Genomic DNA, 288,358 nt, shown 5'->3' with positions numbered 1-288,358 from the left:
CTTTCGCAGACACTGTCTGGGCTTTCTCATTCGGCTCTGCAACAAGGAGTCTCAGTTAAGAGTTTGTCAGGCGTTCTTAAATTGTAAAGTTGTTTGGCTGTGGCTAAGCTAGACAGATTAAGATGACAAGCCTCAAGAGGAGCTACGCGCATTTGTCTTCGAGTAGCTTTAAGTTAGGCTTAAGTGAGCCCCATTCTGTTCGTCACACAGCAACGGTCTCTGTAATTGCTGACTCATTTTGGGCTTTGACAAGCGGAATGTTGTCTGACTTCAACTGAAGAGGAACTTAGCGTTTCGGTTCGTATGCCAAATGGGGTTTACGGCAAAGGTCAGCAGTTGAGCCAATGTAACTTCTGCATCCTCTACTGCATCCACCTTCGTTTCCAATTCCGCCGTCGTTAGGGCTAGGTCGCGCTGCCTTATCATCTGCTGGGTGCCCAGCCATACAGAAATAGCAGGCAATGAGCTTGCAGACAAAGCTGCCACAGCTGCACTTTCGGCAGACGCGACACAGTTTGACCTGCCTTTTCAGGACTTGAAACCACTTCTTAAGAAAGCAATAAACAAAATGTGGCAGGATCGAGCATTGGGACACACGATAAACTTCACCTGGTTTAAAATAGCATAGGACACCCCGTACAAAGTTTAGACACGAGATCACACGAAGTTACACGTGCACTGCTAAGACTTGGATATACTTACCTGACCCATGGTTTTCTTCTTTGCAGAGAGGAGCCACCCGAGTGCACGCACTGTGGGGAACTCCTTTCTGTACTACACATTATTTCCTGCCCGTTGTATGAACCGCTTCGTCATCGTCACTTCCTAGAGTTTTATAGAAATCATCTACAGCTCCACACCAGCCTTACTGCTGGGCGATGAAGCTCTTTTACCCTTTGGTAGAGTCTACAATTTTGTTAGACACACCGGTTTTTTTTAACGCCGTATAATTTGGAGCAAACCATTTTTTTTTTTAAATCGGAATACTTGGATTAATTTGTATCACGTACTGGTTTTAACCTTATCGCTCCATTTATAACACATGACACCTTTTAACAACGTTTTGGCGCATTATATAGCCTTCGTCGCTGCTGCACCATAAAAATACTAATCATCAACGGTCGCGCTGCTACGCGTATGATTCGCCGGGAAATTTATTTAACGCCTGTTCGGCTTTCAGTTTGTAACTCGGTCACTTTTGTTAATAAAATGGTGTTCATTGCCTGTTTCTTCACTCATTTCCCTCCTTTGACGCAAACGTGCACTATGTTCTTGGGCTGCCCCCTTTATCTCGTTGTCCTTTTCCGTTTATTAGATTTTGTATCTTGTTCTTGACCGCCATTGCAATAAAACCTAGCTTCCTTATCTTGACTTTGTCTTTCATCAGTCCCTGGTACACAAACATGCACTAGCTTATGGGTTGAGGTAGGTACGTTTTGACTGCCCCCTTTTCCCTTGCAGAGACTCCAGTCGTCTGTTGTCGCAGCCTCGTTTCCGTGGTTCATGGAAGGAGATCGTCCGGCAATGACATGCCCCATCAGAACCTCGTGAAATCTTTCACTTTGGTTTGTTAATGATATACTGGCTAATTCTTTGATTCTTTCTGCCGAACTGCTCCCTTTGTGGTGAAGACACAGGCGCAAATCAAGAATCTTGGGACCTTTTGTGTACCGTTTCCTCTGCTATCCATTGCTGAGAAATAAACATGTTCCTATGAGAACTGTTCTCATTTTTGTTGAGACGCTAACGCACATTAAGGAGGCCATGGCTTAGACCTGTCGAAGTCTTGACGAAGAGCCCTTCTAACCATCGTGGGTGGAAAAACTGTAACAGCTGACTTGTTGTAAGAAATCTCGATCTCCCTGCGTGCACCAACGGTAACGGCAAAGATTGCCTAGTATGTACCTACGAAGTAGGGGAAGGATTAGCTCTTGAAGATTTCTATTCGACTGCTCGATCTATCGTACAAAATCAGCGTGTTCCCGTCGAAGCCATGACTAAAAGAGATTAATGATCCACAATGATTCCTTCGCCTGAAGACCCATGGTGCGGCAGATATAATAGCAGCGGTATGTGAAATCCCTATCTTGTATCACACTGTATAGCATCACCCATTATGCAAGAATACGAATGAGGGGGCATTGTTTCTGTAGCACTCATGAATCTAGTTTCAGCTAAGTTTCGGAATCGCTCGATCTGTACGAGACTGTCCCTTTAGAGGCCAAGGTATATTTCATACGATTGGGTTATTGTAACGCGCTGTAGTATATCGGAAGAAGGATACGATAAAGGAAGTTTTCAAATCCAACCCAAGCAACACAATGTACGGAAAGTCGAGTGCAATAGGGGTGGACGGGTAGGTGGAAGACCTTGAACAGACTCTTGAACCTAAGGAACATTGAGAAGACACATACCGTCCACCCCTATTGCACTCGGCTTTCAGTACATTGTGCTGCTTGGGAAGCTTAGCAAAGTGATATTAACTGTGACAGTAAACAAAAACCGATGTGCTGACACTCGCTATTAGTCCGATTGAAAGGGCGCGAAGGCCTATTCGCAAGAAAACCTTTCAATGGAATTGAACATAGTCTGTCGACTTCGCACCTCCTTGCTTGACAATTTGCAGTGTACAGTGCAATCCTATTATTTCGAACTGACGCTCGGGTCCCGGCGATTTCAATGGGCGCAAACGCCCGGTAACTCGAACATAATGAACGTCGCAACGGTTTATTCAAACGAGATTGCCCGGCTGCGCAGACTCTCGACAATACGCATCGACTCGAAAGCGCCGGCCGCTCACCGGCTGGCGCGCTGCTGACGTGTCAAAGACACCTTTACCTGTTACTTATGAGTCTGTTTCTCATAAATGAATCAATGGAATGAGGAATGAATCACCGCAATGGTAGTAATGGTGCAGGCGAACCTGACCGGCACCATGTGGGCCTCCACCGTAGACCACCACAGTGGGCGTCGTCACTGCTATAGACAAAAAGAAAAAAATACACAGGTGGTGGTGGTGGTGGTGATAGGGCTTGCCGTTGTCGACCTCACGTATGTGGGCAACGTCATGACTCACGCCATGGGGGAATGTGCGTCCTGGGTCGACTTCTAAGGGAACTGTGCCGACATATGTCTGAAAGCGTCTGAGGAAAACCCAGGAAAGACACAGAGCTTCACCGCATAGCACGCTCCTAGCCAACCATCATCCCAAATGATATCGCTGTCTTCTTTTTTTTTTTGCAGAAAGTGACTGGTCGTACGCCATTTTTGTGGCAATTATGAACTGTATAGTGCCCCAAAAATGGCGTACGCCCCCCCCCCCCGCTTTCAGCAGATCAGGGGAAAGAACGATGGTTGGCTAGGAGCTTGCCATGCGGTGAAGCTCTGTGTCTTTCCTGGGTTTTTCCTGGGTTTTCCTCATACGCTTTCAGACATATGTCGGCACAGTTCCCTTAGAAGTCGGCCCAGGACGCACATTCCCCCAGGGCGTGAGTCGTGACGTTGCCCACATACGTGAGGCCGACAACGGCAAGCCCTATCACCATCACCACCACCGTTTTTAGAGTGCGGGCGTAACATTAGGCTGCGTGCGATGGAAGGACACATGCTGACAATTTTAACGCGCCGTTATATAATGGGTAATACGGCGGAACCCCCTTGTTTACCTCGTCTTATATAATGCACTATCGGTTAGGTTGTTGCTTTTCATCGGGTACGTCGACGCTAAGCTTCAGTTTCCTTTCTACGTTTCGAGGCACGTGCTGCATATGCGAGCTTCAGCTATGCTTGTTGTCAGTGCGAGATTTAAAGGGGGAGAAGGGAGCAGACGGGGCGTATGTCCCACTATGGTGAATGCCCCGCTATGGGGCCCTCTACGGTGAATGGTTCTGTGGGCGTGATCCATTCCCAGGTTTCGCCACCAAAGTGAAGCGGAATGACACACCGAAGTCTAAAGGTCTCCCAACTGTACAAGCGTCATTAATCCGAGAAACGAAGAAGAGCAGAACGAGGGCCTCGGGTATATGGCGCGCTTCGAAACCAAAAGGGTACATCGTCGCCATTTACACCACCAGCAAGGACACCCTCTACGTTCGCAAAATTGACTTTTTAAAGCTGATATTCTTTTAAAAATCTCCGTTCTATCCAGTCAGTTCTATCCAGTCTCAGTTCTATCCAGCCAGAATGAAGTTGATAAACGAACCAAGTACTCCATATTACAATTTTTTGTACGCAATGCATCAACATATATGTTCTGTCGTACAGTAATACAGGTAGCTCAGACTGAAGTTAAAATTCTTGCAAAATCCTGACTTCTCTACATCCATATGAACCATCACTACTGGCCATGCAAATGTGCGGAACCCACAAAGCGGTGCCGCGGGGTCTTACCATTGTTAATCCGGCACTGCTGGCTGTCACTTATACGTTGCGTTGACGGGAGAGCTGCCGCATCCCTATCGCCATTCAATTCAGTTAAATTTTTATTTCCCTTTCGGATGGGAGAGAGTAAAAAGCCATAATGCTTGACGAAGACTTTGCTCCCAAGAATACATCGTATAGCAGCATTTCAGAGAATTATATACAAGAAGCACGTAAACAATAGAAATTCACTTAGTCCTTCCAAGGCACTCTTCCTCCTTTTCTTCTCTCCCGTTGGGGATGAAGGAAATACGCGTCTTCTAGAAGCGCAATGAACAAAATAAAGAAAAAAATGGCGTTCCTTCACGAATTTTTTGCGGGCGATCTATCGAACGGATTTTTGTTCTGAAAACGGCTACGATATCAGGTGACCGAAAGGAACAGATGTTCTCGTTGGGACAACTTTGTAGCTTTTATAATTAACAAGTTAATTAATGAAAGTTAATTAAGACATTGCCTTTGGATTTTGCTAATGCCCTGCTAGGGAGTGCCCTTCAGCATATGCTGTATTGCAATTGATTTCATCTCGGAAAAAGTGATTGATATATTTTTTAAAAATCTGTTCACACTTAGCGTGGACACCCTGTATATAAAAAGAAGTATATTATGTCTCCCCAGTTTCGTGAGTGTGTTGTGCTGCTAGACAGCCCTTGCAGTACCGTGTGCACCTAGGAGCGGTTGTGACACAGTGTCGAGGCTTTCCTAGCGAGGGAGATGTCCTACTATGCCGCGGAACGCGCCCACGGCTCCGATCGGAGGCGAATGTTACGCCGTGTAATACGCTATGCAGGTATGCCAGCTTTCTGCGCAGCTCCTTGGTCTTCCTCTCTCCCTTATTATCCATTGAACGACCTCACTGGTCCCGCTCCCAAAGAATGGGATAACATTTCAAAGTTGAGGCGCACATGGATTCTCCTGTGGACCCATGCCGTTTTGGGAACACCTCCTCACAGATCTGCCTTGTGATTGGACAGACACCTAGTCACGTGGTTTCTCCACACTTTACCCTCCTCTCCCCTGCGCAGAGAAAAAACTGTCGAATCGTATTCCCCCGGAATTGGTTGAGAACCTCTAAACTAGGAGATATCCCTCTTTATCTCGCTAGACTTTTCAGTTTTATACCAATTGTAAAATTATTTTCGCTCACGCTGCCTTGCTCACGGCTACACGTACGTGTGAATGCGTGCAGCTGCGGATGTCGTCGCCGTAATTGGCTTTGGACGCTCGAAGTCCACCGTAATCGTTTCACTGGAAACGTTCGCTGCAGTGCTTTAGAATTGCAAGTACAGGGGGTGTCATTATTACAGTTACGTTGTAAGAACTTTATGTAGGTCTTTAGCTTTACGTCTAAGGCTCCTCCGGATACAGTGATAAAAGAGAAGTTCGACACACAACATCTCTCGGAGCCAACCGTTTTTCTCCTGATTTGTTGAAAATCGAATGGGCACTTTGGACACATTATGGAAAATGCGAAGTGTCCAGATTATGCTGTTTCGTCCCACTTTCAACAAATCAGGAGAAGGAAAGATATCATTCCGAAAGACTGTTGGCTCCGATCAGTTATTATGTGGTAGCGTTATGTTTTAACAGTGATTGTGTTTGCACAGGGAAGAAATGAAGGCGGGGGCCCTATTACCGTGAAAGTAATCTACCTCGATTACTACAGGATCAAGTGCTCGACTATTGGTTGAGGGCGCGTGACATCCATCGTTGTTCTTCACGCCTTCTTCGCGTAACAACCAATGACAGGCGAGACACAAAGTAATCGAGGTCGATTACTTTGACGAGAATAGGATGTGTCGTCTGGGGGGTGTTTTGGAGGCAGGAGGGTCGTGATAGAGTATTGATTCGCTCTGGCGTTGTCAATAGATGTTGTCATAGCTAGAGGGAGTGACACGCTGAAAACGGTGGTGGTGGTGATTGTTGGCCTCACAGAGGTGGGCAACGTCACGACTGATGCCCTAGGGGAATGTGCGTCCTGGGCCGACTTCTAAGGGAACTGCGCTTGTTTGTGGCGACTTGGATGTGTGATAATTGACACAAAAAGGCATACGCCTCCCCCTTTCTTGGAATGAGAAGCGATAACCTTGTCCGTGGCAGTGGTTGGCGCAGAGCGTGCTGTGAGTCGAAGTTCTAAGTTTGAGCTTGAATGCAAAAAAAAAAGAAAAAAAAAAGAAGAAATTGAATCCGTCGTCTGACGAATTCTACTACTCCCACACTCTTAGAAAAAAGGGTAGAGTAGTTACACCTTTTAGGAGGTAATAGTTGTCTCATATTTTGTGCCTAAAATGTTGCGTGTTAAAACATAACTAAAAAGGTCTACCTGCTATGCCTACGAGTGATAGGGTTACCGCTTCTGATTCGGTGAGCAAGGGGGCATACGCCCTTTCGCAGCGACTTGGATAGATGATAATTGCTTTTATCACCCTTTTACACGCTTTATCAGACGCTATGTTGACCTATAGGTGGCAACCATAGAAGTTACCACATTTTGACACCCTTTTTTCTTGGAGTGCATAAAGGACCCCTAAATGAGTGAACCGCACAGAAAGGAAAAACAAAAATGAAAAGAGAACAACATTACCCCTCCCGATCACCGAACTGAATGCGCGCATGCGCATAGCTACAGCATTTAGAGTGGATGTAGGAATCCTTGCAGTGACCGTCTCGGCAAAATTTCACGTGCGGTCGCAAAATGTAAGAAAAAGAAGAAATGCTCGTGCAACTTCGGGAAAGTGAGTCGACCCAGCAGCACTTCGAAATATTACAAACTGGGCCATGGGAAACGGTCTCACTTTTCCGTCTCTTGCCTTCCACGTCGAGGTCCACTGGACGTAATCACATTCGGAGATAGCTACTAGAAGACGTGACGCTGAATGTTGCGCTCAGAAAGACCGGCTGCCAGGTTGAAGCGGATGCAGCAGTTGTTGCTTTTCGAAACGTGAAGCCAAGGCAAGCACCGCTGAGCGAAGGTTTTCTTCTACTTTTCGACATGGTTTATGTATTTGGCTGCGCGGTTCGAAAACCGCTCTCGTTCCTGAATTGAAAAGGTGGGCGACCTCACTTGCCTGAATTTCGATGGAATTGTAAATGAGCGTTTACCTTTCGTGAAGGCTGTATATGGTCCTACGAAGTGTGCGTTTTTTTTTTGGGAACCATTTCGGATTTAAGTTTATGCTTATTGCGGACTCTAAAAACAGAACTTCACCGCTTAGCATGATCTGCGCCAGCCCTGGTGGTGGTGGTGGTGGTGGTGGTGATGTTGATGGTGAAAGGGATCGCCGTTGTCGGCCTCGCAGAGGTGGGCAACGTCACGACTTACGCCCTGGGGGAATGTGCGTCCTTGGCCGACTTCTAAGGGAACTGTGCCGACATATGTCTGAAAGACGTCTGAGCTGTTAAAACAGAGGTTCTGTTAAAACAGACACATAGCACGCTCCTAGCCAACTATCATTCCGAATGATATCATTCTGCGTCTTTTTCTTTTCTTTTTTTGTTGAAAATGGGAGGCGGCGCCTACCTGGGACACATTATGCATGTCCCAGATAGGCTCCGCCTACGGTTTTGAACGAATCATGACACAGAATGATATCATTCGGAATGGCGGTTGACTAGGAGCATGCTATGTGGTGAAGTTCTATTTTAACGGTGCATTGCTACGAATGATAGGGTTATCGCTTCTGGGAGCTTAATCGCTTCATCGTCGTTACGGTCGTTACAAGCTAACGAGTAGCGGGAAATTCAAAAAGGTGGGCACGTGACACATTGCGCGTGACGTATACCACGGCCTTCACGTATCGCGCGAAGAGCGCTGTGCACGTGTTTTATCACGTGCCCACCTTTTTAAATTTCCTTTTTGTGTCAATGATCGTATATCCAAAGCGATACCAAAAGTCGGTAACCCAACAAATCGAAGCAGTGGTTGTCGCAGAACATGCTATGCGGTGAAGTTCTGTTTTTAGAGTGCATAAGGTACCGGGTGTGGTTGTTGGGTAATAATACCGAAGGTGATCCGATGCTTGTGTTATAAACGAACTGGGAGCCGGTGCTGAAGAACTTCCGCACGACTGCACAACAAATCGCAAACTGTCGTGCCTTATATGCTGAAAATATGCTTAAAATTTGCATACTGTAATCTCCAGGGACGACAAGTACCTCCCCAAGCGCTCATATATATTCGTTCACACTCTAAAAATAGAACTTCACCGTACAGTCCACTCTGCGCCAACCATTGCCACGAAATCGCTTCTGATTCAAAGAGAGAGGAAGGCGTACGCTTTTTTTTATGTCAGTACGGATATATGCTAACTGACACAAAAAGGCGTAAGCTCCCCTCTGTCTTCGAATCAGAAGCGATAACCTTATCACTCGTGGCAACGGTTGGCACAGAGCGTGCTATGCGGTGAAGTTCTGTTTTTAGGATGCACACACTTTTCACTATTGACACACAATGGGAACTGGGCAATGAGTGAACTCGATTAATTTTTTCGGCATTCTAGTATATACAGGGTGTTTGCTCTAACGTGTCCAGAAATTGTATTTAAAGCGTGTGATAAAAGAAAAGCAAGTGGCACTTTTCTGCTGCTTGAGTAAGAAACAGGTACCGCTTCACTAGCAGCACCTGTTTCTTATTCAGGTAGCTGAAAAGTAGCGATCGTTTCTGTTTTATCGCTCGCTTTAAATAAAATTTCTGGACACGTTAGAGCAAACACCCTGTATAGTAGTACGAACTATAGGAATCTAAATCTTGATGCCGATCGTAGTAAAGAAACTTATGCTGCTCTTGCTTGCTCCAGCAAGCTCTTGCGTGCGAACTGAAATTGCTTCTTGTGTGTCCACCTATGAACATCCTCAAAGGAAATACAGGCAAAAAAAAAAAAAAAAAAGCAGACGCCAGCGTAGCGTAGTGGTTAGCGCACCCGAAGGCCAGTCGAGAGGGGCGCAGGTCGACTCTATCTGGCTTTTTCGACGACTACCATATTCCAATCTTTTTCTTTCATTATTTCAAAGAAAATCTGCCGGCTCCCGTGGCATAGTGGTTAGGATGATCGCTTTCCACGCCGAGACGGGGAGGTAACACGGGTTCGAACCCTGCAATTCCTAGAAACAGGGCAACTTTATGTAATCAGTGTTAGAGAATCGACTACTGTACATGTTTGCGTTTCACTACGACTGATTCGTTAATCGTAATCGCCTTATAGCGCTCTCGTCACCAACCACTGATTTCGACCTGTATTCACTACATCTTGCACAGCAGGTCACTGTAAACTGTGGCGATCTGCTTGTTTGTCTAGTACTTCATTTGCTACGTACCACCTTTACAGGAGAGTAATAATAACGCAAACACACAAAAAGCACGTTGTGCTTTAATTCACTGTATGAAACATTGCCGAATCCATTATGTGAATTCAATGGTAGTCTTCCGGTGAGAAAGGCTTCACTTCTAGGAAGATAATTGTGGGATGAGACTGATCAGACTCGGTGGATGATTCGTCATTAGCTGGTGATGCGTCGTACACGTCCTATGGAAAACGTTAATTGCCACTCATGAGCGACTATTGTTGAAAGAGAAACGAAATGTGACAGGGAATACGTTACCTGATATAGTACAATGATGATGACTGTCTGCTTAAGGCGTCCTACCGTAGCAAAAGCATCCCTGCCACCACCAACGCCGTAACGTGCAGAACCAGCGTCGAAGGATTGTGGGCACCTGCAGTAAGACGCGAAGGAGATTATATGACGTCGAAAAAGCGTGATGTGTGCAGAGCTTGACCAACAGTGCACTGTCAAAAGTACTGCTCAGAACGTTCCATGACTGGTGCTATTAAAATTTTATTTATTAAAATTTGCTTTCTGTAAAAGTTTTCAACACACATCCGTTCTTCTTCTACGCACAACAACGACAACACCTACAGGTATGACGATAGGATGAGGTGTCTCAGGTCTGACACCCTTCGTATACAATCACTGGAAAGTTCGGGAAAAAATGTATCGTTTCTGAATGGTCCTATACCACCGGCTGTGCTGTCTGAGGCTTTCCCTGGGTTTTGCGAAGACTTTCCGGACGCATATCTGCACAGTTCCCCATGAAGTCGGCCCAGGACGCATACTAGCCACCCTGTCCCCCCGTTCCTTCATGCTGTCCTCTCCCCATCTGTCCACGTCTGAACGCCGCTCATAGCCCCAATTCCTTTCGCGGCGCTAACACGAAAAAAAAAAAAAAAATCTGTTAGGAAAATTTAATACGGCGTGAAGTCAGGACATGGTCGGCGCCTCGAGAACAATATTTACAATCTATGTGCTGCAAAAAAAAAAAAAAAAAAATCTGAATGGCCTGCAGCACCGTTTTCACCGTCAGTCCTAGTCGCCTCCACATTCTGAAAACTTCCCTCGATGGCCATTTTCAGCTTGGGGGGGGGGGGGGGGGGGGGATTACGAAAATGATTATGAGTTTCGGCTATTTTTCCGATACTATATAGTTCCTCAATATCCGTGTCAATGATCATTAATTTTAGTAAATTCGGCACGCTTTTTACGTTGGTGGGGTAAAAAATAAGCGACATTTACTTAGCAAATTTCCGAGTTGAGTTCGCAAAAATTTTGCGTAATTAAACTTACGTTACATGACATGCACATCAGGAGGTGGAAAAAGCCTAGTAGGAACAAATGCCGTTGACTGCAAGATTCTAGATGGCGTAATTCTTTTTATTATTTTTTTTTAAGACACGTTTTCTGGGACAACCTGTACAGGGCGTTTTAGGCACTTACGTGCCTGTTGTCTGCTGGTGGTGTATAGGAGAGGAGGAAGCAACAACTTTATTTTGAGGTGATGAACGCACGGGGAGTTTCATCGTCAGGGGGCACACTTTGCCACATTGCTGGTGGTGATGTGGAGAAGAGGAGGCGTTAGCACAGTTGTGCTTAGGTTGAACATGACTATATATGTATATATATAGTATATATAGTGGCACTCGGCCCGAACAACGAAATTACCGTTGTCGTCCCCCATGAATCTGCCGTGCCTTAATAACGCTTCGTTGTTGAACAGGCTAATTCCAAGTTAAGCAGCGTGTACACGTTAATTAGCTCCTTTCGAACTTTTCTAGATTTACGTGCAATTAAACTTCGAGTCTGAAACTAACGACATGTAAATGAAAAATGCAGACTGTAACAACCTCTGATAAGTCTTCGCCTATTAAAAGAAGCTAAAAAAAAATAAAAGTAAATGAAAGAAAGAGAGAGAGAGAGAGACAGGAAAGGAACACGTGTGTTTCAGTTCCGAGAACGGAAGAGGCTCGAGGGCGATGTTCGGCAGGAAAATAAATTACCCTAATAGAAAGGAAAAGGAGAGTCATTAAAATTTTAGAAAACATTCACGGAGATGAGAATGTTGCTCGCGTATGTCTGCAATGATATGGACATAATATTGTTGGTACGTGAATAACTTCGCGACGTATAGTATTAACTAATGAGATTCGTGCCTGAAGTTTCCCTGAAAAGGAAGCCTCTCTGCTGCGGGCACGAACGTCGTTCAATTTCTGGCATGAAACTTTCGCTCGTTAAGCGCTCATTATTCCGGTCCTCCGTATATCGCAATTTTCTTTCTCGAGTAATGCACGATGTTCCCTTACGACACGCAGTGCTGGTATACATCAAAGAACCGGCACTCAATAAAATCCGTCTTGTGATAGTATCAACAACAACAATATCATAGCGACAAAATTGCTTATGATGAAATGACATCAGAAAGAATTACTTTCAAAGGGGCACTAACGTGCAAAAATTTCCTCTCGCGAAATGAAACATGGCGTTACCTTGACACCAATGTAAAAGGAACAGGATATATCGGTTGGCGTCGTTCGTGACTTATGAGTAGAGCAGGAATTCTAAGGCAGAAAAAACAAAAAAGAAACGTTGTTTTACGCGCCTATAAAAGGCGCTAAAAATGTCGATATGGACACTACAATGCCATTATGACTCGTTGATTTTTTTATCTGTAGCTCTGAGTGTGCCAAAACAAAGTGAATAAGTAAGTTCCGTCCGCGAGAACAATACCGTAAGTGGAAGTTTTGACTGTTTTCCTTATCTTTTTTCTGCACGAAATGCAAAACTTATCCATCCTACTACGGTCACGAGGTCTTCTAGCCGTTGCTACCGGTTCTACGACACTTCTCAGCAGGACTTGTCGCGTGGAGCATACTGACGATCTGCGAGATTCGTTTCGAGCATCGAAGGCTTTAGTCTAACGCGCATATGTCTTAGTCCTCGGACTTTTTAAGCCTAGCCATCTAGATTTCGTTTACACCACCACACCACAAGCAGGGGCGGGGGGTTCCTCAGCCGGAGGTCCATGCAGCCATAGACATCATGGTAGACAGGCGATCTAGGGCTAATTAGACACTATGTGGAGGAGGGTGTCAGGACACAGAACACAGAAATTGAGGAGGGTGTCAGGACATCCGGACCCACCCGCCTCTCTAGATTCACCCCTGACCACAAGGATCCCATGCAATAGCAGGCTAATATGGGGGATCAATTCTGCTCACACTGGACGCGGCGTCACTTTCTCTGTGTACCTATAGGCCTGGCTGCCCGCGAGGAGGTCAGCTTCCTCAGATTGCCAAACTGTAGGGCACATGTACCTACAGTCGGACGTCACGCCCCTTCGTTAGCATTTTGCCGTGTATCAAATTCGTTGTAAAAAAAAAAGAAAGGAAAGAAAAGGAAAATGAAGAAAATTGAGAAATTGAAAATGAAGAAATTGAAGAAATAGCTTCGGGGACTAGATGTAAACAAGCCATAGCTCTGCGCGTTCTAGATTGCCACAAAACCGTTACGAAACGTGCCTATGTTTTATAATAACGACCCTAACAACACAACGCTGGAGGGGAAAGAAAGAGCGAGTAAGCAACGTTATACCGAGTAACCGATTTTCAATTCTCAGCTTTCATTCCAGCACCTTTTAGATACTCTCTTCTTTCAAGCGATCGATGCTTTCAAAAGGACGTGCGACGTGACCGACGTCACTTTCGACTGGGCAACGGAGTTTCGTCGCCGCTTTAGGGCCATTATATTCATATTTTTTATGTTTAATCCGTGTTTTAGGCATCTACGCTAAAATAGGCACTAACCCCGGAAAGGTGCTATCAAATCGATACAGGAGGTTTCCCCGCACCTAGTTCGTGCTCCTGTATTGCAAAGGCAGTGTTAGAACAAGAGACACACACAAAAAGAAATAAAAAAAATAGGCATTTCCCTAGGAATCCAGGGTCTATTTATGGAGCGAAAGAAACCGTTGTTTACGCTTTCCCTCTGCATTCCAAGAAGCGCGGCAAGCCGGAGGCTTCTCGGATTGGTCTCATCAAACAATCTCCGGCGATGATTGGACAAATTGTTTGACGAGACCAATGAGAGGCGGCTCAGTATTGTCGGCATTCTTGAGAAGGAAAGGAAGAGGAAAGCTTAAATTGCAGTTTCCTTCGCTTATGTCATAAACCAGGGGCGACGCAATGGATGGATCCTTTGCAGTTTCCTTTGTGTTGGTGTCAAGGTTCCGCAGAGTGACATGCATTGTTTATTTATTAATGCGATAGCATTATTGGGCTACCTCCTTCGAAATTCCTGTGGTCTGCGCCGAAAACTCAGCCCTGACGATAGATGGCGCCACAGGAACAGTGGGCGCAGAAACGTTTATGACAGGGTGTTCAACGCGACTCCTTCCCTTCTCCCGTATACAGCTCGCGTGCGGAGGGTCGCTTGAGAACCAGCTCGCGGCTAGGAGTGCCTATAGTTAAAGGCTTTCCCAATGCCGGGCTCCCGCTCCCGTTGCGTGAAACGGCGACCCGCGAACGGGAAGTGTGTCCACACCCGAGGCACCCGATGTCACAGTAATCGCCAGGTATCTGGACGAGAGCAAGAATTGCGCCACTTCCGTACCAGCTCCATTTCGCGATTTGCCATGACGCGCGGCGTTCAAACAACAGAAAACGCGTCGTGTACACCACGTGGGGAACGTGGAGGTAAGCAAACGCCGCGTCTTCGTCTCCTTCTAACATATGCTGGTGTTGTCGTCTTCTTCTAGTCCGTGACTTTGTGCGCTTTCTACCATGTCGTTTCCTTACCAACTAGCCCAACGTTGTTTGTTATCCTCTCTATAGCATTGCATCATAACTAATTGCAGTTCTGCTCCTACGCTTGATCCATAGCTTTCATTCCGCAAACAGAAATTTTTGCACTTCATTTTAATTCGTATGCCACCATGAGCGTGTATTGTATTTTTTCGTTTCGTTTCGTATTTTCTTTTTCATATTTCTCTTTTTCCAACCAAATAACCTTCTCAAACGCTTCCTCGTTGCACTCAAACTGAAGAATTTTGACTCGACAAGAGGTACGGTGATACATATACGGTCGAATATCGCGGTATGCCACTGCGTAGCTATGCATCATAAAAATTAACGCTTGCCACGAAATAATTATAATTGACTTTTAGAATATAGAGGGGGTGATGTAGCTCTCTGGAAGAACAGCGCATGCCACATTGTCGGTCGCGCGATAGATAACCCAACCGGGTCATTATGCACGATGATACATGAATAGTAATATACCCGAGGGCATAAAACTCACAGTTTTAGAACCCAGATTCGTACGTTCTCTAACAGTGGGTAATTTAGAAGTGGCAGTACGTGATCCGCCATACGGTCGTAGAACTACAGCCTGCCCCTAACCAGATGACGCATAAATTTTCCCACCTCCGGACTTATGACTTTCATAGCCTTTTCGTTTCCGCAAATACTACGCTCCATCTGCAGTGTTGTTGAGCGCAGCGGTTTCTCAGAGCGACGGAGTTTTCAATGGTAGAGATTATACGTTTACGAGTATGTGGAGGAGGGGACTGTTTCAACGCAAGCCAGGCATCGGGTTACGGTGTTTCTCGCCAGTAAGTGCGGTTCATTGGATCATGCGCGTCTTATACTGCGCGCCATAGTCCCGAAGCAAAAAAAAAAAAAAAAGTAATTGTTGCTCTACGCGGCGCACTTGGCGAGATAATAAACCCTAGAACACACGCACGCATCAACCACTGACATCGGACGAGCGAGAACTACGGCCATTCCCATTGGTACTCATAAGCACGTGACTTCGCTCGCGATGTCTAATTGGAGAAAAAACGCCTGCAGTAATGTCGGAGCCCGATGAGTTTCGATATTCACGGTGCCGTAGTAAACCTAGTAAAACCCCTGTTACACGGACACTTTCGATCCCCATTGAGTCAATGCTCATCGAGCTCAGTGCGGATGCGGCGCTGCTATATATGGACACGTTCGAGCAGGATCGAACTCCGATCCCGCTTAACCCAATCGAGTTCGTTAAACGGGATTGAGATTCTCAAGACGGCTTGAAGACAGCCATTTCATCCTCGAACTCAGCGAATTTGTAGTGATGTGATGTTAATAAAGCATGATGTGAATGTGTAGTAGTAAACAGTATTACATTAATTTACAAATGTTCCTATACAAGCCCATGGAATTTCACGGTTACGGTTTTAGTCTACGTATGGGGGGCGACTGCGTTTGCTAACTTGTTTAATCTTGACCACTCTCGACGCCACGCTCCCCGTAAAGGCTTATTAAACAGCACGATGCGGAAGTGGATGCGGTTATCTTCAACTTTTTAGGAATATATTTGTCAACCCCAGCGTACTGCCTCGGGGCTGTTAACGCCGCCCGTCGACAGGCCAGCCTTTAAATACGCATTGAGTGGGACCGTGTAGCAGCATCGCGCACCGAACGCTGTTGAGAAAACTCGATGCGGGTCGGATTCAATCCGCATTGAAAGTGCGGTGTGACAGAGGCAAAACTAAAAATTAATACTAATTAATGATGAAACTAATAAAACTAATAGATTAATAAAACCCAGGATAATGAGATGAAGTTGCACTAAGTAGTCATAAAACGAGTACAAATCACACCAAACACACCAAAAAGCTAGGGCGGGCGTTTCAGTTAACATGGGTGTAAACTCGTGGAGTATCTATGAGTAGCCTAGTCCGGCATGTCATGCTCGTACTATAAGCGTTCGGAAGAGCGTTATGACGTCACTTCTAAATACTTTTGCGCTATACTGTTAAAACAGAGGGAGGGGGTAATGTCGAGATAGGCTTGCGGTTGTTGGCCACACGCGAGAACGCAAACAGAAGTTCACCACGTGACACGCTCGTAGACAACCATACTTCCGAATAACAACGTTCTCTCTCCTTATTTGTTGCAAAATGGATCGGTCCGCCCATTTCGGACACACTGTGCAAAATTTCAAAGTGTCCAAAACAGGCGGTGCCACCCATGTTCAAGAAATCAGGGGACAGAACTATTCCGAATGAAAGCGTCACTAAGGCGCGCAGATTTGTACGCTTTCCCTTTCCCTCTTCTTCTCAAGAAGCGTGACAATGCGGAGAGGTGTTGGATTGATCTCCTTAGACGATCTTCCGCGCTATGATTGGACAAGTCGTTTGCGGAAACCAATGAGAGAGCGCTTCGCATTGTTGGCCTTCTCCAGAGGCAGAGGTACAAGGAAACCGTAAATTGCGGGTTCCTGCGCTCACAAATCACGAACAACGCAACGGATGAGTCCCGTTCCTTTTGTCTTGTTGTCAAGGCAACGGCATTTTTCATTCTCCGAGGAGAAACTTTTGCGCTTTAGTGCCCATTGAAGGTTGTTTCCGAGCGGTGTTACGCGGTGAAGCTCTGTTTTAACAGGCTGAAAACATCTCCCTAAAGAAATAAGTCGCAGCAACTTCGTAATACATACAGCGCTAGCTTAATAACGCAACACCTGCTTGGGCGTTGCGTAGCACTATACGCTTACTAAAGCCAAGGAAATAATGGGTTTTAGTATATCGTACGCTGTCGCCTTTGCGTACGTGAGGGATTGCGTGGTTGCTTTGCGCAATGCGCAAAGCTCTGTTTATGTATTGCACGTGTAGAACCACCAACGCTATTCCTTACGTACGCAATCGCCTTTGTGTACGTAACGGAACGTTAGTGGCTCTGCGCACGCGCAATATATAAACAGGGCTTAGCGCATTGCGCAGAACCACCATGCTATATCCCTCACGTACGCAAAGGCGACAGCGTACTAAACTAAACAGCGTCCTAAACCTCACTACTATTAAGGAGAATACTAACGTACGCGAGAACAGAGAACAGAGATTTCGAAACGTGAAGGGAATCCGATGGCAAATGAAAGAAATACAAATAGATTAAAGAAAGAGCCAACGCTGACATAAGCAATCCCGAGAAGGAAGAGAGCAAACGGGAGAGAGAGAGAGAGAGAGAAAAAAAGAAAAGACACATGCCCGATCCGGCGTTGCAGTCACACACAGGACAGCCCTGTTTGTTTTGCTTTCTTCTTCCGCAGCTGCACTTTATCTGAGGACATTTTCCGGAAGGCTTCGCTGCGAAGCTGATTCCTGATCCTGCGTTCAAGGACATGACACTTATATAACAGCGGCCAACTTTTCTTCGGGCGGGCATTGCACATGATTGCTCAATTGGTTCCACTCATTAGAGTTGCACAATACCATCCTTACAGTACTAAGATAAAGAAAGCCGCCTCGATAAAGAAAGTCTGCTTAAAGGGGCACGAAAGTGCAAACATTTCTACTTGCGGAATGAAAGACGCCGTTACCTTGACACAAAAACAAAAGTAACGGGATTCATCCGTTGCGTCGTTCGTGATTTATAAGCGAAAGTAACTCCATTGTACGCTTTCCCTTTCCCCTTCCCTCTTCGAGACCGCCGACAATGCGGATCCGGGTCTCATTAGTATCCTCAAACGATTTGCCAATCAGGACGGGAGATCATTTGAGAAGTCCAATCCGAGGCCTCTCCGCATTGTCGCCCTTCTTGAGAAGAAGAGTGAAAGCGTAAATTGCGGTTTCTACTCCCTCATTAATCACCTAACCACGCAACCGATAAATCGCATTCCTTTTGGGTTGGCGTCAAAGTATCGGCATCTTTCATTCCGCGAGGAGTAATTTCTCCATTTAGTGCTCCCTTCAATGCCCCATCTTCCTACTTCGCTAAGTGGACATAACGACCCGGGATGTCATCTGCTAATGTTCAGCTCCAGCAAATCTTCGCAGACGATTTCACACACAGGCTTTATATCTGACAACAAGTGGCTGGCCATGCGGTCAACGACGGCTCGTCTCCATGGCTACGGCCGCCGAAGCACTCTCACGATTGGCGGTGTCTGATGTTTACCGTGTATTCACACGAGCGACATCCTCACGGAATATTCTAGTGGAAGAAAAGCGAAAACACTGCCCCACAGAGCCAAAGTTCCGTCCCGTGTTATGTTGAGCATTGAGCACGGTGCAGAATACCGGGAGTGGCGTACTGCGCATGTAGCAGATGGCACTTAGCAGACGACACCGTCAGCGTGTTTTCGCGTCGTCTGCTACAAAATATCCTGTGGTTGCGTCGTAGGATCTTCTCTACGGCTATCAGTGTATTGAAGGTGAAGACACAACGTTGAGAGCTCGCGCTCACGTGACAGCAGAGAGCTATGACGCTTTTCGCATCTTACGCTTGTGGGGGAATGTCGCTCGTGGGAATACAAACTTTCTTTACCCCTGGCGGTGTCGAGAGAACTCACCGTAGCAGGTTTTGTTGCACGCATATAGTTGCATGAAGTTGTTGTCATTCCCACCGCAACCCGCGAATACGAAAGCGTTGCATTCTTGTCTCTCGGCATCGTAGAAGTATCTTGTTTCAGGTCTCGTATCATTGTCGCACTTTCCTTCGTCCAGCGGAAGGTGACATAGAGCTGCGTATTGGAAAGGTGACAGTCAAATATAATTCCTTGAAATAACGGTTGCTGGAACAACGTGTCTTTTGCATTGGCTTCAGTAATTGAAGTGCAGTAAGATCTATGAACGGTTCGGTGTCTGCCTTATTTCAATAATTATTATTTTTGAATGCATTACTGAGCTAATTAATATCCAACTTCTGCTGGAGTTTACTGCTGCGTAAAAGAAGGAACACTTCCATGAGAGAACGCATGCATGTAAAGCGTTCCACCCAAACATGATACATGATAATACGTGAAGATGGCATGTAAATATCACATTATGTCATGTCATAGTCACCATTTACTTGTTGTTGTTGTTCATATTACGTTCAGTGTTAGCGTGAGAAAGAGTTATTTTACGTTCCACAACAGGTTGAATTTCCACTGTTGATTTCAGTGTTTTATACGTTGTGTCAAACGAATCCTTCGTTTCCGATATTTTTTTTTTTTTTTTGCTGCTGCTGCCAAACCAACAATGGTTATACGAGCTTTCGTAACTGGCTGCTAAGGAAATATGCCCATGGTTGACACACTGTTTACGCTACAGAAATTGACACTGCCCTCGGCGATATGCTTGTGGAAGACTAGCATGCAGACACGGCTTTGTGAAACCACGAAAACACACTATTGAGGAACAGAGGGCCATGTTTTTCATACGGCTTCTCACTGAATAAGCCTGCCACACGTGCGAGCTGGGTAAGTGGAAAATTCACAAGTCGAAACGCCATCCTTAATATAGCTTCCAATCGCTGTGCCGTCTTCCTCCAGTTAGTGAGCCAGTTAGTAAATTAGTAAAATAAGATAAACCTTGGAGCTCGTCGTCCTCCAAGTGCATTGCGTGTCATGGGTTCGTTTGCCGAGGAACGGGTCAGTGCTTATACGGACCTCTAAAAACAGGTGATGATGGATCTGCTTGGACCTCTCATCGTCGTATCTTTATGTGTGTGTGTGTGTTGCCGCCTGATGGCCTGCTTTTTGTGACTACTAGTATAAATGCAAAGTGTCGCCAAGGGATGTATACGACATCTTTTCAACAACTCATCAGAGCAAAGAAGAAGAACAGTCTCTGTTCGAAATATCGGCGGCTTCTGTCATGAGGCAACTCCCTTCCTACATCTCTACCGGTTCGCTGGATTTCTACCCATCTACTATCATCAGAGCAAAAGATATTCTGAAGGATGTTGAGCTAAAAACAAGACTTCACCACATACCACACTGTTAAAACAGAGTTTCACCACATAGCACGGTCCGAGCCAACCATAATTCGGAATGATATCATTCTTAGTCCCTATTTGTTGAAAATGGGAGGAGGCGCCTATCTGGGGCACATTATGCATGCTCCAGATAGACGTCTCCCCTCGATTGAAAAAAATCAGTACACAGTCAGGATGTCGAACCGCAAAAAATACGGGTTCGGGTTCGCGTTGCCTGGATTTCGATCCGGTTCAGTTTCGGTTCGGCCAAGCCGAAAATCGAAGCGGTTCGCAAATCCGTTCGCAGCCCGGAACCGGTTCAATGCCTCCGTTTTATATCTCCCATAAAACGGCTTTTATCAGGAAATGCGTGGCTAATAGGTTACTGCTGTTGTCTGCATTGAGGTTTTTAGCGTCCCGGTACTCCCTGCAGCGAGAGAAAGGAGAACTGGATGAACACTTGCAAACAGCGTCCACGCTTGTGAAGCGGTGTAGTCCTGCTACCGTCTGTTCCCAGAATCGCTTTTTTCACACGCACAGTGCCAGCAAGATACGCTTAAAGGAAGCGAAATAAGATAGACAACATTTTACATAGACGACGGTTCTGAGCCGGCACACTGCATTCGCAGTGTAAATCGTTCTGAAACGGTACTGAATCATGTCGAAAATAAGTCTGCCAGCCTTGCTCTGTCCGAACTCACAGCAGTGTACCAGTTAATCCACAGCACAGAGGCAATGTGTCACAACACAATTGCACTACCAGAAAGCAGGACTATACATTTAGGACTTCACTTATTTTTCGAAATACGACCAATCATATAGGCACCGTTCTAATAATAATAATTCGGGGCTTTACGTCGCGAGACAACTGCGGTCACGAGCGACACCACAGTGGTCGGGTCTGCGGATTAATTTTGCCCACCTGGGGGTTCTTTAACGTGCGCCGAAATCTCGACACACGGTACACCACATTTAAAGGGACTATGAAATTTCCCGAACCCCCATACCTTTTTTCGATGGAAACTGTTCTTCCCGCAGAGAAACTAATATGCCACAAATTTTTCCGGACGAAATCGCTCCACTCTGCGAGGAGCGCGCGCTGGAAATGTCTCTTCCGCGTTCCTCCTCTCCCGCGCATATTTCCCTGCCGATGGTGTAACTGTACGGACCGCTCTTCGGTTCCCCGTTACGTCACCGGTGTTGCACAATGGCAAGTAATGCCGCGAGCTCGCGCTGTGGCTGCCGCCACTGCCGAAATCTGCCGATCGCGCGAAAGCTGCTGTCATGGAGATTTCCACTCCCGATGAACGCATACGCGGGATCCTACGGCGCATGCTCCTGGCGGAATTCCTCGGCTCGGCAACACGCCACGATGACGTGTTGCTGAGCCGGCCGCGGTCGCGTCAAGTTACCCGTTGTGTCTCCGCTCGGCAGCTCGGCACGGCGCGGCGCCAGCTGTCCTCCCTTCGCCGCTCCGTTTAAATTCGCTCCCGAGAAATCCGCTCGCGCGACGAAAGTAAAATTTCGGTTCTAGACTCAGAAAAATGTCTTCTTTCGAACGAAACGAAGAAAAAAATCGTTTCATAGTCCCTTTGACGTTCCTCGCGGAAGACGGCGTGTTTGAGCAACTTGAACCCTTCCACGAAGTTGCTACCGTCCTCGGCCGGGTTCGAACCTGCGATCTTGGGGTCAGTTGGTGGACACGTGGCACAGTTCTGCGTATGCTCCTTCTCAACTCCTTATCTTTCTGACGTGTTTGACTCATGTTTCATTTGCTTGGAAACCCAACGTTTGACAAGCGTCAGCAAGGTGCCTCCTCTCTGAAGAGCAGACACCGCAGCGCGTGCGTGGCGCGCTAGCCGCGGCGCTCGCAAGGACAACTGCGCCTCAACGTGTTAAAAAAGACGCTGAAAGCATACTTACTGTACGTCCTCCTTTGATTGCTAGGTGAAAATTTGCGAAGTCCACGATATGGAGACCAGTGTGTCCTCGTTCGGGGATTGAGAGGCGATTGAACCCTTATGCTGACTTCTTTTATGTCCGTACCGTTTCGTTGTGAACTGGTTACGGCTATTATATTTTCCGGTTCTGCTCCAGGCCGGGTTGAACAGTGTAATGAAAATTTCAATTCGGGTTCGGTTCGACGTCCTGCACGCAATGATATAATATGGAATGGTGGTGGGCCAGGAGCGTTCTATGTGGTGAAGTCCTCTTTGAACTGTGCATTCCCAGCCAATCGTCGTTCTCTCACCTGAATTGTTGAGAATGAGAGAGTACGCCTTTTTGTGACATCTGGAGATGATAAACGGCGCAACAACGAACAGAACGTTCACTTTCCTAAACAAATACCGCTATATGGTTCTACGCACTGGTTGTTCTTCGCATGTTGAAGTTCCGTTTTAGCGCGTAATAAATGGAACATACCCCCGCTCTAATTATACCGTGTTTTCGTAAGCGATTTTGGAAGGCCTGATGCAGCATGTTTTCCTAGCTCATTAGTAACCAAGCTAATTACGTCAGCGTATACAGCGGCTTAGTCATATAATGCTGTTACCCAGAAGCAACAGTCGAAAGAGAAGGGCCACGGTGAATCTGCCTTACCTCTGTCACCGCTGTCGTCACCGGTTCTGTCCGTTTGACCTGAAACGAATATTCTTGTTGGAATTGAACATTGAATTAACATCATCTTAATCAGATCATTACGAGACTATCTGAATTCAGACAGTGTCCCCAATAACATTAGTGCGTTTGTTTCAGGAGTGTTATTTACAGTTTTCCCATTCTCCCTATTAAGTATTTAGCACAGAAAAGTATCTAGAACGAAGAACGTCGATTTATGCTGTGGACGGGAACAATCGAGACGGCCAACATGATGCTCCCACACGGGTACATCTTTGGTACATCTACGGGTACATCTACGGGTACATCCACGGGTGCGTCTATATGCGCGTACCCGTAAACACAGGAACAGCTTTTAGAATGTATAATCCCAGCGGATATTTAATACACGCTCGAGCAGTATTGACTTGAATGCATGCACTGCTGTGTTTTCAGGCACTTTCGGGAGCAAAGTAATTAATTAATCAATTAAGTGTCTAGATTGGATCTGCAAACCCATTCACATTGAGCACACGTATGTCGCCACGGATCGAGTGAGTGAGTGAGTGAATGAAAAAGAAAAAAAAAAAGAGAAAATTGGCACCACCAACGTGGAAGCCGGCTACTCCATACCACGTATACAAACCAGAAAACATACAAATAGTCACACAAAGTCGGGACAGAAAAAAAAAGAAAGTTATGGAAACAAAGGCACAGTAAAAAAAGAAAAAGAAGAGAAAAGGAAAAAGAACAGTGCTCGTCTTCGATGGAAGACGAGCACTTATAGTATGCTATTATCAGCTATCTGTACTAAATAGATCGTTCCAAGTAGTTCGTCTCGAGTTCCTCTGTTACACATATGTATCTCTACGTGTTTACCACTGTTTACCCAGCATTTACCTTTACAGCGTTTATTGCACTGGTCCTCGGTGTAAAAATTATTCCCGTTGCCGATGCAGCCTCCGTAAATGAAAGGGCGGCAGTTTTTTTCCTTCTTGTCGTAGTAGAACCTCTTTAGATGTGCGTCGCAGGTTCCTCCATCTTCTTCTTGCTCGCATGCATCTAGATGGGAGATCAAAAAAAGGAAAAGACAGGATCGACTCATGAAACATTTTATTTTATTTGTTTGTAGGCTGCCGTTGCAGTTTCTGGTAGACGCACTTACCTTGACGCCAACACAAAAGGAACGGAATTCACCGGTTGCGTCTTTCGTGATTTATGAGCGAAAGAAGCCGCAGTTTGAGTTTTCTCTCTCCTTCACTTTATCTATTATTATCACATCCCACACGCACTGTGGCGTGGTACCGCGATTGTTGCAGTGATGCACCACAGCATTATCATCATCGTCATCCATCTAGTTGTTGTCATTGAACCCACAGCCACGCGAACCCGCCAGAAAATTCGAAGACTGGGACTCCCGCCGCGCCCTGCTGCGCCGCGCATAGTCTGCTCCAGTGCATTACCCGTGGCACGATCTATGCAGCGCAGCGCTACTAGTGATGCATAGAAGCGCTAAAACAGATGTAGACGAAGAGAGGGACAAAATTGCACGTCAATTTAAATTTATTCTAGCGCCTCTATACGGTATTATGGAATACAAACAATCCCAACAACAACAACAAAGTAATGATGATGATGATGTAGTGGGATGTTTCGCTGCGAGCCACAAGCCCAAAGGTCTACACTACTACCGAGTTTACGCTCACGTCGCGCATAATGGGCTAGGGTACCGCAATAATGGTATCGGATTAAAATAAAAAAGTGATAGCGAATATAAAACCGGGCATCTATTATAATTGTTAGAGTACTTACCTTCGCAGCGCTTTTTGCAGTCGTGCATGGTATCGAAATTATTTTCATTTCCGCCACAACCGCCGTACATCATAGCTTCGCAATGTCCACTCTGCGAGTTGTAAAAGTAGCGTTCCTGTTTCTTATCAGTGCAGGGCCCGGTGTCCTTTGGAAAGTGACAGATATCTGGAAATGGTACCACACTCCCAATCAAGCACCTATATACATCACTGATACATGGAACGTTGGGGCCACCAGGGACGCTGCCACCCATCCAGCGCTCTTCTACGCACAGGTCGGTAAACGTTATTTCAGTTATTGGAAATCTCAGTCGAATGAGCGGTGAAACAGTAGAGACACGTCTACACTCTTAGAACAGATGATGGTAGTGATGGTGAGGAGACCGGCTCAAAACGGCCGACCATTGCGCAGAATGATCACGTTATCACTCCTGATTTGTGGCATTTGTGCAGTTTTTTTAAATTTGCCACAAAAGGCGTACGTCCAACCGCGCGATCCACAAATCGGGAATGATAAAAGTATGATGTGGTGAAGTTCCCCTTTATAACACAGAGGACGAAATTACTATTGTAATAGTTGATACCTAGTAGTGTTGGCTAACACGTTGCAAACTACTAGGTATCAACTCTACTTCGGGTTTCGATTTGTTTTTCGTTTTACTTAATCTTTATCTGTGTGTGAATAAAGGCAGAGGGAGCGAGCTAAAACGGCACGCTTATTGTGGAATGGATCACGGACTGGGTGGTTGCTCGTGCGAAATGTACGAAGCATATGACCGAGTTAATTCAACAGTAATAACCGGTTAACTCTGGGAAGACGCGTTTGATAAACTGCCTTTCAAAAAGAAAAAGGACAGCGGATATGGTTAATATCCTGACTGTCCACTCTCTGTTGTGGTGGCGGGCTGTTCTGCGATATGTCCAATGACATGAAACTATCACTACACTTTTTTTTAAACGTTCTCAACGTTCAACGTTCACTCGGACTTGGTATCACACTCAACATTGCAATTTACTAAGTCAATGTACAAGGCATGTATCTTGTGCGTTGAAGTGTACGCGTAGTGCATACGTATAGTCTAGAATGACGTCTACCAATGTGTATCGAGTCATCGAAAAAAGATCTCCGTATTTATTTGCGCATTTCTATTTTGTCTTCAGTTACTCAGATACGCGTATAATGCACGCGAGACATTGCTGCGGACCTCGTTACAACATTCAGTGACTGCTGGGATAAACGTGGCGCTGAATAATTTGTGCAGCGCATGTCTCTACCCTAACGGACGCAGAGGTCAAATAAAACCCATCCGTCTTGCTGCCCCTACTGTCTGAGAAATTCATGTTCGCATTGCCCCGATTGACCACGTAGAAAAGAGAGAGAGAGACGAAATAGCTGCCCCGCACCAATCACCTCCAGAGCCTCTATTGTGATCCAATGTGTGATTGAAAAGTCACGTCGGCTGTAAATCAATAAAAGCAAGCACGATCGTGTTCCTGTGCAGCAGTATTTCAGTATAGTCAGAGGCAGGCCAAGTAATAACATCGGCGTTTTTGTGTCCTTTCATTTTGACCCCTGCGATGTCACTGTTAAGGCGTCACAGGAAAGTTCGATAGAACTATTTGCTGGTAAATATATATTTTGCTGTACACACAGACAAAACAAAAAGAACATTCGAGAAAGATCTTTTTAAAGTGTTCCGGCATGTCCGCATTTTTTATCTTCAAATTGTTCTAAAGTAGGGCGCCAGGGGAACCTTAGCCATTCTTTCGTACTCGAAGATAGGAAACGTTCAGAGAAAGGTTCCGTATAAAGACTTACTATGAAGACCTCTCGTAAAACGGTTATTTTTCTGTGTGTATGACGCGGATAATAACAGTCTGTCTGGTTGCATCCCTGAATGGACTGCCTTTTCTGCTTCCTGAACAGTCTGGCTTTTTCAATCACATTAGGGCAAACATGGGCCATATGACCACATTGGATGCTGATTCAGGGGAGTTGGGTGGGAGACGTCTGGAATTCAAAACATTTACGAGTCAGTGTGCCCTGGAGCCACTTCAGATTCACGTATGTTTGTTGCCGCGTCGCCTGTATGTCTAGGAGCCCTTCAATGCCCTGGCCTTCGGGAATGTCTATGGGACAAAAATGGTCGGAAAAGTTACGAAAAATCAGTCTGTTTATTTGTATAGGCACCGTGCGCCCCCTCAAGGGCAAACGCGGCGTAAACGCCTGGTACCCTCCAGCAGCGTGAAGCAACGTTGCGCCAATTTCGCCATTCGAAAACAGAGATTTATTTCAAACTATCTGCATGCAGAGTAAAATGAGTAGAAAGCTAATTCTTCCGATTATGTGAGAAGACGGATAGGAGCAACTTTTATTTTAAAACAAGACTTTCATGCACAGCCTGCAGTTCATCAGGTGCAGGCTCTGCACGAAAGTCTTGTTTCAAAACAAATGTTGCTCCTAACCGTATTCTCATTATTGTTGTACTACACTGAAACGTGGAATTTCGATATCGCCTTCATCTAGTATGTTGCGATTCTTGGATATGTTGTATGACGTCATGGACAATGTATAGCGCCTTCCGACTCCTGTGGAGCACGTTGTTTGTAAAACTTAGCACCAGACTTGTGCCCGTTACTACAAAAGAGCAATTGATTACCGTTAGAAATTACTCGACTCAAAATGTAACTGAGTAACGAGTATAAAAGTAACGCGTCACTCGGGCCGTTATTTTCAATTCATCCAAACATTCCCTATGTGCTTCAAAAAAAGAAGTAAAAAAAAAAACAAAAAAAAAAACACAAGTGATTGGGACAGCTGAAATAGCGCGCAAGACTGCTGCGTGAGAAGTAGCAATAAGATTTTTTCCACTTTATACATTAGAATAGAGCTGAATATAGTAGAATATAGTAGAAAATAGTAGAACAGTAGAATTTTTTCTTTCCCATTTTCTCCTTTTTTCTTCTCCCTCTTTCTTCTCCCTCTTTTCTTCTTTTTCTTTCCCTTTTATTTCCTTCCCAATTTTCCTTTCTTTGGAATAGCAAGCCGGCCTCCGTCTGGCTGACCTTTCCTCTCTTTTTTCCTTAATAAACATATTCCCCCCCAAACAAAAAGACAATAAATTTGTCACAGAACATTTCTATTTTGAGTCAGACTTTACTTGAAAAGTAATTGATTACTCGGTAATTGATTACTAAAAGTTGTAATCGAATTACTTGAAAAATTACCCAAAAAGTAATTGATTACAAGTAACGCAATTACTTGTAACGCGTTACGTACAGGTCTGCTTAACACTCACTTTGTGCAGTCATTGTCAGTGACAGGTTGATGACGGTGATGAGGAAAGAGACACGAGTCCAGTTGCCAGTTGGGCATCTGAATGCGGACTCACAGCACAGCAGCTTATATGAAACAATTATGGAGTGCACCGTCATTTCATCAGGATCAACGCATAAATTTAAGGTTATGCATAGAATGCATCAAGCTGGAGAAATAGTGTTGATATCATCACGTTGCGCCATGGAGTTAACAGAATAGAAGGAAATGAAAAAAAAAAAAATTAATTCCTCAGTGCGATCGTTAGCTACTGGAAGTCTCCGGTCAAATGAGGACTTCACTTCAAACAAATACAAGATGGTTGTCTGCGGAAGCTGCGCAGTTATCTTTCCAAACCTGCGAAAACATCTTCCCAGAGACATTTTACGTGTTTTGCACTGCGCGGGAACTGCCTTTTCTTCACACCGGTCCCACAGAAGTGTTCTCAGCGGTTAATGGGACCAAAACCGACATGGAAAATTTGAAACGCGCAACCGTACGCACCAAAACCCGAAACGCGAAGGCGTGGATACGGCGCGTCAGTACCAGGCCGTTACGCATGAAATCACCACGGGCGTCGCTGTCGATCAACAACAACAACAATAAATGAAGAAGTGGCGGTGACATGACGATGTTTCCCCGTGGTAGCCACAGGACCCTACCCCACTTCACAGTGGTCAATATGAGAGGATGAATTATGGTGAGATTGAAGCGACGACAGGTCGGAGTTCTGTTTAGAGCTCTTCGAGGAGTCCAGTGGCTTGCATGAAAGCAAAAAGGGAGCGAAGAGCCCGGCACTGATGCGCAGGGGAGCTCCATGGGCCAAGTACTTTGAACAGGCTGAATGGTCTATGGTCGAGGAGTTCAAGTTGGCGTCGAAGTACCCGGCTGTCGGTCAAATGACCACAGCTCCGCCTGAATAGCGCACGGTGCCTATAGTACTTTCCCACAACGTTGCGAAAGATTCGAACGCGTGGTAACTCAAACAATGTGTATACCGTCTCTGGACTCCATGTACTCTACAACTAAATGCCAAATGCATGTGAGGCTGTATGTTACGTGCATTGCGAACTTCCATTATTACTTGTATGAATACACAAAAACTTCGCTAGGATATTTATACAGACGCCCAGTATGTTACGCTCAATGACATTTTTGTGTTCGTTTGTGTGCATTGACGAAAATGTTGCCTTTCCCACTTTTTGCACATTCCAGCGAATCTGGGAATGCCTTAACTATTGCAAGTTATGTTATAGTTACGGCGAATTCTAAAAGCCTGAAAAACATACGTCGACAAAAGTTATTTGGCTAGGAGCCCCGCAGCAAAGAAGGATGGCTCTCTGGACACAAAGCCACTGTTCAACAGTAATGAAGGTTAATTCCACCCTTGCCCTGAGGCACCTTGACATTGGATCCGCTGTGTTCCTCTCCAGCACTGGACTAATGGACGAACTGTAATAGTACACCTTTCCGTCATCCTCACTTTCTCATCCCTTTCACAAGCGCAATGGGGCAGTGTACCGCCATCACGGCGGAGAATGACCCACCACATATCATCCCATTTACGTGTGTGTGTGTGTGTGTGTGTGTGAACCCACTGAACAGGACACCCTATATGAATAGTGGCTCTACTCGACATGAGGGCATCTTGAAGCAATTTCAGCCATTTTCCAGTACTGGAACAGTGTTGAAGTTCTGCCGTTCTACAGTAAGCGTTTTATCAGGGCAGTTTGTCCTTGTTTTTGCGACTACGCCATATCACGAGAAATGAGAAGACAAAAACTTTCTCGTACTAGCATAATAGATGCACCGTAAATTATAGGAATATGATCTCGGCTGTCTGTTGATGACGACGTTTTGCCGCTCTTAGCCTGTCTCTGTTTCACTCTGAAAATACGGATGTCCAAGGTATACTACAGCACCGTCTCGATGACCTACAGCGGTCCTATTTTTGCCTTGTCATTATCATCACCATCGTCGTCGTCGTCGTCATCATCGACGGGGACGACAGCGTACGAAAAGAAGTAATCAGGCCGGGAATACGATGGCGCGTCTCGAGCTCTAGTTTCAGTTGTCGTATTTTTTATTTTTTCGACCCTCCTCGGTAGCTCAGTCGATAACGTGTTGGCTTGCTGAGCTCGAGTTCGCGGGTGCGGTCCCGGCAGAGGACGGCAGCAATGTGGGGGAGGTGTGAACACAGTGCCCAAAAGGAGTCTGGCCATTAATGGGACCTGCCTATACCTGAGGCTCCACCCACTTTCTCGCCAATCACAGGTCGAAATACAGTTGTGTATTATTACATCCATCCAGTACTTATACCTCACCCCTATTTACTGGGTGCCACCATTTTGGAGAAACTCGATTGATTCGGATTGAAACGGATATCACTGGTGACAGACCAAAGTGACGGATTTTGCGCCCACTTTTATCAACGCCATCTGCGTGGAGAGATGCATGTTAGGAAGGCTCAGAATTGCAGAAATGGTTGCTGGTCAGGAGAGCGGTACGGGTTGGGACAAAAGTTTACGGAACACGCGAGCGGCGTACTTTTTCTTTGGTGTGACACCCTAGCGGCCGCCGGAAGTGGATGAGTTCACTGTTTCGGAGGGGTGGAAGGGTGCGCTGTGAGCGACACACAGCGGTAGCTTCCACTTCCCAGACACACCCAAGCCCCCAAGCGACACCGGAGTTACCACTGTGTGTCGGTAACAGCGCGCGCTTCCACCCCTCCGAAGCAGTGAACTCGCCCGCTTCCGCCGGCCGCTAGGGTGTCGCACCGAAGAAAAAGTACGCCGCTCGCGTGTTCCGTAAACATTTGTCCCAACCTGTACAACCGCTTCTTCGTGGCAGACGACTGCCGGTATGAAGTTCTAAATCAAGTAACGTAAGTAGATCGAATAAAAAATTAGCAAAGATGTATGTGTAAATAAAATGCAATTACAGAATGCAAAATCCTACGTATAAGGGTCGTCCTTCTTGCTATTTTCTTTGTATCACGGTCTTAACTACATTAACTATTAACTACATTAACGGTCTTAACTAGCGTTAGCGACGAAACATCCCATTTTCGCGTAAATAATGATAGCGGAGCGAAAGTTGAAGTTTACTTCGCAGATGCGTACACGAGGATAGAAACTCACAGTATGCTATTAAAGTAGTGCGTGAAAATTGTTTTTATCGCGAAATCTCCGCTTCGCCGTTCCAAGCACCATCCTCCATATTGGAGAAAATTTGGTGTCATTGCAGCTCCCATGAAAAACTGTAACCAATGAAATGCGCCTAAGTTTGATTAACAGGTCGAGCCTCTTTTTTAGGCTCCTTTTGGGCCAGAGTCCCTTAGACCAGAGTCCCTTTGGCATACACGGCGCTGGGTAAACATTGCTTCCAACGCCGCCTGTCGGACATTTCAGGCGCACATCAAGAGAACCCCAGTAGTCGAAATTATGCGCTGCCCTGCGAAATTATCCTACCCTGCGGTACGTGCAGTATGTCGCCGCACTAGGCAGACAAACCCTACGTGTATAACATCGTGGCACCATTATTTATTTTGATTTTTTTTTTGCGCGCATTTAAACGACGTCATGAAAACATAAGTAAGTGATATCCAATTACTACCAGTGAAGAGCTCGCTGGTAGGACAAACTCGGCGCTGAATAATTTGCGCAGCGCGTGTCTCTATATACCCTAACGGACGCCGAGGTCAAATAAAAGCCATCCGTCTGAGAAATTCATGTTCGTATTGCTCTGATTGACCACGTAGAAAAGAGAGAGAGACGAAATAGGTGCGCCGCACCAATCATCTGCAGACTCTCTTCGCCTCTTGTTGTGATCCAGTGTGTGATATATGTAGTGTTCAAACGCTGAGTTTATTTGAAGCAGTTTGGCATTATTTTTATCCGAATTGTGACGATCGATTCCTAACAAACAGACGGAGGGAAAACCAGCTTCCGTGGCATAGTGGTTAGGATGATCGCTTGCCGCGCACGTCGAGACTAGGAGGCGACACGGGTTCGAATCCTGTCACCGGCTATGCCGCCTGAGGTTTTCCCTTGGTTTTCCGAAGACTTTCCAGACGAATGTCAGCACACAGCTCCCCCTGAAGTCGGCCCAGGACGCATACTAACCCCCATGTCCCCCACTCCTTCCTGCTGTCCTCTCTCCATCTGTCAACGTCTGTACGCCGCTCACAGCCACAGTTGCTTCGCGGTGCTAATACGGAATTTTAAAAAAAAAGACGGATGAAAACTCGTTACTCATGCTCGAAATATCAGCAGCTCCGTGACCTCAGACTTCCCATATACGATTAGACTGCGTCTTCGTCCTGTGAAATCCTTCATTGTCTAAGCTTGAGAAGAGCACGTTTCCCTCCGTTGCAAACGTGGAATTTCTCGGATAAAAGGAACCTCAACAAAGCCGAACTTCCTTCCATTACACTCCCTTTCCACGTCCTGTCCGATGCGACGTCACAAGCAACGACGCTCGGTTTATTGATTCTGTCCCCTTCTCTTGTCAAATTCCCAGCTACAACAAATTTCGGCTATAAGCTAATGACACGGAGAGATGCGAGTAAGCAATCAACCAGAAGGCAATGTGCTCGACCGTTCACGTTTCATAACAATCCCTTCATTTTGGCTATCTCCTCTTTGGGCACCTGATATCGTCTTCCATCGTGAGATGAAGATTAATCGGAACCGCGGCGTCGTCTATGGAGTGGATATACACCACATTGCCCCCTATCGAAACACTCCTGAGCAGCAGCCATCCATTCCATCAATGACATGGGAGACAACGTGTTGTCCTCGCAAATGTTTACTTGAGTGACCTTTCATTACATTCAGGTGCGCTTGCCATGTCCTCAGCCCGTGTCCCTGTGCTACTCAGTGACGAGGCCGTATGATAAGGTTTCATATTGAATTGCATCTTTACGTGTTTCTCACAAGAATTATTTTGGCGTTCTTCTTGAATTTCGGCCGGCTGCAGTGATCCCATCACCTGGGTTATACGAGGTTTCTTCGTGGTCTCGTTTTAATGGGAAATTTGGTAACCACTCATCGATGCACGCCTATACATAGATGTTTATCCTGTATCGCTTGCACTTGACAACGCTCAGTTGCGTTTCAATAAATATACGGTACGGTTAAAGTTATCTGGCACCAGTGTTAAAACTTTATAAAAAGATGTGCCGAAACTGGATTTCTGCTATTCTGGACGCTTAAACTCCAGTTTATAGATAAGTTATATGGGATACTCAAACTGTTTCATTAGGATTGGCACATTTTCTGTGATTTGGTAACACTGGTGTCAGACGACTTTTACCCGCATACATGTCATATGTGTAACTTGTTCCACTTGTTGGTTACAAAAAACTGTGAATCTACGTCTTAAAAAATAAATAAATAAAAAGAAACTGTCTGTATACTGTTTTGCGGCTTCAGTCCCTTATGTCCTCCGAGCGGTGCGGACGAAGACACATTGGAATGAGGAGCAGGGTCCATGGTGGCGCCACTCACCAAACATCAGCAAAGACAAAAGCGTTTTGTTGAGGAGAAACGGGACTAACATTACCTGAACACTTTGGAGCAGGGTCCATGGTGGCGCCACTCACCAAACATCCGGAAAGACAAAAGCGTTTTGTTGAGGAGAAACGGGACTAACATTACCTGAACACTTTGGAGCAGGGTCCATGGTGGCGCCACTCACCAAACATCAGGAAAGACAAAAGCGTTTTGTTGAGGAGAAACGGGACTAACATTACCTGAACACTTTGGAGCAGGGTCCATGGTGGCGCCACTCACCAAACATCAGGAAAGACAAAAGCGTTTTGTTGAGGAGAAACGGGACTAACATTACCTGAACACTTTGGAGCAGGGTCCATGGTGGCGCCACTCACCAAACATCAGGAAAGACAAAAGCGTTTTGTTGAGGAGAAACGGGACTAACATTACCTGAACACTTTGCGAGACATTCTTCGTGGGTACCAAAGTTGTTATCGTTGCCATTGCATCCCTTCAGAACCTCACAGCGAGCAGCAGTGAGATTATAGAAGTAACGCCGCTGGTTGGAGTCGCAGTCGCCTTCTGATAAAGGTAGATTGCATACACCTGAAACGAACAAGCAAACATATATATGGGGTAAGGTGCTTATCACATGCAGCTCGCTGGGCTTCCGCAATATTATGATGCTCAAAGTGCCCTTAGGGACTATATTTTCCCTTTATTTTGTATTACAAACTCAACCATACTGAAAGACACAGTACGCAAAATCTAGATGCCAACAGTGAACATTGGGCGTTTTCACGAATTTTCCGAAGGCTCCGCAGAACTGCATAGTTTCGGATTCTCCCGGAATCGGTGACGTCACTGGGAGCTCTGGCATCCGTCTGCTAGAAACAGCGCACGTACCATCCCGGTCTTCGCCCTCCGCCCCACGTTGGCAGACTGACAGCAGCTGTGGTGAGGAGGCAAGAAATCGACCTTCCAGGGGCAACGTTGCCGGACGCATGGCAGATTCAGCCAGTGGTTTATCGATACTTATACGGACAAAGTTTAAAGGGTGCATCCAGCTAAAGCAGTTGGTCGTGGAGCCAACATCTGCGATTGGTTAACAGGGCCACAGCCTGCATGCATGGGTTTGCGTGTTTCTTTTCATCAGGAGATTGTTATTTTTAGATGAGTTATTTGATTATCGAATTTATTTATTATTCGAAATTTATTTACATATCGAATTTATTAATCGCTCTATTTATTAAGCATTTATTTACAGTCGTAGGGCGCGAAGGGGGGCACGAGCCTCATTCTGTTCCCAAGAGGGGAAAGGGCTGTAGCGTATTCTTACAACGGTATCTGCCCCCTTTTATTATCTAGTTTTATCATTTTCATCGTAACAAGATTTACGTACAGACCTCTGAACTGTTCGTGGAAGTGAAGCTCGGGAGCCGCCGGTACTTCGAACACATTCTCTCCTTCCACTGTTCAGCGCTTCAGTTTCTTTCGTTTTTCTTTTTTTTTTTGTTTTTTTTCTAGCAGTCAACACACGTGGTTAGAAATTTGCGTTGTTTTGCAAGGCATGGACTTCCTTCCGAACAAATCGGCTCATTAAGGCAGGCATTTGGGAAATACAAAACATGCGCTTCCTTTGCTGACAAATTAGGAAATTAACATTTATCGTGTTTTGCGCGATGTTGAGTCTGTAAACGCGATTATCATGGGACGAAAGCAAGGGCAGCTCCCCCCCCCCCCTCGGAATCTAGAACATGAATTCCCTCTGACGACGTTGCAGTATTTGCGATGCAGTAAACATGCTTCTGTAAGGCTCTAACGAGACGCGTTCATCTAGTCAATACTGCGGACATCTGCGCATTGGATAATACATACCTAGATTTCGCAGTCACACGAAAGGTGCAAGGAATCACTATACTTAGAATGGCCGGCATGACGGTGTTATCACAAGCATGCACTTTCCATAGGTCCAAATTCTTCATCTAAACCCACACAGCAGTCTCTAAGGCGCAAACACATCAAAAATGCCGTTTCAAGCAACGGTAGTTTCAGTAACGCAATTTATTTTCTTACCTGATAGCGCATTAGGAGCTCCCAGTGTTGGTCGCTGTCGTCTTTATCACTGTCGTTCCTAATGAGATATTCCTCTGGTATCGACGACGCGGCAGTGGCCAAAACCCATTTGGGTCACGTGATCTATTCGGAAGCAAACTACAACCCTGCCCAACCGCGCCTTTCCTTCATTTCTTTCTCTTCCTGTCCGTCTTCCAGTCCCGCAAATTGCCACTTCGATCGTGGGTGTAATGTGTCGTAATTCGGGTCCGGGGCTAGTCGCACCAATCTAACGCCCTAACCAGCACCATTACTGTTCTACTCTCACCCAATTATTAGGATCAACTGCGCCTAAACGAGTTAACACGATGAGGATCGTATAATAACGCGTTTGCGATGCCTCCCCTCACCGGTTACAGCGATGTTATTTATTATCGCTCTAATAAACCCCTCTGCACGTGGCCGGAAAGATCCGGAACAAGAACGATTTCGAGTTTGTTTGTATCTTTAACCCTGAAAGCAGCGTGGTGTAATGGTCAAGTCCCTTACCATGCGAGACGCAGCGACATGCGGGTCCACGCGGAGAAATCTTCAGTTGACACATGGGAGGACAGTTGTACTTGACATCTATATTCTTGTATTCTTGGTTGGATTGCATGCATGAGGAATGCATAGGTTAATAATCCATTCATTATATGCGGACTGCACACCGGCTGCAAACTTGCAATCAGTCTTGTTGATACAGACTGAGAGCAAGCTTATGACATTATCGTACAACCTGTTCCAAAAGCACAGCCACAAGCGACAAGCGAACATAAATATGTATAGTTGCGTGTGTGCGTGACGTCACATGGCATGAGCGACATAACGTCCACGGTCCACCGCTCTTGTTCACTTCCATATTTTCTTACTGCTTGCATGCAAAGAGCTGGGCAAACGATAACAATGTTTCTGACCACAGTTCAAGCTAACCGCACAATTTTTCCCCTTCGCCCCACTCAGTTCCACAGAGTTTCACATTCAGGGTGTATAATTATTGTTCTACACTGAACTTGGGACAAGGACATAGAACCAAGTCCAGTATCGTCTGTTATGTCCTTATCCCGTAAAACAACAACAACAACTTTATTTTAATGTTGATAATTTGGGAGCTTCATCGGTTACTATTCCCGTCGCTTATTACCCCGTATATGTCTGAAGAACAAGCCGAATGAGTTCGCGTTAGCGAGCCCCTTATATATAGGGACTCACTACGGACTCACGTCCAGTGGACATCTGAGGGACATACATGGGACGTACAAATTCGTCAGGACATCATCCGTACATCCAGAGGATATTCGGTACTGTTGGGGTACGTTGACGAGTGTCGTGATAACTTTGATCTATGTCTCATGTCCGCTACACACGCAGCATGTTGCTGTCGCTAGGTTCCAAGTGGATAGCGGGAGCGAGGATGTATTAAGGGGACACTAAAGGGCAAAACTTTCTCCTCGCGGAATGAAGGAGGCCGTTACCTTGACAGTACCACAAAAGGAACGGGCTTCATCCGTTGCGTGGTTCGTGATTTCTGAGCGAAAGAAACAGAAATCTACGCTCTCCATCTCCGTCTACCTATCAAGAAGGCCAACAAAGGGAAGCGGACTCTCATTGGTCTCCTCAAACGATTTGTCCAATCGTGGCGATCGTTCGAATGTGATCGTTTGAGGAAACCAATCAGAGGCCTCCCCGCATTGTCGCGCTTCTTGAGAAGAAAAGGAAGAGCTTACCTTTCGTGTTTTTGTCATTCTCTCGTAAGCTACGAACGACGCAACCGATGAATTCCGTTCCTTTTGTATTGATGCTAAGGTAACGCCATCTCTTATTCCGCGAGGACAAGTTTCTGCACTTTAGTGCCCATTTAGGGTGCTATTCAATTCATTTAGCTCGGAATTACTTTGTCACCATCACCAAGTAGAGGAAACTATTTATTCGTTTGCTACTCTACGGGCATTTTGATCTTCAATGAGGGCTGCTAAAACACAAGGATGATGCAGCAGCTGCTCACAATGGAGATTTACCATTTACCTTGGATTTACCGTTAAAACGTACAACACTTATAGGTATACGGACCCGAACAGTTTTAAGATGAAGTCGCATGGTTTACAGGAATGTGAAAAAGTCAAAAAGAAAAAAAAGGTCACATGAAGAAATCACACGCAAGTCACATGAATGACATAAAGAAGTCACAATTCACATCAAAAAGTCACATGAAGTAAAAAATCCACATGAAGAAGTCACATGCAAGTAAAAAAGTCACACGAAGAAGTCACATGCAAGTAAAAAGCCACATGAAGAAGTCACTCGCAAGTCACATGAATAACATGAAGAAGTCACAAGTCACATCAAGAGGTCACATGCAAGTAAAAAAAGGGGGAAAAGGAGGAATGGTATTATCACAAAGGGGACATCGTGTTTCACCCTCCCACACTGTCATTATATACTTCCTTTGTCTTTATTCATATTTCAAGCACTTGATTTCGTTTAAAAAGCAGACGGACAGAAGACAATGTCCGTCACTATGATGATGTACAACAACTCTGCGGAAATTTCCCTAGCACTCTTGTTGTTGATGTGTAGTCTGGAGCAATGTTTGCACAAAGGCTTTGGCGGATCTTGCCCAAGATGAACGTTACCGACTACATAATTTACGCCCAATGGTACTCCCTTCCCTGCAACTATACGTCTCATTATCATGCACTGCTCGCATATGTGACTTTGGCATGCTCTGCTGCCAATAGCCCATTCTAGATTTCATACCTACAGCTGGCAGTAAGGATCCATCCGCCATTTGACACTGGCAGTCGAAGCATCCGGTTGAATTCTCTCGGGCTTGACACTCGGGCGGACAGTGGCTTGGAGACGCCACGCAAGACGGCGGTCCCTGCCATGCTTCTAAAATTTGAGAACGGAAAGATAGGAATTGCGACACCCCACGAAACATCGCGAAAGTGAAAATTAACAAAAAGCTAAAATTTTATGCACGAACGAAATTGTATCATGTTTGAGATTGGACGAATCCAGAACTTTGCGAATCCGAATCCAGGGAAGGTTCAGCGCATCCACGAATCTTACGAATCTCGAATCTTTAGATCATTTCTTTAACAAGAGTTTAAAAAGCCAAGAAAAAAAAACTTCAAGTAAAAAGTGTTTTTAAACAGAATATGATACATTTGTTTAATAAAAAATAAGTAAATAACAGTTGAGTTTCGGGAGGAAATATACCCATGTAGTTCTTCATTTATTTAACATATTTATGACTTGAAAACCCGAGACGAGGTAGGGACAATAACAGACAAACACAAACACGGTCTCGATTTGACCTTATTTGTGTTTGTCTGTTATTGTCCCTACCTTGTCTCGGGTTTTCAAGTCATGGATCGTCACCACCAGCTCGCTTGCTGCCTAAATTTCCTTTCGTTTAACATATTGTTCATCGACAACATAAAATACATAAATTCTCGAGTCTGAATTATTTCGATAAAGCTAAAGCAACAATCAAAAGCAAAATCATATTACTTTTAAACTTGTAATGTAACAGTTCTTGCCTGAACTCTTTCAGTACATAGCAATGTAAGCAAAGAAACGAGAAAACACCCGTCGGTCAATGAGGCTTTCGGCGGACTCCGGAGGCGCCAATTTGAAAAAAAAAAAAGAAACAAGAAAAGAAAAACAAACGTGTTTGGTGTATTCGAAAGATTCGATTCGCCATTTTGGGCACTGGGATTCGGGTTCCCGAATCTCGAATCCCTACCTACGAATCGTGGATTCGGCTGGCACATCCCTATGTTATATAAATTTTAAGTCGCTATGACTTCCAGAACGTTCGATACAGAACACCACTTTGAGATGGAGGTGCTGTTCATTTAGGTTAGCGATATCGGCGTTGTATCTTATCCCCTTTTTGAAGGCAAGTAATAAAAGCTGCTGTCGCAACAGAGTCCAGACTAACATAGGAGGCATTCGTTGCTCAGAATGCAATCTCTTTTAGTTTGCAACTTACCCTCGAAGTCGTCCATCGAGTAGCACACAGACCAGGAAAACGTTCGCGTAAATCTGTCTCTATATGCTATATGGCGAAGCGTCGTGGCGTCTGTGTGCTGCACTGATATAAGTATAAGTTTTCACAGTTAGCCTAGACAAGAATAGATCAATAGAAATTGGTTTAACGATAGAAAATGGGTTTATTGCGGGGTCGCGCTAACCGAATCCGCGAATCCTCGACTCCTACAGGCAGGGATTCGGGAATCCTAATCCCTGTGCCCAAAACGGTGAATCGAATCTTTCAAATCCACCAACCACGTTTGCTTGTTTCTTTTTCAAATCGGTGCCTCCCGAGACCGCCGAAAGCCTCTTTGACCGACGTTTTTTTTTGTTGTTGTTGTTGATTTGTTTACATTGCTCTACACTGAAAGAGTTCAGGCGGCAGGAACTGTTACGTTTCATAGTTGCTTAGTTTTATGGAAATTATTCAGACTCGAGAATTTATGTATTTCTTGTAGTTTATGAACAACATGTTAAATAAATTATGTTTAAGAAGAACTATACGGGTATATTTTCTCCTGAAACTGAACTATTATTTAAGCTGTTTTTCATTAACGAATGTATCATATTCTGCTTCAAAACATTTTTCAGTAGAAGTTTTCTTTTTCCTGGCTTTTTAGACTCTCGTTAAAGAAAGGATTCGAAAGATTCGAGATTCGTGGATCCGCAGAACCTTCCTCGGATCCGGAAAATTCTGGATTCGTCCCATCGCTAGTTTATTGGACTTTTAGAGGATGATTATGGATTTAACTCTTCTACTTCACGTCGATAATCGCGCGATTAATCATTGAAAATGTCCTTCCGACGTTACGCATGGAGTTCTAAATGTATCGCGACAAGAAACGACGTTTTACTACAACGAATATACGACAAGTATCCGCGAGATTGACTTACGCAACTCGCTTTCTTTGCAGTGGCAGGTGATACATCCGTCGTCTTGCATCGTGCAGCAGAACGGACATGCCAATCCACAGGACGCGTTACATGTCGGCGGGATCTGTGTGCTCGCCTTGGTTCCTGCATTAATGGCGCCTGTTGAAAATATTGTCGGCACAATATTTGAAATAAGGCAGTCGCTGAGAAAGCCACAGCGGCAGGGATCGAACCGCGAACCTCTCGAGTGCTCGTCGAGGGCACTAACCACTACGCTACGCTGGCATCTGCTTTCCGACAACTTGCCGTTCGATTGTTCATGTTCTTATAGGCACATTGAGGCTTGTGCTATGTTCGTCTGTTTGTGTGTTTCAGCTGTAAGTTACTCAAAAGAGTAAGTTCGTTACAGTTATCCTCCAAATGTAGTAACCGAGTTACAGTTGTTTTCTTGGAAATTTAACTAGTTACTGCTACAGTTTCCACGTTAAAGTAACTTTGTTACTTTATACAGTTTGAGAAAAAAAGCCGCATAAATGTAACTAAAACAACGTTTTAGGAGTTGTACTGTCCTATAGCATAGTTACATGCCGTGTTATAAACAGAGGAGTTTACATGGGCCCTAACGGTACGGTGGGAGTGAGTCGAAGGTAACCTCGGCTGTGTATGAGATGACAAAGTTCGTGAAATTCCTGGTTGAGAAAAATGGCGGGGTGCTTGAATGCTGGATAAAACGACGTCAGGGGAAGTGACGCGTGGAAAATATTGCAGTACCTGGGTACCTTAGAGTTATATTTTACAGTTACTTTAACCAAAAGCGGTGACTAATTTACAGTTATAAGGTACTTTTAAAGAAAAGTAACTAGTTACAGTTGCAAGTTATTTGTAACTTAGTTACTACCCAAGGCTGGAACTAGTTACTTTCCTTCGGCACGACATTGCAACAGCCTCATAGAATTTATTTTAGTGTCTGTAAGTAGTCACTGTAAGCTCGACAATCTGTTCCTCCGTCGCTTGCGGATAGAAATGTAACTTCTGAAATCCGCGCAGATAACATGCGCGCCTGTGCGGTGCCCGCGAATCCAAGATGGCGTCAAAGTGTGCCATCACTTGCATTGCTTTGTCTCACCGTGCTCTGTCTTTACTGATTGGACAGCTATTGGACAGCGGTGGATGACATAACTTCGCTAAGAAAGTCTATACGCTAAAAAAGAAAAAAAAAGAGAGAAAAATTGTTGTCATAGGGATTTTTCCTCCAAATGCAATAACCGCTGACGTGCGGATATAATTGAAGGAACAATGAGGTGACATTTAACGCGGCTCGAGACCCTGTCTCATTTGTCAAGCTGTCCACCAGGAGCCACCCTGGAAAATAGTTTCGCTCTGCTGTGTCTTATAACTGCGCAATCAAAATTACAAAAACAGTCGGAGAAAGCCGATGGCTGACACGATCGTCGTGTGATGTAGGGAAGTCCCCGTGCCTTTTTTCTTTTGTTTCTTTCTTCTCAGCTCACGCGCCGCTTACACCTGCTTGGGCTGTGCCGCTCTACGTCACGAGTCACGTGCCCGGGGACCACGTTACGTCATGACGTTCCCTCGTTCTCCGATACGCTCTTTTCACGAGTGGAGGATTGAAGGGACAGAGGGCATCGCGCGCGCGCTCTGTAGGACACCTGCACTCGTCCTTCTTTCGCGGGAGCTCTTTGTATTCGTCGTAGAACACACCACAGCGAAATAAATAAATAAATAAATAACAATTTGGGGGTCACCTCAGTGCTTCGTTAATATCTGCGCAGATGCGGATACACGTAGTGCAACTAGCGCGGTTGCGGACGCGGATCTCGCATGCGCGAATGCCGTACGGGTGCGGACAGTGTCAGCCTATTCCCCGTTCACTTCTATAGCTAGAAAAGTTCAGAGAAAATATGTGATGGTGGTGGGGCAGGTGAAAGAACACGCCGTTGTCGGCGTTACAGAGATGGTTAATAATTAATAATTGGGGGTTTACGTCGCCAGACAACTGAGATCATGAGCGACGCCACAGCGGTCGGTCTGTGGATTGCTTTTGCCCACCTGAGGGTTCTTTAACGTGCGATCGAAGCTCATCACACTGCACCCCGTATTTAACGTCCCTCGCGGAAGACGGCGTGTCTAAGCAACTTGTACCCTGCCACCAAGTTGCTGGCGTCCTCGGCCGGGTTCGAAACCCGCGATGTCGGGATCAGAAGGCGAACACGCTCCCGACTGAGCCACCGAGGCCGGTGTTACAGAGATGGGAAACGTCACGACAAACCTTGTGTTTGTGTGTGTGGGGGGGTATGTGCGTCGTGGGCCGACTTCTAAGGGAACTGTGCCGACATATGACAGCGTCTGAGGAAAAACTATTGACAACGTTGAAGAATACTTAACACCAATCGAAATATCGTCCAATGTCTTCGCCCGCTTCCTCAACAAAGCAGTCTGCTGTTTTCAGCTGCGAAGGGAGGGCCATACTGCGATGCTCAATTGGGGACGCGAGTGCGGCATCGATTTTTTCTATTATGTAACCGCGACACATATAGGACGTGTTGAGGCACGCGCAGCTTCTAACCACTGCAAATCTCTTCTAACAAGGATAAAATTGGTATGTATTAAATAACCTAGACATGGCAACTCGGTACAAACTGTAAGAGAGTGAGTGTGTGTATGCGGATAGGAAGCGAGAGGATGTTCGTTCTTTGAAAGTTGCTATCGCTTCATGGTTATGTAAGCGCGGTGCGATGTGTGTCGTGCGCAGTGTGTTGCCTAATTCGGTTTTGTTGGTCCCACTTCCTTTATCACACTTCAGTGTTGTGTCACAAGTAGGCCTAATGCCGAGAGAAGGGGCTCCTTGGTCAACTCACGTTCAGCGTCCTCCAGTGGCCGCTGGCAGTGATGGATGCATTCTGACACGTTGAGAAAATGATTTTCATTTGCGCCACATCCGGTAAACGTGAACTGTTCGCACTTGCGCGTCTCGCTGTTGTAATAGAATGCCTTTATGTTGGATCGGCAGAAACCCGGTTCCTTGGGCTTGAAGCACCTCTCAGTACCTGCAAAAAAGCGGTAACCCTATCATTCGTAGGCACAACATGTACGACAACTATTACTAAACTTTTACTATTACTTTCCTAAACGGTGTAACTCCTCCACCCTTTTTTCTAAGTGTGTACGAGAAGATGGCAAGGTGGAAAGCTGATTCACATGTTTTGCTGACGCGAACATTTTGCCTGTTTGCTTTTCTTTTCTTTTTTTTGGAAGCATGCAAATGTGCCCTAAGGGCGTAGCCTCGAACGAATGTGTTCGCAACGTGATCGGCGTACAAGCAACAGTTTGAAGCGTGCGGGCGTACTACTGTGTGGCTCGGAGGCGTCGTGCGCCCGTCTAAGCCAATCACAGACGACTTTACATTTGTGGGAAGAGTCGAACTGTATAGGAGGTGACTTGCCGTGGAAGTACACTTGAGTTTAACACCTAAAGGTTGTGCCCTCGGCTCGTCTCATGCCTCATATCGACGAATACACGAAGTAGCACATAGCTTTCAGAGTGATACGCTGCAATCTTAAAAATGAACTTCACCCTATAGCACGCCCCTAGCCAACCATTATCTGGACTGATATCGTTATCTTGCCTGATCTGTTTTAAACAGGAGGTGTAAAACATATTATTTGTTACACTTATGCTGTCCATAATTGTGGCAAAAAAGACGTACGCTTCCCGTTTCCAACAAGATAAGAACAAGGGAAGATAACGACATCATTCGTGATAATGGTTGGCGAGGAGCGTGCTATGCGATGAAGTTCATTTCTAAGGGTTTGCAAAGCACTCATTGTGCGTAAAACAAGCAAACAATTACCCGAGCGCAATGGCAACAAGCAAACAAAAACACCAGACTCTGTCCTAGCAGCAATACATCGCCGATCGAGAATCAAAATTACCAGAATTCCATTTCTGGACTTCAGCACATAATGTGACTGTCCCTACACAAAATTGTGTGCTGCCAATGGCATTACCGTACAATTTAATACATCATGATCATGATCATCACCACCACTAATGTCTTTGGCCAATGGACAACTGCTGACGACGGCGATTTCCCTCGGGAATTTCGTGCGGAGTAAGCAATGGACGCCGTTTGGCAAGGAGGCTCTCGCAACCTGCTCCAGCAAGATAAGCTGGGCGAGTGTTTCATGCGGTTAGACAAATGACGGCATAAGCAATACTTGACGTAAGCGGAGCAACGCAACCTCATGGATGGGATCGTAGAACGAGGCTTGGCTTTAAATATGGTTAGTTTCTTCATCCCTGTACGCTAAAAACAGGACTTCAAAGCGTAGCACGCTGTGCGCCCACCATTGCCAATAAAAAGAAGAACGACCATTCGAGACATATGAAATGGCCTGAAATAAAAATTTGCCTGGTTTTTGGAGGCTTAGCAGAGAGGAATAACGATCAGGTGTCTAAGAGGAAACGATGACTGTTGTTTACTGCAGTCTGGTATTACCCAGTCTGGTATTCAATTTCTCACTGCCACTTTACATTGCGTGGGAAGGTTGAAGTGAATACATGAATTGTTGGATGTCTTGACACAATATATCCACGCCATGCTATCTACAAATATTGACCAAATGACTTTGTCATTGAATCGTTCTTCCAAGCTGGTCACACCCGAACGATGGATTATGCGTTTAATTGGAAAGGCGCCATGCATTAGGTACCTGAAAGAAGTATACAGGGTGTCTTTTTCAGGTGCTACAGATTTTTTATTCAAAATCTATGAGGGTCCCAGATACGCCGTTTGGAAGTCTAACATACCTGGGTGGGCGGACATCTTTCCAGGCCGGTAGCATCAATGTTCGATGACTAATTAACTAAAATTCGATAATTAACTTACCAAATTTTTGGGAAAAAACTGAGATGGCAGAAGTAAAGACTGCCGTAGCCCAAAGCCATTCCAGCTGTCAGCGATTTCGAGATGTTTCTATACTTCAAGATACGAGCAGTTTTTGTTTGCTGCGCAAATGGGTCGAAACTGAAAAAAGTGCGCCTCAAGAGCGCATCGTCTACTCTTAAAAGTGATGGTGGTGGTGCTGGTGCTGGTGAAAGTGCTCGCCGTTGTCGGCCTCACAAAGCTGGGTAACGTCACGACTAACGCCCAAGGGAAATGTGCGTCCTGGGCCGACTTTTAAGGGAACTGTTCCGACATGTGGCTTAAAGCGTCTGAAGAAAACCCAGGAAAAGCTCCAGACAGCACAGCCGGCACCGGGTTTCGAGCCCGGGTACCTCCCAGTCCCTTAAAAATGTTGGTGGAGGTGATGGCGAACGGTCTCGCCGTTATCGGCCTCACAGAGGTGGGCAACGTCACGACTGACGCCCTGTGGGAATATGCCTCCTGGACCGACTTCTTAAAAATGAACTTCACCGCATAGCACGCTCGTGGCCAACCGTCATCTCATGTGCCTTCGTTCTTTCCCCTGATTTGTTGAAAACGGGAGGCGTACGCCTTTTTTGTAACACTTATGCAGTTCATAATTGTCACAAAAATGGCGTACACCTCCTGTTTCCAGCGAATCAGAGGAGAAAACGATGCCATTCGAGATTATGGTTGGCTAGGAGCGTGCTATGCGGTGAAGTTTTGCTTGAAGAGTGTACGTACGCCGACGGAGGCTTATGTGGGCCGGACAGCGGATTATCTGGCCAGCAGATCGGCACCTGCTCCAATCATGTCCATGGCTCAAAATCACGTGGCCCTCTGACGTGCATGAGCGCTGTTCTCCCTGCGTTCCCGGTCGCCGCGGTTTCGGTGTCGGGTACTGATCAGGCCGGTAAATTCAAGCCCGTGCAGTGCACTAGCGTGCGAACGCTACGCTCTAAAAACAAAACCTCATCGCATAGCACGCTCTGCACCAACCATTGCCACGAATGATAGGGTTATCGTTTCTGATTCGAAGAGACAGGGAGGTGTACGCCTTTTTGTGTCAAATATCATATAATCAAATTGACACAGAAAGGCGCACGCCCCACTCTCTCTTTCGAATGAGAGGCGATAACCCTATCATTCTTGGTAATGGTTGGTGCAGAGCGTGCTATGCGGTGACGTTCTGCCCTTTCACCATCACCGCCACCACCACCCCACCACCCTGTTTTTAGAGTGTATAGAAGCTTTTGCGAGAGCATCTCATAGGATTCCGGCAAGCATCGGCTACTCCCTAGACTTCAACGTTTCGTTCATTCAGATAGGAAATGCAAAGTAGAAGAAAATAACACGAATAATATACAAAAATAAATACACAAATCACATCTCGTCTGTCTGATTGCCAGTCATTAGATTTCCGCCGTTTAAGTCGTGTGATTGAGTCGCAGACGAAAGCTTGATATTATGGTAGTTACCCACCATATTGATATATTAGACCGCCCGAAGCAACGCTGGCATATGGTATTTTCGAATCCCAACACCGTGCTGTGCCGTCAGAGATTCTCACTGGTTTTTCCGGGTTTTCCAGACGAATGTCCCCGGCAGTGTTGTTTCTAAACTCTCTCAAAATATACTCCCCCCCCCCCTCCCGCCTTTCAATCTTTCCTCTGTCCTTTCGCCACTGCCCGCGTCTGTACGCCGTTCATATAGCAATATACCTTCGCTGTATAAAAAGAAAAGAAGAGGGGACGAGCTACATAAAGCTCACGTACTTTGTAGTCTTAATCGATTAGATTCGACCTGTGGAGACATCCTAAGCCAAGATCTATAACACAGATGAGGCGAATTGAAGCTTTTACCTGGTACTTCAGCGCCACCTTCGGATATTATTGGAGGAGGGTCCAAGGAACAGGTATCTGAAAAAAAAAAAAAAAAAGGGAGGGAGAAAAGTTGTCAACAGGGAGAACACAAACCTTAAAAAGGACGCTGGAAAACCTTAGCTAAACATACAAAAAGGGGGAAACTACAAGCCAAGCGTAACAAGACACAGCAATTCAATTTACGTCACAGAAGAAGAAGTACATGAACACCACCACCAACAACAAATGCTCTTGATAGCCGACCCTTTGACGTCGTGAAAGTGCTGGGGGAATGGCCTGCGATTCATCGTCATAGCTCGCAGCGCTCACTCATCACCTTCGTTAAGGGCATAGCAGAGCTCTCGTCTTTCTAGACGTTTTTTTTTCTTTTTCTTTTACTTTGTTCCTCTACTAGACCTGGAGTAGCTTGTCCCGCGGTGAGCGGGCTCACATCTTCATTTCTTTATCCTATCATCATCATCAACAACAACAACAACAAATACATTTAGTGACGATGAGTGAAGAAATTTGAGAACACACTGGTCAGTATAAGTATAAGGTATGATGGGGTGATAGACCTATCCCGATGACATGGAGCTGTCATGGCTAGATAATGTCAGTGCACAAGGACGTAAACGGAGAAGAGTGAACAAAAGCGGAAGAGTGTAAAGGAGTAAACAGTCCCGGAGAAATTCCGGGGAGAAAAATAGTGCATAACCGTGCTTCAGTACAAGCTGTAAATCAGGTCAGACAATGCACTGCATATCTATACATTGTGGTGCATTCGTAACGGTTGTCGAATTTAAAATGTCTTGTGATTCTGTCAGCACTTCGAAATCGTTAGCCATGCAAACGTGCTTTTTTCTCCTTTTTTACAAAGGGTTCATGATTCATGAACGCAAGCGGCTTCACGTGTATGCACGCAGGAACTTCAGGTATGGAGGGGGCATATTTCGAACAGGACCTCGTTCTTTTGCCAGATTCTTCATAGTTTCGTCTTTTAAATATCTGCTCGTGACATGAAGACTTCTCCAATGCATTTACCTTCACGGGATCGTGGGATTTTCTATACGCTCGACATTCTTCGGGTAGGACATTTAAAGAGGTTCACGCCATCCCTGGCCGTTAGGGGTCTGTTTGGAGTGTCTTTCGAAAGAGTCTTGCAGCCTCATTTTTCAAGTAAAATACATTTCTTCTTACGTCTTCCTTTTTCGTTGACGCTTAGCCGCCTGCGGAAAGAACCGTACAACACCATGTGGTTCTTTTGCAGAATACGATGCATATCAGAAAAAAAAAAAAAAAAAAAGAGTAGGCCAAAGCTGATATATGCCGATCCGTCGAGCTTCTTGGGAATTCGAACCGAAAAAAGAAAAGAAAAAAAAAAAGACGAAGGAAGATTCCGTTTCACGAAGATGCGGAATGCAAATTATGTGCAGCTCACCAGGCAAAAACAACAGATGACGTAGGATCTCTAAGCTGGCGTGCATCTTATATTTCGCGGTACTTCTTTGAGATTCCACAAATACGCTTCCTTCATGCACACTGGAACGACGACGGTGATACGGCAGTAGAAAACCATTTCGGCGGTAGCTCCATCGCGTGACCTTTTAGAACGTTCAACACATCCTCGTCGAATGCCATCCGCACAATTTCGCGATAGCAGTATTTCGGTCCCGACTGGCTCGCAGCAGTGGCAAGCCGCTCAGCCTTGCCGCAATTCTAGGACCTTGCTGTAACTCCGCGCTGCACCGTCAACGTCTGCAATCGCCTCGCAAGTTCTCGATGTCCACCGCTCTGTTTGAAGATCCATTAGTCTCGATGACAACTTTTGCAAGAGTGTGTCTCTTGTGTCACGGCAATGTGATTTGCGGGGATTCATTGCACTACTACGTCAAATGTGATCGGAGGGTCAGCTGCTGATTCCAACTGATTATAACGCCTCTCCGCGCGTGCCATTTCACTCGCAATGCGTGACTTGTATGCGTACGTCTGTGTATATGTTTCCTCGCCTTTCTCCTCATTCCGCTCACATAGTAACCCACTTGCCACGACGTTGGAGTAGGGTATCGTGCTTCCTGCAGCGAAATATTTCACTCCATCATCACGCAAGTGGTTGTTACTGTTGCTTTTAGAACTGGGGGCGAAAACGCTTACTGCGGATTGCTTAAATCCAAAGGCTGAGACTTCGCAGCTTCTTTACAAACAAATCCACAGCTTCCTTTTGTCAGCGCATAGTAGCAATACCGGTTATGTGCATTTACTCCACCGCTACAAATTATATGCCTGGCGCGACCACGTGGAATGTTTCTTTGCGTTTATTTCATTTTATTTTATTTTTTTTTCATACACGAGATGGACGGAGACGAGGCAAAAAAGCTGTGAATACAAATACTAATAATTCAATTAAATTAGATTTATAGCAGATTCAGGTTAACAGAACCAAAACTGGCCCGCCTAAGCCTAGAAGGCTTGAGTACGATACGATGGTGATAACAATCCAATTCAATTTCATTTATTGCAAACTAAAGATAACAAACCACAGCTGGCCGACTGGGCTGCCAAGACGGACTGACAAAATGGCGAACAATAACACTGAAAACACTCAAACAGTACGCATAAAGTACTGAGAAATGAATTACACAGCAGTGATATTAGTAAGAAAAGGGAAGAAATATCTATTAGACGAAAGGAAAAAAAGGGGGGAGAGGTCAGCCCAACTGGACGTCGGCTTGCTATTCCGCAACAAAAAGAAAATTAATGAAGAAAAGAAGAATAAAATAAATAAATAAAAGAAAAGAATGAAGAAGGACGAAAACAAGAAGAATGGAGATGGAGAAAGAAGAATAAAATAAATAAAAAAGAAAAGAACTGGCAAGTAAAGGATAGACCAACAAGCAGTGAAAGAAGGGAAGGGAAAAAGGGAAGAGAAGCAAACCATAGGTTATGTAAGAACTGATACACCGCTAATCATATCGTAGCCCTCGAATGTAAGCCGATATAACCGGGCTTTGACACTGCGCATGGATGTAAGATTTTAGGTATCAGGCTGGAGTTTGTTGAAAATACTTTTGGGATGAAATACTTTTGCTGCTGTCGTACTCTCGACATTAGAATAGTTATTTTAAATCGCCTGAACCACTACTTTTGCTTCGTCATTGAGGTCGCATACATGGCCATTGAAGCGTATTCGAGCCAATCCAACTCACTGACCGTTTCTGTTCTGCGCCACGAGCATGCTCCTCTTGACACAGATTCTTCGCAGCTCTGTCAGTATGCGGAGCGACATAGCTTCGTCCATACCATGACGTGCCAGAACCGTGACGTGAGCGGCGTCCGGAGCACATATTGCCAGGTGCGGAACGCTCCTGGCACAGTAGTAGAGGATGGCGTAAGACGTGTAGTCCGTTGCCACCACTTTCACTTTTTCTGTCGCGGAACAAAATGTGAATTAGGGTCATCTATACAGGGTATACCGACTTACAAGTTTCGATGTTTAAAGGGGCACTAAACGCAAAGATTTCTCCTCGCGGAATGAAAGGTGGCGTTACTTTTACACCAACACAAAAGGAACAGGATTAATCCGTTGCGTCGTCCGTAATTTATGGGCGAAAGAAAGTGCAATTTACGCTTTCCCTCTTCGTTTCCTTCACAAGAAGGCCGACAAAGGGAAGCGGGCTCTCATTGGTCTCCTCAAACGATCTTGATCCAATCATCGCGGGAGATCGTTTGAAGATACCATTTCGGGACGTCGTTTTATTGTCACGCTACTTGACAAGGAGAGGGAAAGCGTAAATAGCGGTTTCTTTCGCTCATAGCGGTTTCTTTCCCTCTTTCGGTTTCATTTCGACAGTGAATCCGGTTCCTTTTGTGTTGGTGTCAAGGTAACGGTATCTGTCATTCTCCGAGGAGAAAGTTTTGCACTATAATGCCCCCTTAAAAAGAGAGAGAGGGAGAAGAATGTTCTACGTGAATGAAATTCCACTTAATATTGTTAGCAGTGATGTTCCCCCACACTCTAAAAAAAAAAAAAACAGAACTTCACCACATACCACGGTGAAGGCCAACCACTGCACAGAATGATACCTGTATCACTACCGATTTGTGGAAAGCGCCGGGCGTACGCCTTTTTTGAACTGCATAAGTGTTCCAAAAATGGCGTACGCCTCCCGTTTTTAACAAATCAAGAGGAAGAATGATGTTATTCGGGGCGGTAATTGGCTAAGGGCGTGCTATGTGGCGAAGTTCTTCTGCCGTCCCTCTAGCATCTCCACCCTTCATCCTCCATCCGTCTTTTCTTTTTTTGCAGGAGTCGTGACGATGCCCATTTGCGTGCGGCCAATAACGACAAGCTACAATATTTTGGCACGCCCCTGGGCTCGATTTTGAGAGTAAAAGCCGCCGGAATTTTAGTTGCATCTAATCACCTACATAAGATTAATTAGATCACGTTTAAACTATTGCTTTAACTACACTCCTAAAAATGAACTTCATCGCATAGCACGCTCGTCTGGGCCAACCATTGTCACGAATGATATCGTTATCTGCCCTGATTTGTTGAAAACGGGAGGCGTACGCCTTTTTTGTGGCAATTATGAACAGCATAAATGTCACAAAAAAAAAAAGCGTACGCCTCCCGTTTTCACAAAATCATGGCAGATAACGATATCATTCGAGATGATGGTTGGCTAGGAGCGTGCTATGCGGTGAAGTTCATTTTTAAGAGTGTACACTCTAAAAAACGAACTTCACCGCATAGCACGCTCCTAACCAACCATCATCTCGAATGATATCGTTATCTGCCCTGACTTGTTGAAAACGGGAGGCGTACGCCCTTTTTGTGACACTTATGCTGTTCATAATTGTCACAAAAAAGGCGTACGCCTCCCGTTTTCAAAAAATCATGGCGGATAACGATATCATTCGAGATGATGGTTGGCTAGGAGCGTGCTATGCGGTGAAGTTCATTTTTAAGAGTGTACAGAGGTCTGCGAGAGACCCCACCGAAGTGTTTCCCAGAAGGGGTACGGTTGTAAAAGAAAGTCCGCGGAAAACAAAAATACGCCTCGTTGCAACGCGCCCCGCAGTCACGGGGTTCCTCTTTTGCAGAGCGTTATATTGCGCTATTGAGACAAAAGTATAAGCGTCGTTATTGATTTTGGCGGCCCGTCCATAAAATCATCATCGCTGTATAATGACCTCGATCGTAATCTCCAGGACGAAGGGGCGTCATCTCTGTACTTGTGGCGTTTCGTTAAAGTTCCTTATGACAGATAATTAATTGCGGACGAACACTGCGGCGTTCCCTTAAGTGCTGCTTATTAAGCTCAGCGAGGGCGTTACCCATCAGTGCGGCTCCAACGTTTCTTTGCGTTTCTCGCATGGCACAAACAATGAACGGGTGCCTGCGATACAAAAATGTCGAAGCCTATAGTCACTCTCTCAGACCACATAAACGATATTGCGATCATTCTGTCTATGAAGGGCGCGGCCCTGTGCTCCTCAGCAGACATGTAAGGTAATGAATTACGAATAATCCAATTACATTAATTAATATCCTCAGTATGCCTTCCAGTATTACTTGCGACATTTATGCAATCGTAATTTGGTTAATTTTGCAAGAAATATGTACTGCATTTGGAGTACTTTGCATGCGATTTGGGTTCACGTTCCTTTTAAATCTTGAGTCATTTGCACCATGTCCGCGAGTTCTATTTATTTCTTCACTAGAAAAAGACGGGGTGTGCCATTATTAAGGCACTCACAAACTTTCTGTAATGATTTTGCAGCCTCATTCTTCTATTTCTGCTAAGCTAAGACTTCTTGTCGTCATGGTCAGTCATTTCGTTTGTCCTTTCAATAAACTTCCGATATTTGAATCGCGTTCCTTACGGCAGAATGATAAGTTTAGATAAAAATTATATATCGAAATGAATGTAGGACGATATAACTAAATTAGTTCTCAGAAGAAGAGTAATTTTTAACTAGGATTTTGTATTTGAAAGTGTAATTTAATTACTTTGACGAGTACATCCTCGTAATTGTAATTCTATTACTTCTGAGACGTAATCTTCACAAGTTCGTATTTCAGCAGTTTGTGTCACGCGAGGAAAAGGGAAATGATATTGTAACAAAATTAGTACATGTGGCGGTAACAGAATCGAAAATAATTAACCGAACTGTAATACCATAATTTGCGCAGAGCTGTATTACGACAGTAACGGTTAAATATATCTCTAGCTTTCCTCTTGACCACATTACAAGTTTCGGAATACGCCAATACTTCCATGTGGCGGCCTGGCGTAGCCAATTATATCGAATTTTCCGGTTTCCCAATAGACGCTGCGCCGTCGAATGCAACAGTCAAGATGGAAAGGGCATAACACAGGTACGAAGACTTTCTGGCGTGCTGTATATTAACGTTAGTGCACGCGAGCTTTACTGAAAGCGAGTCTTTACCTCATCATACATAACAACTTTATCTACCTCATCATTGTTTGTTTACCCTATCATCATTATTATCATCACCCCCATAATTTTACTGTCATACAGATCTGCCCTCGTTATACAAATGCGTGAAAGAAACCACTTTGAGAAACGTACCTTTAATTTGGTGGCCAAAATACTCGTACTCCAACATTATGCTGTCTGTAGTATATTCTTCGCTGATGCGTCCGATTATAGGAGGCGCGCAGGTAGGGCTACTGTGCCGTCGAAGAGAAAAGAAAACGACGAGAGCAACAATGACATTTTCGAGACACATCAAGGACACTTGCGGAATATGATGACATTCACTTACTCATCGATAAATGCGGCGTACGAGAATGTGTTCCTCGAGAAGTCAATCCTCCAAGCTCCAGATGAAAGGAAAGCCACGTTGGGTGGGCCTAGAGTCTTCAGAATCTCTTTCCAATCACCGGAGAACTGCAAGGAGCAAGTGCTACTTGAAGTCTTCCGATCCATGTGTAATAATCCTGCCACACGGGCAGTCTTCAATGATGATTGGAACCAATAGACATTGAACACATGCACGTAGCGTCGCTAAGCGTGTAACGTGTCCTGAGAGAGAATTTGAACCAATGCTTCCTGATAGGCTGACAAGTTACACACTAGGTGGCGTCACGAGCATGTTCAATGTAGGGTGCCTCATTACTAGCTCCTTCTGCATAGAGGGAGCTAGTATTCAGGCGTCTCAGTTCAATGGTTAATTTTTTTTTTTTGGCTTGGTGACGAGTGCTATACCGCAGGTTGCAAAGGGAAAAGCCGCAATATCCAATCCAAATACAATCCAATGGCTATTGGTTTCAGTCCTCGATGCTCCTTCAATAGACGATTTCAAAAAATTCAAGTGTTCCTTGCGTACGCGTTGCATCCTGGGAGATTACTGGAATGAACTGTCATTCACGTTTCGTTTTCGCCGACCTTACTCCTCGTAGACAGTCGGGCGAGAGAGGAGGAACCGAAACAGTTTGGAGACCTTCTCCTCCTTTGTTATCAGCAAGTTCCCATAGTTCCAAGCGGCGCTAAGCTCTCTGGAATTTTCTGAGGTCGTCTATTGAAAGGCGGTGGCCACATGGATCATGGTGCCTCCCGGACTTCGACATTAGGAGAAGCCAGAGCCATCGCCTTCTTTGCTCTCGCTGATTTCTCTTTCCCAGCTAGCCCCTCTTCTCATGATTTCTTATTTCTGTGGTTAGAGTGGTGTCTGTCGTTCCCTTCCCCTACGCATTCGGGGCGCCTGGTCACGGCCACGCTGGCGTCAGTGAGTCCTGCGAACGACGAAATACTCCTGTAGCACGAGTGGGATAGTCCAAACGCTCTCTCCCTTTATTTATCCGACGTGCCGCTAGGGTGCCTAACCTCCCGCTCCGTCAGCTGAAGCTGCGTTTAAGTTAACTCTGCATCAACCATATGGCTCCAACTCAGCTGTTGTGGACTGAGAAGGGTTATTGAAAACCGATTGGTGCACAAATCCTCTTGATAAACATATTTTTTCGGCATCCTGTACGGCGTCCTCTGCTGTGGTCTTAATGAGCTGAATGAGATTATAATTGGGGAGTATTGATGCCTAGAGCACACAGTGTACTACAGTGATCATCCAGGTGTCAGAAGTACTCCGCGGAATACTCCTGCAGCAACATAAGTTCCATTCTCCGTAGTCTCGTCAATCTCTCACGCGTTGAATGTGCGGGAGTCCTGAGGAATTCGCCTGTTTGAAGGAAGAAAAAAAAAGAAAGAAAGAAAGAATAAAAGAGAAAGTGATCGACCAGCTATGCACCCGTAGACTAATGGTGTTTTAATGATACCCGATCAATAAATAATGCTGTCGCGCGAGCAAGCATGAACCGTTTCGAATCCGACCAGATAACGACCTCGTCTGTTCGGTGTTATTCTAGCTCTTGACAAAGAAAAAGGAGCAAAAAGTATACATTTCTCGACACTATGACTAGGACCTGTATCACAGGACGAAATACACAGTAGAAGATATATTCTAAAAAAATACTGAGTCTTGGCACAGGGAAAAAAATAGCCGTTGGACACAAACGACTCACTCGAGAGGTTTGCGCCCTGTCGTCGTTTTTAACCGATAACCTACTTCCTTCTAAGCAAGCTTCCTTCTTGGCATGCCTGGCTTCCAAAGTTTCAGGCGAGCATGACTCATACACATGTAGTCTTCGCAGAGCAATGTCTAAAAGACATGGAGGGGTTCCGTAACTCTTCTGTTTGCAGGAGAGCTTCTGTACTTATCGCGTTTCGTCCTGCGAGAATAGTGCAAGTCTCCATGACGCATAGGAAATGCGACCGCGTCAGATGTCCTTGAATGTCATTACGAACTAAATCTCGTGTCCTCGAAATGTTACCGAACTTATGTCATTGCAATACATGTGTCTCACAGTGTTTTATCCCAAAATATTTTGTGTCTATTGTCATAAAATAAATTTATAGTTTTGAGAAGTATGACGGTCATAGGGGTCCGCAAATTTGCGAGGCCTCTGGCAACATTGCCTCCCGAAGGTCGATTTCCGCCTCTTCCTCACAATTTGCTGTCGGACTTGCAACGTCCGGTGAAGAGCGGAGAGGATCACGCTGGCGCTAGGACATGGAAGCCAACTGTCGGTGACGTCATCTTACTGTCGGAGGAACCGCGACTACGAGGTTTAGCGGGTTCCTTTTTAAACTGAGTGGAAGCGCCCAGTGTTGCACGACATTTCTGTTTTGGGTAGTGAGCCTTTGGGCGTGGCTAATTTATAAGTAAAATTCATATTTATTTATTTGTTTAATAATACTGCTAGCCAAGGAGGGCGGAAGCCGGTGAAGGACAACAACAATAATAAGCTTACCGTATACAGGACGAAGCACCAATCTACACACACTTAAAATAGAACTTCACTTCGGTGCGCTTTCCTAGCCAACTATAATCCTGAATGACCGTTGAATGGCCATTCAAGATGATGGTTGGCTAGGACCGGGCTATATGGTGAACTTGTCCCATCCTATAGTTGGCGATACAAGGTCAAACTATTTTTTAAAATTACGCGTTAGCGCCACGAAGCAACTGTGGCGATGAGCGGAGAGAGGACAGCTGGAAGGAATGGGGGAGAGGGGTGTTAGTATGGGGTGTTATTACCAGCTCAGCCAGTGCGGGGATACGAACACGCGTCAACCTCGCCGTCTCACCGTGGAAAGCGATCATCCTAACCACTGTGCCAGGGGAGCAGGTCTGGGTCGAACAGCACAAACCGAAACACACAATATATATACTGCATACGCAGAAGAAAGTGTAGGTCGAGGTCACGCAATGAATCTCGGAGACCCATTATGAACACGTTCTAATTTTTCAAAGTTTTCTCTCGCGATGCGATGCATACTCAAGAATTGAACGAACTGATGTCTGATATGATAATATTTTAACATTTTTTTTTTTAAATTTTACTACCTAGGGGTCTTTCTTACGGAATATAAAATGTAACGTAAAGGGGTACCATACCAATTCACGGTCTGTACCGTTACAGGGTACGACGAAAGCACGGACGCTGCCCACAACACAGTGCGCGTAATGAGTGGAATGTTAGACTCCCGCAAGCATATTTACGTAGTAGCTATCGTATGTCGCATTTTTATATTGCGTGCGGAAATTCCGAATGCGAGTCTAGCCGCGGTCTCCCAGAGATAATCGATCAAGCTAAGCATAGTAGTTCTTGCAATGGTGCAACCAGATACACCCGTGCAAATGGGCCTATATGGCATTATGTCATTGGACAGGGAATACGCAAGTGGCTTTCCGAGAGTGTAATGCACCTAGTGACGAAACCGCTGACTCACATCCCCTGTGCAGGTTGTTTAGCAATTTGCACAAGCTCCTACCTGGTCGTAGTCCAGCGATCGTAATCCTTGCACGGGGCGGGGCGCACATAACAGTCGATCTGCAGTGGAAATTGGATTATGTCACAGGAGTCGGGAGCGGTCGAACAAATGCCACTATGTGTCCTTCTTTTGCTAAATGAGATTTTGTCTACCTATACGATACCAAAACCAGATATACCCATTTTACTTATTCAATTTCAGCGATGCTATAGACGTGGTTATGACGTGCGGACAGATGTTCGCATAGTATGTTAAGCGTGCTGAAAGGTTCACAAGAAATGTAGAAAGTTAAAGCGATCCTTATGCACTTTATTATCATACATCTGAGCAGAAAATTAGAATGCAAGCAAGCTGGTGCATCGATGTGAAAGTGCGAACCTCGCAGTGGAGAATGTTCCGCAAAATTAAAGTATAACATTAATCTAAATTGACCTGTTTATTGACAATTAAATAAAGCTACTTCAGCTTTTCCAAAGCTCGTCGTTTACTAAGCGGCATTAAAGCTGAAGAATGAAGAATGGAAGTTAGGGAATATTGTCTGTGGTAGGGCTTCATAGTAAACCTGACCGCATTGTTGCGAACTGATTCGAGTGCTTTAACGTCCCCATCAAAGCGAGGGTCTTAGACAGCTGAGACATTATACCCCAAGATTGGCCGTACAAGTGTTTTATATGCCAGGAGCATAACATCGACGGAAGGCAATCTGAACGTATCGTATTGTATGAACAATCGAATCCACTCAGAAGACATATGCTAGTGATACGACTGACGACGGTACGTAGAAAATAAACAGAATATTATGACCTACTCGCAGACTCTTGAGTATACACCTACACATCTGTTCGAGCGACTGTTCAAACACTATTGAACGCTCGCAATCTCTCGTATATACCAAACGCAAAAGACGCGATCGATAAGGTCGGCATCACCTTCATTTCCCATGTTGCTGCTCCCGCGTAAATAAGTGACACTGATATTAACGCAGGACGAAAAGCATGTCATCCACCGCAATCCTCGGGCGGTTGATAGATATATCCTTCTTGCTCACCTGTTGAATCTGTCTCTGTATCATGGGCCAGGACTCGAAACGCACAAGTGACGGTAGCCAAAACTGTGAAAGTGACGATCATACTTAGTGCTCTGCCGGCGTGTTTCATGCCTCGATTCGACTGAATACCTGTGTTGTGGAAAGCGCGCTCACTGTGGACTCTGACCTGCCCGTAACTGATATCGCGGCGTATAGCCTCCTGATACCTGACCGCACCCTTCCCCCTGCGAGGTTTGAAAGCACTGCGGACAGAAGAATGACATTACCTTCGCTTCACGCTGAGGTTGTGGGGCATGTTGAAGAGACGAATATGATTCGTAAGGAGTTCCGTTGACTGTGTCTCACCGTTATAACGCCGTCACCAACTCAAAACGTGCTTGTCTTTTCACGGAACGGGCGTGTTATTTCGCTTTGAGAATTTCATCATGAAGAACGCGAGCAGAAGAAACACAGCTCCTTGCGATTCGACTTAAGATTGGCACACACAATATATATATATATTTTTTTGTGTGTGGCACTAGTCTCGTTGGATTGGATTGGATCGGATAAAGTGTGGTTAATAGCAACGACCACGATGGGTTGCTTAGGTAAATGACGATTTGATGACAGCACGATTCGTAACTGTCTGAACTTGACAAGGCTTCATCGAATTCATTCTTAGGGCGTGGTTTCGATACTGTCTCTCTCGACAAAATGCGTACGGGCTGTTCATGTGTGAGACATTGCTGGTAAAACAATCGACAACAGAGATAGGGCGCAGACAAGCTGGTTCATGATGACAAAGATGCAACCCGAGGCAGGGAAATAAACAACAGACAACAATTTCCTCAGACACAGCAACCTGCTGTGGTTGCTGTGTCTGAGGAAATTGTTGTCTATTGTTTATTTCCCTGCCTCGGGTTGCATCTTTGTCATTGCTGGTAATAACGTTCCAGTCATGATACGTATTGCAATAAAAAAAGCTTCACGGGGAAAGGAAAATTGTGATGCAGTGCAGTACGTTGTACTCGCTCAAAGCAAATTTTTTAGTTTCATCAGGTGGGACCCTGCTTCTTCTTCTTTTTTTTTTTGTCGTTTTTTTATCTTTATTTTTTAATGCTTCTTGGTCATCTTGAGGTCGGGTTTTCTATTTTCTTTTCTATTCACGAGTACTGGAGTAGCCTGACCCGACTTTGTCGGTTCTCATATATCCATATTTTGATATATCAATGAATGATTGAATGAGTGAATAAATGCTTTTAGTCAACCCCTTAGAGTGAAATAACGTAACCCCTTCGAGGAAATGGCGCTCAGCAAGCACTCGGTTACGAATATCTGATGTTTCTGTTTTTGCTTTTGCTTTTTCTGGAGAGCGAGCTTCCCAGTTAAGGCTGAACGGCATGGCACAAAAAAAAAACTGTCCGAAAACTGGCCGAACCGAAGAAAAAAAAAAGAAGGAAGTACAACACCCAAAAAGAAACCCACTCGTGTGACGCCCATTGTATTTCGTTTCTGCAGAACTGGGGCAGGGCAAAGGGCGAAAGGAACCAGGCACTGCGTGCTATCGCTCCGTAAAGGAAAAGGGTGATTGTTTTGTCTCACGTCTGGCGCTGTGCAAGGAATAATGAGGAAACGCATTCCCTGATTTAATTGCAGTCAGGAAAGGTGCTCTTCGCAGAAATGAACCGTTGCTTGCTTTTCATTTTCGCAATCAGCGTCAGTTTATGAGAAATTCTTCATGCTTGAGCGGGAGAGTGTTTCTGGGGCTTCGAGATGAAAATTTTGACCCTTTTAATGAGTTCGCGTGCGATACAGTTGGAGAAAGGCTTCGCGAAACTTACGTGGAATTTAATCAATTCTTTTTATATTTTCAGTCAATTATCAATTTTCGCGTGTTAGCGTATCATTTATTTTACTACGTGTCGTAGGTGGTGAGACAAAGACCGACGAACACACCTCCGCATCTGTTTCTGACGTCATGCGAGCGACAGCCTCGGCCATTCGTATTGGTTCTCGTAAACACGTGAGCTCTCTCCCGGCTGCCTCATTGACGGGGTTGCTTGACGTGCTGTCACAGCCGGGTGTGTTTCCGGATTGGCGGTGTCGATTTTGAATCCATAGCTATACTATCTCTTTTGCTGTGGCACGTCGAATGCGAGTTCGTATAAATGTGCAAGAAGTTTATGTTTATTTTACACAAGTCGAGGGGAAATGTCGCGTGGCGGAGCACCCATCGATTCTACAGTTCCTACTATTTTTCTTTTTCCCTCGGAACAAATATAACGTTTCCATGTAAATGTTGCCGGCGCAGCATGATACCTGAGCCTGAGCTGCAATAATCGAGTTCCAACGCTCCTTTTGTAGCTTCTTTGTAACTCTTTTGTTGCGCCGCGCAGGCCACTTCAGGTTACAGACAGAGGAATCGATTTACGTATAAAAGAAGCATTAAGAAAAAGGAAAACTAAACACGGAAGAAGGACATTGCTTTTTCTCCGCGTGTGCCAGTCTTTGATAAAACAGCAAGACGTAGTGAGCAATGCTCTTTATCAAGGCAATCGATCTAGGTGCAAAAGAAACCTTCTCAAACTTTAGATGGCTTTCTCGAAGGCGACAGCTTGTTTGCAATAATAATGATAATAAACATAATAATAAAAAAAAAAAAAGAGAACACCTCAATCCTTCGTGTCTCCCAGCAATTCCCTGCAACCGTATGTGTGAAAAGTCATTTCCCCAACAAAGGAACTGACAAATGGCACCGTAGGGACACGGTGTTGTTCTGTGCGTTCTGTTCCTGTAGCAGATATCGTGCTTTGTATCCTGTGGACTCCATCAGCTTTGAGAGTTGCCGTAATAGTTTTTCTGTGGTCCATTAGAAGTCCATTACAACAGCTCGCTTGCTTCTTCCTCCTTTGTTCATCATTTCTTCAGCAGCACTCGAAAACGTAGAACGTGAAGGAAGGCACGTACATGGGACATGGCCAGACATGGGACGTAGGCATCCTTAATTATTCAATACAATTAAGGTTATCTTGCCCGTCTTGCGTGTTTTCGCCTTGAAGACAGCATGGCCCCTACTGACACATTATGTTGTGGTACACCATATATAGTTCTTTATAGCTAAACTCCTAGACAGCACAAGAGTTATAGTCACAGAGGTACGAGGGTTGTTCATTAAATATTTCCCCAGACCAACTGTAGTAATCGTAGGAGGGTTAAATCTGGTAGACGGTAGATATAATCGTGCGTATTTCTATGCTAAGCCGTTTAAGGTACAGGCGCGGAGTAGTGCGAGTTTGTGTTTCCTTCCAGTGAATGCGCAGTGAAGTGCGGACATGGAGCCTGTGGAGTGTCGATCGGTCATCAGGTTCCTCTTTCTGAAGGGGAAATCGCCGAAGGAAATTTTAGATGAGATGACCTCTGTGTATGGGCAAGGTGCCCCATCGTATGACGTTATTAAATACTGGCACAGACACTTTAAATGTGGACGCCCATCAGTGAAAACGACCCCAATTCCTGGTCGCCCCAGCCGTCGATAAGGACACCGACGAAAGTTGAGGCATTGACCAGTGAGGATCGCCGTGTAACAGTTCGGGAATTGACTGAAAGGATGGATAGAATGAGTGTGAACCGACTGAAAGGATGGAGGCTATAGTGCGGGGTCTGTGAAAAAAAAAATATTCACGACCAAACGAATATGACCAAGGTTGCAGCTCGGTGGGTTCCTTGTTTGCTGACGGCTTTCCAGAAAGAAGCCAGAGTCCATTGCTCTAGTGAACTTTTGTCCCTGTGTCTCGCAAAACCAGGAATACTTTTTTGACAGACTAGTTACGCAGTATAAGACATTGGTTCACCACTTTGATCCAGAGACCAACATGCAATCGAATCAATGGAAGCATCCCTTGCTCCCCGCCATCCAAGAAGGCACGGGGTCAACCCTCAGCTGACAAGGTGATGGTCAGAGTCTTTTGGGGTCAACATGCTGTAGTGATGTTAGGTTTTTTGGAGAAAAGGTATCAAAAGAAACGGTGTCCATTATGCTTCATTGCTAGGCTAGGAAATTACGCGAAGCCATCAAAGAGAAAATGCATGTCAAGCTCACCAAAGGTGTCCTCCTGCCGCAAGACAGTGCACCAGCGCACAACTCTCACGTTGCCCAAAGCAAAGCACACTCTTATGGCGATGAAATTCTTCCCCATCCTCTTAATTCTCCGGACCTGGCACCATCCGACTTCCACCTCTTTCCCGACATGAAGTTCCCTATATTGCTAGGCTGCTTCACAAGATAGGGAAGACGGACTCGCGGACTGTGGTGTCCGAGCATATGCTTATGTCGTGCAGGCGATACTCTGATGCCCGATCTAAACTGCAGCGCTTGTTCGCGGTCCTAGACAGTCGCCCTCTTGGTTTATCTACGGTCCCGAACCCTGCATCAAAGTCAGTATGCCTGCGTGCCTTGGTGTCTTTCCTGTGTGAAATTGGTGCTGACTATAAGTTTTGACTTTTTTTTTTTTTTTTACTGCTGTGACTTTGTGCGACTCTTCGTATCTGAGTGATTGCACTGCGAGTGCCTATGTACGTTCATGTGTTCATAGTTGTCTACGTGGTATGGGTAGCCGGCTTCCAATTTTCTCTTTTTTTTTCTTTTTCACTCACTCACTCTGAAAGAAAAGCAGCACTTACCCGACAACGATGAAGTGATATCTGAGGTGTCATCACGGCTAGACGCCTTACCTGCACCCTTCTACAAGAAGGGTCTCGAGAGCCGCACTAAACTATGGCAGAAGTGTGTGGACTCAGGTGGAAGCTCTATGGAGAAGGACTAATAAACGTGCACACTTTCATACCTCCCCGTCCATTAGAGGTTGGTCAGGGGAAATCTTTAACGAACAATCCGCATACCTCCGAGAATGTAGTCCGGACGGACAAAGAGTGGGACATACAAGATAATGGCTGACTCCAGACTAAGATGGGGAAGCTACAGATGAAGAGCACTACCGCTGGAGAGATTGCTTAGTCGACCGCAAAACTGGAACAATCATCAAGTCTTGCGCGTTGGTATTTCAGAGGGGCTATAGCAACCAGAAGGTGATGCTGTAGCGCCCTCTGTGGACGCAATCATGATGATGACGACGCAATAAACGCGTCAGATCCTCCGTCAAGGAAGACCTTAGCTGCAGTTCAGCAGAGTTGGTGTACGGCTCCCCGATCCGGCTCCCAGGTGATTTTCTCACCCCCAGCCCCGCCGAGCCCCATCCATCCCAGACCGTGTACATCGACAAGCTCCATGACTTGTTCCGCTCCATCACCCCGGTTGCGCCGCGCATGCCGACGCGGAGAACCGTCTTCGTCAGCCAGGACCTCAAGAACGCTTCGCACGTGTTCATCAGAACCGACCGCGCCAAGCCACCCCTTACGCCACACTACTCCGGACCGTACCCTGTGCTCTCCCGCACCTCAAAGACCGTCGTCGTCGACCTCGGTGGCAAACACGACACGGTAGCCCTGGATCGCGTGAAGCCAGCGTACGTCTCCTCCGTCATCCCCTTTAACACCTACTTGGACCTTCCCGCCTATTCAGCCACACTGAAGCCCGTAGCCCACACAGGCCGAAGGACTGTGACATGGTCTCTCTCTTCCGACCGTCTCCAGCCGGACGACGCTCTAGAGGGGGGAGCCCAGTAGCGCCCTCTGTGGACGCAATCATGATGACGACGACGCAATAAACGCGCCGGCCAGTTGTTACCTGGCAGGTGCACAGCACGGACCTATGTTCCTTATTATCTGCTAGGTATCCACAATGCCGCCAGCGATTGCATTCCTGCTCCAAGCAGACATGGTGATCGTTTGGCGAGGGGCAGTGAAATGTGTCGCCCTTCAAGGGAGATTTAGGACCTGTTCGGGACTTTGAAAAGGAACGTCTGAGGGACAAAGTAGCATAAACAACAGATATCTTTTTTTGTGCCAGTCACAAGACAATGTCTTGTAGCGTAGTGTCGATCAGATCCCAGGTCTCCTGGTGGCACTGGCCCCCTACCCACTATTCCGCTCGAACTTCCCTATTCATCTTCACGTTTGTGTTACCTGACGCTGAAGTTCAGGGTATCTGTCCCCTGGTTTAGGAATGCTGCCGTTTTCTTTTTTCTTTTTTTTTTCATTCACTTAAGCTCCAAGCGTCTCCTTCTCTACGATCGCTCAAAGAGTGTACTCTTGAAATGGCTGAGACGGGGCGGTGTACATATGCGACATGTTTAGGTTTCTACCACCCAAAATCCTTAACGAGGACGTTTACGCTCTTTTGCAACTGCAACAACTTCTATTACTCCTTTTGCTACCACTCCTGCAAGCAGATAGTATGCTCAAAGAGAGCAGTGACCACCAGATGCCGTCTGCACCCATGTGCCACTGTGTGCCTCTGTGCAGGGGTAAGATTTAGTGAATCTTCGCAGTTCAATTTGATGTCATTCGTGTACGGTGCCCACGACATTCGACTCTCTATAGTTGTCCATAAGAATTTGATTGTTGTAACCCTCCTTAAAGAGTGGATTGTTTAAGGTGAGAGGAGGAAGCCGTCCCCAGCCTTTTCTCCGGGCCACTCAACATGTAGACTGTTTTCTCGTTTGACAGCTGAAAAGCCCTATCGGTCACGTAATCACTGACAGAGTCGACTCCTCTTGGCATCACTCGTCGTAGGGTGCGGGGACTTTTGCTTGCTGTCCATATGCAGGTGTCGTCTGCATACAGAGGTATTTCAATACAGGGTGCCGTCTCAAGTAGCTCTGCTGCGAGTGCTGTTATGACGAGGTTGAAAAGTAGCGGGCTAAAAAAAGGGCACGCTGCCTTGTGGAAGTCCTACACTCTGTTCTCTTGTACTGCTGTGACGCACTATGTGACGCAATTGGTAAGGACGCTCCTCATTGGGCCTGGGATCACATGATCGAGGTGAGCAACATCGCGCAGGCCGGAGCGTCTGCTACCGCTTCGGAGACGCCATGCGTTCTCCGGCTGCGTGATGTCCGAAACGGAGGGTTTGAAGGCTGTCCACGACACAACCACGATTTTTTGGGACCACAGACACCACGCGAAGAACGAGTGGTGCAGCTCGAAATTAAATGCGCTTGTACAGCGAAAACCCGTGCTTCGCGACAGTGTGCAGCCTGTCCGACCGTTTTCACCGCGCAGTTGGTTCAGTGGCTAACAGGTGGCGCCACAATACCGCCGCCATCGCTTGCTTTCTGCTATTGTGAATTCTGAGATTGCACAGAAGCCACGGATATATTACTCTTGTGATCGGAATCGTATTTTCTCAGGCTGCATATATGCTTTGTTTTTTTTTTTTTAGAAAACGGGATATAAATCATATAAAGAATAGAAGTCAACAAGAAACAGCTCGCAATGTTCGTAGCAGACGGTTTTTCCTACGGACGAATGAGGGGCTCCCTACCACCAACGTCACAGTAGAGTGGGTGTGGTCTGCAGTTGGAGCGCTCCGGCCTGTCACTGCGGCAGCGATTTTCCAAATTAATTGCACCGTGGTGAAACAACTTTGGACAGAAATATTTTGTGGGAATGCTTTTCACATACTGCTTTACAAGATGACAGCAGTTTTTGGCCATGTTAGATACCACTTTAATGCTCCTTTAAAATGTCGATCTGTAAGCATAGCATGGATGAAACACGCTGTACGTCCGTCAATGCCTGCTACTGTAAATGCGTCGAGGAACCTTTGTACTGTAACCGTACCAAATTTGTGTTCTATGTTGAAAAATATCATGGTAGTGCAAGTGCCGTGTTTTGCTGCCCCATCTGTATCCGATATACCAGGTCCATCAGCGTGTCCGAGGCCTGTGTTTTCAGGTGTTTTCGGAAGCCTGTCATGATATCGATGTGTAAGGCGTTCGGAGAGTATGAGCATGCATAATGCCTGCGATATCGGCCGATAAGGAGATATCTCGGATTTTGGTTCCCCCTCATTGGATGATGATGAGGTGGGCGATTCACCGCCGCTGTTGCGGTACACTGCCTGTTGCTGATTGCGAACGGAAGAGGGGATGATGATGGGAGGTGTAACTTTTAGAGATCCGTCGCCAGAGCGATGGAGCGCATGAACTCCTCAAGAAGCAAGACCTTGCTTCTTGCCGCCCACCAGAAGCAAGACCTTGCTTCTGGTGGGCAGCGTTCGACCACTGTCCAAGAATCTCAGCGAGGTTGAACAGCCGTTGGTCAATACGTTGCATAGCAATTTCCATGAGTGGACATTCTATATCGTGACGTTGCACACCAGCTAGGATGACGTGGCAGAGGTCGCCGTGCATTCCACAGATGGGTGCAGAAGGAAGACGAGGCGGACCCGAGACGGTGCGCAAAGGCAGGTGTAAAGGTAACGTTCAGCCACAGGCTGGTTCTTTCCCGGGCATGGGAACGCACGTACCATTATCTTATTCCCTTTATTATTATAATAATTATTAATATTATTATAATTCTAATATGTATAATAATTAGCAGTTATTATACCATCTTAGTACCACTGTTATTGGGAACAGGTACCATGATTACCGGCGGGCCCAGCACATTTGTGGAAGGAAACCCAATGGGTGAAGGTCAAAGGTCGTCACTAACAATTAGCTAGGAATTTCTCGGTTACATAGTCTGTGGATGTTTAAGGATTCGTTTATATGCCACAGTTCAGATTTTCGTTTCTTTTTTCGTTTCATGCAATGTCTGTCCAACCGTGAAGCATGTATTTGGACGAATGCATCATGCTCATGCGCGTGCAAGTTTCATCTGGAGTTATGATTAAATGGGAGTAGATCTACATGTAGAGTGCGTCACCCTATAATTCACACAAGGTGCCCCGCGACAAACATGCACCGAGACTAAACAAAAGACGGAACGCTTAATTACAGTGGGAACACCCTGTTCCTATGTCGATATGCCACACGTGCCGCGTGGTATATAGGGCTGCGGGAAATTTCGACCACCTGCAGTTTTAACGTCACGTATACGCCCGTGCACACCGTGCTCGAATCTCTATCCGGGGACCCCGCTGTGTCACGAGCCTCTTGCATAGTGACGGCGTCTCCACCTGTGGCGAGAACTCGTTAATTTTCCCTTTTTGTCCGCCGTAGGTGCTGGTGCCGATGGACGCATCGTTGTAAGCCGTTTCTTAGCCGTTAACACTGTAGATATACCGGGTAGTTGGTAATGAGGAACGCAATACAGAAGGTCTTGTCTTCTTTTTTGTTGTGTCCCTGGTTACTGCTACTGTTATGTCTATATCATCTTAGTCGTTACATAGCTGCACTCACACGAAAGACTATGATGTGGACCGCCACTTGCCCTTCGACTGATATACTTAATAGACAGTGTTATCGGGTGGCGGGGGGGTAATGTCTTAATCGGCTCGCTGTTGTAGGTCACACAGAAGTGGGCATCGTTGTAGTGGGTGCGTGAGTTCATCGGGGAGTGCAGAGGACAAAGAGGGCTCGTTGGGCAAGACCCGCCTCCAGCAGAAAGAGAACGAGATGTCTTGCTTTAGTTGAACTTTCGGCATAAGAACCACCGGGGCAGCGGATGTCCGCTAGCGTGCCAGAGCTGGAGTGAGGCAGGTGAGGTACGTGAGTTTTACGTATTTGTAGCGTCAACGCTTAGGGAACCAATGGGCAGCATCTTGCGACTTAGAATCTTATTTGCTGATCGGCTGCGGTAGATGCGGTACTCCACTTACTGCGTTATCAAAGGTTTGCTGAAACTCTCTAACACAAATTACGGTAAACCCTCGATGTGTGAACAATTGCGCCGGGCGACGCTGTGCACCACGACCTACGTTTTCTGCCGTGGGAGTATAAACAGCCCTTTACAATCCTAGAAAAAGCGTTCATAAATCTATACGTTTGGAACGAGGAAAAGGAAGTGACTTGTTCCAGAGGGTACTGCGATCATGAAACGAAGGAATTCGTAAATCGACTGTTCACAAATCTAGGGTTGACAGTGCACGTTTCGCCTCTCAGCGACCTTCCATATGCAGACACTTGTTCCGTGATAATGTGCGGTTTGCAGCAACGTTTTGACTTGTGGAAACCGAATTACTGTAATTCCAGCGGGTATCAGCCCAGCATCAGCACAGAGTCGGGCTGTGCACGATTTTACAGGCGTCACAGACGCTTGGACGGAGTTCAGTACGAATTCAAGTGGAAAATTATTTGTGCCGAGGTAACTTTCGCTGACATATTCAGGCAAGATTCGGGGTCCCTGGAAGCAAGAGATCTGACAGAATAAGCTTCGTGAGAGTATCCCGAGGATACTAAGCAGAGGAAAGGCACGTTTGCAATCTCATGCATGGCTATGCAGAGCGAGCAGTAGTTTAGAGATGTAAATGGAGGGGGAAAAAACGGAAATATTAATGGAATTTTTTTTTTCAACAGCTCGAAGGTTAAAAAAAAACGTACAAAATTCGAGATGGCGTTTTTAGTACGCCAGCGGATTGTGAGGCGCCCGAGTTTTGGTTTCACATTCAGCATACAAAGTACGTAAGTAAGCAGTGGCGAAAGATCGTCATCGTCATTCACCGCTTTCGCTTTAACTGTTCATGGCACCTCTGTAAAATAGTTCGTCCACCGCAGAACGTTGGACGCATTTCTCCTTCTGCGAATCGCCAACCCCAGGAAAAACGGTAAATAACAACACGGAGACGTCTCTGCCAAAGCGACACGTTGCCGTCTGGGGAGAAATTTCCCAACTGCACTTCGCACTACAGCCATCTTGATTGTTTTCAACGCTTGATTCGTACGTTTTGCATCATAACTTTTATACTGCGACGCTCAATCCCCTTGAAATCTACAGGGATTGATTGACCTTCAGACTGTATATGGTAGACGACACAATTCGCTGCTTGCATGAGCAATTGGAGGAGCACGGCACGCTGGCTGGGGTGGACTTTTATTGGGTAACACTCTGTATGTAAATGCCAATAAACAAGTTACAGGCTGTGGTAACAGTGCGCTCATTATTTTCATTTCTGTTCCAAATTTTTTGGGAAAAAAAAGCACGAAAAGAATCTGTTTTTTTTTTTTTTCGAGGTCCAAATTTTGGGGAACTCTTACATCCCTAGCAGTAGTGCGACCATGTAGATGATACCTCTCCTTGCTCTGCAATAGGTACGCAATGTGGCGGTGGTGGTGGTAGTGCAGAAGGAGCTCGCCGTTGTCGGCCTCACAGAGGTGGGCAACGTCACGACTAACGCTCTGGGGGAATGTGCTTCCTGGGCAGACTTCCAAGGGAACTGTGCCGACATTCGTATATGCAGCGCGGTGGTGGTGGTGGTGTTGAAAGGCGGTGTATATGTAACGCATCGATGTAGGGTGCACGTTCTCGACCAAATTAGGAAAAATTTCTCGCCGCGGAATGAAAGATTCCCTTCCTCTTCTGCTCCTTTTCACGGAGCGCGTCAATGCGGAGAGGCCTGTGACTGGTGTCCTCAAACAATCTCCTGCGATGGTTGGACAAATCGTTTGAGGAGACCAATGAGGGCCCGCCCCGCATTGTCGGCCTTCTTGAGATGGGGATGCAGAGGGAAAGCGTAAATTGCGGTTTCTTTCGCTCATGAATCACGAACGACACGACTGATGAGTCTCGTTCCTATTGTGTTAATCTCGAGGTAACGGAACCTTTCATTCCGCGAGAAAAAAAAATTTACACTTCAGTATGCCTTAAGACTGACGTTCGATTCCTTTTCGAGAACGCATCTTCCAGCCTTACAACGCAATCCTCACTGCCACTAGCTCGCAACACAACCGGAACCCCGCTTTCGTGAAACGAGCCCTGCGACTTCATTCATCCACCTTCCAAACTTTCCCCTCCTCACCCTTTTTTCCCGCCTTCCCACCTCTACGCGAATCACGTGACGTCATACCCGCGAGCATCCCTTACGGCTCCCTTCCGCGCTCTCCCACTTCTCCTCTCAATTCCCGAGCAAGGGATCGACAAATCAGTTCGCGGACGACCGGTGTGCAGAGCGCTGGTTCACTTCTCCATGTGCGGAGGACCTCGCAGGAGTAACGCTCGATAGCAGACGGCACGTTCCAACTCGTCGCGACTGCCGAATCGAACAGCATGCAAAGCCAGATCGACGTGTTCGCGTTCGTGGGAAGCTAACCGCGACCGCCAGCGGCGACCTGTAATGCTCGTACCAGACCTTCTGGACCACCTAATCAACATGACAAGCGCCATGCCTGCATTCGCTAACCTTTCGTCGCTTTACGACGACGTGTACCAGGCCAACGTGTCGTCGGCCGTCATTGAAGTGAAGGGTGAACGCCAGTTCGTGTTGTCCCCCATTGTGCAGATACTCTACGTCGCGCTGTTCGGGGGTATGGTTGTGGCCGCGATTGTGGGGAATGCTATCGTTGTGTGGATTGTCTTGGCTCACAGGAGGATGCGGAGTGTCACAAACTACTTTCTTTTGAATTTGTCTCTGGCGGATATGATGACGGCCACGTTCAACACGTCGTTCAATTTTCTGTACATGCTGGAGAGCCACTGGGCCTTCGGGAAGACGTACTGCGTCTTCAATAACTTTGTGGCCAGCCTTACAGTGGCTTCTTCGTCCTTCACGATAGCAGCCATGAGCATAGACAGGTATGTGCCTTTTTTCTTGCATGGCTCTTGAGGGTTACTCTTTTGGATCTGCTCTGTGTGGTTGTGGCTTGGCAAGCTGTTCCCACCCTCTCCATTATGGAAACCTGGTGTCTCTGGAGATTGGTGTGCATTTCTTTCAAGTGATCAGCACACTCGGATGCTGAGTGTGCGCGATTTTCTACAGCTTCACCCATAGCCATACAAAAAATGTCGTTACAAAGTGTGATACCCCGTCTAGGGGAAAAATACTACTGTATAAAGTTTAGGTCGAGTCAATGTATGCACTGGACGGTCTGAAATGAAAGGGAGTGAAAAATAAGCCCGCAATTTTATGTGGTCATTTGGATCTGTTGCTGCATCTAGTGCAGCGTACACGACCAACGTAAGGCAACAAGAGTAGGAATTGGGCTAGTCGAAACTGATTTATATTGGAACAAAACTTTCCAGGGACTAAAAACACCTTTGGACTGCCTGGTTAACATCTCTTCTTGGTCCTTTATGCTTTTGTTCAAATATGCTGGCAACAACAACTCTCTTGATGTCACCAGCTGACTCTGAAGCGATATATGCTGGCTACTACAGAATTGCATGTAATCCATAGCACAGCATTCACGAATGTGACACATAACACGGGACGATTACATGTCCGTGTGACAGCTTATGCGCTAGAAGTCCGCTACTGCCATGGTGACAATGCGCCCTAGCGCCACATTGTCCCCAGGTCACGTTGTTTTTGTTTTCTATTTTGCTTTTTTGTATTTCGCGGGTATTCTTCTATTTCGCGTATTTCGTATTTACGTGTCCACTGTTACAACAGTACTTCACGACATCATAACACGCTGAACGCCAACCATTGCATAGAATGATGCCATTATCGCTTCTGATTCCTGGAAATTATGCGTGGGGCGTGCGCCCTTTTGTAACAGTAACTGCGCATAAGTGTCACAAAATGGCGTACACGTACCATTTTCAGCGAATCCGGGGAGAGAACGATATGTCATTCGAGGTGATGGTCTGCTCGAGAGAGCGTTTTGCGGTGAAGTTTTAAGAGCGCAAGAGTTGCCTCGTGTGGACATCTGAAACGGAATAGGCATAAACAACGACAAAAAAAAAAAAAAAAGATTGAAAATATTCATATTTTTTAAAACATATATTCTAAGAAAAAAGGTTGTGAAAACGGGGTTAGTTACCACCTAAGTCAACATAGCATCTGATAGAGGGTGTAAAAGAGTGGTAACCTTGCCTGTTACCGCCTCTTTGCAGTTCCAGTACAAAATGTGTCTGAGCTGTTATTCCAGCCACAGAAGCAATGCACTTTCCGGGAGTATTGCTTTCCCAGCATTGAGAGTGTAATGGACATTGAGCATATTGTGTACAATGAAGACTAATGCAACTAAAATTTGTTTTGGAATTTGCGCTAATCTGTTGCGCCGACTGCAACCAGGTACCAGGTGGAACTTTGCAACCTTTTAGGCGCACAACATACGCGACAGCTATCACCTTCTAAAAGGTGTAATCCACCTTTTTTCTTTTCTAAGAGTATAGGTGACGGTGACCGAAACATATTGATATTTTGCTTCTGCTTCTCAAGGCACACTACAACAACTTCCCAACGGCCCTTAAGCCGGCCCTTAAGCCTGCCCTCGGCCCATGTTTCAGTGGGCTCCTGGACATTGTGGCATTGCAGGCATCGAGGCAGTATAGATTTTGGAGCTCTTGCTGCTCATAAGAACGACGTATCTCACGCCATACCGTTTACGGGCACAGATGCCAACGTTTGTTGCGGATAAGTGGTCTAGATATTGCCAGTCAGTGGCAGCGCTACGTGACTACTTGAGAACAATTGGCGCTATTATAGATATCTCCATCCGTCGTGGCGAAAGCAGATTGCATGCGTCTTTGATGCATCGACTACGCCTGAATGTTGCCCAGACGCCTCACAGGATGTACAGATTGAGCAGATGTTGCTCCCCGGATTGTTCCACCTGTGGCACACCAGTGTACACTGAGCACATCCTCCTACGTTGCGCTGCATACAGGGTGGTCCACCAACCATGATAGAAATTCATAGTAAAAAACGTAGGCCCCGGAGAGATATGCACTCAAGGGATTTTTTCTGCTAATAACTTTTGCCACATATTGGTAACATTTTTATTTCATTTCAATTGACGGAAAGTTAATTTCTTGAATTGAACTCAGAGGGTTACAAGCCTTACAAGGGTTACAAATGGGGGAAAGGATTACAAGCTTTATCCACGGAACAAACACGCGAGGTGAGTGCGGGAATTGGAGCTATCGTATCAAAAATGAGGTCATCCGACGGCTTGTAACCCTTTTCCCTCTCCTGTGGCGTGTCAATGTAACCTCCTTTCTTCGCAGCTTTGCGCTCAAACTACTAGCCGTCAAGTAAGAGGCGGAGGAAAGGGCTCATTTCCACGGATTTTCGTCGAATTTATTTCGGCAGTTGGCATTGCATTACGAGTGGGAGTATGTTCTATACTGAGTAAAATGACCATGGGGAACCTATTTCCGCGAAGAAAACGTTAGGTTGCCTTGGGAAATTTCGCAGTTCAATTCAAGAAGTTAACTTTCCGTCAATTGAAATGAAACGAAAATGTTACCAATATGTGGCAAAAGTTATTGGCAGAGAAAAATCCCTTGACGGCATGTCTCTCCGGGGCCTACGTTTTTCCCTGTATATGAACGGCCGAGACCCTGTTTGCACTTGGCTTTGCGCAAGATCACTTCCGGCCCATTAAATCAGAAAGTTATTCTACAGGGTCCTTAAACAATACAGCATCCCAACGTTTTGCCATGTCGATGCGATTTCTGACGGACAGTGGCTGGACGGCTTTCACTGGATTGGCTGTGACGTCACCTGTGTCCGAGTGACGCACGTGTTTCAGCGGCGACTGCCTGCAGTCACGGCAGATGAATGCGGATAGTAGGTTCTCCTAACTGTGACCAACCTTTGACGCATATTTTAACAATGCATATTCTTCCCCACCTTAAACGAATCAGAAAATTAGTTTTGTGTAATTAATTAATTTGACCGAATGCAGTAAAAAAAAAAAGACAGACGGTTACGACACACGACAGCTACCAATATTCAGTGCATTTCATAAACGCGTCTATAAGCCTGATGCATGGTCGTTAGGAAACCCCTATACATGCCGTGGATTTAGCCCTAGGAAATCGAGCCCTAACTTCCTCCGTGGGGCGCCAGCGGTGCCCGCGTCTCAAGCGCTATAAGCACTATAGCGTAACTAGTCGCGCATCCAGTAATTTGTGGTCGTTTCACGTTTTATCCTCTCGCGAGGCCGGGGAATTAGCGCTCTTTGTTCGCGGCTTCCATTGTTCTGCTTGCTGAACGAAGTGCTCATTGGGATGATTACGACGACGTCTCCAGATCGAACACTTTTGGAGCGTGCCAGCTTGAAAAATAACGTTAACGAAAAATAACCACGCTAGACGCGCGAGTCCAACATTGATAGCGGTGTCATTCTGTGCAGGGCCATTGTCTTCGCCGTGCTATGTGGTGATTGTCAGTGCGGTTAGGAAATTTCACGCACCGCTTGAACGATCGAAAGTTTAAGCGCATATCAACCACTTAGTCAACCGAATGTGAAATGAAGGAAAAGCGCTGGAATTTTTCCAGGCGGCTGGGCTCTCCCGGAGGGCCGAATTAGCTTGATGAATGGAGTGGTGCCGATACTCGGGAATCGAAGAGAAATGTCCAAAGCGAGGTTGGAGGGTCAAATAACAGATGGAAAGGAGGGAGGCACGGAAGAAATGGGAACACCGGCATTGTTTTATTGAACATCAAGGTGTTGGTGCCACATATCTTTCTCCGGAGATAGTAAGGATAGGAGGGTGTAATACGCGGAAAGCAGAGTTCTTTTATGGGAGCCTTTATGGACAGGAGGACTCACTCGTTCCGTCGCTGTTCTTCTCTTCATTCCTTCCAGGGGAAATTGCGTTTTCGTGTAACGCAGAGCGTACGAAGTTTAGAAGCCTTATAGTAGTACTACATGGCATTAGGAAGATAGAGGAGGAGAAAGGTAGAGGAGAAAACGTTTGCAAATAAAAAAATAGCATCGGGAACTCGGTCCCAGCCGTTTAGTTTTGAGACAAGCAAACATCCGAAATGCGTCATATGTGATGGTCTTATTTTAGTCATTGTGTGAAGCTCACGAGGCTGTGGAAGTGAACACTAGGAAGGACGCTCTTGGAAAACACTTCCGTGGATGATATGCCTGACAATGGAAGCACACAATGCACAACCGGTAATTGAAGACATACATTTCTTAATTTTTTACTTTATTTATATGAGACGTTTCTGTCTTGGAAACATTGCAAAAGGCACTGGTGCTTGACGTGGTCATGCCCACCACGAATTAGCCAGATGACACGCTGAGTCGATCGGCGTAGAATGATACCGTTATCAGTCTGGTTTGCCGAGAGAAAACCCCACCTCTGTAGCAGTTCGCATGCATAGTCGCATGCATAGTTTGCATGGTTTTTCTTGTATTGTTGACTCCATGAGGTAGTTATTCTTGCTCCGACCATCAACGTCCACCAATGTACCAATGTACGTTCACAACAGAACGTACGTCTAACCTTGCCAATAACTCATGTAACAGAACGGTAGTTTACTGAATAACGGTTATTTCCGTGAGTGTTGTGTGCTGAAGCTATCTTTCTCGAATGTACAACTCTGTAAGAAGGGGCAACCCTGTACTGAACACGAAGTACTTCTTAAAACGTCTGGGAAGGGACAAACGACCATTCAGACCATTCTAGTCCTAATTGGAAATAGGAGGTCTCATCCTAATACGACGTTGATATTTCATAAAAGCAGCAGCGAACCACAGCGTTCGTAGCTGTCCCTATCCTATCCGACGGCATGGCACAGCTTTACGGGGCAATTATTGCTGTAGAACGTCCCCTGCGTGATGGCATCCGTGGCACTGTGATCGAGTAGCCCCCTGCGGGTGGCCGCGCGAAGTTGTCTTCACTGGCGGCGAAGGGGTCCCGTAGTTCGTAATACGGTACAATAGTTTGTGTTTGCGCATGGGAGAGGGTCAAGTGCGGAGAAACCACGTGACGAAGCTTCTTTCCACTCACAAGGCAGCAATAAGGGTGTATTCGTACCCCTTTATTGGGTGCGAACCGTACGGGTATTCGTGCCCCGTCACCGAGTACACAGAAGAAAGCGCGTGCGCTTTAACCGTGAAAGGTTACTCCCTTATTTGCGAGGGGGGCCAATGAGGACGACCCCACGGGCAATATGGGAGAGAGTGACACTGAGGAGCTGCGCAGACAGCCGGCCTACTTCCAGAGCATATTGAGGCACGTTTCCAACAAAATTGACTCCCAAGAAACAAAACAGAAAAAATGAGCCTCAGAAGCTTGGGATATTTGCAGAGGCATCCGCAAAAAACCGCTCGGAAAGGAGACGGAATTTTTTCCAGTGTTGTTATTAAGGTTGACGGGAGCTGTACAATGAGTTTGGTGGACATAATTCCGTGACCAGTGGCTCGTGGCATGGTGTCAACTGGCAGCGTGTGTGGTCTACGCCGCGCCGCGTCTATAGCAGATGAACTTTCAGTGGCAAATGAGAGCTCATCTTCCCTCGACGTCACGGTAGCGGGTTTGGACCGCGCTTACACACTAAGGGAAAACAGAGTATACCCAACTCTTACGCAGCGTAAACTCTTTGTCACTGAGATCACTCTTTTTTAGCGTAATATTCACTCATTTTTTCGAAAGCGTGTTACACTGTCGCCCGGGAGTGTAACTTAACCCCGCAAGGGGAACCCCCCAAGTGTAACTTAACCCCGCAAGGGGACAAAAATTACTCTGCGTGGATGGACTGTCCTTCACTCACGTTACTTTGTTACTGCTTTTCGTTTACTGATGAAGAGTGCCCCCTTAACGTTCCGTCCCCGTGCCTGACGTCTCCTCGGATGTATGCACACTGAGGGGGTCTATATGGACGGGTGTACAGTCGTTGAAACTTGAAAGTATGGCTCACTAACACGCACATACTTTGGCGATCACTCACAAGCCGCGATTTAAGAGTAGTAGTCAACAGACGAGAACCTGCGTGTTCAGCGTGGTGATAGTCGTCAAGCAGGGTGAAGAGAATATCGCAAGCGTAAGGCGGGGCGAACAGAGTAAAGATGGACAGAAAAGGGTATAGAAAGAGTGTAAATGTCATAGTTACACTCCATTTACTCTTTTTTCTTTTTTGTCTTTTTTTCTGTAGAGTGTAGAAGGTTTCGCCGCTTAAGCCGTTGCTGATCTTTCAGAGCACTTTTTAGTAAATTGAATTGCCCATTGACATTCTGATAGAACGCATAATAAATTGATCTGGTTTAGATCAACCCCAAAATGCCATTTTCTTGCTTCTTAAAGGACCACTAAAACGCCCAGATTTCTCCGCGCATGATGGAATGCCGTTACCTTGACATCAAGGCAAAAGGTACGGGAATCATCCATTGCGTTGTTTTCGTGATTTATGAGAGAAAGAACTTGCAATTTACGCTTTCCCTCTCCCTCTTCATCTAATGAGGGGTGACAATGCGGAATGAGCACTCATTGGTGTATGTAATGGTTTTGACCAATCCATTCAGAGCGGGACATCGCTCCAGGGGACCGATCCGAGGCCTCTCCGTTTTGTCGGCCGTCTTGAGAAGGAGAAGGAAAGCGTACATTGCGGTTTCTTTCGCTCAGAAATCACGAATGACGCAATGCACGAATCCCGTGCATTTAGGGAAAGGTTAGCCATGATGTAGGCTTGCTATTTCCAAAAGCAAAACAAAAATGAAGATGAAGCGGCAGAGACACAGAAAATTAAGAAGAAATACAGGAAAAGACAGCTCCTTCACTAATCGTTGTGCAGCCAGTCATATAGGAGGTGTCAGAGAGTGCCCAAGAGTTTAGATTCCCGAAGGAATCGTGTCAGCGCAGACGCGACGTCAGCGTGCTCAGTAGGGTCAAGTTGCACCGCCAGGGAAAGCTCTAGGTAGCCTAGATGAACGAGACGGTTCCGGAGACTGGACTTTCGTACCACTGGCAGGCAAGGAGTATGTGTTGCACGTCAGCTTCTACATGACACGTGGGAAAAAAGAAGTGATTGAAGTTGGCTCATTTTAAACAGGAGGAGTGGAGATCATGCCACATTCAACGGCAGCCGATGAAGCAACGACTCCTCGATGCGCGGGATGCGGCCAGGTACAGCATGTGTCATCAGCGGGTCAATGGATTTAAAGAAGGCATTGGTTCGTATAGCTTCTTGCTGAAAGAGCTGCGTGCAGTTGGCAATAAAGCGACGGATTTTCAGCTGGCAATAATAGGGAGCGTAAGGGGAAGAACAGTTGGCTGCTCAGTGTCCTGGGCATGCCGAGCGAGAGCGTCAGCACGATCATCCTCAGAAAGTCCGCCATGGCTCGGAATCCACTGGAATACTACGCCGTGTCCCAGGGACCCAAGTTCGGAGTGCAGGGCGATGATCGTTGTGTAGGTGTCAGTGATGACTGCAGCAGAGTAAGAGGCCAGCGCCTCCAGAGCCACTTTACTGTCGGTCAGGATCGTCCATGCCCCGGGCGCCAACGATGAGACGTGCCTCAAAGCGGCCAGTATTGCGAATGCCTCGGCCTCGGCAGACGAAATAAGAGGGAGTATGAATCCGGTGTTCAATTCCACCCTCTGAGATGCAGAAGGCAGCAGGCGACCCAACTAGAGATACTGAAGCATCAGTGTATACGTGGGTTCGATGCTGATGGTGGCTGTGGATGTGGCGCAGGGTCAGTTGGCAAGCCACAACTGTTGACACACGTCATCCTTTTTTCTAAGACCCGTAATGGACGTTTGCACAGCAGGGTAGTGAAGTGACGGCAGCTTAAAGGACGTCCTTGAACTCCCTTCGCGGGTAGATTTCCCTCCCGCAGAGGCAGCCGCGCGCTGCACAGCGGGTGGCCAATGAGAACACAGAGGGGTGTGACGTCATGTGTACTTCCGGCAGCAAGACAAGCATGTGGGGAGTGTGTGTTTCTTGACCGTGTTGGGGAGTGTCCCTTTCTTTATGATAAGTCATCGCGAGTTCAAGGATACTATCTTAAAAGAAAACAGGTGTCCATGATGCGCGCTGAAACCCCGGCTGTGTTCCAATACTCGGCGCAGGAGAAACTGTCTGAGTGGACAGCTAGGTAGACGCCTTATCGGCGGAAATGTGTCTGTTTCCTCAGTGGTCCTTGCATTGCACTGTTCTTCACATTTTGCAAAACTTCACTCCGCCATGTATTAACCCTGGGTCCTTACGGTAGCACAGTAAATAAATTCAATAAAATATCACTTTTTTTTACTTATTGGTGAACGCCGTATACGCACCAGACCTAAGAGCATCGATGTCGTCGACAAGCGTATTAATTTTCACGGCTGCTGTCAACGACTACAACTCAGACGCATAGCTAGCCTGCATCGATGCAGACTAGGCGCAAGACGCCTGGATGACTGTCTAGGCGGGAATTGGAACAAAACTGAACATGGCTGCACTTCCGGTTAGACCGCCAACCGGAGTATTGGAACACAGCCCCCGTCTCCTGACGAGAACGCGGGCAGAGGCGAGAGCCGCGCCATCTAGTGCCACGCGCATGAGGGCAGTCGTCGGCGCGATTGTATCTCATTACGGCCGATGTCTCAATACGGCCGAAGATGTCTCATAACGGCCAAATGTCAAAATGTGTATTGTAACCTGTATTGATATGCAATGTCGCAGCCAGGTATGGATATACATTCAGCAGGGTATAAGCCATTCAGTGTGCCCTTAGGGCCCTTATCATATTTATATACGAGACAAACGGTATGCTATCATACCGCAGCACAATGCAACATATTGTGTAATGTGTACTCCCACAAGGTAGTGTTGATTTGGCTGTGAAGCAGGCTACTATGTGGAGGTAGCTACTTGTGGAGAGCTAGATGAATATTGGCTTTGTTGTGACGTTTTTGGAGTCATCCTACAGTCACTGGCCAAGAAGGAACACCTATCTCAGTCGATGTCAGTTTATTTCCATTCGCCTTACAATGGTACAATTCTTGCTTCTGGAATGAGTAAACCTGCAAGAAGCGAAGAGCAACCATGAATAGGCTAGAATATTTAAAAAAAAAGAAACAAACATTTGACTCTACATGGCTGGTTTTAATGTGCACAAGCTGCATACGTGTTGATATGTGTCTGTTATTTCATACAAGGCTAACATAAATCTTCATCTAGACAAAAAGAATGGCAAGCCTTAAAAATGTGACTTCCAGGTAAACACAGAGGACGACCATGAGATGAATTTAGGTTCCTCAGTTCATTCCCTTAACGGAAACATGTGAATATCAAATAGTGATACATTACAATTCATGAAATAATGCATGCATAACTTTTCGTTTCTGGTTTCTTTTTTTATAAAAGTAGTGCACGAATGTTAATTCGTGCACTACTGATGATCCCCCTCCTTCTATAGCATGCAAAACGTGATTAGCGCTGAGATGAACATATATGTTCATGACGCGAGTAATTTACTGATCCAAAGGAGGTCGCGTGGGATTGCGTGACGCTTGCGAAATGTACAGCAATGAGAGTGGCGAAACGAAACTTGTGAATCGTGCATTGCTCTTCATGGTAGCTGCCAGAAAATCCAAGCAAACTTATGGGACACTGGATTACAGGTATGTTGGCATCTTTTTCATTCCTGCACCTGATTTACGTGGATACATGGGTACGGTGTCTCGCGATGCTGGGGAAATATTTGCATGTGGAAGTGTGCATGGTGTGCATGGTTCTAGACCTTTTATTTTTGATCGCGTAATCGAAATATCGGCACCTCCCGTGTTGTAGCTTGCACGTGACCAACCAAGAGCTGTTCCTCTACTAGCGCTTCCTACAAACGACAAAACCAAAGATGTGGGAAGGTATATTTTTGATTGCTCATATATAACGAGAAAATGTATCGTTTTCAGGTTGCTACCACTGGTTCATGTGCCCGCAATTTTACCGCGTGTATGATTAAACTAACGACGTCGCCCACCACGGCGGAAGTGTTTTGCGCTCAAGCGTTTCAGCATGAGGCCTGTAGGTAACATTTGCTGCTTGCTGCTTTGTAGCGTTCCACTCCTAGAGTGGAAAACCTCCCCACTTCATCATCACAATATATATGTTGTTGTTACCCTTCTGATATATTGATTCTGAATTTACATATTCTAGCTTAGAGTAATTCCGAAAGCCCAGGGTGACACACGCTTACAACATTGTGACATCAGTGCAGTGGCATAAGCACTAATGTAGTGCCCCTCAAAGATGAACGAGGCGGACTCTTCCACCCCATGTAAAGCCTTATAAAACACCTTCTGAAATATGTTTCTGACTATGCAACTGGATCATGATGACATAATTGTCATTGTTTACCGTAGTTTCTTGAATATGTTTTGAATATATAAAAAAATAGTCTGGTTGACAACGTATATCTTATGATCATCATCAAACAAGAGCATATGTCGTTTTGTTCAGCACCTTATGTACTTTTTTTTTAAATTTCAGGTGGACGTACATTGTAGAAGGCAGCTAGTGGGGGAAAAGATCATGGTCATAGGTCATGTGGCTCCTGGTACATGCCCCTGTGGAGTAACTTTTTCAGAACACACACAGACAGTTTGCTCGCAGAACCAATGAGTAGAATGTTGCTCGAATACCGAAAGAAAATGGCGTAACAGATACAAATATCGTATGACTCGGTATGGCAATAAAAATATTTTTCACGAGGGATGCATGAAACACTGTCGTAATATTGTGTGCATGAACCATTGTGTGTGCCACAAGCCGTGAGGGCACACCCGCCTCGGAGACGCTTTGGGAAGCATACAACACAGTGATTGCTAATATGATGGACTTCTTTTTTTCTTTTTGGCCGTGATGAAACATCTTCGGCCGAAATGGACTCCCTTCGGCCGTATTGAGACTTCGGCCGTATTGAGACACTTAGGGATTAAAGGATTTTCGGCCGTAATGAGACTTCGGCCGTATTGAGAGGTTACCGTCGGCGCGACCCGCAAGTTGGAACTAGGGCCCAGGAAAGCCGGAAGCAAGGGACGAGAGGGAAGTGGAGAGGGACGGACTAGAACGTATCGCGTGATACGGCCATAATCACACTCACTCACCACTTGCTCCGGAAGGAGAACTGTGAACGAAAACGAGCACATGACGTGCTCTCGCTACGTCAGAATCTAACTTCGGCTGCAAGCAGCCCAACCGTTATTTGCGATCCGCGCTGACGTTGTTTTTATTTCTTTTAATTTGTTTCTTCTTCTTTTTTTTTTTACGCGGACGAAGAAGATGTAGAAGGGGGAGAAAAGTTTCGTTTAGGTGAAACGAAAAAAAAAAAAAAAAAAGCGGCTTGAGTCCGCTTTTCAATTAACAATTTTCTTTCGCCTCTAGAAATTTACAGAGGGGTGTTACCTTAATGAAAACGAGAGCAAGTCGTAATTATACCGTGGAAGCGTAAAGTCACGCATGAGAGCCCTTCAGAAAGTTGTTGCAAGCCTTGAAGATAGCTTTTCTTGCTCACAAAAAGAGAAGCACAAGAACTCGCCAACAAAACGAAGAAGAAAGAAAGCGGATGCCTTGCAGTGTTCACTTGAGCACTCCTATACTTCCCTTTGTATCCCTACGCGTTATCGCCCCCTCTCCCTTTCATATCTTCTTTCTTTCATCTTGCCTTGCGTCACGATTTAGCTTCTATCGGGGGTGCTCCAAAATGCACGAACGCATAACGTGAAAGTGTGCTCAACACAGCTTCTATAACGCTTTTTCTTCGTATATGGTCTGAAAGGGTCGATCCCCATGCAGTGTCTCAGAAAACAAAAACATCGACGCAAAAAAGAGAAAAAATGTAAATAAAAATGAAACGCAAAACCACTGTACAATGTAGTAATAGTATCTTGCGTAGGTTGCATACTCTAAAGAGTGTTATTCAGTGGAGTTACGTTTCTATAGAAACATAACTCCGCCGAATAACACGCTGAGAAATCATCAGTAACGACACCGTTCTCGACCCTGATTCGTTTGAAAACTGGAGTTCGTACGCCTTTAGTAGCAGTAGTAATTAACTGCTGAAAAAGAAAAAAAGTGGGGGAGGACTTGGAGGCACGATGGCTACCCTAAGGGCGCCTGCATCTCCATCCTATTTAGGTGGTTTTGAGGTTTATGATATGTGGCTGCTAGTAGCGGTTTTATAGAACGCTTTCCTTTACGTAGACACACAGTGCCTTGAGTGCCTTCATGTCTTGTTCCTTTGTGGGCCATCTTCCCATTACTTTGCAGTAAGAGAGTCTTTTGTCCAGTGCTTGACGTGCCTGGGACAGTCTTTCTCTTGAGTCTTCTTGTTCTGGGCGCCGTATAAGGACGTGTACCGTGTCCTGGGGCACTTTGTAGATCTCGCACAGTCTTGAGGCTACAATACCGCGTTGGAATAGACGAATTCAGAAAATCCCAGTGCTCTTTGCGCACGCATTGCATCCTGGGCGCTAGGCTGAGCGGGGGAACAAAGTGTAATCCTTCATATTTTGCTTTCGCTGACCTTGACCCGTCGGGGACAATGGACCGGTAGGGGAGAAATCGGAGCGGTTTGAAGGCCACCCGTTTTTTTTTTTCCGTATTAGTAAACTCCCATAGTTCAAAGCGCCACTAAGCAGTCTGGGATTTTCTGAACTCGTCTTTTGGCTGGTGGCAGTATATCAGGTCCCCCAAACTCACCTCGGAAAACCATGCAACGAAAAAGGCCGCCACTAGATACCCCACTGTTGCCGTTCCGGATCACTTCAGCGCGCTAAGTTTAGCGGCGAAATGTTTTTGTTGTTTCTGCGAATGAATCTAGTCTTTATATGTCCAAATAAAACGCGTATAACAACTTTCTGTGTCGTGCTTCACTTTATGGTCCCGTTTTTAAACGTGTTGAGCGATCGGAAGGATCTAGTGCACGGCTGCGTGCATCACATAGCGTACCTGTCGTACCAGGCGCCGCAGGCGCAGTCGTCCATTTCTCCTTCGGTGACTTGACCTGGCTTGGATTGTGCTTCAACTGGATCTTTAGCGCGCTACAATCAAACGCAAGCCAACGTCTGGTAACAATGGGGTATCTAAGGGCGACCTCCGGCATTACATGCATCGGGATAGGAACAAATACATGGGAAAATGGCGACCTTGGGGGACTTGCAGTATATAGTGCGCCGAGACAAATCCGGTGTGGGGGCTTCGGCCGATCTCATGTGGAATGATTGCCGTGAGATCGGGGTCAACGTGAGACAGGAAATCTGTGTGCCGGAGGGCTTGCTTCCAGCTTTCCTTGGACGGTCTGATTGTCGATTTGGGGAAGAATGTCTTGGCGTTCGATCACGTGAAGGGCATTGCCGATAACTTGGTTTCACCCAGAACATCCTCCTTTCGTTACACTTGTGCAGTTATCTTACGGCGAATTCCGTGGTCGTTGTAGTCCCGAAAAAGTTGCACTCGCTCGAGTGCGCATGTCACACCGGACCGCTTCAATTCAACATGCACTGGCTCTTCCGTTCCCTCTTCGTTCGTTTCTTGGCTGAACCCCACGCTGGTACAACAACAACAACAATAATAAATGAAGGAGACGTGATGATGACATGGGATGTTTCCCCGTGGTAGCCACAGGACCCTACCCCACTTCACAACGGTTAATATGAGAGACTGAATTATGATGAATGCGAAGCGACGACAGGTCGGAGCTCTGTTTAGAGCTCTTCGAGGAGTCCAGTGGTTTGCATGAAAGCAAAAAGGGAGCGAAGACTGATACGCAGGAGAGCTCCAGGGCCAAGTACTTTGGACAAGCTGAAATGGTCTATGGTACACTATACACTGCGCTCCACGAGAACGACCAACTGAATTCGCTATTAGTTGTCACAAAAAGGCGTACGCCCCGCGCTATCCACAAATTAGGGGTGATAACAACGATTGGCCTTCAGCGTGTGTTGTGCGGTGAAGTTCTGTTTCTGATTTGTTCGGAGCACGCCAAGTCGGAGTTTGTTGGGCTTCTGAAATTCCAAGTGTTTGGTTAGGTAGCTCTTGTTGAAGCTATAATTTTCATAGCACATTTTCAATTAACTTCAGCGCCATGAATTTGAAATCTTGGCTCATAGCGGACCTCTTGTTATTGAATGAGGAATTGAGGGTAGATGCTGACAGGTCCATGAGGAAGGCTGAGCTTATCACTGCTATTGAAACTGCAGGAAAACAGGAAGATGAGCTTTCAGAATGTTGGAAGTAGGTTCAGGAAGGAAAAAGGCAGAAGGAACTTGAACTCCTGCAGGAGCAAAAACAAGTGAAGTCTGCCCAGGACGCACGATCCCAGGTCCCCCGTACGGTACTCCCGATGGTGCCCACCGGAGCGATGCCGGCTACGGCGAGCATGCCGTTCCTTCACCAGCCACCACCACCCCGTTTCAAGAGTACTGCGAAGTACCAATCGGGAATGGCAGTGACACGTGACAGCCGCCAAGAACTGCCTAAACTTTTAAAACTGAACTTCACTGCATAAGACGTTTCTATCGAACAACCACCACGAATGGCATCACACTGTTGAAACGGACGGTGGTGGTGGTGATGACGGAACTGCTTACCATAGTCGACCACAGTTTGGCGGGCAACGTCACAACTATCGCAGGGGGAACCATGCGTCCTGGGCCAACTACACAGGGAACTATGAGGGAAATTCAGGAAAAACACAGACAGAACAGCCGGTACCCGGGCGTATGCCGTTGAAACAGATGGTGGTGGCGGTGGTGTCGACGAGATCGGCTTGGAACAGAACTTCACCACGCGACCAGCTCCTAGCGGACCGCCATTCCGAATGATATGCCGTCTCCTGATGTGTTGATGTGTCAAAAATGGGAGGCGGCGACTGTCTTTGACCGAATATGCATGTCCAAAGACAGGCGGTTTCTCCTGTTTTCAACAATTATCAGGAGATGGAACGTTGTCATTTGGGGACAGGTCGTTGGCATTCTCTTCCGTGACTTGTTGAGGACGGAAGACGTCCACTTACGCAGTTGCTGAAAATGACTGAATGCATGGGAGAACTGATGTTCTGAGGCTGGAACAACATGGAAGGGACAAATACATACAAAGCCTCAAGTTGCCTAAGAAATTAACGATGAAAGATGAAAGTTGGAAGTAGGTTCAGGAACCTTTCATCTTTCATCGACTGAATGCAGTTATTCTGTCACAGAGAGCCGCACACTCTGTGACAGCGACCGTGCCATTCAGTGCAATAGTTGGCGTAGAGCGCATTATATGCGACGAAGCTATGTTGTCTGTGTGCTGACCAGTGTGTCTTCACCCTTGATACAGAACTTCAACACATCAACCATTGCACAGTACGGAACAGTTATCACTCGTGATTTGCGGAGAGAGCGAGGCATACGCCTTTTTGTGAAATTGACACAACTACATAAGTGTCACGACGAGAGAACGATGTTATTCCAAATGAGCCACGAGCATGTTATACGGTGACGTTATTTTAAGAGTGTTGGGTTCTGAGTCACAAATGACAAATCAAATTTCCTCAGTCGGCACTAAATATTCCGAAGAGAAAAGTAAAAAAAAAAGTACAGGGAACACCATCGTTCATATCAATTGATAGCATATCAATCATATCAGCAACGTGATGTCAGCCACTCCTAAAGTATCAGGCGATTGGCTTATCAGGTTTTGGGAACGTTATCATGAAACTTCTACGTTCTCTTAAAACTCGCTATTGATCCGCAATTCACAAAGGTATCGCGCAAAACAGGCACAACACAAAGGCGAGACACAGAGGACACCTTTGCGTCCGGTAAGGGCTTTGCCTTTTTGTCTGTTTTCTCCTGTGTCATCGTGAACCCCTCTGTCTGTGTCAGTTCGGATCGATGTGACTCGTGTGGCCGAAAGTACCGTGGACTCCAGCGCCCAGAATAGGTGAAAAGAAGCCGGGTAAGGTTTCTCCCCATTGAAGTCGATTTTAGAAAACGCCTCTTTCAGTACATAGAACGCCATTCATTTATATTTGGGCAAGCCTTTACAAAGAACACGTGCGAGAGGAGCAGGAATCTGTAGGTCATGCGATGTCGTCTGCTCAGAGGGGCTATGAACTCTACCAAACTAGCCCGCCGACTGTGTCGGCACCAAACGTCGATTTCTACTGGTTGGCTGCGACACCCTTTGTATATAGCGATGCCAACCAATGCGATAACGGTTACCTCGGCTCCGTTCCGCGGTCGGGTAGTCCGCCACCGTTTTTCAACGTGGGCACGCATTTCTACTTATCTTCATATTTTAGGCTTTACCGCAGAAAGCATGTGCAGAGAGAAAGAACGTGCTTTGTGGACGAAATGCCTTTAATGCCTATACGCTGTGTGCTGTCGTCGTCGTCGTGGTCGCCAGAGGCGGAAAGGAAGTGAATTGCACGACATCGTTGAAAACAAGGCGACACATAGAAACTCTCCTGCATCGTCTACGCCTGAATGTGCCCTATGGTCGCCAGTTTCTTCATAAAGTGGGCAAGGTGGACTCGCCCAACTGTCTACTGTGCGGGACAGTGGAAAACACTGAACATATCATCATGCATTGTCCAAAACATGCTGCACAAAGAGGCATCTTGAGGCTGACCCTTGGCCATCTCGACAGCAGGGACTTCAGCATAGAGAAAGTCTTAGGCGTATGGGACGCTAACCACAGGGACGCGGCCTTCAATGCTCTTGTCAATTTCATTGTGAAATGTGGACTAGAAACTCTATACTAGACGGAGCGTGGACATTACGGCGGATGTGAACGGCGCGCTCTGTCCTGCGTTGTCGCGGTCGAGACGCTCACCCCGGTGAGCTTTTGCGGTGCGCTCGCACATTCTGTGGTGCAATCGTACCGTTTCCTTTCTTTTTTCTTTTCTGCTTTGGGGTGTACCGTCTTTCTTTTTTTGGGGGTAGCAGAATTCGCTTGCGCGAATTCAACCTCCCCTTGTTATTTTACCAACCACCACCACCACCAAGGCGCGTCAAATGTATGACGCGCAGTTGTATATTGCACAGTCCCACATTTTCTGTCCAGCATTTTAGGTCATGTTACCAACTCGCGTAAGTTTGTCATTTTTTCTTACGATAGCATCTTGCTGCTTGTAGACTGCTCTCCGACCTAGAGCAGCCAGCGTTATGTGTGCCTCCGCGTTGGAGTCTGATTGGGTGCTACAATTCCTGAAATGACGTAACAGTGGATAGAGCTACCTGGTTCGCGGTACGTCTAGTCGCCGAGGCATAGAAGAACAATATTATACCTATCTTACATCCGTAGGTAAATAGATGCAGATAGGCTAAAGTAGCTAGAAGCTTTAGTTAGAAGCGCGGTGTAAGATAAAGAGGGGTGTTGACACCCACGCCAGCGGAGCGTCCAGATAATATTCGCTTTCAAGGCTCCTCGCCTGATCGCCATCTCACGGTGTGCAAGGTAGCTGCCGAGGCCATGAGTCGAAGATCCTCGCTTGCAACGCCGGGAAAGGCGAAGATCACCTTTGGTTGTCCTGACAGTCCTACTGGGCGCCGAGAGATGGCGGTCAGACTAGGGGGCTGGGGGCTCGGGAGACGAACGCTATCTAGACGCGGCCTTTGCATGGCGAGACGAGAGAGTGTCGTCACCTCTTATCTTTATCTTACACAGTGGTTAGAAGCTAGAACACGTGATGGCCGATCATCACATCATCATGATCGGCCGCTTATCGGGTATCTACTAATAAATTACAGTTAAACGCAAATAAGACGGTGTCCATGATTTGTCATTGTCATAAGCATAATGTTGTCATGCCCACTTCACTACCCCCATTGGAAAGTTCATGAAACCAAATTTTTAGGAGTCGTGCTTGACCGACATCTTCGTTTTATGTTGCACATTAATCATATTATCTGCAGGATTTCATATGGTGTAAGTGTTCTTGTGAGAGCCCGAAAGTTTTTTTTCCCATCGTCTATCTTACTCAGTTTATATTATGCCCTTATACACTCTCGTTTATCTTGCTGGGCTCCTGTGTAGGGCTTAACTTACAAAACCCATCTTCGTGCTCTTCAGGTATACAAAGCCGGGCTGCTAGGATCACGTTTGGTTTGCCATTTTTCTCTCATGTCTCATATCGTGCCATTCATATCCTTAGAGTTCACGATATAATTTCTTACAGTGTACTCAACTTGACACACTGCATCTTAAACCTTAATCTTATCTTGAAAAAAAAAAAAAATTTAGTCACCTCTGTTCGAACTAACGCACGAGGGCTAGAGCGGGTGGCAGGTTGAACTTACCTCTGGTGAAAACGAACTGTGTCTTTCATGTTCATCAGTTGCCGCCTGCGTCGATGCCGTCGTATGAATGTGTGTGTGAGTGCGCAAAAAATGTAAGAGTCAAAGGAGGATGAGTGAGAGAGAGTGGCTGGTTTGTCCCTTCAGATGACGTACCCTGGAAGTCTCTGAGAAGGCGTGTTAGCTTAGCTCAATTGGTAGAGCCCTGGACCGGCAATCCAGAAGATGTGGGTTCGAGTCCTACAGCTGGCTAACCTTTTCAGTGACTTTCATCTTTCATTGTGGGAGGCTGTCATTTCTGTTTCGAGGAGTCTGTGAGTGGATAATATAATCATGATATAATAAGCAACCGTCATTCTTTTCTTTTCTTAGAAATCGAGTGAGGCATGTATTAACTCGTCGTGCAGTTTAATTTGTCTGCTTTGATCAGTTGGTAATTCTTGAATTCTATTTATCTGTCCTTTTTTTTTTTGTTCTTCTTATTGTATTGTACCTTGTAGCCTTACCTAACTCCTGACTAGTGACCCATTGACATTTAGATACCTTTTACGAAGGAACCTTTAACCGGGATTTTCCATCTGGTTTGATTTCATTTGTAAAAGAAAAAAAATGGAGATGCTAGTCCCGAGCCACTCGGGACTGGCTACTCCAGAACGCTTTATTCAGAAACCAAGAAAGGGAAACTACACAAATCTATACACTTTAAAACGGAATAGATCCACCAGTCGCACCAGTGCGACCTACGTTTCCATTTGTTTCTTTCTTTTTCTATTCTATTCTATTCTATTCTATTCTAGACGAAAACATCACAACAAAACTTGGCACCAAAGGGAATAGTGCGGGAGAGTTCACATGTGAAAATCTCAATGCACAAAAGAACAGAGGGCGTCACAGAGTATCAAAGAGGTCCGTCGAGACGAGGAATTGCACAAGGGCCAAGGGACATAATTGCCAAATGGCAGGTATGAGCTGATTTCCGGGCCAGCACCCAAGAACCTTTTCGCTGGCATATGGGCGATTATACTGGCGGGCCAGCGATGACAAAAGGGTACAACGGTGTGAACTGTACCTCGGGCAGTCTTGGGGTATATGATCCACGTCTTCAACTACGTCACACAACACACAGACCGCAGTTGGGGGACGAAACCTTGCCGAGCTTAAACAATAGTCGCCACTGTATGGCACGTTGAGGCGGAGCCTGTAGATGAGCGACGTGATGGGTCGAGGAAGCGCTGCCGGCATATAAAAACGGAGATCTGGGTCCACCTTGCGCAGGAACGACATAGAAGGGACACTTCTTCGCCAGTGTGCACTGCACAGACGTCTCACAAGGGCACCGATTGCTTGCTTCGCGTCCGCTTGGGTAAAATACGTAGAGTGCGTCGGTACACCGCGTGCCACATGAGCCCGTCTCGCAAGTAGGTCGGCAGCTTCATTCCCAGGGACGCCACAGTGACCTGGGATCCACGGCAAGGTGATGTTATGTCCCTGTGTGACAGCAGACGAATGAGGACATCACACACCAGTGGAGCGAGGGAGCGCGAGCCCAGGGTGCAGTGCAGGGCTTGAAGGGCGGTTTTGAAGTCACTGTACATGGTCCAGTTAATCGGGGGTTGACGTGTCACAATGAAGGAAAGCGCGTTAAGAATGGAATGTAGCTCGGCAACAGCAGCCGATGTGGGGTGCGACAGCCTTGCACTTCTTTCAATCGACAGCTCAGGAATTACGAATGCACAGGCACAGCAAGTCTGTGTCGATGAGCCGTCAGTAAAGACTTTAATTCTGCCTTCATCGCGGTGAAGCATGCTCATGCAGACTGAGTTGGCGAAGAACAATTATTGTTGTAGCTGATTTTTTGGAAGCCAAGCCAGGGGCATTGACATGCACAGGTGGTGCCTGAGGGGCCATGGTGGGACTGCGGGTAGAGTCAGTTTCCTCTGGTTCCTTCAGTTCTATGTTAATGCTTTATGTGAATGAATGAATAAAATGATTGATTGATTGATTATCACATGATCATCACATGGCGCAGACGATCACACGCTTTTTACGGAAACCATTGTCAGCCCACGCTGGCTAGTGCCCGCATCTGCGGTCGCCGAAAGGATGGTCTTCATAGGCGGGTTCGTAAACCCTACCAGCTCCCGTGGCCCTACGCTGATACCATTCTACGCCGAGACTGTGAGGTGAGCAGGCTTCGAATCCGTGCGCCGGCTGTCCTGTCAGGGTGTGTTTTCCCTCGGTTTTCCTCAGACGCTTCAATACAAATTTCGGCACAATTCGCTGCGAAGTCGGCCCAGGGCGCACGATCCCCCATCTCCCCCTGCGATACTCGTGACGTTGCCCGCCTGAGCGTCACCGATTACGGGAAGCTGTTTCACCACCACCTCCAAATACACTCCTGCGGGTCAACTCCGCCAACATATCTCTTTGTGATTGGCTTACGTTGGGTTACATACCTTTGTGATTCGCTCAGGTAACGGCAAGTCGGCTTTTGCCACCACCAGCACCACCACCAGCACCACCACCGATTCGCTTAGGCTGGCGCATGACACAGTATATAGTGTCCCGAGTAACGTAGTGCGCCCGCATGTTTCAAACCACTCACATGTTGTCTCGGAGTACGAGACATGCTGTTGATATAGGTGGCGTTGGTAAGTCTCGGTCGAATGTGCGCCTTCAGCATGCGGCCGATTTCGGAACGACGCTTCGTCTGAAGGCCTGTCTCTATAGGGGACTCCAGTGGCTGCATCATGTAATAGAGCTGTAAATCCCAACTGGGTGTCTATGCAGAACTATAGAGGACTGGTGAAGCATGAGTTCACGCTGAGAGCAGGGCTTGCCATTTCGACTAGGTAGCCTTGTCAAGACATGTCCCAGGAGTCCCTTATCGCGTTACAGTTACCGGTACCCGTTGCCGCAACCCGGTACCGAAATATGGTATCGCAATACCGATACTCGTTACTTGAGTACAAAGTATCGAAATACCGATATCGAACTTCTTTTTTTAAAGTAACGGACATCACCACCAGCGGTGCGGTAGAGTATCGCCTCTGTCAATGAAACTCCCCATTCATTATCTTAAAATAAAGTTGTTGTTGTTTTGCTAAAGTTACTGAGCACCGCTACCGCTGCTAAAAAAAGTAACGCGATACTTTGCCCGATACTTTTGTTGGAAATACGAAGTTGATGCAACATAGAAATCTCGCTTACATGAACACCACATTTGTATAACAGCAAATTGGGAGAAGACAGTTTTGCAGTAAAAAGACAGCACATTTATATATTTATATTTATTGTATTTTTTATGGGGCGGGGGTCTGTTTAGGGTAGCAGCCGAATTTGTCGTGTGCCGAATTCAACCACTCCCTAGTATTGTCAACATCAGCACCAACACCAACTCCAACAGCACATTTATTATGTAGCTCGGACACATTGTTTGACTTTTATCAGTAGCTGGTTCTCAAAGTCGTCTTCTGCCATCCTAGCAGGCCGTAGTTTCTCTGGCAGCTGACAGGGGCCAATATGACAATTACGTTAAGCTGGATTCACACATGCGTTTTTTGAACGCGTTTCGCGTTCGCGGCGCCGCGAAACGCGAGCCGCGGAGCGTTTCCAGCCGCTTTTCGAGAACCGCTCCGTGCTGCCAGCTTCAAGGTTGGTCCTCACTGATGCGTTTTGATGCACAGGCATCCGTTCCGTTGGCCTGTATCCGCCAGTTACCATGACAACGAGCTCACGGAGAGTTCCCACGCACGGACGCAGAAGAGTTCGCAACGGCTCAACTTTTCCGCACAGGTGGTGGTGGTGGTGGTGGTAATAGGGCTTGCCGTTGTCGGCCTCACGTATGTGGGCAACGCAGCAGTGCGTTCGACGCAGCAGGGAGACCAATCAGAGCGGCGAACCTGACGCATGCGTAGTTTGTACTTGGTAGGTAAACAGCAATGGCGGCCAACGGAGTATCGTTGTGTGGTTTTGTGTATGTGGTGCTGCCGTACTGGCATTGCAGTGCAATAAATGCAGCGAAATGAAGGTAACAAGGCGAGGCTAGATTATGAAAACGCAGTGCAGCGTGAGAACGTGTGTTCTTGTCTCATTCAATTTATGCTGAAAGAGTAGCGCCGGCGAGGAATACTGGGCCACAAGAAATCCAGCGAAAGCATCGATGTCACCGTTTCCGTATCTTCCATATCGAGGCGCCACTGCACGCAAACAAAGCGCTTTTAAAATACGATGTTCAATCGCAGTGCCTTCGTCTGTGCTGTATGGGCATGCACTGAACCCACGTCGGTGCGCTTCGTCGACCATCTGTCAGCCACCGTCAACCGACGGACGTAGGTCCGTGGCTGTGAGAACATGTCAACGCATTACGCTGCGTTGAGCACTGAGGATGCGTGCCAACGGAGCGGATGCCTGTGCGTGAAAACGCACCAGTGAGGACCAACCAACAGAGGGCAGAAATGCGAACACTTTTCATCCAGCCAATCGGAGCGCTCGGAGGGGTGGAGATGGCGTCCTTTTGGCGTTTTGGCGCCGGCGGGCGATGGCGGGCCTCCCGATACCGCGCTGGGATCTTTTGTCATTTGTGCGTGTGTATGTGTTTGGTGCTTCCGCGTGAGTAAACTCCTTGTCACCAATAGTTGTTTGGTGTCTGAGCTGTCAACGATGAGCTGGGAATTTGCGCAAACCACGGAATCGAAGGAAATAAATACGACTTGTGTGTAACCGTGTGTTGGTCGTCGGTAGGTAAACATGTAGTCTCGCTTCTTCTGCTGTTCTTTCTCTGCTATTGTGTCGTGTTTGTCGTTCCAACGATTGATGATTCCAGCAGAAATGCTTCACGATAATTTTAATTTTACATGCTTCACAATGTAAATTTTGAGGAAGAGAGCTGGAAGTGTCGGTACGATCTTGACGTACCATCAACAACGAAGCGCGTTTTCAGGATGGCGGCTCGGCTATGTGTGACAGGCCCCTCTCGGCGGCGCCGCAAACGCTGAGGCGGCGCCGCTTTTTGAAACGCATGTGTGAATGAGCCTATATGTGAGCGTGACTCAGTGCGACACGGCAGCTTAGCAGTGGAATCCAGAGCGCAGTGTCAAGGGCTTGACCTCTGTTCGCTAATGCCAACTGTTTTGTTGAGCGCAGCGTGGCTATATTTCCTCCAGGTTCGAAGAAAAAAAGTGAACAAGTGTTTGGTATAACTCCCGTTACAGAGCTGGTAGGCGTGTCCACAGGCTTGTCGAGCGCATGCCGGACCAGTGCCAATTTATAAGAGTGAGAAATATGGTCGGTCAAGAAAGTGTGTGGGGCACTAAAAAAGTATCGGTATCGGTAACGATACGGAGATCGCGTTACCGTAAATTTGTAACGGAAATACTTCTCCGATACCGATTTAAAAAAGTATCTCGATCCGCACTCCGATACCGAAACAGGTATCGATCGTAACGGCGTTACGTACAGCACTGTGACGCGTTGTGATATTGCGCAGACGTTTCTTTGTGGATATACGGCTTGTGCGTCTCTAGGGAATGGTTGTATAAATGTTAACTATTGTATGCGCCAGTCCGGAGGTGGAAGATGTCTTACATTGAAGGTGTTTTATTACAACTATGTCTGCGACTGTCTCATAACCTAGTTATCAGGACTACGTTCTCTGTACGGCCTACAATGGACGCAGCTGGGAACCTTATGCCCGTCCGGAGACTGCTTGTGAATTAGGACTAATGAAACTTAGTGGCCCAGGTCCACATCTGAGACCAAAGGCGGCACAAATGCAAAGTTATTTCGTGCAAGGGCTTCCCGTTGGCTTTGTAGAAGCCGAGTGAACCGGCTCTATAGTGTTAATGGCGACACGCGCCTTATATAGCAGTAAACCTCTGTATCCCACTGTTGTGTGCACGCTGGTACAAGAACACAGAAATGGTTGACCAATTACTTCGGAAGAAGATACCCTGCAGCCGCTGAGTCCTGCAGGAAAGAGCGTCAGCAAAAAATACCAGTAATATGGCAACAACAAGAGCAGTAGATGATGACGATGAGGCAAGACTATAGAAAGGGACCAGTGTTTCCTTTGCCCAAAATGGCTTCCGGAATGTTATCCCGGAATCGATTACCCTCACACTCGACCTCTAATTCTCGATCCCGAGTACAGCGTGAGTTAATGGACATTTTTTGTCTGGTACGCCGAAGCTGTGCACAACGGTCTCTTTCCGGACGTCGAGCAGGAACTTTGCTAAAATGTGAACAAGGCTCAATGTCGCAGCGCTGCGCTAGTAACTAGCAATTACCTACACTCTGAGCTTGCATAAATGAAATAAAAATACAAGTAAATTTAACTTGAAATTGCCTGGTTACCCTTACACTCATAGAAATGAGGGGGTGTCGAGGTAGCTTGCCGTTGTTGGCCGCACTCAAGTGGGCATCGTCACGACTATAGCAAAAAAAAAAAAAAAAAAAAGAAAAAAAAGAAAGGAAAGTGGGAGAGGGGAGTTGAGGACTTCAAAGGGATGCATAGGCAGGATAACCGATACTGATGGGACGGAGGCACACTGTAGGTGAGACGTGCACTAGAGTGGTCTTTCCGCTAGGCCCGTTTCGTGAAGAAAGCGCACGAGGCCGCAAGTTTTTGAAAGTCGTTCCGCACAAGAACCTTCGGGAAAGAGGACGTCCGTCAGTACACCAGGCATTGCGTGGGGAAGATGAGTTTCCCGCATAGTATGGTATGCACGTGATCCCGTATACGGGATCACGTGCAAATTCAAGCCCCGCTTCGAAAATGCCTAACGTAAGATGTTTAGTAACGGCTTCAGCTTCCACTTATTTTTCTTTTTTCTTGGGGATAATGACTTTTCGTTTTGAACTTGTGGTCTCATGTCAAGAAGGCTCATTCATTTCATGAAATCATATAAGCTTGTAGGCACCCACGTTTCTTTGAAATACAGGCAGCGGCGTAGCGTGGGTTCCCAGTGCCCGGGGGGGGGGGGGCACAGCGAGTATCACGCCCCCAAACAAGACACATATAAATTCCCCCCCCCCCCCAATTCGGTAGAAAGCGCTTCATGAACTTCGCGCTTCGGTTGCTTCACTTTGAGAATATGCGCTGCTGTCTCAACGCACACAGAGTCTGCTGCCGAAGCACACAGGGTGCAATTTTACGCCGGCGTGGTATATCGAACCTCGCTTCAATTGCCTCCGTCTTTGAGGAATGTTAAAAAATTGACTTTTTTTTTTCAAGTGATAAACAGCTTCACTGTTTTTATTTCGAACTTTTTTCCCCCTCTCTGTCGATAATTTGCGCGCAAAAAAATATTCCGCCAGGTTCGAGCGCACCGACAGCACTTCTCGCTCTACACCTCTGAATACAGGCAATCTGAGTTTGCGACACGTCCAACATGACATCTGTACCGTGACCTGCGAAAATAAAATACACTGACTTCTACTATGCCTTCTACTTACTTTCTTGCGTCCTTTTCAGTATGCTCGCTGTTGGTATCACATATTGAAGGTTTTACAACAACAACGACAAAAAAAGAAAAAAAAATAGAGAGGAAATATAAAACGACCGTCCCGCAAGCATAAAAGGCTGGACGAATTTTATCGCTTCTTCTTTACTGCTCGCATGGGAACATTTGCCGTTAGACCGTGCGGCACGTTTAGTCTCGAATGCAACCAACATAGTATACCGGTGTTTTACGTCGATCCCTTATCGAAGTTATAGAGTCTGGTTCTGCTACGAAAGAACGAATTGGAACGGTGGGTGGCTTCAGGGTAAAATAATGCGCTCCTTCTCGAAGTTTTCTGCTCTTCTATACGGCGAACTCGCAGGAGTACACGTAAATGTTCCGTATTATTTTGTTCGTGAGCGAAAACAGGGGGTGCATTAAAAGGGCAACTTCGTGATATTGGAGGGTGGGTTTCGCCGCACTGAGTGCCATATTGCGGCAGAGTATTCTCTACAGGATCGTTACAATATTAGTGGGGAGTGCCGTTGCTGGCGATAGTGAGCCATCTGGCAACCGTGTCGTATTTAGAAACTGGCCTTATTGTGCGAAGTGAGTACCATGGGAACATGCACTTTATCTATTGAGGACCTTCTAGATTGTTCCATGCTGTACGATTTCGCAATTGCGCTCGTGTTACTCTTGTTCACGTATTGTGGAATACTTGTGTTTTTGAGTGGAACTATTTTTCGCGCTTGTTCGCTTGCCCCGCAAAAAATAACGACCTTAGGTTCCCGCGATCATGTCCGTTCATAGGTCGCATGTCGCGTACGACATCAAGTACTGATGATAAGCACTGTTTTGGACCTACATTATGCTATATAGTAGCTTCAGTCCGTTACCAGAAGTCCTTTCCACAAAACAGAAGTAAGAACATTCAAGTGCGTAAGTTATGCAGGCTTTACTCAAAGATGTATTCACACACAAGCACTTCGGACTTCACAAGATTTTATTCAGGGCTCCACACGGCTACGAATCACCCTATCAGCGATACGAGCTCAAAACGGTACCGTGCCTCCAGACTGTTTCACGAATTAATCCAATTAAATTAATTAATTTAAAAAAAAAAACGCAGGCGAATTCTGCGTTACCCAACGTGTTCCATGGTAAACAGACACAAGTTTCCGTTCCATGTGGCACTTGGGATGGTCTCGTTTGGCACATGTCAGCCACGAGTCAACGGGAATGCAAAACCTAAAGAATGTGGGTTGCGGGAGTTCGGGGCATTACCTGGCGAGTCAACGACGAAGGGTCCCACAGGCGAACGGTACAGATAAATACATTCGGTACCGTAAATATTCCAAGTACTTCGCACATTCACTAGTAAGAAGAAATAATAATAACCAAAAATAATTTTTAAAAACGTTCTAGGGTTATGCGGTGATGTTCTGTTTTTAGAGTGCAAGGGTAGGACACCCTACACACCTAAACATTTCCTTTACTTTCATTTTATTACCATAGAGGCGTCTGAGGGGACATCCGAGGGAACATATCACATGAGGAGTGCATCGTTGGAATGTACAGGTTTGTTTAAATTGTTAACGAAGAGAATGTGAACGAATGTGTGATGCATGTGAAATACATAGAGCAGCATCTGTCTCAGCGTCAGTATTCTCAGAAGATTTGCCTGTTAGATAGCCTGACACCTCAGCATTTTTACGTGACAAGCTCGTTATGAAATTAAAATTGAAAAATGAGGCAACACTGTGTCGAAGTAGTCCACAAGTGCGCATTGGTCCGCAAGTATATAGCGGCGGGAAACTACATTGTATGCGAACAACACTGGGTCTCAAACTTGGCTACGTGTCTGCTAAGTAGCCATCAAGAGCCACAAGTCAGTCAGGAACATACAGGGCGGGAAAAGGTTTCCGAACATATTTCGAAACGTTATTAAATATTGTACATAAGAAAAACCACAATGCAATCAAACTGGTAAAGTGCTGTAGTCCTGTCACAAGTTTCATTTGACCCTCAACCTCTATGTTCTACGGTCAATATGATATAAGTCATGTCCTAAACCGAAAGTGATGTGTCCCGTGGTCCAGTGCGTGCGGGGCAGTCTGTTCGCCACAGTGTCTTACGGAAACACCACGATTGCGTTGAGGTTGAGCCCACTTGAACGTGATCTCCGTTCAGCCGAATGCACAATTGGAGCTTCGTTGCGTACTCCACAAGTGTTATGACGGACACTGAAGAAATAATTATATGAAAAATGAAAGCAGCAGACGCAATGGGCCGAAATCGCAAAGCGCAGGGCATATGTACGAGGAAGACGACGTTGTCGTCTGCTAAGAGGACCGAGCGACACTGCAAATTAAATTTTCTATACGTATCGCTTCATTGTCTTCAGGCTGTGACGATGTATCATGTTTTTACTGGGCATAAAAACTCCAAGAAAACGTATCTACTATAATTTTATTATATCTTCGACATCAATTTCGGTTTTGGACATGGGGCTGCAACACCGGATGCAGCATGAAATGGGTACTACGGGAGGGCCTACGCCTACTACGGGCCTACTATGGGAGGGCCTACGCCTAACGACGGCGGTATAGGTGGCGTGCATATGACGTCACACCATAGCTTTACCCGCGCTTTTCCCCTCTTTCTGGTGAACCGGCGCACCCTGCCTATACGCGTACTTCTTTTCACTCTTTCTGGTGATCCAGCTTACACAAATGCACCCCACCAGGCCATTGAAAATTCATCGTCTCTGGTTTTCTGCAGCATGTAACTGTTATCATATTGACGGTGGACCGTTGAGGGTGAGCTCAAACAAAACTTTTGACAGAACTACAGCAATGTGCTAATTTGCATTGTGAATGTTATCATGTGCAATTTTTAATTACACTTCGAAATCTTCCGCCCTGTAGATCATAGATCGAACTGTTGCTCGACGCGTGGAGATTATGCTTTCACCGGCAGGCACACTGCTCGGAAATATCACGCTACCACAACCACCACCATCACCACCACCCTAGCCGGTTTTCCTCAATTTTGTTTGCAAATTAAAAATATTAGGCCTAACCGTTTCCTGCCACACGTGTAACTTGTTGCGCTGGGATTAGAAGTAACAAGCAGTTCAACTTACGCCGTCAAGATAAACTGGCTGTCTGCTGCTTGGCGGTACCTTTAAGAAAATGCAGTTACGTGTCCGTTGGATGCTTGTGAACGCGCCCAATCTCACTGTTCATTTTAGTTCATGAGCTTCTTCCGTACGGCGATCGGCCACAGACATCGCTGTACAGTCTCACTGCATGACAACTATATACAGGGTGTTTCACCTAAAGTGATAAAAAAAAAAAAAATTCGAACTGGCGACGTACCCGCAGGAGGATTGTGGGACTTTCGGCAGTTGCCTCCTGGAAACTTTTGTCACCATTGAAGAAGGCTTTGGACGATTTTTAATTGCGGGAAATTTATTTTTGTCAACTGAACTTCGAAAATCGCAAAGCGAACATAACATCTTTTTTTTTTTTACAGAAATATGAAGTCCTCCACGGATAACCGCAGACCCAACAAAAACTATGCACAGTATCGCAACAGAAATAGTCGAAAAAAATTAGTAAAAATTATGCTTTAGCCCCGCCTGCTCGATTTTCGCAAAGAAGGCGCACTTTCAACGGCGCACCAAATCAAACGCAAAGATTCGCGGAGAGGAGGACATGCTCTTCCCCCATTAAAACTGTCCTGCCCTCCGCGCATCTTTGCGACTGATTTGGTGCGCTGTTGAATACCCGAAACTCTGAAGCCTCAACTTCGGGACTTTTTTTGGGCAGTTCCCTTTGCAATATCGAGCGGATTTCTTGGTGGTTCTGACTAAGTTCGCTACGGGCTCTCTAATTCTGTAAAAAAAAACGTGAGGTTGACTTGGGAAATTTCGAAGTTGAATTGAAGAAATTCAATTTATTTTAATTAAAATCAAATGAAAACATTTTTGCAAGATTGCAAATTCAGTTGCCACACAAGTGCCGTTTACCTCGTATTTTTCCGTCGCCTCGTTTTTTTATAAAGTCCGAATGACATGTTTTTTAAAACACCCTTGTATATTATATATGTATATGTTATATGCACCACAACAACCACATTCTGATGCACATCATGCAATGTGCTACAAAATGAACGATCGTTCCTTGTGCAGAGCAGCAAGAAATTATTGAGATGTGAAACTATTGCCAATAAGCAAATAGGAAAAAGGCCTGCCAGGCTCTCTTATGACAGTCTTACCGTCCGCGATTCCGTTTCAAAGGAAACAAAAAGAATGGGACCCTTTAATCTTCAAGCACAAAGATGACACTCCGCGTATTTCCAAACGCATCTCACGTTACTTCCATCTCTAGGGGAAACCAGTTCAGCCGAAGAAGCAGCATTGCCAGACATTGGAATCGTATCATCTTTCACGATCGCAACTTTGAATGCTTCTTTCGGGCCGAATTTCTAAATGCTCCTTTTCTTTCCAATGCCTTCTTCACTTCGAAAGAGAATTTTCCTGCTCAATTCAAACAATCCCTTCGTTTCCAACCATACCTTACGTAAGCACGAAAAGATGGGTCCCTGCCGGTGGGCTAAGTAACTTTTCGTTGCAACTTTAGCTTTCGTAGACATCCTACTGTCTTATTAAGGGAAGAAAAGTAGCCGAGGCTCTTTGGCTGCACGCAGAACATGTGTTTATAAGACCCAAACGTAGCACCATGTGTGGTGTGGCGACGTTTGGGACTTATAAACAACTATTGGTCTTATTGTTGGATTGGATTGGATTGGACATGAAGGAAGATTGTTCACTAACGTGCCCTTTTATCTTTACATCGACTCGGCCAGAATCTCTATCTCGTCTGCCGTCGCATATGGTCTTTGTCTTACCATATTTGGAAGAACACCCCGCGGGCATAATGTTAATACTCCAATCCAATCTAATGAAATGTTAACACGCGACCGTCAGCACATGCGCTTTCTCCTGCATCGGATTTGTCAAACACTATGTAATTCGTCCATTACTATACCAACACTCTAAGTAAAAGAGGGAGTCCTTTTGGAGTCATATTCTTAAACGATCCTTAGCCCATTCCTCCACTGGAGCTTTTCGTCGACAGCGGTTTTGTGCTTCATAGATCGACCTTGACATGAAACGTCCCACCGAGTGGAGGAAATCCTTCGCTCTTTCCACGTGTATTGCACGGAAGCGCTGGTGGAAGAGAGCTGTTTTCCTCCAGACACTGTTGTACAGAAGAGGAGTTAAGTCTTGGATCGTTTAAAGGTGGTGTCCGCGAGGAATCCAGAGTTCTAAAATTGAGCCTCTGCATGCAATAATGGGATAAGTCGACTTGTCCCCTTTTTACTATTTTTGCTGCAATGACATCTACATAGCAGTATGTACCTGCCTAAGGAAATTTAGGACCGAATTGCAATTCATTGGCCCGCCACAGGAGGGTAAAAAACGGGAAATGCATGTGTGTCAGTGGGACGGACAATCACATCAGGCCCCTTTTCTCAGTTTGGGATTTTTCGACTTATCCCCTTATTGCATACAGAGGTTCAATTAGTATGATATCCACTTCCTTCTAAGAAGAAAACACCCAAAAAGTTTCGCAAAATTCGTTTCTGTTTTTTCATAAAACGTAAAAAAATCAAATTCCAAACAAACTGCCTGCTTCCTGTTGAAACCGCCCTTCCCTGCTTGGCCTCTTCCTGTGACGTCATTGGCATTGCCGGGCTGGTTGCAATTTGATACCACACAAAGCATGAACGCAGATGCTCCTAGCGACTGTTCGGCAGCACATTGCGAGTTGGAAGACCGCATTTTGTGACGAACAGCCTGTCTTCATAACCGACTCCAGTGGCGTCGGTCCGCACACTGTTGCCTGAATTCAGCCTGGAGCGCGCAGCCGGCTACGAAATCCGATTAAATTCATTTTCCAACGTTTCCGACTGTTTCAGCACGAAATATTCCAGGTACCCACAATTCCGGTCGCACCTTCAGTTCCACTGCGTTTTCTTGTCTTTTTTCTTTCTGTCCGGACACTGCCGGAACCATAAAACCGGCAGACAGGCAATTTATGTGGACGGTGTTGTTTAACAGCCTGTTGCTCGTAAACTCAACGCGACAAGCTATATGTGTGACAGAGAACGCTCAGTAATTTTGATTGGCTACTGAAATCAAAGTAAAACGGCTCTTGCCGACGCTTCTTGAGAGCTTGAGCTCCCGTGGCTCAGTGGTTAGCGTGCTGGCCATGTCACGTCGAGACTGGGAGGTACCCGGGTTCGAGTCCCGGTGCCGGCTGTGCTGTCTGGGGTTTTTCCTGGGTTTTCCTCAGACACTTTCAGACATATGTCGGCACAGTTCTCTTAGAAGTCGGCCCAGGACGCACATTCCCCCAGGGTGTGAGTCGTGACGTTGCACACATACGTGAGTCCGACAACGGCAAGCCCTATCACCACCACCTTGAGAAATAATTGCCAATTCGTCAAGCAACAGTGAGCTGTGTCTCTGACTGACTTGCTGCTCTATATGGCTACGTAGCCTACAGGTAGACAACTTCTCTGGCTTTAGACCCAGCGTTGTGCGCACGCAATGCAGTTTTGCAGCCGTTCTTGACCGGCAATGCGCATTTAGTGTCCACTTGGACACTTTGTTGCCAATAATGCTCAATTTTAGCTTTCTAAAAAAAGCTAGAGTGCAGCTGTTATGAAAACTGTGCCGTAAGATTATTGAGGGCTCGGATTGGAAGAGATTGCACCGTTTGGAGATGGTCCTATTTAAGAATGCTACACTAGTTTTTTTTTGGGGGGGGAGGGGGGTTGCATCCATTGCTTCCACCACTAGTCCATTTCGGGGCTAGACTGGTAAACGAAAATTTATGCGAAGTTTAGTGACTATTTGGAGCGAGTACGTTTCAGGGTTCCAGAAGGTAATGCACACAGATAAGCTAATGCAGATTAATTGTCTCTAAGAATTTGCGGCTGCTCTAATTTATATTAAACTGCGCTTTCCTATGGAGTGATTTGTTAAATTTCGTTGTTTATGTCGTCGTTCAAGTCAAGGACGAAGACGTCGAAGTGCTTGAGCGACAAATGAATGCGAAGGGGCGCAGTGAGCGGCGTCTTTATTTTGTCTCTACAAGGCTTGTGAGACGTGTTCGTTTTGGTGGAACGTACCGGGCGAACGCAAGGGATAGACGGACGGAGCACGGACACAGCGCTCACTTAAAATGCTCTTTATTACAATGACGACCGTCCCTGTGTCTCTTGCGTTCACCCAATATATTGTCCGCCAGCAATAAGCGTGTTGCTCTCATGGTTCAGGACTTCAGGTAATCCCGAGGAGCACATACACCGCAAATTGTTTAGATTTCTCCTGTCTCGGGCAATGCAAAAGATATGCGTAAATAGATGACTTCAGAAAATCCCAGAGGGCTTAGCGCACATTTAAACTATGGGAACTTGCTGGAAACAAAGGAGAAGAAGGTTTCCAAGCTGTTTCGGTTAGTCGATCCTCTCTCGGTCGATTGTCTACGAGGGGCCAAGGTCAGAGCAAACGACACGTGAAGGACAGTTCATTCCAATAATCACCCAGGATGCAACGCGTACGCAAGGAGCACTGGGATTTTCTGAAATAATCTATTAAATAGAAAAACAATACTGCACCTTTCTGTTGCGAGTGGTCTACAGGAACTTACCGGCTCTAAGTCAACAGAAGGTAAACATGTGATGTCAGCACAAAGTTAACAAACAGCCTAAAGTAAATCTGTTGTCTCTGTTGGCTCATGTCTGTTGACTGTAAAAAAAAAAGAAAAGCAAGAGCCAACCCTAGCTTTGCTGGATAATCCTACAGGAAGTCAAGAGAATTTCAAGAAGACCTGGTGTATAATCCATCCACAAAAGGTACATATAATTGTAGTCCACAAGTTTTGTAGACGTGTCAACAGAAGTTCCGTCAGGGAAAGTACATATAATATAGCCCGCAGGTAGTGCACACCTAGTCAGCAGAAATTCCAGTTGACTTGATCAACAAGAATACAAAATCAACAGGCTGTCAATGTAGGAAATAAAGAGTACATAAGAAGTCTGCAGGAAGTTAAAATCCATCCTCATATGGGACGTCCACGGGGCATGAAAGTCAGCGAAAAGGGAATCGAGTTTTTGCTGAAACTAATGTGAGACACCGTGCGCTCCAAATACGGTTACTTTTTAGCGGAAGTGAAACCTGCTTCTTGGAATGCCCGATACATAACGTTTTCCACCATCACCACTCAACCAACACTGAAGCTCGAAGCACTCCGCTTCACGGATGAGGTGGGTCTCAGCTCAAGGCACTTCTCGCCTGACGCGTTCTTCAACGAATGAGAGAGACATATCGATACCAAGCAATAGCAGATGGCTCTAGAGCTTGTTCCGGCGTGCAAACGCATCTTGACTCAGACGACACAACCCTTGAGGCGTGAAGCTGGAATTACGTTGCCTCCGTCGTTGTTGCGCTGGCTGTCGTTCCGCAGGATATTGCGTGTCCCATGTTGACCCTTTCCCTCGTGGCGTGGTGGACACACGGACGTCGTATATTCAATGTCCTCCATAAGGGTTCGAAGAAGACTGAGTGAAATTCATTCGGCTGACGCTGTATTTTCTGTGAAATATGGTGTGGATAAAACGTGAAATGAATGGAAGACAACGAAGCACCAACAAAAACGATTCGTAAAGCATTTAACAAACATGTCATGACGAGCTGTCATGCAAAGTCTGCACATCATCAGGTGAAAGCCATCTGACTCTGCATGAAAGCTTGTCATTAGAGATTCTCTTAGTGCTGCCTTCCCCTTTATTTATTTCAATTTCTAACCCTTCGGTCTTGGCTGATCTGGAAGCAATTAGCTGACTCACTCCGGTAACCTTGAATTATATGGATTGTGCACTTATGGAAAGCTCATTCTTAAAAGAAAACACATACACACTCTCTCTCTTATTCTATTATCAGAATTCAGGTGAGCTGCGCCGATGTCAATATCCTATCATTTTTCTGGATGATTGTTTTCTATGCGTGTGCGCTGATTTTGCGGGTTCTTGAAGTTGAGTGTTGCCACCAAAACATTGAAAGTTTCGAGTGACCCAACCTGTTCCACGACAAGAAGCAAAGGGCACGAGTTCGTTATGCTTGATAATCTGAAACCTGTTACAGCATATTCCTGCTTTGGAAACAAAACATGTCTAGGGTAGGTTAAGTATATGCGCGTTACCATGAATTTACTGCTGATGAGGTTTGAAAACTAACGACGTCTGAGAACAGCTGTCGTGGCCACAAGTACGCATTAGTAACGGCATCGCATTCGACTGGTTATGGAGATCACATTTCATATGTACCGCGTAATTAGATGCTATGGAACATTGGAAATACCTGTTAGCACAACAGGTGTAGAGGAAATTCAAGTATCCTAAATTTGCGAGGCTCTATGCTCCCAAGACGGGACTACAGTATACCAGTGTTAAGTTGTCGCACAGCGTTAGAAGGGACCCGATTAAACTGCCGCAGGAGATTACGGATTTTCACTGGAAAACCTGCTGGGGTATACCTCCAAGAAAAGATCGGCTGGTAAAATGAAGAACTACAAGAAATTCTACTTGCCCTAGCTGTGGTGCAAATGAAACAAATTCACATGTTCTACATGAGTGTGTTGTAGTGTCGACATTGTGGACTTTAGTGCTCCGGAGCTTCGCTGTAAGGCGTAACGTTGCAGTGAGCGCTCGCAGTAATTTTGACCACCTAATCATAATAATTGTGTCATACGTACCCTGGAAGTTCCGATGTCGGGCTGTAGCTCAGAATCGCCGTATTCGAGCAATGCATCCGAGACTTACCCTTATTACGTGTTTGCTCCGCGATTACCTTGAGCACCGCCTCTTTTCGCTATAGGGGAGCAGCAATTCCTGCGTCAGTCAATCGGTATATACGCGTGATGTATGGGCGCGTTGCTCCGAGGAACCTCGTTTTCCAACAAGGGATTCAGATTATGTAAATAGTGTAAATAATCACAACAAATTTTTCTGTCGAATTTTGATTGCTTGATATGTAAAAGAAAAAAATGGAGATGTTAGTCTCGAGCCACTCGGGATCGGCTACTCCAGGACGCGTTATTCAGAAAAGAAAGGGAAACTACACAAATCAGTCGACTTTTGCCTCATATGTGTTGGTAGATTAATTGTACACACTTTTAGCAGTGTTTTATTCTCGTAACGATAGTTTGCACGCAAAACATCTACGTTGGTATTGTGTTAGTTACAAGCAAAGTGTAATCTGAGCAGTTACGTAAAATATTTCGAACAGCACAACAGTGTTCCGCACCACATTTTTGGCTTGATCAATGGAAAGTTTTTGAGACCGGGAGTAGCACACCGCAGGTCTTGATCTGGTCTTGGCTAGGTCTGGAAGGGGGGGGGGGGTAACAGCGTGTGCGTCTGGTGTAGATAGAACTACTGCAGCTCCGTGCACTTCTGTGCACAGTCCCTCTCACACCTAGGATGCTGGGTTCGAATTCGAGCGTGTATTTGGCACCCTCCATACTCTTTAAATGTATCACAGATCGGCAGACAGGCACGCAGCAAGTTAAACATATGACAGAGGACGCTTAATATTTTTAATTTGCTAGCGAAATTGCGGTGAAAGGACCGGGGAAGAAGACGTCTTGTAGGAAACAATCCCCAATTCATCAAGCAACACTGTTGTTCGATGTCTCCGAGAATGACTTGCGGTCTCTGATGGATACGTATCCAACACGAAGCCGACAGTGTTGCCCGTAGCTTTAAATTTTAGGTTCCTAAAAAAGAAAAAAAAATATGATTGCAATTGGTACGAAGATTATGCCGTAGGAGCAGTGTTGTACCCGTTACCGAAACATGGTATCCAGATACCGATACTTGTGACGTGAGTAAAAAGTATCGAAATACTGATATCGATATTTTTTAAAGTAACGGGGTAGTGCTCCCTTACCCTTTCGGAAAATACGAAGACGATGCAACATTGAAATATCACTTACATGAACGCCGAATTTGTGTACTAGCAAATTGGGAGAAGACAGTTTTGCAGTAAAAAGAAAGCATATTTATTATGTAGCTCGGACACTTTGCTTGACTTATATCAGTAGCTGGTTCTCAAAGACCCCATATCAGACCCCTAGCTATGGGGTAGCGTTCCACTCCTAGAGTGGAAAACCTCCCCACTTCATCATCACAATATATATGTTGTTGTTGTTGGTTCTCAAAGTGGTCTCTCCGGCAGCTGACAGAGGCCAATACGACAATTACGTTAATGCTACGCAAACACATACCGTGGGGCCCAATGACCAAGGAAACCTATGCGAAGTTAACAATACCACAGTATAATGTGAGCGTGACTCAGAGCGACACGGCAGCTTAGCGTTGGAATCCAGAGCGCACTGGTCAAGGACTTGACCTCTGTTCGTTGACCGCACCTGTTTTGTTCAGCACATTTCCTCCAGGTTCCAAGAAAGTGAACATGTGTTTCGTAAGTAAGTAAGTCCCGTTACAGAGCACGTGGGCGTGTCCATAGGCTTCTTGTCGAGCGCTAGGCTGACTGACCAGTGACAGTGAATAGTAGTAAGAAATATGGTCGAAAGAAAGAAAGGGTGGGACACTAAAAAAGCATCGGTATTGGTAACGATACGGAGATCGCGTTACCATAAATTTGTAACCGGAGTACTTTTCCAATACCGATTCTTAAGAAAAAGTTTCGCGATCCGCACTTCGATACCGAAAACAGTACCGATTACTGCAACGGCGTTACGCACAGCACTGCGTATAGGAGTACCGAAGGCTCAGGCTGTCGTATCTATAGATTTTATCTTTATTTTATCTATAGATATAGTATCTATAGATAGATAGATAGATAGCTTTTGCGGTACCTTTAATTTACGAAACACCAACTCCGAGGGGAGGCCGCGCTCAATGGACACCTGTCGGGAGAGATAATCGTCGGATACCCGTGCGTCGTCAGCTATCGAGAGAGAGACAGCGGCCTCCCCTAGGCCCCTAGGGGACTGTATTGGTATCATAGAGGAAAGAAAAAAAGGAGGAGCCCCAGCGGCTCTTCGTCAGAAGAGAGAAGCCTGGGGCAAGTGACGTGGGGATAGGAGGTGAACTGTAGCGTCTTTAGATCCACGCGAGGGTCACGTTACGCGAATAGCCCAATGAGGTCGCTGGATGTGCACACGCCGCTTTGGGGGCCACTTCGGCGCGTTACCACCACACCTCTCCAAGTATTCCGAAACTCTGCGTTGGGGGCTCCCATATAGAGATGGATGTAATCGAAGCCGGAAGGCGAGCGGTGATGTCACTGGAGTGGCCCCCAATCTCGGCTTCACTTCTCAGAGCAATAGGGATCCTCCCCTCTTTCCTTCCTCCATGATTGGTACATATATGTACAGTTCCTTCGTGTGTGACACCGCCGACAGGAGACCGCTCCGCCACAGGCTGGGGATTTCAGACAGCCGTGTCGCGAGCAGTACCTCGAGCTCTATAGGTGGTGTGCACGTGACGTCACGCCATAGCTTTGCCCGTGCCTTTCCCCTCTTTCCGGTGAACTGGCGCACCCCGCCTATGCGCGTGCTTCTTTTCCCTCTTTCTGGGGGACCGGCGCACCCTATCGCACCCCACTTATAGTGCCGAAAGGCTTCCTTATGATCCCGCCTATACCATTGCGGTGCTGCTGGTGGGTGCGGTGATGATGGAACTGCTGGCCGTAGTCCGCCACGGTTAGGCTTAGGCGGGCAGGGCAACGTCATGACTATCGCGGGGGGTGGGTTGGGGGTGGACGTACGTCCTGGGCCGACTTCACAGGGAACTGTGCCGACATTGCGGTTCTACATGGCTGGAAACTCGGACTCCCGCCTACCGGTCAGCTTCGAATAGGAGAGCGCATGTCACTGCACTGTTGCCCTTATTCCCGTATGTCCTCCGGTGCGTGACCCAGTACGCTATCTCGTTCCTCAGACTCATTGAGGTCAATAATTACGCGTATTACGCTCATGTTAAGCACAGAAGGAGGACATCGTTGCTGCCTTAACTGGATGCAAAAGAAGTTAGAAAACATCTCTTTTTAAATTCTTTAACTGCGTGCAGCCATAGCTGGGTCATTCCACGCCGAATGATCGAATGGTCCTGCTCGATCACCGCCAGTTCAATTCTCAAAAAATATCATGGGTACTCTGTGCTATTGGTTGGCATTTCCTGGAGTCCTACTGAAAAATATTGAACCGCTCTCGGTCCATACGCGGGCTCAAAGATTACGAGGAGCACGAAAACAATAGCATTAAGGATGGAGCCCGGAGGGTGGACTTTTCGAGCTGAGCTGTGGTTTATTGCCCGGGATGTGGTAATAAGGTCCGAACTACGCGCCAAAAGTTATTTCCTTCTCCGGTTTTTATTTGTCATCTGTCGGAATGGCTCATGTTGCGCCGCTATTTCTTCATGTTTGCGATTTAAAAAAAAATACTCTGCGGACAAGGAGAAAAGCAAGAAAAATGTGTGGGTAGTGACGACAACATAGCAGAGAATATGTAATAGCAAATAGCAAAGAAGCAATGAATATAGCAAAGAAGCATGTTTTGAAGGGCGTCCGCCCAGTAGAGTTTTCCACATTAAACGCAAAGCGTGATGCTTTTGTGAAAGTTGGACGTTTTCTCGGCTAGATTTGGAAATGATGCGATCGACAGAGAACAGTAAAGTTTGCTACGTTGTATTGAAATTGTATCGAACTTGTACTCCACATGTTTACTTGGTCATATTATATATACATAAGAGTAAAGTTTGAGTTTGAAATAAAAAAAATTAAAAAGGAACCACTTACGGCCACTTACGTTTCCGCAAAGTCTGTGCAAGATGGGTTCCCCGCCACCTAACTTGTGACCAAAAGGGAGCGCGCATGGCAGTCCCTGAGCAGCTTCTGAACCGGTTTCAATCTGAGGGGGACAAATTTTTGCAATCAATCACCACATGTGATTGCATCTGGATGCGTCATTTCACCTTAGGGACGAGAACCAGCAGCATGGAAGACCTCAAAAGAAAAGCAACATGCACCGTCTACTGGGAAGTCCACGGGAACTGTCTTCTGGGACATGCGGGGTGCCATGCATGCGGACTTCTTGGAGAAAGGGGCCACCATTAATGCTCAGTACTACTCCACGTTGATAATGGGTGCCGTGCGAAACGGAATTCGCAAGAAAAGGTCTGGGGTGTTGTTCGGAAGGGTCATTCTCCTTCGTGACACACACGATGAATTATAGGGTAGCAACCCTGGTCGAAATGCTGTGGCAGGTTTTGCTCCATGTCTATTTGTTTGGGCACCTTAAAGAGCACCTTGGAGGAAAGACATTGCACACAACTGAAGCCCCTAGAAAGATGTCCTTTAGTGGCTACGACAGCAGCCCAGTTCTTTCTACGCCAGTCAACAAGGGGTTGCCACAGCGATAGCCTAGATTTGCACGGTGAATACTTTGAAACAATGACGTAGTTTGGTGCTTCCCGAATTTTCCGTTGCACTTAAAGACATAAAAGTCTCCGTCAGCCTTGAACGAGCGTTGTATTTGAAGAATACTGCAGGCCCACAGCTGAGGGCCAAGCCAGGTAGCAACATATGAAGTGGTGTCATGCTACAAACCTATGTGAAACCTGTCTTTCCCCAGTAACAACCTTTCATGCGTTTTCAACGAGGCTCGTCTCCAGTTCGGCTATCTTGCTTTTGCCCGAGATCCCCTAATTAATGTGTTAATTAATGAATTATTCGTCATCTTGTAGGTACATGCTCTCTTCGGGTGGATGTCCGTCTGGACGCTAGTAGCGCTCTATGCTGCCCTCGTAGTTTTTTTTTTTTTTATGTAAAAGAATATGTAAAGGATTTTAAAAAAATTAGCGGTCCTCCTGGGCTGATGCAACGATGAGTCATGCGACAGCAATTGTTGAACTGCTAGGGAAATCCCGGGATAATTTTAAATTCCGAGTAATGGTTTGTAGATATAGGTTAAATGTAGGTGCACAACTGCAATATGTAATGCTATAGGAGAGGATAATGCGCTGTGGAGTTTGGTACGAAGAAAAACTTTTTTTTGGCCGCAATCATCTCGCAGTGTAGTTGCACGATGTGAGAGTGAAGGAACCGCGAACCCACTGTTTGTCCCTCTATGAGTCTGAAGGTCGCACCACACGGCAACCGTCCACCTTCCGTCTGCATGTTTATTCATTACGTTTTATTTGTGTTTATTTATTTATTGTTTATATGTTTATTTATTACGTTTATTTATTGCGTGAAAGGCCACACAGGGGCGTTACATGACGGAGTGGTGGGTTTCTAGTCAGAGATAACAACAATATTACAAGTTGTGAAAACAGTTAGCGAAACACTACACATTAGAAAAGAAGATATAAGAATAATAAGTTCCTTGGCACTGACAAGTTGCCTGACAGGGATGACAGATCTGCATATTATCAAGATAGTTATGAGAACACTAGACAAGAACATATAATAACAACACTAAGCACAATCAATAAACGACCCTCTGTTCACAAACATGTGACGTCACGAAGACTAGATATTGCTCAGGGGTATTCATATTTTAAATAGTATTTTAAATACAATGTATTTAAATACTGCCCATCCCTGGTATATTCTTCCAGTGTCTCATTCTATTCGACACTAGTCTCTTATACTGATACATATATACTCGACTGATATATCTCTGCAACTAGATAAAGTCAATCAGCAACAATAACAACAACAACAAATACACTGAAGATGATGAACGAACCAGTAAGCAATCATACTAAGTGTAAAATTCTCGGTGTCAACATGCGTGCGTGTGTCGGTATCCAAGCCTTGCCCTCCAACGAGCGTAAGAAACAACGAACCAAAGTTAGGAAGATGAACGATAATGGGGTGTAATGGGTGCCTTTCTTTGGCGTTGCCCAGTGCCATTATATGCAACCTACCGACGCGATAGAGAGGGATCCGGTTCCAGTCTTTTTTCTGGGGCAGACACTTGTCCTGTATTACCAGGCAGTTAACTCTGAGGCAGTCTTGTGGACAGTCTCGACACAGGAAATGAGACGGAAGAACCTTAGTCCGCGACTTCTTACTTGGTCAGGATGTCGTTGGCTGCCATCCACGTGGCTGTAATGACGGTACTTGCCTACATCATATAGACAAAGTGCAGCAAGTTCGGGGGACATGGCATGCTGAGGAATGAGAGCGCCGTGCTGTGTCTCTTTTCGTCCGATGTTTACTGCACGCTGTCACTCCTCAACACGTCACATAATTGAAATCATAAGGGGAGAGGCTAGAAAAAAAATAACTGGGAGAGAGGGAAATGGGAGAAAGCAAATGATTTGTAAAGAGGCGATGCCCTCCCCAGCGTCCAAGTTTGAGAGCCACCTTGATTGATACGGCCAACGTCACTCCGCCTCGGAATTCCTGGTATATCCAATCCAATCCAATCCAATCCAATCTAAGTCGTGTGTTTCCTCTGGGCTCCGTGTGTGTGAGCGTGTCTTGTGTCTATGAGCGGCGTACAGACGTGCATAGTTGGACAGCAGGAAGGAGTGTGAGGCAAGGAATTAGTATGCGTCCTGGACCCACTTCAGGGGGAACCGTGCCGATATCCGTCTGGAAAGTCTGCCGGAAAACCTAGTGAAAACCTCAGACAGCAAAGTGCAGTGGTGTAGGATTCAAATCCTCCACCTCCCAGTCTACAGCACGACCTTGACGTCACCACTGGGTGCAGCACCTCTGCAGACGTCACGAGGGCGTACGACCAAGACGAAGGTGGTTGATGACTGCTTTGAGATACGATGAAACGTGGTAGGCAAGTTTTTCTTACAAACACAGGCAAGTTTTGTCTGGAATCGTTGGCTTCCGTTTGCTTAGGTAGATTATTTCACGAAATCGTTGCGCGTTGGTCGCCACTCAGTTGGCTATGTATCACAATCCAAGACAAGTAAGAAGCTCATGTGCGATGTGCCAATCGCGCAAGCGTGAGAGTCGACAACGAGGGTAGTTATCTGAAAAACAGTGTTAAGTCTCCTTCCTTCATATCAAAAGTTATGAAATTTGTGATAAAATATTGGAGTACAACATTTCGTTCGTATTTGATTTCCCCTAACGGTGTATGGTTGCTGTTTTTGGTACCTCTCTGCTGACGAGGGTGCGCAGTCGGTGCGAGAGGGCAAAACGAATGAATTACTCCAACTCATTCGGGTACTCATTCGTACGTACCGCCATTTGGTTTCACCGGGTTACACGGAACGAGTGTCATTCAGTGCGAGTGTCAGCCGCTGGGAATTAAATTCAGTTTGCCGTGTGACAATGGTATTCAGGTGACTACAGTGATGGAAGTGCCTCGGAAGCGTTCTTTGCCGAAGCGCCACTGGCGCGAGAAAAATGGAGTTGTGGCGCAGTCTGGCGCAGCTGCGCGATCTGTAGTTGATGGGCCTCGCGCGTGTATGGTTGCTCATTTATGATGCGGAATGAATGTTTTCCACGTCCAATTTCAGTTTCATCGCGTCTGGGGCAATTTCCCGCTCAATTTAGAGGCGCGAGATCGGAGAGGCTAACCTCACCGCATCCGAGGCGTCAGTGCAGAGCGCTCGTGAACTGTCCACATACGCAATGTGTTTCGTTGTCAAAGAGCCTTAGCGATCCTCGAAGGTACCAAGTTACAGTGACCGTCAACAATAGGCCTTGACCATATTTTTAATGTGAAGCTACTCTTAGGAATCGAAGAGCGGTCTGACTGAGAGTCTTTGTCACTCATTGGTTTTATTGTAGATAGCCATTTGTGTTTTCCTAAGTGATCTGGGGTAGCCGGCTCTCGTAATGAGTGCCTATTTCTGATTTTTTTTTCTTTTCTTATCAACTCAACTCAACTCAGCGGTCTGAAAGTTTGGACATCACTCATGCCTCTCAGCTTGGACAGCGATAAACGCAGAAGTAAAATGCACGCGAGCTGGTGTACACTTCACGTATACAACATGTCCCTGAGTTTGAGGAAAACACAGAAGATAGCACAGGAGGCACTGCACAATCATTGCAGGTCATTACTACTTTTCCGTTTGCAGTAGTTGACATACAGTGCAGGAATCGTGGTGTTAATGAAGGGCTTAACGGTGGGCTTTGTGTGGCTCCTTCGGGTATTCGGAGCTCCTTATACAATAGGGCGTGGATTCGACGAGGACGACGTCTGAGTTACGGTTGATATACTGATGACCCAGATACCTGGAGAGGAATGGGAAATAATTCGTATAATGAGCTAAGAGGCGAGATACGCCAGAGTTAGCCTCGATGACGATGCTGTACATTTCGTTACCATTTCCGAGTGATGTAGAATTGCGCTTGCAGGTAGGGGTAAGTATCGTAAACCTGTAGGGGTGAGTATCAAGGTTGCGGAATGGGATCACCCATTCCATTCCAATTCCATTCCGAGGAATGGAGATTTGTGGTAATTCCATTCCTTTCAATTCCTCAGAACGAAAAGGTATGGCCAATTCACACTCCTGGGATGGTTTGGCAACCCCATTCCATTCCTTTAATTCCATCAATAAAAGAAAAAGGACCGGCAACCGTGCTGGGTAGCCCAGCAGTGCTATAGAGGTGATTGGCATTACCCATCGCGGAAAAAGCAAAAAGACAAGGTTATTTAGCCCTTGACCGTGTGGCATCCAGACCTGTCCATTCCAATTCCATTCTGCCTGCGAAAAAAAAAAGCCTAATTACATTCCATTTCAAGGACAATTTCCGGCATTCCATTCCATTCCAATTCCATTCCGGGCTCTGATAAATCTGGAATGATTCCGGAATCATTCCAACCCCGGAGTGGCAACTCCGCAACCCTAGTGAGTATACAAAAAGGTTAATGCTGCGGTATCAATAATAGCGGCAGTGTTGCTGGCATGTTTCTTCTCGACGTATTGATTTTTGCAGGAATTGCAGGAGAATTCTGTGGGAAAAGATGGACTTGAAATGTTCCTAACATCTGAGTCTTGCAGTAATATCGGCGATGGGATTAGAGGAAATCATTTGTTAGTGAGGGGCATGGCAGGATGGACCAGCAATTTAAGAAGCAATCATAAAAGCGTTCGAGTGCCACACTTCGCACGAGATTATGGATCCTTTTCCTTCCTTCTTCAGATACCTGACATTTCGCAGTCCATAACGATGCTTTCTTACCTGTTAGGGGCCTCTCCGATGCCGGCGGGTTCCTTATTAGGCGGTGCGGGGTTGTACGTGGAGGCAACGTAACGATCTTTAAAAGCCAGAGTTGCTTTCACATAGGCCCTTGACATAGAATTCGTTTTTGTGGGACAGTCTCGGAAAACACCGATACTGCCGACACTGCCCTGCCCACATTTCTTAGTTCACTTCTTTTTATTATTGCAATATTGTCGGTTGTCGTTTGGGCCATTACGCATAGGAGAATTTATTTAATCCTGAATATGAGAGAACTGAAGTTCTGAGGCTGTCCTTCCTGTTTAATCCTGTCTGATCCCCACGCTGTCCGATATTCCCCTTGCGTGTGTCCACGGAAGATTAAGTACTGTGAACTCCGTCCGATAATAGAGACTTTTGACAGGTCCAGAAGCAGCTCAACGAAAACGATACAATAAAAGAAGCTGTCAAATCAAAGATCAGCAACGGGAAAATTGGACGCTTCAATGGAACATGACGATTGGCCTATCATGGCTTCAGGAAACAGCTACCCTGGATAGCGTCCTATCTAATAAAAGCAGATGGCGTCCTATCTGATAGCGTCCTCGATAAACTGCACCGGTGCACCCCGGTGCGACCTGGTGCGGCTTGCCATCCTCGATAAACTGCACTGGTGCGCACTGAACGTCCTCGATTAAAGGAATGCACCCGTTCAGTGCAGCACTGAGTTGCCCAGAACTCACACCGAGAAAATCGGCCGAGCGCCAGAGTGCAATCCCAAGAAGCATCGCGATTGCCGGAAGCACGGAGGAAGGCGGAAGCGGCAAGTAGCCAGGTGTAGCCGGGCAAGTAGCAGCAGACAGCCATGTCAGCATGGCATTCGATCGGTGCCGCTCGCCAGGTGCCGCTCGCTACTGGTCACGCAGCCTACGAGCCACAGCGAGCACAGATCTCTAGGTGGCGCACGCTAGTATCCACCAGATCCACCAGTGCGGTGCAGTTTCATGTTCGATAAAGCCTCCACCCAGGGCACCGTCAGTGTAGAGCGCCACGCACCACGGTGGTTTCGGGGCAATTCCGGAGCAAGTTTATCGAGGACGCTATAATAAGAGCATCCCGTAGACGGAAAAGCGCTCTGCGAAAACGATACGATAACGAATCCAGGCTCAGCGATGTGACGACAGCCAGTTGAGAGGAAAAGTGCGGTCGGCTTATCGTGTTTCCGGAGCACCTTCCAATGGGAGCGTTTACCTCGGCGCAGCAAGCAAGTAAGAAACAGAGAGAGAGAGAGAGAGAGAGAGAGAGAGAGAGAAAAAGCATGGCCCCGGAGCAATTGAATGATTCAGAGATGCAACCGAGTGGGAGAAGAATCTGAGCGAGTTTCCCCAAGGAGATTATGCTGTCGCTTCCGACATCAAGAGTACCATGAAAGTTCAGGAGAGAACTTTCATCGCGCAGACCTGACCCTGCATACTGCCGCTTGATCTTTCAAAAATAGAAGCCACGTATGGCGTTCATACGCCTTTTGGCTTACTTGAAGAAACGCGCCGCTTACAATGAGAGCGTGTTAGGCGTGCACTGCAAAGCGCCCGTCATAGGTTCACGGTGAAATGTCCGTCAGAGAAGAGTATAAGAATTCGGAGTCATATGTGCGGCATATCTGGTACCGGACTCGCTAGCAATCGCATCAACCATGACTTGAGAAGACACAACCACGACGTTCAAGCAATGCGGAGTGCACTTCTTGTGGACACGTGGCATAAGAGGTATAATTATGTAGTATATACTCACCAACGGTGGGATGACAAGATCTTCGGGATGTGTGGGAGAGGCTGTATTTCACCCGTGCGTACCGAGAGGTGGGCAAAGGGGGGTTGTGGCCACCCCCCTCTGGAACTCCAAGGTCGCTTGTGAAAATACTGCACTCTTTATTCATAGGTCGTAAAGGAACCTCAGAACACCCACACAGTGCGCAACGTCCGCCTCCAGAAAAAGATGTGATAGGGGGGGGGGGGGTCTGCACACTTGCTACGCCCCCCCCCCCCCCGCCCCTGGAAAGCCCAAGTCTGAGAAGACGCAGACAAGCGTGGAGCCCGCGCATCCTCCTTCACTGTGCTCCCCACGAACGACAGCAGTCCCGTCAGCGTTTGTCAAGAGGCAAAATTGCAGCAGGTAATCTGAGTTTGAGAATGCTACTTGATCCTCGAGTCAACAAACCGTTGCAGCGTCTGACCACCCAAGCTTTTGAACATTCCGTTGCGGACACGGAGTTGCCTCTCATTTTGTTCCTTCTCGCTAGCAGCTAACAACCCGTGAAACGCAGAGTAGAATCTATTTTGTGAGACCAAGCCCTCGTGATAATCCTATTCTTTTTCCGTGCTCCTCCGATCCCTTCTTCTTTACATTTCTTCGATCTCTCGGTTTCTGATCGATCTCACTGACCTTGGTTATTTAAGGCGGGGGCATTCGCGTTGTCCACCAGCGGCATGGCCCAGCGGGTTAAGGCGTCCCGGAGACTGGGAGGTGGTGGGTTCGAATCCTACCACTTGCTGTGCTGTCTGAGTTTTTCCGTGGGTTTTCCGAAGATTCTTTACAGCCGAATGTAGGCATAGTACCCCCTGAAGTCGGTCCAGGACGCATACTAATCCCCCTGTCCCCAACTCCTTTCTGCTGTTCTCTCTATATCTGTCTACATCTGTACGCGGCTCATAACCACAGTTACGTCACGGCGCTCACACGGAATTAAGAAGAAGAAAGAAAAAAACATTCGTTTTTCGCTTCGTGGAAGCTTCAGAAATGATACGTAACTTGCTGCAGAGCACACTGAGGAAATGTCCGAGCGTTCTCCCTTTTTCCCTCCCCCTTGAGCAACGTCAACTGTTAGTGCTCACGTGCATTTTTAAACTACCAGTGTGTCACGCATGCGATAGAATTGCACGGAGATCTCCACGGTATTGGTATTCAAAAGAATTTCGTAAATATTGCTTGCCGATAAAAACAAACTCGGTTAGCCCAAACTTTTTTTTTTGTTTGCAGGGTGCTTGAGAATTGAAAATGCACGCCCCCCGTGTCTATAGGGGATATGGAAAGCGAGTTATTGCTCCATAAAATGCAGGGGGCGCTCATTACCCTAAGTGGTTCACGTCTTTCGTATAAAAACTCCGGCAGATATCAATGTACCTGAACAGCAATTTCGTTCGCCGTACGAAGACTGCCGAACATTGGCAAAATCGATCTAAAGAATAAGATCAAAGGAGCCGGAAAAGCACCGTCTTATGAGGGCGCGATACTCACCTCCTTTATAATACTGGTATGGTGCGCATTTTGGCACTGGTTTTCCTTTTTGGCCTTTCAATGCATTTACGGAAGTGCTGTGGAGATGTCGGGAGACAGTGCGTATGAGCAGTCCGTTCTTTGTCTATAATGTCAAAGGCACAATGCACTAGACAGGTCCACTCCTCCCTGTTGTCCTCTGTGCAAGACAGGCAGTTCATGTTGACAGCGTAGTTGAACAGATTGTTGCTTGTAAACCTAACGCAGCAAGTCAGAAACATCAGAGAGAACGCTTAACACTTTTTAATTCGCTAGGGCGACGCCTGGTGGGAAATAATCCCCAATGGACCTTATCCACATACGTGTCGTATCCTAGTGGCTCCCCAGCAAACTACGCTCGGCGCACGCCAAAACAGATCCACGTGGGTAACACAATAAAGACCAAAACCGGTCCGGACAGCGACCGACGATCTCGCGCCGTTCGTGCGGTCGCCCCACTGGTTCCCACTTCTGTCGTCCTCATATACTGGGCCATCTACTGAAGAGAGAGATAACCGTCTCCGGCGCCTCACGCGCGTCATGCGCATGTACATAGGCCGTTTGGAAAAAGGTCCATTCGTCAAGCAACAGTGGTCTATTTTCCCGACGGACTTGCTGGTCCAGATGGCTACGTAGCCGACACGTAGCCAACTTCTTTCGTTTTAGGCCCAGTGTCGTCCGCATGCAATGTAGTTTTGCGCCGTACTTGACGAGTAATGATCACTTGTTGAGTACTTCGACACAGTTGTGATCTATGTTATCCTTGCGCCAGATAAATATAAAATCAATGAATCAATCGACACAGAGTTGCCCGTAATTTGGTTTGTAATTTTGATTTTCTAAAATCGTATGAGCGCAGTTGGGACGAAAACTGTGACGCAGGAGCACGGAGGGCTCAGCCTACCCAACAGATAAATTTTCCGAGATTGCACCTCCTCTTCTTTACGGTACCTTTAAAGGGGCACGAAAGTGCAAGAATTTCTCGTCGCGCAACGAAAGATACCGTTTCCTTTGAGAGCAATACAAAAGCAGAGCCGTTTATAGAGAGAGTTTGGCCATTAGGAGGAGTCTAACCTCAACCGCGTTATGCGACGTCACGGCTAAACGACATCCCTCGCCGCGCTCTATTGTTGTCCAGTCGTCAAGCGGTCGCTGACCCCATGTTGATGCAAAGCGTCGTTCACGATGCAAGGAGGAAGACACGTGCGTATCGGGTCCTTCGAGAACCCTTCGTCCTTGAATCCTTTCAGTTTGGTAACAAAGCCCCCATATCACAGGCGCTTGTGGGTCATGATCCGCGACAAAAGCACCTGTCGACCAGCCGGTGGACTGCATCAAAATGGCGCCTACCCGCTGTCTGATAAGCGAATTTCGCTTTGATTCAGGCTTTTTGGGCGGTGCTACTTCGGGGGGTCCGCCCGTGAAGCGGCAAAAGATCAAAAGATGGCTAAACTCTCTCTATATACGGCTCTGTACAAAAGGAACGGGTTGCGCCATCTGTTGCGCCGTTCGTAATTTATGAGAGAGAGAGAGAGAGAGAAAACGCGATGCATTCTTCCTTCTCCTTCTCGTTGTCAAGAAGCTCGACAATACAGAGAGACCTCCCATTGGTCTCCTCAAGCGATCTCCCGCGATGATTGGAACAGATAGTTTGTGGGGACCAATGAGAGCGCGCTCCGCATCGTCGACCTTTTTGTGAAGGAGAGGGAGAAGGAAATTCGTAAATTGTAGGTTCGTTTGCTGACATCTGTTCCTTTTGTGTTGATGTCAAGGTAACAGCATCTTTCATTCCGCGAGGAGAAATTTTTGCACTTTCGTGCCCCTTCAAATTATAGTGCAAGTACAGCTTGGTGCAACGTTAAATTTAACACAGCGACGACTGGCGGAACGGGTGGAGAGCTTCCTTATCGGCGCTAAGCGTCGTGGGCTATCCCACTCATGCTTGGGGGTGTTTGTCGAGAAGCATCCTCCTCCAACTCACGATAACCATCCTCCGCGCATTCGGAGCGGAGCGTCTGTTTCTGTGTCTACTCAGCGCCGATAAGGTTGCTCTCGAACTGCTCCGCCAGCCGTTGCCGCGTTAAAGAAAGGGTTACAAGCTGTACAGATGAACCGTAAGTGTAAATACAACACACAAACATCTATGCCTACTACCCCGAAAAACGCGAAACGGACGCCGGTAGAATTTATAGAACAAGGCAGGCGTCTGGATTCCGTTTGACAAAGTTGGTCTCCTTTTTCTATCTGCGCCAATCCTTTATCCGGACATTGCTTATGCGCCCGAAGGGGCTTCTCCAAGACAGCCCGGTGTCGAAGATTGCCAACGCTCGCGAGAGAGAGACGTGTGACTCTCTTGAGCATAATCCGTTCCGCAATAGGAAACGGTACGATCCTGCCACCAGTGAGCTTCGTTCATTCCTGGGAGCACCGCGACGTACGCACACTTTTTAGTTACTGTGGCCGGTTTTTTGACAGCTGCTTGAGAAAGGATCACCGCGCATGGAATTCTCCTTTCCATCTACACCTCCCGGTCATCCTGGACAACATAGGGAGTGTCTTCCCGAAATAGCAGTCAGTTGGGCAACTCGTTGGAGGGAAAAGTCATCTCGTTTCATAGACGTCAGTGTAAACAAAGAAATTGAGAAAAAAAAAAGGAGTTGTTCGTTTTCCTCGAACCACTTCTTTTCGCCAAGTTTGAGATGATGGAGTGTTTTAACAGATCGGGAACGCTCTACGAAAAACAGTAACGAGAGGGAAGAAGCCAAGCAGCACGGGCACCTCGCAGAGAGAGAGAGAGAAGAGAGAGAGAGAGAGAGGAAGGGAGAGGGACTAAATGGTTTATCGAGTTTTTGCGAAACGTTTTAGTGAACTTCTTCCAATTTGGCTGCAACACTCTACTAATGGTACCTCCGGCTGCCGCCTCGGAGTAGTGGCTTCAGCTTCTCCGCCCAACCGTAACAAAGCAAAATATGAACACAACGTAAATTTTACCACGCCAGCGCGATAGAACGGTTCAGCATAAACGTCCACAGCCCTGTGATCGTAACCCTTGCATGCCAGATCTCAGAATTTTTCTAGTATTCGCAGGTCAGGTGCAGCAACGCTTGAAAGGACCAACAGAATGTTAGCCGGACCACTCCGTTCCCTCAACAGCCGTTCCGTTCCGTTGAGGATATCATAAGGTCATTGTTAAACAAACAAACTGAGAAGAATTACGAGGTTTCATGGAAACGAGCTTCGAATATGCCAAGAAATACTTTTTCCAAAATTCCGTGTGTGCGCCGCGATGCAACTGTGGCTATGAGCGGCGCGTACAGATGTGGACAGATGTGGTGCAGCAGGGAAGAGTGGGGGTTATGGACAGGGGGTTAGTAGCAGTGTCCTGGGACGACTTCAGGGGGAACTGTGCCGACATTCGTGTGAAAAGTCTTCGGAAAAACCAGGGAAAATCACTATCATTATCACTACCCATCCTTATGTGCCACGATGCTAGGACACACAGAGCATCGAATATAGCGCGTTGAATCACCGGCTCCTTTAGCCGAGCACTAAGCAGTGAACGGCAAGGTTATGATGATACACTGATGCTAACGGAAGACGTGACAAGGCGTTCGCGTTTGCATACGGACTTTCTTTCCTTTGAATTTTCCTTTTGAAGTTTCCTTTGTCTTTCCGGTGAATGGCATTAAAGGAGCAATGAAGTAACATTTAACATGGTTCGAAACCCTGTCACATCTGTCAAGCTGTCCTTGAGAAGCCACCATGCAAAATATTTTCGTTCTGCGGTGTATCGACACTGAGCAGTCAAATTTACAAAGAAACAGTTGGGAAAAGCTGCCGCGGATGACCGACACGATCCTTGGTGGCGTCGAAAAGTCTCGGTGCCTTTCTTTCGTCTGACGAATTGGCGTGGTCGTTTCTTGGCAGCTTTCGTTGCTAGATGCTGAGCAATGGCGTTCTCTTGGTCAAAACGTGGCAATCGCGCGTGTTCTCGTGACGCTTTCCTAGCGCCAGGAATTCGCCACCCAGCACTTTTTTCGCACGGCCTCGGGTTGCCCAACTATATCGGGTATCATCTCATCCGCACCGCGAGGGCCAGCATGTAGAAGTTAACGTGGGTTACTAGACGACGGAACTGGAACACGAGCGACCGCGACGCACCAGTAGCGTGATCTCAGCGGTTAAAACCTCTGGCTTCTGGGCACCCATGTTCGGATGACAACTATCACGTGACCTGAGACTGGCAACCAGGCTTGCAACTTCCGGGCGCAAGGCCGTGTCGCCGCCATTTTGACCACACGGATTCGCCATCTTGTTTCTTTCTTTTCGACAGTCGCGCTGGTAATACCCGCTTGAGCCTCGCCGCTATACGTCACTAGTCGCATGCCACGGGAATACTCTACGTCATGACGTTCCCTCGCTCTCCAATACGCTCTTTCCAAGAGTGGAGCATTCTTGAAAGGTGCGGGGAGCAGAGTCCTCGCGCACGCGCTGCAGCTTACTTGCGCCCGTCGTTCATTCGTAGGAACCCTTTTTATTCGTCGCAGAACAGCAAGAAGAAATTTTGGGGACCACCTTATTTCTTTGCACCCTAACACCAAGCGATCGAATTTCTTGAGAGCCCGGATGACCGCAGACGCCTATCGCCGTCCAGCGCGCCCAGTGTTGTCCGAAAACCTTCTTCCGCCACACAGACAAAAATCAGCAGGCCATTGATCAATGGGTGGATGGATGAGAGTATGAAGGGTGAGGAATGAGATTAAAGATTAAAAACGATAAGTTGACGAGACGAATGATACAACTGCATGGAAGACGGCTGATGGAGTGGTGGCGTCTGCGGTGTGGCCCAAAGGGGAAACGGTAGATAGCGACAAGGGAACGGAAAAGGTTTCGAAGGGGTTCATTAAGAATTGACGGCGGATGGATGCATAAAAGGGGGCAACGAAGAGAGAAGCGCTCCATTTTGTCATCACGCCACAAATGTGGGCAACTAGAAGAAGTGTTTCAATGCACGGAGGAGGACAAAGTGGGGAATGCCAATTGGATCGTGTGTGTGAAAGATCTGGACGGGATAAGGACTGGTGAGCTGCAGATTGGCGACTAATGATGCCGAATCGTTTGAAGATTTGACGCAGGACACGGGGAAAAGTGGAGTAACCGCAAGGTCTGTAAGAGTAGGGCCGCCTTCGCCGGGGTAAATGCCGTTCCAGTCGCAGTAGTTCCTGGGAGGGGGTTCTCATCGAGAGCCCTATGTCAGTGAGCCACGTGCACAAGGCATCTAAATGAGACTGTAAAGCAGATTGCAGCTCTGGTAGCGATGCAGCTGCTGCTACCAAAAGGCAATCTCACCTGGATATACTATATGGTCACAACACCAGGATATTTTGGGACGGACCTTGAAAGATGCTGAAGGGCAAAGGTGAAAGAATGTACACCTGAGGGTGTCTGATTATGTGTGATCTGATTATGATAGCGTGAGGAGCAAGTGCCATCGGTGCAATAGGATTGCATGTCAAGAGAGAACATTGTAATCGTCATCTCCACATTTTTTTTTATATTTCAATCAAGCAATTGTAGTCCTGCAAGAATATATGGCGGCAAACGCACGGCTTCCTCAACTGAGTCAAACGCCTTATAAACATCGAGAGGCAACACGCCCCGACTGCGTTTTGTTTTTGCTCATGTGAACATCAAAAGTATAGCTCACCATAATCAAAAGTAACATTAGCTATTCAGATCGTGCCGAAGTCTACTTGTGTTCGATGTGAATAGGTATACTTGGAGTCTACTTGTGCTCTCTCTCCCTATTATTTTCTTCGTCAACATCAACATCTACTTGTGCTGGGGATAAGATAGCCACAGCCACAAGCCGTGATATCCGAGGACAAATAATGCGAAATTTTAAGAATCAGGACAATCTTCGTAACTTTCCAGGCATCTAGAATCTAGCAGTCCCGGATGGAAATATTTGAAAGACCAACCAAAAGAGATAAGCGGGAAGACGATATATGGTCTTCCCACTCATCTCTCTTGATTTGAAGTCGCCATCAGGAGCCGAGCTGTGATTCCTCCGGGACCCGGCGCAGAAGGGCGAATAGCACGGATATGAGGATCTTTCTCATCAAAGGACAGAGGAACAAAGTCTTCGTGTGTGAATGGGGAGGCACCGATAGAACGCCACGGAAGCGCGTTTATAAAGCGAAGTTCGAGGTCAAGAGCCGACTCATTCAAAAGGCGACAGATTTCCGATGGGACAGTGATATGATGAAAGGTGGTTTCGCAATGCCGAGCAGGAACGAGAAGGCGATAAAGACAGGCTCGCCGCTTTTGGCGAGAAACGTGAGCATGCAGAGATGATTCATGCATGGTTGTTTTTACTCAGGCAGCAGTGCGTTTCATGGAAGCGTTGAGGCGTTTGTACTGAAGCCAGTTTTGCACAGTTTCCTCGAAGCCCGCGAATGAAGTCGGTAAGCTCCTTACCGTCGTCGTTGATCTGAGCTGGACACACCAGCTCACCTAGTGGGTTACGGTGACGGCATTCCCGCCGAGACTGGGAGGTGACCCGGGTTCGAATTCTGCGCCGGCTGTGATGTCTGGGTGTTTTCCCTGGGTTTTCCTCAGACGGGCTTTAAGACAAATGTCGGCACAGTACTCTGTGAAGTCGGCCCAGGACGCACGGTCCCCCTCCCCACTGCGATAGCCATGATGTTGCCCTAAGCGTGAACGACTACGGCAAGCGGTTACATACCACTACTACCTGAGCTATAGGTATAGTTCCTATAGCTATAGTTCCATACCACTACCTCCACGCTCAGGGTAGGTGCGCTGAAGCGTCCGTGACGATCCACCACGGCTTCTCGGGTTGTCCGTAGGGTCACGACCTCTGACAGCCTCATCATTCCAAAGAAACCCTTCTACCCCTCTCCGGTTAGCCCCGCTGACATTGACGAGGTCTCCACGTAGTCTTTCGCGTACTCACGCTATACCCATGGAGCCCCTAAACACACTATCGAGATTCTTCTTCGTGGCAACACCTCTTTTCGAGAAGAAATTGTTCGGATTTTTTCACGATCCGGCGCGTGGCCCAAATGTCGGATCGGGCCGCGGAGTATATGGCATTTTGATAGCTTCGCTATTATCCTCACATTTTAAGCGTGGTTAGCGCCGCTCCCAGGTGCCTCAAGTGTTCGTCCCAGTCTGATGAATATACCACCATGTCATATCGAGGTAGGCGCACGCATACTCCTAGTGTTCTGAGTGGGCGGAATTTACAGTTCGCTAAAATGTGATTGTAGCGCGTTTGTGATTGACGCGCCCCGCGAACTGTCCGTGACAAATACGAGTCACAAATGTCGTATTTTCCTGGCTCTCAGTCTCTAGTGGAATTTGGCAGTACCAACGGTGGTCCTGCGCGGAACAGTGGGGCGCTGTTGGAATGCCATGTGAGTAGGCTTCGTCCACGGTGTCGGCATTTATAGTGCACCGTAATTCACGCAGATTCGTGCTACGCTTTCCTTCTTGATCACGCAGACAATGGGGTAAACTATATAGCTCTTGATCTAAGAGTTCACTAACTTCCTTCTCTACTTCTTTCCGCAGAAGCTGGGGTGTACGGCTGACCTGGTTTCGTGACGCGCTCTTCGCGTAACCTTATCACGTGGGAGCCTACTTCCGCCACTGTGGAGCCCCGAACAGTGTGTTGAACTCTCGAATCTCGTCTGCCTGTACCTCTCCCTAATGAGACGTTGTCCCGACTCTCGAGAGACAAAATGGATTGATCAGTATATCTTCCCGTTGGCGCTGTTTCCACATCTCCGAACTCTCCCTCCCCTTGGAAGATTACCCCAACGTGATTGACTCTGGCCTTGTATGTCCGAAGATTATTCGCATCGATCATGTGCCGTAGTCATCTTTTGTGCCGTCATCTGTCGGCACTTCGTACGAATGTTAACGACGCTTTCCTATCACCACGAGACCGCAGGTGGAGCAGAGGCTTGTGACACGGCATCGTACACTCTTCAAAATGAAATTCACCACATAGCCACATAGCACACACTCTTGAAAATGGTGGTGGTGGTGGTGAAAGAGCTCGCCGCTGTTCTTGAAAATGAACTTCCCCACATAGCACGCTCCTAGCCAACCGCCATCCCGAATGACATCGTCCTCTTCCTTGATTTGTTGAAAACGGGAGGTGTACGCCTTTATGTGGCACTTATGCAGTTATGTTAATTGTCACAAAAAGGCGTACGCCCCGCGCTTTCCACAAATCAAGGGTGAGAGAGGTATCATTCTGTACAATGGTTGGGGCCTTCAGCGTGCTATGTAGTGAAGCTTTGTTTGAAGGGTGCTCTCCTGGCCCACTGTAGTCTGCTAGCAGGCTATACTATAGTCGTGACGATGTCCACCCAATGTGCGGCCAACAACGACGAGCTATTTCGCTACCACCACACCTCCCAGAGAGGCAGAGATCTCAGTTGTCTCGCGACGTAAAACACCCAATTATTATATATAGAGGCAGCATAATTTGCTGCTTGGCTCGTAATGCACTCTTAAAAATGAATTTCACCGCATAGCATGCTCCTAGCCAACCATCATCTCGAATGATATCGTCATCTTCCCTGATTTGTTGAAAACGGGGGCGTACGCCTTTTTGGTGACAATTATGAACAGCATAAGTGTCACGAAAAAGGTGTACGCCTCCCGTTTTCAACAAATCGGGGAAGATAACGATATCATTCGAGATGATGTTTGGCTAGGAGCGTGCTATGCGGTGAAGTTCATTTTTAAGTGTGTGTGACCACCTCCGCACGACAACCCGTCGACGGGAGCGGAGATATCCAAGCAGTTTTGCCGCGACGCGGCGCTTCCGAGCCTCTATAGTTCACCCGTCACAGCGTTCGCTACCGCCACGCTAGGGCAATCCTGCTGAGACGTGTCAGCCGTGCCAATTGCCGTGCTGTTTCTACGTAATTTGGCTTCCGTCCCGGCGTTTACTCGTTTATTCCGCCCTAACGGACTTGGCGAGTCGTTTCCGTGATTATAGCTTGAACAAGCGTTACATCTGCGCCGCTGTCATCCAATCAAATGAATTTCTGCGTTCCGCACTGTAGTTGAACCGTTCAATCTCTCGACCGGGGAGCGTCAGATTTCGCCTCACTTTGCTGCAGTGCTGTCTCGCGCGGTGTGAGCCATGCAGCTCGCTATACCGGCCAAAATGCTCTCGACACAGACGCTCGGATCTATCCTTACTTTGTTTACATGCCGCTGACTTACATCCTTTCTTCTTTTACTGTCTAGACGTCGTGTAACCTGCCTCCGGTGGCTTCTTTTTAACGCAATTAGTGGCATAGTGATTGCCACCACAAACAAAGCACGAGAACCCGTTCTTCCTTCTTGGAGTTCTTTTCCTGTTTCCTTTTGGGGGCTTTCTTTTTCCTCGAACCTGTACCTTCTTTTTCTTCCCTTCCTTACGTTGGTTGGAAGTTGCTCTGTCCATCTGCCCTGGAATGGCACTTCCTAAGCCCTTTACAACTTTAAACTCTTCTACAGCGTTTACCATGTCACATTCTGAGGGCTTAACTTCGTTGTGTTCTAGGCTGAGTCTAGAGCTACGAACTGGTCAGCCATGAGCAACGATAACAAATACCTTGTCCCGCGGTAAGTGGGCTCACATCTCCATATTTCTTCTTCTACTGTCACCATCACCAGCAAACTTTGTTAGATCTCGTAGCTTCTCACCTCGTGTGCCTTCGCATATGCTACTACACAGCTCCGGAGTCTAGCCCAGAAGTTCGACTGCGTCTCGTCCTTGGCTTTGATTGCTTCCACGAAACACTACATGGCATCTTCGACTGGCAGCCACGGATCGTGCTGGAGCGCTCTGGAGCACTTCGACTGCTCAAAAGGGATCGCTCTGACAACAGCTTCGGCAGTTGTTTCTTTCTTCCGTCTTCCATCTTCTTTCTTCCTCCAGCTCGGAGCGCTCTGGCTTAGAGCATTGGTGCCTAGAGTTGGTACCTCTATTGATACCGCCAGTCGAATATGCTGTTGTACTCGCCCGGGGACAATCGGAGCGGTGCGAGCACTGCTTCTTTCACTGTCTTGTAGTCATTGAGGTCACCGGTACTCAGCTTCGAATAAAGTTGGTACCTCCTTTGATATGATAGGTAATAGAAGGTGACTCTGCATCCCCTCTGGCACCTCTACATACACTTCTATCCCTTCGAACCACATGGGTTCCTCGCAGTCGGCTGGCAGCTGCAGCAACACAGCTTTATTCTTCGGCCAAAATAGTTCCAATTCTCTTCACGCATTCTCATGGACGGCGTTTCGCTGTAGATAGAGCGGTCATCTTGTGCTCGTTCTAGCTCCAGCCTACGAGGGCGTTCCCTTTCCAGCTTAATCTGGAGTCACTGAATTTCTATACCCTCTCGCTCTCACTATACTTCTGAACGTGATTGCAATTGATATCCTGAGGCGGAACACACATAGAAAGGACAAATACATACAAAGCCTCAAATACCTCAGAACATCAATTGCAATCACGTTCAACAATTGCCGCTTGCGTCGATCCCGTCGTATGAATGTGTGTGTGAGTGTGAAAACATGTAGGAGTGAAAAGGGGATGGGTGAAAGAGTGGTTAGTTTGTCCCTTCAGATGACGCACCCTTGGAAGGCGCTGGGGAGGTGTGTTAGCTTAGCTCAATTGGTAAGAGCCCTGGACCGGTAATACAGAAAAAATGGGTTCGAGTCCTAAAGCTGGCTAACCTTTTCAGTGACTTCCTTTGTCACCCTTAATTTCTGAAGGTGTCTGAAACGCTACCGTTTCCGCTCTCCAGTTGTGCCATTTTTGTATTCTGTTGCCTTGCTTTACTGCGCGTAAGCATCAAGTAATGCGCGACACCCCGGGTGTCATTACTCGATTAACCGGCTGCTCTTACGTCAGCACTACGACGACCTATGCAGCAACTAACACTCGCCTACCTCGTACGATACGCCAGTCAGTCGTGGACGTTGCTTCCGTGACCATTCCCGTAACTTCTCTGCGTTAGTCGCTAACTCTTGCCATATTCGTCAACATACACACACACATACATTGGATGGTAATGGGCTGGGCGATTCACCGCCGCTGAGGCGGTACACTGCCCTATTTCGCGTTGGGGGAGGATGAAGGGATGATGATGAGGCTCTCAAAGAGCCGTCGCCAGACCGGTGGAGCACAAGTACTCCGCCAGAAGACGAAGGCCCTGCGACTGGTGGGCAGCGTTCGACCACGGACCGAGGATCTTCGCTAGGTTGAACGGCCGCTTGTCGATGCGTTGCATAGAGAGTTCCATTAGGGCACGCTCGTGGTGGTATTGCCCGCAAGCCAGGATGACGTGGCTGAGGTCGCCGTGCACTCCACAAGTGGGGCAGAGGGAAGACGAGGTGGAGCCGAGACGATGTTGAAAGGCAGGTGTAAAGGCAACGTTGAGCCTCATGCGGTGGAAGAGAGCAGTTAATGGGCGCGGTAGTCGCGGAGGAAGGACGAGAGAAAGCGTGGGGTCTACATCAGAGAGAAGGGAGTGAGCTATGTCGTGTTCCCACTGAGCCTGCATCTTGGGACCGGTGAGAGTCAAGAGGAGGTGTTTTCGGTCGCCCGACGACATCATGATCGGGGAAAAAGCTGCGTGCTGATGGGCGTTCAATGCGGCTCTGTCTGCTTCTTCGTTGCCGCTGATACCGACATGTCCGGGGATCCACTGCAATATTACAGTGTGCCCTACAATGGTCGCCTTCTTATAAGCTTGCAGGATGTCAAAGACAACAGGACCGAGGAGTCCACGTATCCCCAAGTTGGCCACACACTGGAGCGCGGGTCTTGAGTCTGTAAAGACGACCTAGGACTGAGCTGGACTGGCGGATATTTTTTGCATAGCAAATAGGATGGCGTAAAGCTCGGCACACGTAGACGATGTTCTGTGAGAAAGACGGTGACCACAGGAGACTGACTGGGATGGAATGACAAATGCCGAGGATGATCCACCCCGAGTAGATGACCCGTCAGTGAAAACTGACGTTGACGCCGCGTAGTTGTCGTTCATCATGCCCAGGGTAAGCTGCTTGGCGACACACGGGGCTGTATCCCTTTTCCTTCCATGCAGGCCAGGAACAGTTAGGCAGGTGACTGGGCTTGACAGAGACCATGGAGGGGCACTGGAAGCCACTGTCTTCACTACGAAACGCGGGACGCTAGGCTTCAACTGAGTCATCACCGAGCGGACCTTGCAGTGCTTGCGCCTCAAGATCTTCGAAACGAGCGGGTGCCGCCGATGATGGGATAAAAGGCGGAGAAAAAGTCGGCAGGTCTCACCGTAGCGAAGAACCTCCAGCGGGGAGTCCCTCGCTTCGGCAATAACTGCTCGGGTCTCTGCTGCTCGGGGGACGCCGAGGCACACACGGAGGCTTCGCGCCAGAAGGCACTGCAGCTTATGATCAGAAGATGTCGGCAGGCCATTCAGCACCGGCAAACTATACGCGAGGGACCCTCGAACCAAAGCCCTGTGGACGGCCAACAGAGAGCTCGTGTCACTGCCCCATCTCATGCCTGCCAAGCGACGGATCACTGCAATCCAACGGTGGATCTTGATCTCCAAGCTTGCAATATGCCTCCGCCAGGAGAGCCTAGCATCAACGGTGAGACCGAGGAACCTATGGTGAGACACGTGCATATTCGTCAAAGCTGCACTTGCTCTTCTGATATTCGCGCTTCACTGACAATGACTTTCTTTTTCCTTTTTTTTTTTACAGCGTCAGCTATATAGTGCAGACTTTCCAGAGATCGCGTAGGCGTCGTCGGCATTCCCATGGCCGCACGAAAAAATCTTACCACACACCTCTGTCAAACATGTTCACATTAAAGTCCTAAGGCTGGTTTAGAGTCCGATATATATATATATATATATATATATATATAACAGAGGGGAAAAGAGCCATTAAAAAATAAGTAAATGACGCTAGACGTGTTTGAAATTCAAACTTTTCCCCTCTTTTTAATTCACTGGCTTGCACTGTGGCATTGAGGAGTGCTCAGTCACCCTCCCAGGTGTATATCGCTCGCTGAGTGACCCCTGGTTTGCCAATCCCGAACGATGCGCAGCTACCCAGGGCTGACGAGCCGCAAACACGGCGAAACACGTGTCCTCTGGTGCTGTCGCATCGTTCCATGAGTATCTATCTATCTATATATATATAAACAAATAGGTTAATATATCAGACGGCTACGAAGTTGAATAAAAGTGAAATAATAAGACTTGGACTACAGATTACAGGAACGTTAACAAAAACTAATTTATTTAATGGGCAATTTAACACATAGATTAAAAAAAGAATAGTCGACGTTTCGACAGTGCCACTGTCGAAACGACGACAGTGCCACGCTACGTCACCATCACCTGGCACGCTACCGTCCTTGGAGCGATATATGGCAGGTCACCCCTGTGACTCAGTGTCTGTACAGCAGCTTGGGGGGGGGGGGGCATATGTTTATTAAGAAAAAAAAAAGAAAGGAATGGTTATGGTAGCTGGAAATGCAGCTGGTATCGCTTGATGACGTCCACGTTATCCGGCAACACGAACGTGGCAGAGACAGCGTACGAGGTGGTGTGCTGTAGAGTGCTCACGCAAGTATACAGTTCGCAGATGTCCCGCCATCGCTGCGGGAGATGCACATGGGATGGCCGAAAACGAGGGACATAGGCGGTGTGTGGCCGGTAATGCCAGGAATCCGCCTCGGCATTCGTCATACCATTGGCAGGCGTAGTGCGAGGACGACGCCTTTCGCATCCAACCTCATCAATTGTATGACACCCTTTTCTTTCTGCAGCACATCACTGATTTTACCCCGCGGGAATGGGCAGTGTTCACTGGCTCAAAATCTGCACTGCAAGCTATTGAAAATTCTGGCATACGATGCTCATCCGCACCCCTAGTGACGGATCCAACCTTGTGTACAAAGCAGGACACACGCTGGTTCTGCAGCGGGTTCCAGTCCATTCTGGTGTCGTGAGGAATGAACAGGCCGACAGTGCAGCAGAAGCACTCTGTCGTCTCGAAGACGGACAGGTATTGCGCTGGTGAGAGGAGACCGTTCGTTCCATTCTTTGAGGCCTCGTGACACCCCTGACTTCCCGCTAATGGACAAATGAAATTCTCCCCCCATCTATGCTGAGCAGAGTTGACCCAACGCTCACGGGTCCCGGCCAGTTCTCCAATCCCGTTGCGGCGTAGAATCACGTGCGTCGTCGAATAGGTTTCAGGAAGGGTAGCTAGTGTCCTACAGTCACCTACCGACAAATACGGCACAATTTGCACTAGTGCTTGGCTAGGCTCTGCACGAACACTGTCCCCAGCTCCGTCGCTGCTGTCCTCTTTCAGTTTCACTGTCACAATATTGAATATGAACAGACAATATTCATCTCTTATCTCTCCACACTTCTGACCTGTCGCCCAGCATTTATGCAGGAACATGCAACATAAGTCCGATTATGTGCTAACTTGCACTATGGGCATTTTCATGCATTGCAAAATTCGTACCAGTGCATTTGCATGACCCCAAAACATGCTGGACATGCACAGGACAAACACATGCAAAACGTGTAGATGTGCGCGGTCTCGTCATTACAAGCCCGGTACTTTATCGTGGCGAACCCTCTACGATCCTTTGCGTGGCTCGCTATGCATGGGCGTTGCTACGGTGACGTACGTGAATAGAATAAACAGAAGAAGAAGAAAAGTAACGCAGCGTGCTCCACAAACGTGCTGTATATATCAGACCGGTTGCGCTACGCCAGCGCGCCGTTCGACACTGCACCTTCGGATGTTGCAGTACAAACTGGCCTTTAATTGATTACCATCACCGTAACCACATGCCGCTCTGCAGTAGGACGGCACTAACCCGTTAACCACATGTCAGCGTGTTTCGCCCGTATGACGCGCTGAATGTCTTGTGGCTGTCCGATGATTGATTGTGGTTAATGCAGCGCGACGGTGCAAGTGGTTACCGCGTTATCACAAATGGCCAGCGCGTGTAATTTTAGTCGGGAATTCCCTTCTCATTGATATACAGGTGAGTAAGGGAGATGACAGAGTGGTGTTGAGCGGCATAATAGCATCCATCATCGAAAGCAATTCCTAGGATTGGTTTATTGCTTGTGTCTTGTAGACAGTAACTTCGGTGCTTCGTATGATCGCAACTTTTACCGCTTAGTGATATTCCTCGTTTTCTTTTTACCCGGAGAGTGGGCCACATAATTACAGCAGAATTATCTGCAACACATAATAAGAAGGACATGAAGAAGACAAGTTCAACCTCTCCGTATTGTTGTTAGTCCGTCCAACTCCAACTCCAATAACATGACGCGAGCCAAATACACGTGAGGCTGCAAGAACAGTACCCTGAGTCATATTGCGCACGTTTATGGCCAATTCGAGTGGTATTTCCTGGTTCTTTTTTTTTTCTTTTTTTTTTTTGCCATATTCCGAGCAGTCATGTTCAATTGGTCAAAGGGAAGCAATCTCGCATGTTCGCGTGGCGCTTTTCGAGCGCCAGAGATTCGCCAGCTGGCAACTTTTCTCGCCCGGTCTCGAGACGATCGAGCAGCGGGTTGGCCGACTATAACCGGTGTCGTCACATTCGCACTGCAACGGTGGCGAGTGCTCTCATTGGCCCGCACGTCGACGTTCACGTGGTTTAGCAGACGACGGAACCCGAAGACGGGCGACCGCAGTGCCCCCACAGCGTGATCAAACTCACTAACCCCCGAATTCGTAGATGTGACTTGATCTCAACTTGACTTGCAGATGCATTGGAGAGCGCCAAAGCACTTCAGAAACCCTGCCCAAACAGAACAAAACCTCCCGGGGTGTTCCTGTGGATATCCTTTCACGGAAATTCGGATCTCCCTGGGAGGCAGACATTTTTCCGACGGACGTCCCCTACATCACCGAGTGGCCACGGTTCAGACTTCCCACATATATCCGTCGTTTGTCCTCATAGGATGTTACATGGAAATATCTGGACATTGCACGGACTTACTTATTTACATGCACACGTCGTATGGATATCCAAACATCCGTAGAGGAGAAAGACAGTGATCCTCAGTTTTCGTAGAAATCAGCATTTTGCTGCCTGCCATTTTGTTTTAATCCCCCCCTCCGCACCTTTTAATTTCTGTTGCTCCTCTTTGTTTCCCGTACACGCCATGACGGAGAACGAACGCAGCGTTTTATTAAGAAAAAATATATAAAAGCTCCGAGAAGACCACCCATTCCCAGAAGCTCACTTCGAAAGGCAGTGCCATTCCCTTCCAAAGAGAAAACAGATCCCATATACTGCTTGTCTCGCGAGCATCCCCATATTCCAGATACCTTCTCGCCTGTGAACCAAAATGATGGGTGAGTTGTCTAAGCTTAATTCGATTACACACGCATACAACAACGCATTGAGAAATTGATCGGTGTATTAACTCGCTCAAGACAACGTCTGTGTTTCTTACTGGTTTTGGTTAGAGACATTCAGCTGGTACATCGAAAGTCAAACTTCGCAGTGCTACACCGCCCCTAGTTTATCTCTCTCCCGCAATAAATGATCCGTGTAACATCTCGACAGGGATCTAACTTGGACAATTCTTGAAACGACCGCGACCGGACATCCTGTGGATACAGATCCTGGGACGTCCATGTATGAGGCTCCCAGTGATATCCGTCGGATATAGATTTCCGAATATGGACCTTGGGATCTGTTTCGGACGTCCACAGGAGAAAGTGTTCTGTCTGGGTGCTCGGCTTCGCGAGTTCTTACCCAAGCAGCACAATGTACTGAAAGTCGAGTGCAAGAGGGGTGGACGGTATGTATCTTATCAATGTTCATTAGTTTCAGGAGTCTGTGGCCTTCCACCTACCCGCCCACCCCTATTGCACTCGACTTTCAGTACATTGTGCTGCTTGGGTACGCAGCGAGTTCGACTTGACACGTGTGGTGAATATGTCAAGTCAGCGTTGGGGCTACCTTGAACCCGACCTGGGTAACGCTCCAGTACGGCAGCTTCGGGAAGCCACATGACACTCAGAATCTTGCCTTGGCTTGAGTTTACATGAGCTGATGCGTCATCAATTTGTTTACAGGGACTTTGCACAAGTGTTGGTGCCAGATAACAGGTGTGACACGTATTATATGCCCTGACGCTAATAAGTAATGTCGCCTTTTCATACCGCAAAGCAAGTTTTAAGTGCAAACTTGAGCGAACATCTCGTTCCCAGACGCAGTTAACGATAGCAGGCTACCAGCTTGACGAAGTAAGCGAGCGGAAGGGTCTATGAAAGACGCAAACCGTCTTGAGGGCCGACAGGTCTTGGTTCAGACTTGCGCAAGTCAAGACACGGCTTCAAGTCAAGTCACATCTATGAATTCGGGGCTAAAACCGCTAGAAGGGGGAGGGGACCGTCACGTGATCCAGCTCGGGCGCCGACCTAGCAGTTTCCGAGCGCTAGGCTGTGTTGCCCTGAAATGAACACCCGAATTCGACATTACTACCGCTGGCCGCGCCATTAAGCCATCCGAAGCATAATGATTGTTCGCGGCTTGACGTCGCGAGTCGCGAGAGAACGTAGGTTGTTCTGTACGAACGTGAGCTCTGAAATCGAGGAACGCTCGTAGGTGCGCTCGCCTCGTGCCACGTTGTACACTTTCGAATTTCGCGCGCGATCTTTCTTCCCAGGAAAGAAAAAAAAAAAAAGAAAAGAAAAGAAAAGAAACTCAACGCACTACGTACGCTATGGGGAACAATTGCGATGGGTGTTTCTCGCCAAGCTTCACAGTTTTCCAATTTACAACTCTACCCTAAGCAGAAAAATTAACAAAATAGCTAATTGATTGCTCCTAATTAATTAATCAGCCGCCCTGAAAAATGACAGGCGATTAAAACACGCGGCTCCTCATTCACTCGCTTATGACGCACCGTGTTTTTTTAGACCCCGGTGCGTGTTAGCTTGGATATCCTGTAATATTCAAACAACTCAGGGAAAAGAGGTGCTGACACCAGGAATCGAACCTGGTTAACCAACCATTCGTCGAACCATTCGTTCACTTCTGGGTGTTTGAGGCTCGCGTGTATGTGTCGTCCCTATGATTGATTGATTGATTATTTAAAAGAAAACCAGGGAGAAATTGAACTTGTCTCCTGACTAGTTCTGCTACTCCCAAAAGAAAACAACAAACAAACAAACAACCCAAAACAAACAAAAGTACATTCCCCATCCCCAACAATAGTGTGTTAGTACACTAGGTGCAAGTGAATAAATCTCACTAGAACATGCAGAGAAAGAGATCCACACTAATGCAAAGATCCCTAATTGTGGTCTGCCTCGGCCATTTCTCGTCGTTTACATCCTACCGGTGCGTTCCTAAACCTACTCCAGAGTTCGTCAGATCTCGTGACACGGTTGTACCACGTGACCCTAGAGTAGCCAACCGGTCGAGTTGGTTTGGGAACGCATGTTACGCTCTCATCCAGTAAGCACCGCTTTTTTCGAAGATGATGGGTGGGAAGACGTTATGGACCTCCTACGGGATGGCTATATCCTTTCTAAAAATCATACAACACTAAAGCTAACAACTATCCAATCGTAGCAAGATTGAGGAAAAAGATGCACTCGCAATTCTTTTCCAGCAACTTAGGCAGCCTGAAAAAAAAACAAAAAAAACAAAAAAAAAAAACAATGCAACATGACGCGAATACTGCTTCGATGGCTATATAACTGATACGCATGGAATATAAAACACATATGCAGAGCACAAAATGCACGCCTGAGCCAGGAACCAAACGGTAAAACTTACTTTCGAAACTGCGGAAAGTGAATCACGCTTTGTTTCGCTTTCGAAAACCAAGTCAGAAAACGCGCATTCAAACAACTGTGCCACCTTGCTTCATTTCGGACGGTGTTATGATGGGCCATCCCAGCTTGTCTTGTCTTGAAGGGATTACCTATTGGAAAGCTATTCTCGGTGGTACGCTGGCTCAGTTTCGTTTCCAAATTTCCCGAGAAAGAGAAGCCGCAGCTGGAGTGACGTCACTGCTCGGTCTTACCCATCCCTGCCGACCTCAGGAAGGTGAGTTGACTCGACCTAGTTTTGAAACGCATCGAGTAACCCAGCCCCGTTTTGAAACGCCGCTTCAACTAGAATGCTACTCCGGAGTTATAACTTCGGTAGGTTTAGGAACGCACCTGTATAGGGAGTTTTCAACTACGTCACATTGTGACGTGCTGTTAACGTGGCATGCTCGTAAGGTCCTCCCACTAGTGGTTACGTTTCGTGCTAGCGGCATTGTAAGATGATAAACTGCGCTATTGTTCAATGCGACACCCATAGCTTTCATAAAAGAAAATGTGAGCATGACAATGACGATGCGTCTTCGGGATAAAAGGAGGGTACGGACGCGACCGGATTTCGAAACACTATCCGAGGCTTCGTTTTCTAGCAAATGCTAGATAATCTCGGCAGCTGCGCCGCAAAAGTCGGACCACCACCATGGCTGCCAAAGGCGTTCGTTTGACGTCAAGTGAAAACAGCCTATATGTTCCGATCAATGCTTCCCAGACACTGCTACCCAGCGAACCACCAGAAATATGAAACGTCTTTCCTCCCCCCCCCTCTTTTTTTGCCCGGCTTATCGCGACGCCACAAGCTTTTCGATTTCAGTGCATGAACAGCAATACAGAATATTGACTCTGAAATTTTATTTGACAGTAAATACGTGTAGTCAGAGTGGGGGAATCAGCCGGGCTAGAAAGCATCGCACAAAGGAAAACAGAAAACCGACGGGTACCAGCAGAAGCGAATGCTCCTAATGTCTAAAGTGCGCGCTTTTTTGTTACCGTTTCTCAAAAAGCGAGGGCGGAGTTTCGATATTGCAGCTCTCAATTTCGGCTCCAGCAGAGCTCATATCTGACAAGGGCTTAGATACTTTTCGAGCGGTTTATAGCAGTACGAGGAGGAAAAAGAGAAAAATGTAAAAAGGCTCTGCTTTCCGGCGCCCTGGAGCAAAGCGCTGTATGTGAGAGCTGTAACAATTTTTCCGTCGTAACTAATTACCCCTACAGTTACCACGTGAAAGTAACTTCCTTACTTTACAGTTATATTTTAACGGGGAAAAGTCGAATAAATGTCTCTTAAAATTGTTTTAGCACTTGTAGTGTCCAAGCGCAGATATGCGCACCGTATTATAAACACAGGACTTCCCATGGGCTCTATCAGCGCAGTGGGATTTACTCTAAGGCCACGAATGCTGCGTACACGAGATGATAAAATTCGTGTAATTCGTGGTTTGGAAAAACGGCAAGATATTGCAGCCGCAGTTGATTACATCAAAAAACGGTGCCTAGTCACACATACAAGTTACTTTGGCAGAAAAGCAGCTAGTAGCTGTAAAAAGTAACTAGTTAAAGTTAGGAGTTACTTTTATCTTGGTTACTACCCAGAAACTGCGTGAATCATAAGGCGCATCTCCAACCGACGAAATTCCCTCCCTCTGGGCGTTAGTGAAATTCCGCTTTACCCGTACTGCAGATTAACGCGCGGGATTTATTGGACACTTCCACACTAATTCCCACCCTCTGTTACTGTTGAAGAACAAGTATTCCAAGATCGGCCCGAACAATCCCATCAATTTTCGGGATATCGTCGGGCAAAAGAAGTTCTTTGCAGGAGGATCGTTTTTCACAGCTGCCCTCCTTTTCGAAAGGATTATCTTCAATCGTGTAGTCGTGTCTGTGACAGACACTGATTTCAAAGTTGTTTCTGAAGTCTAGGAAATATTGACACGTGACCTCGGCGTTTGAGTGAAATTTAGTAACGATTCGTTGCAACAAGAAAGCTTAGCACGACTGACTGACTGCGATTGCAAAGGCTCGTATAGTCACTGCAGTTCGCAAGTTTAGACATGTGACGTCAGAGACGCGTCATAGCGTCACGGCATCAGAAATTTTATGACTGAAGGAACAGGGTCTCCGATGAGCTTTACACGGCGAAGTATTTCGCAGAGCAAAGCAAGGACGAAAGCAAGTCCGAAGACGATATTGCGGAAGAAATGACAAGAGTATCCGAACGACGCCGGAAGAAACGAAGGAAGATTTGCTAGAAAACGTAAAAGACGTCACTGAACATGAGCTGGTATAGCTGGTTTTAGAAGACAGGGGCCACCGGCTCACCCTCCAATGGGTCCCTAGCCACATTGGAATAAGAGGCAATGAGGTAGCGGATCGGGCAGCTGCTGCAGCTCACTATCGCCGCTCAGCAGTCTCAATCATACTTTCGAATGGAGATAGGCGCTCCCTCTTGTCCGCGTTGACGTCGCCCTGGGCCCATCAGGAATGGTGTCATGACATCACCCGGTGGTCGCTTCTGTATGCTGTTGACCCAACGCTTTCATTTGTCATGCCAAGCGGTTTCCCTCGCCTCTTTACGTCTCTAGTGCGTCGTTTACGACTTAGCGTCGCATTCACCACTGCACTCCGGTATAGGCTGGGCCACAGCACCACGGCGCTGTGTACAACTTGTGGTTTACCGGCAACAATCCGACACATTCTCGAAGACTGCAGCCAGTACGTACGCGAGCGACGGGCCTTTAAATCTCAACTTGAAATGCTGGATCAGAGGCCATTCAACATCTGCAAAGTTCTCGGCCCATGGAGTAACCCTGGACACCAGTGCCGTGCACTTGGCGCTCTTCTTTCCTTTCGGAGGGCCAGCGGCCTCCTCCACGAACTGTAGGGATTTCCTTCCCTCGTCATCCTTTCATGTGAACCTTTTTGGAATGGGGTAGGGTCCTGCACTCAACGCAGGGAAACATCCCACATCATCATCATCCATTCATCTATGTTGTTGTTGTTGTTGTTGTTGGTATAGCATCAGACGACATGAGCAGACGAGCGACGGAAGACGTTGCTCTGGTCGTGCGCTGACAGAACCTTCCCGCGGCGCAGGGGAAGCTGGGTGGAAGACGTGACGTATCACTTAGCTGGCCAAGTGCACTCAACTATCGCTGAGGTTGCTTTGCTACCTTCACTTTCACATCTCCGCTCTCATCTCGGCTGGTAAAGTAGCCTGTAAGATTTATCCGGAAAGAGGAACAAAATTTCCGCTAATATCTATAGAACACTCTCCGAGTTGTTGAGCAACCGGTGATTCATGGTCACCGCCCGCATCGTGTACCATTACTTCGTGTCACAGGAGAAGTCAATCACCATCTGTGTGTCCTTACGGCTTCTAATGCGCATTCTTTTGTCTTAAGAGGCAATCCCAGAAGACAGGCGATATTTTTGCGGCAGGTCCCCGTCTGCGCTGGACGACACATCCGTCTAATTAAGCGAGATGTTTTATCCTCTGGCATATATCTCTCGCGGAGGCTCTGTATCGAGGTCTGATTGCATGGTTGCTTTGCCTCTCGTGGTGATCTATTGAGAGGATGACTATCCTTCCCGATGCTTTGCTATGGCGTCTTTTCGCAATGACATCCTTAATGCGACATCTTCTCTCTTCGGATGACCTTTTACCCCTATACAGTACGTCATTTTCACTTATTCTGACGTTGGGCATTGCTGACGACATTCGCGGTCTGCATTTCGACGAAGCTGCGTAATAAATTGGAATTTGAAATTGGAAACTTAGGTTGCAATACCGTTCACGTAACAGAGGGTGTTTTTCTATGTATTTGCCACGAGCCTTTTTTTTATAAAGAAGGCTACAACAACAACAATAATAAATGATGGAGAAGTGATGATGACATGGGATGTTTCCCCATCCCGTGGAAGAACGCTACGAGAGGCAGCATACATGCAGCTTTTTGCAGTTGCTGATGATGATGATGGTAGAAGGAAAAAAATGTGGAGGTGTGAGCCCGCTAACCGCTGGTTGAGCTACTCCAGGTCTAGTAGAGGACAAAAAAAAAAAAAAGAAATTAAAAACGTCTAAAAAGACGAGTTATATACGGCCATTCGGACATGTTCTGTAAGAAAATATGCAACTACTAGATGAATAATTACCTAAAATTCATTAACTAACTCTTTAATGAAGGGATTCCCAGCAAAAGTGAGACACCATAATGGGGAACAAATATTCGTTGAAAGCTATTCTATTTTTTTTTTTGAATCCTGAAACTGCGTTGAAATATTCATCGCCAAACTTTACTAATGCAAATTAGCTGAAACCGAAATCCCCAGCCCCATAGCGGTACCTGTACATAATTCTCCGGAGACTATAAAAGCGACACGATAGTGGAAGTTCAGCCACAGGGACTGGTCCCCTTAACATTTCAAACGAACTAGACTACAACTCGCGGAATGCCAACTCCTGAACACACAGATTAAAGTATGCGTTAGTCGTCGCCAAGCATGCAGTCCAAAAGCTGCAAACGAGACAGGGACACCGCCATGTTGACTTCGGAAAAAGTCTAGGCACCGAAACTCAAGTTATAGCGTCGCTATATTTATTTTCTTATGCAGAGTTTAATTTCTACGGTCTTTCTGCATAGTGTCTGCTCGCACAAGTCTGTCGTCGTCGTACGCCACCGGAAGTTTGTTCGCAAGCAAGTAACGACTTCCGTGTGTCAAACATCACTAAGGGTTTCCTGCACAGACCCTGTACTTTGTTTTCTGTATTTGTTCTCGATGGCGTAAAGCTAGATTTAATGTGGACATCCACGATTTTTGGGACTGAAGACAATCGCCGAAGTAGGCGTCTGTCCTTCATTTATGAACAGTCAACGCTTCTTCGTAAATCATTTATGGATCGAGGTCCCCTTGGCCCCTCTAGCGAGTGATCGAACCACAGGAAGTTATGGCTGCTCATTTCTCGAATATAATGAGACTCTTTCGGAAAACTCCGACGCCTCAGTACAGTTCCCTCACAAAAAGAAGGAAAAAGCGAAAAAGAGAACCGTTAAAGCCGTAGCAAACTTTTCGAAGGTATTCCACGTCGCGACGGATGAATTGCAATGCTCTCTAAGTCCACCAAATCAAAACAATAACTTATCGATTGCGGAATTTGAACTCCATTAGGCTCGCGAATGGAACCTCAAGGTTCCACGACGGATGCGCATGCGTCGCAACTTCCTTTCGTTCCGACGCTTTACGCATGAGTTGCTCATTTTTTCTACACAGGCTTTCTGAGAAATCTTTCCTTTCAGGTGTATGATAATGTGCTACTTAGGGACGTGTGCACGAAAGCGAGAAGGAGCGAAGAGCAAAGGCAGCGGGGCAACGTTCTGCTAAATTTGGCGTGAGACTGACAGGTCGAATAAGTCTTCATCTCTTTCTTCGTTGCTGCTCTCCGAAAATATGCGAGAAAGCGATTTTTACATGGGTTCACAATTTTGCAGTTGTGACAAGTATGATTTTGACATAGAATAAACTATCATAGTTGTCTCGCCACGTAACGTCACGAATTTTCGTAGAATAAACATCACAAGGGAGATAGATAAACATCGACACGAGTTGCGCTTCATTCAAATGTTGTCTTAATGTTGCTTGTTTGTTTATAAGTGGAAAAAAGGAGAGAAAGGAAAAAAAGAAAAAGAAAAACTGTTGTGTTTTCAAGGGGCATACCTCTTTTTGTGAACTGTATTATTCGATGCTGTGAGATTGAGTTGAAGGATGCAAGGTGGGGGGTCGCTTTTCTTTTTATCAACTTTCTTGCGAGTATTAAGCTTTAGGTTGCTATTAGATGATAATATTCCTTGATGACACTTCAACGGCATCAGGTACTCCATCCTTCGTTGGGCCGTGTAACGAGCTACTAAGGTACTTAGTAGCTGTAAAGAAAAAGTGATATTCTATTGTGTAAGGTACGTGGTATTACAAAGCAAAAGACAGGCAGTGTATGACAATGAAAAAATGGCTAGGAAGCAAGCGAGCTGGTGAAGATGATGCAAACCCCGAGACTAGGGAACACAAAGGGACAGGCACAAAGACGAAGTCTGAGACTTCGTGTTTGTGTCTGTCCCTTCGTGTTTTCTAGTCTCGGGGTTTTACATCAGGCAGTGTATGTTTGCCGCGTAGTTTAACTGTCCTTTGCCTGTAGACCCTAAGACACACATAAAGCCCTTACACGTGTGACATAGCACTGTCAAGTCAATTTCGGAAGAAGGGCTTGGTGCGTGTAGGGCGGTGCCTGGTGGGAAATCATCCCTCGTTCATCAGGCAACAGTGATATGTGTACGCAAGAATGATTTTCTGCTCCTAGTGGTTACATAGCCGACGCGTACCAGACTTTTACAGCGATAGCTGCATCGGGGAGGCTTTGCTGTGATTATGGCTAGAGGAGCTTGCAGAAACGAAATGACCCCCGTGCCATGACTTCACATCACATGGTACATTGGCACACACACATGACAAGCCGTCACACCACCTTCAGCGCCGCCAGTGGCCGGCGCGGTAGTCAATCGCAGCGCAGGGAGAGGGAAATAAACCTGAATTTGCGAACGGTATGATCGTCGCCACTCTCTATACATCGCCTGGAACCTCGCTATCGAATAAGGTAGTTCTTTGAATAAAGAAAATGGGGGAACTGTTGCCTCTGTGTTTGCAGCGACACAACCGTAAAAACATTGCGCCTCATTGCGCGAAATGAACAGCTATGGCTGTAAGTTCACTAAAACAAAGCAAAGTAGCGCTCTATGTGTTTGACCTGTTTTAAGCGCTTTTAGGGAAATGGCTGTGAGTTCCTCGCACATTGGGACCTGAAGGGGGTGGTTTTATAAATATCTTCATAATTATATTCTTTACTATAGGCCCAGTGCTCTGCGCCTGTGATGTAGTTTTGCCGCCGTACTTGACGGACAATGCGAAGTTGGTGGCAACTTCGACCGTGCTGCCGGAACCTTCAATTTTAATTCTCTGAAAAACTACGAGTACAAGTGGGAAGAAAATTATGACATAAGAGTAGTGGGGGTTCAGGCTATCGTATAGATAAATTTTCTGAGATTGCTCACTCCACTGCTTTACTGTAACTTTGATTTATAGCTTCCTAAAAGTGTCGTGCAGTACGCGCGTGCTGCATTGCGGACCTTGTTTCCCAAGGCTTGGACGCAAGGCTTGCGCTGTCATGTCGCTTACATGCACAAAAAGGGTCTGTAGGAAAAGGACAACCGGAAGTCCAAACGATGTGCAACGTTTAATGCGACTGAACGAGGATCCGACCTGGTATCACGCGCGAAACACGTAGCCGACACGCGCAAAACCTAGCGGCTTGTGACTTGCGCTTCCGTGTCGTTTTCTGTAAGATTTCTTACTGCGCTCCGTGCGGCAGATGAACGAAGTCGTGTCGATGGCCTAGAGTTGCAGCTTGTTCAGCAGCTGAACTGGCCTACGAATGACAGCTCCATCAGAGAGCTGTACCTTACAAACACGGATCACCCCGTCGCTTGCGGGATATGTTTCAATAGGGTCACCTTTAATAAACACTGAAAGCGAGGTTTCTGTTACGCAAGTAGATGACAATAATTCTCTGTGAAGAATCAAAATATATCGTCAAAATATACAGCTGTACATTAGCTTTGGTGAAGATTAGGGTCGGAGCCCCCCCCCCCCCCCAACAATAACAACAGATACATGAATGATGACGAATGGGGAAATTCGCCACATGAGGTGGGGGACTCACTACCCCAGAAGCACAATGGACGGAATGAGACTGAGACCCTCAGCGAAAGCATACATTCGCGAATATCAATTACTGTTGGCTCGTTTTGGCCATTATGGCGATCACACATGCAGAGGCTGACTTCTCTCTCTGCGATGTATGTATGCCTTTAGTGAATCTGAGAACGGCATGAAATGTAGTCCATCAAACATAGCAGAGTTACTCTACCAGAGAAATTGTACTGCGTCGCCACCAGATGGCGCATATATGTCTCTTGTAGTTTCGGAGCCGGCGCACTATTCGCTGCGACCTGGAGTGAAGCGACGAAAGTCGTATCAACATTACATAACAAGGAGTGCACGTTTAAGCCCCGCCCTACACTTGTTCCTATTGATAGGAATCACTTGCTCCATCACTCAAGGTCACAAAAAGTAGTGTGTCCAGACCGAAACTACCGAAACTACAGAAATCACCTGGCGTCGCTGCTGTATAAATTCTTCGGTGGGGTAACTCTGTTATGGTTGACGGACTGCATTTCGTGCTGTACTTAGGCTGAACACTGGTATGACACCTTTTCTTGTATGGTGTCGCCGTCTTTGTTGTCTTGGGAGCACTTTCAGAGGCAGTGGAAACACCACGCCAGTTCCGTTGGTTCCAAGAAGCACGGGATATACTGGAAACTGGCCACGAGACACGGGCCGACAAACGCCAAGTCGGTGGGGCCAATTTAACAGCTTACGATCTCACCTCTCTTGGATTCCGAGACTGTGCAAGCAACTGGAAAACCGAAATCGGAGAATTTGCGTAAAATCAAAGTCACGAAAGCCAACTGTAATTGCACACGAAGTAATATGTGCACGCGGGCTGGATATGTAAAATCAAAATAAAAAAAGGAATATGCAGGGGTGTTGTTAATATGTGGACTCATTTATCATCGAATCTTCCAATACCGTCTACATATACCGCCCGGATGCAGAAAGTTAAGGTGACTGGCAAGGACGGCACATTAAACATCAGCGTCTTTCCTACGCAGTGTCCCGCTTTGCAGAAGCTCCACGGCAGTGGGCCCCGCACTCTTGCTCGCTGTCAAAAAGGTTCCCGTTGCCGCCGCATCCACCGTAGAGAAACGTCTGACACTCTGACGCTGTGGAGTTGTAAAACCACATCTCGAGGAGAGCTCGGCACATCCCAACCTCAGGAGGCAGGTAGCACGTACCTCGTGGGTCTCGCTTGCATGGCACGGCTGCAATGGAAAGGGACATGGTACGGGTGTAAATGCCCTGTCCCATGGCACACACTTTTGTGGTGTAAGTTACAGACTGTAATACAGAAGCATGTCCTGTAAAGCAACCTAAAGCGTTTATCTCGTGGTCGCCAGTGGGCAGAATGAATGGCGAAATTATGTTCGATGGGTATGCAGCCTGGAAACGCATCGTTGTAACATAATGCAATAGTGCATAATGCATGCTTCGTCAGCGAGGCCATTCCCACTTTCTGTTGACGCATCCGGAGTGCTATTGTCCTTTTATTTCCTTCGGAGTCGCAGCTTTCTCGATACAACGGGCGCACCGCAAGTTAACGCGTAAACAGAGCGCGCGACCATATTGCATAAAGCGGACAGCAAGTGCGTACGATGGACAGTTTAGCAAAGGACCGGTAGCCCTTTCGAAGTGATTGAGGTCCTGGACCCTTATTCCTTTGATCATCAGTGGCAAGCCGCTTTGTGCGGTTCCGTGTAGACAGTAAGTTGGCAGGCATTCTGCGATATTCTATGACATTCTGTGTTATTCTGTGACCCTCTGAGCTGTGACTGCGAAGTAACTCTGACGATGGGTAATGCTGATTGTGCTGTGTGTCATTGCTGTGCAGGGGACCTAGAGCAGCTGACGCTCTTACTGAGTGCCCACTTCTCCATTTTTTTTTTCTTTTATATCTCATCTCATCTCAAAGGACAACGGCATGGTGCTGAAGTCTGGGAAGTCTGGGATGTTCGAATCCTACCAGAAGCTGTGCTATCTGAGGTTCTTTCCACAGTTTATTTATTTATTTATTTACTTTGTCGGGAAGAGTTTCCACAGTTCCACCTGAGCCACACAAACCCACGTATCTATCACTCCTCTACGAAGTCCTCTATCTATCTCTCTACGCCTGTACGCACGTCATAGTTTTTTTGAGGCGCTAACTCGGAATTAAAAAAAAAAAAAGAAACAAAATAGTCTTAGAAAAAAGCATCATCTCAAACGGCATATTCTACAAAAAAATACGCTTTCAGGAGGGTGTATTCTACACAAAACGCTGTCCTATAAATGAGTGTTTTGAAGGCATCATTGTCAACATTATTACGACATCTTTTCCCCGCACCGGCTGTGCTGTCTAAGCTTTTCCGGCAGACTTTCTAGACGATGGAGGCACAGTTCCCCTTGAAGTCGGCCCAGGACGCATACTAACCATCCCTGTCCCACATTCCTTCCTGCTGTCCACGTCTATACGCCGCACATAGCCGCTAACACACACACACATCTTTCAGATGAGTCTGTAGTCTTGGCAAAAATGGTGGAGCAGTTACACCTTCTAGCAGGAAATATAGCAACAACAACATAGATGAATGGATGATGATGACGATGTGGGATGTTTCCCTGCATTGAGTGCAGGACCCTACCCCATTCCAAAGAGGTTCACATGAAAGGATGAAGAGGGAAGGAAATCCCTATACAGTTCGTGCAGGAGGCCGGTGGCCCTCAGAAAGGAAAGAAAAGCGCCAAGTGCACGGCACTGATGTCCAGGGTTACTCCATGGGCCGAGAACTTTGCAATTGCCGAGAAATATAGCAGTCGCATATGTTATGCCTAAAAGGTTGGAAAGTTGTACCTGCTAACAACGGATGACAGGGTTACCGCTTCTGATTCGGTGAACGAGGGGGGCGTACGCCTTCTTGTAGCAATCTGGATATATGATAATTGTTTTTACCACCCTTTTACACCCTTTATCAGACGCTATGTTGACCTAGGTGGTACCTATAGAAGTTACTAGCTTTTCACACCCTTTTTGCTTAGAGTGCACAATATGAAAAGGGGTGTGCATTCACAAAAAGCACCAAAGCGATTATCTTTTTGTTAGTCGTTTCGTCAGCGCTCTTGTCTCACTCTGAGTCTGACGTGTGTCCTCTACGTTTCAGTGCAGTCTACCTGTGTTTTCACAGGTGATAAACTGTCAAGCCACATGTTCGTGTCTTTGGTGATGGAAATGGAGAAATCCGGTTGTCACATACTTGGGAAGAAATTCTACGACGGAACAGCAAATCAAAGCCGACATGAGACGGGTGCTTTGAGAGCGCCGGCTCTATCGCTCTCTGCCGAAAAGCAAAAACAAAACCAGGCAGCTCATTTTGAGCAAGGCAAGGACAGTCTGGTTGACGACTCACGAAATGGACGACCGCCAAGGGCCCTTAATCAAGACGCTGCCGAGAAAACCCATAGCCTGGTATTGCGAAAGCGGCAAATCAAGGTACCTGAAACGACTGAAGTGACGGATATTGCATCTCGACGGGCTCGTGACGTCTTTGCTCATACAATCTGAACACTGTCGAAGGTGTACTCAATGCTGGGGTTGCGTTTGTTGGCCCACAAGCATGCCGGACTATAGTTGCGAAACAGTACTTTTATGAGTTGATACGGGACCACTTTTATTATTTCTCCTTTTATAGGCGCAAGTATGGCCCATGATGGCCTTGGTTGCTTTTGTATCACAGGGACTGGAATCATGCATCACCACCACACGAATTCGAATTTTGAAGGATAGTAGTGACCGTCGACGAAATATGAGCACACTATCTCCAACTGAAGACGAAACAATAGTCAAGGAATAGTGATTTTGACGATGTAGTCATAATAATTGTGTCATACGTGCTGTGGTAGTTCCGATGTTGGGCTGTAGCTCAGAATCGCCGTATTCGAGCAATGCATCCGAGACTTGCCCTTATTATTTGTTTGCTCCGTGACTACATTGAGCACCGCCTCTTTTCACTAGGGGAACAGGAATCCCTGCGTCAGTGGTCTAATATCGGTACACGCAGGGTGTCCCAGAAAATGTGTCACTGAATTCTAATTAAAAAAAAAAAAAAAAACTACGCCACCTAGAATCATGCTGTCAACGGCATTTAATCTTACAACGTTATTGCCACCTCCCGTTGTGAATGTCATGCAACTTAAATTTATGTGAATTTTTCCGAACTGAACTCTGAACTTTGCAGAGTAAAGGTCACTTTTTACACCACCACTGTGAAGAGCGTGCCGAATTTACTCAAATCCGTGAGAATTGACAGAGATACTGAGGAACTATCCCATCGAAAAAACTATCCGAGTCATCATACTTTTGGGGGCACCAAATAGCGTAGCGCTTCATGACTTTTTGAGCGCAATCGTTGTCATTCCGACGAAAGTAAGTGGCAAACCCAGCCCACAGAGTATCGGCCCTCGTGGTTTGATCGTGGTTATTCGCGGGAAATGCAGTGCTTTAATGTAGAGATGTCCACGACATGAAATTATCTTCGCGGTAAACGGCTCCTATGGTGTCTGTTACAAATTCCTATCTTTTCCATTTTGTTCGCCGTTACAAGAAAAAGTCTTCACAACCGCCGCCCTCTCTTCGAACGTTGCTATACGTTCAAACTAAGCCAACGTGCCCTCGATCTGTGAACTGCATGAACAGACAACAGGAAGCCGCACCTGCGAGCGAAGAGTGTAGCGCTCCAAAGTTGCTTTTCACTGTTCAGTGGGCGCTCAGAGTGTCTCATACTCACGATTTGAGTGCGCCAAGAGAGGAGCACCGTCGCCTACATAACGCAGCCATTGATTCTGGGTGTTGGAGGCTTACATGTTTGTGTACTCCATGTTTGTAGCCTGCCTCGTCTATAGTTCTCGTTGTTTACGTAAGTACTACCACGACGAGATCGCAGACTGTCGCTGAGATTGTGCAAAGGCAAATGAGGCGATTTTGCAGGGAATTAAAAGGCTTTCGACTTTTAACACTTCAAAATGGTTTTCGCCAAAAATTTAGAGTCGCCCTCAAACTGCCCGATGAAGCTACGGTATTTAAACGCGTTTGGCACAATGCCCGGAGATGCAGTCATTTTTCTGTTCTCTCTGTGTGTGTGCTTTGTGCGCGTATCTCTGAGTTCCTAGGCTTTGGGGATCGAGGGGGAGATATGTGGGAGTTTTGTGCGCGGGGTTTAATTTACGGCGCATTGTCTGTTCTGCCGCGACCTCACCGCGTTTATCTCGTGGTCGTCAGTGGGGACAATGAATGGCGAAAATATGCTAGATGGGTGCAGCCTGGAAACGCGCGTCGTTGTAGCATAATGCAACTTTTTCCTTCGTCAGCGAGGCCATCCCCACTTTCCGTTGACGCATCCGGACTGCTATTGTCCTTTTATTTTTCTTCGGAGGCGCAATTTTACCGCAAGTTGGTGGATAATAACGTGTAAACAGAGCGCGCGACCTTATTGCGTAAAGCGGACAGCAAGTGCGTATACGATGAACAGTTTAGCAAAGGACCAGCAGGCCTTTCGAAGTGATTAAGGTCCTGGGCCCTTGGTCCTTGGATCATCAGTTTCAAGCCATGCAGGCATTTGTCCCCTTCTGTGTAGACAGTAAGTTGACAGGCACTGCATGACATTCTGTGTCATTCTGTGACACTCTGAGCTGTGACTGCGAAATAACTCCGATAATGGGTGATGCTGTTTGTGCTGTGTGTCATTGTTGTGTAAGGGACCTAGAGTAGCTGGCGCTCTTACTGAGTGCACACCTCTCCATTTCTCATCTCATCTCATTGCACCGCGGCATGGTGCTGAAGAATGGGAAGCGGTGGGTTCGAATCCTACCAGAAACTACGCTGTCTCAGGTTCTTTCCACCGCTTTTCTTCTTCTTCTTCTTCTTCTTTTTTTTTTTGCAGAGTTTTCATAGTTCCACCTGAACTACACACCAGGACGTACACAAACCCTCGGGTCCCTCACTCCTCTCCGCTCTCCTCTATCTGTCTCTCCACGCCTGCACGCACGTTACAGTTGCTTTGCGGCGCTAACACGGGTAGTTCTGACACACGTTCTTGGGACATTGAATATGTTTCCATGTAAATTCGGTAAAACTTCGTGTGGTGGTGGTGGTGGGGGTGGTGGTGGGGGAGGCAACTGATATTCGTGAGACATAGGTCTCCGCTGCAGGCACTGGGGTGAAAGTAGTGAGGCACATCCTGCCACTGCACGGGTCATGTCCGGCGACAGGGGCAAGGCGCTTTGTTGCTGTCTCGCGCCTGTTGCTTCACGTGTTACTGCATTGTTTTTGCAACAGCGGCTGGAACAAAGAAGTACGTCCTGTAAAGGTGTTAAGGCGTCTTCGGTTACTTTTGATAGCTTTTCTAGGAGCATACACAACCTAAAGCCGATGTAGTGAGATATCAAATTTATCTTTGGATCAGATACCCTAATTTTTCCAGCAATAGATGCAGTAAAATTTCCGAAAGATTTTATACAGAGTCACCACTACAGCAGCCTGTCATGAACCTTGTTGGGACTCTCTGCGTGCTTTCATTTGCTCTAGCAGCAGCATCGTCGTCGTTGTCATCCACCATCACCCCCACCCCCACCATCGTCATCACGGTCGCCACCACTACCCAACCCACGCTATCGTTATCGTTACAATTTTTCGTTGCATGCATGATGATTGCGCTGCGATAAAAAAAAAAAAAAAGAGGCGTTCTTACTAGCTCTGCGTTATTGATTGACCAGCATTAATTGCCTTTTCTGAAGCTACGAAAAATTGTTCTTCGGTAATTGCTTTCGCTAATCAGTACTTCGACTTATTCTTCTTTCTCTTCTTCTTCTTCTATATTCATTTGAATACGCGGCGCCTTCTGATTGCGCTGCCAAGCCACAGCATAGCTGCCATGCCGCTTATGTGCGTAGGCACGAAATGTAACATAAAGAACAGAGCAAAAAGCGCGCTGTAATATATAGGTGTTGGCGACCGGGAGTCTGTGCGGAGTAAATTGATTCGCTTTGTTTCAGTTATAGAATATCTGCAATGCGAGGGGCCATAGTGGTGTTACACGAAATGGAAGTTAACACTGAGTGAATGTACATCCTTACAAGATATGGTGGTGGTGGTGATGGTGAAAGGGCTTGCCGTTGTCGGCCTCACGTATGTGGGCAACACAAGAGAACTTCACCGCATGACACGCTCTTAGCCAATCATATACTTTTGAATGAGATCGTTCTCTCTCCTGATTTGTCCTATATCCCAAAGACTCCTTCACGGAAAGACTCTCCGAAATTCGCAGCCTTGTCTGCTTTCTCCAGGAGTCTGGCCTCGTCCAAAGACTATGAGTACTGCTCGGGCTTCTCAACAATTGTTGCAGTGGATGCCCTATAGATCTTAATACCCATGTCACACGGGATGATTTAGTGTGATTTTTGTGTATTGCACTCCAACCAACGAATGTCACTTTCGCTATGTGCTTGCTACACGGGGGGGAGATATGTTTATTAAGAAAAAACAAAAGGAAAGGTCAGCCAGTTGGAGGTCGGCTTGCTATTCCAAAATAAAAGAAAATGGCGAAGAAAAGAAAAGGAATAGAAGAAAAGGGGAAGACAAAGAACAGAAAAGGAACGAAGAAAAGAGAAGACAAGGAAAAGAAAAGGCAAAGAAGAAAAGAAAAGAGGATGGAAATAAAGGAAAAGAAGAGAAGAAGCGAAGACAAAGAAGAAAAGAAAAGGAAAAGGAGAAGGAAAAGACAAAGAAGAACGGAAAAGGAAACGAAGAAGACAACATCACACACACGGTCACAAAATCACAAGGCGTTCACAAGGTTCGAAGCATGGAGAAAGCGGAAGAGCGCAGTGGTGACTGCCCACTGGGTCGACTGACGAGCGGGACCCAGTAAGGTAGCCAGTGTCATAGTGGCGTAGCCAAGTTGGGATAGACGACGACAGAGGGCGTCACGGTGCAGAAGGTACACGGCTTAAGTAAGTCTCACTTATGTAGTGATGGCAGTTGCGATAGATAAGAATAAACGACGGCAAAAAATTTAGACGTGCGCCACAATACCTTCCTCAGAATGTTTTTCTTTGATTTAGAAACATTTCATGTTAATCTTCTTCCAACATAAAGGAAATTGGCCTCGAACATGGGCCACAACAAAAATGGTCGCCGCCGGATTGCCATGACCGTGAAGTTTTCACAGGCCTGCAAGGAGAGTAATGACATGTTTTTTGGCAGCATCTCACACTGTACTTAAATAAAACAAACACGCTATTCAAAATACTTGCTTAAAAATATTGCGGTGCCGGGACCCCTCGCCTTTTCTTAATATTGTTACCTGTGGCACAGAGCCCGCCGTCGAAGCTACACACTTCGTCAGCCGAAGAGAAGTGAAGTGAGTTTGGGGAGCTCACTAAATCGTTAGTGCACTTTCTGCCAAGTGTCACCAAAAGATGTCGTGTGACAGCACACGAATGGCACTAAGTGCAAGCGTCTCTAGCTGAAAGGTGAGACTAAATTAGTTCCTCTTACAGGAATATAACTTTCGGCCGTCATCATCCCTTCATCTCTTTATCACATCATCTCATCTCATCCTGGCTACAGTCGTGACGCTGCCCACGTAAGTGAAGCCAACAACGGCAAGCCGGTTTTCGTCACCGCCACCACCACCACACCCTGTGTAGTTATGTTCATTGCCACGAGATGGCGGTGGTGGTAGTGATGGTAACACATTGCTGTTAACGACGTAAACAACGAGATTTGGCCGAGGCAGACCACACTTAGGGACGACACAAACATGCTGTTGTTGGTCTCACAATTGTAGGTGAAGATGATGATCAGATTATAGGTGCATGTTAATTGCCACAAAAAGGCTTACGCCCTGCACCTAAACCTGTACATCCTAAAGAGGTTGCACCAACGTTACTACAGATCTTTGTGAAAGACAATTGTTGTTAAATCGATATGGACCTGCATTCCAACTTTAGACGCGTATAGAAGTTTAATAAAAGCGTAGCAAACGGCCATCGCGAACACTGAAACGTTCCCGTCTCTGATATCATGGCAGATGTCATCACCAGTGAAGCAGCGCGAGAGAGGTCATGTGACAGTAAGACTACCAATAGGAATCACCGTAAGGGCTCAGCCCTCTGACGTCGTGGTATGACGCGTACGTATGTTCCAGGGTTTATACCTCGCCAAGTACGGCACGTAAAAAAAATATTTATTGTCTTCCTCTGCACTCTGGTGTGCAGTAAAATGCGAGGACGATGTTATGAGCCACGTATATTAAAGGGTCCCAAAGAGATTCCCCAAAAAATCTGATTTCTCAGTGGAGAACTGCTTGCAAGGAGGACTATTAACTGTAATATATCCTATTTTGTGCCATATTGCATTCAACGCTGGCGCAGTGTGTGCGCGAAAAACAAGCAAAACAAAACAATAAAGAATCGAGCGGTCGCCAAAACACGTACCCTGTAGGCGGACTGACGTCATTTATATCCTTTGCTCACTCCAAGTTTGTACCACGCTAGCTATAAAGTGGCCAAGTTCGCCTTTAGTTGACTTACAGACAGTTTCTCAGTCGTGCGGTAGTGGTGGCGTCGAAGCAGTCGCCCTTATTTGCCCGTGGTTTTTAGTTAATATCTCCGTAATCCTAACCAATGTCGGGTTCCTACTCCACGTGGTGAAGGAATTTGCGGCTAGGAATGCATTACGTGTGCTTGCAGAGGTTTTTGGGATTTCTTCATGGTCGCTTTAAAGTGTGACAGCTCCTTTGAGGACTTCTTTCTTTCCGTACTCCAAAGGAAAATTTTCAAAAACATGCTCTGAACAAAGTCCGTGCCTTTATTACATCTCGGCGGAACCACAGAGGCTGGCTAGGAAGGGCATTCGTTCGCAGCGCCCTTCAGAACGATGACGAAGAAGCACACGTCGAAACGTTTGCACTTCCTCTTCCGTGCGGGCAATGGCAAGGATACCGCAACCACCGCTATTCAGAGAAAGCTAAGGCTGACTTCGTCAAGGAAAAAAAGAAAGAAAAGAAATAATAACAAGAACAATTTGTGGGGGAAACAAAAGTTTGGTGGGGGAAACATATTACATTAAGGAATCCAGTGGTATAAAGCATACAGTAAGTAAAGTATGTAATATATATAAACATACATCAAGTTGCAAACATAAAATGTAGTAAGAAATGTAACAGACAAGTAACTGACAGATCAAAACACCAAGGAATGGTATTCTAGAATATGACTACACTCTTAAAAATGAGGGGGGGGGGGGGGGGGGTGTCGAGGTAGCTTGCCGTTGTTGGCCGCACTCAAGTGGGCATCGTCACGACTATAGCCAAAAAAAAAAAAAAAGGAAACGAAGGTGGGAGAAAGGGGAGTTGAGGGCTTCAAAGTGATGTAGAAGCAGGATGACCGGTACTGATGGGACGGAAGCACACTGTAGGTGAGAGGTGCACTAGAGTGGTCTCTCCGCTAGGCCCGTTGCTTGGAGAAAGCGCACGAGGCCGCGAGTTTTTGAAAGTCGTTCCACACAAGAACCTTCGGGGAAGAGGACGTCCGTCAGTATACCAGGCCTGGCGTGGGGAAGATGGGCTTCCCGCATGGCATGAACTTCACCGCATAGCACGCTCCTAGCCAACCATCATCTCGAGAGGCGTACGCCTTTTCTGTGACACTTATGCTGTTCATAATTGTCACAAAAAAGGCGTACGCCTACCGTTTTCCACAAGTGAGGGCAGATAATGATATCATTCGAGATGATGGTTGGCTAGGAACGTGCTATGCGGCGAAGCTCATTTCTAAGAGTGTTCAGTATCAGTGAGATGGCTAAGCGACGTATTTTATTATCATTAAAGGGGCTATGAACTCTACCAAACTAGCCCCTCCGACTGTGTCGGCCCCAAACGCAGATTTTAACTTGCTGGCTGTGACACATTTTGTATAGATGAATCTGATAGGTCTGTATCTTCACCACATAGAGCACGCTGCTAGCCAACCAGAACCCCCAATGACAACGTTCTCGCTCCTGATTTGTTGACAACGGGAGGCGAAGCCTATTTTGTGGAGCCATTATATGTACCGTATTATGGTTACAAAATGGCTCCACATCCCGTTGTCATTCGGGATGATGGTTGGCTAGGAGCGTGCCATGCGGTAGAGTTCATTTTTAAGAGTGTAAAGTAGAACGTTATGTGTACCTCCGCGTGGGCGCCTGATTGCGTGCTACAATTCTTCAGATGTTTAGAACTTCAGAAATCTTCAGATGACGTAACAATGGATAGAGGTATCTGGATGACGGTGCGTCTACTCGCCCGTATCCGAAAAAAAGTGCGTTTTTGTATTAACGTTGCACACGTTATGAACGAGGAGAATTGAACAATAAATTCTAAATATAATTACGAATCGTAGAAGAACAACGTTACATCTATTAAACCCGTAACTAAATAAAGTAATTTCCCGTAGAGTAAAAAAAGAAAAACTGTATTGTATGATTGTGACTGGGGTGTTTCATCGTCAGGGTCGATACCCTACCCGTATATACTAATGAAGTTTTGCGCAGTTGAAAAGCGCACAAACTACACTTCAACAGCAATACAATTCAACGGCCCGTTGTGAATACAACGCTCAGAGACAGAGTAGGGACAATATGCCGGCGGAGGCGCAAAATTTACATATGATTGCTGTTCCCTGAAGAAGGGCTGAGAAAAGGATCTTACCGGCATGAATAAACGCTAGGCTGACGCTGACGACAGTGTACACTGAAAGAAGCATGATTCGCCAGCATATGCGACGGGAATCCGATGAAACCAATGATATGAAAGAAGAATGAGGCCTTGGATTGGACGCTATATCGAGCTCCGAATGCCGTCGAAGTCAGTGGAACGAAAGCATGAGAAGGTAAGCAAGTCATATAAAAGGGACCGGATTGCAGCCGCGACGGCTGCGTACACAATACTTTAGATCGGCTTTGTGCTCGCATCAGGTTTAGCCATTTCGTCGCTCACGGAATGTTACAAATGGGCATCAATATGTGCGCAACTGTTCTCTGGTGAATCGTAACCATATTTTGGTGACGGGGGCACGCACGTGCGAGCCTTGTCGTTGGTGCTGTATCCACGCTTATTCATCAAAGAAACGAAAAATAATATATAGCATCACCTCTCCGATGCCGAAATCAATGGACAAGCGGAAGAAGAAGTTGGTTAGGAATTACGGTCCATGGATTGGGAACTAGACGAAACTGAGAAAGACCCTCGGTGCAACCCTATAGACCCCCTTCTGTTTATAAACGAGAGGGTGCATCTGCGCATGCGCATAGAGCAGACGTCACTGGTGGGCAAGAAGGAGTAGGAAACCACATGGTGTGTACGGCATATTTGGCTCTTTCTGTACCGTGTAGCACATCCAATAGCTACAGTACTTTGCGGCATGCCTAGCCAACAACGACAGGAAACACCCAGTCACGTGCACGTCACGTGTCTGTGAGTGCACGTCACTCGATGATCGTGAGATTTTTGCCCATCAGACAGGACAGCAGCGCCGCCGCACCGGTATAAAGTCAGCTTAGTGAAGTGAGCCTCAGGCTCCCAGATGACTTCCCGGCGTTCTACTGGCATAAGGCCCTGGGCGTACTTGTAAACAGCGCCTTGACCTTGCAACGTCGGGCCACTGGCCAACATGCCAGTTGCATCATATTGCGTTTTTTTACCAGCAATGGGAGCGGGGTCCACAGGAATCAGGAATGCAGCAAGTCGATCGGTGGTGCTGCTAACGAGAGAGGTCGCCGTTGTCGGCCTCGCAGAGGTGGGCAACGTCACTACTAAAGCTCTGGGTGAATATGAACGTCCTGGGCCGACTTCAAAGAGAACTAATGTCGACATATGTCTGAGAGCGTCTGAGGAAAAACGCAAGACAGCACAGCCGACATCGGGATTCGAACCCAGGTACCCCCACAATCTCGACGTGGCATGGCCACCACGCTAACCAAGAAGCCGCGCGCCGGCAGGTGCAAGTACCGTTCATCATCATCATCATCATCATCTCTGTATCTATGTGTGCGCGTGTGCACGCGCCTTACCAGTCTGTGTACATGCATTTGCTTCGCTTTCATCGTGTCAAAGCAGCTCTAACTTTTATTGATATGACCGTTCTTATCTTCCTTCATTAGTATTGATCTGTTACGTGCAGTGTATATTGGTTGCGTGATCGGCTCTATCTCAGACTGGACTTCTTCGATATCCCGTCTGTTTTAATTAAATAGATAATAGATTAGCTTCTATCGACTAAACCGAAGCTGCTGCTACTTCACATTTTTTTGCTGCTCTTTGTGGACTTCAACACACACTTTGCGGTACGACAGTCTGTCTCTGCACGGGGGATAGCCGGATAGGGTATGATGTGGAGAAACTACGTGACGAAATGTCTGCCCAATCACAAGGCAGCAATAAGTGGATATTGGTAGACCAACATGGGCCCACAGAAGACATCACGTGAATGTCACCTTGAAATGTTGTTCCCTTATTTAGGAGAAGGACCAATGAGGTTCCTCCATGGGCAATCCGGGAGTGAGGAAAACTCGGGAGCTGCGTTTCACTGATTCACTTAATAGCTGATTCACTTAATAGCGTGCTGGAGATAACCATGAAGCCCGAAGAACACGTAATGAAAACTTCACAGCTACACGTATATTTGCAATTAGTTTTCCCATACCAGGAGAAGACATTTGCCAACTTAGCCTCCAAAAAAAGGAAAATGTTATTTCGTACTCAGTGCCGAAACCAGTTGGAATGACAACCCCGACCGAATCCAAAGTTAAACAAATGCTGCAAAAAAAAGAAAAGAAAAAAGAAAGTAAATGAACTTTTTCTTTTCTTTTTTTTAGAGTCGCAGTTTATCCAACCAGCGTGGGAGCCAACACCACCTAGATAAACAAAGTCTGATCTCTCTGAAAACACGTGACGTAGTCATTAAGAGTTCACCAATCACGACCGTGCTTTCAGCGGCTGTTGATATAGAGACGAGCCGCTGTGAGCCGTATGGGCAGCCACCGGTAGCCACAGAAAGCCAGTGTTTCAAATCGTCAGCAGTGGCTGGCTGAAGCAGACGACTGCTGAGAAAAAGAAGACAAGCCAGTCGGAAGCCAATTGGTGGCGCTATTTTGCCAATAAGAACGAGAACAACTGAGTTTTGCCTTAAGCCTTTATTGCTGTACTAAGAACGCACATTCACTTTACATTTCGGACCCAAGCCAAAACTAAACAAACGATGTCACGTGCTTTCTTATAACTCTCAGAGTCACAATGCTAAATGTGGAGTCGCAACCGAAAACTTTGCGTGGGAATGAAACATCGTAATCCGACATTTCGCAACAGCGTGTGACGCCCTCAGCTCAGTTCCTTTCTCCTCTCAAAATGCCAACTTGGGATAAGATTAGTGCAAATAATGACGTCGAAATTTGACGTGCATCACGAAGCTCATTCATCCAGAACTGCCTCCCGAATGCCGATACACTGAGCTGGTGGAAGCCAAACGACGGAAGTACTCTGAGAGGCTTCTCTTTGTACTAAAAGCGCTTGGGACGATAAAGTATATAGTTTACGACTTAAAGGGGCACTGAAGTGCCAATAATTTCTCGTTCGCCGCAATAGCGATTTTTGGGAAAACGTAGAAGTTTCGCGATAACATTACCGAAAACATGATAGGCCAATCGCCAGATTCGTTTGGAGTGGCTGTCATCATGTTGCTGGTATCTGATTGAATGACAGCGATACGGAGTCGGAATCGGAGGGCGCTTACGATTTCCTAAAACTCCCGTTACCTTGAAACCAACACAAAAAGAACGGGATTAACCTGTTGCGTCATCTCTGATTTATGAGCGAAAGAAACCTCAATGTACGCTTTCCCTCTCCTTCTTATAAGAAGGCCGAAAACGCGTAACGCTCTCTCATTGGTCTCCTCAAACTCTTTGTCCAATCACAGCGAGAGATCGTTTGAGGAGACCAATACGAGGCCCCTCGTATTGGTCTCATGCCCATGAGGCTTACGATGGCTCTTCTCCATGGCTTCGACCACTGAAAGCATGTTCGCGGTTCGCTATACACTCTTCAAAATGAACTTCGCCGTATAGCACACCGCTAGCCAACCATCATCTCGAATGATATCGTTATCTGCCCTGATTTGTGGAAAACGGGAGGCGTACGCCTTTTCTGTTACACTTATGCTGTTCATAATTATCACAGAAAAGGCGTACGCCTCCCGTTTCCAACAAATCAGGGCAGATAACGATATCAGTCGAGATGACGGTTGGCTAGGAGCGTGCTATGCGGTGAAGTTCATTTTTAAGGGTGTAGCATGGTGAAGGCAAACCATTGCACACAATGATACCATTGTCACTCCCGATTTGCGGACAGCGCGGGGCGTACGCCTTTTTATTTTTTATATTTAGAACTGCATAAGTGTTCGAAAAACGCGCACGCCCCCGTTTTTGACCAATCATGGGCATAACGATGTCATTCGGGAAGGTGACTGGCTAAGAGCCATCAGTCCACAGTGCACTTCAGTCTCATCAGTGTCGTTCATCCTGCCCATAGCTCACGTCAAGCCCTTCAACTTTCTTCTTCCTTTTTTAGACTATAGTCGTGACGACGCCCATTAGCGCGCGGCGAACAACGGCAAACTATTTCGGCGCCCCCACCCCCCTCTGTTGTTAGAGTGTGCAAAGCTATAGTGCGCGTCGACGAGATTTGCGTATCACAAGCTACACTAAAGGTTTGCACAATTGGAACTGCTTTTAGACGTCTTTCGACATCCCAACACGAGACAACCACACCAACGTAATGATGTTAATGGAGCCGCCAGACTAATTAGAGGGAAATTAGCTCGCTCCTTACGAAACCTGCGGCTGTCACAATTCCAAGGCGACCGAAGAAGAATATATGGATGACGAAGGGGCGAGTGCCACTTAGATGTCGTTAGCTATAAATGACGGGGCACGCAAGCTGAGTCAGAAAGAAGCAGAAGTAGGAAATATTTGACAGGTTTCCTTCAACTTCTCCTACCAGTAAATGAGTTCTGTATTTTTTTTTTTTTTTTGCTAATTATCCATTCGCGATGACGGAGTCAGGCCTGGAGGCAGCGCAGAGCTCTTTGTTTTATTTTGTACCATTGCATTAGCTATCACATCGCTTATTTTTCTTATAGACCAGTGGATACGGGTGATTTATAACACCATTTCTCTTCTCTTCAATTTATCTCGTATTCCTAAAGCGGAATAACGTATCATACCTCCAGACCGAGCTTTATGTATTTTCGCGGAGAAATTCTTCACGATCGTATGCGACTGCAGAGGGAGAAAAGTAAAATGCAGGAGCGAAAAATAGCCGTTCCGATGATAACCGATATGAACAAATGATAAACCGACGATAAATCGTTTTTGCGTTAAAAGACTTCTTAGTAAGCTGCCTTGCTTCCTGAGAGCACTTTTGAAGAAAACATTGGGCAGAGATATCTCCAGAATGCACTTTGAGGATACCGAAAGCTTCAGCGTCGCCAACTCGAACTGTAGGAGGATGACGGGATTCGTTGTAATGTTCATAGGACACTAGGATATGCCGCAGTCACCACTGCGCTCCTTCGCTTTCTCCACGCTTCGAGCCTTGTCAACGCCTTGTGATTGTGTCACTGTGTGTGTGACTTTTCAGTTTTAGTTCTGTGCTCTTCCTTTTCTTTTCTTCTCTTCTTTGTCTTCCCCTTTTCTTTTCTCCTCTTCTTTGTCTTCCCCTTTTCTTTTCTTGGTTTCCTTTTCTTTTCTTCTTTGTCTTCCCATTTTCTTTTCTTCTTTTCCTTTTCTTTTCTTCCCATTTTCTCCTTTTCTCTTCTCCTTTTCTTATCTTTTTTTCTTGTTCTTTTCTTCACCCATTTTTTCTTTTAACAGCAATCCGACCTCCATCTGGCTGACCTTTCCTTTCTTTTTTTCTTAATAAACATATCCCCCCGCCTCCTCAAGCTCTCCATAACAACACATGTAGACGAGCTTGTGTAATGAACGACCGCTGCAGGGGACATTAAGCGTAAAATCACGGTACAGCTCCGGTCAACCTCAATGATAACATTTAAAAAAAATGTGGTCTCGCTCCCGAGCGCGATTACAGCAACCCTTGGGGTCATGGGGAAATCTTAATTGAACAAAATTGTTCTGTTAGTTTAGCGCAAGGATTCTGATCATTTAACATTCCCCCAGTGTCCCAAGGGTGACTGTTATCGCGCTGGGAACTGGGATCGAATTTTCCCCAGTGTTATTATTAAGGTTGACCGAAGCTGTACGAGCTTCTCAAATGCCCTGCTGTGCCCTGCTCTCTGCCTTCCGACTGGGCTTTCTTGTGCATTGTCGTGCCTGTACTCCACTAACTGTTTTTCTTTCTTTTCTTCCTTACTTTTTCCTTTTCTTCCTTTCTTTTTCTTTTTTTTTGCGCCTATTTTGAGCATTTTTCTTTTTTAGAATAGCAAGCCGGTATTACCCTTGCTGATATTTCAATTTTTTTCTCTTCATTCTATGAAACATATCTCCCCCCCCCCCTTCTCAAATACTGTTGGAATATTAAGACCGGGCGCAGCAGAAGAGCCAACGATGTTTTAGCACTCGTCGAATGCCGAACACAAGACAACCGCTCATCTGATCGTGTATGTCGTAGTAACGCTCCTTCGCCGAGTGCTGCGCCGTGAGAATCCTATGTCGGCTTGACGGTGCGGTCGGGATTTCTGTACCGGCGCTTTACCCTAGCACTATTTCTTTAGGTTCCAGTCCCCGTGTCAGGCGTGTAATTTTCGCCGTATCAACGCAACCTGACGGCGGACGGAGGTACATTTTTGAAATGGGTGAAGTTGGAAAAGCTTGTAGGTGGATCCAGTTTGCAAGACGTGCATAGGGAGTCGGGGTGTGACTACGGTTTTCTTAGTACCGTTGTCACACGTACGTGCTGTTCTCAACGATAATTAAAACCAATGGTCATTCAATGCTGTTTCAGAAGTTGACACGTCTAGCGCTTGGTGGAGCCACGCGCAATAAGTGCAATGATCATTGGTTTTAATGACCATTGAAAACTGCGCGTGTGGTGGTGCTTGTAGCGCTCGGTACGTCCAGGCGGGCAACGTCACTACTATCGCAGCGAATGATGATATGATGAATGATAATGATAAATGATATCGCGTGCGTGCTGGGCCGACATCACAATGAACTGTGCCGTGATCGCACGTGTGAAAAAGATATAAACCATCTAGTCGCCCAGTTCTAATTGAAGCTGTAGCAAAATGGCAATTGATTTCTGCAACCCAGCGAGCCGTTGTCACTGTAACTATAGTGCAGTTACATGCTACCCCTCGACAACACCAATAAACTGCCTTTTCTTATCCTCGACAGGTATTTCGCCATCGTGCAGCCCTTGTGCAGGAGGCTGCCCCGGTGGCTCGCTGTGGCCATCATTTGCGCCATTTGGGCCTGCTCTGCCCTGTTGTGCCTGCCTGCATTGATGTACACCACCACCAACTCGTACCGCTACCCGGACCGCAGCGTTCGCACAGTCTGCACCGTCGTCTGGCCGAATGAGCTACCGCCGCCTTTTGTGTCCTACACGGAATACGTGTGAGTGTTGTGATGCAACGATGGCATTACTTTCTGATGAAAGTTGAAAGTCACTGAAAAGGTTAGCCAGCTGTAGGAGTCGAACCCACACCTTCTGGATTGCCGGTCCAGGGTTCTACCAATTGAGCTAAGCTAACACGCCTTCTCTGCGACTCCCAGGGTGCGTCATCTGAAGAGACAAACCATGAGCCACTCTCTCTCACTCATCCTCCTTTCACTTTTACATTTCTGCTCTCTCATACACACATTCATGCGTCGGGATCGACGCAGGCGGCAACTGTTGAACATGAGAGAACTGATGTTCTGAGGCTGGAACAACATAGAAGGGACAAATACATACAAGCCTCGTATGAATGTGTGTATGAGAGAGCAGATATGTAAGAGTGAAAGGAGCATGAGTGAGAGAGAGTGGCTGGTTTGTCCCTTCAGATGACGCACCCTGGAAGTCGCTGAGAGGGCGTGTTAGTTTAGCTCAATTGGTACAGCCCTGGACCGGCAATCCAGAAGATGTGGATTCGACTCCTACAGCTAGCTAACCTTTTCAGTGACTTTGAACTTTCCTCGTTAATTTCTTAGGCAAATTGAGGCTTGTGTGTATTTGTCCCTTCTATGTTGTTCCAGCCTCAGAACATCAGTTCTCTCATTACTTTCTGATTTGTTGAACCATGAACCAAATTGACTTAAAGGAGTGCAGAGGGCCATCCAAAAACATTTCAGATTAAGGCGTCTGATGAAAGTGTGTCTGTGTCGTTTTACCGAATGGCGCGAAAGGTTTTGATGTGTGCAATTTCTTTACCAGAAAAAAAGAAACGCACATAAACATGGCTCCGCGCGTTCCTGGTATAACGAGGAGGAGAAGTATGATTCCACTTCACTGATGACGTTACGGGGTCAACTCGCTGGTCAGTGGAGGTCAGCGCCATGTCGCTTTGCCGCCGTAAACTATTTTTGCCAGTTCCCCCGGCGAATTGGGGACAGAATGAGCGGCTGAATCATTGCCGAGCCAGGAGCAATGCTTTTTCAGAACCTCGAACAGCGGAGTAACAGACAAATTTTCTCTGGACCAATCAGCGAGCGTGGCCCCTGTAGCGTCAGCGCGAGGTCCCAGGCAGATCACGGGCTGGTTCAGCTCTGCGCACGATCGCTTTTTGGCGCGTACTTTAAATTCAATTTCTGCGATAATTATGATTCCATGAGGTGAATTAATTCTTATGACCTGCTTAGTAGTTTTATGCAAAAAAAAAAAGGGTGTTAAAAATTATATCGGTACTACATTAAATGTTTTTGTGGTTTGAATGGAGGGCGGCTTGCAGTAGCGGTCATCTAGACATCGCCCAAGCGGCACCTGTTCAAAATGCAAAACGCACGAATCGCTATTTAAAAGAATCAAAATAGCGGTGTTGCGAAGGGCTGCTCCTGAATCACTGCCTCCTGTACCCAGAAAGCGTACCCCTTGCTTTAAAACGCATTTAAAAAAAAGAAAAGAACAGAAAATGCTCGCTCCGGTATAGTTGGTCGCACGCGAAGTGGAGAGAAACATTGTCATATTTTCCTCGATTTCACCGTTAAAAACAAAACAAAAAAATAGGAAAAAACGCAAGAGTGACATCTGGTTACAAAAATTACGATTCAGAAAAAATTCGAAAAAGAATCCGAAAAGTTCAGACTCAAACCGAAAGAAATCGGAAGGGGAGGGCTGGGTTCCACGAATCGGCACTTGTTCGCTGCCTCTTATTGAAAGAAAAGTAGGACCGAAGGCCGCGTGCCTTTCTGGAACCATCGTAATCCCCTCACAACCGTGGCTTTCGGGCGTGACATTGTTCGCCCCCCTAGCTTCAAGGGTAGTTCAACTCTACCAAATTGGTGGCGCTGTCGAACACTATGACGTCACTTGTTTACAAGCAGGGAGAGGTCTATTGGAGCCTCACGCAAAGAGCAATGAAAGCAGGAAACCGCTCTTCTGCTCATGGGCTAGCGGGAGACCATTGACTTCAACGGTAGCCGAAAGTGATCGTGTAACTGGGTGCATAATACGTCCCGCTTTATGCTCCCAGTCTTATGCAAGCGTTAGCCCTTCAACACCGTACGGAATGTACTTAGCCCGTAAGCCAGGTACATGTTCCCGCATACCATGACATAGTTACAGTATATAGGCTTTTCTTTTACAAATCCTTGATAGAATTTTTATAAAGAAGCTGTGAGAGCGGCATAGACGTCGCTTCTCTTTCTATACTTCTATTCTATTCTACGAGTATTCTGTCGTTTTTGCAGTTGAGCTAAACGGCAAGGCGGACGTCCTCTCGAAGAAAGTATGCAACTACAATGGGACTGATTACCTAAAATGCGTTAACTCTTTAATCAGATGATTTTGGGTAAAAGCGAGTTGGCTGAATGAAGACTATCCCAGTTGAAAGCCATTCCATGCTTTCAAAATGTTCAAAAATTCTGAAACACGCTCGTGCGTTACGATATCCATCCCCGAATTTCGATATGGAAATAAATAAGCCGAAAGTGAAAAATGCACGTCCCTTCTGCCTGACGGAGGCTTATCTGGACTGGAAGGCGGTGGTGGTGGTGATAGGGCTTGCCGTTGTCGGCCTCACGTATGTGGGCAACGTCACGACTCACGCCCTGGGGGAATGGAAGGCGGTTTATCTGGTACGCAGATCGGCACATACTCCAATCATCTCCTTCGCTCCAAATCCCGTGACGTGTGCCATGCTCCCTGCGTTCCCGGTCGCCGCGGTTTCGGCTCATTTGCATATCAAAATTCGGGAATGGATATCTTAACGCACGCGTGTGTATTTCACGATTTTAAACGTAAAAAAAAGCTTTCAAATAGGATAGTCTCTCATTCTGTAATCTCGGCCGTGCACTTGGCGCTTTTCTTTCCTTTCTGAGGGCCACCGGCCTCCTTCACGAACTGTAGGGATTTCCTTCCCTCGTCATCCTTTCATGTGAACCTTTTTTGGAATGGGGTAAGGTCCTGCACTCAACGCAGGGAAACTTCCCACATCATCATTATCATCCATTCATATGTTGTTGTTGTTGTGTTTTGTAATCTCGCTTTTGCCCGAAATCCCCTAATTAGGCAGTTAAGTAATGAATTATAGCTAATTAGTCGGCTTTCGTTTCATACTTTCTTCGAAAGGATGTGGGCTTTGCCATATAACTCAACTGCAAAACGCCATGCTTCTTTCAGAGCTCTTTTATAAAGATTCTATAGAGGAACAAAAACGAAAAAAAAAAAATAAGAAACGCCCTGTATAGCAGCAAGCAGAGCAGCTGGGCAGCATAGATATTACCTCCTAATTACGTGCCGCGAACATATAGCAGTGCACGGGCGGAAGCACCTCGCGTCCGTCAATGAACGAAACCATGGAGCTTCTCGCAAATAACGGCATGTGCGCTAACGAGTTAGCACGGTTCACTGAACGCTCCTCTCCCTTGAGAATGAGTCAGTGGACGTATATAGGTGTGACATCTTCTCTCCGCACTGTACATGTTATCGGAGAGCTGGTTGGGCGAAATTTAGCTAACGAGGTTCAGGATCAAGTTCATGACCTTGGTTTTTGTTGCAGACGCGGTATATGGCTGCGATGAACCGCGGGTGTCCTATTGATTTCCAATACTTTTACATGGGGTCCCATGTACCACGTTAGAATATCTTTCAGGCAAGAGGAAGCACTACCCGTCTAACCTAACCTAGATTTCTTCTAGTTTCGGTTTGCGCGTTCAATGCGACACAAAGGTTCATACACGTGACAAGTAAGATAAGTTCGTTCAATGTAAAGCCACATACGCGTAGATAAAAAGAAAATAACAGGCCCGCGAGATAAGGTAAAGAGAATGGCGATTAACAGGTTAGAAGCACGAATAATTGAATTACTTCAATGGTGGCTCGAAAAGAGATCCTTTTTTCCCAAAGAAATGTCGGGTTTCCGTCAGTACCGCTCAGCGCTGGATTCCATCATCGACTTAGTGTCCGCAGCACAGGAAGCAATGGTCCGCAAAAGGATAATGGTGGCTGTATTCCTCGATGTGAAACGGGCGTATGATACCGTCAGTCGCATTTTCATCCTATACATGCTTACTTGTGCTTCTTTGCCATTAAGGGCCATGCGTTGGATCACGGATTTCCTTCGCGATAGGTCCCTGTTTATCCGCACAGCTGAGGGAGATACTGCGCCTGTTCCATCAGACTACGGGGTGCCACAGGGAAGTGTGCTTAGCCCGCTTCTCTTCAACGTAGTTATGGCCGGTCTTAAGGACTGCATAGGGAGGAAAGTATATTTCTCTCTTTATGCTGACGACATCTGCATCTGGACTACCGGAAAATCTCGCCCCGCCATTCAGCGACGACTGCAGTCAACCCTTAACTCCATACACCAATACCTGTTGACGGCAGGCTTAGATATCTCGTGGGAGAAGACAGACGTCATCGCCTTCACGCGAAGGAACATGCTTCCATATCGTCTTTCTGTGGCTGGACAGCAGCTCCAGTACTCCACCTCATGTAAGTTCTTGGGTGTAACGCTGGACTCCCGACTCTCGTGGAGAAGACATATAGCGGGCCTAGAGGCGAAACTCTCCAAAGGGATCGCCCTAATGCGACACATTGCTGGCCTTAGGTGGGGCTGCGATGCGCGATCTCTTTTGGCCATTCATCGAGCCTTGGTGCGTGGTCCGCTCCTATACAGCCTTCCAGTATTACACGGGATTTCGCCATCCTCCGAGTCCAAGCTTCAGTGCCTTTTGGCACGTAGCCTTCGTGTGTGCCTGGGCGTGCCAAGAACAACGGATACTTGTTTAGTCATGGCAGAAGCGAGAGAGACTCCGCTTGCTATCCAGCGCTTTAATGAGACGAGCCGTCACTATCTCCGTTTGTTGGCTCATCACCGGCACCACCCTTTACTGCTGAAGCTTTCCCGTCGCAGGAATAACAAGTTCAGGCCCTGCATTCAACAGCTAAAGCCTCACCTGCCACGTTTTCAAGTTGAACCCCAGGCGCGTTCAACACCACCTTGGACCCTCCCTCTGCCATCTGCTTCACTATCCGTTCCCGGGCTGCAGAGAAAGGATGATGTCGCTGCAGGTGTGTCCAAGGCGCTCACACTGGATATGATGAGCGAGCTGTATGCAGGCTTTACTCCTGTTTTTACGGATGGCTCGTCCACAAAATCCAGCTCTGCATGCGCCTATATTATTCCGTCCGAAGACATAACTGGTATCTTCCGTCTCTCGCATCTGACGTCGTCAACATGTGCTGAGCTACATGCTTTGCTCTTTGCCATGCGCAAGATCCTGCAGTGTTCATCTCGGCCATGGGTCTTCTACACAGACTCGAAAGCTGCTATCCAATGCCTCGCAACAATGGGCATTCGAGGTCCTCTCGCGTCCATTGTTGCTGACGTGCTTGAAACTTACAAGGAGCTGCTAGACCTGGGCCACTGCGTAGTATTACAGTGGGTACCTGGTCATGTCGGCGTACCCGGCAATGAAGAGGCCGACCGGGCGGCCCTGCGGGGTCATCATATAGCTTCAGCCCACTCTATCATCTTGCCCAAAGGTGATCGTCAGGCCCTCGTCCGTGCTCTCTCTGCAGACAAGACAAGATCACAGTGGCTGCATGACATTACACCCTACTCTCTGCTCCACGCAGTGGATCCTTCTCTTTCACTGTCGCTTCCTCATCGCCTTCCGCGACACTACGCATCCCTGCTTCACCGCATGCGGCTGAATGTTGCATTTACACCAGTTATGAGGCAGCGTCTTGGCCGTGCGCCCTCGGACCTTTGTGCAGCATGCAGTGTGCGTGCAGACCTGCACCACCTACTTATGGACTGCCCGGACTACCAGCGGGAGCGTGCGATATTGCAGCACGAACTGCATGCGATCGATCATCGCCCCTTTACCATAGGCAAGGTGCTGGGCCCATGGTCCAGTCCAGCCCATACACGCCAAGGTCTGCGTCACCTCTGGGACTTCTTGTCATCAACAGGCCTCTCCACCCTGCTTTGATTACCGGACCCCTTATCATAATCATCATCATCTCTCATCACGTACAAGTGGCACTGGGGCAGCGCCCAGCCTGCTGGCCGGCATCAGCCCCATCTCATCATCGTATCTCTATTTGTGTGTGTGTGTGAATTACAAGACTTTCGTGCAGTAGTCTCCACTTCTTCAGGTAGCTAGTTAGTTAATAAATTAGTAAAATACAGTAAACCTTGGAGCTTTCAGCAACCCACCATGGGTGCTACCTGCTCGATGGTACAGCGATATTTTGTACATGGTCAACTCAAGAAAAAACCAAGGGTGGGGAGAAGAAAGAGAGATGGAGAAAGTGGGCAAGGGCGATTGGAGAACCTCAGATGGCAGGCGGCTTAAGATGAGCACAAAATTTGGGGAAGCACTTTAACCTGGCAGAGCCAAATGGAATGTCTACAGGGGCAATACAAGAAGAAGTTAGGAAATTCTTGCATTTTCCCTCTCTTTCTTCTCTCTCCCACCACCCGTTTTTCATGAGTTGATCATGTATAAAGTATCGCTGTACCATGTATTTTGTTACCTGAAGAAGTGCAGACTACCGCACGATAGTCTTGTAATGAACTTATTAATGCTTCTAGCACCGGTTCCTCGTCATTCTTTAAACCCACATAGTTGATATTGCACGTAGTTGACTGTCGTGAAACTCCGCACTACTACTGTTATCTACCATGGGTTTTCAGACACGTACGCTCACTGAAGCTTTCATGCAGTGGACTGCGTTTTATCAGTTGTGAAAGAAAACAAACGTTTTCGTCTCCGTCCGCTCCTTGTACTGCTTAGTCACAATGTATGTGCGCCAACTACCCCGCCTCTACACACTCGACATAGGACTGTGAGGACACAGCGTGAAATGCAGTCCCCACTTAAGCCATGGATTTAGTCCCCCCTCCCCCAAAAAAGGTGGGGGTAATTTGTTTAGTGCTGAGAGAAAAAGAAAAAAGTAGTGAAAGGTTAGCCATGATGTAGGCCTGCTATTCCCAAAAGAGACTAATAGATGTGGGAGTGCATTTAGTGCCCAAAATGAATCAGATTACTCTGTTTTGACTTTACGCTCTTAATAGAGGTGGCGGTGGTGACGAGACCGGCTTTCCGTCGTCTCACTTATACGGGCAGCGTCACGACTGTAGCCAAGATGAGATGAGATAGTATATAGTGGAATGATGACGACCGAAAGTTAAGATGTACGTAGGCCGGTCACTGCCAGTATTGGGGAGAAGTCCGAGCAAAGATACTTATAGTCTCGCATAGTCTTTGGGCGAGTCCACCAGCTCCAGCACAACAGCTCACCAGTACGTATTGCATCTTGCATTGTAAATGACATCCACGCGTTGAATTGAACTGTATATAAAATGTTTTTCGGTAAAAAAGAAAAAAAGCTCCCATGGCCTATAGTCGTGATGGCATTCCACGTCATGACAGGAAGGTGACCTGGAATCGGAGCCGTGTGATGTCTGGGTGCTTTCCCTGGATTTTCCTCAGACGCCTCAAGACTATTGTCGATCGGCACACTTCCCTGTGAAGTCGGCCCAGGACGCACGATCACCCCTGCGATGGTCGTGACGTTGCCCGCCTAAGCGTGGCTGGCTACGACAAGCGTTCCATCTTCACCACCACCTGCCAGTTTTTTCCGCGAAAGAGTATCTGGGAGGTATATAGGACATCAGCTACCGTACAATTCCTGCAGCGGCCGAGGTGTTTTTTCCGCACCTCAGCCTATGCACAGCAATAAAACAGGGCCTGTCCGAGAGTTTCAGCTTGCTACCGGTGTCTGCAATTTGCGTTGTCCAGGGAGCCAATCTTGTGTAATTGTGATTTAGTGAAAGCGCTTCCCGTTCCGGGAAACATCCCATGTTATCATCACTTCTTGATCATCTATTGTTGCTGTTGTTGTTGTCCTGTTCGCGACCTGAAGAGCAGGCCTTGTGTATTGAGGTAAAGTTTTTTCAACGGGAGATCTAATGGATGGTTTTACATGATGTCCCGGATCCTAAGGTGCTGCGTGAGCATGTCATTGAGAACAAATTTTCTGCCGCTGTCTCCCGGGTTTGGCAAACAGGGGCTACAGCTGTGGTGCGCAGCAGACGCTAGTTGGTTCGCTTCTTCTTCTTCTTCTTCTTCTTTTTTTTTTTTTTTGTGTGCCACTGATGTCGACGTGGAGGTGGTGGTGGGGTTCCATTGCAGGTTGATGACACGTGAGCGCTCACGTGTGAGTACATGTTGCTATATATTGATTCTATATAGCTTTGTTTTCTTGGGCAGTCGTCCTGTCTTAATTCATTGTTCGCGTCTATGTGCTGCTTAGTCACGATGAGAACAATATATGCAGTAGTTTGTCCAGGAATTAAACCATGACGTGTCGAGTAATACACAATTTTGTGACATGCATAGGGCACAATTTGTTCGAGGGAAGGCCGCTAATATACTATTCCTGCGTGGGCAGCAAATTGTTGATAGGGCCTTGTTCGATCATTTTGCCGGAGATATTTACGTACATTGTTGCATTCAGGGGAACATTTGCGAAGTTTAAGGAATATTAGCAATGCTGCATGGGGAGTTTGCGTCTAGTGGAGTAGAAGCGTCAATGTCTCCCCAATCTACATGTTTTCTTTCTTTCTTAGAGTGCTGGCATGACTGTGCGCGAATTTTCATGCAAATGAATGTTTTCTCTCTCTCTCTCTCTCGGTATGGTTCCGTATCTGGACGATGACAAAACACTTTCGGTCTTGGTTTGGGACCGATCAGAAGGGCTCTATGGTGCATATACATGCATGTTTTGCACGTTCTGGCATATTTCGCATGAGAGTCAATCTATCAAAATATTTTATTCCACATGATATATTTTGATGTGCATGTGAATGTGTGTATTTTGCCATATTTTCAGGTGCGAGAGCTTATTTCTTTTTTCATAGAGGGTTTTACTGTGCTCGGGACGACGTTGAGTCGTCTTTCGCGAAAATTCTGGTCGGAATCGAATATTTTCCACGTTTCCGCGGGGTGAGGTGCGGTGCTCAGCCCGTATCCTGACTCCTCCACATTCCTTGCGTGCATGCCCGGCGTGCCGTACTTCCCAATGAGACCCTTGGCACATTACCGTTACGAAGGGGAGGCGTTGTCTGTGAGGGCATTCTTCTCGGTGATGACGCAGCCAATGGCGGCGTAACAGTGTCACCGGGACATTACAGATAGGTCCTTGTTGTACGCAGTAGATTTAACTTTGTTGTTTTCCCTCCCAGGCGGTCTGCCCTGCGGTCTCCCCTCCCTTCTGCATCGACTTCGCCTGTATGTGGCTTTCGCCGCGCACTTCACACACAGACTACACTCTTAAAAATGAACTTCACCACATAGAACGCCCCTAGCCAATCGTCATTAATAACGATATCGTTATCTGCGCTGATTTGTTGAAAACGGAAGGCGTACGCCTTTTTTGTGACACTTATGCTGTTCATAATTGTCACAACAAAGCCGTACGCCTCCCGTTTTCAACAAATCAGGGCAGATAACGTTATTATCAAAGATGATGGTTGGCTAGGAGCGTGCTATGCGGTGAAGTTCATTTTGAAGAGTATAGGGCATGCTTCAACCAGCTTGTGCTCCAACTGCGGCAACGGTGCAAGCATCTAACACGTCCTCACCGACTGCTGTCTATACAGTTCGGAGAGAGCGATACTCCAGTGCCAACTGACCCGTATAAACAACAAGCCGCTCAGCCTTGCCGCAATCTTGGATCCTTGTTCTAACCCTGTGTAGCACCTTCAATGCCTGCACTCATTCTATCTGTTCTTGGCGTCTTACCAGCCTGCTTGAACTCCTCTGACCTCAGTGCTTTTGGCATGAATGCGGAGATGTGATCATCACAGCACTATACGTCTCCGCGGTGCGGATGACCGGATCAACTACTATCCCTATCAGATACGACGCACCCGCGTGTGTGATATCTCATTTGCGTGTGTCATGTGTGTGTGTGCGTGTGTGTATGCCTCATCTTTTTCGTCGCCTTCCCACTCATATATTACCCCACGTGCATTGAAGTACGGTACCACAATTGTTACAGTGAAACACGTCATCCCATCGTCATGCATGTTGTTGTTGTTGGCATGTTAACCAGCGTGATGCAGTGGTGAACGCAAGCCCATTACGGAACAAGCCTGAGCATGGGCTACACGAAAAACACGAACATATGTATGTGTGCGTGTTTGTATCTTTCGTGTTGTCCATGCTCAGGCTTGTTTCGTCATGGGTTTCGTCCACCAGCTATTCTGCGGTTACGCCTTTTTATCAATCACGAACGCGAATCCTTCAGCGCCATGATTTATACCTGTGGCGCAAGTATTCTTTATTGTGTACTGTACAACGAAGGCGGCTTTACTTCCCGTTATCCCAAATAATATTTTTAATAGTCAATTGCATTGCCTTCTTACCAATTACAACAAAAACATATATTGATTATTTTTTATTACATATTTCCAAGATTTTTGCATGCATTTGGGGGGGGGGGTATTACTGCATATTTATCCCCGCTCTACGTAATAACATAAGCAAAATTCGTCGGGTGGCTAATCAGTCTATCATTATTACCGTTTCCACATCTACACTCTAAAAGCAGAACTGCACTGCGTAGCACGCTGTGCGCCAACCATTGCCACGAATGATAGGATTATCGCATGTGATTCGAAGAGAGAGGGAGCCGTAGGCCTTTGTGTGGCAATGGCCATGCATACAAATTGCCACAAAAAGGCGTACGCCCCCCTCTCTCTTTGACTCAGGAGCGATAACGCCATAATCGGGGCAATGGTTGGCGCACCGCGTGCTACGCGGTGAAGTGCTGTTTTTAGACTATAGTCTAGCAAATAATTTATATAACATCTGATCTGTCGAGCTCCAGCACCTATATGCTTGTGTACCAGATAGCGTTATGTTATCGAAGTCTGTGGAACGTCGCCATAGCCCGCACGGCGCTGAACGTTAATTCTCTTAGGAGTGTGCACCAAATGGCATTCTGCTCTGCTTGCGCAATTGGAACGTTTATCCCGTTTTCTCTCAGACACCTTCGTGGGAAGCTCATACCAGCTATTCGATGGAAGTCGCAGGCTGGCAATAACCTTCGCAGATAGTAATACTTTATTACGATTTCTTACTGCCATGAAAGGGACTGGCAGTAAATCCACCGTAAAAAAAACCGTTCGCTCTGTAGGTAATAGGAACAGCAATCAAAAGCTGATGGAGATTGGACAGAAAGTGCTACTCTCGGCTGCTCGTTTTCTACTCGAAGCGCTCGTATAGCTGGCGGCTCCTCGTTCTGTGGCACATAGCAATGCATGCGTAATTCAGTGTAATGGTGCAATCCTACCCAAGGCCGCCTCTTCACCTTCGCAATGTGTACAGGGTGGACGAAAGGTGGCATATCCCCACCCAGAGTTGTGCATAACTCGTTACAAGTAACTCGTTACTTGGTAACGGTTACTTTTTTTGGTAACGAAGTAACGATTCAGTTACTTTTTAAAAAATGGTAATAGTAACGGAAGCAGTTACAAAAATTGGTAACTCGTTACTGACGTTACTCGTTCCTTTTCTTCACCGTGGGGGAGCACATTTCGGCACTCCGTGTGGCGCAATGTGTGGACCTTCATGACCCACGACCACGTGTGACTCAAAGTATTATTGCAGTCCCTCGCTGGATGTGTTGTTGACGTGCTGAATCGTCTTAAACGAAGGCCCTTGTCTTTTCTCTTGTTTCCGTAATCTCCGACCATCACGCCTTCCCAAGAATGGGCACCAATTGTGCTATGGCTACAAAAAACGCGTTTCGACTTCTAGCCTTTTCTTGTCTCTGCTAAGCTTCTGAGCGCCCTAAATTATGACGCAGCCCCTCGTCTGTTTTTGGGAACCGTTGGTGATCGGTGGCACGAAAACCGGTGTCTTTTCTTGTGCTTTCATAACCTCCGATCACCCCCACTTCGGCAGCAGATGTCTTCACACGAATGAGAACGAAGATCACTGATGTAAATCTCGAGTATCAGCTTCTTGTGAAGTGCAATTTCTCATTAATAATGAGCTGAAGGCAAGTGACGGCATGTTTGTTGGTTCCTTTAACTATGCGGCGGTAACGAAAAAGTAACTCGTTACCTGTGAGTAACGAGAACTCGTTACTTTTCTATGTTGGTAACGAGTAACGTATTTAGTTACTTTTTTCTGAAGTAACGGGTAATTAGTTCCTATTTTTTGGTAACGGGCACAAGTCTGTCCCCACCGATATTCTGTCGACTACTACTAGCTAGGACCAGCGGCATGGCCGAGCAGGTTAAGGCGTCCCCTCGTTGGTGGGGACAATTAAAAAATTTCCAAAGCCTTCTTCAATGATGGCAAAAGTTTCCAGAAGGTAAATGCCGAAAGTCCGACAATCCTCACGCGATAACATCGCCAGTTATAATTTTTTATCATCTTAGGTGAAAGGAACGCCCTGTGTACCTAGAGATACGACGACAGAAAATGAGCACGTGTTCCATTCTACATCGCCCATATTGAAGGTGTATTGAGAGCTACACTGGTGTTACACTCGCCAGTGCACTGAAGCGACAAGTGCAACATGCACACAGAAGCCAGTGTAAGCTTTTCTGCACTGCAACTTCCCGTGGGTATAACGTTAAGCATTGTCCCTCTTTAGCCCGGCAAGCTAGCTAATACGCTGAAGAAAGTTAAGATATATAGGCTGGTTGGTAATGCACTGTTGAGAACGATATAAAAAAAGAGTGCAGGGTTGAAAAAAAAAATCGGGGAGTACGTTTAATGGAAAGAAAAGAAAAGTGCTGAGTGCTCAGTCAGGTTGATGCCGGCTTGCAGACACACTGATAGACACACACATGCAGAAACAGGACACACTGCGCACTGAACTGGTAACCAAGCTTTATCCTTTAAAAACAACGTCCCAATAAACTTTTGTGATATTTTGTCGTGTTTAGTTGTTTGCCCCTATTATGGATGTCTATATACTCTACTTGTCCCCGCATGCTAAACTCTCTCCCTTGCACTCCTTATGTGCGGAAATCATTGTTCTACATTCCGCTAATGCACTGCCTTCCCGTGATAAACCTACCAATTCAAAGAAAACCGATCGTTTGCTCACACATGCATAGCTTGACCTTCTGCTCACCTCCCTAATCAAGTGCACTTGAGAACTGACACCCTTGGAAACAAGGAAGTCGGTATTGATTCATATGGTAAACACGACAGAAATAGACTCAGGACATAGCTAGGCGACATCGGCAACTGGAAGCTGTCCCCAGTTATGCTCTTGGGGACACTAGCAACACGTGGGAGCGATAATGCAACCCCCCCCCCACACACACACACACACAGCCCCGATGTTAAAAATGCAGGAAAATCCTGCCTGATTCTCCCCAACACTTTGTTTCTTCACCACAGGTACGACATCGTATTTCTACTGCTGACTTATCTGGTGCCTGTCCTTACCATGGCAGTAACCTACACACGTATGGGCATGGTCCTTTGGGGAAGCAAATGCATAGGAGAGGTGACAGAACTCCAAAGGAACGCATTGCGAAACAAGCAAAAGGTAAGACTGCTCTGTCCTTTCTCCTGCTACCTTGAGCGATTAATTTGGAACACATACGTTGTGTGGGTGATTTCGCGTTGTTATCACATCGCCATCAACATCAACATCAGCATCACCATCACGTTGTTATTCTCGGATGCCAATATGTTGCCAATATATGTTCGCATGGCATGTCAACACATTTTCACATTGAATTCGCATTATATATATAAGCAGGAAAGCTGCTTATTTCATTCTCGTGGTCAACCGCCCCCATTAGCCTTTGAAATATATATACAAAAGAAATAAGTTCGCACAGAGCACCACCAAAAGAAACTTCATCAAAGGAATATTTTGGATGACTTCATTCATTTAGAAATTACACAGGCACGAGGTTTCGAACGGTGGACCGTTCGTTTTCAAATGAAAAGATATAACGAGCTGGTCAACGAAAGTGAGTGTTTTCTGTTTGATCAGCTCATTATATCTTTTGACTTGAAAAAGAACGGTCCACCGTTCGAAACGTCGTGCCTATGTAATTTCTAAATGAATGAAGACATCTCAAAATATTCCTTTGGTGAAGATTCCTTTGGTGGTGCTCTGTGCGGACTTATTTCTTGTGTGTATTAAAACGGCGCCGTTTGAATCTTCAAGACCTTCGAGAAGATATGATATATATAAATAATGTATATCATCATAGCCTTGCTTTCATATAAAAATTCGTGGGGTCGCTTTAAAAAAATCTCTAAGGGCAGATACAGGGCGCTCGCCGAATATATACGAGCTGCCACATTAATCATTCCATTTTCCGACGTATATAGGATGGCTGCTACATCGAGGAGTGCTTCGTAAATTAATAGCGCTAGAAGTTACTGCAAGATAAACGGTGCACGTAACGTTTGCGTGCGATGACGTGCCTCGTCATAACTTCTCCTCCGCTGAACTCTGTTGCATGAGCTGACAGGGAGCCGGCGTAGATGGCACGTGCTTAATGGAAGCCGTCAAACGTAGAGATGGGAAAGTTTGCAACTGTTACCGCGGGAATTCCGCGGCGTTGCACCGCCTCTCAATCCGCCACGACAGTTGGTCTCTGATAGGAGGGGATGGGGGTAAAAGTTTGGTGAAACCACGTGCGCCCCAACCTTTAAATGTTACCTCCTCCTTTGGGAGAGGGACCAATGAGGTCGCTTCACGGGAGGGAGGGAAACTGAGGAGCTACGCAGATATCTGATCTACTTGCGTAGCACATTAAAGGAGTACAGAGACCCGTCCAAAAAATTTTCAGATTAAGACGTGTGATGAAAGTGCGTGTGTCAATTTACCGGATAGCACGAAAGGTTTTGATGTGTGCAATTTGTTTCCCAGAAAAAAAAAAAAAACTCACATAAACATAGCTCCGCGCGTTCACCTTTAACTCGCCACTCGAGTATAACGAGGAGGAGATGCATGATGCCACGTCACCGATGACGTTACAGGGTCCACGCGTTCTGGTTCGCTGGTCATTGGGGATCAGCGCTCTGTCCCTTTGCCGCCGTAAACCAGTTTTGCCAGTTCCCCCGGAGAATCGGAGGTACAGGGAGCTGCCGAATCATGACTGAGCGAGGAGCAATGCTTTTCAGAGCCGCGAACAGCCGAGTAGCAGACGACAGCTAAGTAGCAGACAACAATTTTCTGAACCAATCGGCGCGCGCAGACCCTGTAACGTCAGTGCGAGGTCGCAGGTAGATGACAGGCTGGTACTGCTCTCCATCACCGCTGCACACGGTCGCCTTTCTGCAGCGTACTTTAAATTCAAGTTCTGCAATAATTATGACTCTGTGTTGTGAGTTACTTCGCATGGTGCATCTTACTGGCCTACTTAGCAGTTTTATAGGAAGAAATCATGGTGTTAAAAGTGACTTCTGTGCTACTTTAAGCTGAACGTAACAAACTTTCCAATCACTCTATACTGAGTTATTCATGGAATGAGTAAGCTTGTTTCAGACTGTGAAGCGGTTTGTGATCCATGGTCAGTGCCCCAGAGTGCGTATACAGGATGTTTGCTCTCACGTGGCCAGAAATTTTATTTAAAGCGAGCGATAAAAGAGAAACTAGCGCTACTTTTCAGCTACTTGTCTAACACATACACACACACACACACACACACATAAAGATACGATGGGGGTGATGCCGCCAGCAGGCTGGGCGCTGCCCGAGTGCCACTTGTACGTAATGAGAGATTATGATGGAGATGATGAGGAGTCCGGTAATCAAAGCAGGGTAGAGAGGCCTGTTGACGACAGGAAATCCCAAATGTACCGGAGACCTTGGTGCGTATGAGCGGTACTGGACCATGGGCCCAGCACCTTGCTCTGTACTTGACTCCAGGTGCTACACTCTAAAAACAGAACTGATTCGAAGAGAGGGGAGGGCGTACGCCTTTTGTGGCAATTTCATATATTCAAATTGCCACAAAAAAATCGTACGCCCCCTTCTCTCTTCGAATCAGAAGCGATAACCATATCATTCGCGGCAATGGTTGGCGCACAGCGTGCTATGCGGTGAAGTTCTGTTTTTAGAGTGTACTAGTGAAGCAGTACCTGCTTCTTACTCAAGGAGGAGAAAATTACCACTTGCTTTTCTTTTATCGCTCGCTTTAAATATAATTTCCGGACACGTTAGAGAAAACACCCTGTATATCAAGAAAAATATCCAGGGAAAGCCTGGGCTCATGGTCACATGCTTTGGAAACCGAAGTGTGCTGGGATGTATACTAAGTGATCTGCTTGTGAACTCGGAAATTGTAAAGTAGATCGTCATCGTCGTTATAATAATAATAATAATAATAAAGAACGAACAAGGGGCAACAAAAACGCTTTCGCGATTTCCAGAGTTTTATGCTTTGACGTGAAAATATAGTCTGTAGAAGTGCGGAAGAATGAGTGATAGATGTAGCAGGCCGACGCATGTGCACAAAATTAATACAAGTTTATGTCCACACACCGTTCGACGCTCTCGTTTTTCTGTAACCTTTTTTAGACGAGAACATATAGGGGGATACTTTCGGTAACCTACAAATACTTAACTGAAAGAACACTGAAATGATCATATATTCTGAGGGTGTCACCTCACGGCTGCACAGCAACCATCTGGGCTATTGCCCTCATTAACTCTGACTAATACCTGATGTCTGCGAAACTGCTAGGATGGGATTTTTGGGACGGCACGCTGACGCACCGTTAATTGCGTGCGTATAAGGGCCAATTATTTAACGTTTGCCCCTCTCACGGAGTCAACGACCTTGTATTGCATTCGCAATTTGCCCACAGCTTGTTAAGACAATACATGGACGATTTCCAATGCAATACTATGTGCCACCAGCCCTTAATGCCATAGGTAAGCACTTATGAGGAAACAAAGCGCAGCACAAAAAGAAGGATAACAGAAAATGGTTATTGTGGCGACAATGATTGTATGAAATAAGTTCAGTGGTGGTGGTGGTGGTGGTGGTGGTGGTGGTGGTGGTGGTGGTGGCGGCGGCGGCGGTGGCGACGTAAACCGGCTTGTTCTTGTTTGCCTCGCGAATGTGGGCTGCGTTCAGTTCAGTAGTTGGGTCATTCCACATGAAGCGAACCAATCGGGTTGCTCGACCAACACGGAGTTTTGTTATTAATTTTATTTTTACTGGTTGGCACCACAGAGAAACGGCACTTGTTCAGCTCCTGCGGATCTGTGCCCTTCTGGGTGAACTGTGACCAACTTCGTGTTTATTTTCATTTTTCTTTATTTTTTCCCTTTCTTTCCTGGGAATAGCAAGCCGCCGTAGCCACGCTCACCTTTCCCTCCATTTTTTTTTAAATATCCCCCCCACCCTGAGTCACTGCCAGCACATATACGGACATAAGGCTTGGTAGACATGGAGCTGATCACTTGATGAACACATGAAAAAAAAACTATTTACCAGGATATAAAATAAAAGCGAAGAAAGCATTATGAATTATGCCGAATTTGAGAGATCAACTATATTGCTAGCCGAAAAAATCGATGTGGCCAAAGCGATCCGAATATTCTGTTCACGCTAAAACGATGAGGAATGTGTTCCCTTGAACATTTATAAAAATGGGACGGTGCTGTATGTTGTTTTTTCAGCAATGAGTTTTAAAGGAGTACAGAGGGTCATCCAAAAAAATTTCAGGTTAAGACATCTGATGAAAGTGTGTGTGTCATTATACCGAATAGCACGAAAGGTTTTGATGTGTGCAATTTGTTTCCCAGAAAAAAACTCACATAAACATAGCTCCGCGCGTTCACCCTTAACTCGCCACTCCAGCTATAACGAGGATGAGGAGGAATGATGCCACGTCACCGATGACGGTATAAGGAGACTCGTTCTGGTTCGCCGGTCAGTGGGGGTCAGCGCCTTGTCCATTTGCCGCCGTAAAGCTGTTTTGCCAGTTCTCCCGGAGAATTGGGGATAGAAGGAGCGGCCGAAGCATTACCGAGCAAGGAGAAAGGCTTTATCAGAACCCCGAACAGCCGAGTAGCAGACGACAGCGGAGTAGCAGACAACATTTCTCTAGGCCAATCAGCGAGCGTTCTCCTTATAGCGTCAGCGCGAGGTTCCAGGCAGATCACAGGCTGGTACTGCTCTTCACCACCGTTGCGCACGGTCGCTTTTTGTCGCATCTTACTGGCCTACTTAACAGTTTTATAGGAAGAAAACTGGGTGTTAAAAATGACTTCTATGCTACTTTAAAAATGTGTTAGTATTGCAGTCGTCACTTTTCCGTTCCACGTGCCGATTTATGGCACCTGTAGCACGACAACGATTAACAGATCAGTATTACAGCTCGTACATCGTTTTGTATTGCCAACTGTAGGATGGGACAAGCGTAAGCTTGCCCACATCACGGTTCAAAAATAGTACTGCCCTCGCCACGGACCTCTATGAAGGACAACTTCAGTACCTAGCGGCAACAAATAGACGCAGCATAGATACCGGCGGCGTAATCCAGTTAGCACTGCACCCGGACTCACCTCGATATTATGAAGCCGCACTACACACACTACCTACCACACTTGCTCCACAACCCACACACACGCACACGCACGCACGCACACACAATAATAATAATAAGAGCTTCATAAACTTGTGCTCTCACGGAGAACAAATCTCCCCTGAAAAAAAAAAAAAAAAAAAATGCTATCACAAGTCAGGAAGAAGAAAAAGTAAACGAGAGAACATTTGAACGACAATTTTATATTAATGATAATAATAATAACGTTCCTTCGTCCTGACGTTGTACACCTTGGCTGGTGTAGACAATGACGTCACACGGATCTTCACTCTCCTCGTGGTGATGATGATGATTGAAAGAAAGAAAATGGGGATACTTTCCTCGTGGAAAGGGGCTCGAAGTAATAGAAATCATGTCTGCCTGGAATAGCTTAGGCCATTTCGTATCGGGCTTTCAACGCAACCTGCTGCCATGGCACATCAGTACAAGGGACCGACATTGGTAATATGTTTCGTAGGTATTCTTCCGCCCATAATAAAAAGTTCCAGATGAGTTAATGTTTACTGTTAGAATAGCCTCTGTAGGCTTTCCCGCAAGTCTCTTCACCACGCCTCCAAACCCGTCACACGATCCTTGTCCACGCGAGGTCCAGAGGAAGTTCCATGTCGCTGGAATCCCAAAATCATCTTCGTGAAAGCACAAGTTTATGGTTAGGTAAAGTTTAGGAAGATGAGCACACAATCCTCTGTGGCTCATCTCATAGAGTCAACAGTACGAATAATTATTATTATTACGTGTGTGTGTTGTTAAGCAGCACCATGGAAAGGTAATGCAGCTTCCTCATCGGGTTGAGGACGGATGTAGTACACTCTAAAAAAGAAAAGGGTGTGAAAAGGTGGTAACTTCTGTAGTTAGCACCTAGGTCAACATAGCGTCTGATAAAGGGTGTAAAAGGGTGGGTAAAGCAATTATCATACATCCAAATTGCTACAAAAAGGCGTACGCCTCCTCGCTCACCGAATCAGAAGCTGTAACTCTATCATTCTTATCAGGTAGAACTTTTGCAACCTTTTAAGCACAACATATGCGACAACTATTGCCTCCTAAAAGGTGTAACTGCTCCACTTTTTTTCTAAGAATGTATAAACTGGATTACGCCGCTGGTATCTATACCGCGTCCATTTGTTGCCACCAGGTGCTGAAACAGACCTCAAGGAAGTCCGTGGGGCACCTTAAAACTATGTATTAGTTATAATAATGATTTGTTAAGCGTTGTATTCCTGCAGATGTCATAAATCGCCGTGTGGAACGGAAAATTGATGACTGGAATACTAACACATTAAAAAAAAAAGTCATTGCTAAAAAAACAAGAAAAAGTACCCCGCCATTTTTTTCTATGTTCAAGAGAAAATATTCATTTTAGAATGCTCGTATGCGTTGGCCACAACGATCTTTTTCGGCTAGCGAATAGCTAATTTCTCAAATTCGGCACAATTCACAATTTTTTCTTTGCTTTTCTTTTATATCCTGGGGAAACAATATTTCTTTCATATGTTCATAAAGTGAGCAGCTCCACGTCTACCAAATTTAATGTCCGTATGCGGTAGCAGTTTCTCAAAAAAAAAAAAAAAAGCAAACATACCGCGAAAACGTGAAATTCCTGGCCCATAGTACGAGAGACATATCACCATAAGAGTTTCTTCACGCAGAATGAAAGAGCGATCCTTTACGGCCACTCTGACGTTTACAGACCCAAAATAGCTTAAACCGTTTTCCCAAGAGAAGCCTTCGAAGGCACCTTACTTTTACGACAACTCCAGATGTTTAGCGCCGCCTATAACTTGAAAATGCCTTTCATTTCAGCGCAAATATTTTGTGGGCGATGGGGGGGTATATTAAGAAAAAAGATAGGAAGGGTTAGCCAGGCTGAGAGTCGGCTTGTTATTCAAAAAAGAAAAAAGGGAAAAGGAAAAGGAGGAAAGAAAGAAAGAAGGAAAGAGACACTAGAACAACGTCACATGCTGTGCACGAATCCTGAGACGCGGAGAAAACTGAGGAGAGCGGCAGTGACAGCCCGCTGGTTGCGGTGGAGGGCGGGGCCAAGGAGAGCGGCCAACAAGAATTCGTTACAGATAATCTGGAGCGGACGGCAACAGAGTGTGTTCCTCTGGTGAAGGTGCTGCTGACAATACAGGAGCTGGTGTGGGATGTCAGCTCCCACGCCACAGACATTGCAGTTTGGTAAATTTAGCCGACCCATTTTGAAGAGAAGTGAGGGTATATACGGGCAACATTTAGTAGTAGGCGGTGGAGACGGCCGGGGTTCTTCTTTACGACTGCGGTGGCAGGCGATGACAAACTCCATCATCTGGGTCGATATACCGTAGTAATGGGCTGTAAGTCGTAGTTTTGGCCCGGAAGTGCAGAGCACATGTGGCACACCGATGGCGAATGTGTAGACGGCAGTGGAGGTTGTAAGCGGCAAAGGTGCCAGGGCCGAAGTGTGCGATGGTTTCTCTACGGTGTCAACCAGTAAAAAAAGAAAAGAAAAAAAGAAAAACAACAAGATCCGTGATGGTCGAGCAACCCGATTGGGTTGCTTCATGTGGAGTGACCAACTTATTTCATACAATCATTGTCGACAATTCTTGAGCTAGAGTATCGCCCCTGTCGATGAAACTCCCCACTCATCACCTCGCAATAAAGTTGTTGTTGTTGTTGTCGACACAATAACCTTTTTCTCTAATTATTCTTTTTGAGCTGCGCTTTGATTTCTCACACAGTAAGCGCTTACGTATGGCATTAAAGGCTGTTGGCAAATAGTATTGTATTGGAAATCATCCATGTATTGTCCATTGTAAATTAACAAGCCCGTGGTGGCCGAGCAACCCGATTGGATCGCTTCATGTGGAATGACCTATAAGGTTTTCATACCTCTCTATACTCCTGTGCACTTCAAGTATTTCTAATGTATACCTCTGCTTTTATTTTACTTATTATTGTTGTTACTTTTATTATTCTCTCTATTTTCTTCTTCTCCTATGTAAGTATATGGCCATTGTCTGACACTGGAACACCTGCCGAAAGGCGTAGGCCATATCCTGTCCTACATGTGAAAATGGAATTAATTATTATTATTGTTATTAATATATGATGTTATATTAAGGACAATATAATAATAATAAGTATTATTATGCGTTTTTTTTTTTTTTTTTTTGCACGGAGAACCTTACTCGTCAACGATTGTGCCGCGAAGCGAAGAAAACAACGCTTGTTACATGTTAGCGTCATACCTCGAAGAGTCTCTAGCATAGCACGAAGACCAAAGATGCAAACACGTGAAGTTATTTCTAAATATTACCAAGCGTGCAAAAACGAATTCACAACTCATGGACTTGGTGATCACTAGCAATGTAGCAATCGAGACATACCACTTGCAATAACCGCTGGAAACGTGAACCAAGTTTTAATGATATAAATAATGAATTAAGTAACTCGAAATTATTATTAGTATTAAATAGATAATGACATTGAACACATATCCTGTAAACGTCCAGTCACGGTCATCTGCTTCGAGTCAATGTTTAAAAGGGCCCATCTCCAGTGAACGCTCTGTTAACGTGGCTGGCCGGCATCAGCCCCATCTCATCATCGTACCTCTATTTGTGTGTGTGTGTGTGTCTGTTAACGTGTAACCGTTCCGTCAGATTTCCCATATGCATTTGTGTGACAGCTTGAGATGCAGTATTGGTAAGATGAATATGAAAAAGTCAAGTGACAGTTTTGCGTTTCATTGAACGAAAAAAAAAAAAGTAAGGACCCGCACTGTATGTTAGCCTTGATAGAATGCCATAAGACTGCATAACTCAGGGTAACAGGTACCACAAAAAAGAGATGTCTAAACTCTATTTGCGATCGTATAAACACAGTAGAAATTAACTGAAAGTTAAGTATAACAGCTTACTGTGGTGATGAAGCTGATGAAGTACGAATACACTGCGCAATCAATTAAATCTCTACATATCCAGTATTCCTCAGTGAGAGACAGCGCAAAAACACATGACAACCTCCCAGCCAACGAAATAAAGCTGAAACTGTTTTAGCGGCTAGTAGCAGCTGTTAAATTTTACAATGTTTCCGCTGCCGCGCTGGAAGATGTGGATCAGCTACGTTCTGAAAAAAAGAAAGAAAAAGAAAAAAGAAAAGGAAAGGAAGAAATGAGTCGCTTCCAGTCACCTTCATGCGTAACATGGTTTCCAATCATCAGCGTGAAAATGTAAAGCTTTGGTTACCGCCACTCGATGCAATCAGCACAAAACAGAGCAAAAAGCAGCAATGAAAATAAAGTAGCATCAGAAAACTGACTGCCTCAATAATTCCTATCTCTCTTATCTTCGCCAGGTTGTGCGAATGCTCATCACAGTGGTGACGCTGTTTACTGTTTGCTGGCTGCCCTACCACATCTACTTCCTCTACGTCTTTCACCACCCCAACGCCACCTACTCGGATTACACCCAACACGTCTACTTGGCCATGTACTGGCTCGCGATGTCGCATGCCATGTACAATCCCATGGTGTACTACATCATGAACAAAAGGTGAGTGAGTCTCCAGTACGTTGACTTCTACTACGCAATTGGAGAATTTCAGAATATGATACGTGCAAGCACTATGGGACCCGGCCCGAAGCAATAAGGAGTCATCGCTGCGCATTGCGCCAAACACCGTTTGGGTTCTGGCCATGTGGAACCACAATTTATTTTTGGATAGGGCCCAAAAACACTTGGGTACCGTATTCTAAAACTACCCAAGCGGCACGAATTCTTGGGCCACTATTGGCTGGATACTGGGCCAGCATTGGTCCACTATTGTACTAGTATTGCCGATATTCAGCCGATATTGGGCCAATGGTGTGCTGCTTGGTTGTCTAACAGTGGTCTACGCGGTTTCCAAAGCTGAAATACGAAAGTAACAATGGAAAAATTGCTTTTTTATTCATCAATGAATTAACTGCAGTATTGCAGGGTCTTCGTCTCAATGGCCATTGGCGCTTCTTTCATGCGTTTCTTTCTTCAACTTCCTTTTTTGTGACGTAGCTCAGCGCAGCCAGTGGAGGACAGTTCAAGTGTTGTACTTGCAGATATAACCTCATTTTCATATCTCGCATCTCATGTTTCGCGTGTAATTGGGTAGTGTACTGCTCTATTTTTAAAAAAATTATAGAACATAATATTATACAAGAGACAATATATGCACGCGTTGGAAATACACAAATAAGTAACACAGGAGCATGTACAAGCGTGCAAACCGACAAACATGTATGTCATAGAAAGAGTCAACAAAGCAAATCTGTCAGCGCGTCCTGTATGAGCGAAGAAATAATCGAAAAATGACTTTGTGGTAGTGAAATGAACCCGTACCTTTAGTTACTGGTCGATACGGCTGGGGGGAGGGGGTTTTCAAGGGTAGGTGGACAGCATTGTGGTCAACATTGTGTGCATTGTGTCAGCATTGTGTACAAATACAGTGTGTCGAATAAAGGTAAACGAGTGACTTTTCCTGCGAGAAGAGAGCGCCGGTAATGCCACATATTTTTTTCATAGATGAGACACTTGCTGTTCTACTGTAGTTTCATGAAATGAAACGTGTTGCGCGGTATTAAACAGATTCCAGTGTACCTTGATAAGGCTATCACTGCCGAGGTCCTCTGTTTCATTCTGGTTGGTCTGTTTGAAAAAGAAATATCGAGACGTTACAATCTCTTATGAATGGGGCCTTCAAATCAATCAATCAATCAATCTTATGCATTGCGTCCTTCACTGTGTTTTCCGTTTTCGCTTTTCAGATTCAACACATACTTCAAGCGCATTCTGTGCTGTTGCCTTCCGCGACAGCTTGCGGCCAAATGCTTGCCAAACGCAACTGGCCGCAGCAACGAAGGATCACGCACTTGGACCCAACGGTTCTCTCTCAAACAGAGACGACGGCACAGCACAGCGAGCAAGCGGCAGCGACACGATGATCTCAACGGCAACCCTGTGGTTCACAAAGGTTCAATAAACGATGGCATTGCGTGCTTATGAACACCGTCCATTCTTCTTCTGACTTCATGACAGTTCGCAAGGGAAATATTTAGCAAAACTTTGGGCTGTTTTCGGAACTGGATATCGCAAATTGTCAAACTTATACGGTAGATACCATATGACAGACAAAAAAAAGCTTCAGAACAGCGTCTACTGCAAGCACAGAATCTTTTAATAGTTTCCGTCATGTGACATGCCATGTTTATTTCATCTTATTTCCATGCCTACCAACAGCAGCGCTGCCCACCTGTGAGGTAGGTTTCTTTTTTGCTTATTTTTAATTTTTATTTACTTTATTCTTATTTTATTTTTTGTTTAGGGAATAGCAAGCCGGCGTGCGGCATGGCTGACCTTTCCCTTTTTATCTTACTTTTTTTTTGTGTGTGTGTGTCAATGAATTCCCCTTCCCATGCCAACACGCGGTGCACATGTTTCTCCTCGGCATTTGCCAACCAGGTGTCGCCAGGTGGCTGGCTGCAAGCCGCATTACCCTTCCTGTGTTTAAAGGAACACTAAAGGGCAAAGCTTTCTCCTCGCCGAGTGAAAGATGCCGTTACTTTGACACCAACACAAGAGGGACGAGGTTCATTCGATGCGTCGTTCGTGATTTATGAGCGAAAGAAACCGCGATTTGCGCTTTCCGTCTGCCTGTTCTCCTCAAGAAGGCCGACAATGCCGTGAAGGCTCCTCAATTGGTCTCCTCGTCAAACGACCTCCCACTGTAATTGGGGAAATCGTTTGAGGAGACCAATGACAGCCCTCTGCGCATTGCCGCACTTCTTGAGAAGGAATGAAGAAGGAGAGCGTAAACTGCGTGTTCCTTCGCGCATAAACCACGAACGACGCAATGAATAAACCCCGTTCCTTTTGTATTGCGATCACGGTAACGGCGTTCTTTATGCCACAAGGAGTAATGGCGTCCCGCTGGATTGTGGTAGCCGAGGTCGTGCTAAAGACTGAGAGGTGGTGGGTTCGAATACTACCGCAGGCTGTGCTGTCTGAGGTTTTCCCTGGGTTTTCCGAAGACTTTCCAGACGACTGCCGGCATAGATCCCCCTGAAGTCGGCCCAGGACGCATACTAACCCCCTGTTCCCCCCACTCCTTCCTGCTGTCCTCTCCCCATCTGTCCACATCTGTACGCCGCCCATAGCCATAATTGCCGAGGCATGCGGAAGGGGGAAGGCTAAGGAAAAAGAGGTGGCTGGGGGCGCTACTTTGTTTACAGGGCGTTTTAGTAAACCATAAGCGCCCTCTGATTGAGACTCCGTACCGCTGTCAGTCAATCACATATCAGCAGCGTGGTGTCATCCACTCCAAATGAGTTAGGCGATTGGTTTATCATGTTTTCCGAAACGTTATCGTGAAACTTCTACGTTCTCCTAAAACTCCCTAATATCAATGTCAAGCCGATAACTGATTAGTCTGCCAAGGTCGCATCCCCGCCAGCTCCACCTTGAGGAACAAACAAGCCAACACTTGCTAAGGTTCCATTACACGCTTACCTACAGATGCAGGACGTGCTGAAAATTCAGGAGCACGGCTGTGGTTGTCAGGTCTCCGTCACCTTTGGGATTTCCTGTCATCAACAGGCCTCTCCACCCTGCTTTGATCACATGAATCCTGATCTCTATCATCATCTCTATCTACAAATGGCACTGTGGCAGTGTCCAGCCTGCTGGCCGGCATCAGCCCAATCTCATCATCGTCCCTTTATGCGTGTGTGTATGTCAGGTGCACTCTATATGCAGGGCCATGCACTCGACCTTTCAGTGCATTACGATGCGTGAGTGGAACTGGCGTTAGCTCGGAGGGCGTTTATAGGGGGGCGTTAGTTTATTGGGTTTCGTGCATATCAAATAACCACTTGCCAGACTCACGTTAGTTCAGACAACTGAAGGCTGGCAAAGAAACCGGGCGCTGGCGCCGTTTGTTGAGCGTCACATGATCGAGAGATAGATATCTGCGAGCGATAAGCGAGACCTGCAGTCGTTAAACCTGCTGTCCTCTAGCGTCGGGGCCGTCAAGGTGAAGCATGGTATCTTCAAATCTCGGGGTGATTTTGCTATGCGGCCCGTCATGCTCTTCTTGCGGCACGAAACATTAACACGGCACTTGCTTAAGAGACGACGCACCATTCGCCTTTGCTTTACTAAATTTTGCTCGGAAAACACGTGAACATCCTACGCGATAATTTTCAAGGGAGCTCGTGAAGGCAGTCTGTAGATGGTGACGGACGGCAAAGTCCCTACGACGATGGAAAAGCTGCGTAGACGTCACTGCACAGTGTATCTCTGCACGCGAGAGGAAAAGGTAAGTGAAAAGGCTTCGTTTGGAACTGATAGAATAGCGTAAACACAGGCGAGCTATGGTGAACGATGTCCGTAATCAAGAATGCTAAACGGGCGCTACACAAACCACAAGAACATGTACAAAACAAGCTCGAACTTTGAGCTCAAGCTTTGGGCTTGTTTTGGGTTTGTTCTTGTGATTTTGTGCATGCCATTCAAGTTTCTTCACAATGTTTACTGATTCTAATGAATACAGGGCTCGCCCTTACGGTTCTATGTATGTAGTAGAAAACGATGAAGATCAATAAAAAATATATAAAAAATAAGGCACATTGGCTAGAAGTGTGCTCGCATCTAGTGATAGTGAAAGTACTTCACAGATATGCGTTATATGCGTGTCTTGTCTGTTGTTGCGATAAATGATGAGGCAAGCGGAAATGTTTCACACTGTGCATTTGGACAGCCTTTTCTGTTCCCTGCACTGGCCCTTGTAACTCCGCACATCACAAGCATCTTCACTGCGTCGTCGTCTTGGTTTTTCATAAATTTCTTTAACCAGGTTTCCTATCTTGTTATCACCGGATCTGCATTCACAAAGCATCGGCCAGTTGTTCCGCGGTGTTTTGCTGGGAGTGAGACATCGGGTCTCCTATAGCGGATTTTTGACCGAATTTATTTACACACAGTTGATTGTTCGGAATAGCCCGATGCACGCAAAATAGCCTTAATTTTCCTGTTTGATAGAGTACAGTCAAAGCCACATTCCCAAGCAGCACAATGTACTGAAAGTCGAGTGCAATAGGGGTGGACGGGTAGGTGGAAGGCCTTGAACAGAATTCTGAAACTAAAGAACATTGATAAGACACATACCGGCCACCCCTATTGCACTTGACTTTCAGTACATTGTGCTGCTTGGGTTCCCATGTGCCGACATGCACGTATGTTTTCGTTCTCTTTTGTTTGTTAAATCCGCCATCTTGGAACCTAGAGCAAGAAGATCAAGGTCACAGATACCGCCGAGACGGCGATTTCTTGCTCGGGCGCTGCCGACTTTTCACGCTCTCGCCGAATGGCTCGCCAGCGAGCGAGCAGCGAGTGCGAGAAGTATGACATTTTCACGCTTACGAGTACCAAGATCGCTCGCTTCAGAACGTAGCATAACGCATGCCTGATGAACGCATCAGGCTATTCATGTTGCGTAATGTGAAGCCCATGTTTATTACCTTTTTTTGGTTCAACAATCTCACGTCGAGGAGAGGACGTGTCCATTCATATATTTATTTCATTCGTTCGTTTGTTCAAACATTAATTGAGGTCACCTCCTCTACATTTCCGGGTGTTCGGGGGGTGATGGGTGTCTGGATAAATTACTGTGCCGATCTATCTTTCATTGCCAGAAGTCAAACTGCGAGTCAGTGCTATACAATGGGCTCACAGAAAATCATTCGCTTTGAACTATGCATTACGCTGTGGCTGTTTCCGACGCACACTCTATCTCAGTATAGCGTAATGAAAACGAACGAAAAACGTCAAGTTATTCCCTGCGCCTGCATCAAACAGCATTGGTAGAACTGTACCCGAAACTACAAGCCATTCCTCGCAGATGCAGGACGGAGAGATATGCCAGCAGCTCAGTTCCTGCACTTCGCTAATTATCTGCCGGCTAGAAGGAGCCAGCTGCTCTCTAACGCGTTATAGCATCCGCAGCACTGAGATTCTGTTTCTAATTCGTGGCGAACGCACAAGATTCTCGCTCGCGTTACGCTCTTTCGTTGTACCGCGTTAATATACTATCGTCTGCAATTCTTGTGTTTGAACTCCCGTTTCGGTGGTCTTGCTCCGACGAACGCTCCACTGCTGGAGGGCAACGGGGGAAGCAGTATTGAGCTTCTCGAGTGGCCGCTGGGCGTTTGTCGCATGCACGTTAACGGATATTACCGCGAGCAATGGGGTGGAGTATCGTCCCTGACGATGAAACTCCCCATTGTACCCACTGTACCATTGTTACACACATATAGAAAGATACATACACATATATGCAACCATATATATAGTACATATAGGCACCTATATACATAGATCCATACATATACAGGGTGTCCCAGAAAACGTGTAATTGAATTCTAATAAAAAAACTACAGCACCTAGAGTCATGCGGTCAATGGCATTTGTTCTTACTGGATTTTTGCCACCCCCTCATGTGAATGTCGTGTAACGTAAGTTTAATTATGTAAATTTTTGCGAGCTTAAGTCGGAAATTTGCCTAGTAAAGGTGACTTTTTTACCCCACCAATGTGAAGAGCGTGTCTAATTTACTCAAATTAATGATAGTTGACAGGGGTATTCAGGAAGTATCCCATCGGAAAAAATAGCCGAACATCATGCTCTAAGGAGGTCGCACAGAATAGCGCACGATGAATTTTTCAGCGCAATCTTTGTCAGTCAGACGAAAGGAGGTTGGAAACCCAGCCCTCCCCGACATCGCAGAAAGAGATAAAACGGGCACGGCTTATCACGCCCGACTTTCGCTGGGATAATGCTTTCCCTCACCCAATTTTAGGGACTGTTACTTTTTCTGCTATCACTCTGTGGGCTGGCTTCTGAACCTCCTTTCGTCGCACTGAGAGCGATTGCGCTCAAAAAGTCATCGCGTGATATGGTCCGGTGCTCCGAAAAGCATGATATTCGGCTATTTTTTCCGACGGGATCGCTCGTGAATATCACTGTGAATTATCGTGAATTTGAGTGAATTCGGCACGCTCTTCATATTGGTGGGGTAAAAAAGTGACCTTTACTTGGCAAATTTCCGAGTTCAGTTCGCAAATATTTACATAATTAAATTTGGAGTACATGACATTCACATTAGGAGGTGGCAAAAACCTAATAAGAACAAATGCTGTTGACCGCATGATTCTAGGTGGCGTATTTTTTTTATTATAATTCGATGACACGTTTTCTGGGACACCCTGTATACACATATACAACAATCCACCACGGTTATGTTTATTGACCACAAAGCACGGTGAACCAAAACTATCATTCAATGTATAGATGCTTTAGGGTTGAAAGTGACTCTACAGTGACGTTATTCTGAATATGTGTGTTAAGGAGTAAAGGTAGTTTACGCGAAATCAGCTGTAGTCCACAGATCGTTCTTGAAAAGGGAATACGATAAGGTTCACTGTACCGGAATGAGTAGGAAGTTGTGTTATACGTCCCAAGCAGCACAATGTACGGAAAGTCGAGTGCAATAGGGGTGGACGGGTAGGTGGAAGACCTTGAACAGACTTGTGAAACTAAAGAACATTGCTAAAACACATACCGCCCCCTCCCCCCCTATCGCACTCGACTTTCAGTACATTGTGTTGCTTGGGGTCAATTTAGCTAGGTCAAGGAAGGTGCGATTATTTTGCTTTACTGCCCAAGCAGCACAACGTACCGAAAGTCGAATGCAATAGGGGTGGACGGTATGTGTCTTATCAATGGTCTTTAGTTTCACCAGTTCGTTCAAGGTCTTCCACGTACCTACCCGTCCACCCCTATAGCACTCGACTTTCAGTACATTGTGCTGCTTGGGTGCTCTGGTATACGCTGTAGATTAGGGATAATTGTATAGATTCGTAATCTTTATCATGTGAAACTGACGAAAAAGAGCTTGCGTCGAGTACCGGGAAGGAATATTTGCAATGAGGTGAAGCCAGGTCTCCCAGATGGCCACAGATCCACAGAAACTGAACACGGATGCACGCAAGAAACAACCAACAAACACCACCACCGCACGCATAGGGAAACCAAAGAACGAACAAACAAGACACAAAGCAAGAAAAACGGGAACGTATGAAAGATTGGGCTATTTATCTGCGCCAGTCCTCGGGGATTGCTGTGCCAAACGCCTATTCTGACGCTTATCTCGCGCAGTGCTGCGGCAGCTCCGTAATTAATTGTTGGTTGGTAAATACTACCGTTACAGACGCAGACGGACAGAACAAAGAAGCTCGAAATAGAAGGTTGCTGGGGAGGGGTTGCTGCGCTTCGAAACAACGCTTACGCCTATCACTCAACACATCCGGCAGAGTCGCGTGTTTCAACTTCGTGGCTTACGATACTTGCCGGCCAACAAATCATGGCAGCGATTCCGTATATCTATGTTTCGTTGTGTAGTGTTCGCTTTTTAATATGCTTTCTCGTTCGCATACGAACGCACTCCTAAATGAGAAGGAATATTTCGCAATAACCGACTACTTACGGAGCCTTGACACTGGTCTCTGTACTATAAGTGCCAAGGATTGTCATAAATACATTTTTATGCATTTAAATATAGATAGAAAATACTTTGCTAAGATATGTCTTTAAATATTTAGCATAAATGCTTTGCAAGTGCAGTATTTAAATACTTTCATAAGTACATTGAATGAGCAAATAACTAAGGTCAATATAGCTAAACTATATAAGCTATAACTAAATAACTCTTTATATGAGCATTCAAGCAGACCATTACGAAGTAACAGCGTTCTTTCATCATGATGATTTTAATGACCTAATGATTATACATATCCAAAAGCAAATCGCTTGAAATCAAAGTATTCGCCTTCCTTCTCGTTTTCTTGTGAGGTACACCTGAGTTTTGTGACAGTCTTCATCCTTGCCAATATGAAGGGAAAATCCCTCCCCGAACTCGCTTAACTTGACTGATAAAATAGCATAAAGGCAGGCAAGCAGGTGGGCGGAATTCATCAGAGGACTAGAAAGACAAACTCAGAGCTCTGTGTTTTCTCCGAGAAGTCTGTGTTTGTGTTTCTAGTCCTCTTGTCGCCTAAGCTCGGGCTTTTCCTCCGATGGAGTACGCTGAACTTGCACTTCCATTCCGTCATTATCGTCTGCGCCGCGGTAATTTGTCCTCGTACCAAGACCATGACGAGTTCTACTTTCGACGACGCATTACCTCCCGGAATGTCTTGTTAGCAAACGGGTTCCCGAGTTCCACGCACTTGCTCGTGGAAACGTGTTGTTATTGGAAAATTTATTCAAAACGCAGGGAACTGATAAAGAAAAATGAACAGTTATATACTACACTGTATGCATATAACACACTCGCTACAGATTCTCTATACAGACATACAAACGTAAACGTACACTCAAGACAGCCGGCTATCTATACGTGATCTACAACTAGTATGTCCAATATATGCATGAAATATTTACGTATATTTACCGTCACCTGGATATGCACATACAGAAATGAGAGAGAGCGTACGTTCACCCTTTAGGGGTTACACATAGGGTAATGTGGCCTATGTTGATGACAGTTGAACTATTTTGTTAATAGCAGTCAGAATAATCGCGTTGATTGTACTATAATTTGTTAACTGAATCCCCAAACCTTCGAGAAATGATCCACAAATTTCTGGGGAGCTAAACCAGATATTTATTTCGTACGAGCCGAAAAGGACAGGCTACATATTTTCATCAACTTACCTCACCCTATGGGTATAAGTTGAGGACATTCATTAATGCAAATTGGACAAAAAATTTAAATTTAAATTTTGTCTTTTGTTTGGGTCAGCTTTATCTTGTAAAGGTCAGGTAATGAGTAGTGCACATGGAAACACAGGGCAGTGACACAGCATCATAACGACGAGGTCATATTTTACTAGTCGAGGAGCAGAAGTGAGCAAATTGAATGTCAATGCTCGCGAACGTTACAGATGGAACAAAAAAAAGAAAAAGAAAAAAGAAGGCCCCTCTTATCTCGACCACATCTGCAAAACAGCTTCTAACACCTTTCTAAAAAGCCACGTGCAGAACGACAACACGTTACTTCAAAGCCCAGACAACGACAGTGTTCATCCTGGTGTCACAGACGAGAAAAAAAATTTACCCTACCCATCGCGCACTAGGAAGGAAGGGTAAGATCGCCACTTGCGGAGGAACCTGTTCACCACGGGCGTACCTCACGTTGCAATACATTCGCGAGCAACACACGCGTGTTTCGTATCCAGAGGAATACTGGAGTTGTACGTCGCGCTAGGCTACTGCTCTATACAACGAGCCGTCCACGACACCACTGCGTCACACGCGGTGAGCAGCGCACTTAGACGATGTGGTTGACAATGACCAAATTGCACCGGATAGCAGTTGAATGTGGATCGCCTAGCTAAGTTCCAGGATATGCGTGCAATGTGGCAGTTGAATAGAACATGCTGTTTTGTCTCCCGCTGTGTGCAGGGGCAAGTCTGAGATGTAGCAATGCTCCACGAGTGGAGGCCTTCCCGAGTTGGAGGATCGCTCCAAGGAAAACACCGTATAATGTCCCGCAGAGGTGCGGGAAGTCAGGAGCACGCTACAGCTGTTCAAGATACATTTCACTCACGATCCATCCGCCCCGTCAGACTCTCACTCGTTGCAACGGTGCTCTGCAGTACCTTTTTTTGCCATACGTGAGGGCGAAGTTGACACCATACAGGCAGGAACAAGGGACAACAGTTTCTGCTGACATGCGCAAATATAGCTGGGTGGAAGCGTTGCGGCACTACTTCAAATCGCGGTTTGTTTGTTTTCTCTTCGTTAATAATAGGTAAGTAATTGGAGTAGATTTATGCGTAAGATGTGTCATCTTAGTGTGTCGGCATGCTGCACGGGCCGCAGGGTATAAGCCTGTGGATAATTTCGACCGCCTGGGGGCGCAGTGTTTACCTAGCCCCACATTGCTACCGTCGGAGGGGAGGGGGATTCGAGCGGTCGGTTACCGTCCTCGGCCGGGATGGACCCGCAATCTTGAGCGCAGCAATTCAACACGTCTTCGTTGCACCCAAAAGCGGGATACAGCTCCGTCCCACAAGCAGCCTAGTGGGACGTGGGACGAAGACCGTAAACGCAGGACCTGTCCCGCCTAAATCAGGACGTATGACAATTTTTGTTTAAGGGCCGTTTGTTACCGCTTCTCCAATTCTTCACCCTGAGGTGTCACATCTTCACCACTGTCTCCGCACGTACGCGTCGCACTTGAGGAAGCGGACAATGACTACTTCATCGGAACCCCATGTCGACGTACTTCCGTTGAAAGGGTTATCTCCCGCCAACCGAGCGTTGCGCACTCCAAGTAGTATAGAGCTCAGTGGTGTGGATAACCGCCAGAATGTGCGCGCAAAGTGATTCCCATGAAATGTTACCAGTTCGGCTCCTCAAGAAGTGCCAGTGCCGCCTCGGTTTTTCTTGGTTTTATTGTGTGTGTGTCCGCTTGTACACGTGCATGCGACAAACAACACGTCCATTCAGATATCCACATCTCGCCGAGTAGAATCAACTTCGCTCAGAAACAAAGAGCGACCGCTTCAACGACGTGATGTAACGGTTAGGAGTAAGTCAATCGCGATCGTGCTTCTGCGGCCGTAGCTATAGAGACCAGCCGCCATGGGCCACATGGGCAGCCACCAGAAGCCAGAGGAAGCCTCTCTTTGAAATCGTCACTGGTGATTGACTGAAATGGCGACATTATGCGTGCACGTGAGAAGGAATCAGAGGAGGCCTTCTGTATCCCTAAAACACAAATCACGCTTACGTGCTAACGCGCGAGCTGTAGCCTCTGACAATAGAGATAGGAAACAAAGACTATAGAGGACGAACTTGGCACGCCTGCCATGCGATTCGCCTAGCCCCGTGTGTGACCTTCAGTATGCTGCTATCTGTAGGGTAGAGGTGTGCGCCGAGGGCAAATTTGTCGGCGGCGGTTTACCTCCTGTTTTTGTGCCGGCGGCGGCGGCTCTGCAGACGCCGATCTGCTTCTATCGGCGTGACCCTTCTCGGCCCCCGTCCCGCTTCTGTAAGTGTTATGTAAAAATGCGGCGTGAACACGATGCCGTCGTTTTATAGTCTGTCAAACACTAAGTTTTGAAGCTTTTAAGTACAAATTATTGACAGCCTGCTCTGAATGGACGATTGTTTGAAAAAGCAGAGTTATATTTCGGATTTAACCAATACAAAGAACGCGTACGGGTTCTTGTACGGCCTCTTGCCACGGCTAGCTCTTGCAGTATCGGCGGCGGCGCCGCGCTGATCCCTATGCATCGGCGGCGGCGGCGGCGAGGCTTATGCACTCGGCGGCGGCGCATCGGCGCGGCGGCGCACACCTCTACTGTAGGGCATGGACAGATGGACAGTGTTGAGTTTCTCCCGCCAAACTACAGCGGAGCTGCATAGTTTGCGAGCAACGCTGAGAAGTCACGTGGCATAGCTGAAGGGCGCCGGGCCAAACGGGCTGGCGCCGGCCGTGCACGTGCGAGGAATGATGGCTGGCGTAGCATTCCTGTACGTTTTGCTGCGCACGTACGGCGCCCTTGTACGCGTGTACGTTTGAAGCGCTGTTTCAATCATCTTTTTTTCTCCGGGGATACAGACGCAGCAGTTCTCTGGGTCGGCAACAGCAGTGCAAAAAATACTACTTTCATATGTCAAGGTGGGACTGCACATCATTGCATACTGGTCGCATACATAAGGAGGCCTGCACGTCGTACTCACTGATGCGTCGGCAGAGCTGTCCTCTTCCTGAATCAAAGAGGTAATTGATCAGTTTTAAGATCAAGATAAACATATAGTGTTTCACGATATAAGACAGTAAATAATAGTTTGCTTCAAGCTTACTTGAGTTGCATCCACTTTCTTTGGGACAGCATCCTCCCTCTCGTTTTTCGCAATGCAACGTTGATTGGCCATTCAATTGTTTTTCTTTCTTTTTTCCTTACTTTTTCCTTTTGTTTCTTTTCATTTCATTAAACATATCTCCCCCCCCCCCACATTGAAAGGCGGGTACTTACTTATTTCTCTCCATAAGAGAATGCGGGAATACGTACGAGTGAAGTGACACGCCACAGGACTTACTGTGCCGGATTTCACATTTCACAGAGATCATCGGCATGTGCTTTGCGAAACAACTTGAAGCAGCCGGTCGCGAAACCGAAAGCACCCGCAATCCCTAGCTCCGGTTTCTTGGGTTCGCATAATAATAATAAAATTAGGTACAAACGACAGAACGCCGCCAAATAATGATGCAGCAAACCCTTATTTGTCATTTATTGGGTAAACAGGTTCAGATATCCACAGCCGAAGCGGACACATGGGGCTCGTACCATTTTCCTATTCTCCTTTCCCCGCCCGGAGCCAGGAGAACGAAAATTGGGCAAAATTTAGTCAGGGACTGACTGCAGCCACCACAGATAACTTGCTCGATGGTATTCAGAACTCCCTGGCGAACCGCTCAAAAGCAATCTCGTACCCGGCCCGTAGACCTCCACCTGATCTTCATTATCTGTCTCCGCGCGGCACGTAGACGGGCACAGAGGAGGGCTCTGAGGACAGGTCTTCAAGCCGACTGGATCTCTTATAAGCGTGTCTCGGCCACCCACAGACGATATAGCCGGAAGTTGCGGCGGACTCAGTGGCGACAGTTCAGCGAGTCCCTCAACGCCCATACGCCGCCCACTAGAGTCTGGAGCACCTTGAAAGCTATTGAAGGCCTTCCCGACACCGTAAACCCCCTCGTCACGCTATCGGTCGCGTCTCAACGTGACCACAAGGTCATAGCTGAAGACTTTGCCAGGGAAATAGCGCAGGTCGCCAGCTCCAGTGACTGCCGCCCCACACTTCGCCAGTCTGTCGCAGATTATTCTCCGGTGGACGACGATATCACCATGTCGGAACTGAAATACGCCATTCGTAGCCTCAAACGACGGGGTGCGGCTGGCCAAGATGGAATCCCCAATCAGGCACTGAAGAATCTGGGTGAAGAGCAGCTGGAGGCTCTCCTCCATCTCTACAATTCTGTCTGGGCCCCTGGAGCCATACCACCTGACTGGAAGCATGCTAGGGTGATACCAGTCCTCAAGATGGGTAGACCCCCCTCGCAGTTGTCTTCCTACCGTCCTATTACTCTAGCCTCATGTGTCGGCAAGCTATTGGAACGGATAATTCACAAGAGGCTGTGTTAGGTCCTGGAGCGCGACAATCACTTCCCCGAACACATTAACTCAAAGAGGCGAGGGAGTCAAATGCATTTGCTCTCGCATTGTTCCTTGGTGTAAAGCAGGCCTATGACTCTGAAACTCACGCGGCATGTATGGCTGCGATATAAGGTGCTTGTATCGAGGACCGCCTGCTGAGATACCTCTGGGACTTTCTCTCTGCCCGTACGTTTGATGCGTGTGTCAATGGGCGCATGAGCTTCAAGAAAAAGTTCGAAAGTGGGGTCCCACAGGGCAGTGTTCTATCGCCCACTCTATTCAACCTGATCATGGCCAAAGTCCACCGCAGGATTCGCCCATCTCCATATACCCTTCAGCTTACCATATACGAGGACGCGTTGTGGGAGACAACAAGGAGAAGCTTCGTGACACCGCCGAAATTGCACTGATCGGCCTCAGTGCGGCACTTTGTATCTCCAGAAAAGTCTCAATGCTTGGTTTGCATTCCGCGCCGAAAGTATGTGGGCAAGGGTTTCCCTAATCTTTCCATCAACAGCACTCCCATCCCAAGATGTGAGGTTTTGCCGTTATCTTGGCGTCACCATTGACAGCGCTTTACGCTGGTCTAGGCTAGTGAACCAAACGGTCTGTAGAGGAAAGAGGACTCTTAATTTACTCCGAATGATCAGTGGCAAGTCATGGGGCTGCAGTTCAAGTTCGCTGCTCACGCTACACAAAGCCCTCATTCTCTCGCGTATCCTATACGTGTCACCGTACGTAGATCTCGGACATTCACAATGGCAGGCTCTTGAGCGGCTCCATCGGGCAGGAGTAAGAACGGCGCTTGGAATACCCAGCTTCTCTGGAATTACCCAGACCTACCTGGAAGCCAAGGAAAAGCCCGTTAGTATTCACTCCGAGCTTAGGGAGCTCCGCTACTTAGACAACTTGGCCACGTCCGGAAGCAAACACTCTCTTCTTTCTGCCCTCGTAAAAAGGTCACACACGTCCCTCGGCCGCTTGGCCAGCGAATACGCTACTAGTACCCTGGCCCATAGTGAGCGATCGCCTCAACATCCTGCTGGGTTACCTTCGGTGCCATGGCGGGAGTTCGTACCGGGTGTAACGCTCCACGTTCCGGGCATTCATAAAAAGAGGGAATGTAGCCCCCTGGGTGCTAGAACGGCGGCTGAGAACCTTATAACTGACGTCTGCCACTCACATACTCTAGTATGCACTGATGGCTCTATTGACGACCGCACCAAAAGTGCTACTTCTGCCTTCCACATCCCATGAGTGAACGTGGCCTGGCAAGGGAGATCATCGCGTTACCCGATATCCTCCTGGCTCCAGCTGAACTCCTGGCTCCAGCTGAACTCCTGGCTCTCCTGCATGCAGCTGTTGCGATCCAGGTGCGAGGGTTCACCAGGGCAGTCCTACTCACAGACTCCAGAAGCGCTCTATGGGACGTGATGAACCCTATGTGTGACAACATCTTAGTGCGAAGCATCAGGAGATCCTGCGCTCAGCATAAACAAACCGGAGGCGGTATCGTCTTCCAATGGATCCCGTCCCACGTCTGCTGTGGCCACTGTCAACAACCCGAAACAATCGAGCACATCTGGCGAGACTGCCGAGCATACCATATTCTGCGCTCGAAGCCCATCTCCCTAGCTCCACCTCGGGCACGCTAGCGGGGCATCCCCTACCCCGGTGGTTCTTCTGCCGAACGTTCCGCCGAAGTAAGAAACCTCATTCTCTTTGCTCAACGATCCATCTAATGTGGATCTGCCTGCTCAGACAAGGCGGCAAGTTTCACTCCTTTGTGAAAGGGGAAGGGGAGAAGGGTGAGCAAAAGAAAAAAGTATAGAGGGTCAGAAATTAAAAGAAATGAGAAAAAGAAACGACGAACTCGTGCACCCTTACCACATCCCCATCCTTCATCCTGCTCTATCCTCCATCCGTCCGTCCTTTCTTTGTGTTTTGTGTTCTTTTTCCTGTTTTTTTTTTTTTTTTGCTATAGTCGTTACGACGCCCACTTCTGTGTGGCCAACAACGGCGAGCCTATCCTGCCATTTCCCCCACCCTCTTTTTTTTTCATTTTTAAGTTTGAGCATGGCTCCACGAGATACCACCACGCCAGATTTAGCGGAAGGTGGCAGTCCGTCAGGCAACACCATCCATGCCTTACGGATGTCTGCTTCCGTGCTGTCACGCTCCAGGGACGGAGTCCGACTTAAAGCTAGGACATAGCCTCCTACCCCCCCCCCCCCCATACCAGCCCAATGATTCCGGAACACACAGGCGCCGGTGGTCCACAATAGTGGCGCTGCTTTCCTAGGTTGGTGCTAGCTATCTCGATGCGACATCAGCAGTATTGGTCATGACGCAGTCCTCCTACACACAGATTGCAGATTACAATCGGTGGCGTCTGACAGGCGGAGAAATGACGTGACCCCCCAAAAGAGACTGTACTGGCCAACTGGTGTGTCGTTTTCCGATTACCACTGGTTTATCGAGCGATGACACAGCCAGCCATCACAGCATGCGCACATCCAGGACGCTTATCTCCGCAACGCACTGCAGGCTCGATGCAGGGACACCATACAGTCCAGGCAGTGGTGCTCTATGGTGATGGTGATCGACCGTGTTGGAAGTGAGGTGATACAGTATCTGAGAAAGTTGCTGATAGTGTGTAAGAGAGCATTTTCGTCTGCGTGGACCTGTGTCAACATAGGCGTGAAATTGTTCACAACTTTCTAGAAAGAATGGGATAACTTCAGTGCTTGCGAACTTACGTGCGAACGTACACCGTAACAAAGAAAATGCAAGGAGAAAGGTCGTGTTGAGGGCAAAGGCATGCCACCCTCTTGTAAATAGGCGGCGATTGATTTTTATCTGTGACACCTATGTAATCGTTGTGAATAACACTTTTTCAGAACAAGAAATGCAATTGCTTTTCTGTGCGAGCTGTTTGGTCCCAGTGGTCTTGGGCATATTGCGAACTTTCATGATTCTCTCTCTCCATATTTTTTACACTTTGAAACGCCGTGCACAGTGTCCATTGTGGGAAAATTTTGTGCTCAAAAACACCGTGCTCACTGTCCGTTGTGGGAAATACGAGCAACAAACAAATAAATCGTTACCTTACGCCGCAAGACAACTGAGTATGAATATTAGCGATGCCGCAGGACTGCTTTGGTCTGTAACTTGGCACAATGAGGCTGGCCAATTCTTGGCAAGTCATTGGCCAGGGTAGAGAGCCGTGTCAAGAAACAAGCTTGTTGGCCGGTGACAGTCGGCCAATCAAGGCAACCAGGTTACCAACCGAGGCAAGGTAGGCCAGCCTAACCATTGCCAAGCTTGGCCCAACCTTTGTTTGTTGCTTGGATCAGGGGCGACCCGCTTTACGCCACACCGTGGCGCTGTTCTGAATGGAGCAGAACTGTGGAACGATGCTACCGTCGAAAGGTGGCGCTGCTTGTGCAAGAAGTGGACCCGAAACGTTTACGGTTTCAGTGTACCCCGTGTTTCAATGTGCCCCCCTTTACCCTACGCTTCGTATCCCATTCAAGGAGCATTCAGAGTATGGCAGTACTGTGAGTGCCAGAGATCATCCTCTCTTACCCTTCAGAGCATGGAGCCCCTGGGCACCGTTGCGCGTTCCTAAACCTACTGAAGAGTTCGGTAGATCACGTGACACGGTTGTACCACGTGTACCCGAAAGTAGCTAACCGGTCGAGTAGATTTGGGAACACATGTTACGCTCTCATCCAGTAAGCATGGCGTTTTTCGAAGATGATGGGTGGAAAGACGTTATGGGTCTCCACAGAACGGCTATCGTTTCTAAAAGTCATATACGACTAAAGCTAACAACTATCCAATCCAAATTGAAAATACCGTAGCAAGATTTAGCAAAAAGATGCACTCGGCGATTCTTTTTCCAGCAACTTTAAATGAAAAAAGAGAGAGAGAGAACAATACAACATGACGCGAATGTTGCTGATGACGCTGTGATGTTCCATTCCAGCTTGTCCTGTCTTGAAGGGGTTACCTATAGTGGAAGGCTATTCTCGGTTTACGCTGGCCCAGTTTCGTTTCCAAGTTCCCCGAAAAAGAGGAGACGCGGCTGGACTCGGTCTTACCCATCATTTGACGACCTTTGAATCGAGTTAACTCTCTCGTTACTCAACCTTGTTTTGGAACGCAGGGAGTAACTGGACCCGGTTTTGAAACGCCGCTTCGAGGAGAATACTACTCCTGAGTTAACTCGATTAGGTTAGAGGGAACACAAACGTACTCGAGTTAACAAGGAGTTGCATCCTACTCGAAGCAGGCCGAACAAAGGCCAAAAACACCAGAAAAGCAGCAGATATGGGTGTCACCCCTTTCTTTTTGTTGCGGAATAGCACGCCGACGTCCCGTTTGGCTGACCTTTCCCTCGTTTTTTTTCCTCTTTCGTCTAATAAATATATCCCCCCCTTTAGGAGACCCCCCCCCCCCGAGAAGAATGGAATCCCCCTGGGAATCTCCCTGGCCTGCAAAAATAGCATGCGCAGTATCCTCATTAAAGTAGCACAGAAGTCATTTTTAACACCCAGTTTTCTTCCTATCAAACTGTTAAGCAGGCCAGTAAGATGCACCATGCGAAGTAATTTACACCACAGAGTCATAATTATCGCAGAAATTGAATTTAGAATACGCCGTAAAAAGCGACCGTGCGCAACGGTGGTGAAGAGCAGTACCAGCCTGTGATCTGCCTGGAACCTCGCGCTGACGCTATAAGGAGAACGCTCGCTGATTGGCCTAGAGAAATGTTGTCTGCTACTCCGCTGTCGTCTGCTACTCGGCTGTTCGGGTTTCTGATAAAGCCTTTCTCCTTGCTCGGTAATGCTTCGGCCGCTCCTTCTATCTCCAATTCTCCGGGAAAACTGGCAAAACAGGTTTACGGCGGCAAAGGGATAAGGCGCTGACCCCCACTGACCGGCAAACCAGAACCAGTCTCCTTATGCAGTCATCGGTGACGTGCCATCATACCTCCTCATCCTCGTTATAGCTGGAGTGGCGAGTTGAGGGTGAAGACGCGGAGCTATGTTTGTGTGAGTTTTTTTCTGGGAAACAAATTGCACATATCAAAACCTTTCGCGCTATTCGGTATAATGACACACACACTTTCATCAGATGTCTTAATCTGAATTTTTTTTGGATGGCCCTCTGTACTCCTTTAAGCCTACATCCATTGCGAGTGCCCCCGTCTGCATCCGTATAGACCTATTTTAATTAAAGACTCTCAAAGCAGTATCTTCCAGTCAGATTTAACTAGCCTTTCACCAATATCTCAATGGATTTCCTTAACTTCGCGCTAACTGACCCACTTACCGCATATCGGAACGCCCTTTGCACACCTTGGAAAGCTGAATGCATTGGAAATTGCTCCGGGCATTGTGTTGAGTTCAGGTGCGCCCCTGGTGCTGAAAGCGCTTAGAAGCTAACAATAGTTTCGGTTTTCAACGATATAATCGGAACCCATTCTTCAGTTCTTCCGTGTCGTCCGTTCTCTTGTTTGCCCAAACGCGGGCTCTTTTTACAGCACAGAGTTCCTCCACCAGCTCCGCTGCATTTGTGCTGTTTTACCCATTCTTAGGCTTTCATCTAGACACTTGTTATGCAAATATCTACAACGTTGATGTTCTAAGACACCCCTGAAAGAAACAGCGGAGTCAGTAGAGTCAACACCCGCCACACAGGAACGACAATATAATTGTCTCTGTATGTCGCTTCGCAGTCGTCGCTTTTTCACCGAGTGTCGTCTATTAAATCAGTTGTAAAAGACAAACGACGAAACTCTCTGAACGCTCAGAAGAAGTAAACAATTATTTACGAAAAGAAAGAAAAACACTGTCCGAGGATGCAAAAGAGAAATGCTCCAAGAATACCGAGCCCTAATTATAACGCACAGTGCCAAATGTTCTCCTCCATTCTACCAATAACATTGACATCCCTGCGCATATAGTGCATATAGGTAAGCGTAAAGGCATGGCGATGTTCCCGGATGTCACGTTTGTTGTTATGAGAAAATGTATTAACGTCACCGATTGGCTGGTTGCGCTGCTAGGACTGCCTCTACGCCAATGCCATGGAGAGTCTTCCGTGATTTGTAGGGGAATAGGAGGAGAGGAGGAGACGTACACGCAAATCCTACGAAATATACGCTTTGAAACAGAAAAAGAAAAAAGAATCATAACACATAAACAACATAAAAACAAACAAAAATATTAAACTGCAGGGCCCCTCTTCGCCAGAAGTCCGCGAGCTATTGGGGCGTAAAGTTTACTTTGGCGATTCTGAATGTGATGTAATTAATGAATTTTAGATTGACAACTTAAATAATTATTTAAAGCTAAGCAATAAAATACAAATTTATATTCATTACATTATTTTATATAACTTAACCCTACACCAAACCGTTGATGTTGCGCCCTTAAACCCCAGATTAATCAATCAACCTAACACCAAACCGCAACGCCAATCGCTGGCGTAAAATTATTTACGTGTCAGCCCCCCAACCCCACATGAACGATCCGAAAGACGCGAATTCCATGAGAGAAAAAGAAAATGTGTACTACGCTACCCAAACAGCACGATGTACTGAAAGTGGCTCTCTAGACAAGATTTTGTACCCGTATGCGGCTGAGTGTTGCAGTTACCCCATTATGAGGCAGCGCCTTGGCCGTGCGCCATCGGACCTTCGTGCATCATGCAATGTGCGTGCTGACCTACACCACCTACTTATGGACTGCCCTGACTACCAGCTGGCGGGAGTACGAGATCTTGCAGCGCGGAATGCATACAATCGACCACTGCCCCTTTACCATAGGCGAGATGCCGGGCCCATGGTCCAGTACCGCTTATACGCACCAAGGTATCCGTCATCTTTGGGATTTCCTGTCCTCAACAGGCCTCTCCACCCTGCTTTGATCACCTGAATCCTCATCTCCATCATCATCTCTCACTATCTACAAATGACATTAGGGCAGCGCCCAGCCTGCTGGCCGGCATCAGCCCCATGTTATCATCGTCTCTTTGTGTGTGTGTGTGTGTGTGTGTGTACCCGCAGGGTCCCACCCACCCGTAGAAAGGCGCTCCTAGCTTTCACCTCCTCTGTGGGTCTGTCGTGAACGCTTTCCTTCTCCCTCCTTCTCTCTCCATCCCTTGTCACTGATGTCTGTCTCTCCTTGTTTCTAATTTCTCATTTCTTTTAATTTCTTACCCTTTCTATCCTTTCTCTTTTACTCCCCCTTCTCCCCTCCCCTTTTCACAAAGGAGTGAAAGTTGCCCCCTTGTCTGAGGAGTCAGACCTCACTCCTCTTCCTTTGAACATCGTCCCTCCACCACCAAGCACTTAAGGTATGAGAGCCTATGGTTGACTGAGTATAGATCAAGGCACTGATAAGATATATGCCAGAAATTCCCGTGTACTTGTACTTTCAGTACATCGTACTGCTTCGGTAAACGGTGTGTCCCTAGTCTTCCGTGGATGACTTGAAGCAGCCATGACGAATGCGGAATTTGGATACTGGACATGGTTGCGTGGACAGTGTGCACTCTCCCTACGCGCAATGAAAGATTCATTAAGGTCTTAATGAAGCCCTATCAACTTACTTACGAAGACTTCATCGAAGTTTCATCGGGTTCCCGGAAATCCCTGCATTTTCCGAGTTCCATCAACGCCACTCAATATGTGCACTGGAACATCCTCTCCTCCTTGAAACCTTAAACAATGCCATTAATGACCTGTATCGAATTCGTACGTTTGATTAGCATACTCATCAAAGTGTCAGCACCATCAGACATGCATTAAGGTTTAGAAGCTTCTGACGATTAGAGTCCTTTCGTTTCCTTTTATCGCTCGCATTCGTGCGTCACCAGAGCAGTAGAGAAGATTAGACTACGGTAGTAATGCAAGTTGCTGGCGTTTGGAACACGGTCCCGTTCCCATATCTTATCGTATACACATATATATTATATATATCTTATCCAGTAATACCCCTCGGTCACGCGGCAAACTGAATGTCATTCCCAGAAAATCACATACGCACTGTTTGCGTTCCGTATCACATGGTGAAACCAAATGACAATACTTGGAATGGAATGTGAGTTCGGGGAACACATTCGCTTCTGCTTCTGGCACCGCTTGCGTACTCTCGCAATAGAGGGGTAGCAAAAACAACAACGATAAACCGTTTGAAGAAATCAGAGACGAATGAAAAGTTGGTACTGCAATATTCTATCACGCATTTAAGATTTTTGACACGAAGGAAGGAAGTAAGGCTTTACACTGTTTTTTGGACAACTATCCTCGTTCCCAGTCGCCAGGTTGCCAAGTGTGGTGTAGATAGGCTTTGTCTTGGCTTGTGATACTTAGCCAACTAAGCGTCGTCGAATGCAACGATTTTGTGAAGCAATTTAATATTTCGCTAGTTTCGGGGAAAAGAGATATAAATGTAACTAATGTACCTGTATAATGCATCATATGTTCGGCCCTGGGTGTCTTAATTATTGACATTGACATCATTTGCGAATGACATTTAGTGTTCCTTTCGTGTAGCTCGATGCAATACAAATGAACGACTGTCATACGCAGAGAGTGCCATTCCATTTGCCGTCCGACAGGGTTATTAAATGTTGTACTTCGAAAGGCCTTGGAAAGACAGTCAGTTGCTGCTGACAACGATGGTATGTAATCCCTCACTTTTCCTGTCGGTATAGCGTACAGTGGATGGCGAAACCGAATACTCCTGTTAATGCAGTTTGGACAAAACTGCGGACCTATGCTCAACGTTAATAAGCGAGATGTTAGGGAATAAATACACTGGTTCTTTTGTCATTACCAGGTTCATCCGCGCAGAATAAACCGATTTCTCAACCTTTTTTTTCCCCTGACGTTTGCTCTTTCTTGGTTTCTTTACAACGAAACCACAAGCAAGAAGAAACAGAGAAAAGGAAGCAATAAAGCACCCAATTCGTTGTCTGTGACTGCTTGTGTCACATATAATAGTATCAAAAAAGACAGAGAGAGGGAGAGAGAGAATTTGAGAGGGGGAGCTCAGAAAGTTTCACAGCCTTTCCATCGTCTGAGAGTCCCCTTTTGAAATCTCACCTTGAAGATCATTAGTGAGTGCGTGGGCTGTATGTTCAATATCCGTCGTGGCGTTTCTCATTCTGAATTCTCGCTACGACTGCGGCAGCTTTATTGATTTTCCTTTCGACGTCGTTTAATAACCAGTACCGATTTGCGAAATTTTCGAGGGAATAGATCCTTTACCTCTCAGTCATGATCGACATAATACAACGCAACAAAAAGAAACGGTAGAGGAGGTGGTGTTCCTCTACATGAGTCCTGACCGACGATGATGGAATGTCCCAGCGGGCAGATGTGCGTGGCCTCACTGGACTGTGCCGGTAGAACTAGCTGGCAGGCGCAGTGCCGCGCGCCACCAGAGGCACGTCTTCATCGTCGTCCACGTGCCGCCACATCACTCCCCCCCCCTCAGACGCGGAGCAGTGCATGCGGTTGAGGTCCGCGTCGACGATACCATGAAGAGGAGAATGAGGACGACTCGTGGATGGAGGACGACTCGACACACGGCTGTGACTGTGACTGTGGTTCTTGATGCAGCAGCAGCGGGATGGCGGGAACAAGAGCGCTTCGATCCGGGCGGGTTCCAGTGATGAGATGTGTATGTTGAGTGCTTGGATGATTGAGTTGTTGCTGACTGTGTTGAGTGTCTGCTGAGTGCGTTGAGCCCTTGTTGAGTGCGCTGAGTGCTTGCTGCCGAGCGTTGATTGTTGCTGAGTGGTGATTGTTGCTGGGTGGTGATTGTTGCTGGGTGAGTGTGTTGCGGAAGGGGCGACAGTACCGCGACCGGTACGACAGCGTGAATGCTGGGTTGTCGCCAGAGAAGTGCCGGGGAGGACCATCATGAAGCAGGTGGAGGCAGGAAAGTCAGCTTACTGTGGTGTCCCTGCGGGTCCCCGGTGGAACAGTGGTCCCGGTGCGCCTTGCCTGCTAGAGGCGGGTTCGCTGCTGGTTTGCCGAAAAATTTAGGATGGTGAATGGCCGAATTACGCCGAACATGGTGTTCGTTGTTCGGGTCACCAAATGAAGAGGAGGTGGTGTCCCTCTACATGAGTCCTGACCGGCGATGATGGAATGTCCCAGCGGGCCTGTAGAACTAGCTGGCAGGCGGAGTGCCGCGCGCCAGCAGAGGCACATCTTCATCGTCGTCCACTGGCCGCCACAAAACCATAATCAAGTCATCGAAGATGTGGCATTTCATATGGTGACGTTTCTCCTTTCCTTGCATTTTGACGAGAATACGTGTTTAAAATCGGCACCGAGGTAGGTTGCGCTCTTAAAAATGAGTTTCATCACATAGCACGCTCCTAGCCCACCATCATCCCGAATGATAACGTTCTCGCCCCTGATTTGTTGAAAACGGCACACGGAGCCGAATGACATTATGCACGAATGACAAAGTTCTCTCCCTTGATTTCTTGAAAACGGGAGGCGGAGCCCATTTTGTAGCCATTATGCACGTGCAAAATAGGCTCCGCCTCCGCCTTTCGTCACTTATGGACGGTATATTTGACTGGTCCTGATACTCCGAGCTGCAGCGGCTCAGACCGCGTCCCACTCAGTCTTCGAGCCGGGGGAACCGTGCAGAAGCCGAACGCGTCAGGTTGGAAGAGAGGAGCAGAGATCGAATGGTAACTCACATGACTTCCGGTATTTCCCTGGTAGTGAAAACGACGACGACGCAAAATTCAGAACATGGCAGGCATGGGCGCAACAGAATACTATTCATCTTTCATCGAGAAATACTAGTCAGCGGAAGCTCGCGCAGTAACGTGACCGGATCCCAACCAGATTTCGCAATTGCTCCGACGGCGTTGGTGAGAGCACTCTAGAGCGTTCCACGTTGCCGAATTCGATGTCGATTTACCCAAGAGTACATCGCTGTTGGAGTATGTGAACAAGAGGGATCGGTTTGAAATACGTATAGAGACCACGCCGACGGCGCTTGGACATTCTTGAATAGATTATATAAAGAAAATTTATAACATTGATGTGATGGTATGTACAATGAAACCAGTGAATATATTTCACGTTTGTGAGGTCTTTGGTTGTTTGTAGCAAGTTACTTCCTTACGTAAGTCACTTCAGTCATCATCTCCCAATGCTACACAAAGTGCTTAAAGGGAGACTCCGGGACAATCTGAAACCATTATAACGGTTGTGTAACTAAGTTTTGATACATTCCCTCGAAATGAGAAATAAAGTTGGTTTGGCAGTTGGGGATCCGTTAGTTGCCAAAAGAGCTGGGAAGCTGAAAACGAAACCGAAACTCCTGATGGCTCCCTCTCGTACCTCCTGCACCATGAATGACGTCACCGGTAGTCTGGTGTAGGCCACGGCTGTTTTTCGTGCACGTGCTTTGTAACTTCTTTCTGTCACATAAATGACCAGTCATCTGCTTCCTCGCATTTCGTTCTAAAATATTCCGAGAGCCGACACGAGCCGAAAGTCTCACACGAGGAATACCGGTGAGGGGAAGCCCAGCGTTGTTGGACTGCTTTTCCTTGGAGGAGCGCCTAATTACTCGAAGGAATATATTCCTCTTCTAATTATCTGTGCCACTCGGAGATGAGAAATTGTATTCACTGAAATATGATACGGTGCGGATTGATGCCGCTCTGTTACCTCAACACGTTTTGGTGCGGAGTCTCCATTTAAGTGGGTGTAGTGCAGTTCGTTCACAGATGGGAACGAACTCCCTCACCATATTCCTTCCTCGCATCGACTGACCGTGCGTACGTTCTTGCCACGTTCGACGGACATCCCACACAGCATTACAGATGGACATGAGTAATCATAACCGCTGTCCGTCTCTGTGCGGTGCGCTTCCACCCTGCAGCACGCTGCCATCTGCTCTCCTTCTCTCCAATTGACCAGCAGGTGGGAGTGTTTTTCGCAGCCAAGTCCCGCTATAATATATGCTACACAGCGCAATGGGTTCTAACCGAGTATGCTCAAAGTAAACAATTACCCCGTTCGTGAAGCGTAAACAGGTTGAAAACTTTCGTGCGGACTTTTTTTAATAAAGTTTCTGCGTCGTTGTGCAAACACAGGTTATAAAAACATTCACCCGTCAATACTTTCGTGCACGCGAAAACGTCCCCAATATCAGCGCGTTGTGTTGTAAATACGAACCAAGTGGATGATACTAACCTAGGCTAAGCAATTTTGTCTACTGTGCGAATAAACACTTAAGTGTACTGCATGTGAATGGACCTGTGATGCTGCAAGGGTTCTCCTGAGGCTTTGAAAATACTCATCAAGACAGCGCAGCGATGGCGGGAGGAAACCAGAACAAATTAGAGGATAATTGGCTCTTGGAAGATAACTCAGTAAATACAAGTTTTGCGAAGATCGATGCAATTCAGAGAGGAGTTCCTATTAAAAGTGACGATCAAGTGCAAAAACTTCTCCTCGCGGTAATGAAAGATTCTGTTACCTTGACACCTATACAAAAGGAATGGGAATCGTCAGTTGTGTCGTTCGTGATTTATGGGCGAAAGAAACCGCAATTTACGCTTTCCCTGCCCCTCTCCTTCTCAACGTGGCCGACAATGCGGAGGGCGCTCTCCCTGGCCTCCGCAAATATGTGTCCAATCATCGTGGGAGGTCCTCTCCTCATTGGCGCACTTCTCGAGAAGGAGGAAGAAGAGGGAAAGCGTAAATTGCGGTTACTTTCGCTCATAAATCACGAACGCGACGCAACGGATGACTCCCGTTCCTTTTGTGTTAGTGTGAAGGTAACGGGATCTTTCATTCCGCGAGGGGAAATGTTTGCACTTTACTAACCCTTTAAAGCTCCGATAGATAATACAGCAATAGTAATAGCTTGCACCAGCGGCATGGCCGAGGTGGACTACAGCAACCGCTCGTCGGTGGTAGACCTGGGAAGTGGTGAGTTCGAATCCCTCCGCTGGCTGTGCTGTCCGAGAGTTTTCCTGTGTTTTTCGACAGACTTTCCAGACAGACGTCCTTCCCCTTGAAGCCGGCCCATGACGCACACTAACGCCCCTGTTTCGCTCTCCTTCAAGCTGTCCTCTCTCCCTCTGTCCACATCTGGACGCCGCTCAATTAGCCACAGTTATTTCGCGGCGCTAGCAGTGAATAAAGAAAAGAAAAAAGGTTCCTCCAGTTGTTATTTTTTTTAAAGAGGGACCTCGTTGTCGCGACACTGCTCGGCTTCAATTTAGAGAGCGCGCCTCCATTTACACCGAAGCCCTGTAATTAAAGTGCGCAATTCTTTTTCTTTTCACTGCAATAGCTTCCTACTTTTCGAAGACGTATGCGAATGGGAGAACTCCAAATGAGTAGAATGCATCTTAGTATACAGCACATGTGCTCGTTTGGCGCTGTTCTTCTTTTATCTCCAAAACATCAATTCGATTTTTTTTTAAATTCTGGGAATATTTTCATCGCCATTTTCTGAAATACTACTATTTGCTTGATTGGCTATCGCCATTTTCTGAAATACTACTTTTTTGCTTGATTGGCTGCGGAAGGCAAAATAACAGATAAGACGACAAGTGTGGGCTTCATGAAGAGTATTGCCTACTCCAATTCTCGTAATTTATAAAGTGGAAGGTGGAAACTTAAGTAAATGGCAGGAAGAGAAAAAGAAAAGCAAAAGCGGTGGAAATCGTCGGGGACGCCCGGAATCACATTCATGATCACAGTAAGCCTACCGACTAACCAATCGTTCTAAAGCATGCAGTACATGGAAATGTTTCATTGCAGGCCAAGGACCTATATGGTCTTCGTCACGTCGAAACGTCTGCTGTCTATTGGGTAAAGGCTGTGTGGGGACGGTACGGGGGTGGGAGTGAGGGGTTGTATGTTTACTACTGATAAAAACCGAAGGGAAAGAGTAGCCATGATGGGATGCTATCGATAATGATGATATCGCCAGCTAGACAATTCTGTCTTGCGTGCCGCTATAAAGGTTCTTTCTTCCGTTTCCTAAGTAGTATATAAAAGCGTTTGCTGTTTCGAGTCCTTGCGTTTGGTTTGCCAGCTTGGTTGACGCGATAATTGCTGAACTGGCTAATGGTTTGAACAAGCAGTTACTACTTTTGTTTTGATTGTTTATGGGGCATATGTGTTAGATTTTTGTGTTCGATTTTGTATTTCACCATGGTTGGTAATTCCTGCCTTGTCATGGTTTTTAATTTTTGCCTTATGTTTCGATGCCTGCTGTAACGCCCCCTGCCTGGGCCATATAATTGATCTGCAGTATTCGCTCAATAAAAATAAATGAGTACTTGTTTTCGCGGGGGTTATATTCCAAGCAGCACAATATCATAGCTCATATATTGGCTATATAGGCAATACTGGTTAAATACTGGACCAATATTGGAACGATATTGCAAATTGCCTACAAGCTATATACAATATTGTATACAAACAGTACTTATACATCTTTGTACACGGCCAAGATGTTGTGGTCCATGGGAGAGTGAATTAGTTGCACCAGAGCTCAACATCTAGTCACCGTGTTCGCGCTAAACTGAACTTGTGTAAACCACAAGAGTAGCAACAACAACAACAACAAAGAAAAAAATAACAGTTGTAGGGTTGTACGATAAGATATGCCGCTCGTCTTCAGAGGCTGGTTATACCTGACAGCAAGGTATAATATATATATATATATATATATATATATATAATGAGGGAAAAACAATTATTATAATTCATTGTAATTCACTGGCTTGCACTGTGGCATTGAGGAGTGCTCAGTCACCCTCTCAGGTGTATATCGCTCGCTGAGCGACCCTGGTTTGCTAATTCCGAACGATGCGCAGCTACCCAGAGCTGACGAGCCGCAAACACGGCGAAGCACGTGTCCTCTGGTGCTGTCGCATCGTTCCATGAGTATAAATATATATATATATATGCCCGTAGCGCAAGAGTTCTTACAATAGGGCGAATAACCTCTGATGAGAGCCGAACCCGAGATATGAGAGAAAGCACACGAACAACAGACTCTGCCTCGTGTCTTTTCCTCGCCTCCCTGCTGCTCATCTTGAAGCCTAGAGCGTCGTGTTACAAGACATTGCTGACAGGCTTAATGGATATAATCCGGTTATCCGCTCGGAGCAACGGCAAACACGGTATGCCTTACGTACGTCGTCGAGTTTACTCGAAAAAACATGCCTCTGACAGTTGAAGAATGGTTTGAACAAAGAGTCGACATCGCGATTGTCCGATCGCATTTCAGGAAGATGGGCGTATACTCCTCCCATGCACAGATGGCGCCATGACAACAAACGGTCGGATGATATGTATTTGTTGAGCGAGGTCTCGACAAATGATGTCGTGAGGTCTCGACACGTGATGGTAAATGATTGCTACACGCACCCGTGAAATTAGAAATCGCGGTAACCTGTCAAAGTACGGTCCAAAAATGTGGGTTCGAATCCTGCAGCTGGCTATCCTTTTCAATGACTTCCTTCTTTCTTCGTTCATTGATTGATTGATTGATTTTTAAAAGAAAAAGATGGGGATATTAGACTCGAGCCACTCGGGACTGGCTACTCCAGGACGCGTTGTTAAGAAAAAAAAAGGGGAAACTACACAAAACTCGACGCTTTGAAACGGAGTGGGAACAGAATGAATGAGAACATCACCACATAGCTTGGCACCAAAAGCGAAATCTCAATGCACAAAAAGAAAGAGCGTCACAATGTGTCAGGGAGTTCCGTCGAGACGAGAAATTGCACAAGGGCGCGCATGGCAGGTATCAGCTGATTTGCTGGCCAGCACCCAAGAACCTTTTCGGTGGAGTATGGCCGATTATCCAGGCGGGACAGGGACGACACAAGGGTACAACGGTGTGCACTGTACCTCCGGCAGTCTTGGAGTATATGATCCAAGTCCTCAACTATATCACACAGACCGCAGTTGGGGGACGGGACCATGCCAAGCTTAAACAAAAGTCGTCCACTGTATGGCACGTTGAGGCGAAGCCTGTAGATGAGCGACGTGACGGGTCGCGGAAGCGCTGACGGCATATAAAAACGGAGATCTGGGTCCACCTTGCGCAGGAACGACGTAGAAGGGACACTTCTGCGCCAGTGTTCACTGCACAGACGTCTCATAAGAGTACCAATTGCTTGCTTCGCGTCCGGTTGGGTGAAATACGTAGGGTGCGTCTGTACGCCACGTGCCACATGAGCCCATCTCGCAAGTAGGTCGGCAGCCTCATTCCCGTGGACGCCACAATGACCTGGGATACACTGCAAGGCGATGTTATGTGCCTGTGTGACAGCACACGAATACTTCCTGAGGACGTCACACACCAGTGGAGCGAGGGAGCTGGAGCCTATGGTGCACGCAGAGCTTGGGGGGGCGGTTTTCGAGTCACTGTATAGGGTCCAGTGTACGGGTGGTTGACGGGACACAATGAAGGAAAGCGCCATAAGAATGGAATGCAGCGCGGTCACAGCAGCCGACGTCGCGCGACAGCCTAGCGCTTCGTTCAATCGACAGCTCAGGGATTACGAATGCACAGGTAGAGCCGGTCTGTGTCGATGAGCCATCAGTAAAGATTTTAATTCTGCATTCATCGCGATGAAGCAGGCTCGGAGTGAGTTGTCAAAGAACAATTGTTTAGCCGATTTTCTGGAAGTCAAGCCAGGGACATTGACTTGCACAGGTGGAGCCTGAAGGGCCCATGATGGTACTGTGGGTAGAGTCAGTTTTTTATGCTTTGGAATGAGGCTGCGGTGAGCTAAAACAGCTTGGCAGTAGCTGGATGCTGGTCGCCGAAGAATGTCGCGCACAAATGTGTGACAGTAGTGGCGAGTGGAGAGCCTCATGTAGTGCCCAAGAGATTATGCCGTCCGCATGAAGACTAGCGAAGGCTCCTTGGCTTTAGCCATAGACAGGGGCAGTTGGCGTTGATTTGTGGACAAGAAGACACTGTTTCATGCTCTTTGCAAGTACGGTTTCCAACACTTGTTCGGACGAAGGACAAAGGTTATGCAACACTGGTTCATTCTTCTTAAGCACTTGAGGCTTTCTGTGTTTCCTTTCTTCTGTGTTCCAGTCTCAGAACATCAATTTCCATAGTAATCTTGTTCGGCGCACACGTGCTGCGACATAAGTTGACTCACCTTTCGCGTAAATTTACCCCATATAATTCATATTACTCATCTACTATTACTCAATTCTCTAATTATCAGATTGACCTAGAACATCATATAGGTTCACACAACAGCACGTTTTATGCTGTTAGCCAAAAACAAGGTGGGATTAGGTCAATTAATTTATGTCAATACATGTATATGTATATTATATTATAATAATATTATATATATAATATATGTATAATTATGTCAATACAATACTCTGAACAGCACGGTTTCACGAAGGAAGCATGCATGCGCTACATTCTGCGGTGGTGAAATTAAGTAATTTTAGTCTTTTGGGGTGTAGATACGTGGACTAGATGGACTAGATGCATGTACTAGATCGAATTCTTGGGTTAGATACATGGGACTAAATGAATGGAACAGTGTGGGGACTGCATTTCACGCTTTTTGCTCGCAGTCCTATATGCATAATGGATGAAATGAATCAAAATACTTCGAATTAAGCCGTGATATGTCTAGTAATATAAAACCTTGTGATATGCATAGGACACAAATTTGTCGAGAATGAACCGCTCCCTAATTCTTACTCTGTAAGCAGAATATTGCTTAATTATATTGCGTTGTTCCATGAGGTATATAGACTTCGACTGTAACATTCAAGAGACTATTCAGGCAGAGTCAGGCAGGAAGGTCCGGTCGACCTCTCACATTTTTTCGTTCCAATATACATATATTGAAGATAATGTGCTTCGGAAGTACATCTTACAGTTGATTAAAAAAATGGCTCTTCAAGAAGAGAAGCAGAAAAGGAAAAGAGAAAGTGGCGGGGGACGATGGGGTGTCTAATGGGGTGGCTCAAGGCTCAAAGGCTGCTGAGCAGCCCGGTGTCCTTCAGGTAACACAGGAGGGCTCGGGTGACTGCCCACTGTCTGGAGTGCCGGACAGGTCCCAGCAGCGTCGCCAGGGAAAGTTCCCTGTGGCCTAGGGAAGTGAGATTTGTGGCGAGGACGGCTCGGGGGCCGGCGTACCACTTGCAGTGCAACAATAAACGGCGTATGTCGGCGACTGCAGCACAGCAGGGACACATCGGAGACGTCCGTCTATCCATCTTAAAGAGAAGCAGCGGGATCAGGGCAACATCGAGGCGTAGGCGATGGAGGATCGACTCCTCCTGTCGCGACAGTCGCTGGGAGTGGGTGACTGGCAGTGTGGCATTCTGCTTAACTATATAGCACCGCACCCACCCACCGCACCGCATCCCCATCCTTCAACCTCCTCTATCCTCCATCCGTCCGTCCTTCCTTTGTGTTTTGTTTTGCTATGCGTTTTCCTTTTCTTTTTTTGGCTATAGTCGTGACGACGCCCACTGCTGTGTGGCCAACAACGGCGAGCCTATCCTGCCATCACCCCCCCCCCCCTTAACTATACAGGGTGTCCCAGAAAACGTGTCATTGAATTATAATAAAAAAACTACACTACCTAGAGTCATGCGGTCAATGGCATTTGTTCTTACTGGGTTTTTGCCACCTCCTCATGTGAATGTCGTGTAACGTAAGTTTAATTATGTAAATTTTTGCGAGCTTAAGTCGGAAATTTGCCTACTAAAGGTCACATTTTTACCCCACCAATGTGAAGAGTGTGTCTAATTTAGTCAAATTAATGATAATTGAGAGGGGTATTCAGGAGCTATCCCATCGGAAAAAATAGCCCAACATCATGCTCTACGGAGGTCGCACAGAATAGCGCACGATGAATTTTTCAGCGCAATCTTCGTCAGTCCGACGAAAGGAGGTTGGAAACCCAGCCCTCCCCGACATCGCAGAAAGAGATAAAACAGGAACGGCTTATCACGTCCGACTTTCGCTGGGATAATGCTTTCCCTCTCCCAATTTTAGGAACTGCTACTTTTTCTACTATCACTTTGTGGGCTGGCTTCGGAATCTCCTTTCGTCGCACTGAGAGCGATTGCGCTCAAAAAGGCATTGCGCGCTATGGTTCGGTGCTCCGAAAATCATGATATTCGGCTATTTTTTCCGATGGGATAGCTCGTGAATATCTCTGTGAATTATCATGAATTGGAGTGAATTCGGCACGCTCTTCATACTGGTGGGGTAAAAGAGTGACCTTTACTTGGCAAATTTCCGAGTTCAGTTCGCAAATATTTACGTAATTAAACTTGGAGTACATGACATTCACATGAGGAGGTGGCAAAAACCTAATAAGAACAAATGCTGTTGACCGCGTGATTCTAGGTGGCGTAGTTTTTTTATTATAATTCAATGACACTTTTTCTGGGACAACCCTGTATAGCCACCAATACCGTCGCGTACACTCATCCCGTGTCTCGTTGCAGGAAATACCCACTTTACTACTATAGGTAGCTTTTGCTTCGTAGTTTTTCTCACCGTAGTCCGCACAGAACACACGGTATGTGAGAGGTCTGTTCATTGTACGCCCTTAGAAAGGAGAGCTGAGATTTTTGTGTTCTCACACACAGCAGCAGCAATAGAATGTGTTCTGCCTAGATGAAGTGACATGAAGACAACAGGAGCGACGGAAAGAGACGCCTTCTCCTCTTCTGTCGATCGCCTCTCCAATAACTAATCCGAAAGCGGATTACGTTTCACTGCTTTATGGCACATTATCTCAGCCGCTCTGCAGGAAATGCGCAAATTCTTAATTCGCACCTTGTGTGTGACCTTCTTGAAATTACGTCGCCACGAAACGCTTACGCGCCACAATACAATGTTGTTGTGATGGGGTTACTTTTGAGTGTCCGTAACGGAACCCAGTCCGCTTCTGTCTAAAGAGATTTTTTTTTCGCTACGCTATGTGAGCTTGTCATTAACAACATGTGTGAGGAATATGAACCACGTCACGATTGGGCCAATATGGAAAATACGCTACTGACGTCGCAAGTTTTTTGCCTTACCGCCTCTTAGTAAACGCGGTTCAGGAAGTATGCCCGAGATTTTCCAATAACGTGACTTGTATGAATAGAAAGATCGCTTAAGGACGCACAGAACGATCTCACTCATGTTAACCTCCTGGTATTTACAGAAAAGCCGTTACGTGCGGTATAGGTGCGATATTTTTGCAAATGGGGCCACTTTGCGATTTTTCATCAAGACACCTGCAAAACTTGAACCTCAAAGATAGACCAAACAGTACAACAGCACATAGACAATAGGTGTGGAAACAATTAACTGCATATAGCCTTAATGGTTTCGAAGGTACGAGGCCTGAAAATTGTGAGGAAGGGTACTGGTCGAAATGGCCATTATTAACGGCCTTGGGTTATGGTCGATATGGTGGTTATCGTTTATAAACTGCCAGGCGAGAGAGAGACGGTGTGCGGCGCATGTAAGAGCGAGAGTAACGAAACACAAGAAAAAAAAAGAGAACAGGGAATTTTTTGGCTTACCAGGCACAAATAGGCGGCACATTACTTTCGGTGGATAAATTTCCTTTCATGAATCGTTAGACCTTGATTTGTGCCGCGTGCTAGGAGAAAAATGACACATACAGCCTCGTATCGCCTACAAATTGACGTGGAGGGGGGGGAATATGGTTAATGCAAAGTTAAAAAAAAAGAGAAGAGAAAGGTTAGCCACGGTGTGGGCTTGCTATTCCCTAAAGCTTTCAAGCAAACAAAAGAAGACACAAACAGCTGGGATACAAAAAAATTATGAAAAAAAAAATCTGAGGAAAGAGCTCCTTCACTAATCGTTGACGGGGAAAACGCTTGAAATAGGCGTTTTTCCATAGTAAGCGGCACAGTAAGCGTATCCGGATTTCGAGTGTATTTATTGCTATATGGATGTTGTCATAGTACATGTGGACTCTGAGGGGTTTAAATCAAACCTATGCGCTTCAGTAGTGACTGCACGAGGCAGAAGTTACAGTCACACCATGCGTGGTCTACACGGGCAGTTCTGCGGCTCCCGCAGATCGAGCACCAATGACCTTTCCCGCTCAGGGCTGCCCCGCCTTGCAGATGAGTGTATCGCCGCTCTGACATTTGCATACTGCCTTTTATGTACAGTAGGCCTGCATTCAATACCTTCACCGTTTTCGAGTTGTTGTGACTGCGCGGGAAAAACCTAATTTATTAAAAGAACGAAATAACGGACAGGTCGGCGAGGAAAGAGACGAGCGGTGGAGACCAATATTCATAATGGAACCCTAAGATTAAGGGGACCAATACACGACGTATAGTCCGTGTCGTTATATGCCCCTAATTATCAGGGTTCCGTTATCGATGCCAGTTCACCTGCGCTGATAGTCTTACATGCTATAGTCGCATGCAAATTTCGTACTAATTCACCGGTAGCACATAATTAGCTATCCTATAACCAGAGACGTCCGCACGCGAGTCGGTATAGCTCAGTCGGTAACGCGTTGGCTCGTTGTGCTCAAGACCGCAGGGGATACCGGATTAGGATGAGGTACAATGTCTTACAGCACTCTTGTGGGAAATTTGCAACGCACGTCGAAAGTTGGTAGGAATGCAGCATGACGCACTGTAGGCTGGAATGTATTATTATTAGTAGTATCCATACTGGATGGGCGTTTTCCCGAAATAACATCCTTTTTGAAAGTGTGTTCACATGAACACCCTTTTCTGTGGTGTTTAGGAACACCCCTGAATGTGCTCGCCATGGGACAGTTTCAAAAACACCCTAAAGAGTGTAAAAAGTTTTACTGTACCGTGTACGTGTATGTTTCTTTGATATGTTTGTGTTGCTCATTTGTAGGCTAGATTGATGTATTCTTGCATTGGATCTTTTTCTTTTCTGTCTTTTCAGTATTTATTCTTAGTACTGTTTTAGACTATATCTCGCGCACTCTGCGTCTCCCGATGGAGACTGTGGCTCAGGCTGGACTTTGCGCAGTTTTCTGTACAATGTTGCCCACTTCTTAACCGATCCCCAACTGGGGGGTCTCATACCTCTTTCTCGAAGAACTAGCAGCTCACAGCACTTGCTGCTTTACTAGATAACCAATAATTTACATAGCACACTGTTTCCATTTCTTTCTTCTTTGATTTCGCCTCAGCACTCCCTCCACATGGACTGTTGCACGCCGACAACTCTAGCACGCACATCGACTTCCTAGTATATATAGATTGTGACCCAACTGGGGGGGGGGGATTATGTAGAATTAAAATACGCAGAGAGGTTGGCCATAGCTAAGAGGACCTGATACACACAACATTCATTTGCTGTGGCTGCAGGTATAGTTCACACTGAAACACATGTGTCACTGGTGTGGTCACAAGTCATACAGTGATACTCAACGTAGAGACGCAGTCAAAGTCGAGAAACCCAGCCCGTGTCTGTCAGGAATAGTATCAGGGCGCCAGGGGTCGCCATTCAGATTATGTTTGTATAAATCCATATTAGAGAGGTTATACTAATCCAGCTCCTGTGTGTTGGTCGTCCATTTTGATGCCAATAAGTACTCTCGCAACCAGCGACATTGCCGAGCAGGTGAAGGCGTCGCCGGTCGTTGGTGGTAGCCAAGATCGTGCTGAACACTGGGAGGTGGGGAACCCTGCCACCGGATGTGCTGTCCGAGGTTTTCCCTGCTTTTTCCGAAGTCTTTCCAGATGAATGTCGGCGCAGTTCCCTCTGAAGTCGGCCCAGGAGGCATACTAGCCCCCTTGTCCTCTACTCCTTCCTACTGTCCCCTCTCCACCTATCCACATCATCGAACGCCATTCGTAGCCAGAGTTGCAAACTCTGGCTATGAATAAATACATGGCATGAAAATGAACAAAAAATACTCTCGCTCTGCTAGGTGCAGTGACGTGGACAGGAGAAAATTGTTCTGTGTGCGAACCGAAAATACGACCGACATTACCAGTGACACGCCAAGCGTGTAATGAAGGCTACTGGAAGAGAATTTCCTGAACTAGCTCTTGGGGACGTTATTCATTTTTCCTGTTTAGGCCTGTTAACGGCTGGGTGCACTGCTTCCTGGTTGCCCTAATAATTTAAAACTGGGTCGCGGACGTCACTTGCTTTAGGTTAGTGGTAAAGCTCGTAAATCTGTGGCTGATTTATGCGCGCGGTGTGAAAGCTTCTAGAGCCGGGCTGCTCCGCACAAGAGATTAGCATAAGGGGCACGGTAAAGCGGGTCACCAAATTTCCCCTGGGAGATCTGCGAACAAGTTGCGATCTAAATGTCCTGAATATGTTGTTTCTTCGGCGCGGACGCAACGCGCAGCTAGAGGCAGAAGACAAAAGGAGGCGAGTTGTTGCTTGTGGAGAACATAAGCCCTATAGTCGGAAGACCCGGGCAAGGTCATGCAACAACAGCTTTGAAGCTGGCTAAACGGAACAAGGAAGAGAAAAGCCCGCTTCGCCGGAATCTCCGCTTTCGAGTTGGCGAAAAATCCGGTCAGGGCCACAAAGCAACAGGAGCTTTCAGTGGGGACTTACATAACCCACGCTGTTTAAAATGGAAAATACATGAAACAATATCTGCGTGCAAGGTACCAGCGGTAAGGACGCAGACGAGAGGAGTAGAGGGAGACAACGGCACGACAAGCAACAAGCTGCATCCCTCTATATTTGTCTTGTACACACTTACCCTGCGATATGTGCCAACAGGCCCAAATTTTTACTTTTCTACAATATCTACGCGTTTTTATGCCATAGTTTTATTGTGATGTGAGCGTAAACTCATTAGCAGCTCTGAGCGGTGATAGATCGCGCCACGGGTACCGCACTGGAGCAGCCTATGCGCGGCGCAGCAGGGCTCGGAGCGGCATCATCTCTGTTTTTTCATCATCTCACCATCTGTTTGTGTGAGAGTACTGGGGTAGCCAGTACGACTTCGTCGAAACTCACATCCCCATTTTTGTGTCACATCACATCACATAACATCACGCACGGAGCGTGGCTTAGCTCGTGAACTCACTGGCGATTCACTGGTGGCGCAGTTCGTGGCGCACTATCAGATCATTTGGTGTGATTTCAGGAGATACTAGTAGACTGTTACTCTTGTTTTGTGCACACGTTTCAGTACAAAAGATGGCCATGGGACAACCAAGAAAACGGCCTATTACTGAAGGACAGGATATCAAGTAGAAGTGAAAAAAAAAACAAAAACAATCAAGACACAGCGAGGCAAACGTGCAAGAGAAACTCCTGAGCAGAGAGCGAGAGATATCGTGGCTTCGTTGAGGGCTAACATACAAAAATGTATTCGGACAAGTATACTTTCGTGCAGCAGTGAACATCCTATCAAGCTACAAAAATAATATTGCCGTCGTAATATACAGCATCGAGACTGGAGAGGAGGAATGCACTGGTACGGCAAGTAGAATAAAAAAAATTTCAATACGTAAACAGTCAAATTCTAAATACACAAAACGCAAACATAAGGTCCAAGACGTGAAGCCGAAGCCACAAACAAGGTATGAATCAATGGAAATACGGTGAACAGAATTAGGTATGGGATTAAGGGCAGCCTTGTGCCAAGAGGTGAACGATGCATTCAGCAATGCTATCGGATTGCGCTGGAGGCCTTTAGCAGAGACATTCTTTTTTCTGCTGAGCCACAGCGCTGTGTATTGCGTGCTGTGGTGTCTCGGAAGACGATGTTAGACCACTGAACAAAACGCATATTTTCCAACTAGACGTGAGATTGAACTGCGGAAGCAGGTGCCGACGCCAAGATTCGAACCTATACACGCCTGATACTCAGCGTGCTACAGATTACACCACGTCAGCCTTTTACTGTGATAGCTGTTGAGTGGGGGTATAAAAATGGGAGGGGAGATTGGCTGAAGAGTGTCTTAAGCTGGAGCATCCAGTAAAGCGCTGCTGCCCACGCCTCAGGCTCACGTTGGGATAGGCCTGCGCGCCACAACCAGCTGTATGGGCCTTTTCCACAACGGCTTATGTGCATGACCTTGAGGCGCCGGAGAGGGTAATGTCCGTCTTCATTAGATGGCACAGTATGGGGACGACAGCAGTGGGGACCAGTGGGGGACCGCAAGAACGGCGTGAGCTCGTCGGTCCCACTCCGGACCGGTTTTGGTCCCTCGTGCTACAGATGTGGATTTGTTTTGACACGCTTCGAGCGTGTCAAAACAAATCCACATGGGTAGCACACCATGGGTATCATGGGGTATCATGGTATCACGGGTATCATGGGTAGCATGGGGTAGCACGGGGTAGCATGGGGTATCATGGTATCTTGGGGTAGCACGCCATTGGCACGCCATGGGTAGCATGGGTAGCCAAATCAACATGGGTATCTCCATCTCGCTGGAGAGCCACTAGGATACGACGCGTATGTGAAAAGGGTCCATTACCTTCGCGACCATAACATGCAGCCTCTCCCCTTTTGATGCTTACAGCGCTTTTGATATTTCTCGTCGGCGCTGCTTCGCTATACAGTGGCACTGGTAGCGTGCCATATCTTTCTGTGCTTGCGCACGGCTACGTTCGTGCGCGTCCGAGTTTGGCGCTTTTATAAGTTCTTCCAGTGGCGTCTGTAGTGCTTCCTGGGGTAAATGACAGGCTACACCATATACTAGACATCGAACGTCCATTACGTCGTTCCGCAGTGCAAAAGTAAAAGCGTTAAAGGAACAACGCTTCACGAATTTCCGTCGGAGACCAGATACAGGTAGTCCTGGTGTTTTCTTTCAACATTCTTTTTCCACATTCGTGATTGTAACGTACATCACGAATTTGCATTCGCAAATTTTTTTTTCTTCCGAAAAAAAAAAAAAAAAAGAATGGGCGCCCTTGGACACCGCACGTGTGTGTTCGCGCCACTTTGCGCATGAGTGCCACAGAACGAACCTGATGATAAAGAAGCTGAAACAATGTTATCGTACAGCGATATTTCCTGAGTATCCTGCATATAACAAGCTTAGACTTAAAGAGGGTCGTCCTATCATTAAAAAAACATCCGGTGGAAACGCAAAAGCAAAGCGGTGCGCCGTGGATCCGAAGTCATCTCTGCCTGTCGAAGACGGCCAAATTCTGCTTCCCTAATGCACTCCTAGATAATTAATGTGAGGTTGAGATGTGGCAATCATCGAAAAACCCAGACGCGAATGCCAGTAAAAGCGGGATTTGAACCAAGCATCTCTCAATTACTGTGCGCAGAGCAAATACCTTCCATCATGTTAACTATGTGCTTACCACGTTAATAACCAATTGATGACGTTAAGCGTAACGTATCTGTCCAGTGCGGTTGTGTAATATTGTAAGTGATTGTGTCCGTACGTTTCATTATTGTGTTTGTGTGTGTGTTTATATGTGTAGCGGCAATTTTCGTGTAAATGCTTTCGTGTGAATCTTGTGCTCGATAGCGTCTCTTTGTACATATTCATCAAGCTGCCTATAAAACGGTCGTCGGGGCAGTACCACTCGCGGTGCTGTGCGCGGGAAGATTTTTTCTTAAACATCAAGCTCCTGAATGTATATAACTGAACAACAACAACAGCAGCAACAACAATAAATGAAGATGAAGTGATGTAAAGTGTGTGCAAACACTGTGATAAACATGCTTTTAAATCATTCTACCGAAGACTTTCCAGACGAATGTCGGCACAGTTCCCCCTGAAGTCGGCCCAGGACGCCTACTAACCCCACTGTCCCCCACTCCTTCCTGCTATCCTCTCTCCGTCTGTCCACATCTGTACGTCGCTCATAGCCACAGTTGCTTCGCGGCGCTAACACCCAATAAAAAAAAAATCATTCTACCGTGAAAAGACAACTACTCACAAAAAATCTGGATCGCATTGCGAGGCGCGGCTTCAGGCTTTGCTCACTGTTCGTTACAATCAAACGGTTTCCAAATATTTTTCCAGTCTCAACCAGGGTGTCGAACCGCAAAAAATACGGGTTCGGTTCGGGTTCCGGTTCACGCTGGTTGGATTTCGTTCCGGTCCAGTTCTGGTTCGGCCACGCCAAAAATTGAACCGGTTCGCGAACCGGTTCACTGCCCCGAACCGGTTCGCGTGTCGGTTCGACACTTCCATTTTGTATCTCCCATAAAACTGCTTTTATCAGGATATGTGTGGCGAGTAGCTTACTGCTGCTGTCTGCATCGACCTTTTTAATGTCCAGGTACTCCCTTTAGTGAGAGAAAGAAAGAAATGTACGAACACGTGCAAATAGCGTCCCCTCTGATGAAGTGGTGCAGTCCTGGTACTATCTGCTCCCGAAACCTCATTTTTCACACGCACAATGCCGACAACATACATTTAAAGGAAGTCTAATAACAGGGACAGCATTTTGACAACGGTAGTTGCCGGCACACTGCATTCGCAGCGTGACTTGATCTGAAACCGTACTGAAGCGTGACGAAAATAAGTCTGCCCGGCTTGCTCTGTTTGAGTTCACCAGCAGTGAACCAGTTAATCCACAACACAAAGGCAAAGTGTCACGACACAATTGCACTACCATTTACCACATTACTACATTACTAGCAGAACGACATTTACTGTTGAAACCACTATCAATCGAGCAGGCACCCGTTCTCCTTCTACACTTCTCATGCTTCTGACTTGTTTAATTATTACTGCTCACGTGTACAGGGAAATGTTGGGCGCTTGCTTAATCACATGTTCGTCCTACAGAGCTACAGAACCGGCCTACTCCATTCCTGCTTCATTCTTCCGCGTGGCGCCAGCCGCGGCGCTCACGACAACAGCGCTTCAATGTGTTATACGCGATGCTCAGAGCACATTTAATATACATCCAAGTATGATTGCTAGGTGAAAATTTGCCAAATCGTTGGAATGGAGACCAGTGTATACTCGTTCGGAGGTTGAGAGACGAACTCTTATCCTGACATTGATGTCCGAACCGTTTCGTTGCGAACCGGTTACCGCTGTTATTTTTTTTTCGGTTGTGCCCCGGTTCAGGTTCAACAGTGTCATGAAAATTTCGGTTCAGATTGTGGTTCGGTTCCGGCGAAAATAGCGGTTCGGGTTCGGTTCGACACCCTGGTCTCAACCTTTAATATCAAAACCCCCAATGAGCAGCTGTACGGACACTACGTAACACGCGTTGAGCTGCACAAGACGCGGACACGGAGCGCGGACACATTTGTCCTGCAAAAACGAAAGAACAACGAAAGGCGCTAGAAACACCATTAGGTTGCCCTCTCCATCACATATATTTTGCGCAATCAGTTGCTTCGTGACTTGGCACACACAAGCCGGATACACATGTGGTCCCACAGAAATGGAGTATTGCGAATAAAACATTTATAGCAGCACTACATAGCTAAATTAATGCATGCGAACCACGCACGGCAAAGGCGCACGTTGTATTCCGTATGTCAACGCGTATGGCACGCCATCAGCGCCCCTCGCGGTAGTGTCGCTCGGAGCGCCAACTTCCGGCACGGAAGTCCCATAGGCCGAGCGGCGAGTGTGAAGGTCATGTACTTATAAAGATGGTCGTGGCCTGCGCTACAGTGCTTCCGCCCGCACCTCACTAAGTGCGCCACAGTCTCACGTGTAATGTCTCAGCGCGTCGGCAAACATGAGAGGAAGAGGAAGAACAGGAGATGAAGAAGACGAGCGAAAACAATAGACGATTTTAAGAAGATGCGCGCGCCACCAAGCGCGTGGCGCAAAGCAGCATGGGAACTTTGAGGGACACTCCTCTGTCGTGTGCTTTGGTTTTGATTTACCCCGACTGACACTTCTTGCGCGCACACCGGTAATGTTGTTGTTGTTCTCAACAAGTAACTCGTTACTTCGTAACGGTTTTTTTTTTTTTGGTAACGAAGTAACGATTCAGTTACTTTAAAAAAATGGTAATAGTAACGGAATCAGTTACAAAAATTTGTAACTCGCTACTGACGTTACTCGTTCCTTTTCTTCAGCGCGGGGGAGCACATTTCGGCACTCCGTGTAGGGCAATGAGTGCAGATTTGACCTGCGTCAGCGACAGGACTAAGTCGCTAAGACAGTAGGCCTAAGTCGCTATGAGAAAGTACCATGAGAAACGCAGAGCCTGATCGACGTCCGGTGCTCGGAGGGATGGTGAGTGGTTGGATAAGTCTTCCTTTGAGGATTGTACCGTCACAATTTGCCGTGGCATCACAACGACAGTTTTGTGCCGGCTTTCGCCTCGATTTATAATGCGACTCTATTTCACGAGCAGCATAGATAGCCTCAAGAAGACAGGACAGCACCAAAAACACTTTGCCTTCTTTCGAGCAAGACACGTCGAAGCGTACATTTATTTTTTCGCGTACACATGACCAAGAACACTCAAAAACTTTTATTCCAATCTAACTTCGGAGGCTTAGCTTTCCCCCAATCTGATCCTTCCTTGGAATAGAAATCTCCGGAAGACGAGAATAGCGATCTCAACGTCATAGTATTCCCTGCTTTCCTTTGTGCGGTGGTGATTTGCTCCGCAGCATTCTCTTATCATCTGATGGGGCCGGACGAAATCCCCCATGGTCATTTTCAATACACCGTTGCGCACGACGACAATGTGCTCTGCGAAGGAATGGGAGCGCGTTTTTTGTATTAGATTGTGCGTGCAGCCATCGACCATCTAGCGTATCAACACTAGCTGAAATAAGGTTTCCCCACAAGTCATATTGCGTAGGTAATAGGATTACGTTGGGCCCGTGAGACGTGCGAGAACACGAACTTTGGTCGTTCGGTTACTTCGCATGCATCGAATATATCTTCCTATCGCAAAACGAGATCCCAAAATTTAGCTTATTTCGATAGTACGATTGTCTTCGAAATTACCTGGGTCAATGCCCGCTCTGGGACTTGCCTCTGCAGCACAGGCTCGTACTCGAAGTACATTGAACGTGCACTATGTCGATATGTACTATGTAATTGAACACTCAACGTAGCAGAAGGACGCGCTTTGAAATTGTTAAAAGGACTGTAACAACTTGATATTTAAGATTATGGATGTTGAGTTTCACCCCATTGCTGATGGTGACATCGGGAACGAAATAATGAGCCCCTTCACAATGAGGTTCGAAGTCCAAAAATGACAAAAGAGCTTTGAGGGCACAATGTTGGCGTGCCGCATTTGGCCAGGGACCAAGCAATTTAGAGAGAGAGAGAGGGAGGGGGGGGGGGGGGCGAGAGTCCAGCTGGTTAAGAGACCCAGAAAGTGCGGTTCGGGATCATTGGTAGTGTGCGCAATGAAGAAGAAGTGCTCTAGATCTTCTTGAGCGTCGCAGTAACAGCATCCGTCACCACCAGCAATGGGGTAGAGTATCGCCCCTGGCGATGAAACTCTCCATTCATCATTTCGCAATGAAGTTGTTTGTTCTTGTAACAGCTTCTGGGATAGTCAACTTGTCTCAAGCGGTAACGGCACATCCAATCGCATGCGATGAATTAATACAGCATCTTGACGAGAGGTGTTTCGTGGCATGGGGAAAGCGAGCGTTGGATCAACTCTTCTCAGCACAGATGGGGTGGAGGGGTGGGGGTGGGGGGATGTCAGTTGTCCATTGGCGGGAAGCCAGGGGTGTCACGAGGCGTCTAAGAATGTAACGACGGTCTCCTCTCAGCAGCGCAACACTCGTCCGCGGCATCCAAGACGAGAGTGCTGCTTCTTCTGTAAGTGAATGACAAACCTGTAGAAGCTGTTCTGGGAGCTTGTATCTTGGACGCATCAGACACGTAATAGCTAGGCAGTATACTGAGCATTTTTTAAGCCACCGAATTTCAAAGATTGCTGCGCCAAACACAACTTGCGGACTCCATCACGCGCCTACCCTGAGGCGTATCGCGCGCCATCTGTTGGAAATATAAGCAACCAGGCGAGACATATGGCAGGTCGTGGCGGTCCTAGTCAGCTACAGTCTGTGTTTCGTCGTCGAAGGTGCACAGTTGGTGCATCCCGCAACAGTAGAACGCAAACCAGACTTCCGTAGCAATCACCTGGATCCGAGGTTTTGAGTGCCGTGTATGCCAAAGGGAGTCTGGTCATTAGGAGGAGCCTAAATAAGAGGCTCGACCTGTCCATCGAATTGAGCGTTTTTCATTGGCTGCTGTTTTCTATGCGGGTCGCCATGATACCAAATTTTCCCGAAAATGGCGGCGTAGCTTGGAATGGCGAAGCTATGATTTCATGACCAATTGTTTTCACAAATTACGTCAATTTTATTCCGCAAGTGTACATTCTGTTGCAATTATCTTGCAACACACCTTTAAATTACGCTCCAGTGTCGATGTTTCGTCGTCCTTATTAGGCCTAGTAACGACAGCAACCACAGGCAAATAGCAAGCAAAACGCTACGGATTGCCAAAAATTTGCATTTTATGACATACTTTTATTGATGTACACACCTTTGCCCAATCTTGATTCAATCATGTTATGTTTTATAGTTAAAATACGTATAATACCGGCAGTTTGTTCCAACTAGCGGTTCTACCGGCCAATCAGTTCTGCTAGCATACACTTCTGCTTCTGCTACTTCTGCCCTTCTGCGTCTTCCCGACATGCCCCTTTTCATCCAGATGGTGCCGTTAAAAGTGGACGCAAAATCCATTACATTGCTTGGTCGTCAGGGAATATCCTATCCAATCCAATCCAGTTTCCCGAAAATGTCGGCACCCAGTGTATAGAGGTCATTTATAGCTTGGATAGCCTGGGATTAATAGCGAACTGTATTCTGCCTCATGATTGGCCAGAGACCTCAAAAAGTGGGTGGAGCTCCAAGTATAGGCAGGTCCCATTAATGGCTAGACTCCCTTTGGCATACACAGTTCTGCGAGGTTTTACCCAGAGCGACACCAAGCGACCTTCACAGTTTTCATCTTCTGGTCACTCTGCTCTTGCCGGGACCTAGGGCAATGGCGGAGGAGCAGACGACATAGAGACGCGGAGAGAGAGAAAGGCCAAGAGATTTAGCACATCGCACATACTCTAGTCTCTGATACTAGGATAGTCCTTAGAGGTTACAACCGTTATAACAGTTTAAACCGAACTTCTCAAGGGTTGCTTTTCCTTCGTCGAAACATGTCTAATAGCAGTTAGTAACCTGTCTCAAAAACGGTTACGTAGTACTCCAATATCACGTCATATCTGTGCGCCAATCCGAAGCCGCCTCAAACTTTGTGTTCGGAGAACGTAGAAGTTCGCCGCCGAGTGCTCAAAATTAATTAGTACGAAAAGTATGAAGAACCGTGAGAGGTAATGCCTTGTGTGTGTCATCACACAGCCACGTTCTACATGATGTTGATGGTGAAGGGTGTTTTTTTTTTACCCTTTACCTAGCTTTTATTAAAAAAGCTACAAGAGCAGCATAGATATCGCTTTTCCAGTTTAGTTCCACGGTCAGGCGGACATCCCCTCGAAGAAGGTATGCAAATACGCGATGACTAATTATCTAAAATTCATTACTTAACTCTTTGATTAGGGAATTTCGGGCAAAAGCGAGATAGCAGATTGAGGAACTATCCTCGTTGAACGCCATTTCCGCGTCACTTATGATCTCAGTTATCTCGCGACGCAAAACCCCCAATTATATATATATATATATATAACGTCATTTCCACGTTCAAAAATCCCGAAACACGCACGTGTGTTAAAAGATCTATCCCCTAATTTTGATATGAAATGAACCGAAACCGAAACCGCGGCGACCGGGAAGGCAGGGAGTACAACGCTCATTTCACGTTCAGAAGGCCACGTGATTTGGATCGATGGAGATGATTGGAGCATAAGCCTCCGTCGGCGAGGGGGAATGCGCTCCGGAGGCGCGCTTTTTTTCGTTTCGGCTCATTTGCATACCGAAATTCAGCGATGCATAGTTCGTGGCACGCATTGTCTTCTTGATTTGTAAAAGATAGAATGGGTTCCAACAAGGATTCTCTCCCGTTCTGCTATTTCACTTTTCCCCGAAATTTCCTAATTAAAGAGTTAATTAATGAATTTTAGGTAGCTAGTCATCTTGTAATTGCATACTTTCTTCGAGAGGATGTCCGCCCTGCCATAGAATTCAACTGCGAAAACGTCATCTATGCTGCTTTCATTGGGAGGGGGGGGGGGGTTATATGATTATTAAGAAGAAAAACAAGAAAAGAAAGGTTAGCCAGGCAAAGAGCCGGCTTGCTATTCCAAAAAAAAAAAAAAGCCTGGGTGAAACGAAAAAAAAGGAAGGAAAGAGAAAAAGGGGAAAAAGAAGGACAATGAAAGAAAGAAAGAAGAAAATAAACACTAGTACAACGGTTACATGCAGTTCACGAGTCCTGAGACGGAGAGAACCGAGGAGAGCGGCAGTGGACATCCCACTGGTTGCGGAGCTGCTCTCATAGCTCTTTATACAAAATTATGTAAAGGCTAAAAAGGGAAAAAGAAACACGGCTGCATTTCACTTTGCAGTCCCTTTAGTAGAAGCCAAGAGTTATCGTTGAAGCCACAACAGTCCGAAAAATTACGATGAGTAGGCACAGGTAAGAAAGTAGTAGAAGCTTCTCAGTCTCCCTCTTTGTCTAACTTACACCCCTTTGTTCGCACCCGGTGCATTTTGTCTAAGTCCTCCGAGCAATCAATATATGTACGGTTCTCCGCCTTGAGACAGACAATTTATCACGGGAAAATCAGCCCAGTGTGCGTATGTCCCATCGCTGTCGCGGCGTCGTAAGTCAGAGCTCGACTAAATGGGCTTGGGCCACACGGAAGCGTATCGAATTAATCCGGGTTAGCGGTAAACCAATGGGAAGGGTCAGTGAACTTCCCACATATCTTCTGTGCGAAAGGTAAGCGAATAAGTTTGTGCTTATCCATTTATTCACCTAGCGATATCCCCATGGAATATTCTAGTAAAAGAAAAAAGACAAGAAAAGGAAAACTGCTCACGGAGCAGATGTGTATTGAGCACTGGGAGCGGCGTCCTGCATACATAGCAAACGACGTGGTCGCCTACTATGCTGTCGTCTGCTATGCTGTCGCTGTCGTCTGCTGAGACGACCTTGTCGTCTGCTACGGAATACATATACAATACATACAATATTTATGGCAGAGCTGCAGGATATATCCTATGGTTAGAAGAGAACGAAAGGACACGATGTTAAACACTCGTAATGTAACAGAGGCGATTCAACTCGTCGATGCTGGCATCCGCAGAGTTATTCGCAAAGAGAGAGAGAGAGAGATCCTTATCGTCGCTCACGTAGCGATAGAAAGCTATGACGCTTCCCATAAATAAGCTTGCAGAATCACACAGCTATCAGCGTAAGTTTGAATGTAAAAAAGAAAAGAGGAGAAAAAGAGATATGATACGGGTATGGGTAACAGGTACGCCCCGGCGTTCTATGTGCAAGAGAGAAACTGATGTTCTGAGCTGGAACAACATAGAAGGGACAGATACAAACAAATCCTCAAATTGCATAACAAATCAACGATGAAAGATGAAAGTCACTGAAAAGGTTAGCCTATCCTCCCTAGCCTCCCTACAGCTGGCTAACCTTTTCAGTGACTTTCATCTTTCGTTGTTCTATGTGCAGTTCGTGCGTTTTATAACAGTAACGTGGTCCTGGCTTTTATTTTTCCCATTCCCCGGGCTGTACATTCTCAGATATTGCACGGAAACCGGTGGAAGATCGTGCACAGCGCATCTCATCACATTCTTCGCCTGACGAGTCTACTCTGAAACTTTTCCTCCCGGTACCACCAGGGGAGAAAGGCGGCGCTAGCGTCGCGCTGCCAAACTCCAGGGAAACGACCCTATGCACGTGTTTCTTCCTTGTGTGTATGTTTTGTAATACCAGTCATTGACGATTAGTGGTAGAAGCGTTGTGCCCTAGTCAAGCGACTTTTTACTGCTTATTGGCCGCCCGATGACATGTAATCTTGTGTATAATGACGGAATAAACATAAACATACATACAGAGTGTTACCCAATAAATGTCCGCGCCTGTCAGCGTGCCGTGCTCCTACGATTACTCAGCAAAGCTGAAGATTGTGCTGTCTACATATAAAGCTCTAAAGGACATTCAATCAATCAATGTAGATTTCAATTGGATGGAGCATCGCAGTGCAAAGTTATGGTGCGAAATGCAGGAATCCTGTGTTCAAAACAATCAAGACTGCGGTGGTGCGAAGTGCAGTTAGAGATTGCTCCCCAGTCGGTGAGAGGTTACGGGTCGCTTTGGCAGAGATGTCTCCGTTTTGTGATTTACCCTTTTTCCTGGGGTTCTAAGAATGAGAAATGCATCCAACGTTCGATACACAGCGGACAAAGTATTTGACCGAAGTGCCATGAATACTGCGATTAAAGCAAAAGCGATGAATGACGATGGCGATCTTTCGCGCCGCTGCTCATCGAAGTACGTTGTAGACTGAATGTGAAACCAAAACTGAGGCGCCTCACCACGTGCTGGCGCACGAAAGACGCCATCTTCAATTTGGGAGTTTGTTTTGCAACCTTACAGAGACTGAAAAAAAAAAAAGAAAACGAAAAACCGTTGTTGATCTTCGGGAATATTTCCGTTTTTTTCTTTTCCCTCCTCCCTCTACATCTCTACACAACGCCGTTTTAAGTATCGTTATCTCTATAATCCTTTCTTGTAGTTCCTCATAATGGGGCTCCTCTTTCAACTTTCGCAACAAACTCTTGGTTTTCCAGGAGTCGCATAAGTACACTGATGCAGGGCTATGATCCAACTGCGACGTGGTGGCGAATATTAAGAACGTGCTTCTAGACTCCGACCAAATCCGAGAGACAAATGTTTCGGGCTCAAACGAGAAACATCAATGGGACGCCGTTCAGCCTTGCTGCTATATTCTAGGCCCCTAGCCCCATCACCTTGCGCAACACCGCCACGATCATTTATGAACTTCTTGACATACACCGGCTTGCTCGAAATGCATTAGACGTGTGCTATCGTGATTTATCGTGACTCCCGTGCTGACATGCTGAGCTCAAGATCGCGGGTTCGAAAGGATCGGTAGTTTGTCGGCAGCCATGCATTGTGCGCACGTCTGTGGTGCGTACGGCGCCTTTGTATCCACGCGGTGGAGTGTGCCTACAGAAGCGTGCATCGCCTGGTATGCGTGCGCATGTATTTAATGCCTTCCATTCAATTAATATCTCTCACATAATTACCCACACGTGATAGTGTGATGAAGTAGGATAACGCAACTGTCTCGTGCGAAAATTAGGGATGGGCCAGCCGAATGCATGGGCATGTTTTCTCTAGAAAGTGAATTATTATTTAATTCGTTTTTCATAAAACAAAAAACATCAGATTCTGCTTCAAAACACTTTTCAGTAGAAGTGTTTTTTTTCCCGTGGCTTTTTCAAAAACTATTATTTAAAGAAAGGATTGGAAAGATTTGAGATTCGTAAGATTCGTGGATTCGCAGAACCTTCCTTGGGTCGGATTCGTAAAATTCTGGATTGGTCCCATCTCTAGCGAAAATCATCATCTGCAATCTTATGTTGTTTATCGTTTTGATGGTGATGTTGATGTTGACGAAAGCATAAAGAAGGAATAAATGTTTGCAACAGCAAAAAAGAACTCCACCGCATAGCACGCTTCTAGCCAACAGTCATGTCGAATGACATCGGTATCTGCCCAGATTTTTTGAAAACGGGAGGCGTACACCTCTTTTTTGTGACACTTGTGCCGTTCATGATTCTCACAAAAAAGGCGTACGCCTCCCGTTTTCAACAAGTCGGGGCATATATAACGATATCATTCGAGATGATGGTTGGTTAGGAGCGTGCCATGCGGTGAAGTTCATTTCTATAAGGTTTTTCCTGGGTTTTCCTCAGACGCTTTCAGACATATGTCGGCACAGTTCCCTTAGAAGTCGGCCCAGGACGCACATTCCCCCAGGGCGTGAGTCGTGACGTTGCCCATCTATGTGAGGCCGACAACGGCGAGCCCTATCACCACTACCACCACCACCACCATCATTTCTATAAGGTACTGGGAGACTGGGAGGTACCCGGGTTCGAATCCCGGTGCCGGCTGTGCTGTCTGGGGTTTTTCCAGGGTTTTCCTCAGACGCTTTCAGACATATGTCGGCACAGTTCCCTTAGAAGTCGGCTCAGAACGCACATTCCCCCAGGGCGTCAGTCGTGACGTTGCCCATCTATGTGAGGCCGACAACGGCGAGCCTTTTCACCAGCACCACCACAACCATCATTTCTAAGAGTGAACGGCTGCGCTCAAGTATAGGTACTCGAACGCAGTCGTTCCTGTGCAGGAAGTGCTGGCAGTTCCAGTGCAATGCGCGAAATATCTACCTGAGTTTGACGCACGGAGGACGCACCAGGTTCCCCCCCCCCTTTTTGTTTTGCACGATTTTACGCTGAGGCGTTACAGCTCAAAGCTAATGTTTACACAGATCCCTGTGAAGTAGTCCCAAGGCGCACGACCCCGCTCTCGAGAAGCACGACCCAAATCGGCAGGTTTGATGCATTGGCTGGGTAAATTGCAAGACTGCCACTACGACCAAAACGCGTTATATTTAACGTACCCATCAGGCAGTTATCCAACTTATTATTCCGAAAGAAGTCTATTAGCGTTTTGTTTCCTAATTCCTTATCACACACTATGAAACCGCTACAGCAATATTCCACCGTCTGTAGCCTGCATTGCGCATAATGAACCGTTTCTCCCTGGAATGCAAGCACATTTCGCTCCTTAGTATATTCTCTCCTATGACGAAAGTCCAGAGATGAGTTGGAACCGTATAAAAGCAGGGTAAGAATAACACAGTGCAATGAGCGAAAAAGATCTGCGCAATAATAAATGCACTAGCAATTTAATGTTTTCTTTGCTTAACGGCTTGGAGAATATACCCATAATATTGTGGCGCGCGGTTGGTCCTTTTTTTCTCCTGCTGTGCAATTCGTTTCAATTTGCGTCTGTCTTCTCTACTGTCAGCGTGTGATGTAGTGTATTCTCCACTGACATTACTATTTGATATAGGACTCCATGCTTTTTTGCTTACAATCCATAAAGGCTTTTATTGTGTATGCAGGTCTCTGTGTATTGCCCTACTTCATGAACTAACTAAGCACCAACTTCCAGGTGTATGACTTGACATGACACCAACTTCCAGGTGACGGTATACAATCTTCTCATTTATAACCTCACCTTACATACTGTCACCTAGTGTGGGGCACTACAACACAAACAAACCTCAGCAGACTGCTCATTTGCCAGAAGAAAGTGATTCGTCACATTGCATGTGTCCCCTTCTTTCACTCCACGAAGTTTCTTTTTCTGAAATTTAATATAATAACTCCTATTTTAACTAACTTTAAATTTAACTAACTTGTATAGTTACCGTTTAGCAGCTATCTACAGCACGTCAATTAAACAGAACAACTACTCTTTCCTTGAGTTAGCTCAACTCACAACCAGACCGATCTCGTACTCTTTACGTAGGAACGAACTTTACAATATTGCGCGTTCAAGATCTAACTATGGTTTACAGCTGCTATCACGGAAACTACCACTTCTCATTAATGCACGTTTACAAAATAACAGCATTACTGAATCACTTTCATACCGGTCAATAAGGTCCCTCTATGTTGACTGAGATCTATGTGCATTTCTGTATTTGTGGCGCAGTGATTCTGGAAGGCCGCCACTGATCAGCATAGACCCAGACTTTTCGCTCGTGGTCCCAGCCTCGCTTGCTCTGTCCATGGCGACCCTAATCCACCGGTTCCGTCTGAACATCCCGTACAGCCGTAGCTTTTTACACATAGGATCGGAAAAGCAGCCTCCCCAAACTGATATGTACGGTGTTGTGGAAGATGTCGTGCACATTTTGATGTCTTGCGTACGACTGTCCTGCGTACACTGAAGCTTGTCGCCACCTACAGTCGGAGCTGGTAGCAGTGGACGGAAGATGCTTCTTTCTAAAGCTGATTATCATCATCATTCTACCCGTTTTTATAGATCTGTTGCTGTCGTCTGCTACGGTAGTCGCATGTCCACTTCTGCGCGTTCAAACTTCAAATTTCCATTGTCCAATCATGATGTAGATCTTGCGGGCCGATGTGGAGCGCTCCTAGATGATCGTGCGGACGGGCTCCTCATGGGAGTTACCGATTATAACATGGTCGTTATAATCTTGTAGGTTGTGGGATAAGGTCCATCTTCGCAAGAGATGCTGGTTAAGCGACGCTGAAACTAAGAAGCAAGTTTTATTACGCACCTTAGATAAGAATGCATACCAAATGTTGACGCCGAAATCATACGCATGCCTCGAAGACCTTCTTCATGATATGAAACGTTGTCAGGCAATGAAAAAAGAACGCAAGCAAATATTCGGAGCATCGCCCGAAAACACCCATCGATAAGGATCACAATTCGGCGACAACGGGTTCAAACCAGAAAGGAGAGAGATAGCCCCCGTGAAGGACACTCACGACAGGCTAAAGTGCTTCATCTGCAATGAGTATTCCGACCATGTCGCGAAGAATTGTCGGCGGGAAATGAGAGTCAAGTTTTGCACGAGGTGCGAACAGCACGGACATGGGGCAGGCGAATGTACACTACACCGAACGGAGTTTAAAGAGTCTCTGTGTATATACTACACCAAAATCAAAGTGCTAACAAATATGTCAAAGACGCCATAGTTAACCAGAAAACAACAGCAATGTCATTCGTCGACCTAGGAAGTACGGTGACTTCGATTTACCTCCTCGAGGGCGCAGATGTACAAAACGCCAACGACGATGCTACAATATACGGCTGAGCTCTTTCGCAAGCCACGCCGATAGGAAAGGCAAACATAACTGTTACAATTGATCATGTAACTGCACATGTAGAAGCACATGTCGTGGAAGATAAAGTGATTCGCTATGACATCTTGATCGGCAGCAACTTCATTGATCGCGAAGAAGTAGTTATGATGAAGGCGAATGATCAAATGAAGCTTTTTCACAGCAGAAGGAAGGTCCTTTCAAGAACTTCCAGTTCGGGCCCGCTACAACGAAAAATAATTGTCCAAATCCCGGTTGCAGAGAAGAACGTTAAATATAGTACGATTCGTGGACATGTATGATAAGTTGAAAACACGTGCGACATGCGATTATAAGGAGTCTCGCTATCATGCAAGATCCACCAGCAAGGAAACCAGTTCCAGTAACCCAAGTTCCAATAACCGAAGTTCCAGTACTGTAGTCCAGTAACCGAAGTTCTTGGCAAAGAAAAACAAGGGTGTTTCGAAGGCGCACCAGAATTACGCCCAGCAAATGTAAAGGATGAAGGAATGATGGACACCCACAACGAGACTAAGGAGAATACTATGTTGATTTCGGCGCCGAATGAGGTGCAACCCTCCTTCCCAGATCAGGACTAGCTCTACTGCCTAGAGATCCCACACAACATCAACGAGTGTAGCTGCCCAGAAGAAATATTCCAGAAGTGCAAACCTTATGTCGTCAGCAGATGGAGCGGGCTCGGGGAACAGGTTCTAGGTTGGTTATCGACGGGATCGAAGCGGCCATGCAGGTGGAAGAATCGTTGAGCACCGATGTTCAAGTGTTCAAGAAAAATTATTTTGAGGACTCAGCATCTTCATATGCTAGTGCTGTCCCACTTCAGCAGGGTGAGGAACGGAGTCCGAAGAAGGGTCCTGAAGAACAGATAACAGATAGTCAAGGCACCGAATCCCCGCATGTTTGCTTGAAAGCATTAGGGAATAGCAAGCCCACACCGTGGCTAACCTTTCCCTTCTCTTTTTTCTTACTTTGCATTAAACATATCCCCCCCCCCCCCGCATCGGCTCCGCTGTCTGCGGTTTTCCCTGGAGTTTCCGACAGACTTTCCAGACGAACGTCGGTACAGTTCCCCCCTGAAGTCGGCCCACCCTCCTATCCCCTACTTCTTCCTGCTGCCCTCTCTCCTTCCTGTACTACTTGGCCCTGTGCGACACTCCCGTCAGTGGTGCGTCACTCGAGCTTCGCTCGACTTCCTCCAGACGACAGACCTCATGAACAAATTATGAGTTGACATTTCATGTCCTCTTATATTTGGTTTTGCTTCATCGTGTTTTTGTTTGAGGTCAGGCTGACCTTTCTGAAATAACTGCATACCCCCCGTCTCTCTCCATCTGCCCACGCCTGTACACCTCTCATAGCTACGGTTGCTTCGCGGCGCTAAGAGGGAATAAAAAAATCCCGCATCATGACTCAATCAATGAAACCCATTCCTTTGTCAAGGTAACGGAATGTTTCATTCCGCAGGGAAGAAATTTCGCCGCCTTAACGTGCCTGGCGGCTGATTCCGAAACTAATTCTTCCCATTCGAACGACCATCCTACTTTTCGCCGAGAACGCTCAGCTATGATTCGACGACCAAACATCATAAAATACAGTGCCGTGCGCAATGTCAGTGGGACGAACAGAAGAAGAAAAAAAAGCGCAATATCCGTTTTTCGTTAACAACGGGACTGCGCGATTGTAATTGAAAAATTACGCGTCAAACTGTCTGCTATATTGAACTTGCGCCATTCGCTCTCGGAAACTGTACTGGGTCTAGCGTAGCCGACAGGAGACAGTAAAATTACTCAATACCGCGCTTCCAATTCAATAAGAATGTGTGGTGAAAGTTCATTTACACTTCACCGGTGTCGCAGGACTGCGGGAAGTGGAAAACCATTAAAAAATCTGAAGTTGTAGTTCTTTTTTTTTCTTTTTTAATTTCCAACTCCGCACGACTCCAGCTGCCAAATTCCCGAATGAATTGCGATATATTTGCAGTGCCGGCGGATATGTTTCGAAAGGAAGGAGCTCGCAAGTAAGGCCGAAAACGAAGGTACAACCGCCGTTTGGAAGGTTGGGGACAAAAGTGTGTCTTAGCATGTCCCCTCTGTTATCCTGTGACATGTGTGCAGAATGTTGCGAATTATGATGCACGTCGTGTTGCCAGGGGAACGACAGCAACAACAAGAAACAGATGATGGCGATGACGTAGTGTGTTCTTACCGCGAAGGTACAGTATAATGTATCCTGTTACATGCGATACATTAGATGAGTGATACGCGGATGAAGTCAAAGGAGATAAAGTACGTGTTACTCAGGAAATAAATGAGGTGTTCTCGGGTGGCTGTGCAATACAGAAAAAAAAAGAAAAAAAAAGGAAAGCAAAGGACGGAATCAAGACGAAAACACTGAGGGAGCCCCGAGGCCATTGCTCTGATGCTGCAGCCTTCTCTCATTAGGAGATCGACTTGGATTCTTAAAGGAACAGTGAAGAGGTCCTCGAAGCCCCTGTAAGCATCTTTAACGCGTTCCTATAGGTGCTAATACATGCACCGTGCGGAATACGAACAACAACACTAAATGATGGAAGAGTAATGATGACATGGAATGTTTTCCCGGAGTATGAAGCGAGTACCGAGGGTCACTGGAAAACAGCGTATAACTGGTACAATCACGTCCCTTGGTAAGCTTATCGAGGGAGCGTGGCATAACGCTACAATGTATGGATCAACCCGGTGGTCGACGGGAGCTCCATAAACATTTCAGGTCAGGGTTCTGACGTGGTTGACACTTCGTACGCATAACAAATTATGAATTTAAAAGAAACAAGAACAACTCCACAATGATGATAATGAAAGAACGGGCAGCGCTGTCTGACAAAATCGAAAAATAGAACATACTCGTATGTAGCCACTGAATAAATTCTACATATTTTTTCTTGATTTTGAAAATTTGAGAAAAATGATTAGTGTTTGCTGCTGTGACTACATTAGAGAATATTGGTGTCCACTAAATGCGTTTCGTAGATAATTCTCCCACTTTTTATTATTATTATTATTACTTTTCTGAATGTTAATCCTGTACAACAAATACGCTTCAGCGTGTCATATAGTGCTTGAAATACTTTTTCAGAGTTCGCTGCATGTCTCTGACGGCACAGCCCTTGATCATTTCTCAGTTCAGCTGATTTTAAAGTCTGAAATAACGCAGAAAGAAAATGTCTGAAGCACTAAAAGATTGCTGGTGTTATGAGCTGCGCTCGTATCCACGATAACACAGTGGGCAGTATCTCATGATCAAAGTCCAGTTTATGTTGCATTTTTATGCGTACACTAGGAACCCAATCGGGCGACACTCTGCTGTCAGCCGATACCAAATTAACTCACTGACAAGCGTGCAAGGCAGTCGCAAACTATGTCTGCTCATCTAAATGATAATTCCTAAGTACCTAATGCTACCGACCTAGAGTAATTAATCCAGCCAGTTTTATACTAGAGACGGCGCATACTTTCTGAAAGCGACTTCATTTCTAAGGCTTATTGGAGATTATTCCACTGCAGCATGCACAGGCGCACATGCACTACAGTCGGTATAGTGGGATTTTTAGTAAGTCCGCCAATGGTGACGCGCGTGGGCCATGGGCGTATTGAAAGCAATCCAGGTTAATTCAAACTGCTCGCTTTCAGGGTGGCAAACCGAATATTGCTAAATGTGCGCTGTGAAAGGGAGTGGTTATTGATCGCTCAGTGTTTAGTTCTAGTGATCCATTATTATGGGTCCTTATATTATTAGCGTGGGCTTTATACTTACGGAGCGAAAGTTTCCGTACTTTAACCCGCAGCTCAGCCACAATATATATACATGTAGCAGACGACAGGGCCGATGGTGACGTCTGCTATGTGAAGAGTGCGCAACATCCGACGCTCTTGCGCCGCGCGAATGCTCAACATACGGCAGCAGTGGTGAGCAGTGTTTTGGCGTTCATTCCACTAGAGTATGTTCCTTACGGATGTCGTACACGCTAATACGCTTGTTCCGACTAACTTAATGTAGGCAGCGTTGAATGGAGCCACATATGTATTTCTTTTTAATAACAACATTGTCACTGCAGGCGCCCTTGCAATATCATTTGCGCGTGGGTGTAGCTTCTATCAACGCCAAGGCTGCCTTCAGATCTCTGCGACAGCTGTACATCTGTTCAGTGCTAATTGTCCTTACGCTTTCTCTTTGACATATTATCACTTACACATCCTGCATAGCATAGCACATGGAGGAGGTCAGTTTAAATTTTTTTTTTTGCGTAAACCACGGAGTAACGATACATTATGCTTGTGTATGTGTTTACAAACGTGTACGTCTGCGGTCGTGTTTATGGCGGGCTGCTGTTGTAGCCGTAGTGTTTGATTCGAATCGCAGTTGGTTAGGTTCTCTAATGATGAACAACAACAATTATATTTTGAAGATGAAGTGGGGAGGTTTCCTACTCTAGGAGTGGAACGCTATACCCCATAGCTCTAATGATGAACAACTGACATGAGCATCAGATTTCGGGGTGGATCCGAAAACAGCACCTTCAGGTCACTATGTGATTTTCTGAGTTTACAAATTGCTTATTGAGCTTAATATTGTAGTCACTTGACTGTATGTGGGAAAACTCTCAAAAGTGAATCACAGATTCTTTGTGGGAAACATAATTATAAACACCTAAACATTACTTACTGCGGTATGTTCCTGGCGATGGCAAGAGCCAGTTATTCGGATCATTCACACTCGCACTCTCTCGGTATTTCAGAGACATTACAAATCATCGCATCTTCCATCATTACCACAATGGTCCAACAACTAAGCCAGAGCAGGCTCAATCAGAGCTCACTGATGGCGCAGGTAACTAGAGACGGCACTACCCATAAAGATTGCCGCCGCGTCACCGTCTTCCCCCTATTAGAGATTGCGGGGCGGGACTGTGCACGCAGTGACGCAGTAGTAAATCACAGGCTTCACACATGCGTTTCAAAACGCGCGGCGCTGTCTCAGACTTTGCGACTCCTTTGAAAGGAGCCGGTCACACATAGACGAGCTGCAATGAGCGTGATTCGCACAAAAGCTCTTGCCCTTCATCGAACCATTCATACTTCGTGACCTTCGTGGCTTACGTTTTGCACTTATATAGAAACGCATGTGTGAATCCACGCAAAATCGTCGTCGCCCTCTAGTAGCAACACTCAGCAGTCCGTTTCCTTCGAGCATCGGAGCCACTCGCTCGTACTCGACATGTAGTCCTATTGATTGGTATTAAATGTGTTACGTTGCTGTCACCCACTCGGATGCACTTCAACTGGCAACGAGAATGGGATACTGGTGACGCAGCGGCAGCACGCGACCACACATCGGTCACCGCACGTCTGAAAACATCTCATCCGACGAGACTGCGTTTCCCTTTGTTCTCCGGAGCGAGGAAGCAAGATGGCTACTTTCGGAACCGCGCCCCAGCCTTCGATGAAGACGTGGAAGCATGGAGTCACTACGTTGAAAGGTTAGAACAGTACTTCGTCGGAAACAAGGTTACAGACGGGAATCAGCGCACCGGTATTTTTCTCTCGGTTGTGGGACCGAAAACCTACGGGCTACTTCGGAGTCTCCTGGCCCCGGCCAAGCCGAGCACAAAGACCTTCGTGGAACTAGTATACTAGTTACGAACCGAACTGTTAGGAAGTTAGGAAACCGACTGCTGAGAGTTGCTATAGCAGCACTGCAGCAGTCGGTTACCTTCGAGCATCGGAGCCACTCGCTCGTACTCGACATGTAGTCCTATTGATTGGTATTAAATGTGTTATGTTGCTGTAACCCACTCGGATACACTTCACCCACAATATTGTGAAGCCAACCACGGCAAGTTCTTCACGACCAGCTGCGCGGTTCAACTCTCCACACGGGACGCGCAGTACGGATTAACAAGCTTCAGAGAGAGTTTCACCCAAGAAACTGCGGTACCTTCATATTCGCATTCCTCGTTGCTCCATCTAGTAGATCCGGAACTGAAATTCAGAGTTTCGTCCCCGTTACCTCGGTCTATCCAGAGTCCAGACGCTCTTGCGCAGGCTCCGTTTGAACATCCCGTGCAGGCGCCAATTCCTCCATAAAATTGGGAAGGGGGTTAGGGGGATGTGTCGATTAAGAAAAAGAAAAAAAAGGGGGAGGAGTGAAAGGTTGGCCAGGCAAAGAGCCGGCTTGTTTGGGAAGGCTGATTCAGCGAACTGTACAGTTTGTGCACCCGCAGAGGTCACTGCGCACACAGTCTCGTGTGCTGTTCTAGATGCATCTCAAGGGGCTACAATGTAATCGGCTCTCGACCAATCGGACAACCGCAACTTTGTCCTTGTAAAAGTGCTGGGTTCTTGGGTGCTAGCTGGCAAGAAGGATGCTGCCTTGTCAGCGCATGTAGACATTGATTCAAAGGACTACGTTGGAGTCAGCCTATTAGGTCCGTGTGCTTCATTGTGCGATGTACGTTAGCCGAATATTTGGCCTTTGGCCACTCTGCTCGGCGCCAGTCGACATCCCGTCACACAGCGGTCTGTGACCGAAGCAGTGTTGAGGTTCCTGAGCGGCGCAGGTCTCATGAACACCCTGTGAACTCAAGTCGTGCCATCTCATTCTTCGGTGCCCCACTCTTACCCTCAACGCATTAACCTCATCATTTTTTAAAAGTATTTTTGTCTTTAATCTATCTCATCCTCCTTTTACCGTTTGTTAGTTTTATCCTTTCTTTCGTAATTGTTTTCTTTTCGTTTTATTTTTTTATTCCTCTTATTTTTTTTATTTTCGGAATAGCAAGCCGACGTCCTGTTTGGCTGACCTTTGCTCCCTTTTTTTTTCTTTTGTTGTTCTAATAAATATATCCCCCCCCCTTTTGGCCGTTATTTATCGCTGAGAGCGGGCGAGAGTGCCGTTTTTTAATTTTCATCTCTTTTTTTCTTTTTTTTGGGGGGGGGGGCGTATCGTTTACCGAAAGAAGGAAAGAAAAAAATAAATAAAGAGACGGCGGTCTGCCTGCCGAGACGTGCGACAAGTTACCACAGAGAGAGAAAATAGGCAACAAAGAAAAGGGGAAAAGAAAAAACGGGACACACAAACAAGACACACGACACATTAGCAATGATCCGTGCAGTGCAAAGCTCGGTGGCTGTGCCATCTGGTGGTCACCTTCGGTTCACCATACAGTTCACCATAATATCTCTCAGTTGGACACGTTTGTTACAGCAGGTCACATATTTGTTGGTCACAGGTTTGTTGTTCACAGTTGTTCCAGTTGTTCCAGTTGATCACAGGTTGTTGGTCAGGTGTGACAGCGTTCTGTATTTCCTCCTTGCTGTCGAGAACACCTAAGGAGGTTACTCTCCTTCATGAAGTCTAGAGTCTATAGCACTATGCTTTGTGTTGTACGCCGTGTTGACATTGGCAATCTCAGTAGAAGCAAAGTCTCTTCCCTTGTAAAACTCCTTGTTATGCAGAGGAGAGGGGGGGGGGGGGGTAGCTGTTTGTATAGATAACCTGGCATCGGTGTGAAAGTGCCATACATCGTGGGGGGCGAGGTCTGTTTATGGAATTAGCCAAATTTGTCGGGTGGCGAATTCAATCTGTCCGTATTATGTTTTCGCCAACATCAACATCAAGAATAATAATAATGTTTGTACGTGTCGTACACTACGCGACACCACCTTTTACACATGTTCACGTCGATCTCTCACGCCAGCGGAACGGGTGCTACAGCCGTTCCCATTGATAGTCGGTGGCACGTGACCTATCCCTAACTGTCTCACTGAGTTGCCTGCGGTGATGTCAGAACCGGATCAGTTTCGATATGGGCGATGCAGATTTTCGGCTCGTCTACTACCTCTTCGTGGTACGTTCCATCAAGAGTGCTGATGCGTGAAGTGGACCCTGACTTTGGCTTCACCATGCCTTCTCGTGTGCCTCGCCGTTTTGCGTCGTCTGGGGCTTCGTATCGGGGTAGCATTCACCCTCGATTTCAAGCATCTGATCGGCCGCTCCGACTCCATGCTCTGCTCTCGCTGTATGCTGTTTTGGCGGATACCAAGCATGTGCTCCTCGACTGCCATCTTTACACCTAGCACAGAGCAGCTCTGCAGTGTCGCCTGCTGTCGATCACGGCCGCACCTTTCACATTGGCGACCTTTCTCGGCCCTTGGTCTAACCAGATCGACCATCTCCAAGCTCTTGAGTACTTCAAGATTTTTCTCCGGGACACTGGTCTCCTCTCTACCCTATGATGTACCTGCGTACCTGTGTGCTGTGTGTGTGTGTTTGTGTGCTGTGGTTTTGCCTACCGTTCTGATGTCGTACTGACTCCACTGACTATCGACCCTATTTAGCATCGTTCATCACCTCATCATCAGGACACATCTCATCCTGCCCATTGTGCCTTGGGGTAGGGGGCCGCACCTTATTGTGGCGAATTCCCCATTCAGTTATCATTAATTTATTTGCTGTTGTTGTCCGTGGTAAAACTTGGAGTGCTGGTTCACATCGATGTAAGTGATGGTAACACTCATACTGTGACCTAACCCAACGCAACGTAACCCACCATAACCGTACCTGACTTAACCTAACCTATAAAACGGCAACTCTTTGCATATACCTCGTTTAAACTCAATTGAAACGGCCGACGTTGTTCACGGGGACAGCCGGTTAGCAAATATGGCACCTGGCGCATCTCTAATTGGATTAACTGAAGACAGCTTTTGATCGGGACACGTCGACGCGCGTTCACTTGCACGTGTTTGCACTCATCGATTTGGAAGCGCTCGCTTGGGTGACGCGAGCGTTTTTGGAAGATATGGACATTGAATGCGTTATTTAAGCACCTGTCAGGTGTGACACATATAGCGTTAACAGTTTAGCGCGTATACGTCGCAGGTTGCGCCTGGTTTGAAAAACAATGGCTCGTTAGGTGTTCGGCTCTGTTGAAAGAAACTTCAAAAGTGTAGCACAGTGATGATCCGGTATTCCGTTAACCGGAAAACTCGTCATGCGATCTGTGTATCAGGGAAAACATTAACGAGAACTAGCCTACGCATCGTGGACCATATTCCGGCTTGCTTCTGGTTGTGAGAGAAGTGTGTTTGATGGCAAAAGGTATCATTCTACAAGAAGTCCTCCTAACTCATTATAGTTCGAATCGATCTGGTCAATAAAGAATGCATTCGATAGAGATAGCCTAGCTTTGAATTATTCGGTACTAAGAAAGCTGCAACTCATCCACGAGTATACGTACTTTAATTCGTTACGACAGTCACTCGTGCAGAGCTTTGCATGCCATCATGCGACGCAAAAACCAGTGCCATCTGCAGAGCAAGCGGAAAGAAACCTTAAGACGACATTATTTCTTTTGTGGACGTAAAATGTGAAGAATGCGTCTTTCATCCAGATTTGCATACTTTGTTTCAAACGTCCCACATCTTCCCTTCTCTCAGATGTAGACCCCTCGCTTTCTCTCGAAATTCCTCCGCGACTGCCACGCCCCTTTACTGCACTCTTCCACCACACGAGGCTCAACGTTGCCTTTACACATGCCTTTAAACACTGTCTCGGCTCCACCTCGTCTTCCCTCAGCCCCACTTGTGGAGTGCACGGCGACCTCTGCCATGTCATCCCGGCTTGTGGGCAGTATCACCACGAGCGTGCAGTGATGCAGCCATTCAACCTCGCGAAGATCCTCGGACCGTACTTCAACGCTGCCCACCAGATGCAGGGCCTTCGTCTTCTCGCGGTGTACTTGCGCCCCACCAGTCTGGTGACGGACCTCTGAAAGTGCTCCCCCAACATAGTCCCCTCATCCGTTCCCAATGTTCCCACGTCTTATCATTTATAAAGAGAAGTAGAAAACTAATAAGTTGAATCTCATTCAATTAAATTGACTAGTTATACTGACACGATGATAGCCTACACCATCTGTATTGATGAAGAGTCGTCGAAGGTAGGCTACGTTACTTGCGATAAATACTATATAAAAGTTGGGATTGGGGGTATGCCGCACCGGATTGTTGCTTTTGAACTTTCCGTACAGAGATCTTCGCTCCGTTTAGATACGGTGCACTGGAACGTGAAAAGAAGAAAACGCTTATGCGCTCGGCGTACAGTTCTCGAACAGGGCAGAACCTCGGTGTAATACTGGTCTCCAATACACAATTCCACATCAATAATGGTGTGAACAATCGTTTATTCAGCAGGAATTTCCTCTTCTCTTTGCGAAGGAGAGAACGAGAGAAAAGGGGAAAACGACACGAGTTAACGACTGTATTGCGAGGTGATAAAAATTTAAGACCATCCGGATCTTTTCCACCGCCGTTTTCGTACACTGGAGGACGGACTGAGACTACACACTGTGAAGGGCCTGGCTTTCCCTTTCCCTTAAACAGTAATGCAGGTTTTCACCTTCATTTTAATCCACTTGCCATATTTTTAGTCTGTGTGCCACCTAAAATGATCCTGATGCGAAAACGTTTGTTCCACATGTCGCACAAATAATTAATCAAAATGCAACATAACTGTGAGCGACAAAGACGGGGCAGGATGCGCTAGCTCAATAAACGTTCATTCTAGGTCTAATTCTCGAAGCAAACGGTTGTCTGGGTCCCTACTGTAACCAGGCACACTACAATAATTAATCCAGCCGAGTCATATTAATTAATCCGAGCAGCGTATGATTTAATTCGGCTACGACTTACATTAGCCGTAGCGTTGTTGTATTTATAACCGACGCCTATAGAAATGTCTTCGTACTGCGCAGAGAAGACTCTAGAAGAACAAGACTCCATGTCGTCTACGCCACAGTGTCACTTTTTTTTTTATGTATTTCTTTCGCTGCGCCGATTTCGTTAGGTAAACATTGCTTCCAGTACCGTGTGTCGCGCACCGTTTGAAAGGTTCAAAGGGCTCGGGGCGCTTTGTCGCGTCGTCTCTGTTTTTCTCGTCCTCAAGCTCAAGCTTTCTATGCATACACACAAGAAAAGAATAAAAAACAGTACATAAACGGAACTTGAAGTAGACAGGCGAAGCGCTGACTAACACCTGCGGCTGACTAACACCTGCGTCACGTGTGCGGCGCACGTCACGTACCGGCGCACGTCAAAAGCACTCCCGGTAGTCGAAATTATCCGTAGTCCTACCCCGCGGCACGTGCACTATGTGTAGCACGCAGCACGCATATAGGCTGAAACGCCTTACATTTCAATCTCAAGGAGGGGAACTCGAGACAGGGATGAAGAGACAACACAACAAATTCTCAAACACAGCAAAAACTTTAATGCACCTGTGCCCTATATATCCAAAAACCTTCGGAGAGGAGGAACAGGAAGTAAGGATGGCTTACTCACACAATTACCACGTGCAGCAATCTCTACAGACTCCCTCAACAACCTTCGCCAAACATTCTTTTCTTTAGATAGTACCCTTGTTTCAGGGAAAACAGGTTTACAATCGTTACATTCACGAAGGTGCTGGAAGAGTTCACTTGATACGAGGCCCATGTTTTTAGCATTGAGGCAGTGTTCCCGTAGACGGTCATTCAAACAGCGACCGGTTTGACCTACATAGCAAAAACCACATTCCAGGGGAATGTACCCAAGCAGCACAATGTACTGAAAGTCGAGTGCAATAGGGGTGGACGGTACCCCAAGCAGCAAAATGCACTGAAAGTCGAGTGCAATAGGGGTGGACGGGTAGATGAAAGGCCTTGAACAGATTCATGAAACTAGAGAACATTGATAAGACACATACCGTCCACCCCTAATGCACTCGACTTCCAGTACATTGTGCTGCTTGGGATGTGTCTTATCAATATTCTTTAGCTTCACGATTGCGTTCAAGTATAGTTCAAGGCCTTCCACCTACCCGTCCACCCCTATTGCACTCGACTTTCAGTACATTGGGCTGCCTGGGTAGTATACAACCGAGTGATTGCAGGGAACAAACGGGTTACGATGTTGTATGGGGCAACCAGTGAAAACAGAAGAAAAAGGCGTTAATCTACTAAGTTTAAAGGCATTAGAAAAAACAATCTTGATACCAAAATTTTTGGCAACAGCACGTATGTTGTGCGAAACGGAGTGGTGGTAGGGAATAATAACAAAGGAAACCCGATCAATCGCCGAACAACATTTCGGGTTCCCCTCCATGATCATGCACCAGCTTGTCAGCGCTTTGTCTCTTCGATCGATTTCAATCTACTCCAATTACCAATTTTCTTTTCACCGCTTGTAAGACCACTTGTCTACTCTAGGTTATTTTATTTTTGCTGTGTGCATAGTCGCTTTCCACAACCGCCATTGCTGAAATATATACACGTATTTGAAATGCACAAGGGGAACTGCTTTATGTTTTTAGTGGCGTCTACCTAACGTGGAACTCATTTCCAGAGTTTGCTAATGAACAACTTTGGACGACGCGCGTACGTCAACAGGGACGCAGCGGGGTGCTCGTGCTGTTGACAAGTCTAGTCCAGTAGTGCGACATTTGGTGTAATTCGCAAACAGACCAGAATTGAGTACAAACACCGCAATGGGAGCAAGTTCTAGTTTTTCCAAGCACGTGCCAACTGTCCCATTAGCGGAGTACTGCGGAATCTTAATAGAGAACTTGAGCGTGAGGACCGAAATACAGAGACGACACGATCCACATCAGGTGCAAAGGGCTCGGGGCCATTTGTCGCGTCGTCTCTGTATTTCGGGTCCTCAAGCTCAAGCTTTCAATACGTACACGCACATACACACACACACACACACACACACAAAAGAAGAAACAGGACGTCAAATAGACAAACGCAGCGCTGACTAACACCTGCGGTCTACTAGGAAGGAATGAAAACATCTTTAGTGGTTGACATACCGGATCTCGTGGGAAAGCAGGTTAATAGAGGGCAGGCTCACACCGTTATCACCTCTATTATGAATTTGAACAGCTTCCAAAATTTTCCCGGCCTTTTTTTTTTTATCCCGATATCGTCCTAACACACGTGTGTCTTCAAGCAGAGGACGGCATCCGCATTGTGTTAGGAGTTTAGGACGATATCGGGATAAAAAGGCCAGGGAAATCTTGGAAGCTGTTCAAATTCATAATAGAGGTGATAACAGTGTGAGCGTGCCCTCTATTAACCTGCTTTCCCGCGAGATCTGGTATATCAACCACTAACTTGTTCCTGATGTTTTCATTCCTTCCTCATAATAAACTATGTTAGTCAGCGCTTTGTTCGTCTACTTCACGTTCCCTTTCTGCCCAGTTTATTCTTTTGTGTGTGTGTGTGTGTGTGTGTGTGTCAGTGCCTGCCGATTCGCCCACACCGTCGCTCTGACTTTCTATACATGTTCACGAATTAGAGGACATCCTTTCAGTTTGATAAATGTTGCTGCACTTCATAAATACCGCCGAACTGCTGGTGAGCAGCAACTGGAAGTACGGTGCATCGGACGCCGAAGGATCTTCTCTCTCTCTCTCTCTTTCTTTTATTCCGTGTTAGCGCCGCGAAGCAACTGTGGCTATGAGCGGCGTACAGACATGGACAGATGGAGAGAGTGCAGCCGGAAGGAGTGGGTGACAGGGGGGTTAGTATGCGTCCTGGGCTGACTTCAGGGGGAACTGTGCAGACATTCGTCTGGAAAGTCTTCGGAAAGCCCAGGGAAAACCTCAGAGAGCACAAAAAGGACTTCTCAGGTGACACCTGCCATATGTACGCTTCGAACCAAAATTAATCTTGCCTCCCAGTGAGCTGCGAGCCTTGAGTTGATGGACGATATACTCCCATATTTTAGCACATTTTCTGTTATGCGGAAACTCGAACGCGTTAATGGTTCCACGGTGCAGCTTAGACCATTAACCTTAAGCCTAAGGAACATGGAACTAGAAATTCTCAAACTTAATGCGCCGTGTCCTCACGCCAGCTTATCCTGCCTCCGGTAATCCTCGACAAACGAACGCACGAAGAAATTTTAAATATGAGTTCCTAATTTCTTCGTCGCCCCCATTCCTTCGCCTGTTTTTTTTTTTTTTTTTCTTACGTGGCTATTCTTTTAGGGTGCTTCGCTGGTCCCATTTTCTCATCAGCACCGTGACTGTTTGCTTGTCGCGTTCCTTTCGTCCTTAATTAAGGCACTGGTACCTACCGTGGAAACTTCACGCTTCTCTGCATAAAGCAAATAGGATTCTGAAATGCTGGTGTAAAATTTTTCTTAATTTGGCAATTTCGCTCGGAAGAAACGCAGGAATCACAGAGAGAAAGTACGGCACTTGCGCGCGTGGGAACATATAGCGATCTCTTTCTTACGCATGTCTTGAACGTCATTAAGTGTTAATGCTGCTACGCACTTGAGAAAATTTGCACGTTTAATTTTGTGAAGGCCGGTGATTATATCACCCATCGAATTCGAACGTATAATCCACAATTATCGTCTCTCGCAATATATGTGTGGCACGTTGGCAGAACATGAACGAGAGTTTCAATTCTAAACTACGTACAAACTGTTGTTCCGGTTGAGAAGTAACGAGTTTATCACAGTCTGAGAGAGGGGGCGAGAGGGAGAGAAGAACTAGTACCACAGAAGCATGGCGCGTCCTCACAGGGCTTATGATGTTTTCTTCGGGTCTGCGCTGAAGAGTGCGCTCAGGGAGAGTGTTGAAAAAGACTTCCTTTCATCCAAGCTATGTCGCGAATGCGAATCCGGAAGGATTTTTTTCTAATCTGAAGAGCACTTGCATTGCTTGCAAGACGCGCTATAGTGCTTGGAGGCCTCCTCAAGTATACTTGTCGTGGGTTTCTGTGGTAGACAGGTTGTTTTGAGGGCGGTGGGTGTTTTTACTCTCGCTGCTTTTAAGACTAGCAAGCTTTTTTTTTTTCTTACTGGGCATGAAAACTTAATAAAAACGCGCAGTGAGAGAAGGAGTGTTAGTTTCAACGCGCGGCCGAAATTATCTACGGTCCTACCTACCTTGAGGGCACCTACAGTATATCATATTACAGTATCATATCAGTGTCATATTGTACTGCAGTGTATCAGTATTCGTGTGCTGCGTCATATACTGTATATGACGCCGCACAGGAATATAGCCTGAGTTACAATTACATGTAATTCTACTCTCAATTAATATTTTACGGTAGTTCGAAATATATATAAGTGGGCGTAGCAGGCTGAAAAAAAAAAGTATTTCAACACGTGCTATTAATGATTGAGATATGTATATCTGAAGCAATATCCATCATCGACATCACAACCGATTGTCTCAAGAGCTTTTCTCAACGATTGGGCAGCCCTCTTCGGCGTGCCCTCTGCCATTTCTACTAACCGTGGACGACAGTTTGAATCGTATACCTCTTTGCGGACGTCCTGCACTTTCTGGGCACAAATCGCATATACGCGCTAGCGGACCACTTAAGCAAACGGCTTAGTGCGCTGGGGAGCAGGAACAACATCTCCTCTATACAGCACTATTTGAAAGAAAAGCAAGGAAATGATGCAGCAGGATGATTTTTAATGCTGCAGGATTTGCTATAAATGTGGCGGTCACAAAGTTTCTTGGTAACAGTACTTCTGTGACTCGAGATTGAGATACCTTGAACAGCGACTCTGATAGGCCAAAGGTTAACGTTATATCATATAGTAAGACCCCAGTGCCGGGAAACAGAGAATAAACGACACGACACACAACACTGTAGTTTACTGGCACTGGGCTTTTATCGATTTTGCTATGGGTAAGTGAACAGCCCACTAGTTAGCGATTTCTTTGGTATATCACGCATGTCACAACGGCACTTCGAAATAAAAGTTTCCACAGCAGGCGCTGAGCTTAACTACGTCGTATTTACAGGCTTCGCTCATAGACCACTCCGCTAATTTCAAACTGTAGTTTGCGCGAAGGCTGCCGTTCGTGTACAGCGGCAGTCAGACTTAACCGCAACGGACAAGGGCGTCGCTGCTCACACATGAGCGCCGCGCAGTACTCGCTGCTCGGTTTGGAACTGCGGCACAACCGATGGTAGAGCGTGAGGGATACGGACCTTTCGGTACAGGACATTTCGGTACAGGAGCTTTCGGTACACGGACCTCTCGGTACACGGACCTCTCGGTACACGGACCTTTCGGTACAGGGACGTTTCGGTACACGGACCTTTCGGTACAAGGACATTTCGGTACACGGCCACACCGCTGGAATATGGTCTTCGGCTTATTGGTTATGACAACGTGTTTTGTTCTCAATACAGATTTTTTATTAAAAATGTATGAGCTACAGACGTCCTGTTTTCACTTGTAACATCTCTGGGACGGCAGATATTCTTTGCCGGCTATTGTCACCCAAACGGCATATCTGGGACTCTTATAGATTTTTAATAAAAAATCTGTATATAAAAAGACACCCTGTATAAGGAAGGGCATTACAAGGTTTTGCACGTACGGAAACATCAGTTCGTTGTTCCTTTGCGTTGTTCACTGTAAATTAAAATTACCATGACCTTTCTTTCTTTCTTTTTTCTTTTTTAACGGCTTTCAACGAAAATACGTTTGCTGAAAAGTCCGGCAACCTCTTCATTTCCTTTTTTACGAACATAACATTTTTGACGACCTACATTAACAACGGGCATCTGGGATGTCTTCTGTGAAAGAGAGTAGGACAAAATAAGCCAGATAAAAATGCCCGCCTGCTATACAGGGGGCACTTTTTTCCGGGAACGTTTTCTCCGGGGTCATTCTTTCCTACGCTCGTCTGGTTGCCACCCGTAAGGCACTGCAGAAAGGCTACTTTGCGATCATTGCAGCATGCCGATACAGGCAATTTTAGGGGAAAATCTACACTCCCGTCACCACATTTACTACCATTCTTGAGCCCTTATATGTGTCCTGCAGAGGGAAACCCATCAAAAGGTCGAAACACGAAAGGCCAAAAGATTAAAATGGCCAACAGACGAAGGGCCGAAAAATCAAAACACCGACCTATCTGAAGGCCGAAGAGACATTGTTCAATTTTTTCGCACAAGATTTCAACATAATGTCTGTCCAAGCGCGTGTAAACTGTAAACACTCTTTTTGAACTAACCATATAAAGAAAATTTAACCTAACCTTAGCCTTGAATTTTGACTTTCGGTTTGTTCGGGGATTCGATTTTTCGGCCTTATGGCTGCCACTCCCTGCAGAGGCAATGCCTGGAAATTATACTTTTTGCGGCGACCATCTAAAGACATGTATCGTACATGGGATGCTTCGAGTATTTCCCTTGGATGACATACTGAAACAACGCATTGCATGATTAATGCATAGTCTAGGTACTCGCAATTTTAGGTACTCGAAAAAAAAAAAAGAAACAGTCACCGTTTTATGACTAAGAAGCCGAAGACCACTTTCCAGTGGTGTGGCTGTGTACCGAAATGTCCGTGTACCGAAAGGTCCGCGTACCGAAAGGTCCGTGTACCGAAAGTCCATGTACCGAAAGGTCCATGTACCGAAATGTCCGTGTACCGAAATGTCCGTACCGAAAGGTCCTGTACCGAAATGTCCTGTACCGAAAAGTCCTAGACCCAGAGCGTGATTCCGAAGCAGAGACTGATGTAGGCATGACTGAGCATGCCCAGCCGTTACCGTGAAGTGGGGTATGTCTCAATCCAGTCTCGGACCCCGTATTAAACCCAGAAGCTAACGCTCCGCAGCGCTGGCGTCTGCGCAGGTCAGGCACATTACGGTCCAATCATCCTCGTTGTCTCGACACGGCGCAGTCTGACGAATATTTCGGAGAATGATGGATAGATGGATACAGAAAAAGAAAGAAGAAAGAAATGTAAGTCGCGTTCGTGCGACCAGCGGTGCCATGGCGCTTGGTGTGTATTTTGGAGAGTGTGAAACCTGAGCATGGTGGTGGTGGTGGTGGTGGTGGTGGTGGTGGTGATGGTAAAAGGACTCGCCGTTGTCGCCCTCACAGAGGTGGGCAACGTCACGACTGACGCCCTGGGGAATGTGCGGCCTGGGCCGACTTCTAAGCCGACATATGTCTGAAAGCGACCGAGCAAAACCCAGGAAAAACGCCAGACAGCACATCGGGCACCGGGATTCGAACCGGGGTACCTCCCAGTACCCGGGTTCGAATCCCGGAGCCGGCTGTGCAGTCTGGGGCTTTTCCTGCATCAGACTACACTTCTTCTATTGAAGATTGGCGAATGAGCAAGTGTGCGAGTTTAATAGTTCTTGGTAGAGGGGTGGTATACCTGAACGCTTTGCTGAGAAAACGTAAAAGCAGAAAGAAAAAGAACTCAAGCAGGAAAACCGCTATAGAATACTGGTGTATAGACTATCTATTTCACTTGTTTACGAAATGTTCATACTGTTGTATCGCTGTGTGTAATGATAACCATTAATCTTTCGAAAGATTCACAAGGCACTGTTTTATATCAGTTATGCATATTATATAATGGATCACCTTGTAGTAACGCGTGTCGGTGGGCGACGTCCTGTGCTGTCACGGGTGCCTATACAAACGTTTTGCCTCATGGCCCGTCTTGGGCGTATAAATTGTAATGATTCCGAGAGACCTTAGCCATATCAGCGTCATTTGCTTACGGTGAGTGTTTGGCGAAGGTGCATTTTCCGAGAACAAAAACAAGGAAACATGAACGCCGACTTGAAACACGAAAGATTTGCAATGTGGAAGGAACTATAAAACGAAAGAAAGACGAAGAAACTGCAGTAGAAAGAAATCAGCAACGTAGATACACGCGTTTGCAAAAAGGATATGACGAGAGAAATTGAAACGAAAACACGTACCCCACTCAGCAGTGCAGTCACAAGCAGGACAGCCGCCCTTGTTTGTCTTCCGTTGTTCCTATACGCAGCTGCGTTTTATTTCAGGGCATGTACCGCATGGCTTCGCTGCCACTGTGACTGTCGATACTTGCTTGCAAAGAAATGACACTCACAAAGAAACCGTCTGTAGGGCAGCTGCTGCTGATGGCCGTTTCATCCGTGCGCTTTCGATAAGGCTTCTCCTTATAAAATGAGCGCAACCTTGCATGGCATCTACAGAGAACAGACAAGCGTGCATGCTTTGTTACACGCAGACTGTCGCCGTTATACTGTGTGTCGCAATACAAACGTATTGCATTTGTGCACCCGAGCAACGTGCATTGTTTCAGGTCTCAACATATCCTTACATTTGTAATCGTCCAACGGCAGGTGACGTTGAGCTGCTGTAGCGGGTTCGAATGCCTGAACGGGCTGTGCTGTCTGGATGTTTTGCATACTTCTCTGTGAGGCAAATGTCGGCACAGGGGGGCGGATCTATTGATTTTGGCCTTGCTATTCCTTGGCCTCGCTAGAAAGGATGCCTTGCTATTCCTTGGTAAATAATTCCTTAGTTGGCAGTCAAGTTCCTGGGGTAGTCAGAGTCAGGCGATGTGGGGTCAAAGGCACAGTCGGCACAGTTCCCTGTGAAGTCGGCCCACTATGCACGATCCTTCCGAACAGCATGCAACCACACTTAGTGTTCGGAATCTCGAGCTGTTTTTACATTCTCGGGACTTCAGGATTTCTAAATGTGGATCCCGGGACGGGATCGGGATCAGCTATTCCGAGGATGCCGTAGGGTAAGTTGGAGAAAGATGCGCCATTCTGTGTTCGACGCCGCCTGTCTCAGAGACGTGTTGCTCCATGCGCTTGAAACTTTACTCATGGGTGGCTCTGCACGTGAGAATTGTCCGGATTGATGTTTGTGTTGAAGGGGGAAAGTTTGGTTACTTCTGCGTGGAACGTAAAGACCCGCAAAAAAAAAAAGGCGCGATTTTCTGTTGTCCTTTTTCTTGTCAGCTGTGCAGCAGCGTGTAGCAGGCTTATTCTGTCAATGTAAGTCCACATCCTATTTCTTTATTCATTCGTCTAGATATATGCAAAATATGGGCACTCTTGGTTATCTGGTGTTTAACTGAAAAATTGAATGTATCCGATGATAGCACGGGGCAAGACGCGACAAGTTAATGTGATTTAAATGTAATGCAATTTAATGTAATTTAGAAACTGATAACTCAACTATTGTTGGCTTTATGCTTGTTCCTTCATTTTATTCCTTGCAGAACACGCCGGAGCAGAAAAACAAAAATGTTTTGGGGGTCACTTCAGTGCTCCTTTAATGTACGTACTACGCCATGTGTGTTTGAGTTTCAGACTATATGTAAAGAAGCAAAGACGCCCATTATATTTAAAATACTATAGTCGCGGCGTACCACTATGGCGGCGTACGTCGTCTTCTGAAATTCTACGTCGTAATGAATGAAGTTGATATGCAACATTACATTCATGTATTTTTACTATTGCATGCAATTTCCTTTTCGTACTTGCTGTGAAACAGTCACGGTGATCGTTTTTCTTCTACATTTTCTTTTATTGCTGTTCAATTTAGAGTGCCTTTAGTGGCTGACGTGACCAGGGGCAGATCCATGATTTTTCAAAGGGGGGGTCCTGCCTTGGAAAGCATGCTATTATACTACCAAGGTCAATTGATACTCTATGTAACGACTGAAATTGAGGGGGGTTCGGACCCCTGCCCCCCCTAGATCCGTCCCTGGACGTGACTACCAGCTAAAATTAATTGATCCCTGAGCTCGGCACCTATTCAGAAATACGCTGGGCTTCAATCTCAATAGAGTATAGATATTTCATCGAAGTAGCACACTTACCCTGTCAGACGTGGTGCGGGAAGTTGGGCATATTTCGAAAGCACCAGGAGGGTTAGGTACGACACTTCTCTCTGCATCACTTAATGTGTAAGAGTCAGAATCATGCTTTCGTTCCCGCAGTCTGCTGGCGGAGTCAACCTTCCCGATGTTGGGCTGATGAACCGGGGCATTGCGCTCAGCACCACACTGCGAATTCTCAATGGAGCGGACTCTCCAACTAAAGTCTTGCTCGGCCTCTGGTGGAACGCCCTCCAACATGGCCATCGTGCAGCTCCTCACCGTTTTCACGCGGCGGTTCGGGCTTACTATCAGAAGGTCTCGTCTCTGCTCCCCGCTGCTTCCAGTTTGCAATCCACTTCGCCTTCAACGATGACCAAACTAGTTTTGTTGGACTCTGCCGCAACCACTGAGAGCCTTAGAAGACGGGTGGACTATGCTTCTGGCATCTCTTGGACATCGTTCGTCGGCCCGTGGCTTCCTGGTCAACTGCGCGACATCATTTGGTCCTTTGCCTGGCGGATACTTCCCACACGCGACCGGCTGCATGCGTGGGACATGACATCAACGGAGGCCTGCCCGTACTGCGGCAGGGCAGAAACAAACTACCACGTACTATTCGAGTGCCGCATTTCCCGCACCTTCTGGCACTTGGTTAGACGTTGCACGAATGTGCTTTGTCCCGTGCAGTGTGATCAAAGGTGCCCAAACAGGCTGAGTGTGCTATTCACTGCGTGTGGTGCTGCAGTGTTGTGGAATGCCCGTTGCAAGGCTGTCGCTCAACGGCGGCGGAACATCCCCGTTTTCCTGCTTGTTCGTCAATTGCGCATTCTCGTGTCTAATAGCTTGCAACAAGAACTCTTTGCACTCGGCGGCGACGAGTTTCTGCAGCGGTGGCGGTTCCACCCTTCGCTTTCGGTGCAAGGGGGCTCCGTGTCTGTCCGAGGTGTCCCTCCGTGAACAGTACCCCTCCCATCTCTCATCACTCCCATCACTCGTCTCATGCTCCATCGAATGTAAATAGCGCGTATCCCTCTTGTATCATGAAGTGTAGCAATGTATATATCGCCCCTCATAGCCTCATAGCTCATAAATTGTAAATATTGTTTTGAGGCGCTGTCCATATACTGACCTTTCCACTTCGTATTAAATTTTCCTACAACAAGAGTCTTTCGCAGTTCCATATTGGAGCAACTCAAAGCCCAGAAGCAAAACCTGGTCCTTAGTATGCATTTTCAGCTCTGTGCAATGAAGAAAATCACATTGTACACTGTACCCAATACACGATGTGTTCATTAACTGGCTTGTTGAAACCCACGTGTGCTAAAGGCATGGCAAGCGGTACGCTAACTGGGATGCACTCCAGGGAACACCGCCCTAACAAATAGAATGTCTTTGCCTTACCTTATTTGTTGCTTCTTTGGAAAGCCTGAGGCATCACGTTTTCCCAACTCATTAGAAAACAAGCTCCTCTCCTCTAGTATACGGCAACGTACTCTGGGATGCTTTCTTTTCTGTCGTGAGCTGTCAGCCGAGTCATGTTGGTCTCTCTCTCTTACTTGTGTTCTCCTACCTATGTGTCATTTTCGTCTGCTTTGGTGTCGCAAACGATATATTCGCTAGAATTGTACCATAGCCGCCTTTCTTGTACCCCTCCGTTTTCAACAAATCGGGGGATACAACAATGTCATCCGACACTGTAAACTGAAAAACATCCTTATGGGTGTAAATGACTTGTCCTATAACTCACACCACCTTTTACACCGTATGGTCCGGAACACCCTTTTTAGAGGGTGTATTCAGTGTAAAACACCTTTTGAAGGGGTGCTTTTCTTGAAAATGCCTTGTTTTGCACCCTTTAAACACCCCTTTTAGGAGGGTGTTTAACACTCACGCGGCAGCATGCCGAGCCATGCAGTCCGACGTTTTTGCTTGTATGGCAACAACCGCCCTAGAGACGGCACAGTTCCAGCCGTGGTTCCACCGCAGAACCTAAATTGGAGCGCAGCGTGTCACTGGCAACCCTGGTCGTCCTAGCAACACTGTGAGTGAGCAAAAAAAGAAAACAATTCAAATAAAATGAAAGCAAAACAGTTGGACATGCGTAAGGGAAGAGGTGAAGAATGCAACATCCTAACGCCGTCCGTGCTAGTGAAATGAGCGGCATTACGATGCTGCCATCTTCAGACGATGCCAGTAATGAGCCCGGGCACCCTCGGTAGCCTAAATTGGCGTACCAGATTCATCATATATTGAAATACAGTTCGTTGGTGTACGTTCGCTAAGCTTAGTGCGGCAAAACTGGACTGTAACGGTGACGAAAATGTGTCTTTGCAATTAACACGTACGCCTGTAACAAGTCAAAGATATCAGTGAGCTTCCTGACATCCCTCCCTGTCAAATATTCTGTTTTCAACTCAAGCTATCGTCTATAATGTGATTACCTAATGAGCGGAGCTGTCAAGCCAATGTAATTTTTCTCTCACGAATGAAAACACCATTTTCAACACCAGTGTAGAAAGGGTGTAAGGGGGTAGTATTAGGGATATATTTGCCTGTCTCCCAGCCCCGTTTGTTGTTGGTGGTGATGTCAACGCACACCATCCCTTGTGGGGTAGCAGAAAGCTTGACACCCACGGCAAAATCTGGACGGACGTTATGGAGGATCTGTGACTGCATCTTCTCAATAATGGGTCGTCTACGTTCCTCGGACGGTGTTTTCGGTCACACTCTTTAGACCTCTCTCTGTGCTCAAAGGATGTATCCAGGTACCTGTCGTGGGCGGTTGGCCTGGACGGTCGGGGAAGTGACCATCTTCCCATTTTCATTGGTTTTCAAAAATTTGTTCAGACAGAACGGCATAAAGTTGTAACGATAACGGATTGGTCAGCCTTTCGCGCCTTGTGTTCCACCAGCACCCGACCTGACCTCTCAGCAGACGAGATGGCAGGATGCATCGAGGAGGCCCTTCGTTCATCAAGCAAGTATGTTAAAGTCGTTCCTGGACATCTCGGCTCAAACCCTAGGGTTGAGCAGCTGCGGGCATACCGTCGACTCGCCGAGCGCAGAGCTCGTCGAACTGGGTTGCTCAAAGATATCCAAGAAGCACGCCGCGCGTGCAAGGCAGTCACTAAGGAGCTGGCTGCGATTGATCGTAAGCGCTGGAGGCAGTTCTGCGGATCGTTGTCATCTTTTGACAGCCCTGCGAAGATCTGGCGAGTGGCAAGAAGTTTAAGCGAACCTCCCACGAACCAGCATCCCTTAGGTGCGCTTGCGCCGTCCTCCTCAAAGTCCGAAGCAGAGGTCGCTCAGGCCTTCTGCAACACCATTGCTGCTCCTTCGAAGGCTGCGAGTACATCGTGGTTTTCTTCCCATGTGACTACCTTAGTCGAACGGATTCAAGCTGCGCCCATAGTCACTGACCCAGACATGGATATGGATTTCTCACTGGCCGAGTTCAGAAGCGCGCTGCTGCTGTCTCGGGTTCGGTCCTCTCCTGGGCCGGGTAATGTCATCTATAGGGCTCTCCGCAACCTCGATCAGAAATGTGTGAAGTATCTGCTGGAGGTATTTAATGATCATGGAAGTCAGGGAAAGTACCCGACAGTTGGAAGCGCGCACGTGTTATTCCGCTATTGAAGCCAGGCAAACCGCCATCGCAGCTCTCCTCCTTTCGACCAGTGAGCCTGACTAGCTGCCTTGGGAAGTTGATGGAGCGCATGGTACTCGCTAGACTGGAGTGGTGGCTCGAACATCGCCGCGTCTTCCCGCAAGAAATGTCAGGCTTTCGACGGCACAGAGCAGCAATAGACTCGGTACTCGATTTAATCACTTCTGTGGAAGAGGCAAAGGTGCGCAAGAAGACTGTGCTGGCTGCCTTTCTCGATGTTAGGCGGGCGTACGATACTTTTCGGGCACGCTTCTATCCTTCATGGTCTTGTTGATGCTGCCCTACCTTCCAGAGCTCTGTCATGGCTTACTGATTTCCTTCATGGACGGGAACTGTTCGTCCGCACAAGCCAGGGGGATACAGACTTTGTCGAGTTGACCCATGGGGTGCCCCAGGGGAGTGTTCTGAGCCCCATCTTATTTAACATTGTTATGGCTGGCTTTCGAGGTTGCGTCGGTAGGAAAGTGGCTATCTCAATCTATGCTGATGACATTTGTATCTGGACGGCTCTTGTTGAGCTCCTCCTGGACATCCATTTCAGCTCGTTCAACATAATTTTTGTCGAAGCGATGTTTAGAGCAGATAACACGGGAGCACCACAGTACAAATTTCGCTTCAGCTTGCTGTAAAGGTTAAGGGGGTGGAGATGTTTAATGGAGAAAAACAAAACAAAGGGAAATGTTAGCCATACTAGAGGCAATTAGCTTGTCATATGAATATCTATGAATAGGCGTGTGTATAGATGGGACTTGCTCTATGAACGGGTGTGTCTAAAGAATGAATTGAATTCCGAATGAAAGATTGCCTAACCTCGAAAATGTTGACAAATTTGTAGAGCGTTCAAGTGATAACTTTATAGGGCTGACAACGTGGTCAGCGGCGTAATAGTTTTGGATAGTGGAGAAAAAGAAGAATGATGACGTTGATGTTGAAAAGAAATAAAAGAAGATCCGCGCATCTTTCTACTGCAGCGGCTGAATGCCTGATTGAGAAAGCCTTATAACTGGCGCTGTGATAACTGTAATAATAATAGCTCTTCACGTAAGGGCGGCTACCGTACTCAACGTATATACTGTATTGTAAATACTTTTGTTAGGTTTTTGAGTGCCGTACTCAAAACCGTTTCCGAATACTCTTTTCAGTATTTTGTACTGAATAGTCCAGACTTGTACGTATTTGGAGTATTGTATTTAAAATACTGTATTGTAAATACAATTTGCGATATTTTGGTACTCTACTCAATACTTTTTGTTTTGTATATTTGTACTCTATTTAAAGTAAATTTTATGACATTTTCTACTCAATACTCTAATTACATATTTTGGATCTCCCCCTCAAACTTTCAATGTCTCGTCATCTTGCTTGTTCAGTGGAAATTTCCTGAGTCCCTCGGACTTGACCCGGACATTGGCCCTTCTTGGAAGTCTCCATTTAGAGATCTTGCCCCGTGTGTACCAATCCTTGGCCAGTGAGGGTTCTATTATGTGTGCCCTGACGCGGTGACGCCGAATTCTGACCTCGCCGAGCAGGGACCTGCTAGAAGTTTGCTTTGTTCTGGGTCACATATCCTTAGTGGAGTTATGTGGTATCCCTTTATCATCTTTTTGGGACTTGTGTTTAGATGACTCCTATCACACAGCGGCGGCTAGCGTAGTGCGCGGGGTTTAGGTGATTCATGTGACATAGCGGCGACTTGCCGCATTGACCAGTGACCGGTGACTTTTTGCGTTCAAAGTGTCTTAATTGTATTTCAAGTACTTTTTGAAGTATTTTGTACTCTATCTTAATTACTTTAATTTTCATGTATTTATACTCTATCTTAATTACATTCTAACGTTAGTATTTATTATCTTATATTAAATAGATTTTTGAGTATCTTGTGCATGTCTGCAAAATACTCTACTTACTTTTCGTTTGTCTGTTTTTCTTCGTACTTTTGCTTCTTTTCAATACATCGTGAAATAGGACAACTTATGTAATCCGTTTTGTGATCAATACTCAAGTGTCTTAAATGTACCTGAAATACTTCTTTTTGAAGTATTTAGAAACCTGGGAGCTATTTGGGAATCTGAGAGCTTTGGTATTCCTCTTCGTCTTGCACCTATCGATTTTTGTTCCTTAGAGTACTGGGTACCTTACTGAAATTACTTTATTTTCCCAGCGTTTCTACTGTGTCTTAAGTGCCGTATATTTTCAGTACTTAGTATCCTACCCTAAATACATTTTATAGTATATCCTATACACACGTTTGCCCCAGGTCTTGCCCCTGGCTCGTGAGAGAACTCGCATCGATTTCGAATCGGTCAGTGCAGAGGCAGTGATTGAGTATGTAATGAAGGTGCGGGAAACCTAGTATAAGGGATGAGGACCCCCCCTGTTTGCCTGTGTGGCTTAGTATATTGATGAGACGGTAGCTAGCACAGTGTAACCGGTAGCACCTCTGACTAGAAATCAGAGGGTGTGGGCCCGAATCCCACTGCTCGTGCATTTTCATGAACTGCCATTCTCCGGTCGCAGGTATGGGTAGCAAACATGGGAGGTTCGTGCAGTGACTCATGTTCGTTAAGCGTGGCCCTACGCAGTTAAGTATCCGATGCACGGACCAGATTTCTGGCGCGGCACTTACAGCACTCACCCGTTTCAATCCCCCGTGCATAAAACCACTTAGACAGTCACGTTTTCATACAGACATTGTCGAGACCGGTACAAAAGAAAGCACAATGAATGCCGTATTTATTGCACGCAGATATAGAGCATTAACTTTGTATGCAGACCATGTCTACTTTTTATGGATGTGTTCTAGAATGTACGAGAACGCGTTCCTACCGACAGATGCGTTTCAGTGCAACGCATGTGCTGTTGGTGTTTTTAGGGATAGCAGACGGATGCGTTGTCATGGTATTTCAATTTCAGTGGGACTAACTGTGTTCTGTTGCAACCGTCTGGCGCAAGCTTTCACGATGCTAGATGAAGACTTGTTCGCTGCGAAATCGACCTATGGGGGGCGACACAGTCACCTTTCTAGTGTGGATAACACGCCGGCCGATGTTCGGAGTCGATGGTGCTTTTCCGTAATTCTTATGTATATTCACCGGAAGATAACTTGTGTCGCGATGGTACAATACTGTTCGGTTCCCCAATATTCCACCTACTGCACTGAACGCGGAATAAACGTGTAAAAGCAGACGACACGAGGATTGGATTGGGATTGGAAAAAGAAAGAAATGGAGAAAGAAAAATATGGAGTGGTTAGTCCCGACCCAGTCCGAACTGGCTACTCTAGAACGCGTTTGTCAGTGAAAACAAAAAAGAAAGAGAAAGGTTAGCTACGAAGCTATCCAGTCTACGGTAGTTCATGGTTTCTCCGCAGTGCGCCGACACCATTCGATCTCGGAGCGAATAGTTTCAGATCGTTTAGAGTGATATATTTCTATTTCTGTGCTATGCAGGGTTACCTTCTTCTAATCGAAACGATTATAAAGAATAAGAAAAGATGCTCACTGCTACACGGACTGCTTCCAAGATAGATTTCGCCAGGTAGCAAAGGCGAGAAAAAAAAATCAAATCTAACCCGGCAACACTGTCATCTCCGTGACGTGAGCGAACGTGGGTGCTGGTAGCACAACTACGAACGTAAATAAAATTATTTTGCGGGAAATGTATAGTCGATGTATGTACAAATTACGCATTTAGATTTTCAATGTAGCAGAACGCGACTATTTTGCTACCAGTGATCGCGCGACTATGTCACGCAAAAGCCATACGCGTTTCCGTATCCTGCTCCTCTGCGCATGTCTCACAGTGGGCTTGTTTATAGGTGCATTCCCGTACCCGTGCGTCCGTGCATCGTAAATTTGTAATACGGAGTTAGTGCACTTTCTCGGTTAAACAGAAAGCGAAACATCTCGCAGCTGCATGTAAGGCCAAGATTAACATGTGCGAACAGAGTTACCCCCTGTTGCAGGCCCGAATCCCGGACAGATGCTCTCACCGGACAATTGCTCACCACAGAACCGCTGAAGCTGGACAACTGCTCTCCGCCTCTTTCACCACACTTATATTGTGATGACAATGATAAAGGTAATCAGAAAATCATAATCAGATAAATAAATATATTATAAGGATATTGGAAAATAAAGTTGTTGTTGTTGTTATTTCTTGTTTCTTTGTGATGTGATTTTACTTCGCGTCTATAGGGCTCATATACATGAATTGTTTATGTTGATTGAATTTCTTCTTTAGCCTCATACGGTTGAACGCTTACCGCAAACGTCGAGTTCTTACATCCATAATTAAAACCCAGAGACTGAGGAACACACAAACGGCACGGTTACAATACAACGTGTCCCTCGGTCTCTCCGTTTTAATTATGGATGTCCGTCATCACCAGCCATTTTGCGAGTTATGCTTCCTTGCAAGTTCTTGACCTTTTTCGTGGACAAAGCGAAGCTTTGCTCCCAAAGACAAGCGTGCCTTTGGAACCACGTGTTTATTTTCATAATCGTTATGGCTTCGGAAGCGGATGTGGTGCCGTAGTTAGTCCTGACAAAGAAGCTTCAGGCGTGCCCAAGCGGTGGGCGACCTCTCGACCTCGAGCTCGATCTTTTCGCTGGTGGATTTCCAAGATCTATTTGAAGCAACCTTAAAAATCCAAAAAAGAAGGTAAGCAAACATAAATAAGTCAAGTATATGGGCGCCATAAATGCGAAACAAAATCACATCACATAAAAAGGAGAAATAAAATCGCGATATAATATCTAGGCGGTGAGCAATTGTTAGGCTTCAGTGGTTCTGTGGTGAGCAATTGTCAGGCCTCAGCAGTCTTTTGGTGAGCAATAGACTGTTTGTAAGTATATCTGTTTGTAAACAAATGACGTTATGATGTTCGACAGCGCCACGAGTTTGGTAGAGTTGAACTACGTTCAAAGCTAGTGGCAAACAAGGTCGCACTGAAAGACACGGTCTTGAGGGGATTACGATGGTCTCTGAAAGGGACGCGACCTTCGGCCCTACTTTTCTTTCAAGAGGAGGCAGCGAATAATTGCCCATTCGTGGAACCCAGCTCTGGAACCAGCAGGAACATTGCCCATTCGTGGAAGTTCGGCCGAAGACTTCCCTCCTTGGGGCACATCGCCTTTCAACTATCCAGCTCAATGAGATTACCCATGTATTCATAGGGGTAGAAGTCGCACACACGGCAACAGTCGACCCGATTGCTACGTCATTGTTGGTATGGTTGTCCTTCCGGCCGGATAGCCAATGGAGGCTTGCTACTTTTTCGGTTGGCGTCACTTCCCATTTCGGAGGAGAAGTCTGGCTTAGCCAGATCGGGATTGTGTTCGCCGAAAAACGTTCTGTCGCGAATTCGGTTCGGAAAGAATTCGGACGCTTTTCGGGCCAGGCCAACTATGGCAAGCAGTAGTACCACCTCCGCCGTTTTGCGTCCCCTCGGGGGGAGGGGGGGGGGATCTGTTTATTGGACAAGAAAAGCCAACCAGGAGGGACGGTTTGCTATTCCTTGGTGAAAAATAGGAGAAAGAAAAATGCAGTTAGCAATCAAGCTCCGATGGCAGTCAAGGTCAGATTGCGGCCTTGCTACACTTCGGCTCCTTTCCGTAGAGAAAATGGGGGATATACGTTCCCGCTTCGGCATTTTGAAAAAAAAGAAAGAAAAAATTAGTGAAGAGAGAGAGAGAGAGAGAGAGATGGCTTTGAATAATCACTGCCTCCAATTCTGCTGCCTCACATTGCACGGAAAAGCTCTAGTTAGAAAGTTAATTACCGAATTTTAGTTAATTGCACTGCAGACCCGGCCCCTGTAATGTCGGTTCAGTTGAAGAAAGAAAAAGCGAAGAAGCCATATTCGTGTAGCGGTGTTTCGCTCCGTTTCGATTAAAAGATAGCTCCCTTATATTGGGTGAACGATTGGGAGTAAATCAGTGTTTCTGTATTAAGTGTACTGGGGTAGCCAGTTTGACTTCGTCGAAACTTACATCCCCATTTTTTTCTTTATTCACATCACATCACATCAGTGTTGTACACAGCCGCGCTACGAGTAGCGCCGCTACCGTATTCGCTACTCTTTTCAGTAGCGGAGTTTTCAGTAGCCGCTACAAATACGGGTAGCGGCGGACCCTTTTCCGCTGCTGCGCTACTTTTCATAAAATGGGAGACATGAAACAGAGTGGAAAAAGAAAAAAAGCGAGATAACGGCCAAGCAGATTTTGTTTTCTTGTTCTTCGTTATAGACTGATGTCACGATCGTCCTCAATTTAGCTAACTCTCATAAGCTAACCGTAATCGTGTATTTAGGAATATTATTTGTGATACTCTGGGCGCATTTTTTAAAGTTTTTTCAGCCCATATCTGCGGAACAAAACCCTAAACAAAAACAGATATGTATTGTACGTTCCAAAAACAGATAGGTTCCAAAAACAGATATGTATTGTACGTCACATACTCCGTAATATGGGCTACGAAGCTAGTTTCCGTTACACAATCTATTCTAAAACTAATGTGATAGTATTGATAGCATACCTACTTCAAAGTCTCTTTTGCAACTTTATTGTTTCGAGCGAACAAAGCATCGTGTCTTTTGAAAACTGAAATGCGAAAGAATTTGGGAAATGCAACGACTTAGGGCGGCATAGTCATTGCGCTCCAAACGTACCGCCGACCTTGCTTTAACGTCTTTGTGCCGCATGGGAAGCATTTCTGGCGAGATAGAATTACCGTGGCTTACACAGGATTACGTTGCACTGTAAGTATACGAGCCACACGAAATGAAGAAACAATATTGTTCGGGAGTCCGTGTACGCTAACATGGGTCGAGAGATATGAAAGTTTAATCATTAAGTGAGAAAGGAAAGGTCAGCCAGACAAAAGGTGCAAACATGCATGCTTACTTAATGCTCTTAGTGCACTCGTACACTCGCTTGGCGGCGGTACGCAGGCGATTAATTTGAAAGCAATTGATTGTTTTTACAGTGCTTGACATGTTTAGGGAAAAGTGACATAGTATTTTTTTTCCTGTGAATGCTTCATTATGGAGGTGCTGCTCCTCGTATTCCCGGAAATATCGTATTAAACGTAGTTTTCCACTTCTCCATCATTTATTGTTGTTGTTCGTATACAGTCCAACGCTTTGTAAGAGAAACTGCCGTGTGACTGGAAGAATTGAAGCATGGCTGGTTACCGAATATAATAATTTTTTGGTTTCTGTTTCCGGTAGCTAAGAAATTCAATTTTTCGTTTCCGTTCCCGCTATCGTTTCCAGATGGTTATTGGTAGCGGTTTCCGTTTCCTTAGCGGATGTTTCTTTCCGTTTCATGCAGAATTTGGGCATTTAATTGGAAATTGGGAAATAAGAAATTGGGAATTTGGAACGTTCGCATAGCGCCCCCTAGCGTGTAACGTGTGAGCTTTCCAAAGAGCATTGGATCCAATGCTCCCTACAGGTAGACACGTTAGATGCTTGATGGTGCTACACGAATGTTCAGTGGACGTTGGTTTGAATGATCATTGAACACTGCGTGGTAGGGGTGCAAGAGGCAGACGCCTCTAGGCAATATTCCATTCTTCTTCATGATCCTGATGAAATGTGCGGAACTGAAACAGGGATGGAAGAAGATGAATGGCGCCACACAGGGCACCCAATAGCAAATAGAGAAAGTTTATTGCAAGCAGCAGTTCTGATAATCAATCGCACAAAAGTGCAATCGAGATAGTGCTGATGCGTCCGCATTTATCAAACCTACCCCTCGTATTGTTTTATCATTTTAATTTCCTTATCATACAGCCACGAAGAAGGTTTGGCCCACACATTCATCCTGACCTTATAACTCTGTGTCTGTCTTCTGTCGTTGTTAATTTCTGCCGCACTACTGCGATGAATGTATCAAACAGCCCAGCTTCAACTCTCTTCCCATTCCAAGCTTTCACGCTCGAACCTTTCTCAATGCTTGCCCAGAAAGAACGGGAAAATGCAACAGGCGGAGCACCATTTCTTTCAGACAAATACATCTGAACAGGTTGGAGGAGGAAGTTTGAGAGGGTAATCAATCCAGGAATTCATTTAAAGATGAATGCGTGGTCCGACGTTCCTTTCCAGACTTTCGGATGAGGAATTTAATTTGACAAAGTAACATGAGCATTGGTATATGAACGAGTACGTTACTGCTACATCTGGATTGCACTGTCCTCGAAAGTGCTGTTTGAGTTAGGCTCGATGGTACATGTTCCTTGTCTGTGATGTTCTCGTTTTATCATCAACGTGTACCAACTAGCCCAGCTCAATGTTTTTTTTTAATTCTGTGTTAGCGCTGCGAAGCAACTGTAGCTATGAGCGACGCACAGACGTGAACAGATGGAGACAAGAAGGAGAGGGGGACAGGGGAGTTACCTCAGACCGCGCAATCGGCGGTAGGATACGTATCCTCCACCCCCCAGTCTTCAGCACGCTCAATGTTTCCACATCGTAATGTCTTCTATTATATTTACGATGCGCGTTGCAAGCATGTGAATGTTGCTTCTGATTATTATTAAGAAAAACAAAGCAGGTAAGACACGACACAGTCTGGCTGGCTCCCCAGTACACCTATGCATACAGTTATTGAAAAAGAAAGAAATGCATACTTGCAAAAGAGAAAATGAGAGAAAAAAAGTAAATGAACAGGGAAAGGAAATAACGGGGAATGTCTTCAGCCGAGGCATGGGGAAACACTGGCCGTTTGTCGAGAAGTCTGAAAAGTTACAAAATATCAATTAACTGGGTTTCTCCACAACATCTGGAGTTCTTGTGTTTCATGTATAATTTCGTACGAACACGCCATATATATATATATATATATATATATATATATATATATATATATGTGTATATATATATTTCGGTAATCAAGTTTTCGACGGAGCGCGATACCTGAACCTAGAGTACCATAATAGATCTCTCAACAGCCGACGTCTCTTTTGTAGACACTTTTGAGCGATCCACAGAGCGCTGAAGGTTTCAGACACGGAGATTGATTTCTGTTTGAAAGCAGTGTCGAAGTTTTGAAAAGCAGAGTTCAAAACAAAGGTATATTCGTCTTACAACACGTGTCACCCTGTTATAAAAAGCACTAGTTTGTTAACACTTTTGTTTCTGACAAAAGTAGGTTACGATACAGAAGGAACGTGTCCTTTATTTTAATTCCAAACTTCAAATTACTCTTCACAGGGCAACAGCTTGGTTCAACACAAATTTTATTTCTGATTTTGTTATCCTTTTTCAGTTCTATTGATAGAAAAAGCCGTTAGGACAACAATAGGAGTTCCATATCATCGTCATCATGTATTTCTCTCTCTCTCCTCCGCTCTATCGTGTAACGCTCCACGGATGCGTATTACTGCCATCGGCAACGGGCAGCAGATGTTTGAGCCGGAGACTTGGCGCATCGTGCATCGATGTCATTTTAAAACGCGGGCGCCTCTGGCATATATTGGCTAAGAAACGGCAGCAAGACGCTATATAAACAGAGCACGAGAAGCACACTGCCATCAAGGACGCCTGCTGACTCTCAACTAATTTAATGACATAAGAGACGCGTTTCAAAAGCACTCTTTGTAGATATACCAAAGTAAAAAAAAAAAGTTCAGCAGCGGAACAGCCGCGATAACACACACACAAAAAAAAAAAGAAAAACGCGTAGGACAGGTGTACCTGTACGTCTACTCTATTTATCGCCCGGGAAGACGTTGACCCGATTGTGGAAGAACCTTGCATGTAACTTCCCCATGACTCACTAAACCTCCAAAGGAAAAGGAAGTGCGGAAAAGGAAGTGCCTGTTGCAAAAACTGGATTTGTCTATCTAGAAGCCCGAGAGAACGGTGACACATGCCTCGCAATGCTTTACGACAAAATGGACTTGCACCACTTCCATCAGCAATTTCCAATCACATTCCCTCCAGTGGATCCGTAAGTTCCTCTTGCTCTCTCTGCGTCGTGCCTTGTTGCCGGATACGCCCGCGCGTTCCGCACGTCACGTTCGGGATGCACGTTTTCATTTGACGCCGTCTGGCGAGAGTTTGGCACAGTAGTAGACTTGTACACATTACTCGAAAAAGGTAATTGAATACCGTTACTATTACTCTGGTGACATAAGTATTTCTTTACCGTTACAAATTACGCGGTTAAAATTATATAACGGCTAAAAAAGTAACGCGTTACTTTGACCTTTACTTTCGATAGTGATAAGTCATGACTTATTAAAGTTGGTGACTTTACACACACCCTGATCCGCTAAATGAGACTGGAGTTGGTCGCCTTTGTGCAGAATCAGAACTTTTCTTTTTTTGTAAGCACATTATGCATTTAAACAGCACATTGTTTTCGCCTTTTCTCTCCATCACCACGAACATTTTGGAAAAGCTGGAGCCACGAAGACGAATCAGGAGAGCTAGTCGACATGGCAGTGTCGAAGAGGAAAGACAATCGCAGATACGAACTCAGTGGTGTGAACTACCTTTCTGTGGACCTCGTTCCAAAGTGGCAACATGACATTCCAACCCCCTTTGCGAAGTCCCCTTTGCGAAGTGTAGACCCAACGCCGTCATACCGTCTGCCTGCAAAGCTTCCTCGACCCCTGAAGTCGCTCATCCACAGGCTACGTCTGAGCGTGGCCTTCACTGCGTTCTATCGCTACCAGCTAGGCTGTGAGGACAGCCCTACTTGCAACGAGTGTGGTGTACTTGCCAACAGAGAGCACATACTCCTCCGCTATCGGATTTATACCAACGAGAGGCGTGTACACTGCAATAACAGCTTGCCACCCATGGCAGCCGCCGCTTCAACTTGTCGGGCATCCTCGGCCCTTGGTACAACGCGGCTCACTCCAGGACGGCCTTACGTCATGTAGTTTGTTTGTTTAGGCGACCGGCTTAAAGGACTCATTGACCCCGACAGCGCCCTCGAACATTCCCACCATCACGATCAGGATCGCCATCGCCACTCCTATCATCATCGTCATCGCACATGTTAGACCCCCTAGCTATGGGGTAGCGTTCCACTCCTAGAGTAGCAAACCTCACCACGTCGCCGAGACGAACTGTTAGCGCCGACCCAAGACCGTGTCACTTCCCTACGCCGGGCTGATGAGTCCCAAATAGGACGAAATAGCTGTACTCGGCTGGGAGTGCACGGTCAAACTGTAAACATATGCTCAACGTGCAGCTACAGAGCTTCGGCTATTTTCCCTATGTATATGTACTTGCTAGCTTGCACTGCGGCCTCCACAGGTGACGCCGTCACCGTGGAACATTGACGTCTCGCCGAGACGAACTGTTAGCGCCGACCCAAGACCGTGTCACTTCCCTACGCCGGGCTGATGAGTCCCAAATAGGACGAAACAGCTGTACTCGGCTGGGAGTGCACGGTCAAACTGTAAACATATATGTATATATATATATATATATATATATATATATATATATATATATATATATATATATATATATATATATAATGCAGGGAAAAAAGCCATTAAATAAACAAGTAGATGACACTAGACGTGTTTGTTATTCAAAATTACATATTAAGATGGCTTCTATGGCTGCATGCAGTGAAACAGATACTCATGGAACGATGCGACAGCACCAGGGGACACGTGTTTCGCCGTGTTTGCGGCTCGTCAGCTCTGGGTAGCTGCGCATCGTTCGGAATTGGCAAACCAGGGGTCACTCAGCGAGCGATCTACACCTGGGAGGGTGACTGAGCACTCCTCAATGCCACAGTGCAAGCCAGTGAATTATAATGCAGGAAAAATATACAGGGTGTCCACGCTAAGTGTGAACAGATTTTTAAAAAAAATATATAACACTTTTTCCAAGATGAAATCAATTGCAATATAGCATATGCTAAAGGGCACTCCCTAGCAGGGCATTAGCAAAGTCCAAAGGCAATGTCTTAATTAACTTTCATTAATTAACTTTTTAATTATAAAAGCTACAAAGTTGTTCCAATGAGAACATCTGTTCCTTTCGGTCACCTGATATCGTAGCCGTTTTCAGAACAAAAATCCGTTCGATAGATCGCAGCAAAAAATTCGTGAAGGAACGCCATTTTTTCTTTATTTTGTTCATTGCGCTTCTTCGAAGACGCGCTTTCTTTCACCCCCAATGTGAGAGGGAGAAAGAGCACACTATCGCCTCTCGCGTCCTGGAACAAGATTAAAAGAAAAACAGAAAATGCAACCTAAGATAAGGCCAGTTCCGATAGAGTCACCCGATACATTTGTGTTTGTTTTGTTTCCGCAAGTTAAAGCTCATCTTCGACGCATGAGGCGGCACTGTACTCCTTCCCCCTCTCCCGTTGGGGATGAAGGAAATACGCGTCTTCTAAGAAGCGCAATGAACAAAATAAAGAAAAAAATGGCGTTCCTTCAGGATTTTTTTGCGGGCGATCTATCGAACGGATTTTTGTTCTGAAAACGGCTACGATATCAGGTGACCGAAAGGAACAGTTGTTCTCAATTGGGACAACTTTGTAGCTTTTATAATTAACAAGTTAATTAATGAAAGTTAATTAAGACATTGCCTTTGGACTTTGCTAATGCCCTGCTGGGGAGTGCCCTTCAGCATATGCTATATTGCAATTGATTTCATCTTGGAAAAAGTGTTATATATATTGTTAAAAAATCTGTTCACACTTAGCGTGGACACCCTGTATATATATATATATATATATATACATATGCATGCTCTCATTAATATGCGCGTCATCGCGGCACCACTCCTACATTACTTTTAACAGTGATGTGAGATGCATGAGCAGGAAGCAACAGTGCTTTAACAAAGAAACCGAAATGTTGAAATTGTGTAACTGCCACAGTAACAAAATAACAGAAAAACAAATGAATGATTTCGCAAAGACATTAAAAGATTTTGAATAAAACTTTAAGAGCATTTCAAAAATAGCTTCGCCGAAAATTTTCCGTCAACGATGGCTCTATATAAAGCCACCGCATTTTAACGTGTTTGGCACGACGCCCAGAGACGCAGTCTTTTTTTACTGATTTAGATACTTAAACTGAACTGATTGCCGGAGCGTCAAATGCAGCAAAGAAAAATGGCAGATGTAAGCAGCAAAGCTTAGGTTATACTGCTGCTGATCACGATGCCATAAGAACGGAGCCAACGTTATAGGTCGTATCTTATAAGCTATCTCGTAAGCTGATGCTTCCGTGTATACTTTCACGCCTCATAAATTTTTACTGTGGCACCGTGGAAATGCTGATACAGGGGCAATGAGCTAATATAGGGGGAGGAAATCATTACAGAATCTGAGATACGATCGTTTCTGAGGACGTTAAAGACAGTCTAGTAGACACACAAATCATGGCCTTACAGTGGTTTTGTACCAAATCGATTTCTTTCGCTTGATGCAGTCATGGTTACGCTTTTATTGGGGGTAATCTGCCGATTGTGGGCGGCTGTGCAAGCGGTTTCAGAGCAGTGTGTATCAGTGTTATGGTGTCAGTGTGTGCCTCGTAGTGGATATACCGCCTGCAATACAGTGGGGTGTCCATAATTTTCACCCAGCAATTAGGGCCAGCAGATTACTTGTAACAACTGTGGTTTGTGAGAGATGCAGGCTGTCGCCCTTCCTAATGTGAGAGTCCATGAAAAGCGTGTAGAATAATTGAATTAACGGTGGAAGTCAACCGTCGATAGCTGTACGGCGTGAAGAACTGATGAACCGTGAACCGTGAAGAACCATGAAGGACGAAAACGCCTCTGTTATGATTGGGCTCGTTGGTGATGCATACTATAGGTAACAAGTGCAACCGAAGACAGAAGTGAACAGCTCGCGTGATTCAGTGGTTAGCGTGCTGCCCATGTCACGCCGAGACTGGGAGGCACCCGGGTTCGAATCCCGGTGCCGGCTGTGCTGTCTGGGGTCTTTCCTGGGTTTTCCTCAGAAGCTTTCTGACATATATCGGCACGGTTACCTTAGAAGTCGACCCAGCACGTGTTCCCCAGGGCGTTAGTCGTGACGTTGCCCACCTCTGTGAGGCCGACAGCGGTGAGCTCCTTCACCACCACCCTCACCGAAGACAAAAAGGGGACGAGACGTGCTTGTCTCGCCCACGTCTGTCTTCGGTTGCACAGGTTACCTACAGTAAGCCTCTGTTAGCCAGGCCACAACGTTACTGAAAAGCCACAATGCATTTCTTTTTTTTTTTTCGAAAGCCCTGTGGCTCTCCAGCATACACGGAATATTGAAGGACACTCTGAACGTTGCTGTCACTATATTCGCCAGAGACAAATTTAAAAGAATGCAGTTTGTGTCAAGACATTTCATTGCATTTCCCACTATCGCGGCTACAACAATTCCTCCGAACAGCACAACGTAAAGAATCTACGCAATGGAAGACAGCACGAACTGACGTTCAGCTTCCACCGCAAAGTCGGCCGTGGCGGGCAAGTTCTTCGGGAAGTTCTTCGGCAGGCGTTGCCTTCGTCATGCTGGTCAGGTGATGTTGCAGATTCAGAACCAGCATTACAAGTACCCGTTGACTGTGCTCGATGCTTGTGAGCCTTGTAGCTACGTCCCCGCGAACGTGACATTTTTGCTGTGATCTCGCGTGTTCTCGGAACTGGTGGGACATGACATGGCACAGCTTTCAACGCGCAATGTTCTTTGCGCGTGGTGACACGGTTCGTTCCACCAGCTCCCGCGGCGTAGTGGTTAGGGTGGCCGCTTTCGACGCCGGGACTTGGATTTGACGCGCGTTCGAATCCTCCCGCACCGGTTGTGCTGTCTCGGGTTTTCCCTGGGTTTTCCGGCAGACTTCCCAGACGAATGTCGGCAGAGTTCCCCTTGAAGTCGGCCGAGGACGCATACTATCCACCCTGTCCTCCACTCCTTCTAGCTGTCCTCTCTGCATCTGTCCACGTTTGTACGCTGCTCATAACCACAGTTGCTTCGCGGTGCTAACACGAAACAAAAACGATTCGCTCCTTTATACACTGCGCTCGCATGCGAGACTGATTCGTCGATAGCCAGCTCAGAAAGAGAGAAGGGAATGAGGGACGCGGAAGAAGAGGAGACTAAAGGCTGTGTGGGGAGAAGTGACTCCGCTTGGTTCGGTTTGATGTGGAAGAGGGTGAAAGTGCCGGAAAGGTGATAGCAAGAAAAGGTTTTTATGGCGGGGCCCGGGGGGGGGGGGGCTATTAAGGGTGTTAAAATGAGTGTCACACTACAGGCGTATCCTGAACAGGATACTTCAGCGCATAACACGTTCAAGGTTAATGTGATGCAAAGTGGTGGAGCTCTTTCCTCTGGTTTCTTGAGGACGTGCAGTGTTTTTTTCGTTACAGTCCGCATAAGTGTAGATTCGTTTCTTTCATTGGTTTCATTCTACGCTGTGTTTGACCTTGAGCGTGAGCCTTGCTGTACGATGTAGTGCTGTTTCTCGGGTGAAGGTCTCGCTTCCCCTATCTTGTCTTCCCACTTCGCCTATTCCTATTTTGCCTAAGGCTCTTTAGCGAATTATCTCGCAATCCCTTGGGAGGTTCACCAACTTCCAACTCAAGACGATCCCATTTGGACTAATGTATGCTGCAGACAGTCCCACTTCGCCTACTGGTACTTGTCACGTGATGAAAGAAGGCGGTCCACTGCTGCCAAAAGTCACTTTCCCATCTTCACATAACTTTGCAACCTCGTTGGTTTTATTCAAGAATAGCATTGCGTTAATGCATTTTTTTAGTACTTCCTGAAAAGTAAATGCGAGAAATTTGTTATTGTGTGTAGGGAAGTCAAAGTTAATTACGCATCTCCACATAACAACTTTATCTTTTGCTAGTTCTGTTCAAGCATGCCGTCAAAAATAATTTTGCCTCTTATATTTCGTATCTGTGGGCTAAACCAATGAGGCCTGTCACAGGTCACGTGCACAGGGACCACGTCACGACCATCTGGTTGGTCACGGCGTACCCTTCGCGATGCCTTCGTGTCCCCTCCGATCTTTTCAGGAGTGGAGTTTACTTTCTTTCTTCTTCTTTTTTCTTTTTTGAAGTGAGCAAAAATAAAAAAAACTGCCTCCTCTTTTTTTCTTTTTTACTTCCAAGTCCAATTCTCTGAGCCCCACGAAAAAGTTGTGTCCCTGCTAGTGCTTTGGCAAAGTGGTAGCAGGTCCATTTCCGTGACCAGTCCGCATGAAAACGTATCCCTTTTTACGTTACACATCCATCTAATCATGCATCAACGAAAACGTTTTGCTCGATAATAATCGATCCATTTTATTATTAATGCTATCGAACACACCTTCGTTTGCAAATGTATAGGGTCCTTGTTTCGGACAACGTAAGGTTGTCGTCGGACGAGCGCATTCATTTTGTGCAGATGGGTAATGTAAGTAACACCCACTTGTCCGCAGTCCCGTTTCGTCTAATGAGCCAGCCACCCCTCCCGCCTCTTTAATCCGATAATCCGGATTAGGCTAAATGGGAATAGGCGAAATGAGATGTAACACTTCCCCATAGTGGCTGAGTTAAAATTAAAAATAAACTCTCCATTTAATTTTTATTTTTTCTTAAAACCAAACCAAGCCAAACCAGGACGTTCTGGTACAACTCAGGCACTATGCGGAAGCGAGACCTTCAATACTTAAATAATCCAATAGCTGCTGTCTGTAACCAGCAAACAAGCCATTTTGTTGAAGCAGATAATTATGAATGCCTCTGGTGGAAGCTAGAAGAAATTGCATCGGTATTATTGAACCGAAAAAACTGCTTCGTGGTTCAGGGTGTTACCGCACTGTGCATTGACAGGGATAGAAGGCATGCAGCATATTGTCGTCGGCAATTCGCTGTTAAGCAAACCCCAAATAAATCCACGATAAACCAAGAAATTGCGCCACGAAAAAGACAGCTAAATATACAGTTAACATTTTCTCGCATAATGAAAATTGCAGCAGTGAGCATAGATAGGTGCACGTACAGGACGATATTCTACGGACTGAGCAAAGAAAATATACCTCTATACCCTATAGCCCTATACCCTATACCCATGTCACATCACGGTTCATTGTTCCAGTAAGCCGTCCGAAAGACATACAGATTCCTGAAGCTTAAGAGCGACTCTCCCTGACCGGAAGCACAGATGCCAAATAATACCTCGAGTTGAAACGACAACTTTATTTTATGATGATGAAAGAGATCGTTTCGTTGTTCATGGCACAGTCTTGCGCAGCTATTTTCAGTCGCCAAATTCCGATGCTGGATCTGCTGCAGTCTATGGAACAATCCGCTTTCTCGATACATGCCGATCTGTCACACTCCAGTTGGACACACCGCATCAACTGTAGAAGACAAACTGACCGTGGTGCTAAAATGCGCGTAACGTTACTACGAACATATCTTTGCATTGCGATGTAGCTCTTCCAAAAAGGTTTTCTTACAAAGAAAATAAGTAAGGTCATGTAAAAAGGAGTGTTTAGATCATCGTACCGTTTAGAACCACCATGGAGCAAAGTGTTTCCATCATAACTTCTTATACGCCCCGTCGGCTCACTAGGTGCCTACTGATCCCAAGGTTGCTTGTTCGATCCCAGCCGAGAATGTCAGCGACTTGGTGGCAAGATACAAGTTGCTCAGATAAGCCGTCTTCCGCGAGGGACGTTAAATACTGTGTGTCGTATGTGCTGCGTTTTCTGTGCGTGTTACAGAATCCTCAGGTGGGCAATTAGTCCACAGACCGACCACTGTGACGTCACTCGCGACCATAGTTGTCTGGTGACGTAAAGCCACGAATTATATTTTCCCCTTTTCTTCGCTCGATTCCGCACCTTTATTCCTTGGTACATTCCATTTACTTGATTGCTGGGTGGATACCTCGGTTCAAAGTTTCCCCAGGTATACTGGAAAGGCGGGGTAGTTGGCAACTTACCATGCTGACTAATAACCCAAACGCACTAACGCAGGATACACGTCGCGCGCAGTCGTGATTAGGCTGCGATCGTGATTGCCCTCAGGTAGACGTGTGCGCTGAACTATCGCCGGCGGCGGCGTCATGCCCATTTTACCACCACCACCACCACCGGCGGCCAAGAGAGAAACTGATGTTCTGAGGCTGGAACAAACATGGAAGGGACAGATACAAACAAAGCCTCAAATTGCCAGATGACGCACCCCGAAAGTCGCTGGAGAGGCGTGTTAGCTTAGCTCAATTGGTAGAGCCCGGGACCGGTAATCGAGAAGATGTGGGTTCGATCCCTACAGGTGGCTAACCTTTTCAGTGACTTTCATCTTTCACCACCGGCGGCGGCGGCGGAGGCAGCGGGAGCGTCAGCCGCGCGAACAAACACAAGTAACAAAAAAAAAAAAAAAACAGCACCAACCCGCAGCCTACCGTCATCGCTATCAGTAAATTAGCGAATGCGTGCGTGAGCGAGATGTATTTACGTTGTTCTTTTAAATTTGAATAGTTCCCCTGTCGTTAAGAGCTTGACGAAAGCAAATCCTACTCCGCGGGAGGCAGAGAGTTTTCATTTTCTCGGGGGGAGGGGAGGGGGGGGGGCAAGGGCGCACCGCGAAGTAGGTAATCTGGCAGGCGGGGGGGGGGGGGATATGTTTATTAAGAAAAAAAAAGGTAGGAAAGGTAAGCCAGATTGATGTCGGCTTGTTATTACAAAAAATGTGAAAGGGGAAGAAAAGAAAAGGCAAAGAAAAGAAGAAAGGAAAAGAAAACTAAAAGAAGGAAAGAAAACGAAAAACAATATGAAGGACACAAAACTAAAGCTGAAGAACCACACACTCTGGCGAGATCCTATGATGTATGCAGAACTGGTATAAGAGGAAGGAAGAACAGAAAAAAAAGAAGAAGAAAAACAGAGAGAACATAAACAGTGAACATGTGCACAACTGAAGGCATTACGCCTTTGAAAACCGAGTGCAAAAGGAACAAAATGCACTGAGTCCTCGGTGTTTAACCCGAAATGCGCGCAATGTAATGAATATGGTCAATGAAATGCAGCAGCGGGAGTTGAACCCGCATCCAACGGATATGCGTTCCGAAGATCCTACCGTTACACCTCACGGGCAGCTGCTGGTACCTTTTCGACTGCTGCGTTTCATTGATTTGATTGCTTAGGGCGAAATTCAGGCTATGTGTTGTGTCATCCTCTGTGTTTCTTCGCCTCACCTTTACTGTGATAATGAGTATGGTGGGCGGATACATATTTTACAAATTGCAAGATGCATTTTTGGTGTTGGTGCCTCTTCGCTCTTTTGAACCGGGCGCGCCGAGTCCCAAAGGTTGGTGTCCGAGTCTCTTAGCGGGACTTCCCAGAGGAGGCGGCGCCCCCCTATTTCATGTTCCGGGGGGGGGGGGGCCTCAGTCGGCGCCTATGCGCGGGAGGGTTGCAATATGCGCAATATACGGAATGCAATATACGGAAACAGGTGCAAGGCGGCCCTCGGCGCGCCGGTTTGGAAACGGCGGTGTCCATGCTCGCTACTCGAAGTGCAGGTTCGGGCCTGCAAGATGGCGGCGATGGCTGCGACCCGCACGAAGAAAACAACAAAGAACAGCGACAGCAAGATAAACAACAAATACATGAAGCAACGATGAATGATGAGATTTACAAAATAAATAGCTGACAAACTTCCGCAACGCTAAGCCTTTACTGAAGCTATTTAACAGGCACCGTGTAGTTATTATAAAACCGTTACACAACCTAACCTGATATACAACGTGGATTAGAGCGAGAAAGACAGGAAATATAAAGGTCATGCAAAGGCGGCCATGCAATTATGAGGCGCCCAAACGTATGACTGATAATATTCCCGAGCGACTGCCGGGCTGTGATGGGGAAACTTTATCCAGGCGGATTACATATATGAGGTTCTTGCTCCGTAATACGAAACGCACGTTTTTCCAATTAACACCTGATCGTGTCCTTTTTTTTTTCAGACCTCTGTGGTTTTAGATGCGCTGGTTTTAATTGATCAGTGTGTCTTGCGTAATGTGTCATCACGATGCTGCAAACTCCTCCAATATCAGCGTTCCTTCTTTGCCGGAAATTAGTGCTGACGTGATAGACAAGGTTCCGAAAAAATAAATAAAATTTTCGTGCTGCGGGGAGGTACAAACTGCGCTGTATTGCACGTGTGACTACACGCGTCGCATGCATGTCACTCATTTGCGCTGTCTAATAGTAGCACAGAGACGTAGAAGGGAAATCAAGACCGTAGTTGAAGAACACAAACGCAAAAAACACTGAAGACGACCGTATATTTATGAAGGTACAAGCTTTCCGACGGTGTCCGTCCTTGATCGGGTGCGATCATCAGGTGCGATCTATCGCACTTGATGAAGGACGGACTCCCCCTGAAAGCTTGTACCTTAAGAGATCCACGATCGCCTTTAGTGTTTTTTTGTCTTTTTCTAATAGTAGTAATAATGGTAATACTGGTCGATTGAACGTCCGGTTAGAACGTCCTGGTTAGTCACATCGAAATGTCACATCGAAACTGGGAGGTACCCGGGTTCGAATCTTGATGCTGGCTGCGCTGCCTGGGGTTTTTCCTGGGTTTTCCTCTGAAGCTTTCAGATATATGTCGGCACAGTTCCCTTAGAAGTCGGCCCAGGACGCACATTCCCCCAGAGCGTTAGTCATTAGCATGACGTTGCCCACCTCTGTGACGCCGACAACGACGAGCTCTTTCAGGAGCCCCACCACCACCTCTACCACCTCGAAAGTCCCGCAGTGGCGCCAATTAGTCTATCAAATTTGGAGGGCTGATTCAGCGAATTGCACCCATTGCGCAACAGTGGAAGACACTGAGTACATTCTCGCGCACTGCTCTAGACCGACTGGACTACCGAAACTTTGACCTCGTAGAAGCACCGGTTCCTTGGCCACCTGACCAGAGGGATGCTGCTTCGTCAGCGCGCGTGTGTTTTATCCTGAGCAGTGCATTGGAGACAGTCTATACTAGGACCGTCTGTCTACGGGGCTCTTTTTTCCGAAGCAGCCGAATTCGTCGTGTGATAAATTCAATCTCTCCCCTCCCCTCCTTTTTTTTTTTCGCCAGCATCAACATCAACGCACGGCAGTGGAGAACGTTCAACGGGAATCGGTGCAGTAAGGATTCCATTGGTTATGTCCACTGTTGTTCAGTCGTTGGTGTTGCAAGCAGCTGTTTGTTTCCTTCCACGTTATTTTCGTAATAAACACACATTCCTCCGATCTGTTCATCCTAATCTATTTTGGGTGCCTGTTGTAAAATTCCCAATAAATATTTTATAATATTGCTATTTTTTTCTTCTTGTAATTTGGCCAACGGGAATTTTTGGCTCTGGTGATTAGACTTCGGTAAATTCGCTGTTATTAAAGGAGCACTGAGGCGACCCCAATTTGTGTTTCTGTTTTTCGGAGCAGAATGTTCTCCAAGGAATAAAATGAGTTCCTGCGAGACAACGATGAGCGTAGGTGACGTACAAAGCGAGCGCGAGGGCTCCGTTCCGCAGACCTTTGAGAAATCCTTCTCCCCATAAAAAGAGCGCATCGCAGAGAGGGCGTTGGTACGTATGCTACTCCTCTCGCGTTACCATTGACGTGCAGCGGCACAGCTCAGGCATGCAAAAGCAACGTGCGAACTGCGAAGAAAAAACAAAGAGAAAACAAAGAAGCAATGCACGGAACCTTCACTACGTCACGAGAGCCGTCCGCTAGCGCTTTCTCAGACTGTTTTTTTCCTCTTCTGCATGTTTTCTTTTCTTCTTTCCCCCTCTTTTTTTTTGTAAATTCACCTGTGCAGCTATAACGCACAGCGAAAATACCTTGCGTGGTGGCTCCCTGTAGGCAGCTTGACAGACGAGG

At 46.5% G+C, this 288,358-nt stretch overlaps 3 protein-coding genes and 1 long non-coding RNA gene across 5 annotated transcripts; 3 read left to right on the top strand and 1 right to left on the bottom strand.

Annotated features, from left to right (window-relative positions):
* Positions 1 to 9,763: 9,763 nt before the first annotated feature.
* On the bottom strand, positions 9,764 to 59,045 carry LOC135368311 (papilin-like). 2 transcript variants are annotated; one of them, XM_064601502.1, is made up of 18 exons: positions 58,890 to 59,045; positions 57,842 to 57,900; positions 54,276 to 54,400; positions 54,080 to 54,180; positions 50,690 to 50,905; positions 47,480 to 47,536; positions 43,570 to 43,758; positions 40,712 to 40,834; positions 38,534 to 38,668; positions 36,287 to 36,379; positions 34,133 to 34,288; positions 24,873 to 25,037; positions 23,961 to 24,122; positions 23,064 to 23,102; positions 19,075 to 19,245; positions 17,771 to 17,890; positions 10,018 to 10,132; positions 9,764 to 9,941 (listed from the first exon to the last, which is right to left on the bottom strand). In XM_064601502.1, exons 1-17 carry the CDS (start codon positions 58,996 to 58,998, stop codon positions 10,059 to 10,061), a joined length of 2,094 nt encoding a protein of 697 aa, XP_064457572.1. In that variant the 5' UTR covers positions 58,999 to 59,045; the 3' UTR covers positions 9,764 to 9,941; positions 10,018 to 10,058. The 2 variants fall into 2 exon arrangements, with proteins under 2 accessions (XP_064457572.1, XP_064457573.1); XM_064601503.1 differs by lacking the exon at positions 57,842 to 57,900 and having other exon boundaries at positions 58,890 to 59,044.
* Positions 59,046 to 62,562: 3,517 nt separating this feature from the next.
* Positions 62,563 to 64,550, top strand: LOC135369431 (uncharacterized). Its single transcript, XM_064603021.1, has 2 exons — positions 62,563 to 62,582; positions 64,016 to 64,550. The coding sequence occupies exons 1-2, from the start codon at positions 62,563 to 62,565 to the stop codon at positions 64,548 to 64,550; spliced, it is 555 nt and encodes a 184-aa protein (XP_064459091.1).
* Positions 64,551 to 70,885: 6,335 nt separating this feature from the next.
* Positions 70,886 to 189,923, top strand: LOC135368312 (tachykinin-like peptides receptor 86C). The gene is made up of 5 exons (XM_064601504.1): positions 70,886 to 71,501; positions 165,019 to 165,240; positions 178,708 to 178,858; positions 188,236 to 188,432; positions 189,680 to 189,923. The coding sequence occupies exons 1-5, from the start codon at positions 71,044 to 71,046 to the stop codon at positions 189,915 to 189,917; spliced, it is 1,266 nt and encodes a 421-aa protein (XP_064457574.1). The 5' UTR covers positions 70,886 to 71,043; the 3' UTR covers positions 189,918 to 189,923.
* LOC135368313 (uncharacterized) lies at positions 124,930 to 127,781 on the top strand. Its single transcript, XR_010414743.1, has 2 exons — positions 124,930 to 125,307; positions 127,488 to 127,781. It is a non-coding gene; the product is annotated as an uncharacterized LOC135368313 (long non-coding RNA).
* Positions 189,924 to 288,358: the final 98,435 nt, after the last annotated feature.

This window comes from Ornithodoros turicata, chromosome 9, assembly GCF_037126465.1.
Source record: "Ornithodoros turicata isolate Travis chromosome 9, ASM3712646v1, whole genome shotgun sequence".
In the NCBI taxonomy this organism is placed as follows: Eukaryota; Metazoa; Arthropoda; class Arachnida; order Ixodida; family Argasidae; genus Ornithodoros; species Ornithodoros turicata.
Note: the sequence above shows the minus strand (reverse complement) of the source record. Positions and strands in the feature narration are given on the sequence as shown.

Bases quoted from the DNA above. Each gene is read 5' to 3' on its own strand.
- LOC135368311 (XM_064601502.1), bottom strand. From the start codon at position 58,998: ATGAAACACGCCGGCAGAGCACTAAGTATGATCGTCACTTTCACAGTT. The intron at 40,835-43,569 runs GTGAGTTGACCA...CCATTAATGCAG, and splicing joins GCCACTGGAGGACGCTGAAC to GAACCAAGGCGAGCACACAG. The intron at 24,123-24,872 runs GTAAGTACTCTA...TCTCCCATCTAG, and splicing joins CTGCAAAAAGCGCTGCGAAG to ATGCATGCGAGCAAGAAGAA.
- LOC135369431 (XM_064603021.1), top strand. From the start codon at position 62,563: ATGACCAAGGTTGCAGCTCG. The intron at 62,583-64,015 runs GTGGGTTCCTTG...TAAACGCGTCAG, and splicing joins ATGACCAAGGTTGCAGCTCG to ATCCTCCGTCAAGGAAGACC.
- LOC135368312 (XM_064601504.1), top strand. From the start codon at position 71,044: ATGCTCGTACCAGACCTTCTGGACCACCTAATCAACATGACAAGCGCC. The intron at 71,502-165,018 runs GTATGTGCCTTT...TATCCTCGACAG, and splicing joins GCAGCCATGAGCATAGACAG to GTATTTCGCCATCGTGCAGC. The intron at 165,241-178,707 runs GTGAGTGTTGTG...TCTTCACCACAG, and splicing joins GTGTCCTACACGGAATACGT to GTACGACATCGTATTTCTAC.